The sequence below is a fragment of the Epinephelus fuscoguttatus genome, linkage group LG6, assembly GCF_011397635.1.
Source record: "Epinephelus fuscoguttatus linkage group LG6, E.fuscoguttatus.final_Chr_v1".
Lineage (NCBI taxonomy): Eukaryota > Metazoa > Chordata > Actinopteri > Perciformes > Serranidae > Epinephelus > Epinephelus fuscoguttatus.
Window position 1 is genome coordinate 15,211,748 of NC_064757.1, and position 231,739 is coordinate 15,443,486.

The following is a 231,739-nucleotide window of genomic DNA, read 5'->3' on the forward strand; positions in this document are numbered from 1 at the left end:
TGTACACTGCATTTGGAATATTTTCTCTGCTTTACTTTACATACTAAGTGATCAAGGTAGGAGTGGACCAACAACTCCCATGTTCTGCCTGTCAGAAATTGTTGTCTGACTGCAAGGTAAACGATAAAAAAAAAAAAAAATCTAAATATAGTGTACACTTAAACTAATATTTACATCTCTATATTTCTATATTTTTTTTCTTTTAGATGGTGAAAAACTAAAAACTAATTGAGGCAGTGTTTGCTCAGTGCTGTTTCATTTCTACCTGGTAGTTATTGTGAACAAACATTGTGATTCGGTCTACAGCATGCCGACCAACAGACTGACATTGTTATCCCTTGAGCTACGCCACTAGCACAACTGACAAATCCCAATGTAATGAGTTGAGGTTATACGTAAGCAGGTGATATTTGGGACTTGACATGGTTACTATATGAATGATCACTGAATGGCATTTATTTAATGTTATCAGGAGAAAGACATTGTTTATTCATCAAACCAGTCAACTTTGGTCAGTTAGCAACTTTAACATTTTGAGAATGCACATATGACAATGACAACAAAAGGTTTATGGTCTGTACGAAATAAATAGCAACATTGCTCATTTACAGCTTGGCTGAAGGAAAAACAAAACAAAAGGGTTAATCTTCATATTAAAAAGGCATACAGATGAGCTGTGACACTCATGAACTCACTAATTACTCAACAAAAAAATGCTCTCCTTTTTAAATAAAGCTTTTCAGTTTTAATATGCACCTTCAAGAGCCTGTTATAGTTAAATAAATAGAATGCTTTCCATTTTGTAACATGCACATCCAATTTGCCTGGGGAAAGTATTTACACTTCACTGATCCTACTCGGCCGACAAATTCTCCACCTTTTTTTTTCTCCTCTAAACAATTCTTCCTCACCACAAACTCTCATACATACACAAATGTACAGTCACTCTTGCAGACATGCTGCACCTATTTACTATTAACACAATATCTAAACCTATTGAAAGTGATCAAAATGCTAACGGTGAACATGGAAATCCATGTAGTGTAAAGAAGGAACAGTCCAAACACCACATCTTAACCGGGGCGGAGGGAAGGGTGGGGCTTACAAAAAGATTTAGTTTACAATTGATCATGCACTGTATAAATTCACTGTGTTATTTGGTTTGAGAGTGTGTAATCAGTGGCTTCAATATCTACTTGTTTTCTTTAAGTGAACAAAGAAAAGAGTAATACCTCCTGCGACAGATAAGCAATCCTACCGAATAATCTCTAACAATATTTAAGTCTTTTTCCCCAGGAATCTTCACTGTCCTACAACAAGTGGTTTTTACTATCTTTGAGTAAGCTTCAGCACATAACCAGGAGCTACTGCAAGGTTTCTTCTGTCGTGTCCATGTCGGTGTAGAAACTCCTGGCCGTCGCGCTTTAGGTTGAGATGGGGCAGTTTATTCTGTGCTGCTGTGTTTTTTTCTCCACTCTTCTCTTTCATGACGCAAAGTAAGAGTTCTGCATGGAATAGAGGCGGTCGATGGGGTTGCCCACGCGGGCCTGCATGGAGTTGACGTCCGACGATGCCATGAAGCAGTCACTGAGGCTGGTTAAAGACGTGTCACTGTCTATGTCATGGAATGCAGAATCATTACCTGCGGAGAGAACAATACAGAGATAGCCGTCAGGATTCGGTGGCAGAGGCGTCATTCAAAGAAAAACGCACCAACGCCCCGCTCTGACTATGAAATCAATGCAATCTCGTATTTGAGATTTATAGCAGCATTGGGAAATTATAATTACTAATAGTCACTTTGAGAAATTGCTGTTGTGTGTCATCACAACTGGGAGAGCTGTTTTGTTCGATATCAAAGCTCACTTTTTGCTGCCCTCACTGGGACAATTGCGGTCTATGAGGGAGCATGTAAACAAGGGGCATCCTCCTAAAAGATCTGGTTAATAGCAACTGCTTCCGCCTTTCATAAAACCTCAACATGTTATTTCTCTGGAGGGAATAGTTAACTTTATTACACTCTGGATCTTAATGATAGTGTTGCACAAAATGGGGACAGTGTTTTGAGACATATCTTTTAATGCCTTGCCAATATTGTTCTTTTCCCCAAACCAAAGGAGTGATGAGACTGGGGATTTGGGTTCTTACTACCGAGATGAACTAAATGGAGGCAAATTATAAGGAAGTTATGAACTTCAGGAAATGGTCCCTCTGGGGCTTGTTGAGGACATCACTCAGAAATGTGTTATTCCAGTTACATCCTGTGGACTAACACTTGATTGACTGATTCCCCCCCTCCTCTCCTTCTTTTGCATTTTAATTCTTTCCCGTATCACACAGAAATCAGAGACTTGTTGTTTTCACGCTTTGATTCATTAGCTCACATGGCCCTCAATCATTGTCTGGATTGTGTTTCTATCTCAAGCTGTCGGCACCGACCACATGTTTTTTACCACCATTGGAAAAACATCATCAGTAACAGGGCATGTCTCAGAAGTGGAGGCGGAGAGTTAAAACCATATTAAACAGATTTGAAAATGAACTTCAAAACCCAATAGCTTATGTTATCTCATGTGGGAGGAGAAGCTGCTGGTACGTCTCTGTGAGCGGTTTAAATCAGGGGAGCTGTGGCCTGAACACATGTCCCACGCTGGGGAGGCATGAGGTTGATCAAGGGACAGGCATGTGTGTGTTTTTTAGAGCAGGAGTGGGTGTGTGTTTTTTTTTTTCATAGAGGGGGATGCTCACCATATGGGTTCATGTGGTCCCCGGGCATCTGTGGGGGGGTGAGCCCCTGTTGGAACGGGTCTGTGCTGTAACCGTTCTGATCCATGGCGACCAGCTGCTGCTGCGGCGGAGCCAGTGGTGTGAAGGAGTTCATCATCCCCTCCATCCGATTGGACATTACCTCTGCAGGGCAAAGTGAGCAGACGGGGGAAAAACATTACAGAAAATGTCAACATAAAAAACAAAAAACAAAAAAAGCAGGGGATGAGTCTGCAGAATGTCAACGCCACACAATGGGCAGAGAGCTGGGACTGAACAGGGGAAAAACCATGACAGCATTAACAGCAGGGACTTGCTCCCTCCTGGTAGATTCCCGTTCATGCCTGGCAAGTTTAGAAACCTCAAACACACCTAAATCTGAGTTTCTGTTTTCATATCCTGCCAGAGCAAAAGACCTGATAAAAATAAAGGGAGTGTGGTGCTCGTGAGCCATAATAACCTCCAAATACCTGGATTTGTTGCCTGTGTCTATTAGTATTTCCATGGAAACCTACAGTAGTCTTTCCTGTGGTTTCTCCCACAATTCCCTTCACAAACACTGCTCTTGGCTAACTGACTTGTGAGAGGGACACAAAACTCTTGCGGCTTCATCACTGGAGCCCATCCCCCCCCGCACTCTCTTTTGCAGTGGCTTTGCAAAATGACGTCTGCCATTCATTTTGTTTGGCTTCCAGACAGAATATCTAAGTTGCGTTTGATGTGAAGTGTTCTTGTTTACACTGCGACATATTTGCAATCTGTTAGTCAATGTAATTACTGAATGTGTGAACTCTTTTCTCACAGAACATTTAACTATACTGCAACAGAGCACAGAGAGGAAAAGAAGCTCATATTTTCTGATTCAGTGTTCATACTCATACACTGATAGCTTGATGTCAACATTTAAAAGAATGTGTTGCTATGACAAGAAATACTTAAAGACCCCCCCATGCATGTTTTATTTCAGCTTTAAATAACTATTTGTTACCTGGATAAAAATTCTTTAAAGGGCAACTTCTGTATTTGTCAACTACAGCAAAACAGGCTGCAATGTAACCACTGTGGGCTTGAGTAAACCGTTAATTTACGTCCACTAAAAGTGCTTATTTTTGCCACTGAAAGCCTCAGATTATTATTCCAAGTGTCTGACAACATATGGAAAGGAACCCTACAGAGGTATATCTTTTTGTCAAAGAGTAAGATCCTTTTTGTTCAACCAGAAACAGCCAAGAAATCACTATTGTCAAACACACCAGACTCCATTCAAAAAAGCATTAATTTTACCGTGTACAGAACTAACCTATTATCACAATTAAGTGGGGGGAATTAAGGGTTTATTTCAACTAAACCAGAGCTGGTGATTGTAAGAACAGTGGAAAGACGAAGCAAGGTGACTTTTGTTAGCGTTATGTTGTTTCTGTCGACGTTCCACAAAGTTTGTTTTATGATGATGAAATTGCTGCATATTCAAATGGAGTTTGGTGGGTTTGGCAATAGCAATTTCCAGGCTGGTTCGAGCTTAACAAATCGAATCTTATTCTTTTACAAAAGGTTTATCTTTGTAGGGATCCTATCCCGAATGTTGTCAGACACTTAGCATAACAATCTGAGCCTTACTGTAACAAAAACATGTGCGTGTACGTGCCCCAAGTGGTTACAGTGCAGCCTGTTTCATAGCTACCGGCTGCGGCCCACTCACTCTCACACAATGCTGGACCATTTTAAAAAATGATTGTTTCCATTAATCTCTTAGAACCAAAAACACAGGAAAAAAAGGATCCAAAAGTTACCCTTTAAATGATACCTAGGCCTACTCTTCCAAATCACGTGTCTAAATTCCATACTGCACCATAATTGGCTTCCAGTTGTGATCTCACAAAACTTAACTTATACATACACACTGAACTCAGCAACCAACACGGAGAAGCTTTCCTCCTTCACAAACACCAGTCTGCACAGTGAGGCTAATGCAACCAAGTGGAGCAACAACAAGCAAACAAAGTGAGTGAAGGGGGGCTTTAAAATGTGGAAAATGCAAAAGGGAAAAAATGTGACTATATAGCTTCTAAAAAAGTTTCCCAGAGAAAGAACGGTGAGACAATGAGCTTCCATTGTGTGTGTGCAGGGTAAGTACAGTATTGTACCTTGGCCAAGCCTCTGAGAATTCTGTTGTTCTTGTTGTTGCTGCTGTCTTCTTGCCAACTTCTTCATCTGAAACGGAGGAGTCAGAGTTGTGAGGAACCCCCAAAACTAACATGCGCTCTTTAATTTAAAAAGGATGCTCCTCGCTGTTCACCCTGGAATGAACTGCACAGAATCTGTATCTGAGTGCACTTCATTGTCAAGTATCAAAGGTTTTCACAAGATAATAATCAGAAAAGAGGAGGGCGTAGACATTTAATGCAAGAGTGAGCGAGATTTGCAACTCCTTGGGCCTTTTTTTTTTTTTTAAACATTTGTGAAAGGAATGCAGTGATAAGTTTAACACACATAGTTGTGGTGATTTATAAGCTATGGACTCTAAGATGGAACAAGGCTGTTGAATATGGGCGCAAAATCTAATTCATCCTGTGTTAGCAGCTCTCACCTTAGCTCTCTGGTTCTGAAACCACACCTGCACCACCCGGACACTGAGTCCTGTCTCTGCAGCCAGCGTCTCCCTCACCTGAAATCATAGAGACAAAAAAATTCCAGCATCCCATGAGAAAACAAAACACTTCACAGCACACTGAAATACTCTGCCTCCTTAACATATCTTCCACATTCCCCGATAGGCACACTGCCGCTTTGATTCGCTTTGATTTCAGTGAACGTTGCATGAATGCAGTGGGCTTTTTGGACCTCTTTGGTTATTGCCTCTTCAAAGCCTTGGACCGGGTGCAGCGCCTGTTTTAGGGCCCAGGCTATGGAGGCAGCTCTCCTATCTCAGTATGACATTTGGTGCAGGCGGTCTGCGTTACACCAGCCTGCCTCAGTTAACACAGAACAGAATGCTGCTTGCCACTTCAAAGCACAGCTCTGAGGTGGTTGAGATTTTTTTAATTTGAGAATTTTATTTGTGAAACTACTGTAGGGCTCGTGGTTGGCATCTAAACTTCCATTACCCCAAATGCAGACCAGGGAAGATATAAAAAAACAGATACATTTCCCTCACAGATAACTTAAGCATACCTTTCTGCAGGGTTTTGAGGACACCTCAAAGGAAGCCTTGAAGGCCCGTCTCTGTTGAGTGGTCAGGATGGTTCGTGGTCTTTTGGGCCTCCTGGGATCCTTCCCATCATCCCCCTTCCCCGGGCCTCCTATGCCTTTCTCCGGCTTGATGTCCAACTCCTCATCGTCACTTTTCTCTGCAGAGAGTGTCATTTTTCTGTATCATCATCAGCACAAGCTTGAACTGACTACACCCTTTTAGTCAGTGACAGTCTGCTGATAAATATATTTTCGTTCTTCCCAATTCCGGGAGATTCACACACCACAAGTGCATAATCAAAGGAGACACATGTGTTTTTGATACTTTGTTATCAATTTATTACAAAAGGAAAAGGCCACATGTACGATTAGACTTACAGAAGTCTATGGCTCTCGCTCTCAGAGAGCGCGGTGAAATATGCACATTTGTCACCGAGCTGGACTCTGTGTCACATGTGAGTTATTGCCCTCAGCTTTGTCTGATTTACACTAAATCAATCTCTGATAAGAATACTACATCAAGTGCAACATGGAAAAAAAGGCAACACGAGTACATGTGGGAAATGCATCTCCCATGACACAGCAAGACGATCCTTTTTTTTTTTTTTCTTGCTCTATTTCAGACCTTAAAATAATGACAATGTTCATATGGATTGCTGGATTTTTACTGTCAGCAGCAGGATATTACAGTTTGGGGTTGTAAAATCAGTGTCATTTTTATGCTTCTATACTACGACATGCCATTAAAGCAAAAAAATAACTTGGTTTTTTATTAGATTTCTGTTATTATGGAGATGCCTGTTTGTTTATTTTTTTACATTAAAAGTGAGCTTGCTGTTTGCAGCTATTACATACACTAACTAGTACTTTATTTTCTCCCAGAACAATTCATTACTTTAGGAAAAATCCTAAACTTTAATGCAGTGATTATGAATTTCTTTGTATTTTGTACTGTACACACACTGTATCCTCAAAGTTTATCCTCTATTAAGGGTAAAGTCATAATAAGTTTGCTTATACTTTAAACTGTTGTTGCTTTAATTGTAATTGTAGTATGACATATAAATAGGTTACTTCATTCAGTGAAGAAATTCTGCATTTGAGTTTCATCACAAAGGCCACATAGCTATGTAAACACAACATGAAAAATGAATGACTAAATACCCATAAATTACCTGTCTATGTGGGGCCTAAAACAAGTGTTTCCAGATCTAAACCAGTAGTGCTGCTAATGATTTTGGGGTCTAGTGACTGTAAGGAAAGGCACACGCGATGGCTCAGTGTCTCCGGTTATCTGACTCTGATAAGTATCTACATTTCTCCTCCGAAAAACCTACATTTCGTCTGCCACATGCCGAGGTTAACCTCTGTTCATGTCAACATTTTCTCCATCTTGAAATCTGGAGACATGCACAAAAGACATGCCTGCGCGATGCACCGGGACACACAACCGAAACGAGGAAGACGCAGAGCAAATATTCCCACAAGTTGACAAAAGTTGACACAGGCACAGATGTATTTGACAAATTCCCCGCTTTTGTGCATGTTTAAATGTGAGCCAGATGGTAGTGAACAGTGAGGCTTGGCGAGATGCCTCATTGTGTGTGGAGGCTATAGGCGAGGAACACTAGAGCTGATAAGAGTGGAGGCGCAGGCTTTCTGCAGAAAGGCCCCCAAATCCCTCTGTCACTCACCATGATACAGTGATTTAATTCTTTCCAGCACCAGATCCTGCCCACGCATGGAGAGCCATTAATACAGGGTGGCTTGGCTTCGTCCTGTTTCCACTTCCTACTGTATCATAAACCGCTCCCCACTTGAATTAGAAAGCTACAAAATCAGCCATTGAAAAGCTGCAGATGGAGGCTTGTTTTAGAAGTTTTTACAGCCTGGGCTGCATGTGAGATCTCTGAATAATCTCAGATGTTCAGCAAATGATCTGGCAACTAGTTAAAGGACAAATTATTGTTTTTCTCTTTAAATATTTCTAACTAAAACCAGTTAGATTCAGCTTAGATCCAATGTGGTGCTTGTCTACATTGGCTACCACTGTGATGGAACAGAGCATACAGAATACAACACCCTGGTGCCATATGATGATAGCACCTGGGTGTTGTTCTCACTCTTGTGCGAGAGGGTGCAGAGGGCTCACCTGAGTCTGAGTCATCTGGGCTAACCGAGCTGAGTAAGTCCTTCTCCCTCTCATAGTCGATCTTGCACAGCAGCTGACCCTCCTTCAGGACAAACTCATCGCCCTTCCTCAGCTGCCGGTCACACACGCAGCAGCAGAAGCAGTTCAGGTGGTAGACGCACTCCAGGGCACGCATCACGAACTCTGTGGGGGCGATTTTCTCCATGCAGCCGCTGCACTTGGTGGCAAACATCCTATGGAACAAGAGAGAAAAAATCTTAGCTGTGCCGACAGGGGAAATTTCCTTGTCTAAAGCAACACTATGTAACTTCTGAAAAAAGAAATAGAGCATTAATAATTTTGTATATAAAAAGGTAAATTCTTAAGAAATAAAATGCTGCCTTGCATTTTTCAGTACACTCTGGAGTTTTCCTGCTTCAGCCTTGTTTGGTTTGATATAACCAGCAGCTTATGGTGGCTAATGCAAACTTTAGATAGACAATTGTGTGCAGCTACTGTAGCACTGAAACTCCTCTCGTCTTCTTGTCTCGTCTACTGTGATTTAGAATTTTCCAGTATCCTACAATTGCCACTTGTGGCCACAATGGCTACCATTCAGCAAAAGCTAAAGGGTAACGTCTGCATTTTTAGACCTGGACCCTATTTTGTTTTTGTGCCTAAGTGACTAATAGGAACAACAATGTGTTAAATTGGTCAAGTGTTTAGCAAGAGTGCTGCAACTAGCCACAAAACAGGCTACCACATCACCACTTCGGGTATATGCACACTTAACGTAGCCTTCCTTCACTAAAAGTGCTTGTTTTTGCTTCTTACAGGCTCAGATTGTTATTCTAACCATTCTCTACAGAGATAGACCTTTTTGTTGAGGAGTAAGATCCTTGCTGTTCAACCAGAAATAGCCCTGAAATCGCAAACACCAAACCCACCAGACTCCGTTTAAATAAACGGTTATTTTATCGCCATAAAACACACTTCAGTCAAAGTCAACAGAAACAAAATAAAACTCTGAAACACTGTTTTGGTTTGGTTTTTCCACTGTTCCAACAATCACCAACATTGGTTTGATTGAAAAAAACTTTTAATTCACTCGGTTAGATGTGAAAATATGTTGGCTTTATACATGCTAAAACCAACGTTTTTTTTTAAGTGGGGTTTGGTGGATTTGGCAGAGGCAATTTTGGGGCTTTTTCTGGTTAAACAAAAACGATTTTACCCATTAATAAAAGTGTCTATCTCTGTTGGGATCCTTTATATAATGTTGTTAAACACGAACAGTAACAATCTGAGCCTGTCAGTGGCAAAACCAAGCACTTCTAATGGGTGTAAATTGCAACTGGCGGAAAAATACCTAAGTTGCCCTTTAAAATTAGAATATGTAACTTCTGAGAAAAACACACTATTTCTCCTACATATGAAAAGCAGAACTTTTAAGACATATGATGGATCTTTCTATGTGACTTTATTTGGTACTCATCATTTCTTTCTGTTTCACTAAGAGTCAAGTTGGCCTGTTGATCCTGTGGGCAGCCAAGGAGGTGACTCCCTTTGGCAGCAGCTCATCTGTTAAAATTTCTAGGGTGGGCCAGCCCCCTGTGTCATTCCAAGCAAGCTCAGTCATGGGCACCCAAAGCCCCTCACAAATCTAAAAAAGAGGCTGGATCATGTTCTAGTGCGGTAATCACCGAAACCTGATGATCCCAATCAAGCCTGTGCTGACAATTTACACATTTCTTTCATATTCGTGACACTCTACAGGCATCAGACACCGTATCATGATTCATGGCTGACTACTGGGCTGCCCTGTACTCTGTTCATATTTCATCTTACTGTCTAATATTGTGCCCCTATGGTGCAACACTGCCTCTATCACCATTTCCTAGACAACACCTTCATCTTCTTTTATATCCTTTCAGGAAGATGTTTGCATTGTTTTATTGGTGACTGAGAGGCATTTAATTCGTTCTCGGGTTGTTCAGAAGAAGCCACATTAAATGGAACAAGAAGGCAGGGAGTGTGGTTGATCTTGTCCAGCCGTAAAGCTGGATTTATTAGTGGCCTCTTTGTTTGCCCTGGTCTGGAAGACAGCTGGCAACCGCCTATCTATTTGTGGTGAACATCTATTTCATTGTGCAAGGCAGGGAGGCAGCAAGAGGAGCAATTGACATCATCCTCTGGTTTCGGGACAGGGATGAGCGATAGTGATGAATATAATGTGTAAATATAAGCCGAGGGGAAACCAAAGAATGGTTTTGTTATGGTAATGTTGTTATAGGTGCCGATTGAGTACTGATACGGTGTGTGTGTGTGTGTGTGTGTGTGTGTGTGTGTGTGTGTGCGCGCACACGTGTGTTCACACATGTAAGTTCATGCGTATGAGCAGCTGTATGCACGTTGGAAACGAGATAGCGGGGTTTTTGTTGTTGCCTATGCAGCTTTCTAAAATAACTGCTTCACTATCGGATCTGATTTTATGTTATCTTAATTACATCATATTAATTGATAGGTTATTAGTGCTAGTACCATCCCTTATGATCACCACCTGTATCTGGCACAGAGAAACGGCATCTGATTTTCTTTTTAACCATCATGCAGCAGCATAACAACAGAGATATCAGAAGCTGGCACTCTCAGGGTTCATAAAATCCTTTAATCTTTCATTTATTACAATAAGTTAAGAAGATTATTATTCAACTATGGAAAAACCTCAAGGATAATCCCTTGAAAAAGAAATTTTGGCATGTTTCTCAAACAAGCAGGGTTCTGGTTTAAGTGACCTGCCAACCTGGATCTATCTTCTAAACAAACCTCCAAGTTCAGACGCTACAAAACAAAAGGCAAGAACAACACTACTCATAAAAAAAAAAAGAAAAATCAGAAATATAATTAATAAAGGGAGATCTTAAATGGACACACTTACGTCAAGATAAACTGAATATTCAGGGAGTTGTTTTTAGTTTTGAGAGGGATTAGTGTGTTACATGCTGGGATCAGGGAAAGAGGTGATGAATCTGTCAAGACAAGTTCCCAGCTTCGAACTCTAATGTTTAGCTAATGATTGCCGGCTTAGGGCTCAAAAAGAGAGCAAAAAAGTTGAGGAAATGACTTGTTAGTGCGGTTTTGATACGTCCAGGGCTCTGCATTCACCTACGACCGCTCTCTCAAATCTTCTCATCTAGATGAAAACATTCTCATTCAGCCCTCTTTCCTTTCTTCTTTCTCCTCGCCGCGTCTAATCTTGTAAGCCATTATTTTTCTATTTCCCCTCTCTGTCACTTTGCATTATTTTTGCTGCTGTAATTCCTATTCGTCCCTTCTGGAATCTTCCTGTCCTGCTTTGTCCTTGGGTCTAATCCGGACTTTCTGCCTGTTTTCAGTCCCCGGTCCCCATTCTCAGCGGGGTTCAGATGGAATAGCCATGCATGACGCCCCTTCTATGGCAACCACACCTCCACAGGAAGGCAACGGCGACTTTTCGGATGGGCAGAGAAGGCCTTTGAGAAGCTGGCAGCAGAAGTAAATCCTTCTCTAAGGAACAAGGAGAATTAGCAGGGAGCAGTGGACTAGGGATTTAACCCTACCCCTCTCCTTTGAAAGGCACAGTCGGTCCCACTCCTGCGGCTAGCCACAATCAAACAGAGGAGGAGTGGGGAGGTGGCAGTGGGGAGAGGAGAACACAAACTCCCTGAATGACACAAGCAGTGGATTGTGGAGGAGCCTAATCCCACTTTAATACCTTTCCAAGTTCAGCTGCTAAAGAATGCTCTTTAAAACAACACCACTGTGTGAGCAGTGAAGGTTGACCAGGGGGAGGCACGCCATTCAACCTCCCCAACATTACCTGATTAGTGGTTTGAGGACCAGGCCAGTGGGCCAACGGGAGACAGAGGAGATGTAAATGATGATTTTATATAGAGAAAAACATAAGGTTTGCGGAAAAGGAGCAGCTCTCTGTTGAGCTCTGCTGGGATATTAAAGATATCAAAGTGCTGTAGGTGTGAGTGGAATCAGACTTAAAGTGATTTAGGTGATCATTTACCACGTTCTGCCTCTACTTGATCCCACTGACCCATCACACTAAGATCTGTATTCACCCCAAATCCACTTTCTGGACGTTCAGCTGCTTGGGTAACATGATTCCTAGTGTCGCAGAGGCAGGCTTGACACCACAAAGAAGACCACCAGCATGACAACCCAGCTCTCGCTTTTTTTCCTCCTCCCACACCTGAGCGCACAGATCAAGTGATGAGACTCCTCCTGTGCGGATCAATGGTCGCATCTCAAGTGTCAATATTTACCCAAGGCCTCCCCACAACTGGACTCATAAATGAAAAAAAAGAGCCCATCTCAGCACATACCTCCCTCCCTGAGGAATCATTACGTCCCTCTTTTTAATCCTGTGTCCACATACCTGTAATCCCTTATCTGTTCTTTCTTGCGTTATCTATGGTTCTCTCTTCCTCTCCGTGACAGATTATCACACTGTTGAGGCTTGTAACGCTACAAGCTGTGTTTTTTAGCAAATGCACAAAAACACAGACGAGAACGGGGGAAAAAAACGAGAGCATTATGAAGAGGACAAAAGCCAACAGGGACCGACAGTTATTTTGTCTGATGAACACTTCAGCCGAGCCAAGTGCAGCTGAGAGACTTCGGCCTCTCTGCTGCTCTTCTTCTTCCCCCCTCTTTCCAGGCACTTTGGAGAACTATGCACTCTCCCTTTGAACAGATTATAGGCAACTTAAAGTGTGACAACATCTTAAGCTCTCACCACATGTTGCCAATGATTTCCCTTCTCCAGACATTACATTTAATGCTTCTGCCGCAGTGATAAGCATCAGGAGGACTGGGCGGGATAAAAGAAACCCAGAAGAATAAGAGAGAGAGAAGAGGGCCGAGGGGGTGGGGGGGGTATGGAGCTGCTTATGGTGCTTGATAATCATGCTACATTTAGCAACACGTGCAACAGTCTCACCTACTCCCCTTTTGCTATTGAACAACACTTGGAGAAACACCATAACAATTTGGAGAAGAATAGCCCGGGCTATTATGTCACCGCATCCCTTCAAAGACAGAGGGGATGAGGATTATCCAGGCAGCAGCTGTAAGCTATTACTTTGAAGATGGGCTCTCGTGTTTGAGCAGGAAACCTGTGGCCATGCCAATCACGGCAGAGGTGAGAGATGAGGCCTGGGAGGCAGGTCAGACAAGGGCCTCCGGGCAGGATGAAGGGCATGTGGAGCAATCGGTCAATCGTGCACGCTTGCGGCTTCCTGATTTAGCAGCTATATTTCATATCAGTCTTTTCTCGGCAGCAGACCAGGATATTTCCTGTTTCTTTGCTTTCAAAGCAGATGTGACACACAATAAAATAGTTTGAGGAAAAAAACTTTCATTCACATTCTTGCTGAGAACTAGATGATAAGACTGACACCACTGTCGTACCTGTTGGCTAGACGTATAGCTACAGCTGGTTGGGTCAGCTTAGCTTAGCATAAAGACTGAAAACAGCAGAATAAAAAACGTTTTAGCAATAGATAACATTTGGAGAAATTTGATTATTCTCTTTCTTACTGGGAGTTAGATTATAAGTTTGGTACCATTCTAATATCTGTTCTGTCAATATGAGGGCAGTCTGTTAGCTTAGCTTAGCTTAGCTTAGCTTAGCTTAACTTAGTGTAAAGACTGGAAACGGGGAAATAGCAAGCCTCCCAGCTGGCCAGCGACATCATTAGACATTGATATTTGGTATGAATTTAGGGTTTGATGTCAGGTGACAAAATTCAATATCAGGACAACATCTGATGCTAACGTCAATTTGACATAGAATACTGACAACAGATGACGTTGATATTTTGTTGGTTTTAAGTTGTGATGTTCAGTAACCAAAATACAACATCTTTCAAATGTCTCATGCCAACGTCAATACGACATAGAATGACAAAATTTAGTTATAAGGTATGGCAAACAAAACTAAACATCTGCAAGACATCATGATGTTAACATCCACAGCGTAAAATTCTATTATTGTTGTAGACATGTAAAATATAGTCAACCAGTCAATTTCAACTAAAATTTAACGTCTGTCTGATGTAAGAGTTCTGACGTGATATTGACGTCTGGCGCCAGCCAAGCTAGCTCTGTCCAAAGGTACTGCTAGCATGTCTAAAACTAAATAAACAACCTGAAATAGCCCGGCACATAAAATTGCAGCATGTCGTTTTTAGACTTTGCTTTTTGTACGAGATATTGTGAGTTAGTTAAGCTTTACATAGCGAGGCTAGCTGTTTCCCTGTTTTCAGCCTCTATGCTAAGCTAAACTAATGATGCTGGTTGTAGCCACACACAACACTGATCAGTAATAAGATTCAAAACACTAAATGCAGCATATAATGTATAACACAGACACAAAGGTAGGCTAATGTTATGAGTTTAAATTTGCTAGTTCCCGGTAGATTAATTACACATGATTAGATGACATTTTGTTAGCGTTCAGTTTGTATGACATTAGCTTTGTATGACATTAGCTTGCTTATTTTTGTCCCAAAGATTGTTGTAGTTGGTATTTGACTTGGCGATCTAAACGTCCTCAAGGTCTGTAAGGATCAAAATCATTAACTCACTTAAATTCTGTAATACTCATCTGTCGAGAGCTTCTCTATACGGGCATTTGTCTTATGCGCTTACTTATACATTTGTAATGATGAACGACAGATTAGACTGCTAACTATCGTATGCTTATCCTGTCATGATGCTAGCAAGCCCCAGAATTCTCCGCAAATCCCGTTTCCTATTGGTCTTCTCATCTAACCTCTGAAAATAAGTCTGAGTCTTTAAATGTAAAATTACTGATTTACTGTTTTCACATACTTAAAATAAATTTTCAACCAAATTTAATGACTAGCGTATTTCACATTCAAATTTCCAGGTGGAAACTCCTTCTGTTTGTTGTCTGGAAAGAAAAGCTGTGGCGGTGTGGAACGACAACAAACATATCTGTCTCAAAGAGGCAACAGAGGTATCTGAGCTGTTGAACAGCCACTTCTCAGCTCCTCATGAGACACGCCTGTGTGAAAATTGGCTCTTAGAAACAGTATCAAGAGCTTCGGCTTAAAAGGAACACATTTGATGCCCAGATGTTGAAGGCAAACCTTTTCAACTTTGTCTCAACATTGGGAAAATTACTTTGTTATGTATGGTCCTGTTGTCCTCTGGAAGCAGCGCAGTAGATGCTGACCACACTGGTCTAAAAATAACAACCTGAAATTAGCTAATGTGAGTGTTTGATTGGTTGCAGGGGGACAGATGAGAAAGGTAGACTCCAAAAGTTTTACTTGAACACAGTGGGTGTGCATGTGTAAATAAAAGGAGCTAAAGCATTTCCTGATTCATTCTTCCTCTATGAAGTTAAAACAAACTTTCAGTCTGCGAGTATATCACAGTGCAAAACAAAGTGGGGCCGATAACGCTGTCTCCATAAATGATCTCAGTAGCTGACCTTGTTTCATAGTATCAGCATTTCTCTTTGGAGCATAGATTCATGGAGAGTAATGAAGCCAAATAAAAAGTGCCATCCTTCTGCTCCCAAGGGCCAGCTCCAGTCAGCTCTAAAAGCTGCTTAATCACCATCCCGTGCTTACTACATTAGCATAATAATGGCCTTTAAATTGAGGCTCTTTGTTTTTTAATTAAACTCCCAGCAGGTAAAAGTAAAACACATTAACGGGAGATGTGTACACCACTAATGGCCCAAAGGTGCCTTCTTCATCACACAGCTCTGGCCACAGGGTTCTGCTTGTTCCCCGCACTGAAGCGCAGCAACCGGCTGCCTGCGAGCTCACAGGGGAGGAATGAGACGAGCTGATTGCACTTGGCATAGCAAAGATAATAGCGGAGACGTGTTCGGTGTGTGTTAGTGTATGCATGCGCACCTGCCCTACATCTCAGAGGGAACACACTTAGTAATAGCTGCTGAGCAGAGCTATCGTGATTTGTAAAAAGACACTGGTTACAGTTAGTCTGGAGCGAGGTGTTTCCAGGATCGTCTATCCCACACGTCCGCTATTGTGAAAATAAATATGGCCACTTTATTTCTATGGCAGCATGAGCTCCTACGCACTGGAATGTGCGGCTCCCTCAGACGAGTCCCCGGCCAGACAGACATCCCAGGCATATCTGTACATAACGCTATACCGCACAGCTGCACAAAGAAATCCTAACCCTTAAGTCGTTATTCAAATGATCTCATTCCAGGAGGCTGTGTGTTTCCCAGATTACTCAACACTTGAAGTACAGTTTGGAGAAGATGATGTGCTCATGTGTATTCTAACTGACTGCAAGAGCCCAAAACACATGCAAATCTTGTTCATATATCTTTCATAATTTCATAATTTTCATAACTCATGCTGCTGTCAGACTCGGAAACATATATGATAGCTACACACAACGCTACACACAGTCAAAACTGCGTGTTCATACAAAGCTCCAAGAGCAACAGCGGTATGCCGAGAATTGTCTTGCAGCATCAGGCGACCCAAACGCTTCTCCTCCACATGTGTCTGCTAATGAGTCACTAGGAAAACAGCGTGGAAATAAGCCTCCCCAGCCACACAGGTAGAACAAAGCTCATGGAGAGAAAAGGACAGTGTATTGGGCAGCAGAGGAGGCTAAGTACACATCTAAATACAAGAGTAAGCAGGCAGGCACACATGATGCTGTTTGGACAGCTGGTGTTCCTGAGTATGTAAAATGAGTGCAACATCACATTTAGGCTCAGTTTTTAGAGCTCACAACAAACAATACTCTGAGCAACAGCATCAGTGAGGGAATTATGACTGTAATTTTTTCTTTCTTTCTGGCATTTTCCCCCGACTCATTTTCATTTTTTTTTTACCTGTTCTCAAAGTGGAGTCGATCCTTAAACAAATAAATTAAAAGACGATGAATTACAAGGCTGTTATAAAGTGCTCAGCTCTGCCTTTTGTCACTCCGGTAAGTGAAGCAGTTTGTAAGGGCCATCACTGCTGGAGATGTGACATGTTTACAATGCGGTGCCTCTAAAAGCAAGACGCCAAGAACCAAACTAAAAAAAAAAATCCCAGGACAGCTCCTGTTAAAATCATCTGCACCCATTTTTATATAATACAATTCTTTCTGTTTGTCTGCCCCTTCATAGCTAATCTGCGTGAGGTGGAGCAGAGCCTGCCATTAAGGGCTTGGCCCGCTCGACGAGCCACCGCGAGTGATTGCTGCCTCTGAAAGAGCTGGGAGAGCAGAGAGAGTGATGGCTACAATAAGTGCAATGGCAATCACACGTTATGGAGGTACGGCTGACTCAAACTGCCCACAGATACACAAAGGTTTATCTTTTCATTTGTATTTTTTCTAATGAGACTCAGGAGTTGACGACAAATCATAATGCTCTGGGAGAAATAAAAAACTAGTGTGACCTCATGTCCAGATAATATGATTAAATCATGAAGTGAAGATGTAGGAACTGATTCTAAGATATTTTACTTTCTTTATGGTAAGAAAATAAATGGACTCATCTTACCAGATTCAGCGCTGGAATGGTTAAAAAACAACATTTGGATTGGAGGGCTTCGTAATTACTATTGACCCAGAGGTTCTGGGTCTAAGAAATAAAACAAACAGTAATATGAGGTGTTCTAAAGCACAAGTCTGCAAATATGCAAAGACAGGGTCTGGTGGAGAGCATCACGCTTTGGCTTCTTTTCTCCACTCCTAATCTGTGGGCCTACACAATATTAAGACGGCTTTGGAGCCACTTGTGACCCAGCTGTGCACTAATGAAAAATTCCACAGCTCTGTGCAGAGGCCAATGGAGCTTGACCCCTTTCCACCCCGAACCAAGCAATGTCCATCTTGAGGAGTTTACCAGGGCTGAAAGATACTGGATTAATAGGTAGCAAAGGAGAAAGAGAGACAATCTGGGAAAGGCTGGAAAAAAAGAAAAAGCTCCTGTGTGTTACCCCCCCTGCCTTTTTCTTCTCTTCCTCCGATCTTTAGTATTGGTGTGAAGTAAAGTGTTTGCCCAGGTTTTAATGGGCAGAAGATGATCTGGAGATCATTGTGATGGAGGCTGGTTGGATGAGGGGGCTCTGTTTATTTAACAGAGATTCAGTCTAAGCCCAAAATTAGTTTGGGGGGAGAGAATGTGAGGCAACCAGGAATTAGACGTTGTTCACAAGATCCGGATTCATGTGTTTGTGATCCTGCTGCCCTTGATTCTCTGTCTCTGCGTCTTAACCGAGACAAAAGAAAGAAGAGCAGGCATGGTTCAGTCTGCTGACTGGATGAGGATATACAGTGAGCAATTATAGAGTAATGTACACCATGTTAACTACTCACATATGTCAATAAGCAGTAGTAGTTTTTATAAGGATGTATATGTTTTGGTCTGGTGTGTCTTTCATTATCTTCTCCTTTTTCTTTGCATTTATTTATCCGAACTAAGACATAATTTAAAGAACACCCAGATCAGCCTCCCACTCATCTCTTTTAACGTTCAGATACCACACAGCCATGCAGATAACATCTAGGAAAACAGATAAGAAATTGAGAGGAAAATACACAGAGCTATAATGAAAATGCTGCCAATAAAAGAGCCTTTTTTTTTATCACAGATGGACAATTTTGAAGATAGTGAGCAGAAGAAAATCAGACATGGTGGCGGCTGCAGGACTGAAGCAAGATACATCAATTAAGCAGGATCAATACCAAACATTTCACCCAGGGCAACCTTCCCCGCCACCTTAAATTCTCATCAAAATGAATACTAATAATCCACATCTATAGGAGCACCCAAGTCACAGATGCTCTCAAATTGCCACCTACTTTTACAAGATGAGTCCACCTTTAATATCCTTGAGGGAATAGACGACAGAGCTAAATAAGGGGTGGGAGGGCGGGGTGGGTGAGAGAAAATGAAAAAGGGGAAAGCAAATGAAAAATAAACATTGTTATTGAAAGACAGGATGCTTTAAGACCCGGGGGCCAGGGATTAACATTCAGATTAGCATTCAAATAATATATTTGAATTTCTGATCAGCAATCCTCTTCAAAGAGCTAAATCCCAAGATTAGCAGGTGTTATGCTAAAAAGCTGTGTTTTTTTGTCAGGAACGTCGCTACACTAGCCAAACAAATATGTCTTTGAGTGCGAGGGGCTGGCATGGATGTATGGCTGTAACCATGGCGACTGACTGGTAGTTAGGAGCCTTGGAGAGGGGTGCAGTGTTGGAATGTGTCAAACAGACAGAGGGGCGCACATACGCCGCAGAGCAAACCAAAAACCTGCTGTTTCACTAAAGACCATCAGCTACATTATTGAGACCACCTACAAATTCCAGGGCTCTTTGGGTCGACGGGGAGAGAAAGGTCATTTTGCATCTTTATTTTTTCTTTTAATACATTCTTCCCCAATTGGTTTGATTTAGGAGTGTCTGGCTGAGGGAGTCAAACATTAAAGTGATGAATTTATATTAGAAGATCAAAAAAAATGATGTAGAGGTCTACTAAAAAATCACACTGTGTTCAACAAAATGCCAACTGGGTCACTCAGTTATGTCTGACCCCAAAAATGAAGCTCAAGTAAAATATACAACACGATTTAGCAGCACACATACATATCTTCAAAAGCAATGAAATTATATTTACAGCAATTCACTCAATATTCTCTTTTATCTACAATATGTCAGGGGAACTATTAAGCGCTAATCTGCAGTAATATTTATTCTTTAACATAATTAAACACAGATTTCTGCTACTCAGAGTTTATGCCATTTAATTTTTGCACAAATATGGTTTCTATTTACATATATATTTTCACATACTCACAGATGCAAGACCAGTAATTGTTTTATCTGAACTCTATAGAAACAAATGGGTTATTATACCCTTAGTGTTAGCTATAAATGACCAGACGTGGAACAAACTAAATACATTTATTTAAGCAGTAAGTGAAAAATTGAGGTATTGGAGGTGATTATTGCCATTTAATGCCACTTTATACTTCTGCTACAGCTGTATTTACGTCAGAGATTCAGACAGATTAAAACTACAAAACATTTTATGATCTCTGTTAAACGAACAGCATATAAAATTAGCTTCACCTTGACTGAGTGCAATCAAATGCTATTAATAGTATAGAAAATAATAATCACTTCATCAATGGTAACACTCACAGGGGCCATATTTATTAAATTTTGAGTATTTATTTCTATACTTTTTTGAAAACTTTCAATCTTTGTGGCATTTTTTAGTGCAGGTCTTTTAAATTCTTTATGTTGCGGTATTGCTACATTCACTTAAGTTAAGGATCTGAAAACGTCTCCCATCACTAGCCACGGAAGACATGTTGGTAAAATACTACAAAATCATCTTATTTGTGTGGTTATTCATCGCACAGATTCCGAGGTGAATCACTGTTACGTCTGAAATATGCAGAGCTGAAGTGTGTAAGTGTGTGTTGTCTTACTCTGTGTTATCTGTAAGAAAAACACCTGCAGCGCATAACATTTCTGTTGATGATTTCATCATTGTTATCTATGATATACATTCCACACAAGGTACAAATGAGCCTAAAAGAACAATAAATGAATTGTCTGGACTTGCTGCAACCCGCATTGTGTTTGTGTGCTTAATCTTGAAAGGGAAATTCTCTCTCCAACGTAGCAGCTAATGTTACTGTGAAAGTATTTTGTTCGTGTCTTAAAGTATTCAAGCATGCATTTTGCCCCGGGAGGTCTGGCAGAGGAGTTGTCTGATGCCCTTTCTGCTCTTTCTTTCGCTCTCTTTGCTTTCCTCTGTCTTTCCCACACACCCCGCGCACACCGAGCATTTCTCTGTCATGTGGTTGGCGGAGTGTAAAATCTCATCACTCCAGCTGGAAGGGAACAGGTTCGGCAAAATTCCCTTTTCTCCACGTGGAGCCTTTAAGGCACAGAATGGAATGGCGAAGCATGGCACGGCACGTCTGGTCTCTCCGCAAACCCAACTGACGGTGTATCTGCATGGCCCTGCGGCGCTTACCTTGAGTCAACTCGCTGGTCTTGCCACGGCCCTTTAGTGACTGCATTATGACCCCTAACAGAGCTCTGACAGGGTTTGTTTTCCCTTTGCTTTAGCTCGGGACTCAATAAATTGACACTGCATTGTAGTAAAGCCTGCAGAGATACAGGTGCCTCCACTCAGATGATTCATACATATAAGGCCTGCTTAAACGGCCTGATATGAATTCTCAAGAGAGCGCGATGCGGCAGCAGCTGTAGTTCTGCATATTTGGCTGTGAACAAAACCACTGGTGCCCCTGCCACTTATTGTACACATGATCGGGCCGATATGGATGCTTATTTGTCTTCAGATGCGATGACAATGTCTCCCGCCGCAGTGACACCCGTGGTCAGCCCTCTCAGCAAGGAAAAAGGTTTGCATTCACCCACCAATTTTACACTCTCTTTAGGTCCAGGAGTGTCTTTGTGTGCCGGGGAGCAGCCCCATTCTCTGTGGCTGTCTGAAAAAAGCAGCTGTTTCTATAATGCTGTGGCAGCACTTTATGTTGCAGAATGATAAATGAAGGGGAAGAGGCAGAGCTGAGGTGCAGCTGAAGCACACACGCAGAAACAATGGCATAGGAGGGTCTATGCACTACATGGATATGCTCTCTACGCCTCTCTCTTTCAGCCTCTGCCTCTCTGTTGCATACATACACACACACACACACACACACACACACACACACACATACACACATCTCTCTGCAGGTTAGACTCCTGCTGGAGCTCACCCATAGCCAGAGGTTATAAGAGCGTGTTGAAGCAGAGGGGGCTAACAGAATGACACGTCCCACCAGTCGCAGCGCAGACCCGGGGGAGTGAGAGGTTGTGGTCGCTGTCCCACCGGGACCTGTCGCTCCTCTGTCCTCGGGGCAGTCATCTTCCTTTCCACCACCAACCTAATGACAGAGCCCCGAGGCCTCATCACTCCACCCCCACCAACCTTCACTCCCCCCGCCTCCTCCTCCCAGCTCCACGCTCCTCTCTCCCCGTTGTCCTACCCAGGTGCCTGTCAGAGGGGTGTCTGTTCCGCGACTGGTGTAACCGTTCACATAAAGGCTGCCCCCCCTCCCCTCCTCATCCTCCCACCGTGCCTCCTCCCCATGGCCCCGGGCTCAGCCTTTCATTTTGAAGTGGCGCAGGCCAGCTCTGCACCAGCCTGGGCCCTCGGCCTGCAGCCTGCTCCATTGTTTGGCCTCAGAGAAAGACTATTATTTCAACTCAATTTACTGTGAGTAAACACTGAGTGATAAGGCCCCCTGTCCTATCCCTCACACACACACACACACACACACACACACACACACACACACACATGCTTCAGTTCCTTCCCTCCCTGACCGTGGGCTGTAATATACACTGCCAACAAATCACTGCTCTCAGCCCATTGCTATCACTGGCTTTAGAATGGAGCTTACTAATTCACTTTCCAACACAGATCAGAGGACAGGCCTCATGTGTCTCAGAATATGGCTCCGCCACCACGCAGCATTTAAAGGGGCTTGTGGCCCTATGGTGGACTGTTATAAATTTAAAGCAACAGCATTCTCACATCTTTACCACGCCATTCACATGCTAAACCAGGGATAATCAGACACAAATATGCAACTGTGAAACAGTGCTGCGACAGGTTATTAAAATGCAGAATTCCAATCCTTTTCGGCATCGGTAATATCAAAGACATATGATGAATGTCTCCTCGGATAGATCCGCTGAGCTCAGGATGATCATGATGGTAGCTTTTTGTGTTTCCCAGACAATGGACGCAGAATGACTCGTGACTCACAGCTGCAGGAATGACACATTGTGGCCAAGTGTGTAGTTAATGGTATTAAGACTTCCATGCAGCCAAAGCTGAGAGTGAAATTCTTCACAGATAAATGTCACGTTAGCGTGAGTCTGTAGCACCTCTTTTGCTTTAAAAAGAGCCTGAATACAGAGCTGTTTGTTCTGTTTTTCATTGTTTCACCGCAGAAAAGCCCTCGATCCCTCTTGTGCGTGAGGACCTGTACTACATCTTAATTATACAGAATTATCAGCCAGCTTTAAATAGCAGTCGTTTGCACTGTCTCCGCCTTATGTGGCTAATATAATTATTCGGAGCCTACTTTATCTTAGGCAGAAAGAGGCTGACACAGTAGCACAAACTAATGTGATAAAAGCTTAGCATATCACGGCTTGATTCGAGGATTTTAAAGGTAAGTGTTTATGACAAGGTAATAATGCCTCATGCAAAAGGCTGGCCTGTAAATTGGTTAGTTAAGGCATGATGGATGAGGGGGAGCCTAACCTTATTTCCAATAGAGCCTCTTGATTTCTAGAGCTGTGGATAATGAATTTGATTTAATTAGACCATCCCTCATCTAATTAAGAGTGGGAGAAATCTGACCCTGTGTGTAGTCTTAAAACAGCCGCTACTTTGAACCATATGGACATATCTGAGCACTTGCAAATTCAGCGTTCTGAAAGACAGGCGCACTTTGTTTAAGGGTCGTCACATTAGCCACAATTATCGAACCCATCCTTCATGAAATAAGTAACAAAAACTTAATCAATTAAAAAATATGATTATTGTGTGAAATAAAAACAAACTACCAGCCAATTAAGAATGGAGTTGAGAAGATGGTACTGGGGATTGGGCAACAGCTATAAAGGTCCAATTAAAGTAGTGATTCATCATCAGATTATTAATGAAGCTTGTGAGGGTCCTCTGCAGTATTGGTAATGGGCTGCTTGGCCTATCTCCCCCGAAACCCTCTGGGTAGACCTGCTCCTTACACTGCCAAGGTAATCTCTTTAAAGGCCAAGGAGATCCAGCCCACCAGGCCCCCAAAGGCACCCTTGAGTGGCTCCCACCGCCTGCTATACTCTGCGCTTCACCTCACAGGCTTGACAACTCTCATTATGGCTCCAACTTTTCTAGGCTTCACCTTGGAGAAAAAAGAAAAGAAAAAAACTCTCTCAACTTGATCATCCTGACAGCCCCGGGTGTTGTATTTGTCATCCTCCGACTAACTGGACGTGCTCGCGAGAGCCGGGGATCTGAGGAGAAATGATGTAAAAGTCTGCCTTGTCCAGGGCTAGATATCTGAAGCCAGTTCTGATTTGCTTCCGGCTCTGATGATGTCCGTGAGCATGGGGAGGATAATATCTCTCTCTGAAATATCCCAAATCAGCTGTTATTACTGCATATGCCAGAAAGCCTTACAATACTTATCATTGACAGTCCATCTCCTAGTGCCCCTTCTAAATCTGAAGAACACAACCCCATAGATGCTTAGGTAGCCAACACACTGCAGATCCAATTACCTGTAATACACACTTCAGTTTATCTCACTCCCAGTCATTATCTAAATTGCCGACATATTATTAGGGTACCTGCTTGAGGAGTGTGTGTGTTTCTCTTTGTCTCCTAATAGGGCCCAAAGGGAGTGTTGTTTTGTATGTAACCCTCAGTAGGCTGTAAAGGAATGGGCTTTTAAAACCCTTTTCCAAAACAAAGGCAGGCGGGAAGCACAGAACACACCTCACCATTATGCACCAAACACAAACGTATCTGTCATGACACGGTGAGTGGTGGAATCAGGAGATTAATTATGTGATTGTGGAGAAAAGGAGCCCCGGCCCTCAGTCGGAGTGGTCCCTCATTACATTACCTCGGCCTCCAGAGGAACCCAATTGACTTTGGAGGCACGCTGCTCCTCCACAGAAGACCTACACTGATTGAGAAGTGTGACAACTATTAACAGTTGATTGCGCATGGCCTCTACTCTGGCGTAATTCCAGCAGGTGAAAATCAAACCGCTGAGGTTAAAAGCCCATTTTTTGTGATTTGGGAGTGAGTTTCACACTCAGCATGCTCATTCAGGTTGACAGAATACCTCTGTGGTGTTGGGATTTAATTGACACTTGTATCTGAAATTCTCTTCATTATAACCATTCAGCATTTAAAGGTCCAGTGTGTAGGATTTAGTGGCGTCTAGCAGTGAGGACTGCAGATTGCAACCAGCTAAGACTTCTCTTGGTTAGATTTCCTTCAGTATTCATGTTCAGGAGGTTTTTACCGGGAGCCGAATTGTCTGGCAACCAAATGTGTTTACCTTTTTTCTCTGATAACTTAACTGCAGACATTCAGGAGGTTTTTACAGGGAGCCGAATTATCTGCAGATGTCTCTTCCTCTCCAAAACAAATGGACTCCAGTGATTTAAACCAGTGAAAACACTAGATAAAGATGTTTCAGTTTTAAAAATCTATGCTCTCAGTGGAGGGCTGCAGCTGCGGTAGACCATGCAAAAATGCCAAAGTGAGAAAATGCAAATGGCCCTATCTAGAGCCACTGTTTGGTTTGTCTGTTCTGGGCTACTGTAGAAACATGGTGGTGTAACGTGGCGGACTCCACGAGGACCACCTCCCTTGGTAGATATTAATGGCTCATTGTGAGGTAACAAAAACAGAAACATTCTCATTTTCAGGTGACTATACACTAAAGGAAATATACTTATTATATTATCTTCCATTCCTGCCAACATATCCCCCTGCATCCTACACTCTGGATCTTTAAGGTTCTCTTTCTTGACTCAGAGATTTTGTTTTCCAGTGAGTGAGTGAGTCTAAGTGAGCTCAGAAAAAAAAGCAAATACCTTAAAAACCATGGATAATCCTGGTGCATTTTATTTCAATTGAAACTGCTCTTAAAAGCAGCGGAGTGCATTGCCTGTGACCACCAACATTCCTCTTAAGATCATAGATATTAAGAAAAAATAATACTTTTAAGAGGAGAGAACCTCAAACTGCAATCATGTGAGCGTATTGGACTTTTTTGTGGAAGGACTCTCCTTCTGTCTTTGCTTAACAGCCACCGTGTTTTGTTTGATGCCGGCACTTATTTAATGAGCAGACCAGCGCTGAGACTGTCACGAGCCCACAAAGGGAGAACTGAAGGCCAATCGCAGCTCGCATCATTCAAATCATGTCCATGCAAGTGAGATGTACTCTTGACACTGGCCGCTCCTCGGAGAGCCATATATGCAATTGCAGAATAGCTGCGGCTAGAAAATGTCTCATCCATAGGGACGCTCACAAGCAATAACGCACCATATGAGAGACAGACAGCTAGATTGAATAGAGAGACAGCTAGACAGGCAGAGATCAAGTCCAATCCCGCTCCCGTCATCTGGCTGTACGCTCACAGGTCAGGCTTAGATAATCTAATTCCTGGGCTTTCCCACAAAAAGCCAAGTGCCACTCAGGAGAAGTGGCAGGGAGAGGAGAGGGACAGGGGTTAGGGAAGTGGATGTGGAGAGGGTGGTGGTGGTGGTGGGCTTGAATAATTATGAATCAGGGAGCTTAACCTTCTGGGGAGTTAATTTGAAGAGCACTGGGGATAGGGGAGTGGGACTCTTTATTTCCCTGGGGTGCCCCTAATGCCATTGTGAGGGAATGGAGAGATCAGGACACGCAGCAATATCGTGTCTGTTAGCCACCATATGACGAGCTGACCCCAGAGCCGCGCTTCACAATCACACCTGCCGTCATCATGGCTAATTTGTTAAACATATCAATAGCGCTCTGCTGGCCTTTTCTCTGCCACACCGGACCATTGATTCAGCCGCTGCGCTGAGTGACAACACCCCCCCCTCGACTTCACCCCCCCATCCTCTCCACCAACAGACACATCAAGCAGTCTATCGGCTGTACTTTCTTTTTTTTTTCCCCAAGAGAAAAAAGTTAGATGATAATCGAAGAACAAACACATAAATCAATTTAATATCTGTTGGCACTCTACAACGATTTCATGCCAATCTGCAAATTTATTACACCTACTAAAAGCCTATTTACATCACATACCGTTTTTTTTGCCAGACCACATTAACAGTGAGCAGGAGGAGACACAAACTAAAGGACGAGGGAAGACAAAGAGGGGATAGAGACACAAACCGAGGGTTAGATAAATCACAGCATGCAAAGAAATGATACTTTGCAGCCCTTGGCTCTTGTGAGGGCCACAAGGCTGGAATTCTTTTATTTGGAGTGGGGGCCTCTGTCCCAGGCTCTCACCGGGAGAGTCTCCTGTCATGTTTGCAAGCATGGAGGTTGAGAGATTGGCTGGCTAGCTGCTGGCTGGCTGGCTGGCTGGCAGAAAGAGCCTGTTGTGCGGCTGTGGCAGCAGCAGCCTATGGCAGCACAGACGTCGACATCTGGATCCAGTTTGCTGGGAGCACACTCAGACAGGCCCGACTCTGCCAAGGGGAATCTCAACCCTTTGATTCCTACTCCCATGGCCCGCTCTAATTGTCATCCCTCATTATTTAGTCAAAGGTGGAAGGATGAATCATAAACTATTACAGAGAAATGACATTTCCTGCTCCAAGAGAAATCCTCCTCAGCCTCAGCCTCGCTCCCCCTCTCGTCTCGGCTGATAAGGACAATGGATTTTATACACGGCTGGGGTGCAAACATCTCTCATCTCTGCTCGTACCATTAAGATTTGGCCGAGAGGGTCTGCGTTCCTTTGGAACCACAGACGATGGAAGAAGGGCGAAAGTTGCAGCTGATTTGATGACAGTCCTCAATTAGCGAGGGGATCTTTGCTGTCAGGGAGAATCTTTACAAAATAAAAGCCTGTGTTTAAACTGGGCCTTTGTGGTAGCAATTGCAGGGATTACTGCAAATAAAAGCAATGTGTTTCCAGCTGTAAAGTATGGTAACACAGCAGAGTGCTTCATAAAGATCTTTTGTGAGCGAATCATCAGAAATGGGAATACTCTGCATTACGAGGCTCGTAATTTATGGCTAATAGAGACAGAATTATAGCAGAGTTTATGTAAGGCGCATCTTCAGATCCCTCAAACCTGACCCCTACTGCAACTCTGAAACACCAATTCAATCCTCTCATTCAAATCTATCTCGAACAATAAATTATCATAAATCATATTTGTCACTGTGTATAATCCAAGAACCTATCTGGAAAGGTACCAAAGTAATTAGCTGATTGACTGAAGAGTAATCAAGAAAAAAAGAGGCATGCTAACAGTAATAAATTATTCTAATTCAATAAGGCTAAAACAATCTTTGAATAAATGAATGTGATATTACAAACACGCAGCACTGTAATTTGTGGTTGCTCTCATCACAGCAACAGACGAGTCAAGCGGATAATAATAACAGTAATAACAGGTATGTGTCTGAGCACAGCGGTGGGCCAAATGAGAACAGGTTTTGTTGATCTGCAGCAGATCATAGAGGCAGAGCTTCAGCACCTCTGTCTTTGATATTCTCTCTGTTTGTTTTGGAAACTCAGCGATGCGTGAATAAGTCCCGTGCTTGTGAGTGTCTGAGTGTGAGATGTGCCCCGTTCTTTACCCCTGAAGTGGAATGTGTCTTCTGCACTCTATGACACATGACAGCATCTGTCTGTCATTCAATCACTGAGCAGCGGCGGAGGATTGTAGTGATGACAGACAAGTCAATCCTTTTAAAGATAATTTCATTTTAATCTGGAATGGAGAGGAAGTTGTGGGGTAAAGTTCTTAAAGTAAAGCTCTCAGTGCTTTCTCAACCAAGACCGGCGTCATGTACAACTTACTGTACATTTGCTGGAACACTGAATGAGCAAGATGTGTATCAGCGCCTTCTCTCTCACACTGCTTTGACTCTTCTTTTTCTTTTATAGCGGCCATCATTCACTCACCACCGCCTACACGAGCCATTTTTCTGACTGAATGTTAAGCCTACCATCAGATTAAGCAGTCTCTGATTTCAGTACTAATTGTGCACGTCCACTTAAGAAGCTGACAGCCTGGCGAATGAGGAGGCTTGCAGGCCTCTGCGGCACGACACTCATCCATCACAGCCTAACCGATTGCATCCCTCTGAAGGCTCAACACGCTAACACCATTAGCTCTACTGCTGGGCATCTAACTAGCACATCACTCACGCGGCTACATGCTAACAGCATTACGGCTAATGCTGCCCCTCTAACTAACACATCCGTCATAGGGCTGGAAATCCTACGGCTCTACGGAAACACGTGGAGCCACACTGTCTCTGTCTGAGACAACCGCCTGCGTTATTTTGCCTCTGTTACTTTTGTTGCTCCGTTGCTAATGTGCTCATTTGTCTCTGAAGATGCTGAATGCCACTGAAAGAAAGTTGTTTTGATTCGGGTTTCATCCTGCCCACAACAGATCTGGGCGTACGGCTGAATACGCATGCCTCAGTGAAGGGAGCCATTCAAATCCGATTATGATTTCATATTTCACAAAGACAGTACACCACTAGGATGATTTTTAATTAGAACCAGAATCAGTAAAAAGAATGGGGCATGGAGACAATAAAATGAGGAATGCATTCATCCATGCGATGATTCTCGGGCTTTATTTAAGATCTGTGCCAATGTGCTAACAGCATTAATGAAGTTATAAAGAATTATGAGGGGAAATCAAATTTGCCTCGCCACTTGAGCGCCACTAAAATGCCAAACAATAAACTACCAGATTGCAAATTAGATCAGTAAAAATATCAAACACATTGCGGTGCAGGAAAATCCATAATTGCATTTAGTGCCTGGCCTCTCCTGGGGGAAGAGACACTAAAGATCATCAGCAGGCTACACGGGAGCCGCTATTGACAGAGCGGTAAAAATCGACAGGCTAACTAAATAAACACTCCAGGCTCCATTAAATATTCAACGGCTGAGATTTGACAGTCTAGCGTGCCTGCCTCTTCCCATCGCCTCCATTGGCTTCTCTCTGCAGCACATCTTCTCCCTGTCTCCCCTCCTCTTACATTCCCCCCCTCTCCTCTCTTCCCCCTCCTCTCCCCTGTGACTCCTGACAGCAATAAATGATGCGGTGCCTGAGGGCGCTTCTCCAGTGGGAGACCTGGAAGGATAGAGCAGGAGAGCAAAAGAAATAAAGGGGAGACAGCCTATGACCAATGGCCATTAACCAAGGACTGAGACAGGGCCCTATGACATCCGCTGACACCCCACCCCCTCAACACACTCTCATTCTCTCAGGCAGACTCACACATGTGCACACACACTGTTACAAACCTGATATACACCACAGCCTCCTCTCTCCATTTTGTTGTTTATGTTCTAATACCACAAAGACAGCTGAGCCAGGAAGCTTTGTATATATAGAACAGTAGAAAGGTGGTTTCCTCTTTCATCCTGCTAACTTAATCACAATCAAACAGTTTATCCCGTATGTTTGAAACAAAACTGGCACCTAGAAGGAGGTGAAAATCCCCTCCACTCACATGCCATCTAAACTCCTGCAGCCTCCTGACGAGATCATATGCATTCATCTGCTGTGGCGAGCCGAGCCGAGGTTATGCAAATGAGAGATGACAGTGTTATTGTGTGAGGAATATCAATGGAGTAATTACTGTTCCATGTCGGGCTATTGGCCCTCCGCTGCCGCGCCCCAGCCAGCTCGCTTCATTTCTCAGCCGCCCTCTCAGGGGAGAGATGAGCAGCGTGCTCTGGAGAGCAGAGCTAATAATGGCAGCACGGATACAGGCAGGGCTTAGACGAGCCCCGGGGTCCTGAGCCGCAGACTGCTAAACGTTGCAGGGGTCTCGGGAGAGCCCCCCAGCAAAGATGAAATGATTAAAAAACCACCCAACCTGACTGACAAGCTGACCGGCCACCTATAACTCTTTGTGCGGCGGGTCAAACCACCGGTGCTCGCTTCAATCATAACAGCGGGTGACCTTTTTGGACATTAGCTGGCTGCCTGACAATGATTCTTAGTAGAGCTTCAGAGAAGAAGGAAAAAAGCAATATTGGCAGATGAGAGGAAACGTTCCAGGTAGCTAACCAGCAGAAATGTGCTGCACACACTGACACACAACAAGTTCTTAAAAAAATGAATCAAAAGGATTGAAGGGATTTGTAAATCAAAAAAGTGATAAAGATAGGTAAAGACAAAATGATCCTGTAAGTACTTTGCTTCACTGACACACTTTGTAAGATCGTAATGATCTGGTCTGGCTTCTTTTTAGCGTCTTGGCAGCCGTCCAATGAGCAAACTCCTCTGGCGTGAAAGTGTCATCAAATTTAAAGCTCAAATTTGTTGGTGTGTTCAACAAAGCGCTCCCCTCAACGTGCGAAAGCGTCGACTGCCTGTAACATGTCAACTCTATCATCTTTTACATGTGAGAGATTGTCTAATAAATAAAAATGCTGAGAGGCCTTGAGTTCACCTGATGGAGAGACAGGCAACGAAAAAGAGAAACTTCAAAGAATGACGGCTGGTACAGGCCCCGGAGCTGCGAATTAACATACCAGGCAGGAGGAATGTTTCTCCCACACACCTTAGTAAAGCAGCAACCTAATCACTTCTCTTGTCTGAAGAAAGAAAATCTACAATTCCGCAATTGTGTATTTGTTCATAATTCACTTGAAGAAAATAAAGTTTTCAGACATGAGTGCTGAATTCCATTTGCATTTAATGTTCAGATTTCACTTATCATAAAGTAAACTAATATAGCATTTATGGACTGTACACAAATTATTAGGTGGGGGGGAAGTTGTGTATTTTTTTTTTTTTTTGCTGAAGGGATTGCAGTCTGACTTATTTTGGGAGACTTCAACCTTTTCAAACCCAATATATATTTCGTTATTACTTTTCCATTAACACAATAGAGTTAGATGTTAAAGTCTTTATGCTTTGCTTTTAGTCAAGCACTAATAATATTTTGAAATATTACAGGAAGAGTATTGCAGTTTTTTCTAAATTGAGGGGAGGGTCCACATAAAATATTAATAATGCCTACCTCGCTTATTTAAAGAGCGCAACATAAGGTTCAACCCCCTCCCCACACTAATAATTTTCACACAGTCCCTTACAGCTTTAGTGCTACAACAGACATGCAGATTTTTTGACTTTTACACCAGATACAATCTTATAATCTCACAAAAATACAACTTTCTGCACCTTCTAATATCTGAGTCATGATCTGGGGCGTTGAGCCGACAAGACAGGGGCGGGATGAAAAAGGAGGTTCATGCGCTGCACTTACACCTTCACACCATTCATTTCCAGGTCAGGTGCACCTTTCACACTGTCCAGACACCTCATACATCTTGCAAGCAAGGACCGGCTTATCTTCATACTTATCTCTCAAGTAATAATTCCTACTTAAAGCTGTAGCCTGGAGCAAATGACTGGACAGGACGGGCCCTGGTGGTACACCACTCCCACTCCTGCAGGACTACTACAGTTTACACTGAGAAAAAAACAAAAAACAAAACACGTCCGACCAACGCGGCTGTGCTCATAAAGCGGCTCAACTCCTAAAACTTGATTTAAATAGGTACACTTTGGAAAACAAAACAAAAACAAACATGATTTAACTTCCCTGAGGTTAAAAAAAGTGAAATTTATCTATTAACTTTACCCCTCAGTGTAATTTGGCGCTGAAGTGTGGGTTGGGACTTTCAGGGGGCATTCGTAAACGTGCAGCTAAAACAGTCAACTCAATCAGCCATTCCCGGTCGACGAGCGCCAGAGAGAAGCCGACCTGAGCTATACACAGGGCTCTTGTCTGACGCTAAAATACTTTTCCTTCTCAGACAGACAGAGGGCTGCTGAGTGTTTCCTCCACAAACCCAGAAACTCACTGAGAATGAAAAAGTCAAACACGATTTTCATCCAATCAGCGGGAAAATAATACAAGAGCAATATTTGGTGCCAAAAAAGATCGACTGTATATTTGTGATGTGAGATCTACAATGCTTCCCTATCTTCCTCGCTGCTATTGTTCTTTTGCACTTAACTGCCCTGGTTTTTTGGGACTTGGAGGCTGTTTTTCACGGCAATAAAAAACAGAAACCTGCCTCTCCCATGACATGGTTTTTAAATGTCATAAATCTGATTGTATGACTAACTGGCTGTTTTGTTTATTATTCCTGTTTCTTTGCTTAATGTCCTTTCAACAGAGCTTTGATCCTGCTAACCTTATGGATCCTCACCGTAAACACTTACCTTCTGAAGACATTTTTATCACCCCGAGGCTCGATGCCAGGCATCTGCGCGGAAGTGCAGCAACAGATAAAACTTGCCAGTACACCAACAAGGGCAAAGAGGACAACAGACTCTCTCTGAGAGAAATGTTTTAAAACTCCTCCATCACCCTCTGGTTATGGCTTTGGACTGTTGTGGGCTGTAGATTTGGCATGAAGCGATATCATGCATGTCTTTTTTTTATCTATCCTGCTATTTAAACATGTGACTATCCTACTATACTTAATAAAATCACCACAAACCCTCATGTTTTGGATTGCAAATTACAACTCTGATGTCATCCTCGACCATAAGAACATCACATCATCCCATTTCAAGCTTGTACAAATATCGCTGATGTCCATATCCAACCAGATAAATCAAAAGTCATGCTATTTTTGGGAAGAAAGTGATTATTTAGATCTAATTTTCGGAAATATTTTTAAACACACAAACGCACACACTCGAACCCTGCATGTCTGAGCATACATACAAACACCATAAACCACCCGTGAACACTCAGTCGTTGCCAGTGATGTTTCTTTGAGCAGGAGACCACAGGAATTGTTTATCACTGCGGATCAGAGTGACTAATCAGAAGCAGGCTGTTTCTTCTTGAACCTGTGCGAGGTCGAGATGTTTCCTCATCCCACACTGAGACATACGTGCCACGGCATGACCTACCCCTCCTCCTCCTCCTCCTCCTCCTCCTCCTCCTCCTCCTGAGCGCTTCACCAACCCTGGTCCCGGCTCCACATCCAAAGGGACGCTCTGTGATGCTCTGCTGTCCCAGCGAGACTACAAAGATCCATGCTGTGGGGGAGCAGAACACAGAGAACCGTGCCTTACTCAAGACAAATGTTCCCTTTCGTTCTGGTTTATTTATCCCACCCTTAATCTTAATAATTAGCAGATAACGCATATTCTTTCCACTCCTCTCTCGTAGCCACGAGTTCATTCTTAAGTATATCAAAGACGCAAACGAATAATTATGGTAAATTTAAAAAGAGAGAGAGAGAGAGAAGGAAACAAAATGCGATTGCTAGGCAAAGTAAGAGTTTCCATCAGCATTTGCCAAAGTACCATTAAATGTTATGGGCACATCAAGCCCCACAGAGCATGTTGGTCAGCACAGTGGGAGTATGACATCTTACACTGTGCAGGGCCTCATTCTGGACCATGCAGACGGCTTCAAAAGACTTCACCGTCAGGAAAAACAGTCTGTAGGCCTTAACCACACGGCAAAAGCGCCACTCGCGACGAGATAAATGCTGAACTGACTTACCCTTGGGGAGGATGTAACGCTTGATGCATTATAGTTAGTTACGCAACATTTCTTTGATATAAACAACAACGAGCTGATCATAATATCCATGCGAGGCCAAACGCTGTTGACAGAGAGAAACAGGCTGACTCCGACAGAAATAACGACGCAGAGCCAAGGCACTGTGATAGAAATGATGGACCTCTGTTGCCCATGAGGGATGTTTCAAAGCCGCTCGAACGCTTGTCAGTGCAGTTTATTACTTCCTTGAAATATCTGTAAAAGAGGAACCATTGAGCAAAAGAAAACTGTTTAAGAGCTGGGGGTGTAAATCTCTTTTAATGCTGCTGATCCCTGTGTTAGTGCCGCTTCCAGAAACCACTCGCTGTTTCTCCTTCCCTACGGTTCCCTCATTACGCATCGTCTAGGAGAAATGGCTACCTTTTCACTTCTCCTTCTCAAATATTGCAAAGTATAAGCGGTTTTCTAAGTTATAACTGCAGGGGCTATGTCTGCCAAGAGTCTGTCGCTTATACTTGGCCCCCCCCCCCCCCGCTCTTTATTTCTGTGGCTGTTGGTTTGGAGAAGCCATGTCACAAAGCCAAAGTTGTGACATACAGAGGCATGCTGTTGTAGTATAAACTTGATATGGATATTTGTGATACCACAAGAACAGCTTTCAGTGGATTGTAATGGCTACTGGGTGACTAACATTCCTAGTCAACATTGTTCAAGGAATTCTGACTAAAAAAAACTTTTTTTCGTTGTATTTTCTTCCAGTAAGGATAGGTTCTGACAAAGATCATGCAGCCCTCCATTTCTCCCCCAGGTTAGGTTAGTTCCTGGTGGGATGTTTTTGTGCGGAGAGGCCACTTCTCTTTCTTATCTTCCTGTCATCTCTGTGGGACGGCAGGGCACGACTCCTTCACTGGCTCCAGAACCACAGGCTTCCCCTGGACACCAAACCGCCGCTCCACACTAGATGTACTCTTTGAGAGGGTGGTTGTTTAGGGTGTGTCAGAGCTTATTAGCGCCAGAATGTGTGAAAAAACCAGAGCGGGGCAAAACACTATTTGCAAAATACGTTTTTATGGGTTGTTTCGTTCGTCTTAAGTGCCAGCAGCGCAGGGTTTACCACATGAGGCAGAGCAGGCGGACAGAACATTTGGACAATCACGAGGAAGTATGTGAAGGTCTTTTTGTGATCGACAGTTTACTTAACACTATCTGAATTTTTCTGATTTGGTTAACCACATCCCACTGCTATTTGGAGATGGATAAAATAAGTGGCACTAAACAAAATTTATACAATCATTATTTCTGGGAGGAAGTTGGTGCTTGTGTGCATAAATATTATGTTTCTACCCCCTAAATCAAAGGCTCCCATACTAACACAGTCCTGTCAGATGAACTCACATACCCCCTCATGGACATCAGCCATCAATATGCTCATTTGAATTAATTTTAAATGTGATATTATTCAACTATTAATGATACAAAACATTATTTAACAATGATTGTTAGAATTTTTTCATATAATCAGACTGTCAATGATTAGGTTGGTTTGGTTACCTTTAGCTTGCTATTTCAATCGTAAATTCATTTTTTTTAAGCATACTATTTCAACTGTGTCTCTACCTCTATAGGCAAATTATTTCAACCATTTATTTTTTTTTTTGCTTACTAATTCAAATGTTTAGCTATCATATTAAGCATACTATTTCAAATTTGTATCCACTACTTTAAGCTAATTATTTTAATGGTTTATTCATGACCTTTACCTTACTATTTCAACTGTTTATTCATCTCTTTTAGGTCATTATTTCAACCATTATTGCATCACTTATAGCTTACTATTTCAACCATTTATCCATTACCTTTAGCTAATTATTTCAACTGTTTATTCACTACTTTTAGCTCATAATTTCAGTTGTTTATTCATCAGTTTCACCTCACTGTTTCAACTGTTCATTCAGTTTTAGCCAGTAGGTGATTTGTTAATGTCTAACTTATGTCATGATTCAGTGGCATATAAAATATTTTTTGTATTTTTTATTTTCTGTGCACTCAGTTCTGATTTAGGAGGGTATATTTGCTCAAAACATGTACTGCGCTTTGTCTTGTGCTATGATATATGATGAGACATACTGGTTTTGAACTACCTATGTGAAGAACTGACATGTAAGAGTCTGTCACTTCTTGGTTAAAAAAAAAGCTCTGTTTTTCGCTGTCTACTTTTCTCTCTTTAGAACACGCAATGTGTAATTGCTTTTCTCTGACTCACTTATTTCTCCGACTGTTGCCTCACGTGTCGTCTCACCCCTGTGTGTGTATCTCAGTCACCTGAGTCGCAGTGATTATTGGAATGCACAGACTTGGCTGAGTAGCATCACGTGAGATGATTTAACGCTTGCAATTGGTCCGGACATTTCCTGGTTGCTAAACCGGTGCTACAAAAGCTGCACTGGTAACAGAGAAACGCTCTGTCAAAATGTACTAATTCTCAGTAATTTATTGGGTATAGATCAGGTTCCAGATAGGATGCCATCTGGATCTGGGGGGGTGGAGAGGGATGGCAGGTTAACGAGGGGGATGCATCACCTACTGCTTTTCGCTCATTTATCTATTACTTTTAGCTAGCTGTTTCATCTTCTCTGCTACTAGTTTTCACATCACAAAGTCTGGTGTTGAAGTGTTGTAGCAGACTCAATATGTGTTTTTTTTTTTAAATTGTAATTTCTATTTTCTTAAATTACTTGGAGCTATTTCAAGATATTTCAACATATCCACTGACATTTGCTGAAGCACCCTCTGGGTACATGTAAATCTGGTTGGGAATCACTGATTTAAAGCACCATGACATGACCCTTAACACTGTTAACTACCAGTACTGATGACACTTGAGTTTCCCTGAACACATAACAGTTACTATAATACATGCAAACAGAAGTATTTGTGGTTAACGGGAGATTGCGCAATTTGAAAACGAAAAAAGAAAGACAGAGAGGATTACTCGTTCCTATGTATAAGTTGTGGTGAGGTTAAAACCTATAATAAAATCATGAATGGCACCATGTGTGTAGATAGTCCCTCACATAAACATACTTGTGGGCAATAAGAAAAACATACACTGCGTACTGAGGCGCTGAACCTGCATGCAGCTTGGAGAATGTTAATAAGGATTATGGTTAATGTACTTATAATATTCGTCGCAAAGGTCAAGTGTGTTTTGCTGCTGTCTTTGAAGAGGCCGAAGCTTCTGCCAAGCAACACCAACTTTCATGTTTACGTTGTGAAAAAAAGTTTCTGTGTCAAATTTAACTAAAAGAAAGTGCGGCTTAAATAAGTCGGAGCCCTCAAGAGAAACAGATAGAAATTCCTTCTCTGCCAAACAGAACGAGGCTGTAAGTGCTGTAATAATTTTTCGAACATGTAAGCCATAAAGAGATGCTGATGCCAGAAAGCGTGCTGTGACCCTGCCGACCTCGCGCCTGCTGCCTGGCCTCTGGTTAGTGTAAGCAGCATCCAGCTGAAAGCTACCAGAGGCCTTCATGTGTATATGTGATGTTTCCAAGGAGAGATGGACCAATTAATCTGATTATAGTCGCAAATCCTCCGACATGTGTAGGCCTGTCTGCGACCATGTGCAGTACAGATGTGTGTCCGTGTGTGTAAGCATGTATGTACCTGTGTGTGTGTATCGGATAATGTGATCCACAGACGGAGGGAAGGTATGGGCTCCATGTAAATGCACAAAATCAGAATCTTGGCAGAGAATATATCACCCACAAGATTTATAAAATATCTTGAGTGACATTTTGTAAACATTCATCAATCTGATAAATGGATACTGGTCTTTCCAGTAAAAAATGGTTGCAAGGGAGCTGTAACTGTATGCAAATACATGCTGTGGGTGAGTGGTTGTTCCTCGGAAGTCAGAGAGCAACAGTTAAAAGTACCTGAAATGAAATACTGGGTGAAATAGTAAACCATCTGTCAAAGCTTTCGCGGTCTGTTTAAAAACACAACACCCGAGCACTTAAGGGTTTTAAACAGCCCCTTTTCATTGGCATGGTTATGAATATGCCTATTCTGAGGGTGATGCTTTCATTTTCAAGCAGGAGATCTGAGTCAGTCACAGCTCGCCGTATGTTTGTGCCACTGACTGAAGCCTGCGCTGAGGGGCGGGAGGAAGTGGAACGAGGAGCTGACAGACAGGGCCTGATACTGCACTTCCACCACAGGCCAATCCCCAGCTAACCCCTGTGCTGACAGCCAGGATGTAGCACTCATCCACAGGCCACAGCCCAGGCTCTGGGGCCCAGGAAAAGGAGAGCATGGAGAGCAGGGAGAAGGCCGGTCTGCTGATGATAGAAGGGGGTGGGAGGGTGGGGGTGGGGGGTGGTGGCTGGTGGTTTGGGTGGCACGCACCGCTTTCTGCCTCCAGAGCAGCACGACCAAGAGGAGAATCCACAGACTGTGTCGCCTGCCAACAGCATGTCCAATGCTTGGCCGAGTGACAGACCCACTACACACACACACACACACACACAGACACACAAGCGGGCACGCTGCACACACATATGGCTGCACACATGCAAGCACATTCACACAGGAATGCAAAAAAACACGATTAAATGCAAAGTGAAGCTGGAACCTATAAGATACCATATGATAAACATGCTGTGTTGAGAAACTGCAAAAACATGAACATGAAGACACATTCACACCACAAACACTCAAAGTGGCATTTTTCCTAAAACCAGATTTTCTGGTTACTTTGCAGATTAAAGTTTAAAAGCGAGACCATCCAACATAGACATAACAGATGACATTGTATTTCACTGACAGAGTGCTATTACTGACAGCAGAAGTCATGTGAAACATTCATCTAGAAAATTGTGCAGGCAGAACTAACATTTTGTGGAGTTTAACCTCCCAAGCTAGATGTAATTGATAACATGACCTCATCAAAACTTCAGCTCTCTGATATTTGTTGCGAGACAGAGTCTTAGAAGAACTGAAGACTGAGGGTCAATAAATAATGTAGTCCTAGTCTGTGTTGTGCAGAAGCACAGTGGAGTGATGAAGGCTGAGAGGCCACCGGTGACCCCGACTGCACGCTGCGAGAGGGCTCCACTCAGAGCCAGAGCTGTCTCTCCAGCTGGGATCACAACACAACGTTGGAGCTCTGGTTTCAGAGCACAGCTCCGGCCTGGGGCTGGCGCTCCCCTGTGAGCGTGGGCCTGCAGGGCCAACGTTAAGGCAGACAGACACCCTAGGGGTCAGTCAACCCACCCACTCTCAGGAGGAGGCAGCGACAAGCATAGAGGCCAAAGACTGATTGGAGTTGCCTCAGACCAAAGCTTTGCTTTTTTAACTGCTGAGTTTGGGTTTGCATCAAGCCTCAGTCTACTACAGCTATTTCTGTTCAATGGGGTTTCCAGTGAACTGGCCCCCGAGGCAAATTCTGTGCATAAATAATGTGCTATGAGGCCATGAGGTTGAATCAAACAATACTATCGGCTAGAGGAGGAAAATTTAGATGAATGGAGCAAACAACTCAGCCTTCACCTGCAGCAACACATTTTTCTTATCAAGGCAACCGAGTAGAAATCTCCATCCTGAGAGCACTATGAAATCACATATGCACAAAAACCACTTTGAAAAATCTTTATGTTTTATCCCCTTATCCATCCCTTTCATAGACACCAGATCATTTTGCAGCGTTCATGAGTCGTGGAATTTCCCGAGAAGACGTATTGAAGCAGCTTTCTGGGAAACATTAATATCCAAGCGGCAGAGGAAAGGTAAAGGGAGAGGAGAAGGGATCGGGGGTGTACAGCAGGGGGGTGAGGTGCAGACGATCAGTATCAGGGCATGGTACCTGATGATAAAATGCCTCTTCTATTGCAACTCTTTCCAGCCCCCTCGTGCACACTCTCCTCTACTGTTTGCCACTGTTTCGTGCAGAACATGACGTCTGTGTTACAGCTGTCCTATGGGACACTGGTGGTGGGTGTCTGGATAAGACTCCAAGATGGGCAGTCATCTTCTCTGCACACACACACTCCCCTGTCATCACGGCTGCACTGCAGATTCTCCACATCTGCCTTGCCTTACACCGCTTAGCCCTGCACTTACCAAGCCCCCATCATCCCTGCCTCCCTCCCACGTCTCCACTCCCCCATCAGGATCATCCAAATATTTCCCCTCGCTGCTTTTTGAAGCTTCCATGGGTCACGGGACCTCATGCACAAATCATGCTGGCTTGCCGTGGGGGGGCCGGTCAGAGAGGAGGAGAGTGAGTCAGACGTGTAGAAACCCAATCTGCACTGTTTTTATACGGGGTTATTTTTCTTGCCAAGACAGCCATCACCAATCAGCGGCTGGTTCTAAACAGCGAGTTTAGGGAGCTCTCGCAGTAGATGCCGGTCCTGGCAGCTGATTTCAACCATATTCCCCAGCCACGCCAGGGGGAAGAGACGGAGAGTAAATTCAGAGAGCCTGACAGCCTGCAACGGTTTAACACGGGGGTTAGCCCCAAATACATAGCTCTGGGTTTATGTTGATGGATGGATAACCAAATCCATCTCATTGTTTGCAATAAAACATAGATGTTAGTTTTTACACTGTGACACCACACTTGCTATGGTGCTGAATTATGATCTGCTGAGAAAGAGACAAAATTCAGTCAGCCACCAGTTTTTGGAACTTGTATTTTTCAGATGCAAGGGAGAAAAATAACAAACTCAAACACACAAGGATAATAAAAGACTCAAGTCAGCTCTACAGTGTGTGGGCACAGGAGGTTCAATAACTAATGCAGAATTTTCATAAGCCCCCGAACCAGGCCGGTAAACAGGACAGACAGAGCGGGATGAGCCAGTGTGGACCTTCCCTCCCACCTGCAGAGCACAGCAGCTCAGGGTGAGAGGAGATGCTGGGCAGGAATCTGCAAGTGCTGGTTAAAGTAATCACATTGGTTTCACTGCATCTGATCTGCAGTCTAACAGACTTCCAAACAGTTGAATGAGTAAATAAAGTGCCCCAGGGGACTCCCGCTGGAGATGGATTACCACAAGGGTGCACACACAAAAGGAGCTGAAGCCCCACAACCCGATGTGAGCCGCAGACAAAAGCCTAGCGTTGGACCTCGACCAGGGAACCGGCAAACTTTATTAATCTCATCCTAGACTGAACCTCCTGCTACTGCAACCCATGCACTCACAGACAGACGCATGCTCTGCTGTGAGCAGGTACACACTCGAAAATGACTGTGCATGTGCGATCTTGTGCACAAGCGGGTGAGCATATGTATTTGTACACGAGACGGTGTATTCATGATTGTGTGCATTTGCTTGAGCAAACATTTTAACATACTGTAGATGCACAAATGTGCGCCTGTGTGTGCATGAGTGTGTATGCGTCCGCTCGAGTGCATAGACCACATAGGATGAGTCTCATGCTCACTTGGCTGTGGAGGCCGGGTCTGGAGGGGACTAAGGGCCGTGGCATTCTGCAGCCCCATCCCACCCCGGCCCCATTCTTCCCTCTTTCTGGGCCTGACACAAATAAAAGGATTAGGAGCCCCCGTTTCCGTCAGACCCTCCATTCAAGACAAAGCTCCGACCAGCTTAGTGTCACACTTAATGATAAAAGTGCAAATCTCTGTCAGTCACTTTGGGCAGGAATACCGGTATTTGGGGGCTAATCTCATTTGATGAAGATTAAAAGGGGCAAAAAAAGGAGGACAAAGAAACATGTTTTGCCGTATCTGTACAAAAATCTACACCACTGAAATTCAGACATGCAACAGCTAAAATGAGGTGTTGAAATGTATCTTTAAAACGCAGAAAGTGAGTGCGAGGCAGTGGAAAGAGCTTAGATTAGAGACAAAGAAAGAAAGGAGCAGAGAGAGGAAGCAAGTGTACACACACACACATACACATGCGCCCACACCCTCACAAAAACCTGGGGTGTATGTAGACAAACACACTGCTCTGCCCATTCCCATGTAGAGCTAGAATGTGTGACGTGAGTGTGAGAGTAAGCCTTGGGCACACAACAGTCTGAATGCAGCACTTGCCACTATGATGCCAGTCCTCTCTAGTGTATCTGTGAAAAGCCTACGTGTTGGAAAAACATTCCAGAGTGGGATCACATATACACAGTTGGGGCCAGCAGCAATACTGCGAGCCAGCAGCAGAGGCCATGTCTCAATTTCTCATGCACGTTCGACCAGGCTGCCTGGAGAAACAAGTGTGGGCTATTTCCAAACTAGAAGAGCAGGATGACACAAACAGATAAGAAGCATTATTAAAAAAAGCCGGAGATGTGCGGAAATACTTTTGTGAATGTTACACTTTCATCCGACACACCGTAAATGATATTGGAAATGAATAATTTCAATGCAGCAAAAAATCCAGCCACTAAAAAAATGTTCATTCTTCTGATTTAAACATGTAATCTGGCAAATTGAAATTGAAAACATTTGCTGAGTGCGTGTATTCCTCGGCTGGCTACTTTAAGAAACCTATTACAGTATTTCACAGATTTAGCCAAAATCTAATTTGTAAATTGCATTTAATGGTTTGTGGTTGCCTTCCTTTTTTTTGTTATGAAGAGTTGTCATGCTGTGAAAATAAACCTGAAGGCCCGTGGACTTGGAGCCAGTAATGAAAATCACTACATTGCCGAGCCGGGGGCTTTCTCTCCGCCGTCACTGATTAGCATTCCCGATTGACTGACATGTCCCACTGGCTGCCTAACAGCCGGCTTTAGGAGATGAGGTTAAATTGTGGCTACCAACAAATTGCATGCTTGAGTTCCTCTGCACCCCTCTGCTATCATCCAGTGTAATGTGAGCACACCAGGCAGATCCCTCTGCAGATCCTTCTCCTCCCCTGCACTACAGCTCCCCCACACAAAGCCACAGAGACCTCTTTCCACATCCCTCGCCACCAGTCTGGCCTCTAAAGTGGTGATGGGCATTACCGTGGCTGAGCCTCTGTGGCTTCCCAGAGCATCCTGCAAAGTGCTTTGTGTTCCAAGTGCTGCTACATACACATACACACCAGTATACTTAAAGCCCCCCCACAAACACACTCTGCTCCCACTCATTCTTGCTAAAAAACACAGCAGAAATGCCTTTATAGTACAAACATTCACCTGATTTCATAACATAATACTTCAGATTTACTGACAGCGTCACAAAAAAACATCAAGTGAGCATAAACAGCAGCTTTTATAGATGTAGCTGGTGTAAATTTTATAACAGCACTATTCATATATACAAAGGTTCATGTAAAATGATATGTTTAAAGCAAATATTTATCACTCAAAGAGCTATTTGTGGGAACCGGAAATGACAAAAAAACAAAACAAAACAGAGAATCCAAGATGCAGCTAGTGATGCAGATGAACTCCAACAGGTCCTTTTCATGGGTCTAAATATGCCAGGGGAGGGGGGGACAGTTAGCAAACCATGAGATGACAGATGATGCATCCTCGTATGCTGCTGGGACAGGCCGAGCCATGTTGACATAAAACCCAATACTTCCTTACAGAGGAACGGGGCCAGCTTCAGCTAGCTCCTTGCCGAGCACTAAAAAATCCCAGCAAGCTGAAGCAATATTATCCGACTTAGTGTTTCTAACATTAGATTTGTCTCTCTGTAGAGGTCCTCTTTTATTTACCCAAGAGCAGTGGCTAAAGACACATTTTTATCCTTTTTAGGGAGTATTTAAAAAAAAAACAGAAAGTATGGCTGAAAGTTAGAAAGTCTCACACAAAGGCACCCACAGATCAGAGCTGCTTCTGAAATACTGTAGCAGGACTGAGGACAGTCTTTAATTAACTACAAAACTACAGGACAAGTTGACAACACAAAGTACGTCTTCTTTTTTTTTTTTTTTTGGTGTGCGTATGAGCGTTCACAAAGTGCCAGGCCACACGGGAGTGCCCTAGAGTGAGTAAAACACACACACATACTCGGTGAGCTAACACAGAAACCCAGCCGTCAGCATCTATCCGGCACACACTGCTGCAGAGTCCCAAGCACAGCTAATTAAAAAACAACAATTTCACAGGAGGGCACTCCAAACATTTCTAAAAAGCACCTCTCAGCACACCGGGGGATCGTCCAGCGTACATGGGAGGTGAGACAGGTTCTGGGAGCTCTGCTTTTATGGCTTCATCACTGCAGTGTTTTTCCTACTACTCATAGTACCGTGACCTGAATTTAATTTTGCTTACGGCGCGTGAATTCGAAAATTGGGAAAAATCTGCATGCTGATGTGTTTTGGATAAGTTACAAATGAAACACTCTAAAATAACATTTTGCAAGACAGTTAAACTTTATAGAGCATGGAGGAAAAAAAAAATCCACCGTGGAATGTGAGTTTTTTTTTTTTTTTAATGCATCAGCAGGACCCAAAAGTAGGCAGCATGGTGTATAATATAGTTAGTTAATGTTATGTTTTGTAGATGGAGCCCGTGGCAGTTTCTAACAAGGCAGTCCATTACAGGGGTGTTGTCCAACACTTCGGTCAAGTGATAGGCCTTATTACATGGCTCCTTTCAAAGCATCTGCTTGGTTAGAGGAAAGGTCTCCCCGGGGAAAAGATCTCCCTCTTCCTAATGATGTATAATTGACCTCCAAACACCAGGGCACAACAAACTCTCTCGGGGTGGTGTAATTCCACTCTACCCTTTTACATACCACCCGTCTCGTTCAAGCTTGTTCCTCCTCTACGGCTATGGCTCCCGTCCAACTGACAGCTCTGCCTATTTACCTTCAATTCTATCAAACTTGCTCTGAAATATTCTTGCAAAAGGTGCCGCTGTATTGCTGTGTTTGTCCTCTTCTAAAATATACAGCTCCTCTGGAAAAGAAGCCCGACATCTGTACATTTGAGATGTTTTTGGATCAAAAATATTCCTCATTCACAAATTTCCCATCAAGACAGGGACAATAAACACGGGTCAGCTGCACGGCAGAAAAAGAGGCTAATATGATCCAATCTTGTTACTATATAATTGCACTATATGGAGCAGGATGTGTTGAACTGTGTTGGTGGGAGTTTTAATAACACAGTACACAATAGTTTTCCCCCGTCTGCACTTAAACCTGTTCCAAAGGTGCAAAAAAAGACATGCTTGCCAATTCCTTGATTTATTATAGCTAGTGAGAGCTGATTACGGGGCATGAATCAGTTGCTGTTGGAATGTAATTAGGCACGTAGACTTCTGTAAGGCTAGGAGCTCTCTTCACAGCCCAAAGCAGTTTGTGGGCTGACAAATGCATCTTAAATGGGTGTCATAAAAGTCAAAAAGGTGCCAATTACATCTTTAAGTATCCCATCAATGCAAATGGAATAAACAAAAAAAAAAAGGGGGGATACTTGTGTCTGTGTGATGGAAGGACCCTCCAGCTAGCATTTAACCTGGGAGGGGTGAAAAAAAAAGTGGGGGAAGGAGGGTGAAGAATTAAAAGATGTGTGATGAATAACAGTGTGTGAGAGCAGGACGTCGCCCAGCAGGTTGCTGTGTTTGGCTGGGGTGATCGGACTTGCCACACAAGCTCACAGCATTTAAAATGTAGCAGGGAAAACGGGGGGAATGGTCAGTTGTGCACCAAATATGGTACTTCAAAAGCAAAGCAGAAACTAAATGCTAAAGGAAAGGAGAGAGTATTATTTGGAAGAAAAATACATCTGTCTTTGTATGTTTATGTCTGTCTTCTTATCCTTACACACACCAAACAGATTAAAAAAAAGAAGCAGCAATAAATGGACAGCGTTGTAACAGGCATGAGAAAGAGATCCTCCTCTCTGCCGGACTGTCTCAGCTTCCAGCCACCTCTGAGCCGTGACGCCGTGGCTCTGGTATCCCATAGTTACTGCTATGAATTTTCCATTGTTATCAGCCGACTACACTCCTGTCACAAAGCTGGATGAATGGCACGCATGGCAATGGATGTAACTCTTTGTTGCTTGCAAGGCATCTAGCAGAGAGCCATAATGTCCCGGTAATCGAAGTAGAATTGTTAAAAAGGCCGGACACAAAAAGCTGAAAATTTAGTGACAAGCATGAAAAGCGCTCATGCGATGAGAAACACAGGGCACCCCAGGGTCCACACAGGCCAAACAGCAACCCTCAGCATTGCTGTTACTCCTGTTCCTTAGCCTCGATATATACCTCTGTATACTGACATCACTGCTGCTTTTATGTGATAATTTACTAATTCAATTTACTAATTTATCTTACTCCATGGCTAATGGCTGCCATGCTACTTCCTGTCACAGGCCTTATTTAGAATGTAAAACTTTATTGTAATTCACAATAAAAACAAAAAAACACAAGGGGCCAATTCCTACATTATTCTCATTTATCCATAATTTATTAAATTATTATTTTTAGTGGCTAATATTAATAATGCTGTTTGTTTTATTTATTATGTTGCTGTAAATTTAAAAAATAAAATAAAATTAGCATTCTGCATTTAATCACATTACTGTGCTGTTATAATAACACTCCAGCATTTTAACCCAAAATAAATTCGATTTTTTTAAAGATGTTTTCAAATTGTGAAACTTTAATTTAATGCTAAATTATTAATGCCTTTAAAATTGTGTGAGTGTGTGTGTCTGCGAGACTCACGCGTGCGCAAATGCCTAAACTTCTCATTATTATTATTATTCTTAGTATTTTTATTTATTTATTTTACTGAATCTAAGTTTGCGTGTTTAGCTCGCAGGCATGTGTAAGTCATACTGGGCAAAAAGAAGCGCAGATTGTTTTTCATTAAAGCGTTAAATTGATGCCATGCCGCGTGCAAAAACATGTCATATCCAATCAAAATAAAATAGAATGAAATAAAATAAAATATTAGAAAATGAAATAAAATATGAATAAGGCACAACAAAAATTACAAAACGCGCTAAAATTAAATGAAGCAACATTTAAAAAAATATTTAAAGGCTGAGATTTACAGAATAAATTTGGGCTGTTCGGAAAATAAATCCAATCTGCGCCGTGGGCTCAGACTGTGTAAAGACACCTAACAGAAATTATGATTTCCATATTTTGATTGCTGCTGGTGATGATGGGAAATGCCACATGATGCTATCAGGAAAAAACCTGACAGAGAGCGGAATGAAACAACCGAGACAGTCCGCCTGCACTTTCTCGGGCCTGAGTGGGATCACATATATTTTTTTTTTTGGTGTGTGTGTGTGTGTTAGAAATGGTCCCGCAGACATAAATGTGGAAATATCGTGGGCCACTGTGACAATAAGAGAGCCAAGCACATGACAATAATATATGAGCGCTAATGCGAGTGTGCTGCAGCCAGTGTGCGCTCCACAGCTCACACTCATTATTCAAGTGTTTGAAGGAAGTAAAAAGCTCAGATTTAAGTCCTCTTGTTCTTGTTGCTCTTTCATTGATTTTTATAATTTTACAAGGATCAAATGTCAAATAAAGTGAGGCAAATAAAGCAAAGATGATAGGTTGAATTATATCAGTTATCCAAATTGCTGATTTTTCACACTGCTTTGTAAAAATGAAATTCAAAGTTGGCTGCGTTTTTACACTGATGTCACACACACACACACACACACACATATATATAAGGCCCTCAAGCCAGCCACAATCTCCACTCTTTTCTTTCTCAAATCACTGCACACCAACCAAAGCAATCTGCAGAAATGCAGGGAGACAATTGTGCTTACTGTTGGTAGTCGTGTTTGCAGTAAAGTTTCCTTTCTCTGAAGTAACAGCTGGTGGTGAGGGGCTGTTGACACACGGTGCACTGCAAACACTCCTCGTGCCACGACGAGTCGTTGACTCTCATCAAGAAGCGGTCGGAGATGGGACGCTGGCATCCTTCACACACGGATGGATGATGACAGTCAGTCCCTGGAAAAACGGCACAGGAGTTGGGGCCCGTCAGAGACAGAGAGAAGAAGGCCTGTGTCAAACATTGTGAAAACTCTACAGCGATAAAGGCCTATAGTCTAAAGAAATCAATTCAGGTGTGTAGGATTTAATCATAATAAAAAAGCAGGTTTTAATGACTGAATTTGACATTTTTACACCAACAAGGCCTCCAGGTTACATCACTCCCCTTGCCTTTAGATGGCTGGGTCGCTAATGGTGCGTTATCTTCGCACATACATGCAAATAAAACTACATTTTTCATTGTTAGCAGTGGTTTTCATGCCTGAATATGAACTTTTCATGCTCCAATGTGCCAGGAAACAAAACAGCAGTGGGCATGCACACACAGTAATGGCATCCAGACAGGAATAACAGTGTCTGACCCCAGTTCACACTCATTTGCTGAGGTTTATACTGTAAAATAAAAGACTCACCGAGCATGACTCCGAGCGTGGCTTGTCCCGATCGCAGGGGATGATCTTCAATTTTTATGCCGTCCAGCATGATGCACGTCTCGGGCTGTTCTCCCGCGGAGAGGCGCTCCAGTGACACCAGACCTGTTGCAATATCCATATAAGAACACGGTCAGACTCGACAAGAGAATCCCCGGGCACACAAAGCTGGAGGACAGGGGGCTGAAACCTGTTGAAACCGCTTGAGTTCCGTGTGACACACAGCCTGCAGCTCGGAGGAGGAAAAACTACAAAATGAGCTTAACTAGATGAAATGCAAGAGCTCGACTCAGATGCGCGCACAAGTTAGAATGTAAAGGCAGTGTGAGCCGGCTACACAGATCCCAGATGTGTCAGGAGAGACAGAAAGGACACAATAAAGGTGGAATAAACTCTCTCAACAGTCACCTGTTATGATTAGAGGACTGAGGAAGCTTTATCTTCTCGTCCTCAAGCCCGACGGGAGAAAGCTGGGTGATTTCTCTTCACCGGAATAACAGTTTTGTCAAAAAGTCAGAAAAAGAAAAAACAAAAAAAAAAAGTGACAACAAATCCAAAAATAGGAGAGTGTGTGTGTGTAGATGTCCCGGCAGTAACTCTTTGGAGGTATCAGAGACGGTTGGTTGGTTGGTTGTGTCCCTGTCGCTGCAAAAGTCTGAGATCGAGATTGAAGCGAGTGGATCCTCCCACTCGTGCATGCATGGCTACACTTTTTTCATTCCCCCCATTCACCGCCGTTGGGATGCTATTGGAGAAGAGTACAGTGCGCTGCACACAGTCCAATAACAACACACACATGGAGTCAAGCGTAAAGACGAGCACAGAGAGACAAATGATATTTTACACAGGCCTGGATTCACTCTGAAGCAACAACACCATAATATAATACATAATAACAACAACAACAACAACAATAATAATAATAAGTCACAATAATCTAATTATTACGCGTATTATGTCACGCGCTTTCTCAGAAAATAACACTCTACAATGTGATGTGATTATTTAGCAAATATAACTTAAAAAATACCAAAGCAAGACACAAACTTTTTCTATATTCACCATAAATGAATATTTAAATTCCCGTCAGGGGTGGAAAACACATCCCAGCCTCACACACACCCTCTTTGCTCTTTTGTGTATTGTTTCTGCTGGAAGCTGCTGTCCCCTTTCAGCTGATGCACCTGGCGATCAGTGGTGATAACAGCGCTCTGTCCAGCACCGAGGTGGCCTCTGTGCGAGCCGTGGCTATCCATCATGGGGTCAGAAGAGAAGCAGCAATAATAGTAATAATGATAATACTAAAAATAATTACAGGGCGGCCTGCGCTGTGTTTATTTTGCAGGTACACAGCAGCCATAAATCTTATTATCTGAGCAAGGAGCCCTCGTGCACATGAAAATCAGCCCAATGTGAGCAGGCCAATTTGAGTGAAAATCCCAAACTGCACAAATACGCATGATCACAATTATATATCACACTGTGAAATTTTACACGTCTATATTATACATGCCTACATTTATTTAGTAAGGATGTGATTGAGACGTTTGCAGAGGCCTGTCTGAAAACACACCGTGCGCTCCTTCCCAAGTCACACCGCGTGAGAGGCTCATCGTCATGTTTGTCAGGTTCTTTTAAAAGCTATAGCTGCATACACATACACAGGCAGAGAACAGTGGACAGGACGCATGCAACACAGCTCAGCTACATGTGAAACGGATTGTAAAGCAATGTTGCTGTATGTTCAGATTAACTCATGGCCTTTATTATAATTGAAATAAAAATACAACCTGGTGCCTAATGAAGACATGAGGAGATGACTGACACTATAGCAACCATACTATTATTATTGTAAATAATTAGGCATGCTATTATGGTAAGAATAAGTTGCTGGAGATTGTGTAAAGAAAAATATCAGTTATATATTTACAGAATTGTGAGATAGTCTGTAGAAAGGAATAAAAGGCAAAATAAATCCATGTGTTTCTGCAGAATTATCTGAGTGCTTGCACGCAGCGTTTACCTTCAATCCAAAGGCCTTGCTGTTGTTTTTGATGTCCTTTGTGAAGCATCAAGGCGATGACCTGTAGCCCAGTTTGGAAAACAGAGAACAGACTGTTGGCGTTGCCCTCTGCCGTTCACTCAGAGAATAGCTGAAGGTATCTAACAGATACAAGGGGAGCCAAACACACAGGAAATTACTATTTTCACCTATTGTCACCCTTTAAAAAAAAAACAAAAAAACTATATAACAATTACAGAAGTGTTTAAAGCACAAACAAACACAGTGTGAATATTAATGATATTGTCATTAAAGGACACTTGCTGTGTTACAATCAGTCCATACCTGCCAGTCATGAAGTCATCCACCCCCGGCTTAGCCGTTTTTTTTCCCCTTCTTCTATTTGCAGCCCCTCCATCAGCATGGGGTTGCTCAATTACCTCCTCCTCACACTTTATTGGATTATCTTACCACTACATTTGGAGCTTTGCGCTATCAATACAATATAATCAATACATTTTTTAAAAACATATAACATAAAGCCAGTGTTACCCCGCTTCTCCCTCCTCCTCCACCTCCTCCTCCTCATTCAGCAGTTATCGGCCAGGTCACTTGTGTGAATGAGGACATCAAACATTCATTCAATAAATCAATCCACCAACTTTTAGCCGGCGGTGTTTTAATGAGCCTCTACATGACAAGCCCTCCCTCGCCTGCTGCTATAAGGCAGGAGAGGAGGAAAGGAGAAAAAAAAGCGTTGCAGCAGGTGTGCAGCGCAGAAAGCAATGGGTCCCCTAAAGTTAAGTAATTGACTTTAAAGTAAGCAGAACTGTTGCATCCATCGGAAAGGTAAGAGACCATTATAATGCGCCATTATGGCAAGCAATGCACATTCCCGATGGCTGCTGGGATTTGGATTAGTTTTCAAAGTGAGTGTAGTGACTGAATATTAAGACGGATATAATGAGGTTTTTGAATGCAGAAAAAGAGCAATAATTTCGGGGGGGGAAAAAGCGAAAAATATTGAGTTGGCGCAAAGTTGGAAATATGCGTAAATTTGCGCACTTTTGCCTGCTTTGGATCAAAGATCAGCAGATTTCACATTGATAAAGTTTAAAAAAGTTAATTAAGAAAACAAGGAAATCTTCTACGCGCAATTATCACTGCGTAATTATGTTATTGCGCATGTTTTAATGGATGCGTCATGATAAATAGGCCTCCTCTGAAAAGATAAAGATTCACCACATTATGGCACAAATCTGACACTAAATACAAGAAATCAATCAAATTATTTCTCGACTTCGTTACATTTAAATCTCATCCAAACCGGCGCATCAATCATATTAAAATATACGTCTAAACATATAGACCATTTCCCACTTTAATTACATTTACATCACGCTGTTTATAAGCCACACAGGATCCATTCATTTTCCAACGCAGAGAATAACTCACACAGCTCACACTGTGTCAGGCCTCACACCCGGAGGCTACAATCAATGTATAGTTTCATAATAAAAAATAAAATCACAGAAAATAATAATCCTCAACGTAAAGCCATAATATAATAAATATAATACATTTAAAAACGTGGACTGTGAGAAAGGCTGCATCTATGTCATTATCTTTTTTTGCTTGAGCTGAAATGTGAGCATTTTCAATTATGCGTAAAAGTAAAGCGCAAAGATAAGCGTTTTTTAAAATAAAATAGCTGAGAGAAAATGAGAAGAACACTTCACATCCTCAAAGGAGAAACTCAGCAAACCAAAGACATAATGGCTCCCTAAATTGCATGGCTAGAGGACTTTGATAGTTAACTCACTTTGATCTTTTAATGAGTGTTTCTAAGCTCTCCATGATGCTTGGTTGTTTTTTTTTTCTCCTCTAAAAGTCGAATGAAAGAAAAAATTCAGGCTCCTTTAATTTGTTTGCAGCCGAGTTGCCCTTCAGTATCTGCACAGTTTCTCAGGTTAAATGCATTTATCGAATTGGGGGAAATATTGTTGGGTATTTTTCTTTTACCCCGCACTCATGGACGTTTGCGTGAAATCATGGCTGTGGCTGTGAGAGGGGCAGCACTGCGCCAACGGAGCCGCTGACCGGTCGCGGATCAGCAGTGACGCGTACTGAAGGTTTGCACGTCGGCGATTTGCAACGAATCCACTTTGATTCAACCTTTTATTTTCCCCTCTTTCTTTCTTTGCTATTTGAGCTGAATCTTAAGTTTCTGCATTGTTTTAGTTGCGTTCTTAAAAAAATGAATATCATTACACTGTGATTCCACTCAGGAAGCAAACAGGCAGCACTGCTGTAATAACAAATAGAGGATGAGATGCAGGGCCCCACAGGCCTGAGGGCCCCTGCATATAAAGCTGCATAACAACTGGATTTGATTTTTAATTTCACTCACAAATTGAGTCCATCTGATTTTTGTACATTTTTAAGTATTGCCTATATGGCTTATTTATTTATTTGAGTTGTTTTAAATGCACAGATGCACACAGGATAAATACTGCACTTTCTCTTTCTTCTTCTCACTCACTCACATATTTCTGCTTTTATTCGCCTGCACCACACGGCCCATCTTATACTGAGACAGCCAAAAAAAATGATACTGCAGGATAATCCCAACTCCCCCAGGATTAAGCCAAAGTATAATACAGCACTGTCAACCCATGGCTAGATTTGTTTATGTTATGATTTATTGGATTCAGCCTTTTTTCCTTTCTTTCTTTTTTTTTTTTTCACTGACAAATTTATTGAGTTCCTGACAGATGGCCTGACAGGGCTCTGTGTGACAGCGAGCTGACATACAAGTTTGAAATGTGAGTCTGAGAACTGTTTACCTGCATTTGTGTAGGTTATGTTAAGACACACAGAGCCAAACTGAGCTGTAATTTAATTAACATAAGATCTAATATTATAGCCCTGTTTCCCACCAGAGACTATATAGCACTAATAAAAATACACATACAAATGCTTAGACCTCTACTATTTATATGATCACTACTAACAATTAAAAAGTATGGCTAGACACTCATTTAAAGCTGAAAACCATAATACATGTAATTATTAAGATTTACTAAAAGATGTGAAGATATTTGGTTTGAAACCCTTAAAATCAAAAAATTAAAAAGGTGAATATTGACAGTTTTTGTGACCTTCTGAGTAAATAATTAAACTACTATAATTTATATGTTGCGTTATTAGTACATATGGACCTTTAAATTACAGCAGTAGACCTAAACAATATCCAGTTATCACAGATGTAAACATTATTATTTAAAGTACTCCATCTTCTGTTGAACTCTATTTACAATTAGTGTGAGTTATGTTTATGACTTTCAAAAAGTCTGTTTAAGTAATATGGCACTTCTATCAAATAAAAGAAGAGAGAGAGAGAATGGAATAATAATAATCATTATAACCCTTCAATGAAAATCTGGTGCAAAGGAAACTGGCTATAAGCCATTTATGTTAAATGTATTAAAATTTCTTTCTCCATTTCGTTCAGATCACCACTGCATATCAAATCACACACTCTCCACAGGAACACTGTGGTGTCATCTGATGACACTGATCCAGGATGCAGTCAGATTTATGCACCTGGTCCCCTGACTCAGTATAAACACATATTACTTCACAGTTGTGTGTTGCTATCACCTGAACCCTCTGAAGCCCACTGAATTACAATATCACCCCCTGCTGGACACAACCACACAGTACAACTCATTCTGCTCCACCACAGCAAAACTTCTTGTCACTTAAAAATAAAAATACCTAAACTAAAGAAATACTCAAATAAAATACTGTGAGGCAGGTAGAGAGAGCAGTAATGCAGGGTGTGAATATGTTATGTAATCAAAACAAAATGATCATTACTCTGTCCTTTCAAGTCACATAAATACTGTTTGTTATTACTTTGTTAAACTTTCAATGACATGCTGAATTTCTTTAAAAATTCTACAAACTAAAACTAATTATGTTTTTATCCTTGTAATAAATTATGTCCTTTTATGTATTCTATCAATTATTTTTTTCTTTATCTTAAATACTTACAAGAAGGCTTTTAGATTAATTTGTATTTCATAGATTTCCTCATTTACTTGTTTAGTTCCTTTGTAAGTCTATCTGTAATAAGAATAACAGAACAATATAAACTATATTTGGTATTTTAAATATTGGCTTGAAATGCTGTAAAATTGAAAATTTTAAAGATATAAAAGTTAAGACATATAAGTCATCCATTTTGTCAAAAAAATGTAAATCTTTGATTCAGGATGCAAATAATTTTTAATAGTTAATAAACAGTAGCTGCAATTTAATGCTGCTGAAATACCAAAAAAATGCTACTTTACCAGAAAGTTTAATTTATGTGAATTATTTTATTGTGTTTTAAATATAAGTTCTGCATCATAGTATTTGCATTTTGATTTGCATTTTGTCCATTTTTTTTTCTTCTCTTGTTTTATACTGTTGCTGTCATATATCAGCCACCCTGTCCTAATGTTATTGTTGTGATGAGCTGCACTGTACTTTTGTTAGGTGATAAAAAATAGTATATATTTAAGTTTGTGTATATTTTTTTTCCTCAAATATGTTTTTATGCACATTTTGTATAATATTGCAGCAGTAACTTACAATAACTTTTCACTGTTGGTTCAATGTTCTGCATCTGAAATGACAACCACCTTTAGAGAATGTACTTAAAGTTACAGTTATTATAAATTGTTATTATTATTTAGTTTAAGTTACAATTATTATACCTTATTATGGGGTAACCAAACAAACACAACAAAATAAAGTGTAAGCATATTATATCTATATCTATCTATATATATATCTATATCTATATCTCTCTCTCTCTCTCTCTCTCTATATATATATATGTATATGTGTATATATTCATCTTTCATGAATTTATTTGACTTGACAAAAACAGCACTACATAAATTCTATTTTTCAAAATATCCTTGTAATTTTCTCATATCATTGTTTTATAATGGTGTGTTTTTAACTTTTCCATGTCAAAAACAACATATTTTTCCTCTTATCATAATTAACTTGCTATGATTTGCAGTGTATGACACTAATTCAACTTTTTTTTTCTTGTGGTAAAGTCATGAAAACTAAAATGTTAATTGAACGAGGTCCTTTCTGAATTGTTTCATGCAATAAAAGAGAAAAAAACAACAACCTAATATCCCATGTTTTGTTAAAACCCAATGAATTCTTTTCGTTTTACAAAGGATTATCTTCAAAACATTTTAAAAAAGTTATTTGAAAGTTGGATAGCAGATGGTAACAGATGATACATTATGAAACCCAGCAATAACAAAATCCGTTTATCCTGTGATGTGGGGATCTCCCCTTCCCTTCTGTTTTACTTCACACACAGGCGATGGCCAAACAAGTCCGCATGTGAGCCTAAGCTGCTCAGACACATGAGGAACAACTTACTGCACGGGAATTTTAAAACTAAATTAAACCCTGGTCTCCAAATGTCTCCATGAGACTGTGACTTGTGACTTTGTCTAACTCTTGATGAGCGTCTAAAGAATATTAAATCTTTCCCCAACGAGAACCATTCAATATCCCTCACAGAGGTGCTGAGTGAAGGAGCTACACAGAAACAAAACAACGCTTTGCCCTTTGAGAAAAAGCTTTCAAAAACTTGGAAAGCTTTGGCTCGTGTGGAAATAAGCAACTGATATTACAGCGTCCTGTCACAGCGGGATACGTGGCATTTGTTGTTACATGACTGTTTTCATCATTAGCAAAAGTGCCTGAGCTCAAGCAAGATTTGCAGCGCCTTTCATCAGATGATCATGTTATTCAGTGGATTTGTCTCCACAAAAATAATGTTTCCTCTGACACAAAAAGTAGTGGAGGCTGCAGGAGGCCAGGAGCATGATTTTAGGATGTGTGCCATTAACAACAAGCGTATAGGCCTTTGCTACCCGCTCCTCATGAGGAATGCATAAATTCTGTGCCTGTTGAATAAAGTGCATGTGCCTGCAGACTTCTGTGGCTGAAGTAGTGAAAGATATTCTAAATACATCTACATACATACTGGCTGTGATGCAGAGCTTGAAATGAATGGCTCTGTTTGTACGGCAAACAGATATGTGAAGAATCAATACAACCTGGTGACAGCATCGATCCTGCATCAACAAAGACAGGAACAAAAAAAAAAAAACCCCTACAAATAAGACATTAATTAAAATAAACAGCAATAAAGTCAAACATCTGTTTATGTGTTTTTTCCTCAATCAAACACAGTGGATGTGTTCTGTGTGTACTGAATGTGAGAGTATGCGCACATGTATGATTGTGGGTGTGTCATTAATAGGCTTCACTTCAGAGGAAAAAGGTAGAAATCCTCCAGATGTTTTGCAGCTGGGTGGATCTGGTAGTGAAGATCTAGACAGCATCTGTCACAGGCGAACATTTCTAATCTGTCCTGAACATTAGGCAGAGAGCACTAAAAACCCATCGCTGGCCGCATGTGCCGCTCAGTTCACAATGTGCTAACCACGGGCTCTGCAGCTCTGCCTCCAGAAAGTTCAAAATTAAAATGAGAAAGAAAGAAAAAAGTAATATTTATCAAGCTGAGCAGAAGAAGCAATTTTAACTATTCCTCTATATTTCCTCTAAACTCTTTTTCTTTAAGCGGAGTGAAGCTGCTAAACTTTTTGAAAGAGAAAAAAAAAAGGCTAACAGGCTAACTGAAGTTATTAGGGCAGAGTGCCTGAGGCTAAAGACCAGCGCTTTGAACTAGAGGTCCAGCAGAGCTTAGTGAGGTCAAGATCTGTCACACAGCAAGCAGAACTAACATCACAATGTTCTGGGTGGACATTTTCTTCAAAGAAGTTCAGCTGGGCATTAAAGAGAAAGAAACAACTACACTGCAGTATAGTACATGCTTCAATTTACATTTTAGCTTTATACAATAATTTAAAAAGACTCATTTAAAGACTTGAGTTCAGAAGGCTTTTTATAAAACAAACCTACTTATATATAATATATTTACTTATAGCTGCTGCTGATGATTCTAGAAATTTCCTGTAAATTCAGACAATTATATTTCTAATTGATAATACATCTGCATTTTTGAGCTGACTACAATGTGTTTAGCTAGCATGCTCAGTTTGGAATCTGTGGGAATCGCTCCAAGCTGACCTTGATGGTCTCTAGATATTCCCCTTCCTGGGTTCATGTGCCTAGTTACCAGTTGGTCAACCTCGTGCCCTGTGAACTGACCCTGTCCTCCCTCCGAGGTTTGAAAGAAAAAGAAACCCAATCCTCCGGGGAGCGCTCCGACTAACAAGAAAACTGCTGGCCTGAATCTCTCAGAAGTGCTGTGTTTTCCCACTGGACCACTTTCAGCTTAATAAACATCTTAACTAGCCAGAGGTCCCATGGGAGCTGCTGGGAAATCCTCTGGGCAGCCAGAGCTCAGGAGCTGGCCCTTTATTGCATCCAGGTGGCTGTTAAAAAACACTGGCCGGCCCTAAATGTCCAATAAAATGCAAGTGGCACCTTCAGGGGTGGACAGGGTCAGTGCACCTGTCTGTGGACGAAAGCTCCCCTCGCTCCCCCCTGTCCAGTCAGTCTGATGTCACACTCCAATGGCGTGCCACCATCATGCCCATGGAAGCATTACTCAACAGGCCCATGGGTCCAAGTGGTCAGGGGACCAAAACCACCACATAGAGATGGAAACTGACTACAAAGACATGCAAACAACCACAAAAAGATATAAAACAGCCAAAAATAGACACAAATGGACTACAAAGAGATGCAAACAACCACAAGAAGATACAAAACAACCCAAAATAGACACAAACAGATTACAAAGAGATAAAAATAACCATTACGAGACAGAAAACAACCAAAAATATATTAAACCAATCACAAAGAAACACAAAACAGCTGCAAAGGGAGAGAAAATAACACAAAAGACATACAAAGCGACAGCTATAAGATACAAAATGACTACAAGTAGACACAAACTGTCAACAAAGAGATGTAAAATGGCTGCAAAAATAGATGAAACAACTCGAAAGAGACGCAAAAGACACTGAAAAAGTTCACTAATTGACCACAAAGAGATGCAACCTGTCAACAAAGACACGCAAAATGACCACAATGATATTTAAAATGGCTGCAATAATAGACAAAACAACTGGAAAGAGATACAAAAGGGACAACCACACGTAGATATAAAACAACCAAAATAAACACAATCCAACTACAAAGAGATGCGAACAACAACAAAGACATATAAAACAACCAAAAGTAGACACAAAACAACAACAAGGAGATGCAAATGAGTGCAGGAAACACACAAATCCTGCAAAGGGAAACAAAAAAAACTTGACAGACATGCAAAGCGACAGCTAAGAGACACAAAATGACAACAAGGAGACACAAACAGACCAAAATAAGAGGCAAAATGGCCAGAAAAACACAAAACAACTTAAAGGAGACACAAAATGGCAGCGAAGAGACAAAAAAGACAGAAACAACAAAGAAACAAAGAGACGCAAAAGAGCGACAGAAAGAAACTACAGATTAGCATGGCTGTGTCTTTTGCAGTCACTTTGTGTCTCTCTGCGTCGGGGCACCTAGCTAGATATAGGTGGGCTGGGGGCTTTTACTTCTCTGTTCCCAGGGGCCCATTGTCTCATTATGTGTCCATGGCTGTACCGGCCTCGTGGCAGCTTGTAGCACAAACACCCTCTAAAATATATGCAGGAGTCAAAGTTCATTTTCCTTTTGTCATGATGTTCCCAGCAGATGAAGTAGAACCTATCATCACGCTAATGCCAAACTAACTGCTAAGTTAGTACAATGCTACCTGACATTACGTCCAGTCACTTCCCGTTTGTTTACGACTGCTTCACACGTATGTGACCAGTGGCAGCAGCCTCCCTTCATCTGTCCAGCCCGCTTGCTGTCCAAAAGGAGAGTTAATTGTCCTGCAGGTTGTGGAAAGACCTGGACGGTGTATTGGGCCTTTGATCTGACTTGAAAGGAGTTAATTGATTTCTGTGTTACAGGCTGTGTTAGAGGGGAAGGGAGGAAAAAAAAGAGATGCTTGCTGGTCATTTCACAACATGTGCAGAAATATCTGAGAGAGAGAAAGAGAGAGAGAGAGAGGGAGGGGATGAAGAGAGAGATCACCTCACACCCGACTCCATCCTTGCTCAATTACAATAATTTGACTCACATGGGCTGGCTGCCGTGGCAGAGGGAGAGAGGGGAGGAGAGCCGCCGTGTGGGGGAGGAGAGGGGATCCCTGCTCTGGGAGATCACTCATCTTACCTCTAGCAGAGGTACGGAAAGACAGATTTGATGTGGGGCTCCCCTCGGAGTGCAGCCTGGGGGCTTGTTAAGGTGGCGGGTATGGTGAAGACCACACGGCCAACCTCTCGCTTTATATCTCAGTGGGGCACTCCAACATTTGATGACGTCAACATGGAATGAAGAGACTGCTGGAGGTAACTGGTGAACAGTGAGGTGTTGTGCTGCCTACAGCCTGCGTGTTTATGTTTCTTAGAAAATTAGTACTTGATTATTCATTAATTTCTCTTCCAAAGCTTTTCCACTTTAAGCTCATAGAATGTTTAGCCTTTCCCAGCATGCACTAGGCTGAAGGCATCACATTAGGAAGCACAATTTATATGTTTCCTGTTTTATCTTGTTATAAAAATACAAATAATGTGAACGTTCAGCTTTACATCTTGTGTCAGTGTGATTTGCTGCATCACCTGCCTGTGAGTCTGTTCACCACAGGTCCAGGTCTGGTCTGGACCTGCTTTGACAGGTTTCCTGCCTTCACTCCTTCACCTCTCTCTGTCTCTGGTCACCCCAGCTCAGGGGGAAACAGGGCTGTCAGAGGGAGAGTGGCAGGTTAAGCCTGTCTTAACACAGCACCTCAAACCACCTCATAAATACAGGCTTCCTTTTCCAATTTCCAAGCGGCCCATCCACCTCTGTCTACATGCTTACACACTGCTCCATGTCATGCACCGGGGTGTGAGTTTAAAAATGACCATGGGACATCTGGCCGACTCACAGAGGGTGGGGCTTTGATGTGCTGCTCTGCAGTTCAGCTCAACTCGGGCTGAGCTGACTGAGCCAGCAGTGACTGAGGAGCCTGAAGTGGGCCTGCTAGGTTAGAGATAGCAAGGGAGTTAAAAAAGATGCCTGGAAACAGACTCGCCATATGTGAAATGCTCCGAGACACACAACAGTCCTTAACTATTCCTCGAGCCTTTAAACTGCTGCATACCTTGCAGACGAAAAAAGGTTGTTTCCATTTCAATTTTAAAATGCGGTCTCTGAAAATCATTATTTTCCATATCATAAAGTGGAGTGAAAGGAAAAGTGAAACCATGTGAGGCAGCTTTTTGATGGGCAATGCTGGGCAGGGCTCATGAAGGAGTTGTGGTTCTGAGAGCTCTGTGCCCATCTGGAGAGTTTGGCTACGCTGCTTCTCTTAGCATGAACGCAAAACCTGTGATTAGCTTCATCTAAACACTCACATCTGACCTGCAGGGCTGACATCAGACTCCACCTGCTGATAACCGCAACACCTTGAACGCTGCTCACATTGAGCACAATACTGAGACGTTACAGTGTGAGGTGTGCACGCAAAGGGCTACATTTTTTAAGGATAAGGCTGGCAGTATTCTATATTTTTGTAATTGTCAACACTTCTCAGGAGAAGACTAAAACCAACAGTGTGGTAGTTTGTTTCTTAATACTTTCAACCCCAGCCTGTCAGTAGCACTCAGTCCCAGACCCACGCGCTCCTACTGAAGACGTAAATCTTTTAAAACAGACCAAGAACATATACTTTTATTCAAAAATTTTAAAACTGGGAATTGCAGTTTTTAGTAAGCGTTACTGAAACAGGAAGAATGGTGCTTTTGTTGGGAACTATTTTAAGTTGCACATTTGGTGAGCTAGTTAGCATTTACAGCAGCAGGACAAAGTTTATGGAATGGACTCAAAATAAACTGTAATGAAAATTTCACCAAGCGAAATGAGGCGTCTCATTGAGGTGACTTTACTAGTGTTTGTACAACAATGGAGCTCTGTAGAGGAATAAGACACTATATCCGAGTTTGGCTACACAGACAATTTGTGCTAGTGAGATCCCTCCATTACTAGTTTTGGTCTTCCCATTGGATTTTTAAATACGAAGAGAAATACAGAATATTGCTTTGTCCCTTATGTTGCTTGAATTAAATGTAGTCTAAACACTGAGATATAATAGTGATTACTGTTACTTGCAGCAAAGTTTTGCTCACATGTATAAGTCAAGAGTAGTGTTGGAAAATGGAGAGCTTTGTTTGTACAGTCTGTATCTGGATACATATGGCGCACTGTACATACACTTTGCACGCTGCAGGGAGGAGGGCTGTCAGAGCCTGTCACTGTGCTCTAGGGCATCACTGACATGAGTGTCACCTTCATGAAGGAGCGTGAAAGCTGTTCCCTCTGCAGAGGATTCCTCAGACCGTCGCTCTGATTCCAGCGGCAGAACAGAGGAGTTAACGCAAGCGCTGGTGGAGGGTTGTCATCTGCTGTACGCTTCATTAAACACCTGTGAATAACCAAAAGCCATTAGGAATTTTGGTGGGGAGAATAAAAATAAATAAAGACCTGCATTGTTAGCAGAATCCATAAGTTCACAAACTTAGCAGGAGGAGACTCTAATTAACAACGGGGACATTAATCCATTAATGAGTTTCTAATACTAATTACACCTGCGAAAATGTGCAAATGGATTCTGACAATTTAATTAGTTGCAAATGACACATGTGAGCGGGAGTGAGAAGATAGTGATGTTTTGGTATCCGAGTGTAAATTCTGCTTCTGCATGTGGCAGCAAAGTGGCAGCAAGGTGTTGCTTAGTTTGATAAAGAGAAAAAAAATGCACTTTAGTAAATAAAGTCTCCTGTTTTGGGTTATTCTCATAAAATGTGGGTTTGTGAGTATTAAAATGCAGCAGAAAAACTCCAGGTAATTCACTTTTTCTGCCTTTTTCTCTATACAGCTGTAGATAGAAGTAACATATTCTATAATTAACAATAACACATTCACAGAGCTGAAACTTAATGTTCTGTTCTACTCTTAAAGACCTGACTCAGGAGAGGAGTCACTGCTGACGTGGGCGGGCGTCTGGGGTAAAAGGCTCCTGTGTCTCGAGGCTCTGCTCGTTGTTGCCGCACGCTGCTCATGATGAACTTTGTGATGGAAAGATGCTTCTGCTGGAAAATGCACATCAGAGGGGCCTGTTTGCGTGTGATGAGGCTGCCTCTCCGTTTCCTCTTATTTCCTCCCTGGCTGCTACTCACTGTCAGCACGGCCCTGTTATTCTGATGAGCAGAAAGTGAGTCACAGCTAACAGACTTTTATGAATTAATCTGTTAAAGGATATTAATTAGCTTGGTTTATTTGGAGCATGACACTTACTGTGAGGCTATCTGAGGAAGATAAGACAAAACCCAAATTTAGAAAAAGTCATTTTCAAGATAAATAAGTTGAAAATCTTCTAAAATTTAATATGCACAGTTGTACATTATCAAAAATACTTCAAATGCTGAATCACTTAAATAGAATCCATCAAGGTTAAAAGACATTAACACTTAATCTGGATAGTCTGAGATAGTTTTTTGAGCATTTCTAAGATTTCAACAACTTATTAGATGAAATTCAACAATTCAGTTGTTTCACTTTATTCTGTAAATGTGTACGTCACAACTCATGACCATACCTACATCTTTTCAGAATAATTTAGTTGAACTTGAACTATTCAAGTTCAACATGTAGTGAATTGTGATTATACTCGAAAGATATACATAGATATACAAAGTGAAACAGTTGAATCTCAACTAATAAGCTGCTAACATGTTAGAAATACTCTAAAAAAAATCTATAGGTGGAGTATCCAAATAAAGTGTTACCAAAGATACTTTTTTAAAAATCTTAAATTACATAATATACAGCTGCTATCTATCTAAACTTTTTTTGAATTTCATTAATACATTATAATTTAAATGATTCCTTTAGGTCCATGAGTCATGCTTCAGTCCTCGTCGCTCCGTCTGCCAGGGTGTAAACGCTGGGTGGAAAGTTACACAGCAATGCTTCGCTCTGTGCTGAAGTTGTAGTGAAACTGCAAAGGAAGAAGGAAACAAAAACACTGATGAATACAAATATAATGTCAAAACAGCACAAAAATATCAGCATTTTTTAAATCATTAATAGCAAAGCAATAAAATATGTCCATTTCTAAAATTCTTGTAAAATGAAACTGACAATAAACAACTCTCTGAATGATCCAAACTTATATTAAGTTGAAAAATGTTTTGAATTAATATTATTCTCTCAAGTTGAAAGTACAGGCTCCAAATTACCCCTACAGCAAAGTGATTAGATGGTCGTCCTGAATGAAAATTGAGAAAACACAAACAAACACTGCCCCCTTGTGGCATGGCATGGACATGACTCATGGCTACAATCTTGGCTTATGTGGCATTAAAAGGCAGGAAAGTGTCATTTTAGGTGTTTCACTAATTCTATGGTGATTTTAACTCTTTTCTATTAAAAAGATAAACTCTTGGTACTCTATTAAGAAGACACTTCTGATCATGTCCTATTTTGGTACAAACCCAAATATAAGAAATGGCAGTAACTTCATTCAAGGTCAAAGTTACTGCCAGATCACGTTTGTCCCCATGACAGACCTACAGGCCATAATGTGACAGATCCACAGTAATGATTATTTCTTTGTTAATGTTGTTACAAAATTCAGATCTTCTTCTATTGGCTACATTCACTCCGTCAGTCCACAAAAATCGCTGGCCTCAAATTACCTCACATGAAAGTGAGGTATACAGATGTTACATTAGGCCAAAGAGAGCACTAATATCAGAAATCCTGAGTTAAAGTACTAGAATCAGACTCGGAGGAGAAAAAGCTATCAGTGAATCCCCAAAAACATTAGGAGCTCCCAGAAGTACTCAGACTTATAATTGAATATAATCCATTTCCCAAAATCTATTTAGAAATCCAAATCATGAAGAAATGATCAGGAGAAAGGCAAAGTTCAGAACAAAAGTGACTACAGTGATTAAATAATCAATAACAACCACTATAATTTTTGATTAGTTGATGGCAAACTCTTTAAAAAATAATGACACAATAATGATTTTGTTGTGGATGTAGTTCCACTGACTGAACAGTGAAGTTTTCTAAGTAGTGCTCACTTCCCTGAGTTAGACACTTGTATTACTGCAGCACAGCACTAGGTGATGCTGTATGATCAGTGAAATAAGTTTCCGACTCTCCCACCAGAAGCCACGGAGCCACAATGGCTCAAACCGGGTTCTCTCGATCACAATAGCACCTTCCCTGATTCTCATCTACTTGAGGGGAAGCTGCAAGTTACCCACAACCTGTCACATATCACAAGCCTGTTAGTTGTGAAGAAATCCGGCCCCCCTACCACACAAAAATTCAGTCTCAACATCTGGCACAGTAAATAAATAATCCTGTGTGCACGTGTACGTATGTGTGTGTGTGTGTGTGTGTGTGTGGATGATGGATGGGGGAATGGGGTGTTATCAGGGAGAGCATGTATCAATGTCTGCCAGTTTTATACACAGGCTGACAGGACAGTGACACACTAGAACATGGGCGGCAGTCACCCAGACGAGCCGAGCTTCATTTCCTGTCCCTGCTCCACTGCCAAAAATATGTGACATGTTGTCTTCATTAATTCCACCTCTATTTGGAGCTCTCCCTCTCACACCTCTCACATACCCCCTGTACACTACTGTCCCTCCATACATTCGCATGGCAACGCACACAAGCATACGCTGGCACACACACAGATAACTCCCTGCAAACACTGAAAGCCCATCATACATAGGTGCTAATGAAAATCTTGTCATGTGTGCACACACACTTCTCTCCACCCTAGCATACTCCCTCTGAAAATCATTAGCCAGCCGCCAACAACATTTTTCAGCAGAGCAAACTACATAAAGATGTCACTTTAAATCGCGTACTAATTAACACTTAAAAAGACACAAATTAGATATGCGTGGCTAAAAGCAATTATAATATCCGCAAGTTTTGTGAGTCATTTGGGAAATGAAAAGAATGCCTAATTGCTGGAACCAACATCATCTGAGACATGGCTTAAGTGATGCCTGTTAGGAAATGGTCTTATCTACAACTGTGGCTGTGATTACAACAGTTTTCCTCAATTACATGTGCATATGTATAATTCTTGAAAGCACATCTCTTTCATGAATCTATATTTTTTAATGGGTTTAGAAAGAGGCAATTAGGTTGTGTGCTGAAAGCGCCTCCAGTTTCTGAAGAGGGGGAAAAAGCTCCACAGTGCAGGCATGGACAGTGACCTCTTCTGGACAACAGAAGAAGAAAAATGCTCAGCAGTTTTAAGAAAACTGGGGTACAGAGTCATACTAAAAACTGCCTTTCCCTAAATGCAATATTGTGATTGTTTTGCTTTATATTACCAGAAAATGAGCTGCTGCTTGTGCAAAAGCCCTGGGTACAGAGAACACAGCAGTCATTATATTTATAGTGTAACACTGATAGAGAAAAACAAGCCAAACCGGACAAAGAAAAGAAAAAATACAATAATTCAGACACACCTCGCCTGTCCAGCATGTTTGCAAGAATATCACCGACTATATTTACCCCCCTTGTTCTGCAGATATCATCGTGGGATAATAATAAGAGGAGAGAAGTAAAAATAACACAATGGTGAGGGATGTTTCCACTTGGAAACTAATTATCAAGCTAAGCTGTGACTTCTTCCTCATCAGCCTGGCCCCGCCATTAATCTTGTGCTGTCGTCCACTTCACTAAATCCTGTGTGTTACACTATCTCACATTTACTTCATCAGCTCCAGCGCGGCTGTAATTAATGATTTCTCATGCCCCCTTCCCTTCCCTTCCCCAGCTCAGCTCACCATGTGTCCTCCTGCTAATCACACTCTCTGAGAAGAAAGGAAGGAGGAGAGGAAAGGAGAGGAAGGAGGAAGAGGAGAAAAAAAAAGACAAGAGCATATAGGATGAGCAGCCAGCCTGTCTCCACCCTGGAAAACACACATACACATACACATCCACGCCATTAATACCTTCGCTGACAATGAGCTTCATTCAGATGACCATATGACAAGATGGCGACTCTGTGTGATTTGGATAGTATGTGACAGAAGACAGAGGCAGAGTGCAGAACAGACACCCAGTTTGATGAGGGAGTGTTTGCTCTGTAACACATCTCAAACCCAACAGCACCTGTTCTTTTACAGTGGTCTGTCACTTCCTGGCAGTTCTGATACCAAGATACCGTGCTAATGAGAGAGAAGGGGGGTTGTCACTCTCTTTAAAGCGCACGCACACACACACACACACACACACACACACACACACACATATACGTACAGACTCTCGTTCTTTCTCTTGCTCTCACAAACACATGGGCTGCACACAGATGATTTTCTTCCTACAAATGCCTGCAGGCTACAGTGTTTCATCAGAAATGGGGAGGACTTTGTAGCGCTTTTATTTGCTCTGCATGATCTCTAACTTTTTTTTCCCGCTGCTGAAGATGAAGCTGATTGCAAACTTGAAAAAGTTTAACATGCAGAATCTGACCACAAAAAGCTCCCCCAAGATCTACAGCGCTGTGCGAGGTGCTAGATTGAGCTGTTTGAGAGAAGAATCGGGGAATAAAAGTCAAGTGTTTTGGAACAGGAGACGAAGCTTTTAGGAGAGAATGGCTGCCTAGCCTGGCCATGCTTTTATTCAATTGGGGCTTAGTGGAGCCAACAGGGCCTCGCTGTCTCAGACACTTAATTACAACCCCAAGACCGTTTGCTTTGCATTCTGGGCCAGCGGCGTCAGCGGCAGCCGAGCGTTGCAGCCTCTACTCACTTCCTCCTCGATCTCTGCCAGGGATTTGATCGTAATGCCCATTAAATTGACTTGCTGCATCTGAAATCAAAAGCAGGGAGAGGAGGAGGGAGAGGAAGAAGAAGAGGAAGAAAAAAAAACACGCACACACAAGAAACATGGCGGTTAGGCTCATGGCTAAGTAAGCATGCTTAAAATCTTTAATCCTCTCTCCCTCTCGGTGTCAATACAAACGGGGCTATAGTGACAACCGCCGCCAGCCAGCCAAATGGACTGCATTGAGCCAGCTCTGCCTGACTGCACGCATTCATCACTCAGTCTGGAGGAAAGGGAAGGAAAAGAAGGGAAAGGAGAGCAAAGGAAAGGAAAGAAGAGGAGAGGAAATGAAAGGAGAGCAAAGGTAAGGTAAGAAAAGGAAAGGAAAGGAAAATAAAGGAAAGTAAAGGAGAGCAAAGGTAAGGTAAGAAAAGTTAAAGAAAGGAAAGGAAAGGAGAGCAAAGGTAAGGTAAGAAAAGGAAAGGAAAGGAAAATAAAGGAAAGTAAAGGAGAGCAAAGGTAAGGTAAGGAAAGGAAGCAAAAGAACAGAAATACTAGAAAAAGGATAAGGAAGAAGTAAAAGCAAAGGAAAGGAACAGAGAGAAGAGGAAAGAAGGGGAAAAAGGAACTAATGGTTGCATAGTGGGAAAAAGGACCTGATACTATGACCATTACGTGGCCTATACTACACAACAGGTTGCGGGACAAGTAGCTAAACAGTAACTCTCATTGTAATAAACCAATCATTTTGTGTTTTTACCTCTTTGGGGTTTTTACAAAACCTCTCAGAGACCACAAAGGGCACATCGTCCAGAGCTGCAAAAAAAAAAAAAAAAAAGCAAGACAAAACAAAGTTTAAGGTTGAGAAAAAATATATATTACTCCCTACTCTTGATCCTGAGTATTTCCACAAGACTAAGCGTGGGTTTATAAAACAGCAAAGCTATCAACATCCCCAGCCACCCCGGCACCTCCCCTCCTTCCGTCTATGGAGAGAAGATGAAAGGCTTTTTTATTCTTCGCTGTATTTGAGCACCTCCACTCTCTCCTCCAACCCAGCCCTTTCCCCAACCCTCCTCCAGTTTAATTACTCTTGATTATTCCCGATTCCGTCTTGTCTGAGAGATGTTCACCTCGGAAACAAAGACACACTCACACAAGGCACAGAAAAGCGGAAAGAAGAGAGACAAAACATTCACCAGATATCAAATTTGCATGAAAATAAGCCACACTGTTCAGCCGGCAAAAAGTGGATTGAAATGAGGACTTGCCAAGAGCGTGGTGGTATAATTAGCATTTGACCAAACAAACGAGCTTCAACAGAGCTATAATTAAGCAGGCCTGTAATTAAGTGTATGCCCTTTATCATAATGATCGTGGTTAAAATGGTGTGATGGCTGCCAGTTGATTATTAATGGTGTAACCCCGTACTGCATGCATCCTGCACTGGAATCAAGGTGTCACGACTGTCAGGCTAGAGAGCAGCCCTTTGTTTATAAAATACATTAGGGCCCAAATTAACACAGGGTGACAAGGGACACAAAGCCTCTCGTTTCCAGACTGAAGGGAAAACTGCAGCTGCTCGGCTTCATTATAAAACTCCCAAATCTGGAGGCACAAAACTTGCTGCCGTTGGCTTCGACAGGAGCCCCAAATATCAAGAGGCCAAGCTTCCAACTGGTGTTCTTTTACCCACAGTCCATCAGGCCGCTGGCACAGGAAAAGGAACTCATAAATGTAAGCCGAGGCTGTTCATGAGTCATCGTTTTGGAGCTGACACTCCTTTTGGCCTTTCCTGTTCGCAGCAATATTCTAAAGTATGAGATTCTAAAATATCCCTCACTTTGACACTTATGTGACTTGCTTTCCTTTCTTCGTCATTACACAGATCCACGGTTTGGCACTTTCCACACAAGTGTAGTACAATGTGATCTTTGTAATCAAAGCATGACCCTCACCCTCATGACCACAGGGAGGCTTACTTAGTTTCTTGGCTTCCAATCTTCTCCCACAGTAAAAATGTAGTCCTAACAACTGCAGCCATGCTCGCAACTCTGTTAGACTGTACTCAGGCACAGTGGTGCTTTAAGCTAAATGCTAATATCAATAACAAAAACACAATGCTAACAGGCTGATGTCAAGCAGGTTAAATGTCTACCATGTTCACCAAAATATAGCGTGATGGAAATATTATTAGTTTGGCAAGCATTTAGTCATAAACCAAAGTACTGAGCAAATTGAAATTTTGACCGGCTGATGATACTAGATGAAAAATATGGAGATCACCAAGGTTATTACAATTCATCCTGAGGGGGGCGTGAGTGTTTGTAACAATTAAATGGGAATCCATCCAATAGCTTTTGAGATATTTTGATAACCACAAACATGCTAGACTGCTACATATCAGCTCAAAGATTGTGGGTCAGATGCTTGAGTCAAGCTTTCAAACTACATAAACTGAAAAAATGTTGTCTCAAGCAGATATTATGTCTGATCCCTCCCCTCTCACACTTTATTTCAGGAATATCAGCTTTTGCCATCACACAGAGGATTTAGACTCCCACAGGCTGAACACGTAGAGCAACGCTTTTGTTCCTCTGGCTGTCAACCTATTAAATCAGTACTGCTTCCAAGCAACCTTAATGTACCCAGATCAAACATTGAATGCAATAGGATTTGATAATTTGTTGCACTTCATCCACCTTTCAAACTGTCTGATGTGATTTATAACGTTTGTAGTATAGTTTTGTTGTTTGGTTAAATGTTGTTTTGTGTATTTATGTGAAACAGTGTGTGTCCTGGGACTCAAGACACATTTCAGAAATTCCATCCTGATACTACAGTCAAATCAAATCAAATATCAACCTAATGGTGCACTTGAGAAAAAGTCAGGGAACCACAAAAGTCATAAGTATTAATCTTCTGGGAACCATGGATGTCTGTACAAAATTTTAAGGCAATCCATATAATAGCTGCTGAGATATTTCGGTCAAAGTAACGGACCAAAAGATTGTCACTGCCATCAATGGAGCCATGCCACTAGCATGGCTCAAAAAGTGCAAGGAGAGAAAAGTTTAGCCTCCTTTTCCACTAACCCAAGGGCTGTGCAATGCCCCAGCCTTGACACCCATCTCCCTGAAGCACTGTGTTGTAGTCTTTGTCTCAAGATCAATCTCAAGACCACTCTCTGAAGGTCTCCGTCTCGTCTCAGAATCGGCTGCATTTTTACTCAGTCTTGTCTCGGTTTCAGACTAAGAGGACTAAGGATTTTATTTCAAGATCAGTAAAGACCACAGCTGCAAGGATATGACTAAATTGCCTTTTTTGAGTTTTGAATTAAGATTCTTCCATTGATTTCCGCTCTCTGGTGTTTGTTTGTATTTATTTACCCATAAAAACCAAAGGAAAATTCCCATACATAAAATTTTCCTTTGCAATGACATTTCTCATGGTACACTTTTAGATGCAATAACAGGTAAAAGTAGCACGCACATGCCCAAAAAAATTTTTATGCTAGGTGCTGGACCAAAAGGTAAGTATGAAATAAAAAGATAAAGTCCGCACACCAGAAGCTGCGCCTATATGGAGGTGTATTCACATTCACTTAATGTCTGATGAAGGGCAGGGGCCCGAAACGTTACAACAATGCATGAATAAATTGTAAGGAGCAGCTTCTGGTGTGCGGACTTTATCTTTTTATTTCACACTTTTAGATGCACACATACCAACGTATATATGGCAAAAAAGAAATGAATGAAGAGGAATCTTAATTTGTTTTTTGCTAGTGTTTTTATGGGAATGTGGATCTTTCAGATCATTTGAGGAGTAATTATGGTTTGCATGTTCCACATTTTATCATAAGCGTGTCTTGCAGCGTGGGACTTGCACTGCTCTGGTCTTGGTCTTGTCTCGGTCTCGATACACTTTAGTCTTGGTCATGACTTGGTCTCGTTGTAGGCAGTCTTGACTACAACACTGCTGTAGTGCCTTTGGATATGTGGCTATCTGCAGCAAGGCGATTGGGTAGGTCCAGTGACTTGTTTTAGCTCATAAAAACAAGTGAACAAACATGCACTGCTGTGTTGCTGGGAGCACCAACACCAGGCAGAGGCAGGCAGGGAGAATACATTTGAATCAATAGCCAGCAATGGGAAGCTGAGATTGTAGCTGCTGATGGATCTGCGTGGCGCGGACAGATGAATGCAGAGCTGAAGGCCACAGGGTTTCTTTATTGCTCAAGGATTACATTTAAAACCAGATCTCACTTTGTATTCCTCCACCATCTATACCAGAGAGGCTATCTTGCACCCAGATAAATGGAGAGGTGCGGGAGATGACTTGGTGGTAAGAAATGGATACCACGGAGAAATCCGAAGGTGCAAAGGGCAAAAATAATGTAAATCCAATCTTCTGACCAGGAATCCCACTATGAAGCATGTTGTAGCCGCTCAAATGGCCAGGCTACACTCCATTAACTCATGACTGTATTGCAGAGCAGGGAATTGGGTAGTTATTTGGCATTTGGAGTATGTGAGCGCAGTCAATATGAAAACATCTGGCAGGAATTCTGGTGCAACGACTACGATGATGATGATGATGATGGTGGTGGCGGTGAGCGCAGAGGTGGCGTTAAGTAAGGAGGACCCTGTGGCTTGAGTGATTGTAGTGTAAAGAACGGAGTCAGCACAGGCCCCGTGTGGATCATTGCCTTATTAATGGCTCCGTCAGGTGCGATGAGCAATGGCTGCATTGTCATCTCCAGCCCCTGGGCACAGATGAATGGCTGTTTCAGGGCGGGAAGGGCTCCCTCGTACGCTGGGCTGAGCACTAATCCCTCACTCTTCCATTGTTGGATGCACTGTCACCCAGGACTTCAGCAGTGCCATACATTGCATTTCCAGGGTTCTAACAGACATGGCCATGCACACAGGCATACACACACACGCACATAAACCACACCGAGTTGCGCTCCCGACACTGACTGATGGAAAAATATGCGTGGGTGATCGAGCATACCCCATATTACCTGAACCACAACTCAAGAGTAACACTTTAGGAATGTTGATGAACTTTTATTTTACACTTCACTAATTCAGCAGAATTGCATTGATCTCTGTCTAGTATGATTACTTGGGCGAATCCGTCTCGCACCTGAATTAAGTGAGGAAAGTCACAGTCAGGGCAATAATCTCCAAGTGGGAATGAGCGTCTGTTACAACTTTTTACTCATGATTGAGCTGATTTCTATTGTTTAGTACCATAAAATAATAAGGAATAAGAAAAAAAGCTGCTCAAAAATGGGTTGGAGCTTTCTCTGGAACCTGCTGCATTTCATATTCCAAACAATTGGATGTTGCCTCTTCTCTTTGTGTAGCCAGGCTAGACACTGCTATACCTTTCCTGTCGGTGTGACTCTCAATTTGAGGGTGGATTCTTTATGCAGACCATGGAAATGCTATTCTAGTTGCAGACCCCGCTCTCTGTCACCTCTGCAGATAATGGTGAGTCGATGAACAGAGAGCTGGAGGAGGACCCCCTATGCCCACTCACAGCCCTTAGCCCCTCTCTGACATGAGAAATAGTGCCCAGGCCTGACAGCATCTCGGAGACATATTGTAGTTTATTTTGTCGCCCGGGCATGCCATCTGTGCCATTCCAATAGAGGGTGTGTGTTCAGGCTGCTGCAAGAGAGAGGGCGCGAGGCTCCGGGTCCCTCAGTAGCTCTGCAGCCACGGCAGGTCATTAGTCAAATTGCCTAATGAGAGAGAATACAAATGGCCCCCTACCCTGACAGGAGGAATTTTGGAGGTGTCAGAGCTCCTGACCCGTGCTATGAGAACAGATGATAGCGAGTTGCTATTTTCAGATTCTTTTAATGACTATGGCTCTATGAAACCCATTCTTTTTCTTTTATCTTTTTCCCGCTTTTTCAAGCCCTCTAGACAGACGAGTAGGGAGAAAAAAAAAAAAAAAAAAAAAAAAAAAACTTTTCAATGTATTAAAAATCTCTCTTGCAAAAGTGGAAGTGTAACTTTTGAATTATTTAAATGTTTACTGGGGAGTCAATTAACGTTGTAAAAAGCGTGTAACACTGATACTAAAATAGATCATGCACTGAAATGATGTTGAGGGTTTCTGATAATCTATTTTTATTTGTTTCTGCCGGCTGTGCGCAGCTCGTTTCCCCCGGTCTCGCTGTGGTGTGTGCAAGCTTCTGCTGCAATTCTCCTGACAGCGAGTCAGTTAGTTTATACTAAAATATTAATTTCATCTCATTCAAATGTAAACAAATGTTTGACATATGCACAGCATCCAGTGGATGAATGTGCTTATAGTTACACACTACAGGCTGCTGCTGCTGCTAAAGCCTCAGGTTTATGGAGAGAAACTGTGAAGGGAAAAGAGAAGAGAAGCACCAAGGGAGTGGAAAGAAGTTGAATCATTTTACACAAGCTTGCCATTGTCCATTTTAATATTTTTAAAAGAAAAGATGGTACATTATCCTACAAGATATTACCTTATTTTGAAAGATTTGTGAAATGAAATAAACGCATCATCAAACATATAATAACTGTATAAAATAGCCCTTACAGTTCAGTTTTATCTAGCATTGAAAAGTTACATTTCATATGGCAAATACCAAAATAAAAATAAGAATGGAACTCTCTCAAAACATCCAAAACAAAAGCAACAAAAACAACAGATTCCAGTTCCATCTACAGTAACCGGTTTATTTCCAAAAAAAATCTCAAATATTAAAATTCAGCAATTTTGTTGTTACCAGAGGGGTGCAAAATGGCAAGCTTATGCAGAATGACCCACTTACTTTTCCATCTGTGACAAGCAGTCCTTGAAATCTGGTTGTGGGTATGGAGCCAGGAGGCAGCCCCAGTCGGGCGCTGGTCCATCAGTCTTCCAGAAAGTGGGCAGAGCCAGCAACACCTACGGTGAGTTGGCCACAAACACCGCTGCATAACACCGAATGCTCTGAGGAGGTGTGTGCATGTGTGATAACGTCTCCAATACGTGTGTGTTGTATATATCATAAATGTATGTAAGAGCTGTTTCGTGTAAACTGCAAGAAGTCTTCAGTGATCTGGTATCATCACAAAATCTGTATCAACTGTTTTTAGAAAACAGTCGGTACCAGGGAAACACTGGGAGAGCGCTTTTCGCTGGCTAGCCATTGAGAGCTCTCATGAAATTAAATGGACAATCAGACTTTAATCAGCAGCACAGTGTCTTTTAAGACATTGCCATGGCACTGGCATTGATCCCCAGCTGTGGCTGCTGGTAAATGTGCAGCAGAATGTGTGTATAAATGGGGTACGCCTCTCTGGACAAGTGTAAAAGCTGGCAGAGGGCTGACAGTAAATTGCATGTGCCGGATGGGACACAGCAGAAGGCACAATTACACAAATCCCCTCTTAATTAGCGGTTCTGTGGGCAAACTAACCCGTAATGATGCGAGGGATGTGGCGAGCCCCAGAAATCCTAACAAGAAACACTCACCAGCACTGGAGACTGGGTCATATGGCCCCGGTTCCCCTCAAGTAGCGACTGACTTGTGATCTGTTTTGATCAGTGCAGCTGCAGGAGACGATTCCCACGTCGGCCTGCTCCCCGCAACCCCTAGCCCTCGCTGAGCTACTTGCCCTCTGGACTGTGGGTAAAGCAGCAGGCCCCTGTGTGGTTGTGGTGGCATTATTAAGTTCTCCATGCTCACAGTACCAGGCAATGTAAAGTGGCATCTCACACGGTGAGTAATGAACTGTGCCAGAGTGGAAGCAGGAGGGATGACAGCCAAAGAGGCCTCCTTGGCAGCCACTAACCTGGGCATCCACCAATTTATCATCCCCTAGAACCAATCCACCAATGCTGCGCTGCCATTTGTCATTAATTATGCTAATAAGGACACCATTACTCTCCTGATGAAACAGGCGACTGTTATTAGTATAATGCATTTACAGTTTGATACATATGCATTTGCTTATTAGTTTCACTGTGTGTGGATTAGCGGGCTTTGAAAAGAGGCATTTTCATTACTTTAATTTAACAACTATGCACTTAAAAAAATGCAAGTACCACTACAGACGACTTTTCTGTACACACTAATTGACCATCATGAAAGCAAAGGAACTGTTTCGTAATCGTGGCATATCCCTTGCACCCTAACATAAAAATGGCCCCATCTATGTGAAGACGCTGATGTGTGTGAACTTTTTTTCACAGCAGACTTCATGGCTCTAAGCAAACCAGTCTGAGCAGAACTATTTAATATAGCTTCTGGGAGCCCCAGATGCCCTTTTCCAAAACGACTTCATTCCCAGAATCTCATTGTGCTTTCTAAATCACACCACAGTATGTATTAGAAGATCATTAATTACAAACTTAACAAGTCAGCAGAGCCATTAAAAGATCTTTAAGGCATATTTGACCATAAATCTCCTTAAACTATATTTAATGACTGGATTTTTGTGAAATATTTTTTATCAAGTTCTAATTAGATGTGTGATAACAAACCCTGCTGTACATGGGGCAAATGAGGGAGCCGTGACAGGCCCATCCATTGAGGCTGTCCACGTCTGGACACTGAAACTAATGGAGCACTGCTTCTATCTCAGGGATGGATAGAAAGCAATGAGGGATGAGACTCCAGAGTCCAGTCTGGCCTGCAAATGCTCAGCCATTTAAAAAGTCTCTTATTTGACTGCAATAAAGGTCCAAAAATGCCTGAGGGCCTTGAGGCTCCAGTCAAAAATTCCATCTCGATTCATTCAGGATTGATCCCCGCATACTTCATGGCACCGACACACTGGGATCGATCATGACTCAAAAATAACCTGGACAGTCCGATTGGAATTATGACATATTAGTACAGTAAACGCCTGCAGGATTTTCATGAAAGAGGAGTTTAACCTGTTAAAATCCAGAAGACATACACAAAACAAAAAAGCCTTTTAGATCACAGATTCTACATGCCAGAGACCACTTGGGTTACAGGGTCAGGGGTAAACACTTGTATTGTATTGGCAATATTGAATTGATACAGGGACGCCAAGTATCATTTTTTTTAATTATATAAATTATTAACATTGCAAATGCGAACTAAACTTTTGTCAGCCTACTACAATAATAAAAGTGAGATGAACAGACTGGAAACTTTATTTTATTTGATAAAACAAATATTGACAAAGTTTTCCTTTGGGGACATAATTCGCAGATGAAAAAAGGCAGTATATTCCAATATATTTTTTGCAATATTCAGCATATTGCAAAACCTTTAAAATTGCAATAATACTGTATCGTGACTTGAGTATTGTGATAATATCGTATCATGGGGCCTCTGGTGATTCCCACCTCTATTAGGTTCGGGTGTTTTTTAAGTTTGATTTTCTTAAAAATACATACACTCGCAAACAGAACATCCAGAATAAAAAAAATCTGTTTGAACAAATTGTCCAGCTGAACTTATTACATGATTTCCCCAAAGAAACGAAGCTTGTGTTGCGTTTAGAAAACAATTATGAGTCTATGTTTTGCAATTCCGACAAAAATGTGACAGTAGAGAGAACTGTATACGTTCTGCACAATTAGTTCTCGGCTATTTCATACTGAATTCCTCTTAATGACAGAGACAATAACTCTTCTACCTTCTTCTTTTTGTCTTTTCAGTGTAACATTTTGTTCCAAGCATGTAATTTTTTAGCCAATTGTTTAATTCAGTTCTGCAGTATTTACCCCCAAGCCTTGACACTATGCTGCTATTTGAACGCAGAAAATGCATGAACATCTCAAACATACTTACATTTAAATTAAGGCAAATTTAAACACTGTGTAGTTTTACAAGTCATCAAATTATTACGAAGAAATCCAACACTCCTTCATATCATTAGCTGCTGAGAGTAGTAAACAGTTTGAGTGTGTATGTGTGTGTGTGTGTATATACATTAAGTGTAAATACTATTCTCCTGCTCCACCCTCCTCTCGCTCTGCTTCGCCTTTTGCTGACCAGGGGAATTAAGAAGCAAAACGTGGGTTTTAAGAGCGTTCCTTTCATGTCTTGATGTAAGCTTTGGCATTACTTCAGACATCAAGATCGGTTTCATAGAAATCCCATTCCATCTAAAGTAAAAGCTGGGCAGTAAATCTGCCGATACTCCCCCATAACACTTCCATAAATGATTCATTCAGCTCGGTTTAGCTGATGCAAAACAGAATGTTAGTGAGTTGTGGATGGAGCCTGAGCTGCAAGTGGAGGACCAACCCCGCTGCTTAGTAATTTCATCAATCTCTGGGAGAGAAAGAGAGGAGAAAGGAGAAAGAAGAGAACGGCGTACACTAATAATAACTTTTGTGTCACTATCCAGAGGTCGTGTTTTTTAATCCCTCAGCCTAAAGAATTGTGTTATTCTAAAATATAACCCCAGCGGTGCAGAAGCAGTTGAGATCCATCACGGTTTGAGATAAGAGCCGGCTGATCGCCTCCCTCTGCACAGCCTCGCCCAGAACTACACAGGGAGATAAGATGGAACTTTTGTTTGAAACCTGATGAGAACCCTCTTAATGAAAGTGCGGCGCCAAAAATAATCTTTTTTCTCCATGTTAGTCAATCAAGAAATGGTGTAGTTGGGGGAAAAAGAGGAGAAAGAAAGTAATTTTGCATAATCAGTGAGCACCATCTGGAACAATTAACCAAATTCCACAGAACTCAGAGGATCAGTCATATTGGCTTATTAAAGATCCAGAATTATACAAGTAATAAATCCTTGGAAAAACGAAGCGTACCCCTGCCTGTCACGACTATTTTAACTTCAAATACAGTGGAATACTTGATAAGGCTGAAAAGAGGAGATTAATATATGCAAATTATGTCGAGCATTTAAAAGCCCCCCAACAACTGTCCCGTTTTTTTTTTTTTCTGTCTCTTATTACAGGGCTTTATGTTTTATTCATACACCAACTCACCTGTCATTTCATAAGCTATAATATTATGAGGGTATTATTAAACAGCATAAAGTGGAGCTTTAATTGGAAAGCTCCATTGCATTTTCCAATTATTTGCAGCAAATTAAAAGCAGATGCACATAGTTTAATAAGAATTCTAATATTGTTTCCTGAAAATCAAAAATCACTGTCATCCTGCCAAGATATTTTGCAAACCCAAGTTAATTTTGAGCCTCCTATTTTTTTCCCCTCCTCCTCCTCCCTCCTCCTCCTCTGAAGGATGAACTGTCTCGTGTCTGTTAATTGAAGTTCCTCTAATGGATAGGGAAATAATTGCTCTCCATATTACGTTAGATCAGGGCCAATGTCAGGATTTATTTTTGATTAATGCGATAGATATGTAAATGTATTACTTTTTATTACGTTTACCTTCTTATCGGGTGGATGTCTGCTGAATACTATATGTTGTTCTGCAGGTAATGACGAGAGACTGCAGTGCAACAATAAACCTATGTGACCGACACGTCACATAGGTTTATTTCAGAGTTTTAGACGTTTTTTTTTCCTCCTCCATCACAGTTATTTTTATCAAACATATGCTTTTTAGACACATTCCATGAATGCACGTTTAATTACCTTTAAACTATCCTGCTTTTCTGTCAATGTATGAATAACAGACCTAATTGGCAAAGGGACTTGGCACGGATCAAAGCAACGTGGTGAAGAAAAAGCAAAAGGTTGGAGCCGCTATGAAAACTTGATAACTTTTCAAATGAGCTCCAACTGTCAAGTGAAAGAGGGCTGCAAAATAAATGTGAATTAGTTTTTAATATTCTGGTAATAAATGTCAAAGCGCCTGCACATCACATCTGTACATGATGTGACTGCGGATGACAGATTTCCCAGACATGTTACCTCTCCTCCCCTCAACTCACCCGTTTTTTTTTTCTTCTTTTTTTTCTGTTGGGGTTTTTGTTTTGTTGGGAAGTGACGGAGGGTTTAATCAAGAAAGCAGGCAATTCATCAATCCTAAAGAAGGCGCCTGTACAACCCTGACAGAGCGCACATGGTTTTAGACCAACTCGAACCTGGCCAGCTGTCAGCCCACACACACGCGTGCACACGCAGACGCCCACGCACCCATACACATACACACCAGAGCTACCACCGCTAACAATTAACACAAATAGGCTGTCGGCTACGACCTCACACTTGGTCCGCGGGCTATCACATTGTTAATGAAGGGAAGTTGCGTTCTCTCACATTCACAGTGTGATGCTGAGAGGCTGATGAGTACACAGTCTCAAGAAATAAAGCCAAGAACCATCTCGGGCTAACTCCATTATCTGCTTCTTTAAAATCATGAAGGGACGCATAAAAGATAGCAGAAAGGAGGGAGTCTGTACAGCTGCAAAGGACAGTTTTCTGGAGATAACTGATGACTGCTGGCAACGTACTGTACAGTATGTGCATGTTCTTCACTGTCACTCAAACCCTGTCCCAGTGGAGGAATCACACACCCAGTGCCACAAACCACTCAGCTGTGTGTTAATGTCTGCTCCTTCAGGGCCACACTGTGCACACTTGTCTTGACTAACTTATAATATGACTGTCAAAGCAAAAAAAATGATGTATTAATCTTTTTTTTTTTGTCAATCACATACTGTTTTTCTTTTTTGAAAGATGGCATACACGAAAAAAAGAAGAGGGAAAGAAACAGCTTAGAATTAGAGACCTTAATTTTTTTCCCCTTTTTTAATATTTCCCTATGGAGTTCTATCATGTGCACTTCAGCAACTATTTGATACCTAGACTTAAAAAGGCAGGGTGTAACATGCCAGTAGCCTGGGTGTGCCTCTGCCTGAGCAGCAGGAGGAATCCTCACCACATGGTGTCTCTCTCCAGCTGGATAAAAAACCTGCCTGCTTCATTCACCTCGTACGGATCACACGCTCTTTGAGGCTAGAGCGTCTCAGCCGGCTCTGACTCTGTGGCTCTGAGGCTGTCATAGCTAAGCTCTGTTTCCTAACGAATTAGCCTCTCTTCTGTTTTAGTCCCGGAGCATTGTGCTATAGTTGAGTTTCTCTCCTTGACAAAAGGGAAGGGAATTCGTCCGGTGCAATGCACGGTACATAATGTAAGTATGGCATGTGATGGATCATCTTTGACAGCTGTTAAATGTTCTCTTGAGTGTAATGCCGTGCTCCTCTGGGAAGTCACGTTCGCTCAGATAAGCAAAGCTCTGTACAGTATCCATCACTGAGGAGATCTAGACATTAGAGCGTTTGTAGATCAAGTACCAGAGAAGCTGCCTTTTGTACACGTGGAGACGATGCTCGGTATAAACAGAAAGCATAGGTAGAACCTTTTCTTCAGACACATAAAGCTTTTTCTTGCAGTAAGATGGCTAAAAATCAGCAAGTTTAACAACCTAATGCAACTTGTACAAACTATTAAATCCCTCTAATTGTCATAAATGGTGCTGACTTGCATACATTTAAAGTGTGAAACCATTTACCTGTCATGGTGTAGCTCCCACTGCTCTGGTGCTCATAGAGCGGCCTGCTTGTCGTCCTCACCCTGGCAGAAAGGAAGCAACAATGTTCTGTCAACTGATCAATACTATTTCTTGAATATAATGGTAAAAACATACAAAATGCATGTAAACTTTATATTTGATAGTTATGTTTCAAGACACATTGTAATGCAAGAGAATATATTTAGCGTGGAAACTCCTCACACAAAGGGTTTATTTTTTATCTAAAAGCAAAACAGAGCACTGGAATAACAGGATGAATCTAAAGAGGAGAAATATGGTAAAAGTTAAACCGTGCCTCAGCTGCCCAGGGGCTTGCACAGACCTTTAACAGAGGGATTGGAGCAGGATCTTGTAAATTCTGGAGGAACTGAGAGATTCCATTATTCAAGGGAAGTCTGTTTTTTTTTCTACCGTTTCATGGCCTTGTATTACAGAAAACAGCACAGAATGCACTTTGTGGGCAGTTGAAGTTAACAAACCATATAAGATTGAAATCCTCATCAATCAAGCTATCATGAATTACACCCTGTGACTCACCCCTACGGATCGATAAATCCACAGCAAGCAGGGGGAAAAAAAAAAAAAAAAAAAAAAAAAATTCACAGCTTCGAGGGAGCTGCATAACATGACATGCTCTGAAGGTAAAATGAGCTCCAGGATGGCATTATAAAACAAATGATCTTATAATGATAATGCAAAGCAGTTGGCAATATCATTGAAAAAAGGGAACTGCTTTGATAAGAGGACACGTATGTGTCTGTTGTTAACCAGAAAAAACGAAGAGAATAAGACAGTGCTGAATTATGAAAAAATACGACAGATTTTGGGAGCGAGCAGGTGTGAAGTTGCAAATAATGAAGTGTGTATCATGTTCTGCATTTGCTCTGTTTATGGAAAACACAATAATTCTTACGAGGGGGTGTAAACTCAAAATTCGTGAAATTTAAGACTAAAGGCAGATCTGCATATTCCATGAGTGCTGTGCATGAGTTGTGGCTTCCAAAGCCTTATCTCTTTGGATGAGATAAATAAATGCAATAATTTCCATCAAGAGCAATAAAACAAGACTTCTGACAGGCTGTGGTATTTATGAGCTGAAGCCTGCAACTCAGATTTATTTGCAATGAAAGGGTCGACTTTTCTCCTCCTCATTTACATCAGCATTTGGCCATGTTAAATCCAGGCCAATGGTGAATTTTTAAAAGGTTGGCATCAATCTTGTGGGAACGATTGCCATATTCAACGCAGACTTCTTTTACCTTTCAAAAGGTTGATTCCACTGCTGAGGAAGAAAGGTACACATCTTTCAAAGAACAGAGACATCCCAAGGACTGATAGAGTGGGGGGGGGGGGATGGTTTAAATGTCCTTTTAGGGCGTCTGTGTTTGTGTTGTTAAATTAATACTCAGAATAAACAAAGACAGCAGAGAAAGTCTGGCTATTTATCTGTGTATCTGAAAAAGTGAAAGTGGTACTTAAAGCTCCACAGACTCGCTGTGAAAGCGGGGAAATGTGCTCATGAAATGCTTTTCTACAGGCAACCTCCCGGGTTGCTTTTCCCATCTGTTTGAAACACAAAACTGTCTCAATCCAAATTGGTGATTTCTAAATACAATTTTAGGTGCATTGGAGAGGGTAACATATGGCAAATCAATTAGACAACTAATTCTTAAAACAAAAACATGGCAAGTGCATTTGCTAATCAACAGCAGTGTTGGGGCTCGTATTATGTCGGCCACTGGAGTTTTGACAACAATTAATCCTCATTTCAGGCAAGGAGAGCCATATTGACACATATTCCTAATTTGAATATTCAATTACAGCGTAGTTCCTCATCAAATTATAGTAAAACTGGGAACACGGCCTGAAAGATTTACGCAATTACAACACAGATCAAGAGTCTTATGTTCCCGTGAAATCTGCCGGAGTTAAAATCATATTAGTGCAGCAAAGCAAACCACAACACTATGGACTACTTGACAACATGAATTACAGTTCAACAGATTTTTTTTTTTTGTTGTATGGTGTTCTTTAAGTTGCTCTATGCGGAATAAGGAAAAGAGTTGTCTGTTAAAAAAAAAGAGAAGAGAAAGTGGGAGAGACAGTAGGGACAGACAAGCGGAAGTCAGTGGAGAGGTAAGATGAGGATGAGAGTAATATCACTGAAGAGCCAGAGCTGCGATACAGAGAGCTGGAAGCTCTTGTTTTGACACACATCCAGCCTTTCCCGTGACAACATCTCCACACCTTCCTCTATGTGCCGACAGTGCTGCTTTGTGGGAGCTGCTTTCTCACCCATCATTATCCTCCTTTAAGCTCGGTGTCAGGTGTTGAAAAGAGGATCTCTCTGAATTTGGTGGCAAATCACCGAACAGTCTGAGCCCATCAGATCTTAGCTGATCATTCGATCATTCCTGGCACTGCTCCGCGTCCCTGCGCTTGATCTCGTCTACTTTTTGTAACTTTTCTGAACACAAGAAAGTAATGAGTAAGATTGAGCGGGGAATGATTGTTCTTCAGCACTTTCAGATGGGAGATCTGTCAGGCGACATGCTGACAGTCACCGTGTCTCTTTCTCCTCAAGAGTCGTGTGCAGTGGGAAGTCTTGGTTAACCAGCAAGCAATGAAAGCTGATACAATACTCCTGCAGAGCTGCAGCAATGCGTGGAGTGTCACAGGTAGAAGACAGTGCTATCCGAAACGTATTGATATGCATGCCAATTCTGACATTGATGACTCTCTAGGCTTCACGTGTTAAAGAAAAAGCCAACTACAGTACGCAATGAACAAAAAAAAAAGAAGATACTCGGCCTTGACATTTTTATCGCTGTACAGTTTGATTTAAAAAGTGCCCGTGTGTACAATAGCCTATTATTCTAAGAGAAATGTCAAAAACCTTGATTCTGAGTGAAGCAAAAGAAATTGCAATATTAGGACAAGGCTAATTTATGCTAGCAGTCACTGTAGAGGTCAGATATCAGCCTCAGCAATGACAGTTTTATCAGGAGAACAAATGGCAGCGTTGGCCAGGAGAAGGAAGGAGGAGGGATACTTTACTGGACACATTAAGAGGCTGACCGGATGGTGCAGGTTTTTCACATTATAAAGTCAGGGAGAGGCTGATACGGTCGGTCTTGACAGAGAACAAGCCAAAGTGGTTGACATCAAGCAGCAGCTATGAATCAAAACAGAGCTCGCTCGCCGGTTGAAACGCTTTAGACAAACTTGATAAAAAGACATTAAACACACAAGGTTCAAATGCATCTGCACGGTGGACTGCTGAACAGGCCTGTTCCCTAACAGCTTTAGTGGCTCAATATGGTGCGACAGCCTGAGCCAATAAGAAGTAAGTATTTTAGGTTTAGTGTTTATCATTGATCCTGCTTAACTGATGAAACTTGCTCAAACTGCCAAACAGAAAATAATCATTCCTTTATTAATTCCTGAGGTTTCTTTTTACGGGGTTTCTGCAGGGTCCACTAAATTAAATTTAAGACTTCCTCAGACTTTTTTAATACCACATAGAATGCAGTTTAATACCTGTTTCACAAAGATACTGGCAAAAGCATAAAAGTATGATAGAAAACCACTAAGGATGATATGGCAATCCTACATTATTATATCTCGTTTATTTTCAGCAGTACATTATATAATAATTCTTTCATAATATCATTAATTCAATTAAAGCGACCTGGAAAATGGCAGAAAATAGACGAATTAATTAACAAATTAAAACTGTATCAATATCTTTGGAGCTGCTAATCACATAGTCCACTGGTTCTCAAACTTCGGTACGCAGAAGAATCTCTGAAATATTTTTTAAGAATTAAACGTATTAATTTCAAGGTATACTGTTTGTAAACATGCTCACCAGCAAAGGTGAAGGTAAAAGTCAACCCCAGATTCACTTCCATTTGGTGTTTCACCTTGCTAAATTTGCGTTTTTTCAGCGCTGTGTCTCTTGGATGCCTGCTGCTAACTGACAATAAGTAATCTTCTGGTTAGGAATAAACCTGAACTGTCCATGGCTGAATATGATAGGCCTACGCTTGTGTATTCCAACATTGGTCACATCGGTGGTACTGGAGGTATATGGTGTTAAGAGTTTGAGAATCAACGACCTAGTCGAAAGAAAATTCCGTAAATCTGGATATTCCATTGATAATCTTAGTCATTTTTTCAAACAAAATGCCAACATTTGCCGGTTTTACCTTCTTAGCTGTACAGATCTGCTGCTTTTCTTTGACATATATGCCAGTAAATAAATTATCTTTTGAATTTTGGACTGTTGGAACTGACAAGACAAGCAAGTCAATGATGTCACCTTGGGCTTTGAGATGTTTTCACGGATGCGATAGACACGGATGTGATAGACATTTAATATCACTAAACAAATAATAGATTAATTGACGAAGGAGAACAATCCTTAGTTTCCTAGTAATTCCTAGTACTGTAGCTAGCAGTAGTGACAATAGTTGCTCTAGGTTTGATGGTGCTGACTGAAACACAATAAAGGATTACAGCCTCCTTATTACAACAATCCCAGTTTAAATCTATTGGTGGGTAGTGTATCCCGACAGCCTGCAATTGGAAAATACATCAGACAACAGGTTAGTTAACAGTAGAAAGCAGCATGGAGGCCAGTGAAAATATTACGGTGATTATTTTGTTTTGAGCCGATCACTCTTTCAAACTCAGTGCAGACAAATTTTGAACAATGTTCAAGTGCTGCTTGGACAGAGACAGTATTTTGTGGCACCCTGTCATTGCACTGTGCGGAGCTAAAATTTGCGCCTCCACCCAGGAGTCATATTTCTATCACTGGAGCTGAAAATTAGCCTACCTGTGAGTCCTGCAGAGTCATTTGTCTCTGTAATAAATGCCAATTGTAATATCTCCCATCAAATACAAGGCCAGATGTTAGTGGGCGTTGGTGGGTTTTTCTGTCCAGTCAGAGAGGAGCTTAAGACTCTTCTAGGGTATTTTTTTAGGAAAGGAATTCAAAGTTTATTGAAACTTTTCATGGGCTGCAGATATTCTGTTTGCAGCTGACAAAACTATACAAAAACAATTCAAATACAACACCTTAGCCTTGATGCAATAACTCTGTGCATCCCATAATGATGCAACACCCTGCAGTTACTGTGTACTGCAGCTCTGCACCGCTGGAAAAAAAAACTAAAAAAAAACAAAACCCAAAACCCTGATTTGTGGTGTACGTTTGTACACAACTCTAACAAGCTCTCGCTGCCTGAGGCAACTTAACATTTGAGAGGGATCACTGCAGCTTTCAAAATTATAAGGGTCATTAAAAATTTACACATTATTGACTGTATTTAAAACATCTTTTCCACTGACTGTAAAGAGCACTTAAATTTAAGAGGTGCTATTCTCCAAAGGCCATAAAGTTGTTATAGATAGCCTGAAGGAGGCAAGGAGGAGAGAATTTTCTCCTCCTGAATATGAATAAAGTATAGTGGGGTGATACTACAGACAGTCACACTGTACTACTGTACTTACTTAGGCAATCAATGAGTGTTGAAGAGCTGTTTATAAATCACCGTGTCAAACCATCTAATCTGTGACTTTAAAGAAACTACAGAAATATTTATAGCTGTATGTATGGTTGTCTAAAGTACATGTAACTACACAGGGAGGATGCCAGATAAATAGTCAAAGAACTGCCACTGTCTAAATTGCCCACAGTCCCGTCCTTATGTGTCAGTGCATTATGGATGGAAATACTCTCAAAAGAAGGCTCTCTGACTGTGGGATGAATTTTAATGTTAATACAAAAACAGCAGCCTGTGATCTCAGCAGGCATCAGGAGGGGGTGTGAGTCGCTTCGAGGTGCAATTTATTCCAACCTCTGAGCCTCACCAACTTGAAAGTGGGCTTCAAAAGAACGGAGGATTACCGGTAAGAGTCGCTAAGGCGTGCACACAGGCCTGAGCGCTCACCATCGCTTCAGCACATCAAAGATTATTGACCATCGATTTCCAAAATGTGGACAATTCACACAACTCTGCCCAGTTTGAACTTGGGTTTTGAATTCACGGCAGTCCGTTTTATTGTTCTCATCCCACTGAGTAGCCATGTGAACAGAAGCTCTGTTTTGAATACGCCTGCTGGCATCCACAGCTCTGGCCTGTTGCGGCTTTTAAGTGGCTTTTTACTCAGCCCAGCACAGGATGGCAAAGCAGAGCACTTCAAGCTGGCAAACCCGTCAGCACCCCGTGCCAAGCTCCCCTCTCCACAGCGCCGCCACACCGAAGGAGTCTCAACTGTTTATTTACAATTTGCTGTGGAAATCCCCAGTTCTTCATTGCGATAAATAATTGAGCTGTTTGATCTGGACACAGTACAAAGGGTTGCTCCGTTCACTCTTAGGCCTGAGGCGGAGGAAGCATGAGCAGAGGAGGGGACGCACACAAATGCTCCAGCGTGGCGGAGATCTTGGAGCTCTCCTCCCTTCCTCTGCAGCTGTCGCTCGCTCTCCGGGCTACATCTCCTCCTCTTTGTCTGCACAGTACAACACTCCTGTCACCGCAGTCAGAGGAGCGACCTGCCTCTGCCTCCTGGGACAACCCACAAATAGCAGGAGTTTAGCCCTCATTGAACTCATGTTCTTGTTCAGGGGATCCTGTCTAGTTAGCCTGTCTCTCCAGTTCGCCCTCGCTACTTCGTTGTCCGGCCACAACCTTTACGGCAGATTGCCCGCGAGTGATCAATTGCCTGTGTCTTCATTGTCGTACATGTGGTATAAGAGCGTAACAACTGCTCAAAAGCACGCTGGGTATAAAATAAAAAAGAGAGCAAGGAGGCAAGTTAAACTTCAAGGGGCACTGCTGAATAAAGTGGGATGATGTTACCTTGCAGTGCTGGGTGGAGCGTCACTGTTAGCTGTACCGGACGTTTCATGGGACGACTGAGGCTGAGGAACGTCTCCTAATCGGTACCATATCCCCATATTGTTCCTCTCACTGTGTAAAGATGAAGAAGAGACAAACAGCTGGTGATGCTTCATGCAAATTGGAAAATGTATCACCAAGCACGGTGATTGATAGAAGATACAAAACATCATGAATTCATTTATTTCTGGTGCCAAACAGCTCACCCAATACAGGTGTAGTTAACAAGGTGGTACTTGGACTTTGCAACGATCTGGATGTCACACACAGCCATCAATGCAGCTGCACGAGGACTGAGTTTCACGCAGAGCTTCCTCTTCCTCATGGCAGTTTCCTCTGATGAGTCAGGTGCACATGAGGGTGTTAGATAGGACATTGGTGGTTGCATATCCATAGCTGACATCCTTGAGTTTCAAGCTAAAAAATAAATCTTTGCACATTTTAAACCTCTAGGAGAAATGTATGTGTTCACAAATCCCATGTTTGCTTTGCTATTTAGTCATTACCAGTCTCAGAATAAGAGATGAGCTAATATCAGCTGCTGGGTGACTTGCTGTGCTCAAAGGGAAATAACTGGACATCGGAAAGCCACAATATCCACATGCGTTATTATAATTTTTATCATTTTAGTAGGTGAAATGACAGAAGCAAGTGAATCCTCCATCAGTTTTAGTGCACAGCAGGGATTTAAACTGGATATTCAAGATAGAAACTCATACATAATGTCACATGTATACATTAAACATGGATTCACACAAAGTAATAAAACATTAAATTACACCGTAGCCAAACAAAACATAATCTCTTTTCTTCATTCTGGCAAAAAAAACAAAACAAAAAAAAAACAAAACATTGCCATGCTTTCCTATATTGCATCTGTGCCTCGCTCATTTATTTCCCCTGCAACACTAGAAAGTGCAGTGTAAATGCAATGATAATAAAAATAATAAACAAGCTGTCCTCACTCCCCACACCAAAATATTATTACATTTCCAAGGCATGGATAGTGAGGGGGAAATACATAGCACTCAAAAAGCACTAAAGCATTGGGGAATGCATTTCATTAATATTAGATAACCCCCATCCACTCGTCCTCTCCCCAAATAAATACATAAATAAATAAGCCCCTCATAAAGTAAAGCACAGCTCCAGCTGAGATAAACAATGACTCATGATTCTCTTCTCTTGTACCTCCAGGGCAAAATGTTTATTTTATTCCCACAGTCTGCCATAAATTAAGCTAACCTGCACCCATAAAACATTCACTATCTCAAGCAAAGCTGCCCCCGAGGACCTCCGCATAAGCTGGTCGGAGAGTGAAAAAAACAAGAAGAGGAGGGGAGCGAGTCTGTGGTCGGTATTGACTGTTTACTTACTTGTGTCCAATGTTTCTTCCACAGGTGTGAAGCCCTCTGGCAATGCGTCCTTAATGTCAATCAGCTGCATGTCCACAACAACGTCAGCCCCCTAAAAAGATAGAGTGCGGGCAGGAAATTTTAAGTCATGTATGCAAATTCAACTTTTCAAAGGGACAGACAGCACGAGGAGGAAAAGGTTAGTCATTTTTTGGAGGGCTCGGGAAAGAAAATGTAGAGATAATAGAGTCAATGATTTACTAAAAGCTCGGGAAGTCTCTAAAGAGAAGGGTTGACAAAATAGCTGAAGTAATTACTCTCTAATAGCTTTTTTTTTTTTTTTTTGCAATGAGAGAATGCATCTGTGAACTTGTAATCATTCTCAACCTTTTGGCGAGAAGCTGTGGGATGATGGGAGACAGAGCAGGCAGTCTAATCAACAGAATGGGACTGGTTAAAAACAATCAGGGACTGTGTAGCTGACATTTTCAAGCATGACTCTTCCCTGCCTCCCATTACATTTTCATTTTTTGCCATAATAAATTGCAATAATACACAGCGGCAGTAGAGAGTGGGGCGAGCCAGGCGTGACTTGATGCGTCCGAAAAGGCTGGATTTCACTGCTAGTGTTGCCCGACAGTCATTACCATTAGAGACATTTTTTATTCATAGTTTTTATACTGACTTAAGGAGGAATATGGATGAATGTTATTACTATGCATGGAACCTTTTTTTAGTGTTTTCCCCCCTTTTGCTGGAGAGATTTCTTCCATCAGGGCCTGACAAAAGGGGCTTTCTACCTCCAACCTAGAGTATGATAAATCACAAACTATTTACTTCCCCCCACGTAATTCAGGGGCTAATTTTGCAGAATCTGTTTTTGTCATAGACAATTACAGTGGGAGCTCCATTGAGTGGCAGACAAAATAGCCTTTGTTGATGGCTCTGTCATGTTTTATTTGTGTCAAAGTCTTTAAAACAATGTGGACACACATTTTAAGATAATATACAGGAACTAGGGGAAGGCTATTTGTATTCTATATACTAAACTGCGGACCAGATTGAGCTCAGGCACAAGGCAGCCGCTGCCAAGTTGCCTGGCTTTTAGAGGACATACTGTTCAAAAAAAAAAAAAAAAAGACAAAGACTTGATTAAGTCTTAAAATTGAGCTGATGCAAAATGATAACAAAAATGCAGGTTTTGTTTAAACTGTCCGCATTATCTACCTGCAACCCATGGAAACAAATTAATAGACAGCCAATAGTAAGCTGCATGAGCTGAGGGTAGACAGGTCGGTGTATTTATGGCCACCGAGCAGCTGACAGCCATGCAACAACACATCAGCTGTAGGGTGCTGGCAGGAGATGAGTCCAAAAATGACCTAACAGCATTATGAGAAACATTTAAAGATCATTTCAGCCACTGAAGAGTCAGTGTCACTCAATTAGGGAGGTCTATATATAGGCTATATATAGCACAACCATGCTGAAAGTGCTTTTTGTGGAGTAAATTCTTACATAAAAAGAGGAGTATTTTTATATTCACAATTACATGTGCATCAGCTTTCAAGAATCACTGGTTGATAACCATTTTCTCTACAGGGACGCTGTTGATTGAATAAATTGGAATAGTTAAAATACAGCTCATTGTTATTTCATGAATAAACATAAATAATACCCTCAGGAGGACGTACAACATGAAAAATATCTCACCGAGCTATTATTCATCTGGAATATGCATGCAAATCCATTATATGTAAAAAGTTCAAAACTGCACTGCCAACGCTGGCCTTTTTAAATGGGACTCTCACTGATCAAAGTGCAAAGTGCATTAAGATATTCTGGCGGCAGAAAAACAGAGCTAATAATTGCTGGCAAACACAAAAAAGGTGCTACAGATGAGGTGTAAGTGTAAAATGCATAGGGAAAGGGAGAAGTTTACATTCACACTTACAGTTTCCCTGGTGAAACAGAGGTATCGAGTGACCTTGGATTTGAATAAGCCGTCCTTCCACAGGTCGGCGTCAGAGCCATCTGTTGTTTGTGCAACCTACGTGGTAAAAAAAAAGAGGGAGAAAAAAAAAAAACAAGGAGAGAAAAAAAACATGCAGGAGGTGGGATAAAGTTAATGTATGTATGCCATGAGCGTGTTGCTTTTGCCTCTTCCCTTGCATACTAGCCTTAATTAACGCTTGCCTACACTAGCGCTCCATCTCATTAGTGCTCTGCGTGGGTAAAGGAGTCTTAGCCTCCAAAAAGGTGGCTAAAAATATCATCCCTCGGGAGCAGGCTGATTAAAGATGCCCTGACAAGGATCTGCTCTAATAAGGAAACCAAACTTCAATGTGCTTCTGTGGGAAAGCAGGGATTATATTTGGGGTAAATGTGGAATAATTCTCTCTCTAAAATACCTACCGTGGTACCCCTTGAGCAAGACACAGGTAAACTGAGAACACTGCACATACACCTTAAATAGTTTTTACTGCTCTACTCCCTGTGTGGATTCTTTTCATGATTTAATGAGACAATTCTTCTAAGAATAAATTACTGTGGATTTAAAGCAATTTCATGTGTACATCTAAATAAGTCAAAACCCACACGCCTAAGCAGCTTGTCCTTGCACAATAGCCTCATTCATAGTTGTAAATGATCAGTGGAGTCAGTAAAAAAAAATAGATTGCATCATATTGACAGCATGTAGGCACCACAAGTCAAGCTCAAGGTCCAACACCACATTGCTATGTAAATGTAGGTATGCAGGGCAGAATGATAAAGCAAAACATAACCTGCAGACTGTATCGCAGAGACTCTTCCATCGTTCCAGCAAATATGCTCGGCTGAAGCGTCATGTTCCATTGGCTATCGTGTGAGAATCACCTAAATAACTGCCAGAGTTATTTTCTAAAGGGATCCTTTACAAAGAAGAGTCAATCTAATGAGGTTCATTCAAATGAAGAAGTCATAGATCTCTGCACCCACCCACACACATTACCCCCTTGACAATAATGATGAATGACCTCAGTGACTGGGTGGGGGGAAACATGGCATGGGGAGATTCATGAAAAACCACCAGTGACTAGCTGGGATGAGAGCGGAGACTAGAGTGGGGGAACAGAGATAGATAGTGGGATGAGAGAGAGAGAAAGAGCAGGAGATGAGCGGAGAGAGGGATTGCGGGGCGTCTCCAACAGCAGTTCCATGAAAGGTCCCAGAAGGAGCCTATACATCACCAGCCTCCCCTCTTCCCTTACAAGACAACCCGTCTTGGCCACTTTTTCCAGGTCAGTAGCCAGCGCATCCTGTCAGCGTAAACAAAGGGCTCGCTTTGTGAAACCCAAAGTCAAGTTGAGGAGTAACGAGGGCACAGTCCTCCTAGGAGGCACCTCAGGCATCATCCTGCCACAGCCGCCGGCAGCAAGGATGCGACGCAGCTTGAATGTGAAACGCCAACTGCTGAGCCACGGCAGAACAGGCATGTGTAAAGTTGCGATGGCTCCTTTCTAATACTTTCAAGTCTGGCACTGCATGGCTCCATCATTACACACACTTCAATGAGAAGAATGCCACATGTCTGATAAGAAACGTCATGCCTCTGATATTGAAATACGGTTGTAACATTTGATTTAAAATGCAATGACAGATTCAACTGCCACTTCCTAAAATCTAAAGCTTACAGTGATCTAAAAGCCCACCAATGAAACAAGTCTTTAGGGGGTGCTGAATACTCCTATGAAGGATCTCTGGAGACAGACACCACCAGCAAGTTACTATGAAGCCCTGAGAGACACAGCTGTGAATAAAAAGATATAAAGGCATTCAATCAAAAACCTCTGGGGAGTGAAATCAGGTGCAGAAGATATAAGAGAGGTACAGGGAAACAAGCCAGTCCCTTCAAAGAAGAACAGAAAAACTGAAGAGAGAAAATTGTTTTGGATCCCTTCTCTCAACTGGAACTAGATAAGCTGACTACTGACTATATATTAAAGAATAAAAGCTGCAGTTACTCTGAAAAAGTTATTTGACTTTCAGTAATAGTTTGACATCTTGGAAATTGTGCTTTTGGGCTTACTTGCAGAGATTTAGATGGGAGGGGACTGACACAACTCTCAAGTCTGTGCATTAAATATGGAGCCAAAGTTAGAGCTGAGGGGTGATTAGCTTAGCTTGGCTTAAGACTGCAAGTAGGGGGGAAACAAGCTACAAGCTACAAGCTACAAGCAACTCTGAAGCTCATTTTATTAACATATTGTTTCTAATGAACAAAAACACAATTTGTGTTAATGGAATGACCCACACTGTAATCATTTCTTGGGAAACAACTGTTTGTCCAGCACTTCTGCGCAGCAACTCTGCTGATTGTTTGTCAGTCACACAATAAAACACACACACAATAAAAAGTCATTCTTACATTTTTGTTTGTGTTCTAACTGATCAAACAAGATACAACATGCTCGTTTAGTGAGCTTTAGAGGTGCTGGTAGAAGCATTTTTGAGTTTTGGGGAGAGCTAGGCTAGGCTAGCAGTTTCCCCTTGCCTCCATTCTTCATGCTTAGCTAAGCACCTTCTGGCCCTTGCTGTGAACTTTGCATACAGACGTGAGAGTGGTATCCATTAGGCTTGTGTAGTAGCTGTACCTACATGCCTTCCTGAAATTGCCCCAGGGTAAAGGCTACTATATGTGATGGTATTTGTGCAAAACAAACAAACAAACCAGAACAAAAACTTCAAACACTACCTTCAAACTGAGCTACACTATATGCAATTGACCCTTTGCTAAGTCCCGTCCCCGGATGTGGACTGATCAATCATAGTGTAGCATTGGACCAGCTCAGACCAGGGTCTGACAACAACACAGCTGTGCTCCATTGACTCTAATGCAATCATTTCAGATTTCCTTCATTTTCAGGCTGGTTTTGTTGATTTCGAGCTAAATGTTATCTAAATGCTTAATGTATTAACAACACTCGTTACCTGAAGAGGTTGGAAGGAGATATAGCCTACATTTCCTCCCTCTTCCAAAACCAGAATCAAATCCTGAAATATGTAGGGTTAGCTAGCTAGCTACTGAAGATATATATCCTACTGAATGTATACACATGCTGCTTTTGCTTTTTAATGATTATAACTCTTAATAAAGGTCTACCCTACTAAGCCAAACACTGTTTATCTGCACACACTGTGATGCCACACAGCTGGTTCAATATTGGCAAAGTTTCCCTTTATATTTATTGTCTTTTATCTTGATCACCAGGTGATGTGGTGGTTCACTTTTATTACTGTAATTAGTAGCTTTTAGTTATGTTTTAGCTTTTCTGTCTTCATCTTTCTAACCTGTTTTGCTTCTGAGTGAGTTTGACATCCTGGATATATCCTTCAAACATGTTGTAAACCCCTCTGTCTGCTTCTCTCTGTAACTGCTTTTTTCGTTTTTCCAGAAATGTGATAATATTTCATCAGGGAGTGCAGTTAGTTACAGTGTGGACATCATGCTAGCTCCAACATCTTGACGGATTATCGCAAAGGGGCGGGGCTTAGTGAAAGGTCAATTAGCCTACTTAGACATGTCTTGTTGGGTTGAAATACTTTTGGCCCATAAAATAATGAATAGATAGAAGAAAAGCGCCCCTCTTGCTGGAGAACCCAATGACACTAGTTGCCCAAAGAATACTGACAGATTAGTGGGTGAAACAAAGAGGCTGTGTTAAATTAAATCATGTGGCTCATAAACATCCTTTGTAGTTGGAAGAAGTCATCTCCAGATTAAGTTATTTGTCAATAATCCCAATCGGGGGCAGAGGCATTTTTCTTTTTCACAAGTCCTGTAACATTATACCCACCACTCGCAGTTGCCATCTTTATCAGCCTAACAGCCTGCTCCATCAGTAGACTGACCTCTGGTGGCACGTGCTGTACACTACAATATATTACCTCAATACAGCATCTCCATATTAGTTTAATAGAAAGACAAGCATCTATATTTTTGACGGTATTGAAAATCATACCTTCAGGATTTCTTAATAACTGGGTATACTGTAATACCTTGCTTTGCCTAAACCTAGTATCCATCTTTTCTTCTAACAATTGACAAGAAATCAGGCTTATTACCCAAAATGTCAAACTATACCTTCAAGTACAAAGGCTCACTCAAAGACAGACAGGCTGCTATCAGATTTTTAAGCCCATACATCCTAGCTAATCATAAGCTAGTAACAGGCTTCTTAAAATAAAGTTAGATTTCAGTAATGAGTTTATGAGCAGAACGTGTCAAATGCTCAGGTGAATCTGAAATAAACACATATCCCCTTTGCAACCCTTGCACAGAGTGTGAGCGTGCGTGAGTCTACTCGTGGTGTTTGATGTTGGGTGGCTGCTGGTGCTTCAGCAAAGCTCCTGATCCCAGTGGAACAGTGTTTGATCTGGGCCTGTGCTCTCTTGTGTTGGAACAACCTGCTCAAGTTCAGAGATGTGAGCGCCTCGTATCATAGAGCAAAAGAGTTAATCAGCCCTTTGATCTGCTGTATAAAAAGTATGGTAAGTATGGTAAGCAGTAAGGAGGATTTCTAAAAGAAGTCTAGTATGAAAGGGGGAAAAAAGAAATCAATACAGCGTAATATCCTGAGACCCTTCTCAGTGCTGCATTAGCACACTGATGCTGAGTGTTGATATGTTTGTTTGTATTTCAAGTCTTCAGATGAAAGACCACATAGTGATGTTCAAAAGATGTTCTTGAAGATGGGACAAATGCATTTGAAATAGTGCTTCAGAGTCTTGAGGCCTTGAATTTTTATCTCGGAGGCTAACTCGTACTTGACTTTTTATTCAGGTATGATTTTGATATTTTATTACCTTGAAGGATATGTTTCTATTCTATTTCATTTTACAAAGGTAAACTGACACAGACTTAAATATATAACTAAACCAGACAGTATCAAATATAGGCTTTAATTTTTTTTTTTCCCCACACAGATAGGAACCAAGCCACAGTCACATCATAGAACCAGTCTACGGCCATGCTAAACGCTAATGCCACCTTGCTAACATGCTCACAATGACAATGTCAAATTATTGACGTTGAGCAGGTATAATATTCACCAGGTAGTTTAGCAAGGTAGTTCTAGCCTTGCTAGCATGGTAGCATAGTGCTAGCATTTGCTAATTAGCACTAAGACAAAGTACAGCTGAGGCTGGTGGGAATGTCAATTGTTTTTAAAGGTATTAGGACTCATTCGTAGGATTCATCCTCTGGGCTTTAGGGCTGTATGATATCAGGAAAACATGCTGTGATGGATACTGCAATGATGATATGGCTAGCAATGAATAAACAAAATTTATAAACAGGTATACAGTTTTTGTGTCTTTCTACCATAGGTTTGCGCTTCTAACATAGACAATGAATAGCCTATACACATTGAATTTAAAAACAAAAAATGGAATGCACTGCAGTGATGTTGATATGTTTTCAATGCAGTGGTGGTCCCACATGTGGTCATTTAAATGGGTCCACAATACAATTTGTGTTTTCTGACGAACTGTAGTGTTAACCTTGTGTTTGATGTTGTATGGTTCCAATTATGGATATATTCATGTACGTTGAAAATGTATCAAAAGTTAAATAAAAATCCAAATCAATAAACTTTATTTACAGAACCACAGACTGTATATGTATCTCTCTATAGAGTCTATGTATAAAACATTTTACAAATGTCCCATGTTACATGTTGTTTAGAGAGCACAAAGATCATCTACCCAGTATAATGTAAATCAGATGTAATATACGATCGTGATTTGTGAAAATCCCATAGAAACTGATTTTCTATAGATAATCCATAAAAATTTGAACAAGTTATTGTATAAATTTAACAGTTTAATGTTTTGAGAAATATGCCTATTCACTTTCATCCTGAGAAGAGTTCTCTTTTCACTTATCGAAACTATGAACAAAACAGGACACATAAACAGTAAAACTGGTCTTGCATGACCTGTACCATATATGTTAATAAAATGGTAGCCGGGGCACGTTCTGAGGACAGTTAAGCATCATGTGGTCATCATCAATATGACTCATTGCAGTATCGATCACTGGCACCATTACATTACCACAATGAAGCATTATCGCAGGAAAAAACAAGGCACCTCCCCTAGACATGCCACATGCAAATATACTAATTATTGCAGTTCAAGCGCTCTTTTGCAACACCTATATTGCACATGTGCACAAACTATCCAATATTTTTTTGAGACACGGTTTAAGGGGTATTTTTTTTTTTTATCCAAATCAAGGGTCTGTACATATTATAAAGCCCCTTGAGGCAAATTTGTGATTTGTATCATTGAGCTATAAAAATAAAACTGAGCTGACTTTAAAAAAACAAAACAAAAATGTCAACTTCAGGGTGACACTGGAAGAAAAGTCAAGGGATCAATTTAGCATCAAGCTGTTGAGATATTCACATTTCACTCTGGACACGAGACCACCTCACTGACATTGATATTTTTAGAGCCACGCTGTTAGCATGGTTAAATAAAATCACCATAATAAATTATCAGGGTTAAGTGCTACTCATTGCATTGTCAACTGTTTCAGCTATTTCAGCCAACAGCAGTATGCATAGTTTTTCTGCAGTGCTTTAGTGATTATCAGATATATGTATACTTGTTTACACTATGCACTCATTGTCTTTGTTTTGTGGCAGTGTCTCAATTTCTCAATTTGTATTAATAATACAAATCATGATTAAAAAAAACATACATATATATATATATATATATATATATATGCAGAGATATGTTTTGACACAAGGTTACACAATAAAGAAGTTTCATTTTTTGTATTTGACTGCAGTAACAGTTTCTTGATGTTCATTTATATGTCTGCAATTCATTATCTTAAGTACAAACTATTTCTAAATTTCAAACCACTGGTGAACTGCCTGGGGGTTAACAAAAAGTATTTTTAATTTACTGAGCATCTATTGCAGAGATAAAACAGTGTCATTAACAGTCAGTGATGAGCTTTTAGCCCCACAGAACATGCACAGCATTTGCACATCAGCTGAAATGTACTGGCGCACTGGAGCAGCAGTGGAGGAAGTCTGATGGGGTTTCTCTGTGTTTGTCACTACCGTGTGGTGTGTACGCAGTTTCCCTGCCAGTGGCTTCGTTCTGATGCCAACCCACCATCGTCTGCCAGACGATTAGAACAAGCTGGGTGTGTAGGGTGGAGCAGGAAGATATAAAAACTGGGGGGAGAGGGAGGGTTTCGGGGCGCAGGGTGAAAGCAAGAAGAAGTCTAAATAGGAAGCGGGAGAGAGGAAGAGAGATCTGCCCTTGAGCTTGTTTTGTGCTTTGTGTAACTCGCAAACTCTCCTCTCTGTTTAACCCTCTCCAACAATTTCAAAACCAAGAAAGGTTCACATAAAACAGCTGACCCTGCGCAACATCCGGACACATCACTATTACTGTTGAAGTTGCTGTGGTGCTTGGATATAAGGGAAACATGGAGGTAAACTGAAATGACTCTGGTGGGCATCGAGCAAACATCATTAAATCTTTGCCTCTGGTGTGTCTGTGATACTGGTGGCAACCAGCAACAATGTCAGGAAGGGAATCTTCCTAATCATCAAAGTAAACTTTATGAATAAGTCATCTAACAGCTCTAACAAAAAACACATTGGAAGGCTGCCAACATCCTGCCTGTAAGTTATGCTATACAATCAGTCACAACAATTACATGCATAGAGCTCAATGAAAAAAACTTACCAAAGTAAAAGCATATATTTCAGATTAAGATTTTTAATCAAGGACATTTTGGCGCTGTAATAACACTGGTAAAGCATTTAAAACAAACAAAATAACATAACATAATAATATTTCTCCTCATTTTTTCTTTGTTTGTTTCACTTGTGGCTTTTACAGGTAAGGAGAAACAAAAAACTTTATAGACTAAATCCAAGCTTATTAAATCAAGTTATGTGTTTCAAAATGAATACTCACAACATAGTAGCCATCAGGGGCCTTGTTGAGTGAAGTGACAACTCCAACTGCAGAGATGGGGTCTGTGGGTACCTGGCTGCTCGCGTCAGACATGTCAAAGCTGGGTTAGAAAAACAAAGAGAACCTCATCACACTTTTGGCATTCAACCAGATAAAACATACGTGAAGGATCCCCAGTTTTTGCCTACCGAAGAATTAACTTTAGCTACATTGTGTAATTCAATGCTGCAAAATACTGAAGAAGAATTGAGATAAAAAAACAAACCTGTGAAAGAAGGAACTATTTTAAATGTGGAAACCCTGAATAAATATGCAAAATGCAGATAGCAAAACAACATGAGGATTGCACCCTTCAGGGTCATTGAATGGAGAGTGGACAAGGTTTTTCTTGGCTAAAATGACCACATTATTGACTTCTTGATGAGGCTTATTAGGATCTAGAAGAAAAAGCGTCCCCCTAATCCAGGATCAAATGACAAGTGAGACCAATGACAAAAACAGCATTTGGAGACCACCCAATGACTTCACCAAATCACAAATTAGGGGGGAGTGATCACATATTTTCAAGGAAGTCCCAATCAATTGCTATCTATTCCTGTCCAAGGGAATTTTTCCCTAATGGGTATGCAAGCCTTTTACAGGGTAAGTGGCTTTGCAATTGTTCCCTTACGCAATTTTATTAGATTAGGTTTAAAGCATTCTTGTACTAACTGACAAAGTTGCTGCATTCAATCTTGATGTTTACGAAATCTATTGCAATTAAGCTGATCAAATTAGGGGATTTACTCCAGAAACAGCTGTCTCTTTAACAAATGCTGGATAGCCGTACTTATTCAAATGAAACAGGATAGCAAATTAGCTAATAGAATGAAGGATCTCTTTGTAACATTAATTTGTTCAAAATGAGCTTTGTTTTCCAGCACAACATCAAGGCTTAGAGACTCATGCAGGCAGACCAAAGAAAAATCCATCCAAATGTATTTCCAGCTCCCGAGTAAAACATCCCTGTGCATGGCATACAAACGTGAATGGTGTGTCTGTCTGTAATATTCAATATTGAGTTCATGATGACGACAGTAAACAAGAAGCTTATCACCATAACTATAAGGCAATGCAGGCATATGAGCCCACTACATAAAGCAGAATCTAGTTTTATTTGGCCTCTGCTGTGAAGTTTCTTTCGTCTTACTCATAATAACTTCATTAACTATATCAAAATATGTAACTGAGAAGCATCAAGTTGAATTGGTCTAATTTCTCATCGTGAACAGCAGCCATCACCTTAGTGTTGCCAAAAATATTGATTTATCGATACATATTGATTCTGAATATTTGAAATGGTTTTAATACTCAGTTTCCACGGTATCGACATATGGGTACCAGCTGCGCTTTCACTCTCCGTGTTATTGTTAATGTTTACTACAGTCATTCTGCTGCTCTCTGCTATTAACCAAGAACAGTTGTCCTTGCCGTTGTGTTTTATTTATCTTTTCATTAAAATTTTGAATTGTATGCCCTCAATGTCAAATTTTCCTGTGGTACTGAAAATGGTATCAGATATCAATATTTTTCAAGGTATCGAGGTTTGAAATTCTAGTATCATGACAACACTACATCAACCAATTGTTGGAAGGATGGAATAAATGCAAGTTTGTGAAAATGAGAGTCAACGTGTCATGTGTGACTACTGGATCTATACATTGTTATGGCTAGGGTATGACTTTGTTTTTGATTTTGACGCTCCCAGAAGCAACAAATGTTTTTCCTTGAGCCTCACTGAGTGACTGGCAGAAAATGCACAACCCTCCCTCCACCATAAATTAGTTATTAGATTTTTAAAGTGTACCCTTTGATGTTTGAAAGTTTAGAGTTAAAACTTGAAGACAAAGTCCTGGAGTTGGTTATTCAGTCTGATTAGCTAGAGATGGTTTCTTATTGGCCAAATTAAAAATGAGCATATAATAAAATGATTTTGATGAAATATCAGTATTTTAAAGGGAAATTTCGGTTTATTTCACTAGTGACATAGAAATAATAGTTAGCATGTTAGCCGTTAGCCTAAATACAGCCGTAGCATCAGACCTGTTAAAACGTAATTGAACAGGCATCCTTTCAAGTGCAAAGGTAGTCCACTAAACAAGCTTTTTCTCCACAAAGACCGCCTCATATCATTAGGATAAATGTCAGAGAACATGTAGAAAATGACATGTAAACATGTTGTCTTACCTTACTGGTGTGGTGCCATGTTTGTTGTTTACCATTTAGCTAAGGCTGCAACCGGTCCGATTCCTTGCAACAGAGGTATTCCTCTTCTGTGGGCACTGGGGTACAGCATTCACAGGTAACGTTACACCACCAATCTCCAGAGCTAAAGCCTTCCAGCAGCCATTCCTCTGTCGTCCTCTAACGTTACCTGTTGTGCCTCTCTCTCTCTCCTCCTCTGTTCTTCAATTTCACGAAGCTCTTCATCAGTGTATTCTGGCTCAAATAAAGAAGGGCGGCCATTGACTCTCGATGTGGAAAGCCTATATACTAACATTCCACATTTAGGTGGTCTTCAGAGTTGTTGTCTTACCTTACGGTGTATTTACCATTTAGGACAAGCAGCGATCTCATAGCGTGCCTGAAATCTCGCGAGAACAAGCAGCAGCAGCTGCAAGGCAGAACCGGACAGTAGCCTGAAAAGTTCGTTCATTTATTTTATGAAAGATTCATAGAATAATGGCTGACTTTTTGCCAGACTTCGACTTTGTGGAGGAGGAATTTGATTTTGCAGAATTTTATGGCCGCCCTGCTTTATTTGAGCCAGAATACACTGACGAAGAGCTTTGTGAAATTGAAGAACGGAGGAGGAGGAGAGAGAGAGAGAGAGGCACAACAGGTAGAGGACGACAGAGGAGGAATGGCTGCTGGAAGGCTTTAGCTCTGGAGATTGGTGGTGTAACGTTACCTGTGAATGCTGGACCCCAATGCCCAAAGAAGAGGAATACCTCTGTTGCAAGGAATGGGACCAGTTGCAGCCTTAGCTAAATGGTAAACAACAAACATGGCACCACACCGGTAAGGTAAGACAACACGTTGACATATTGTTTTCTATATGTTCTCTGACATTTATCCTAACGATATGAGGCGGTCTTTGTGGAGAAAAAGCTTGTTTAGTGGACTACCTTTGCACTTGAAAGGATGCCCGTTCAATTACGTTTTAACAGGTCTGATGCTACTATGCGCCCCAGCTGTATCTAGGCTAACGGCTAACATGCTAACTATTATTTCTATGTCACTAATGACTTGAAACAAATTTAGGACGATAGGAGACAGGTTGAAATAAACCGAAATTTCCCTTTAAGCTCAGATTTGGTTACGATTTTACTGACAGAAGCATTTGTTGCACATGATGTGTCCAAGGACCATCAGAAATTTGAAACTCCAATGATAATTTCTCTTTTTACCGTTTCTGGCAATGATAAATGGTGTAAATTTGATGGACAAGTTTGTTGCATGTGATGTGTCCAAGGACCGTTGGAAATTTGAAAATCCAACAATAATGATAAATGGGGTAATTTTGGGCATGTTTTCTTCAAAAATTTGTGGCAAAATAAATATAAAATACTACTATTTAAATTTGTATGCCCCTCCCATAAGCCAAAATAAAAAAATAAGTCCCTCTCCAGTGCTTAAAAAGTTATTTGATATGCCTCCCCCTTTTGGCACCAACCCCACCTGCCTCGTAAATAATGAACAGTCCCTTAGCTAGCTAATATCTATTGTCTCTACTGCCTATAATAATATGGGCTGTATAGGATATGGATAGGAATATCATTGTTAGTTTACTGTGATTTTAATGATTACATGACAAGAGTCTCTGTAAACACCTGACAGCTCTAAAATCGGATGAGAAGATGCACAACTGGAGGGGCACAGTAATTGTCACTGATATTTATATGTAACGTCAGGCCTGCTGTCACTGGAGCTGGTAAGCTAAATGTTGAATTAACTCTCAAAGTCTATGTTGGTGCATTAGCATGTTGTCTCTGCGTTGCATTTGACTATTTAAATATGTAGGCCTAACATAACTAACACGCCTACTGATGCTACTTTACCAGGGCTTTTGCTAGCTTAATGCTTTAAAACTTCGTACTGTATTTCACACATCTTATACCATCATTTGTATCTTTACATTTTGGCTAGGCTTCGTGAAACTCGTCAGAAAACCTCCGTTACGGGAACTGTTAAGTTGCTGACATGACAGAACTGTGTGACAGCGGTCCACATGAGGATTCAAGACAGCTACAGGTGTGTCATTTGCTTATTAAAATGTACGTTTTGCGTATTTAAAGTAATAGTTATTACTGTAAGCCCTCTAGAAAATGTCGGAGTCGTCAGGAAGTGAAACTAAAATCCACTTTAGTTGTCGTTTGGTTTTTGTTTACCTGGTTGAAACGCGTCGGTATTCCGGGTGCTGCTGTCACCAGTCCAACTCTGGACTTCACCCCGCGCCAACCTGCCGGAAGTGAACACATCCCGGTACTACTGATAATTAATGATTAACCAAAACGCAATAATAATTCAAGGTAGATTCTCCCTCTGTCTTTTTCTTCTGGGAAAACAACAATAAATTAAGCAAATAAATAAATAAAATAAAATAAATTACTTCAGTTTTCTAATTTAAAACAACTTCTGTGACACCCGCTCCCCTCATTGCCCTCTAGTATATTGTGTGTTAGTTGTATGTGTTGTTGTATGCTGCCATGCACAATCCCTTTTGGAAAATCATTTCAGTATATCCTAACTGAGGGTCCAGCTTGCTGTGAAGTTTACTCATCTGTTGATGTTTTTTATTTATTTATATATTTTTAATTTAATTTAATTTTTATTTATAGCTAAAATGACTTGCTGATATAAATCATAACATGCTGCTCAGTCGGTGAGTGCAGCACAAAAGCACTGGGTTCTCGACATCTAATTCAACAGACGAGAACATCTTATGAAAGCACAACCAGAAAGCTGTATGAATGCTAAATGTGCCAATTTACTTTGTCAGTGTGAACTATGCATACACAGAGAACAGAGGCCTGGGCCAGCAATGCAGCACTGACTCGTGGGTGTATTTCTTTGCAATAACTTTTGAGATCCAATTTAGCTATGGTAACTAAATTAAGGTTGTGCATCACTAAATGACTATCATTACATGGATGTATCTATGGGTCACGCCTTCTGACAGTTGGCTGTCTCTCTAATCATCACGTGTCATTACTATAATCAGATAAAAGTAAGATAAAGAGCAATGTATTAGCTTAGCTGTAACATTAGGATCTACATCTCCCAGAGCACAAAACTTGAAAGCCTCTTTGTAGACTGTCCAAAACACCAAGGGGCGACAGATGCTTCCCCATCGCCGAGTTTATTATTTCTACCCCCATCAAACCAATCAAATAAATTATTTCATTGTGCAACTATTATCCTAATTTATTCAAATCAAAGACTTGTTGCTCTGCTTTGTGACATGGCGCCATATGCCAGTATGGTGTCTTTATTGGGGCCACACACTGTGAAATGTATTTATGGGCTAACATGGCTGCACATGATGTGATCAGTTTTCCCTTTTTTACATTTTTATAATGCTTCTATAATTAGAGAGGAGACACTCAGAGGGAAACTGCCACCTCGCCTGACCAGCAACTTTTACCACCTCCACACTTACTGTTGATGTTAATTAAAGAGGCAAAATCTTGCCCGTGTTTGCAGACAAGTGTTAGTTTCTAATTTTAATTTGGGAAATTCTCAACAGGCAAACATGGCACTGCTCGCATTTAAAGCCTTTATATGTATTCTGAGTTTAGATGTCTCACCACTCCAGAATTTAGGTGCAATTTAAAGGGAGACACTACAGGTGAACATATTTTTATGCGCTGGTCAATTTTGAGATTTTGGGCTGTTTTGGTACTATAGCATGTTTCTTCTTAATATAGTCAGAAGTGAACATCCAAAATATCCATTTAGGTGTTTATTTGGGGAAGTTTCATGGTGATATCTATTAGTTAAAGGTCAAGTTTGTAGAATTATGTGGCATCTAGCAGTGAGTTTACAGAACCAAAACTTCTCCTGTGTGCCAAGCATGTAGGAAAACTGCGGTGGCCAAAATGTGAGTGGCTCTGTCTAGAGCCAGTGTTTGGTCCATTTTAGGCTACTGTAGGACAACATGGTGGACTCTGTGAAAGAGGACCTGCTCCATATGTGGATACATGGCTCATTCTGAGGTAACGAAAACACAATAATGCTTTTTTTCAGGTGATTAGAAAGTATTGAATACATAGTTATAAATATTTTATATCACCTATAAATCACCTACATGTCTGTCCCTAAATATAAAGCTATAAATTAGAAACAAGGGGAAATAGCTTAGCCTAGTAAGACCATCCTGATGATATCAGTCTGGCTCTACTTCTGCCCAAAACACTCACAGAAATTGCAATCCAGTGGGGCCAATCAGGGGTCTGTACTGTAGGTGACAATGTAAAAAGCCAACTAGGGAATGTGTTGTAGTTGATGACGTGAAATGTAGGCCATGGCCGTGGCTTGCAGAACAGTAATGGCAGCTCCCATAGCATCAAGCGCTAACTCAAACGTTAGTAAACACAGCAATAAGTGATGTTACTGCAGAAATACAGTCAATGACAACAATTAAACAAGAACAAGAGCATGCACGCGTGGAGTTTCTCGGAGGAAAAGACGTTTTTGCCGACATATTTGTGTTTCTGTCGAGGGAGTCTGGTGACTGTGGATGGGGTTGGCAGCAAAACATATTTTCGCCACATAAGAAAATGACCACCTAAAACAAATCAACATCAGCTTTAGCATATGCTATATTTTGAATATTCTGCCACAATTTTATGGTCTCTTCAAAGCCACAAGACTTCATAGATAGAAACAATCATTTTACTCCACAGAACACAATGAGTCTCTGGTCTGCTGCTGCCCCTTGATCGGGTAGTTAGTTTAGCCTTTCGGAACTGACCTAATCCTGCTGGTTCTCTTGTCTGCCTGTGCAAACTTGGAATGTAAGATTGATAACAAGCAGTTCTTAATGAAGGTTCAGCCATGAAGGATGCTCAGCGACATCCTCCCCGCCACTCGCCCTGTGTGTGCCCCAGGCCCAGCTGGGGCCTGCGCAGTGCTGCCGGGCAAAAGGAGAGAGGGGGAGAGACTGAGCAGAGGAGCCGTGGAGTGTGATTATTCAGTGCAGCATGCATGGCAATGAAATATAATATATTTGAATACATTGCTAAAGTTGCTAAATTTGTTGCTACACTGTTCCCTGGTACAAATCAATATTCATTGTTGTTTCGCCACTGATTGGCTGAAGGAGTTTGTCTGTCAATGCGAGTACTCCCAGCTCTGTTTGGGGCAGCAGCGTGGCCAGACTGATATAGGGTGCGAAACAGAATGCTGAGCCCACGTCATCAGGATGGTCTTACCAGGCTAGAAGTAGTTAGCCTGGCTCTATCTGAAGGTAACAAAATCCTCCTACCAGCATATGTCTCAAGCGTACTAATTATATATTATAACCCGTTTTTTTTAAAATTCATACAAAAACAGTAGTATAAAAATGTCAGCCTGTGGTTTTTTAGGGGTTATGTGCCTGACTCTTTCTTGGCCAGGTGCTGGTTACCTGGCATTCTCACAGTTACAATCTTTTTGTCCAAAATAAACAATAAAATGTGTTAGTGAGGTTTGGGGGTGCTATTTGATATTGTTACCTTTGGACAGAGCTGTTTCCCCCTGTTTCCAGTCTTTATTCTCAGCTAAGTTAGCAAGCTGCTTGCGGGAGCTTCAAACAGACATGAGAGTGGTATCAATCCTCTCATCTAACTCTCAGCAAGAAAGTGAATAAGCTTATTTCTCAAAATGTCAAGTTATTTCTTGTAATCCAAATTGTTAAAGTGTATTTGAGTATTTGAGTTAAGTGAGAATTGGGCTCACTTATTTCTGCAATAAGAGGCTGTAGCTTAATGTGAGTACATATCAGTGACAAATTACAGAAATTTACACAGTGGGAGAAAATTTTTTCCTCCAACAGTCTTACATCGTCAGATACTGTAACACCCCCCATCATCACCACCACCCACCTCACACACACAATCCTACAAACACATGCTTCCACATCAAGGTGTTGACAACCCACTGAAACAGGCATGTTCATTTTATGTAGATCTTGAGGCAGTGCTGAAGTTGATAAGATAAAATCTCAGGTGTCAGTGGAAAAAAAAGGAGAGGAAGGGGAAAAAAAAGCCCAACACATGCTCCGGCTGAGAAGAGGTACACCTGCTAAAGTAATGGTCTAATTATGGAATAGGTGATGAAACACTCGTCGAGAGTCTGGAGATATCAGCAACACATGCTAACTGTGAAAGCCATCAGCTATTACAGTGTTTTAATGTGCGGCACATCGCATGCTGAGGATTGTGGGGTAAGATGAATGATGGCTGTGGCAGATTTCTGTGGGGGAGCAGCCGGTGTAGGATGCATAGCATTACAGCTGGCATTTTGAAAAGGTTCATTAAAACCGTGATTTCTTTGTTCACGCTTTGTTTCATGTATGCTTTATGACACATCTCAGTTAAAGTCGACCCCATAAACACTGGATCATCCTTTCATGTACAAAATATCATGCACATATTCAGGTAAGTCTTAACAATGTTGTAGTTGTGAGCGGTAATCAGTGGATGACAAAAGAGCCCCTGGACCAAAATTATCCCTCAGTGGACGACTTTGCACCCAAATGATAAAAAACAGCAAAGGTTTCCTTTTCACGTGTAAAGGTCATTCACTGTGTTTTGTAATTTGCTGACACTAGTCTGGGGACTGAAGATGGAGATTTCTGTGTTGCCACCCCGAGAGTAATAATATCCCTATCTCAACTTGGGAAATCTACTGCGCCCCAATGTCCCCGTCACCCGTGTGAACCTATTATAGGCTGTGTAGAAATCTGCAGGTCTCATTTCATATATGACCCTCACCCCCCCTTCCTCCTCCCTTTTCTGTCTACACATAAAAAAAATATCCCTGTGTCTCCTGAATAGCTTATAATAACAAGCTTTAAGAAGGCCTACCCTTAGTGCCCCCATAGGATACAGCCTTGCTAGGCTCTATAATATCATGCTTTTTTTCTAATTAAAGGTCAGTTTGGTCCAGTCTCATTGTTGCCTTGGCTGAAAAATCTCCCGAAACATGATGGCTTTGCCAAATGTGATTTAATTTTCCAGTTATGCCATCTGTTTTCTTGGGCAAAGCACTGAGTTGCACAAGTTGAACATGGAAGAGCTGTCAGGTTCAGTTTGTAATTCTTTACATTTGTCGTTAAAGAAGAGGAGATGTCTTCAAATCCCTATAAATAATATATAACCTTCCAAGATCACGGTCCAAGACATGTCTCCCTAAAAATTTAGAACGTGACTGTTCCCATGCACTGTTTGTTTGTACACCTACCAGGGTGCTAATTCATTAGATAGTATATGAACCAATGTATGTGCATTTTCGTGAGATATCACATGATCCTTGAATGAGGATATGTTGCTCCCCCCCACCCCAATTCCACAATAAACATATAAAAGCGGCAGAAAACTTTTATTCTGAAAAATTAAAAGACATTTCCACCATAAATTCAGGCAAGAAGGGCAAAAATGGATGCATAAAAATCTGTCACGATGCAGGAAATGTAGTGATTTACACCCAAAATTTCCCCTAGTTTCATATGTGTCCCCCATAATGTTGAAACAAAACCTACGCCCTTGCCTATATGATGTATATTTGAGAGTGTATGCCCCTATCATGCATCTAGGGACAATCACTGTATCCCAAGTAATTTCTTTGGTATTTTACATACACTTATCTCTTACCAGCTTACACTTTATCGCTCAACTTATCGTCAAACACACACCCATACACTCACATGCATCTGTGCATGCACACCGCACACATACGCATGCATACACACATATACTTTCCTCCGTCTGGTGGGGAGTCTGGACTGCTCCGACTGACTGCGCCTCACTGCCCTTGTGCAGTGGTGTGCCAGTTGTGCCTTCCCCCATCGCTGTGAATGCCACCATCTGGTGTGCCACGTGGACATCATAATCTCCCCTTAATTACATTAGCAGTGCAATCAGTTACTGCATTACAAGGCCGGGCGAAGAGCTTTTAAATCTTGGAGGAAATCATAAATAATTGCACTAAGTACCCAGCGCCAGATGTGCGTGCCAACTTGGCCGGCATGAGATAAATAGTAACCTCAACAACGGTGTTCAATATCGACTCTGCAAACATTTTTTGGGCGGTATGATCCCCTAGTCTTTTGCTCCTGTCCCCCTGTCCTCGTCCTTTCCCCTTGGATTCTCTCACTTTGTGTGTTAAAGCACACAGAGAGGTTGGAGCCCATTGACTGTACAGTCAGCTACCTGTTGCTGCAGTATTTCCCCGCCGCAGCGTGACTGATGGCATCCAGGAAACAGTTTGTAACAAGGTGTTTCACAGCGTCACCATTCAGTCCATTACTACACCCTTCAATCATTCCTCGGTCCTGTAATTAGATGTTTCTCAGGTATCTTGTGCTGGAAATTGAAATTCTTTATGGATTCTGAATAGTTGGGTTAGGTGTGTGTGAGTGCAGGGTAAAAAGACATTACACATGATGAGCCACCGTCATGTCTTTCTCCTTGGAGGGGATGTTGCGTTGTGTTGCGTGGTGCTTTTCACTCATCTTCCTGTCATGTTCTCGGTTCCCAGGGCGGCTCACACTGACACACATCTCACATTGCCAGCTTAGAGCTCTTCCTCTTACACACTGGCTACATGGGTCCGGAGTCGATACACTGCTCAGTGGTCACTGAGCAGTAACTCCAACTCAATTTCAAATAGAAGGCAATAATTGACACTTTTCATGAAAAGCATCTTGACTCATTTTAACAGGAGAAGCACAGGTGTAACTAATAACACTAACAAGTGTGCCGTTGTGCACAAAACCACAGCCCAGGAAATGGCATAACTAAACTGTATGCAGTCACTCTTAATGATATTAAATACAGCTGTGCACTTCCTGCTTTCAGATGTCAAAGACTCTGCAGTGAAAAAAAAGTCTGTTGTAATATTCACAATTATAGGAAGAAAAATAGTAATTTCTTATTGCAGTACACTTGTTTTCTGAGATCTCTGCCAAGAGTCTTTAAAAACTTTACCATATGCAGAACAGTGTTGTTAGGATCCTTCTGAGAGTGTGCAAACATGATCTTATTACCCTGTGTCCTTTTCAGGATTTAACTTGGCCTTATATACCTCTGCTATGTAGTGTTTACATATTTGAACACTGCTGCCACTGAACATATTCTGATAATAAATGTAAAAGAAATTAAATAAGAAAAAATTGAATGAATGTTAAAGTGAATAGATTTAATCTTCTGAGTGAATTAAGAGGATTGTGCAAAACATAATCTCTACCCTCACTCTGTCATTAGTTGAGTATTTTAACCTTGAAAATGGGATGTTTCTCACCACAATGATCCTTGAGATTAATGATTGATGATCCTTGAGATCAATTATCGATGCTTAAATAGTATCAACACACTCATACTTATTGTTTTCAAAGAACCCCTGTGTTTTTTCTCATCATTTGTTCAGATGGTTTGCCTCAGAAAGTCTTGGAGAAGTGCTCCAAATTTGCTCCAAATGTGTCTTTTCCCTCTTCAAACCTACTCCTAATAAAGTACTCAGTTGTGAAAATGCTGGTACAAATAATTTCTTTAGAATGTTTCCTTGAAAACATCATCATTTATTACATTTCACAGACTGACAAACAAATGCAGGCACTCAGTCTGATCCATGACCTCCTTCGCGTGATCCGTTATAAGATTACTTAATGACATTAACCCAAAGTCAATACTGAGACCTGTCCTTTGGACTTTATTTTTCATGCTTTAATATGCTGCTGATATTGTTTTTCTGTGTTGAATTGGTCAATATGTGCGTAAATAATGTAGTTTTTCTTTTAATTGAATTAAATGGTGGAGGTTTTCTCATTGTCAGACTACGCTGATGACGTAGACAAATATTGTTGTAGACAAAATGTCTTTAATTTAAAAAGTGTCTCACTATGATGGTGGTAAAGCAAGGTTCAGAGAAACAGCTACAGTATGTGGCATCCAGATACACTTCTCTCGCTGTGTAAATAAGATATAAATTCACAAAAAGGCACCTTGACAATCTATCTCCTGGATGGAGATATTGATATTAACATGTACAATGCCCATTTCAATTTGATCACAATCTGGCCTTCAAAGTGCTATTTAAATGAACGGGTGTCTTTTCCACTAAACAATGTGAGGAGGGGAAAAAAACACAGCAGAGTGAAGAAAGAGAATTACAGATATTGACTAAATACGTCTTATCATTTATCATAATTTCTCCATCCACTTTGTCACGGCTTCAGCATTTAAGGAAGATAGATGATACAAGATGTTGTCCTCTCTTTCATACTTTCCGTGCTCTGGGAAGTGTGTCCAATATGGACTTACTTTACCTCTTTGCAATTCAGTTGGCATGCGTTTGTCAGTATCTCAACATACCGTGTATTTCTCGCATGTTTTTCTACTTGCTGTGTTTTGGGACATCTGGCATTTGGACCTTTTAAGGGACAGTTTACTCCAGAATCCAAAACACATATTTTTCCTTTTACATGTAGTGCTATTTATCAGTCTAGATTGTTTTGGTGTGAGTTGCTGAGTGTTGGAGATATCGGCTGTAGAGATGTCTGCCTTCTCTGGAATATAATGGAACTAGATGGCACTCGGCTTGTGGTGCTCAAAGGGGCCGCTTAAATACATTTGAAAAACTCCACAGCAATGTCTGTTCACAGAAATCATGACCCGGTTACTCAGTGTAATCCAAAGACTTTGTTGTGAGCAGTTTCATGTAGAAACTATTTTCTTTCTACTACACTACATCCACCAACCGTATCACTGTGCAAGAGGAAGTGTGCATCTACTCATGGAAAAGAGGCTACTGCTAACTCTGCAGGTTAAGTGCTGTCCACTGGAATGACATTGCCAAGTATGTAAACTGAATATTTGCAGTTCCCATCGTCTGGTTGAATTAACATCTTTAAAGTGCTTGAAGATCCAATCATCACTACATTGTATGTCAAGCCAGAGAGACAATAAAAACAAAAGGAACAGTCAAAATTGTCATTCTAACCTTTAAGATCAATTTACTTTTTTATGTAAACACCACAAAGCCAGACTGTTATATTTGGCCAGCTTGGGCTGCAATGCCTGCAGGAAAGCTCTACATTTTCAAAGGCTGCTGGCTATTTAGATGAGCTCTGACTGTACTGCAACTTTTCCTCAGAATGGATTTTTCAAATGCAGCTTCATTTGCTTGGCACAAGTAAGTAAATAAAATCATTCAAAACACAAACTACTTGTGATGAAACTATTGATGAAGTTTGTCTAACATATGATAGTGTGGTCAGTTTTATTTGACTATATTGCCTATGTAAAGTTGCCAGGGCTAGTGGTTACATAACCTTCGAAACGAGCCATAACCATACGAGTGCACGCCTGCATGTTCGTCATAGGTGCACTCTGACACTTAAAAGATAGTACTACACCCCTAGCTAACCTGCCTGAGCGAGCTAGCTAACAGCTCAGCCGACAAGGACGTCATTAATGTTTACATCTTGCGCCGTCATGTGCATGAGCCTCTCCTTCATGAGTGTATAGACATTTTATTTTGTGCAGTGATATGGTTGGTGGGTGTGGGTTATTTTTGCATTATGGCACTTTAAGCATCACAAGCTGAGTGCTATTATATTATAAAGAAGGCAGATAACTCTACAGACGATATCTCGGCAACAACAACTCACACAAAAACAATCTAGGTTGATAAATAGCCCGACAGGCAAGAGGAAAAATATGTATTTTTGATTTTGGGCTGAACTGCTCCTTTAACTTATATGGTATAGGAAGCATTTTATGAGCAGCAATATATCTTACTAATAACATATATTTAGAGGGCAGTGTGTCAAATTACTACATGTGTGTTTTAGTCAACTAAGTGGTGAATACATGTTACTTGGGGAGTTTTTCAAGGCGCCACAATGTCAGTGTAGTGCCATTAAGAGGCAAGGCTTTGAAAGGTGTGGCATTTGCTATTCTGCGTCCCGGTGGGCTTTATGCTGAGGTGGTCGGCTCGGCAAGGGCGACCATTAATATCTTAGAGAGAATATTCCCATGGTGAGGTGACTGGTTGGAGAAGGTCCTGCTCCAGAGCAGACACCTACAACATGGAAGTTCAAAAAAAGTGCTGAGCGTGAGCTCGGCTAGTAGCAGCCATCTGCTCCCCTGCTAACTAATGCAAAATATCCACCGTGGACAAATCTCCAGGAGGGATGTGATCTACTGTCCAATTTTTCTTCCAAGAAGGGGCTTCCTCCATCTAAAATTAATCATATCACACATACAGTATCAGACGTCAAAAGAAAAAAAAGAAAAAAGAGGGGGGGAACACAAAGAGTTATTAGTTTAATAAGATGTAGTGATGGGCTTTAGCTATCACAACAGTTTATTCCTTTGTTCTTGATACAGTGATTTTCACATCTATTATACACGCAGGACTTTGTCACTCAACTCTCTTATGTATTTGAATGTGTTGTTTGCCCTGGTGTGGTGATTTACAGGGAACATTTTATCAGAGCTAGCCAAGCAAGCCTGGTCCACCGGGGAGCCAGGCATTTTATAAGGGTATAAATAATCAATGACACTGCATCTGTAATGGCCTGTAATGCAGTTTGTTAACTCCCCCACTTCACCCCGCCCCCCACCCAGAGTGGCACGTTTGTTGCTCAAACAATAGGAACGGATTGCCACGGCTAATTGACAAGGCAGGGGAATCTCTCTTTAGCTGTCTGTCTGTCTCTTCGTGTTACTCTCACTGGCCGTGACTCCTCTTATATCACACAGCCAGATACCTTTTTGTTTTGCTAAACATCTTTGAGCCATGTGTGAATGCTTTGCTGTATGGGCCATACACAAAATAAAGGTACTTAAATTCATATTAAGTAATAACTTATGCATGCACTCGAGTCAAATTGAGTTCATCTGATTATTTTTGTGTCATTTCAGCTGTTGCTTATTATGAGCATCTATCCTAGATTAACTTTTATTGATCAATTATACACCAAACCCACAAGGGGCTCAAAACATCTGCCAAAAAAGTATAATTGTGTGACCTTAAAGGCAATAAAACTAGTACACATGTAAACCCTCTTTAATGACTGTGGTCATAGTGAATGTTTCTAATAAGCTAAAAGAGGAGCACTGTAACATTTGCCGATGCTGATATTCAAAGACCTACACACTTAGCCATCACTGTTGCATCAATGTCTCATATTTCACATATTTCCAGAGAAGAAGAAAAACACCCACCCAAAATACCAAGTATATACTGCCCCTCCTCCCCCCTCCCGCACACATACACCCACAGCCAAAACATGATACATATTTTGAGTTTTACCCCTCCCCCCAATCTCGCCCATGAGCCTCTGATTTCCATTATTATTAATATCTGCCTGTTTAATTTTCAGCTCTGTCATAATGTGTCGGCCTAAACTACAAGAGACAATCCCTTATTGATTACTTTCCCAGCAGCCCCGGCGCATGCCCCAGCTGATCACGCCTCTCATGCACAGACATCTCATGCATTTCAGATAATAAGCTGCTGCTCTGGAGTTGAAACAAATTGGATGTGCAGTCAGTCACTGTCCAAGTGAATCATGTTGCAGTCTGTCAGTGGACTAGGCTTGGATTATCATCTTACCCAAGCGAGGCAAAAAAAAGGGAGAAAAAATGCCATGAGCACCTGCCATGATGGCAGAGATGGTATATATGTGAGCATGACTCCTACATTGTTGCAGAGTTGTATATTGGGACTATTGATCATCCTGCATGCTGATTTATTCACAAAGTTAGGCACAAACATGAAGACACATTAACACTTTCTTTTAAAATGTCAACAAACTATTAGTGCCGGTCCTAGCTCATTTTGCATCCAAAGCAAGCCCCGCCCCCACCCCACCTGGCCTGTGTCACCTATAGCAAGATGTGCCACTGCAAACTATGACAAAGACAGGCACGACTCAGATAAAAAAAGTATTCAGCATATAGAAGTATAGTAGTCCTGATATCAAAAAAATCTCCCTCATCAAAAATCACATAGACAGATTTTGAGTGATTAAATTTGCTCTTTTTCTTTATTTTGACAAAGCTTGACACTTCAAACAAACATCATTTCCTTCATCTTTCATGGTAGATATATGCTTTAGGCCCCTGGGCAAGTACTATGCTTGTATAATACCCCCAAGTTTAGGATATTGTACAAGCAAAGTAGCTGGTGGCATTTAAAAAGTTCCCATGAGAAAAATGTGACAAGACATGAATAAAACAAGTCATTAGCCCTCTGAATTGATGAGGGGTAAAGGCCTTATTAGAGGCAAAAGTTTGTTTACATGACAATTTAATACAATACTAGAAAAGCTTGACACAAACAGAAGGATCAGCCCTGAAATCTCTTGTTTATGCACCGTATTTTCAGACCTGTCAACAGCTATCTCTATAGCATGACAGCGCTTGTGAACTTACAATAGCAGATGCTAGAACACCATGCTCTGTGCACATGTTACACTGTACATGGACAAGGCATACACTGTGCCAGAAACTATTTCCAACCGCAAACAATGCCGCCATTGTATTTATTTTGCTTTGGATTCTGTAACAGGAAGAAAATAAAGCATCCTGTCACCCTGGACCTGGCTACGTTTCAAATTTGCTGCACTTTCACGTTAAAAAATCAAAAAGGGAAGTTTTTTGGAGTTGCACGGGAAGACATGATTAATAATACATCAGGATTATAGAGCACAGACTGTGCTGCACTGACTTTAATAAGTCCATGGAGGGAAAACAAACCCAGACTATGAAAACAACCACACTCTCTGCCTGAAAAACATCTGCATTTAAACACCAGTAAATCTGCATTTTCCTTCTCAGCATCACATATTAGTTAGTAGCTCATGATTGAAATATACCTACAGGAAATATACAAGCTAACATATATGATTCCTTGTCTCCAATTTTTCACAAAATATATGAAATAATGGTTTTATTTGGGAAGTACACCTACAGCTACTGTGGTTCACTGCGAAAACCCTGAGAAGTAGAATAATTGGCACCCTAGTGTAAGGCTCCCTCTGTTTGGTGCCAGCTGTTTAAAATATGGATGATATTGTTTTCATTGCTGGGCTTTTATTGAGTTCCACTTGGTCCGTGCAGTATAATCCTCTGACTCTGACCTTTTCTGGCATGTGGGAAAAGTAAATAAACAAGGCACTGATGTATTTCCTCCGTTACCAGAGGAGCTGAGCAGCAGCTTTTTCAGTTGATCATATTCAGGTGTCTGGATTCAGAAAGCTGTCTGTGGCTGCCTAAGCAAGAGTGGCGAGATGCCTTTTTTCCCGTGGAACAGGCAGGGAATAATGGATGATGGGGAGGAAGAAAAAAATTTATTGACAACCGTGATCGGTGTATAGCATTTGCTCTCTATCGGCATATTCCCCCTGCTAGCAAAACTGGAGGCTGTTGACCATGAGATGTTTTAGTCTGAGCATTCTTTAAAAATGTAGCTCCGCGTGGAGGTCACAATAAAAAACTGAAAAACCAGAGCTGTAGACAAGTTAAAGAGTAATTCAAAAACACATCTTTGTGTGAATTATACACATTTGCCAAGTCCAAAAAAATGAGCAAAACAAGACGTTCCAAGCAAAGAGCCACGTTCTGGCACAAGTTGTCTGAAACAGTAAATTTTCCTCCAGCCTCAGATATGACATGTCCTGCACAGCGGCTATACAGTACGTGGACATCACACTAATCCCAGTCTCACTGCATTATTCCACTCATGGCCATCCATTGTTAACTCTTGCATAAATACATAGATAAGAAAATGATTAAATTTGAGTCAAGTCTTTCTCATTCTACACTGTCTCCTTAAATCATGCATAAATGTGATAATTACCCACACTAGGCCAAAAGGGCCCATCACTGCCACTTTAAATCCAATAAACGCCACGACCTGATCACTATAATTGACCATCTATCAGGGTCATTGAGGAGTCCAATGTTGTTAACCGCCGCTTATAATCCCTCTTGATCATTGCTAATTACAGAAAGTGGGAGAAACCAATATTCCAGAGACCCAGAGAGCAGCTGCCAACCATTTCAGAGAGTGGGGATAGGGGATAGTGGGATAGGATGTTTGAATATCAGTTAGTTTGATATGCACAACTTTAAAGGCCCTGAACACCTACTCTCTTAATCTTAATTGAATTTTTTCGGGGTCCCACATGAACCTAAAATTTTCAGCCACTGTTAAAATAGTTTTAGTTAAGTAACAAGCAGGCTGTCCTCATACACTGTTCATACCTATTACTGTGGAAAATAATGCATCATAACTTGTTTATGTATAACCCACTTAATCATGAGCCAGTAATTTGTGTAGTTCACATAAATAGGAAGTCTGTGATCACATGACCAATGCATTGATTGAAGTAAAGAAGAAAGTGGTATGAAGCCCGAAAGTCAGTCTAATTAGGCAGGTTAGGGTGGTGGATGGGTCAAACAAACACAGCTTTCCACAGAAGAATGGTGTTCAGAAATGTGTGAAATTGGTGACCTTAGAGTTATTTTAAGGTATGACCTCACCATATTTCTTATAAACATCACCTGTGTAACTTTACATGTCTAAACCTCGGCTATGAATCTTTACATATCTAAACCTCACCTATGTAACTTTACATGTCGAAACCTCGCCTATGCGACTTTACATGTCTAAACCTCGCCTATGCGACTTTACATGTCTAAACCTCGCCTATGCAACTTTAAATGTCTGAACCTTGACTACGCAACTTTACATGTCTAAACCTTGACTATCTTGACTACGTAACTTTACATGTCTAAACCTCGCCTACGCAACTTTATATGTCTTAATCTAACCCACCCAACATATCTAAACCTCATCTTCGTAGCTTTATATGTCTAAACCTCACCTACACACATTCACGTCTAAACCTCACCTATGCAACTTTACATGTCTAAACCTCACCTACACATATTCACATGTCTCAGCCTCACCTATGCAACTTTACATGTCTAAACCTCACCTACACAACTTCACATATCTAAACCTCACCTACGTAGCTTTATTTGTCTAAACCTTGCCTACACAAATTCACATGTCTAAACCTCACCTATGCAACTTTACATGTCTAAACCTCACCTATGCAACTGTACATGTCTAAACCTCACCTACACAAATTCACGTCTAAACCTCACCTATGCAACTTTACATGTCTAAACCTCACCTACACAACTTCACATGTCTAAACCTCACCTACGTAGCTTTATTTGTCTAAACCTCACCTATGCAACTTTACATGTATAAACCTCACCTACATATATTCACATGTCTAAACCTCACCTATGCAACTTTAAATGTCTAAACCTCACCTACACAACTTCACGTCTAAACCTCACCTACGTAGCTTTATTTGTCTAAACCTCACCTATGCAACTTTAAATGTCTAAACCTCACCTACATATATTCACATGTCTAAACCTCACCTATGCAACTTTAAATGTCTAAACCTCACCTACACAACTTCACGTCTAAACCTCACCTATGCAACTTCACATGTCTAAACCTCACCTATGCAACTTCACATGTCTAAACCTCACCTATGCAACTTCACACTTCTAAACCTTACCTACGAAACTTAACATGTCATTTGTGGGGTGCTAATTCGTTAGATATCATTTGAACCATTGTATGAGTATGTAATATAGTGTATAGTATGTTGTAACTCTATTTCTGTTTTTGTCCAGACTCTTGGTTGGAATTGGGCATCAAAAAAAGATGATGTCAAGTATGTCTTTGCACCAAGTACAATTAAGGAACACTGTCAATAAAATCTGATCCATACCACACCCACAACGACATTAAATCACTTTTCAATAGGTGAACACTTCATTGATAATAACTTAAACTTATATTTTTACGTATTAGTCATAATTATTTGAGCTTATAAAGGCATACTTCTATTTTTAATTAAGTTTTTGGGGGCTTTAAGGGGTATTATATTGTTGGAGCCCACCTGTGTCAGCACTAGTCTGCTTGAATTGTATTGATTGAATTTGCTTCAGTTTAGTTTTCTTTGGTAAATGAGAGAATTTAAGCTGCAAATGTATTATATTGTAACACAGTTAACTTGGTGTTGCACTTAAAGGCGTGTTAAATAGAAAAGGCTTTTGATTTACTCAGGGGAGAATGACCGTCTGGTCATGAATTTCATTTAGCCCTGGAACGTTCTGTGAATACGAGGCACACTTAGCAGTCAATTTTTACACAGATGTCACGTATGTAGACGACCTCTAATGACATTTTAAATAAGCCTAAATATGCACATACTATAAAAGCATATTGCTACCTTTTTAACTGTTCACATTTTAAAATTACATTTCCTCTGCCAGCATTTGTATTTCGTTTCTCCCAGTCTAGTATTCTAACTGTACTTTTCACTGGGGCAACAAGTCATTGAGAAAATGCACAATTTATTGAAATTTTATGGAAAGACCCTTACCCCCTTTCACCACCGCACAATTACGTAAAAGCCATCTAGCCCTTGAGTAACCCTTTTTATAGTAATTCATTTATGACTCTGGTTACAGAGGGGATGCCTCTCCTGCCACAAACACCCTAAAACATGTGTGGATGGCATGAGGATGAAATCCACAATGCACCGAAGGGCACAGCTTTCATCAAGACGTTCTTTTTCTTTCTTCATAAGCACATCATAAAATATTTCATTCCGCTTTTACAATCGACTTGTTTCATTACAAAGTTGTACATTTTATTTCCACGAACAGGAATGACACAACCAAGGCTCATTTGGGTATTTCAAAAAGCTTCCCTCCCCTTGATAGAAAACATGCCGCTCAGATGGCTCGTTTTAGCGAGGGCATTAGAGGATGGACAAACTAAGAGAAGACAGAAAACGATGCGACAGACAGAGGAATAAAAGGAAAACGAGACAAAAAGATTGAGTGAGTGGTCGAGAGCCTGCTATAGTCTCTCCTGAGATGAGTATGATGATTGCACCCACATTCCACTGCAGAGCTAAAACCCTTGGAGGCTTTTGGAATGTGAAAACCTACTTCTTCTCTCTTTATAGTACAACACTTAGGCAGCGTACCACTTTTTTTTTTTTTTTTTTCCACCCTGAACATTGCTCACATCGCTGTTCCCTGAAGCTTGAAAGCACAACATTTCTCAGCCAGCAACTCCCACTGGGACTGAAGCCCAGAGATGGAAATGCAAAGGATATGTTTTATTGGACAGTTGCAGACAAATAAATCTAAATATGTATTTTGGTCATGTTTGTGTGCCGACTGCGTCCTGAGGGAGTTGAAATGATTACATGACATAAATAACAGCGCTGTAGCATGATATTAGGTCACATGTTTACATACATGGACCTAAGGTCAGGGAAGAAAATAATTCAAACACTATTTCTCTTCTTTTGAAGTGAACATTGTTTTGGTAGCGTACATACTGTACATAGTGCAAGGAGCCCTGCTTTCAAATGTGCACAGACTATTAATGAGGGATGGAACCATACAGTCAGGTAAAATATACATACTTAAGTGGATAAAAGTCATAGCTGTGAAGCCTGCCAGCGAGGCACAAATCAACCTGTCCAGTGTGTGTGAGTATGTGTGGGTGGTGTTGGGTCACCCTGAATGAAATGGTTTGGGCTCACTGATCTGCGTGAAGGAAAGTCAATGGGAGGTGTCAATGAGAGGGCAGGCGGGGACTCCTGCAATCACATGTCCTGTGATTGACATGGCCTAACCTGGGGGGCTGTGTGAGATGTCAACATAGTGCAGCCCCTCTAATATGGCCTCAGCTGACATCCCCACATTGGATGCAGTGAGTTATGGCGTGTACGTTATGTGACCCAACCTGCATCGCTTTGACTATGTAGTTTTATGTACAGGGCAATCATGGGCTTTCATTTAAATTGAGATGGTTTGTATTTATATGTTGTTTTACATGGTGTTTCAATGGTGGATCTTCCTATAGGTGACAAAGGCAACCTAGAAATCCCTTATCCCCCCCTCTTCTTCTTTTTATTTCATTCAGAACAATTCAGACATAAGGGAAAACTGATCCACAGATCTAATGCCAGACAAAGGTCCAGTATGTTTTTTATTAGCATTGTGAAATTTTAAAAAAAATATCTAAAGTATGGTAAAACAAAATAAAAGAAATAAAAAAGCCTTCTCTGAGAGTTACAGTGAAATAATTATACCATTTTTCCTGGCCTGCTTTTAGATCACTAATCCCTCAGCATCAGCATCAGCGCTTATTAGTATTGGCATATCCATTCTGATTGATGATCTACTTCCTCCCACTTTTTGTTAAAAGTTGATGGAAAATGTCATCGTAATTTCCATTACAGAGCTTCTAAGAAATCCTCACTAGGATATTGTTTTTTGAAAGAAAATTGCCATTGTTATGGTTAATAGGATTATTACACTTTAAAAACATGTTAGTGCAACATTGTTTGGTGTTTTTATGGCTTTAAAAATGCTCTACATCTTTCATAAGGAACAGGTTCAGGCTATTATTGTGCATATATTCAATATAGTAAGCTATCTGCTAAACAGTGTTGCCCTAGGTTTTAATTCAATTTTAGTTTTTAATGTTTATGAAATACTAATATTTGAAAAATGTTTCAATTTTTCCGCCTCCCAAGACTCCACTACAATAACAAAGAATAAAAACCCATGTGCTCCAACTTCCCAAACCTGCACTGTGTCTTTGAAGGTAGAGCAAACTTGGGGGAATAAAAGTGGCGGCCCGTGGCAAACTGCACTTCAGAGAATTTCTCTTTCTGCCACATGTGACAAGTGAGCCATGCAGCTTTGCAGAATTATATATCTGTGTGTCTAATTATTTCTTTTCAAGTCCATACAATAAAAGACTGCAGACTCTTGCCTGGGCTGGGACAGCAGGAGGAGTGCCCTCCAAAATATTCCCTCTCATGCCTCTGACATGCACATCTGTCTGCACGTCAGCGTAGCAACTTTCTTAGACGTCTTTGGTTTTTTTAATGAAAGAGATCTGGGAGCTACAAATGCAATAGGTGCTGTGATGACACATTTCAAATCCATTGTGCAAATAGAATCTCTCAGAATTTCTTTTAATCTTTATTATTCGCTGCTTCAGAGTTCAAACTGCAGTGAGGACGTCAGACAATTGCCCTTCAAAACAAGGCACACCACACAGACTCTATTATAAGAAAGGTGTGGTACATAGAAACACATGCAGAGTGGGCATTGTTGTAACAGCAGCAATGCTGAAATTGTTTGCATTATATATGTCCTTTCTGATATTTCACATAAATTAAAACGTTATATTTTGACAGTTTTTTATGTTATTGAAGTGGACCATTTCTCCAGTATTTCTTGCAGTGACAGTGGCTGTTAGGAAATGCTTCTGCCGCAGTGCGGTCACAAGGGGGTAGCATTGACACAGTTGTTTAAGCCCTTTAGCAGGCAACCCAGCAGCAGGACAAACTGCCTTTGATGTAATTGAGGTCTTAGACCTCTTAGAAAAGCATATATTGGTTTGTATGTGGAAATGTTCAAGGAACAATGGATTTCCATAAGTGGATGTAAAATCGTATTTGGAGCATCCCCGGCATGCTAACCACTCTCTAAACAATAAGAAAAAGGACTCCTTCAGGATGGGACGTGTAATTCCAAAGCACTTACAGGCTGGAAATGTAATGGAATGTAGCATTAGGATTAAATGTGTGACTAAAAGATACAGACTTGACTAGTTTTGGGCCTTTCTGTGGGTGATTCATTCAAATAAATTTGTAGATATTCTCAGCTCTGTACAGCAGTACTATACATCCTAATAGAAGTCAGCAAGCAACATGAAAGCCCATCCTTTGGTCTCTCTTTCAGGGGAAAAGATTAAAAGTAGATTTCTTTGCCACTGTTTAGACTTATGAATATGATCATTTATTCTTTCACCCTTAAGAAAACTAAGCAGGATAAATTATGACCTCCAACCCATATAGATTAAGCTGTTAATTATCAATCACTCCACGGCCACATGTATTCCCCTAACTAACATTTTTTGTCTATCCATCTTATCATCCAAAGTAATACTTAAGAGTACGAGTCTGGCAGGGACTCATAAATAAAGGTTACCTATTTACATATTCAGTTTATCATGAATATTGCATACTCTGTACATAAAAATTCAAATGCAGTGTTTATGAAATATGATCATGCAGCAAATGTGAGAAGACACAGAGCACAGCCCATTCATACACTGAGGGGATTTAGAGCAGCCCTCTGTGATTAATAAAGAATGAAATAGACATTAGACCTACAGAACTTAACTCCTACCCAAAGACTTTTTGTTGTTCTTTTGGCATATTCAGAAAATTAAATCTAACGTTTTATTATTATTAAATATTTTTAAGAGCCCAGACTAAGTCTGATATCTGACAGTCTTTACATCAGGGTTATTGATGGATTAATGCCCTGTTATGTTGGTGACATATTCAAAAACCCTTACCTATCTGTAACTCACCCACACAATAATTCAGTAGAAAAAACTGACAGTTATAAAACAGCTATGCTTTATTGACTTGTCCCTCAGTGGTCATCATTTCTTCTATGTATGATTTAACATGGATATAAGTAAAACAGATATAAGGTATTGGTAAAGTCTTTAAGTAAACACATTTTTGCATCATAATTTGGTTTTCCATACCAGTTATGTTTGGAAAAGTTGATCAGCTTTGTATACAATGATGCACACAGGTTTAATATGCATTTATGCAAAGCAAAATGTCTGATAAAATTCTTACACTTACAACTGCTAAAGCACTACATATATGCATTTCCCCACAGACACACACCATATTCATGTAAGGAAAGCTGTTTGGTTTGTACTTAAAACAGCCGAGGGGAATAATGGCATAAAGAAGCAAACACTGTGCAGCAAGTGTCTCATCTCCTCTCATGAACTAGTTAACCTGAAAGAATACGATCTACAAATGTGTTTCAGCAAAAGCAAATTACCTGGGTTTTGTGGAGGGGAACTAATCTCTCCAAGCATGACACTGGACAGGAAAGGCCTCTTACTGTTATTATGATGTGTCGGCTTGTGTTAGATGGAGGGCCTTGATGGCCGCATCAGGAAGGAGCATTGAAGCCCCTCTACCATGACAGCCCCTCTGATGGATGTACAGGTGGTGGAGGGGCAGGGGAAGATGGAGGTTAGAAAGCTGGAGATGAGGAGAAGAAGGAGGGTGATATAAGGTGCTGTGGGGGTTATATACAATAGTAAATACCTACAAATGCAGCGCATTAGCAGTAGGTGCAGAACCCGAGATAACATTAGCATGCACGATAAAGCTTTCAATTGGACAGGCCATCTCCGAAACAAAATAAAGGCCCTGTGCGGTGAATTTTCAAAGCCTATTCCTTGTGACCTGTGATGATTTGTTCTCTATATGAAACAGACTGATGATAACAGCTCATTTGAAAGTAATTTAGGAAATCAAAATGTCTGTACATCAAAGTTTGACACATTATGCAATGCCATATAGATTCTTGACATTGTAGTAAATAAAAAATAATGATGTAAAACTGTTAACTGAGATGATTTGGGGGAAGGAAGTGGATTGTGGCATTATCTTTGTTTTCTTGTGAAAGTTATGTGTTTAATGACAGTTTGTCAGTCAATTTTCCTAAAAACAAAATAGCTGAATTGCTGAGTTGCCAATGTTAACATAGTACATTTCTGCAAACCACAGGTGCGTTACCTTCCTATGTTTTATGCGTATTGTATCAATAATTCTAATGTAATGTAGTATACAGGCTGACTTTGGCAACTAATAACAAATGTAGTTGTTTTTAGCAAGTCATTGCACAGTGACCTGTGGCTGTGTTTCCATCTGGGGATGGTGCCATGAAAAGTGGTTGTTTATTCACTGAGACTGTGTTTTAAGTGTACCATGATAAGCGGGTATTTTAAGCCAAAAATGATCTTTTCCTAACCATAACCAAGAGATGTTTGTGCCTAACCATGACCACAGCTTTAATGAACCGTAATGTTTCATCATATCTGCTACACAGAACCTGCAAATGTTACGCATCTGTGGTCTGAAGAAATATACAATACCAACATTTATTCTCGCATTTGGGTTGCACCCATTACTACGTGGTTCATCGTCCACAGTAGCCAAGCAGCATCCTCCGGGGTTGAAAAATGAAGCCAACAATGCCAAAACCTGCAGTTCTTGGGACGGCCACATGAGGCTGACTCCAGAAGCCAGTCTATGGCCACAGACCCCAACGTTAAAACGCCCAGCTTTACAGCAGAAATAAACATATTTACAGCCTAGTACAAAAAATGGTTTTGGTCTCTATAATTACTTTCCTCCTTTATGACAACAATACAGAGTTGTTGTTTTATATATATATATATATATATATATATATATATATATATATATATATATATATATATATATAAAACTCACCGGTTTACCTTTTATTAAGGCTTAAAATTAAGCATAATTCAGGGCATGATTTGAGTGACAGGCTGTCTGCCGATAGTGTCCTCAGCTTCACAGTCAGATCCACCCCCTGCTCCTCCACAGTGCCAGCCTCTCGCACAAATGTGGTCACGTCTTGATCCAAACAACCAAGATGGTGAAGGCCGAAATGCCAGTGCCGAACTTGAGGCTTCAAAACAGTCCATGAACCAATGGGTAATTTGGATTTGGATTAACTTTAATAATCCCCAAGGGGAAACTGGATTGCCACCATGGCCAACATACAGTACAACAATAAGACATAGAAAAAATATACATATACAATAAAGTCACCTAGGAGTGCAGTGGCAACAATAGCAAAATGACCCGAAAAAAATAAATAAATAAAAAATAAAGATTAAAAAGAATAAGAAGAGTACAAATGCAATTTAAAAGTGCAATGTACAAGGACGAGTATAGCAGCAGGTTATAACAGCAAGAGAGTATAGCTGCAATTTAAAGTGCAATGTACAAGGACGAGAATAGCAGCAAGTTATAACAGCAAGAAAGTGTCGTTGCCATTTAAAGTGCAATGTTCATAATGTCATGATAGCTAGGTCCATTATTTTTCCAGTCCATGATAGAAGCAAGTGCGTCACTGTCCTCTAAAAAACATATGACTCTAAACCATCAACTTTTCATATGCTAAGAAAAAACGCCTTGTTTTCAGCTATGAGACGAATCATTTTTCGACCATCCATTTGGGTTTTAAAGGGCATATTTCGCTTTAGACATAGGAGCATTTTCTACACCTATAAAGGAAAACTTCAATTTCACTAAATCTGGAGATACATGGTTTCTTTGGACAGCAACATTAGGTATTAAAATAGTCGTGGCTTTTCATCCCACAGCACTATCACAAGATGTAACCTGGTTACTACTGACTCCAAATGTGCATCATTAGTCTGCTTGTGTTTTTGCTACCACATTAGTAGCTTTGTTAGATTATGCTGCTGTGGGAGAAGTGCTGTAGACAGGCACTTGTTGGTGTGTCGTAATGTTTTTTTTCCCTCCTTCATCTGAGAATGCTCTCACAGCTGGGGGTGTCTTGCACACAGTATCCATACTAAAATATTAATAGCCAGTTTTTCTCCACGTCAGCAGGTTGTAATTTGATTTCTGGTTTAAGAAATGCAGTTTTGGGCGGCAGATCCCCCAGCAAACACTGGTCCCCTGGTTCCTCCTCATCTTGCTCCTTTGGGGTGTCCCGGGAGACGACGGGTTGTGGAAAGTGTTATGGAGAGAGATGGTGCTCCTCCTTGGCCTGGTAAAGATTGGGGGTGCCGACGCACAGCGGGACAGGTGTTCCGAGCTGCACACAGGGGAGTCTCACCAGGCTGCAGTGCCTGGCCTACATCCATCTCTGTACCTGGGGAGATAAATGGAAAAATGTGACCCAAACAGTCCAACATCACAGCCATGGCAGGAGCGTGTTCTAACAATGGGGAGCGGGGAGGGTTCCCCATATCATTACTAAAAATGAGGCACACTCTGCAATTAATTCTAACCCTAAATGAATGTCTGCTTCTTGCAGCATACCTCTCTGTGGCAGTAAGAATAGATTAATAGTGCAGAATAGGGAAAATAATCTTATGTGGTAGCATGCTGCACTGATATAAAATGGGCTTCAATGCTTGGCTCATTTCTTGATCAACATTTTTTGTCATCTTGCAAACCCTACTTTTTCCAGCCTTTATTGTATAAAATGGTGTGATCTTTCCACTGCCCTTTGTCTTGGAAGAAAAATTAATTCTCATTTGCATTACCACGTCTAAATGTCAGCCACCGATATTTTGTTAGACATTAGTAAAGCTGGCAGCGAGAGGCGCTGGATAATTGCACTCAGCCTAGCAGAGGGATTTACATAATTTCAGATAGCAATTAAAGAATCCTTGGGAATTTTTTATCCTGGCCTCTCTCTCCAGCTCACTCCTACAGCAGTACAAAAGAAGCATTCGTTTACATTAAGCTCCATGCTCCTTGCTGTTCATTTGCATGAAATTAAAGGTTTTCATGATCTTGAACAGCGGGGTAACATTTAAAATGCTGTTTTAAAACCCTCACCTTGGAATAATGAAACGCTTCTATTTTTTTCAGAAGGCAGTGGGAGTTCATTGACTGCCTGTCCACAGCAAAACTTTTTCATTTTCCATTCACTCATACAATATTATATGATAATGCTTTCAATTAATTAAAAATACAGCTCCCTCCCTCTTTCCAAGGTCCCCTTTCTTTTTGATCTGACCATGCCTACCAACATCGCACCTAACCTCTCACCAGGCACTTTAAATATGTCATGATGAAAGCAGTGCCTGACCTAGCACGTTCGGCACCCTAGGCAAGATCCCCCCCTCCACCCTAAAAGCTTATTTTTTTATCTTTTATATTAATTGTGCTAACTACAAACAAGAACAGCAGCTAATGAGAAATAAACACAAACAAACAACAATTTTTTTTTAATTTCATCTTTTACTATTTTTTTTTTTTGTACTGTGCTTTGGACGGATTTTGCCATTCCATTTTCTTTTACTCTAATGCTATCCAAATACACTCCACTCCACCATGCTCTAGCATGTTGTGAATGTGACGATCACTCACTGATGAACTGGATGGACTAGAGGTGGTACCTCTACTACAGACTGTCCATTTAGCATTACATCTTTTGATTGTTTTATTCTCTTCATCTTCCCTTTTTTTAAAATAATGTAATTTTTGTACAATTTTGGTGCTGTCTGTGACGCCTATAGGGAGATCCACCACTGGATGAAAGAAGAATTCAGTCAAAAATGAGCTCTTACATGAAATAACAACTGAATATACACTACAATCTACTTACTGCCTCTTTGCCAGGATAAACCGATGTGGTGACTTCTTCCCAGAGCTGCGAAGATAAACCCCTCATGTACAGTATCTTTAATTAGGTCCCTGTGGGTCCTGGTGTTATCTGCCATGCTGATTAGAGTGAACATTAACTTGCTTTAGCCCTGAATCTGATAACATGCATCGGTGTGCGGTGACAAGAGTGCAAAAATCCAATTGGACATCTTTTTGCACACAACAACTGTTTCTTAGCATATAATATTTCTTTGAGCTATTAGAAATATCACTTTAATGCCAGCAGCAGGGAAAGCCACATTGCTTTAAATCCTTCATGCCTTCTTGGTGTGGCCCGGATGACACATTTGATATGGGTATGCATCATCAGGATTAGTTAAACCAAAGCCTTCTCTTGGGAGGTCTGTGGCTCAGTCGTCCAATGTGCATAATATTACCGTACTTAACAACACTGTAAGTTTGCCAGCTCTCACTTGTGTGTTTAATCAGTATACTATCCAGTAAAACAGAAATGCCGTCACTGTAATCTAGAAAAAAAATAGTATGAATAGTAAGGCTTTGTTAAGACAATAAAGCTTTGTCACAGAGCTCTGAAATAAATACAAAGCCTCATCTGAACAATACCCTTCACACTTCTTCCTTGATTCCCCTTCCATCCTTAAAGGCATCACAGAACATTTTCACACTAGTCGTCCCACCGCTGTGAAATAAATTGTGACAGTAACTCAATATGAAGTGAAATAGCTGAGAAAGCCTTGAGTTCACTTGCGCTGACAGTGCTGTTTAATTCCATCTCGTGCCAGCCTGACATTTCTGCTGCCACTAAATATTAAACATGTGTACCCGTTTCATTTGCATCTGGTAATGAGGTGGGAGACAGCGCCCAACTGGTCAAGCCTCTCTCTCGCGGTAGTGCGTCTGTGCTACCTCCAACGCAGTCACATGGACAAGGGTAAACCAACAGAAATATTTAGAGTGGAAGGGGGCTGAGACAGAATGGAATAGGAAAAAAAGGGGGGGAGGGGGAAAGTGAAGGATAGAGCACCCTTGTGTGTGTGTGTGTGCTCTCCAGAATTCAGAAACCAGTCTGAAATGACCCGAGCTCTCAAGCAGTGTCTGCTTTGGCTGACATTTCTCCCTGAATCTTTTAAGATGCATCCCTTGCTGCAAAATGCATTAGTGGAGAGAGGAGAAACAGAGGCACAAGAGGAGAGGGTTAAATGTGATTGCTCTAAATGTCATCACATCTTCATAATGCAATATATATTCATGATCTGGCAGTCCAGGAGGGCAGACATCACAGTTGTGCTCTGTAATTCAAATGTTTTATCCCAATTTTGATTCGCCATACAATTCTGGGCAGACATTTCAAACCAGGGTGTGCATCTGTTTTTTTTAGGCATAATACATTTGGATGGACCGGTGGCATCTGAGGAGAATGTGGGTGTTATTGAAAAGGCACTGGGATGCTCACAGATAAGGCGAGCTGGGTCTACCACTGCATCTGTTTTATCTCAGAAACTGGCAGTGCTGGATTAGCATTCAAATTCCTTACTCAAGGTGGCTATAATCTATATTTATACATTAAAATGGCACAAGTTACTGTGTGAAACGTAACAGGGGTTACTCATAGATATGAACCATAGGCTGTAAAGATGGACAAAACATCTCTACTTCCTCCCACTGTTCAAAAACAAAGCCAACTTTGAGTTTTTTTAGTTTGGCCCATGCTCCTTCTGCTAAGAGAGAGGGGGTGGGGTTCATGACCTGTACTGCAGCTAGCCACCAGGGGGGCGATCGAGATGTTATAGCTTCACTTTTAGGGAGCTGTCATGCCCTCCATCTGTATTGCTATGAACCCACCAAGAATTATCAGCAGACTTAGTTACCTTCAACTACATTAAAGGTAGCATTTAAGTGTATTTCAAGTCATTGTTCTAGTTATCTGGCAACTTTACTTTTTCTGTGCACTGTCACTGCTCATATGGAGTTCTTTTTGGCCACCACAGTGGTGTTTCCAGGAGAAAAGCTCTAAAAATTGACTGTACGCTGGCAGCAAACAGTAGACAGACACAATAAGTGACTAGCTAGTAAACACTGTGGAGCAATTAGCAGCTTAAGACCCAGATATTTCTCTCTGGAAAAGGGCAGTAAATATATTGGACTTACATTCATGAGGTGACCAGAAACATCACTCCAAATGCTTGATACAGCTGCATGATAAACACTGTTTGCTAACAAGTTAGATTTCAACTTAAAAGGTGGCAACCTGTCAGTGCTGTGCTCACAGCTTATTTCTGCAGCCCACAAGTGTATTGCTAGTTTAGATATAGGTATGCCAGTGTTACTCCATTACAAGTAATTGCTCTACATTTAAAAATGCATGTACGTAATATCAGGAAAATAACTTTATCATCGATGCATTAACTTGTCAGCATTTGAATGTTGTAGCTGGTTAAGGTGAGGTTAATTTAATAATTTTTAATCACGGTTGGGTGGTTCAATCAATAAAGATCTATATTTTGTAAGCAAACTGTATGTTTTGTTTGTAAAGTCCTTAAATGCAAAATCATTTGTACTTTGTATTGTCAAATGTGAGTAAAGAGTACAAATAAATGTAGTGGAGTGGAAGAACAGTATAAAGAAGCATAGAATAGAAAGTAGTCGAGTACAGTAGTCTACAGGTACCTAAAAATTATATTTAAGTACTGTACTTTAATGTAGTTTTTTTTTAAATTTTGAAACCACTGCAAACCTTATATAATAATAAAGAATATATAACAAAAATATATTTACTTGGACACCGATATGTTGTATGTGATACTGATTCTTCATTGTTCTTCTCGATGTTTAGAATAGAAAAGTCAGGTCTTCTGATGTTGCTGAAATGAAAGCACAATATTCCCTTTCCTCTGTCAGACTCTGGTGACAGTGTACAGCCATAACCACTTTGAAAAGAAATCAACACGAGTGTGAAGAAACTTTACACATTCATTTTACTTGTATGACTTCTTAGGCATGTTTTTTTTCCCCTTTGCAGCCAGTGTGGAAAGGAGATGTACTTCTGTCATTGCCCTGTTTGGCATTGAGTTCTGCAACAGTTAAAGTTTAGAGACACCCTGCCTCTCTACGAGGGCTTGTATTGCTTTCATAATATGTATCAGATATGTCACAGGAAATCAAACCTTGATCAAAACCAAAGCTGACTGTCAAGGAGAAACAGGGAAACATCAAAGAGCTTACAGTAGAAAGGGATGGTTGAAGTTGGGTGTGTGTGGTAGGGGTGGGGGGAGGTGTGTGTGTGTGTGGGGGGGGCTTCCCACTTCTTGTTAATTCTCCTCATAAGAACTGTTAAGCACATTCAGCAGTCATCGGGAATTGTGTCCACTCCTGGGCCTCCGGTGGGACTGCGTGTCCTGAGGTTTACTGTTGCTAGCTTGTCATGTCCACGTCAACAGCACTTATCGCCTTCTGTCTGAGCGCTGAGACATTTCCCAGGCATTTAGCTGCCTGTTTGTCTTCTCTTGATTTCCCCTCCAAATCTGTCACATATAGTCTTCACCTGACACCTCACAGAGTGTTCCTCTCTCAAACACTGTCAAAACAGGGAGATCCAACAGGAAGAGATAGCAGCAGGGAGCCACAGATTGCCAAATGTTATACACTGATCAGGCACTGCAAATAATGACCTGTGTAGGCAAAAATGCTTCTGGGATCATTTACTTCATCAACTTGCTGACTGCTATCCAAATAAGAAAAAAAAAATGAACAGTTTGTGTTCACAGTTTTGCAGTTCATTTGGACTCTGAATTATCAAGTGCTGCTTTATCCTGCTCGCACATTGTACTGGACGTCAATAACACAGAGTCCAGAGTTTTCACATCACCAAGACTTTCTCTGTCCTTTTATTTCTTGGAGTAAGAGCACTGGCATGAAAACAATGCACTTCACAGTGAAGGCCTGGCGTCGAATCAAATGCTTCTCTTTGGTGCATTTTTCTTTCCCTTGCCTTTCTTCCCTGGTGAAAACCCTTCTATTATTTCAATAAGCTCTTGGTTTTAATACATTATTGATCTTAAGGTTGAACTACGGGCCACTGCATTACCAGGATTCTAAAGCCCATCATGGCATGACACTCATGTACTTGTGAAAAATTATACCAATTATGAAATCAACCAACAACTACCTCAAAAAGCAATCAATTGTCACATTGGAAAGCATCTTGTCCCACAATGCTATTGGCTTTGTGGTTACACAGAAGGGGTGGGCGTTGGATGTTTAATGACTTCCAAATACTGATCCCTCTCTTTTTTTTTTCAAACACTTATTACTATTCACTCTGAGATGGTTTTGCTCCAAAGCAAGCTTTCGATTATGTTTGATGCTCCGTGTTGAGCCGTGTTCCAATAAGACAATAGCATTTGCCATTGATTAGCCTTAATGAGCACCGGAGGCTCAACACCACGTGCACTTAAAAGCCTGCATTAAGGCTATGAATTATGATAAGTATACTATATACCAGTGCATTAGCAAAGGATGTATTCATTCTAATTCTGCAAATGCCACAAAGCAAGCTGAGAAGAGAAAGCCATTTCTAGAGCCGCTTAAATGGGTGGGGGCCAGGGGCTGAGTGCTTGCGGGGTCAAGTGCAAGCCATGTCTTTGACAGTGGCTGCCTGCCTGTGTTTCCATATCACAACGTTCAATCATGCAGTGCCCTCATGCAGAAACCTTTAACTCAATGCTCATAAATGCAGGGAAGCAAAGCTTACTGTCTGCTCCAGCACCAGCAACCTCTGTGGAAGTATTTGTTGTGGTCACAGGGTATTTGTCATTGTTTTGTTTTTCTGCTTAATGTTAGAAGATAGTGGTTTTTTTATGTGCCGATAAAAGGTGCACATTAAAAGAAAATTCCACCCAGCGCTCTCCACAGAGCACAACATGCGGTATGAAAAGCTACAATTAAGGTCACCTTTATTGTTTCCAATCTGAATCGCCAGTGTGACATCTAAATGACATTTTAATGAAAATTTTAGACAGGTTATTTTGAATAGTTTCCTAAAAGATGCAGAAGGTTGAGCAGTGGTGAATTGCAAGTGTCTTTGGGGGGAACGGGGTGGCTTGATGGGCGCACGAAATCTGAGCCAAATAAATGAAGTGGAGATGGTAATACAGTGTGTTATAGCGGAGAGTGACAAGCCCGTTCCTCCCATGAAGCAGCTGAGCTGGCATTAAACAGACAAGACATCCCGTTCAGTCAGTTATCAGCCCAGGAATAATGAAGGAACAGGCCGGCAGACCAGGACGAGTCACCCTAGTCAGCCAAGTGGAGAATTTAATTTCGTGCAGGTTTCTCTGCAGCCAAGCATTTCCCCCATCGGAGGTCCACTGGTGCTCGGGTGAGCGTGGACATCTCAGTGCACCCCACTCCGAGTCTCTCCGGCACTGACAGAGACATGTGGTGATGGATTTTAGAGTGGTTGGGGGAAGAGGGTGGACTTAAGTTTGGGTAGGTCTGTTAAAGAGGGGAGAGAGCGATGACAAGCTAACTTCAGAGCAAAGTAAAAAAACGATCAGTCGTGTTCCTCATTTTCCAGAGTATGAGTGTATTATTAAATCAAAGACAGTGAAATGAGAAATGGGTCCTGTCTGACCCAAAGATATGTAGGAAGGAAATAATATTGTCTGTGCTTCATGTTACCCCTGCTCCACCAACCGCCACACTACCTAACATGGCCACTTGGCCACTACATTTACTATATTTAAATGCTTGTCTTACTTCTAGTTGTGCTTCTAAAAAAGTGAACATTATAATATCTTAGGGGAGAGCGGGGCCAGTTAGGACACTTTTGTATCAACATGAAATAGCCTTCCAATTTTCACCGACTACTCAAAGAGAAATTAAAATAATTTGATCTCTTAACAGATACATGTGTTTGCTAACAATTTATTTTACTTTTATTTTTTAGAGCCAACCACAAATATTGAAGATCACAATTTTGTTAGAAATCTTAGAAATCATGCTGTTAAGTATGTAAAAATACTCATACTAATATTAGTTTGAGTAGTAGTTTGAAATCTCTCAAAAGGGTAAGATTCCCAAGCAGATCGTCTTGTGGTAGGTTTTACTTTCTGCTCTCAGCAGTGCACATCAAGATGGCAAGCATTATCGCTAGAGAAAACATCAGAGCCATTCAGCCACAGGATACACGTTAGAGCCTCAGTCAGACCCAGATGATGAGTCTGTTGTACACCAAAATTGGGGAATGGTAGACATATCAGAATGGTAAGTGTAGTTAGCATCATTTATTTCTTAATGTTGTTTGTTAGCTTGAAAGCAAACTGGCAGTTACTGACAGTTCGTGTTTGTAAGACATACAATAATATCTGTTACCATGGGGTTTTTGGTAAAAACTGCACACCATAATAATTACTGTCAAATCTTTAGCTATGCTAATGCAAGCTCTTGATCTCTGAGGTGTCCCCTTTGCCGTGGAGGTTTTAGGTATCTTTGCCGATGTTGTCTCGCAGTCTGTTTTCCCTTCAATTTGTGCTTGACTTTTGACCTAAGTGATCTAGCTTGCTTGGGATATTTTGATTCCCATATTTTAGGAAAATGCACAGACATTGCCCCAACTCCAGTAGAGGAATCTGAAAACACCTCTTTAATAACAAACTTTGCATCAGCTCCTGAGGAAGTGTGCAGGTCTTTGAAGCCAATTCTTTTTGGCCAAGCAGTTGAGTTACAACCTTGGCGTCTGTCACATGAAAACCCCTGGCCCAAAAACGCTTTTTCCCATAGTCCTGTGAAAGACATGTCTGTAAATCCGTAGATAATTTTTTTTTTTGAGCGTCACAACCAGAGTTGGTTATATTTGATTACTTTTTGCAGTAATGAGTAACCTAATGCATTAGTTTGCTGTTTGAGTAATCAAATACTAAATAATATTTTCAAACAAGACATCAGTTACTTCCATTACTTTTAGAACGCTGGTCCTTCAGCTCCGAAACAGCAACGGCTGTCGTTTGGTTCTAATAACGGAGATAATGTTAAACCTATCAGTCTGAAAGAAGCCACAGAGCTCGTGGCTCGCTATGTGGTCGGAGAAATGCTGCCGCCGTCTAAATAGGTGGAGTAGGACTCCCTGACAGACATATTTCAGACTCAGGACTTGCATTATGCCTGGTACACGCTACACGCTGGTACTCACCAATTATCCCTGGTCGTCTTTCACGGCGTGTGTGATGTCATCGGGTTATTCTTGTCCTGTTTTTATTACTTTGACTATTATTTGAGTCACTGCCAGAACTGTGTCAGTTCCATAGACTGTATAAAAATATGTGCCAGCCGACATGTTGTTGTAGTCACCTAAAAGCGTCAGCAGATGGCAGGAGCTACATTTGAAGCGCCATATGTAAACTATCAAGCTACTGTATCTTCCACAGGAAGTTTTGATAAATGTTTCAGAATAAAAGCCTATTTATAAAATGGAGGGATTCTCTAGCCGAGGTTATACGGGGCTTTTAAAATAAAAAGTCAATATATAAACACACAGAGGGATTAATAAATAACGGACCGTCTATAATGTAGTTTGTTTCAAATGAAGCTGGGAGCCTCTGCAGTTGTGGTGAGTAAAAGCCCCGTCGCTATTTGTTAATGTTATTACTTAATGTCCGACCGTGAGGATGTACCATTGTTTGCTAGCTTGATGCTAATGACAGTAACGTTAACTCAGCGGGTTGACAAAGTGCCTCTGCTGTTTCACACCATCATTTCCCCCTTTTACTCTGTGTGGTAACATCCCTAGAGGAAATATTAAAAATGCTGGCAAATGTTGTTGTCATACAGTTGTCTACGGCAGCAGATCGTTCTGTGTTTCTACTGGTCAAAGTGACGGCTGTGATGGGAGAATTGGATCTCAGTGAAGGACAAGTGGTCCATAACTTTAATTTTGGAGACAAAAAAATGTAGGCTTAGCGCCCTGTGGTCCATTGCCCAAGAGGAAATGTAGAATACTCAAAAGTACTTTAAAAGTGCTTGAGTTACTTTTCTCAGGGAGTAACGCTGGAAGTACTTTTCAAGTAATTAAGTTACTCTACTCAGGGAGTAACGCAGTAAAGTAACTGGTTATTTTTTTAAAAAGTAACACAGTAACGTACTTCGATTACTTTTAAAGTAACCCTTAACCAACACTGGTCACAACCCCTCAAAATGACTCATTCTACTATCAGACTTCGATCCATCTGGTCCGATAACATGCTGACAGTCCAGAAGAGCCACAAGATTGAATAATTTAATCCTGGTACAGGTTAACAGAGCGCCAAACCCGAAGTAGCTAGCCTGGTAGCCAGTCTCTACTGTGCTTGCTCTATCAGCTCGATGATGCTGAATCAGTACTGATCATCCATGTAATCTCATATGCACCATTATAATGTTTTCGGCTTTTGTGCCACTAAGCAATTTTCATTGGAATGAACAAGGTCCCTCCTCCAACACTGTATCCATTTCTCTTTATACATTCATGCTTTGCACCAATACCATTCAGTGTAGTACATGTCAGTTATTTTAGGGGACACACACAATAAAATCACATTTTTGAGTTGAGCAGGACTTTGAATGCAGGTGAATGCAATGAAGGGATTCCATGTTGGCTTTGTCTCTCTTGCTCACTGAACATCATAATTCCTCCCCAGAGGTGTTTATCTTGCTGGCTTTTGTGGTCACATGACCCCCCCTGTAGATTGTAGAGTATATCAGCTGAATGGTGAAAAAGCTGACAACTGACGCCCCTAGCCTCTGCCCGCTACCTTCAGATTTCCATGTCCTGCAGCCATAGCATCTCTGTGTGTTCTTGCAGATGTGTAAGGTCTTGCAGGCATGTGGAACACACTGGCGACTTCCCAGCACAGATGGCATTCATGCTTTGCTTTGCTTTGCTTTGCAGTAAGAATCAGACTTTCTGGTACAATTACATCAATTGTGTTCTGAAAAATGTAGGTCTACTGGTGTAGCAGAATAGTGCCATTTTACACATTTAACACAGTATACTTATTGCTATGCAGCGAGCATGAGGTCAGGTGTGAAATTATTGGTGGTGTAGTTCTCAGTAGAGAACACTGCTCTTTGCTGGGCAGATCATTGGAATGTGAAGCCCATTCATTCCCCTCCATAGACCTGTATTTCTAATAACCAACCTTTGTTTGAGCCTGGCAACACTTGGCGGTTGTCTGGTGTGACCACTTTGATGTTTAAAAAAGTGAAATATGAATACTTTGGCTGTGTGAAAACAACACTTTGCCAATTTAGATCGAACAGGCTGTCTCTTGGCACTACCTGCATTAAAGGCATTGTGATCTATGAGGCAGCCATTGTGTGTATATGAATAAACTATTCATTAAATGTCTTTTAACAGAGATGTGTGCCAAATAAACAGCCAAAGTCTGGTCCAAGTCTGTGTAACCAAAGCCAGTGGGAAGGGTAATCACTACGGTTGGGTTTAATGTTTTTTTTCTTGGTCTTCAATATGCCCTGGACATACAACAAACGGAAGCCATCTTACTCCCTACACTTCATGATCAAAGACAAATAAATAAGATTTCAGTGGAATCATTTTTTATTTGTAGAGTTAAGGAGAAGTCGTAGCACAGTCTGTTTTAACACCAGAGTAACATAATAAAACTTTAGAAACTACAAAGCACAAACCAAATATATACACAAAATGCATGGCCAGTATTAAAACGTATAAACAGGGTTATAACCTGCTAGCACTCTGAAACTGATGACTGGTCTTAAAACAGGGAGTTACGTTTAATAATTAGCCTCTGCTGTTAAATGTTTCTGATGCTGCTGAAGGTTTATTTTCCCCAGTAATATCTGGACATACAGTCATAAAATAGATCAAAACACTTTAGTAAAATGATCATATTTCTGCCTGAGATACTCTAATATTGTTTTAGATAAAGGAGTGACAGATAAAAAAAGAGGAGCCTATATGCTGTTACAGGTCAGTAGAATAATTTCATTATTCCAGGGCTCTATTTCCACTGGTTTTAAAACAGAGCTTCTAACAAATGGAGAGATCGTTTACACGCTAAACACATGATTTTAGCAGGATTTGGAATTATGCAAAGTTTATTTTAGTCCGTAGTGACAGTGCTGCTACTTTTACACTCTGATTCCATCACTGCAGCTCAAAATAACATGAGACACCTACATGATGAGAACTAGGAAAAAAAAGATTATGTTTTATTAATAAAATAATCCACACACTGTTAATTGGCTCCCGTTATTATAAATTCCACATTTCGGTCAAATAGACCTCATCAGTCATTAACTACTTCTCCACTCTTTACTTCAGCAGCAGAAACAGTCTGGCATCACTTTAAAGTATTATCACCAACTAACTAAACAGTAAAAAATCCCCTATACTTATGTCATATATGCCCATAGCTCATTAATACATCGACGTAATTTTAGTTTCGGATGATGGTGTATTTTTGGATAACGTTTTCAGTGTTTCCAGAGTTTCTGTTTTAAGATCACAGGTTGTCGTTTACATCCAATGCTAATTTTACTGTCTCATAGTTGCAGACAGTCTCGCTGCCGTTTCATCACATATCATATGAAGCAGCCTACTTCATTCTTGGTCCTGATGATATCGCTCAAAATTAACACCACCACCTCTTCCACATGAACACGCTTGTTTCTGGATAGGAAAACCCAGAGTTGGCTGAACTGGTTGATAATCAGCTTTGTAGTAACCATTATTCAGACGGCCAATGTTAGGGTTAGTCAAACCAGATAACGAGAGGATATCCTGGTTAAGTTGAACTGGCTTCATAGTACAGGTCTGGATCTGTCTGTCTTGTTTAATGCATTCAGAAACCAAAGTTGTGGTTTTACCGGGGATCATGTGCTGGTCTATTTCCTGGCTTTGAGTACTGACTTTCTAGAAGACTTCATTCCAGTAAGTGTTTTTTTTTAACTTTTGCACTATAATTCACATCTATAGGGAATGTGAGTTCAAAACAATGTAATAAAACAATATGTTGCTCTGGTATTTATAGCATAAACACTATAAGTTAGTATGGGCATGTTGAAGAGTGTCTTCTCTTTAACTCTTAAGTGTTTCCTCCCACAGTTGCCAGCAAGGCACAGAGATTTCTCACGGTTAATGAATCTCTCATAAAGCAGAATTTGAGACAATTACTGTACACGATGCCACTGTAAATTACCCTTATTCTGCGCAAGACAATTTGATATGTGTCGAATTGTTCTTATGACAGCCTCCTCTCAAGCCAAGCACTGGACACAAATCTTACCATTCAAACCTCTCCAAATCATTGTTCACAGTGGCTGTGAGGGTGTTTTTTGTCTACAATGTGTGACTCAAGTGTCTTCAGCACAGAACTGTCTTTTTGTCAGTTAGATCATTTGGCTACTGGCAGCTGTAAACTCCCAAGAACCTAGCCATGCCATTTTTTACAGAAGAGGATTTCAGGTTGTAACTTACTCTCTAATTAAACCATTTTATCCCCTTAAACTTGACATCCCTATCACATTTCTGACTTTAAACAGTGTACATAATATACGTAATATACATTATTTCAAAAGAAAGCTGACCCTGAGTATTGCTCCCAGCATGCAAATTTCAATACTTCCACTAGCTTCCTTTTGATGAGAAACTTGTGGAAAAATATCTTTTGCTCATGCTGCTGTATTGAAACACTTACATACGCCTATATATAGAGTTTATGGACATGTGTCTTCTTCTATGTGTAAGTAGCAGTCAAAATGAGGAGGAATTAAGCACTGTAGCTTCCTTTGCGACAGTCTCAGAGGCTTTCTGTCTGATGCTTGATCATGTGTGCTTTCCGTCTTTCTGATGTCAGGGAAAATATCATCTCAGACAACAGCAGAATCTTTCATAAATGATCCCATAATCTGGGATCGTGCTTGGCTTTAGAAAAGACTATGGCTAACACTATCACCTCTCTCATACATTCAATATTTCATCTCGCTGTGTAGATAACGGGACTGTTCTGGCAAATATTGATCCTATCTGGGACAAATATCACAGGATTAAGGAAGTTACTCAGATTTGTTCTATTAGTAGTTATTGGACTTCTTTTTTTATATGTGTAAGAAAGGATAAGACAAGACATGATACTTGAAAGGGCCTTCTGTGCTGTGAATCTGTTCAGCGGTGTTGCTGCCAGGGCCAAGTCACAGCCAAGCTTTTGTGGACAAACTGTGTTTATACTTTTTGTGTGTGAAGGATGTATATAAATCTTTAGATAAATGTATTTGCTTGTTAGTCTGGTTTAAACTGTATGTTTGTGCTGCAGATGAAAGACTGACTTCACACTAACAGTGACCACTCATTTGGAAGCAAACCAAATGCCCATGGCTGTAAAGACCTGCCCAGGGTTCAGGTTCTTAAAGCGGAAATAATTGCAGAGGTGCACGCTCCATTAAAAGCAACTATTTAATACAATAATCATTCAATTAAAAATCCCTTGTAGCAGCTGCCATACTTGATTTGGATCAAAGGAACATGTTATTTGTGGTATGAGGCAAACTGTTTAACCAAGGGCCACAATCTGGTCTCTCTGCAGAGAGAAATGTACCTGCAGACGGCACCATTTAAAAATATGCTCATAATGATTCCTTGCTTGGATTCTTAGTTATAATGAGTGTTTTTTTGCCACATGATCTATGGTAGACCGAACTCCGTACTGCTAGATTTTTGCCAATATCTGCATGCAGGAGAATATCATTGTAAAACTGAGTTTCAGTTCTGAAAGATGTGGGAGGCAGAGCTGTTCTAGAGGCAGAAAGACTTTCACTTATTGAGATAATATTATTTAAACTGTGTTTTATTAATATATATGTCTATGATTTTTTTTTTAGTGTCACTTATTAACATGTGAGAACATCAACAAGCAGATGCTTGAAATGGCTGGTAGCTGGTGTCTTGAGTTCAACATTTGTCTGATGTAAAAAGCATTACACGCTTTGAATATAATTTCAGCATAGTTTTTTCCAGCTAACAGTTGTTGTTGTTGTTGTTGTTGACAAAGAGTCCTTGGAATAGATTTAAAATCCCATTATCAAGGCTGAGCCTAAGCACAGAGGGGGCAATTAAAATGTTCAACCATCCATCCATCCATCCATCCATCCATCCATCCTCCTATTCGAGGCTAGGTCTTGGGGCAACAGGCCAAGCAAAGCACCCCAGACGTCCCTCTCCCAAGCAACATTTTCCAGCTCCTCCTGGGGGACCCCAAGACATTCCCCGGTCAGATGTGATATGTAATCCCTCCAGCGTGTCCTGGATCTAACCCGGGGCCTCTCACCAGTGGGACATGCCCGACAAAGGCATGTTTAACCCATGAAAATAAAACTGCCTGTGCAGATTTGAAAATGAACAATGGCGGTAAATGCAGACAAACTTAGACTTAACATTTTGTCTGCAGGCAGCGTTCCTTGCCAGATTGCACCAAAAATGCACCATCACGACCTGTGCAGCATTGCATTGTTGTTAACATAGCCTATTTAATTCTGGAAGCCAAGTTTTTAATGGAACATCATTAAAGAAATTAGTCAACGACATACTGCCCATTCTTAATCTACTATGAAGTGGAACCAACTTTTACTTTGTTTGACTATTTCTTGACAAGACTCTATCTGAAACAAAATAAGACAAAATTCAGTTGGGATCAATCAGATGTAGGCGTCAACCCAGTTGCCAGAAGAAAATGTTGGCACTGTGAGTTTCTGCAAACCACAAATACGTATCATATCAATGAGAAAGAGGGATGGTGGATGCCGTGTCACCTAGGCAAGATGGCTGCCAAGCTGCAGACCACTTTTTGAGAGCAACAAACAACAAAACTGGTTGCATTTTTGTGAGTCATTGCTCTGTTTCCAGCAGCTTTTAAGGTACCAAAGGCTGGCATTTTGTAGCAACCCACTGCTGTGTTTCCAGTGGGGATAGTGCCACAAAAAGCAATTGTCATTGACTTAGACATTGCTGCGTTTCCTGTTGGTATAGAGTTTTTTTTTCCCTTTGCTGCTTTTATTTGAAGCCAGAACGTGACCTTTTCCTGACCATAACCAAGTGGTTTTGTGCCTAACCCTAACCATGATGTGTAAACAACTATACACACAACTACAAAATAATGCCCAAATGCAATATATCTGTGATTTGCAAAAACATACAATGTCAACATATTTTCCTGGCAGCTTGTAGACATAGTATCTACTTCTACCAAATACTTAAACATAAATCTGTAAATTAAAAATCAATTGGACAATTGTCTTCACTGCTAAAACTCTTTTGTGCACATAGTATAGCATGCATGGAACAGTCAATTGTAACAGGTTCAATTGTTTTAGGTTCTGGTGAAAGCATGCTGCAAGTTATCAGTAGACTAACAGAAAAACTACAGCAGTACATCCTTGGCCTGCCTCTGATCTCAGATTGAATAGTTATGTGTCCACTTGCCTCGAGACAGCTGGCTTTCTCCCAAACAATGTGGCAACAGAGAGAGATGGGCAAAGAAAAAGCAATATAGTCATATTGTAGCCAAAACATATTTATTTTAGAATATCTATATGATGTATGCTGGAGTATTATCTGTATATGATGCAGTATTTTATATGACTTTACAGGGTAAATTGTTGCAAAGGATATGAATTATTTTAGACAAACACAAACTAGAAGTTTCAGAAACAAAAGAACGTTGCACCCGTTTTACAGTTACTAAACCAAATGGCCTTTCAAATGGGAAACGTCAGACATTATGCCGCTGGTTTGCATGCAAGCCCATTCTTCATTACAGAGAGATGGCTTTGTGTTTTTATCTTGTTGGGTGCAAAGGAGCACATTACATCGAGTCTTTGTTTTATTGTGTTCAGCAAATTAATAAATGGGAAGCACAGTGGGAAAAATAGATATGAAAATGTGTACTTTGCATTATTGAAAAGCCCATCCACTAAAGGTTACCAGCAGCTATTGTAGTACAATCTGTGAAATGTAATTAGAGTGTGTGTGAGAGAGAGCAGCGCAGATAAAGCTGCCTCTGCCATTATGGACTCCCTCATAACATTTTGCCTCCCCCTGAAACTTATTCTCTCTGAACTAATTTTGCATGACATATTGCATTTCTGCTTCAGCTATCATGAGGCTACCTGTGAATTAAACTGGGTTTGCAATACAGCAAATTTCCAGATTACATTTTGGACATGCAGATATCTCATATTTGCCATGATTTATTAATTTAAGCCAGACAAAACTCACAACATTACTTACAACTGTTATTGCTGTTATACGCTCTATGTGTGCTGATATGTACGATATGAGATGGATAGAGAAGTGGAAGAAGTGCTGGGATGAAGGGAACAGAGATTGCTTCTTGAGGGAATTTAGAGACAATGGGAAGAAATATGAATATATGAAAACAAAATATTTTAATTTAAAGGAACAGTGTGTAAGAATGGGGGGGGGGGGGGTTTAGTGGCATCTAGCAGTGATGATTGCAAATTGCAACCAGCTGAAACTTCTCCAGGTCAGATTTCCTTCAGCTTTTATTGCTCAGTAAATTTTTACCGGGAGCCAAATAAGAGGTCTTCTCCTCTCCAAAGATACTGATAAAGCGGTTTCACATTACAAATCAATGTTTCTCCAACACTGTTTGGCATGTCGGGCATTGCCGTTTAGACACACAGAGCCAGATTGGCGAGTTGATCCGAGGTACCCAATTTTCCGCCTCATAAGGGTTAACATATTGGCAGAACTTTTTTGGTTTAAAAAGAATGAGGTGCCCTTCCACCACGGGAGGGGCTGTTGATGACTTGTGGAAGGAGCTGTTGATGACGCCCACGTGCGACCCACTGGCGGTGGATAAACAGGAAACAGCTGATAGCAGGAATGAGCAGCTAGTAGCAAGAGGGAAACACAAACTGAAAGACACTGTAAAGATGAGCAACTGGGGAGACAAGGAATTGCGCGCCCTCCTTGTCCTCGCAAATGAAGAGGCCATTAACCGTCAAGTGACGGGGACGGTGAAGGATGGGCCGACATATGACAGAATCGCCAAAGGACTGACCAGCCGTGGCTTCCCTCCCACGTCACTGTTTATGTCACACGCTGAGCTACACGTTTTGTTACTTGCTCACGCCCCCCCATTGCCCCGAGGCACATTCTGTATAAACAAAAGTAGGCAGGCAGCATTTTGCTGCAGTCCCTGATTTTGTTTTTATACTGCCAATGCTGAAAGAAGACTGACTGGGCTTTCGTGCAAAGTTGCACAATTCCTATTTAAAAAGGGCATATGGTTTCTAGATCCAGTGTTTGGTTTTTCTGTTCTAGGCTTCTGTAGAAACATGGCTGTGCATCATGGTGATCTCTATGGATGAGGACCCACCAGCGATGTTAATATCATCAGGTCATTCTAAGGTAACAAAAACACAACAATTCTTATTTTCAGGCAAATATACCCTTAAGAAAATACACTTATTACATTATATTACATTTCTGCCAAAATATTCCCCTGAATCCCACACACTGAAACTTTAAAAGCTTCAATTTGTGCTGAAATAGCTCCTCTATATAACAAAATTGCTTGTGTTGGTGTCAAAGTGGAGGGACAGATTAAATGGAAAAATCTAATTGCTGATGGATATCACTTATTGTAATAGCTGAGTAGTTCAATTTAAATACATTAATCATCTCTCTACCTGAAAGTATTTTAAAATCCAGTGAACTGCAGTACAGACAGGAAACAAAACAATGCTAGACTTGAGAGAGCAACAAACACTGAACACATGGGTCATTAGGTCACGGGCCTGTTAGCAGTAGATGTATAGAGTACATATCCTTGTTAATTAGTTTTAACTTGTGCATATAATACTAATTTATTTTGCTGGTCGCACTTTGTTGGCAAATGTGATTGCTGCCTTAATTTTGTTTTCTAGTGTAGACAGGTTGTGTGGAGGTGGTGGGCGTACAAAGCACAGGACTCTGACACCAGAATCCAGAGTTCACATCCTGAGGCCTGTATGTAGTGAGGTTTAGGCAACAAAGGCACTTTGGTTAAGGAGGGAAAGATTGTGACGTCAGTTAGACATTACTAAGGTGTAACTTTTTCAATATTTAACAAGAACCACTATCTATCCTGAACCTTAACCAAGTGCTTTGTGCTGAAGCATATCCATAAATAAGTTGCATCGTGCTTTAATTGCTTTGAGTGGATATTATATTACAAGAGCAGAAATACAAAATATGTCATTAAAAGTTTTGCAAATAGGTCCACTATGAACATTTTCCCCCTTGGCGTATATGTTAATGAATCACATTTCATTAAGTTTGTAGGAAACTTAATCCGTACGGCATTATGCTTTTTAAAAAAACATAGCTGCTCTTGTAAATAAGCAATGGGGAATTTAAATCCCTACATTTACTCAAGTACTTAAAGAGTAACCGTTAATTTTCAACCTGGGCCCTATTATCCCATGTTTTAGCATCCCAGTCTCATACCGACGTTGCTGAAATCCAGTGCTTGGGCAATGACTTGCGGTGTCAGACACTGACAAAACAGCCGCCCTTTAACATCAGCGTGATACGTGGCCGGTCACCGTTATAGTTCAATGGCGCTTGGCGGCATCAGGGGGAAACTCGGTGGGACAGGAACGACAGCTAAGGTGACGAAAGTCCGTCTAGGGGGAGTGCTTGACCGGCTCAGATTATTGTTTTGATTGTCTGACAACATTATTGAAAGAACTGCAGGTATAGACCTTTTTGTGGAAGAGTGAGATCCTTTTTGTTTAACCAGAAAAAGCCCCGGCATTGCTTTTGCAAAACAACGCAGACTCTGTTAGCAGGCACGTAGCTGTTTTATAAAAGGTAAGAGTCTCACTCCTACCACTATTTTTGGCTGAGATATACTGTCTAGAAAGTGGGATCATAACTTTCATGTTTCATATGGCTTTATTTGGTGATACTTTATGGTATTTCTGTGTCAAAAACATCAGCTATCATAATCACACCTGATTTCAGTAAGGTACAATGTTTGAAGCTGGCTGAGTGTTGTTTGATCACTGATAGTACTGTTTTGAAGCAGAGTGACCGACTGCCTGGATCTTTTCATGGAAAAAAAACACTGTAGAATGGTCATACTTTGAGCAATCTTCTTCAAATTTGAAGCAAATGTTCATTGATAGTGTGCTTACAACCCCACAGTGTCATTTACCTGCTCAGATGAAGCCACAGACAGTTATTTATCCTGAAAATCATTTTTTTATTTTATTTTAGGCAAAATCTTAAATTTGTTACTGATTTCAGAGGCCCGTTACTCTGTCTCTGTATCACCTAAAGTGTTTCTGATACTTTCACAAGAAACTTCAGGGAGTTTTCTTTCTGGCAAGACCTCATGTATGCATGTAGTCAGAGTGGTTCAGAATCTACAGTCATTTTAATTTGGGTATGTCATTTTAGGCATTTTTGCTACAAAATGGGGGTTTAAATGCATACTGATGGTCTGACAATGGCATGGCAATTTTTGCCATTTCTGGGGAGCAGTGTTGTCAGTGCTGTTTTCTTGAGCAATGCACCTGCAGTTAAGATACATATGACTGGTTTCTTCTGAACATCATCTTGGTTTAAAAACTCAAATTTTTAAGTGCTAATTGTCATTTTATTTAGCTACTGCAAACTGAAAAAAAAACCCCCATTAAACATATGTCAAATTATATTAAATCAAACGTCCTTTATTTTTATTTTCTTAGGAGACCGTAAGACATGGTTTACAGTGTCTCCAGACACTGGTTGAGGATTTTGACAAAAAAAAAAAAAAAATTGGAGTGCTTTACACATATTTGTGACAGTTTAAAATAAGAAAACAATATGTGATCCCATTTACACGTAGGTTAGGGGAGGTCGTCCATCACATAATGACCCAATGAATTTCTTTTCTATGCTTCCTGTTCTCAGATAAGCCAGCTCTTCTTTTAATGGTGCCTCTCCATGAAAAGAGTGATAATAGAAGCCAACCAGGCCAAAAGTTGAGCAAAAAGGAGAAATGATTAAGGAACCTTATTAAAAGCAACCTTGTAGATTCAGACGCGTGATGGAGAGCACATTATGAGGCCTGATCCTTTTCAAATGACACCACGGTTTCCCGAACACGCCGAAAAACCTGATTAGGGTGACAAGCACTGAGTGATACTGCAAACCTGTTAATAACATGAAAATTAGAAGGGGCTCATGCAAAGAAAGGAGATTAATTTAGCTGGAGTCCATCTTGCGCAAATTGCGAAGTTGTGAATATGTTTTCAGATAATGAGCCTTCCTACTTGTCAGCTCACTTGTCATTTTCTGTAATTAATGTTAAGGAAGACTCCTTCCTGATGGTTCATATTACTCATGTACCAGGAAAATTTCTCCCCAGAAATAATTTACATTTATTATCATCAGTCTGTTTGTGTGGTTTATTTCACAGTGGAGTAATTTATTGCAGCACCATTTCGCTCGCCTTGATTAGTCACTCGTCAGACTGAGATGTAATTTTTTTTCCTTCGTATGTCTGGTCCATGGAAATTGAAAGTGTTTGTGGCTCAGCGTGGTACCTTCTCAGCGAGCACCTTTTACTCCTTTTTCCTTTTATTTGTGTTTGTGTGTGTGTGTGCGTGTGTGTGTGTGTGCGTGTTTACCTCCTCAGTCTTTGGGAAGCCTGCCTTTGCTTTTCATATACACACATATAAAGATTTTGCTCTGTTATACTGTAAATCTCAAATACACAAGATACAAATATAGTGGATGTAAAAGTTTATTAAACACTAACAACTGTGGTGACTAGCTGGATGGATTTTGAATGTAATTCTTCATTTAAGACTACATTAGGCAGAGAATATACTCAGGATATAGATGATGCCTCACCAGACCTCATTCAAATACCATGCATTCCCACAGAATTACAGAAGTTATATCTAACAGTACATTTGCAAATAATATTTTAATTTATCACACAGTACTGAATGTCTGTACAGCACTGGGAATAATGAAATTACACATTTGATTTCTTTACACACTGAAGTTTATTCCCCTGAGCCCCCACAGATAGCAAGCAAACAGATTTACCCCACTGTGGTGTGACCATAACTCAAAGAAATATTCATTTAAGACAGATATTTAAATCAGCCTTTCTTAGCTACTAAGCTTTGCTTTTCTTTGTGCCAGTAAATTTATAAGCCCACTTCTTAAATGTATTATTCATCCAAGCATGTAAATAATGCATGCCTGCTTCCACAGTAAATTAACCCTTTACCTTACCAGGGATACAGGAGTCATTGTTTTGAAAGGCAATTATGTCATTTAATTAATGTTGTAATTAATACTGTAATTAGCTTAAACACCCTGCAACCGGGTGCCACTACTAAGCTGTCTTAATTAAATAGATTGAACGCTTTCATATCTTTTTGCACTGTCACGTTGCAGGGTACAGAGAAATATGCCGTCTTATTTGCACATTTCAGTACAACTTTATTTCGAGACAAACAAGCAGAGAGAAGTCATTCGCAGATAATGTGCGTAATAAAAGGGAAAGGTTATAAGCTTTCTGGCTTTAAAGCCTCTCCTCACAAAAAAAGTCCTACTTTTGGCCAATCATTTCTAAACTACCATTGTAAATCCTCTCTGTGTCTGTGTAACCTGCTCGATCACAAATTTGATACTCTGTCACAGTGGGGAGTCATTGTCTGCTAAAATTATGAAACAAAATAAATCCAATTCCCAATTCGGCTTTCAAACTAAAGGTAAGGGAGCTGTGCAAGATCTGTGCAAGCCTGTGTTTTATTGCTGCGGCGAGAGCCGGCAGACAGCTAATCCGCTAGTAGAGAGTTTTTATCCTTGCCCAACCTGACAGTGATAGAAAGTGTTTTCCCCAAACTAGAAAAATAGTTGAGAGAGGATGAAATAGCAAAGAGGTCAGTGAATACTGAAGGATTTCCACTCCACTCAACTCAGCTGGCTGCAGGTCCGGCTTTGTATTCATGGGCTGTGAGCATCTGTACAGCTCATCTATTGTGCATGTGTATGTCAGGATCATTTTTGAAGCCAGGCGCCTCGGCACTACCAGGAAGCAATAAGGAGGAACTCCCTGCTTGTAAAATTAATTCCCCTTAGTATGTCAGAGTGTGGCTGAAGATCCTGGGAGTTAGTGGGGGGAGATATAAGCTGCTTTAACACACAAGATTTCTGTTTCTGTGGGGGGTTTGCATTATATATTTACTCTCAAGATGTAAATATTGTATCAAAATTTGGAAAGCATGAATAATTGTAACATATTTTAAGTGAATTTGCGCCCTGTATCACGTGTACATCAGTGGATTACGGCTGGCTTTCTGTTTGGTTGCAAGTGATTTTATCAATGTCATTAGACCATTCATTGAACTAAGTGAGGAATCCATCAAAAGCTGACAGGAAGCTGTAGACTAATGGCTGTTAGGCTGTAATATTCTTTAATATGATTTTTATTTGCCTTAATTTCATCTTCTTTTACACAGGTCCCAAATCGGTAGAGAGCTGCTGAGCACCTGAGCATATTTCTACAGCTAACAGAGATGGGTTTTTACAGGAGCTTTAGTCTCCACATGGATTTATTCTGGCACGAATCTAAAGCTCTCAGTAAACTGGAGTGAGGAGCACATTGTGTGACAATAGCATTTCACTGCGGGGACACATGAAACAAATTAGGATGAGTTTATATTATGTCTATGGTGGCAAGTGGGACAGCAATTTGTGCACACGTGGAGCCTCTGCACCCTGTTTTTTTAATCTCTTCATACTGCTCTGCATTTGGAGCCACCTTCATCATACACTCCAACACTCCAAATTAAAAATAGCTCAGCGGGTTTCAATTTTGTGCTGACACAAACCTAATTTTACACCTCCTTTCAGTAGTTTCCCCTGTTCTTACACTTCATATCCTCTGAAACAATCAACCGCGGTCCTGAAATTGCCTGAAACATAACAAAACAAATGAAATGGAAATTAATTTTTTGCAACAGGATTATCTACCCGTGCGACTATTATCTTTCCCTGCTGTTTATCTGGAGCAAAAGGAGGAGATAATTTTACAATTAATGGCAGAGGATTCAGAACCCTACTGTAATCATTAGATGACACATCTTGAAGAAATAGCCCTTCATATTGCCTTACCCTGGGCTTCAATAATCTTGACCCTGGGTATTAATGGATGAGTTAATGGCCTGCAGAAATCCTTTAATTTATGCCAGGGTGAATTAAGAATAAGTAATGGATTCTGCTTTTCAAAATGTCCAGACAAGGCATTTCCGTTCAGCCTATCTGAGAAATCAAATTATCATATTATCTCTTTGAATGGGTCTTCTGAACCCATATTTCACGATATCTGATGGAAATAGTTTTGACATTCATTACATGACTCTTGCTTTATTGTGGCTTGCTAGTACATGCTATGACAAAAGGGGATAATGATTTTCGTGCCAGCGATGAAGAGAATGGACGTGGAAAAAAAATGGATCAGAAATGACAAATCAACTTTCAGCATCCTAATGTAAATACAAATGTAATTATGGAAGTGAAAATTGCTTTGACTCTCTGGAGAGAGGCCACTACCCTTTAGCCCTTTCTCTGCAAAGAAATCCACAGAACATGTGGTGTTTTTCTTTTAACAAAGTGTTTTGTTACTTTAAGTTCGTGTTTAAAGATGCTGTTAAACACTATGGATGGTAGCCTTTGGCCGCTGTCTCATCAAACCTACACATTATGATTATAGCTTTTATAATTCTTAGTATTTTACTTCTTCACTTCCGTTGTGATTTTTCTTTTTCTTTCTAGTGATTCAGTGTGTTATTATGGTTTTGCTTGGGCATACATGATCAACTACGTTTGCATGTTCAGTAGCTCATCTGCTTTAAGAAAATGATGTATATTCTATAAAAACTCTCTACTTGTAATTAAACAAATGTTTTGCCACAAACTGAATTCTAAAACAGTCTAATTGGACCCTACTCACCCTTTCGTACACTTCTGAAGATGTTTCTGCAAGCCTGTGTCACAGTTACCCTCTGGTCCAAGTCAGTATCCACCATCAAACCTTTAATATTGAACAAAACTTCCAAAGTTCTGGCCGACAAACCCTAATATTTCTTCTTTCAGTATGTTAAATCGCTTTGATACTAAAGACTATATTCATTATCTTTATGCCAGTGTTGTCCAAACACTTGATGCAGTTATATTTAACTATATTTCACTACCTTTAAGATGTAAGGCATGTCATCTAAATCCAATACTGAAACTTAACATGTTCAAATGTCATTTTCTGAAAAAGGGGCAGCAATACACAGTAACATCTGACAAAGGTTAGTAAAAATATTAATGTTTACTTTATATGTAGGTAAAGCAAACATGATTTAAGACTATAGTTATATTTCCTTTTTCAAGGCAATTAGTTTCCTTTTTTTCTCCCAAGCAGACCTATATACCTATACATCTATATAATTTTCATTGTGTTGTCAGTTGTTGTGTTTTGTGCTTGATTTTAGAATAAAACAATGAAAAATATTTCATTTTAATGCTATCAAAGGACAAAAAAATGGAAATTAGCTTTAGATAAACATGCACAAGCCCACATTTGAGTAGTACTTATATTCTGCCCATAAATGGTGATGAACAAAACATTAGACCCATCAGTGTCATGCAGTCAAATACAAAGAAATAAATGCATTAAAAATAAAGTTGCATAGACAGTACAGACAAAATATAAACACCACAAGCTTTACAAATGTGCAGTAAGATTTATTACAGGGCTGTTATCATGGATTGCATTAGATGGTACAGGTGGCTCTAATAAGCTGATAGCTGAGCGTACATTAATATACTTTAACTTTTACAGACACAGAAGCACACCTCTACACCTCTCCTCCATCCCACCCCTGCCTGCTGTGCCCTGTGGATTGAAGACACTCTGGGGGGGCCTCCCATGCAGCCTCCGCTTATGGCCAGTCCTGCATTTTTATTGGATGATGTCATGCATGTGTCACGGCGAAGGAGAAGTTTCATGTGAGCCGTAACACTGTCAGGGAGTTGTCCTGCGATGATGAAGTCATCCATACACTTAGGTGAGACGCTTATTTTTCTTTAACATATCACTTGGCTGCTCAGGTTGTACAACATCCTGTAAGTGAACCTGAGCCTCCTCGACCCCGGAAACCCACCGTACACACACACACAAGTACGAAACTCACACATACTCTGCTGTCAAACAGCAACACAACACTGGCAGTTATTTGGGGTTTGTTTGTAATCTTTTCGGGCGCTTTGTCAGGCAGGCGCAGTGATATTAGTGTGAGTGCACAAAAGCCCCCGAGTGGTGTCACGCACAATTAATGTCCCCAGGTAGCAACTCCATTAGTCTTATGAACTCAAGTCGCAGTGGGGAATGCTAATGGTGGAGGTGCCGTAGGGCATTAGGAAGGAGTGCAGCCAAAGCTACCACTTTACCCTTCGATTTGACCAGCGTGCACCTCCATCTCACTTTAGAGCCCTACAACCAACACCCCCCAACCTCGACACTTTAGTGAGACACACTGTCAAGTAGCAAGCAGCCTCTGAAGAGTCCATTGGCAATGTGTGCCACTCACTCACACAGCTGTGCGCCGTTCCTTTTTAATGATCATTTATATGTCCCAGGCATCTTATCCAAATGTCTCCAATTACATAACAGTGCCATGTATTGTGTCACTCCAGTGGACCCTTTGAAAGTCCATATTTTCAGTTCTGTGTGACTTGTCAGCTTTCATAAATGTTGACTTCCATCTCGGCAGCCTCAAATCCCACATGCTCACGTGACCTCCTCCACTACAGATCCCCAGCCTGACCTTGCTGGTGTAGAAGCAGTGAGCGGTTCATTTGATCTAACAGGCCTACAGCTGAGCTAAACCCAGCGGTGAGGCCTGCCTGCCTGCTCCCCTGCTCCATGCCCGCTCTAGCATGGATGTATTTAGGAAGCCTGGTAGCTACCTTTACATCACAGCTCAATAGCATCATGTTGCCTGCGAACCTACATGTCAATTCCGTGTCACACAGTCCACGGAGCGAAAAAAGAGGTAGAGGTGGTCTGTGATAAAGAGCGAGCTGACAGAAAGCAGAGCGATAGAGAGAGAGAGAGAGAGAGAGAGAGAGAGAGAGAGAGAGAGAGAGAGAGAGAGAGACGCTGGTAATTTTGGTAGAATGAACCCACATCACCAAGCAACCCCCACCCAGGCATGAAAAACACAAGCCTGCCATGACAGTGACTGCAAAACGGAGAGAAGTCACTTTGAGCCTATTCACAGCCTTTATTACATTATCAATTACAGATTATAAATGTACTCCACATGGTCTGGTTCTCTGTGCCTTACTCCATCATGTTGTGCCGTCATCACTCAAACTGAGGCCCACACGGGAAGGCCGGCGGAGCTCTCAGGTTCCTAGGCGCCCTCTCACCGTTGCTATGGAATGCAGTGGCTGTTTTATTGCTTGTGGCAGTAATTGCACTTACATTTGACGGTCTTTTGTTGAGATAAACCCCACAGCTGGCTCTCTGTTAGCCCCTGCTTCAAGCCAATAGAGTCACAAAGCTCTTTAAACAAGTGTCAACATACCAACCTACAGCTAAATGCATCTTTTACCTGCTGTGTGTGTATTGTAAAGATATGTGTTTTCTTATAAGTTAGTGATTATTTTGCATTAAAGCATCTGCCGCAGTCACTCACTGGAAATACCAGAAAGCAGCTGTTTGAAGTCCACATCTTTGATTTTACGGCCTTGCCATGAATGAGCCAAGCAAGTGTTCTTATTGATTTGCACATTAAATATATTAGTAATAAAACAACATCCTGCTGCAAACCAATTGTAAAATCAATAGTAATTGGAACCAAAATATTATGAGTTCTTGGTCTGCAGTCTTATTGTCTCTGTAACTGACCAGTGAAATCCTGTATGTTTGTGTGATAAATGCGATAAATATTGATAACAATATCAAATGAATGTATGGGTGTAATTCTGAGAGCCTAAATATAAATTGAATAAACTCTGGAAAGATGGTATGTGATGGAAAAACAGGAGGTTGACAAACCAAACCAGCGCTGAACTTGATGAACTTGTACAGCAAACTCTCATCGATTGAAAGAAAATGAGAAAATTTGAGACGGTTTGGAAATCAGATGAGATCACACTTAATAGGAACTGTTAGCACCTGAACACCATATCATAAAATCTGATGTTATTGATTCCCCGGCTTGGCTCTGACTTGAGTCAGTAGTTTGTATCAATGAGCAGAGGATATCCAAAGACACTTTCTAAATATAATAACTTGTTCACATCCACGGGTGAGGAAGTAATGCAAATTAACATCACATAGGTTGTGACCACAGCATTGACATGTCAACACCTTTTAGGTTGATATGGTTGACAAAGAATTGCTTATTTACGCATCCAGCAGATTAAAGTCAACACTCATTTGGAGTCATGGTTTAGTCCACCTGCAGATATGAGCCCAATATTCTCTGTCTTTTGCTTAAGTTTTTTTGTGGTTGGTTTTCTTTTTCCTTTTTTGGGAAACATCCTTAGCTGCTAAATGCTCAGCCACATTCACCAGCTGGTCACTAACTGTGTCTGCTGTTTGGTGCTAAGCTGCCCCCCACATTTGTTTTCACATTGTCATTTTATACATTGTATTTATAAAAATACAGACAATAGCAGCTTTAATGTGGAAATTCACAAGTTTTTCCTTTATCTTATCATTATGAAGTAAATGTTGACTGCACAATGTAATGGCATTAGAATAACAACACCATCTGTGTTTAGGTTGGTTGACAAGAAGCCTCATTTTACTTTGCAATTGTATCTGCAACTGGGTGCGACTTCCCAGAAGAATGCTAAATTTACAGCACAAAGGAGATGTGTCAACTATTGTACAACCAAAACACAAAGAGGATAGCGCTTTTGTATTCCCTGCTAGCTATCGGTAGCTATTCCCTAGTTAAGTAAAGAGCAGCTTTGTAAGTTCTTTGCAGTTACTATAGTAGTGGAAGTAGGATGGTGGAACAACTGAAGTAAACAAAGAAACTGGTAGTTGGTAGGCTCTGAGGAAAACAATGGCGCTAACAAAAATACCATTTGGAAACACTGTCGGGGGTTATTAGGTACCGTTTTTGCGATTTGGTTGCTAACTGTCTCAACAATGGGCTAATTTGTTTACAGAAATTACAGCGAAATATCATTATTATATTAATGTAAGATTTAAATGTATGTCATCAATGTCACTGTAAGAAATTCTTTGTTGTGTCCACATTAAATGAACGGTTAAAAACAAACAACAACAAAAATAAAATTGATTGAAATTTTGGAAAATATGCTTATTCACTTAATCGCTAAGAGTTAGAGGAGAAGATTGATACCACCCTCACCTCTATAGTACATCATGTAGGCCTGTTTGAAGGCAGCAGTCTTAGCTTGCACTAGCTCAGCTTAGCTAGGTAGCAGAAAAAACAAAAGATAGTTTAGCACATAACCCCTGTTGAACCACAAATTGTCTTTTTTTTGGTAGATACTCATCAAACAAGCTATAAAATGCTAATTAATGAGCTGTAGGGGTGCTGATAGGGTGATTTTATTACCTTTGGATGTAGTTAACCTGGCTGTTTCCCCCTGTTCCTGGTCTTTATGCTACGCTAAGCTAACCAGCATGTGGAAGCCTCATATCTAACTTTCATATCTCCCAAGATGTTGAAGTGTTCCTTTAATGTTGAGATAATAACTGTGTGATACAAACAAATTGTAGCCTGTCAGGACCTATCAAAACTTATGAGCAGTAACCAGGAATTATCTTTAATGTTTTAATATTCTTAACACTTCTGGTAGAAAACTGTTTTATATATTATTTCACATTTTGCCTTCTACTGTCCTGCCACCACACCTGCTTCCACATTCACAGAGCCAGACTGGCCCAGCATGAAGGATGACTTGTAGTGCACTGAACTCCAGGGAAACAAGCCGCCTCTCCTGTCTTGTTTGTTTGATAATTCAAGAGTTTCTGACATCAGTCTGCAGCTCAGGACCACAGAGAGCTGAACTCTCTGCGGACAGCACCACACCTGCTCCCACAGCAAACATAGGAATTTAACAAGTGCATGGTTTGTTTGATAATTCAAGAGTTTCTGACATCAGTCTGCAGCTCAGGACCACAGAGAGCTGAACTCTGCAGCTTTGTCATCATCAGTCCCACCAGTAAAGCAAACATAGGAATTTAACAAGGGGGATTTTAAACAACAATGCAATTACAGTTTAGTTTACAGTATGGTGCTGTAGCATCACAGTATGGTGCTGTAGCATCACCGGTGTTCACCGGTGAACACTAAAGATACAATTCTGATTTGGCTACGTAAGCCAGATAGCCACTGTAAAGCAATACAAACCATAAGCTTTACAGTCTTGCATGACATAAATACACATATACTGGAAGGAGAATAGTCTAGCATGTACACTATGTCAACATTTAGCTAAGGCCAGTTTAGAAAATATATTTCCCAGTTGATCATTTCATGATTTATTCCAATTTCAAGAAACCGATGACATGTTTCAAAAGTCCACTAAATGCCATGTTACTTCTATTTAGGGTCTCAGGATTTAAATACAAGAATTTTCGCCTTTATCAGTGATTGGTGTTGGTGCCGAATAACATACAGGTTGCTTTGTAAAATCTGGCAAAAAAAAAAACCAAAAACAAAAAAAAAAAGTATTTGTTCATGCATAGCCCATATAATACATAAACACAGCTTGTTCATACTCCCAACTCATGGAATACCAAAGCTTGTGATGCCCCTCTGCTTCTGATACCAATGCACAAGGCACCATTTTGTGTCTGTATGAGATGCACCGAGCTTTTAACTAACTCCAATGTAAACAAATCTGTGGCAAAATGAGATGCTCAGAACAACCAACGTAGAATAAATACTGTTCACTTGGGAAGAGTTCAGGGTGGCTGGATGGGTCAAACAAACACAGGACTTTTACACAGGAGACTGCTGTTTGTGTCCTGTTTGAAAACAAAAGTCAGTGTCATTTTAACCCAAACCATGATCTTTCCCTAAACCTAACCAATATGTTTTTTTGCAAGAACCTAAAAGTTTATTTTGAAAAGACGCTATATGCATGTAACAAGCAGAAACTGGAACACCCAAAATTACATTGTGCTGTGCTGGGCCACTGACCAAGCGTTGGTATGTGACGAGTTGGGTGTGAGAACTTGTTAACAAAATGTGAAACACGAGGACTATCTATCTATTTTCCATTGTCTCAGGTGTGCGCATACACACCACACACACACACACACACACACACACACACACACACACAGAGGTAGATGACTACTTTATCTGTTTGTTGAGGTTTCATTTGTTGCTGTAACTTCAACAAGTCACATCCAGTGGCTCTGCATTGTATATTTCTGAATGACATCATGGTATACAGTATATGAGGTCTTACCTTTTAAAACGACACAATAAATAAACAGTATATTCCTCTTACACAGACCTTCCTGCATATAGCACAAATAAATTCCTCCTCAGAATGACAGATGAGAATATGAAAGGCAACATTTACTTTTTACCAGTTTGGCTCAAATACCAAACCTGCTATTTACTCAGTGAACAATGTCAGCGGACTCAGGCACATCACAGACTGGACTGGACTAAATTTTGATGGATGTCAGTTGGGACTGCTAGACTTCAAGTGAAAGCGGATATGTGACATTTACTTACAGAGACTGCTTGCCGGCAAGTGGCAGTGTTATGTAAATAGCACACCTGTCCGCTCGTTGACGTGCCTGGCTTATGGAAAATCTGTCTTTTAGGGTCGAAATATTGTATAAGCATAGCATTTTGTACCATCTGTGAGAATATTTGGTAAAGGAGTGTATGAAAATGATTAGGGCATGTTTCACTGTTAAAAAAGAACAAGGCCCTACCCAGCATTACTAATATTCTCTTCAGTCCTTTGACTTGGAAAAACATCTGCAGCTCTCTCCCCACATAATAAAAAGGCATCAGACTTTTGAGACCATATACCCTGATTCAAACCTCAAAGGTTCTGTGTGCAACATCTAGTGTATTTAATGTAACAGCAAACCGCTATTTGCTAATATAGATAAAGCGGAGTAATAGTGTCCTGAGCAAAGAATGAAGTCATGCTCCCTCTGTGTGTGTTGTAATCTGAGCTTGTCTGTAGTTTGTTGCGGTAAACCGGTCTGGCTGCAAGTGTATGGTAGTGCATATGTGCGTTGGCTAGCTCAACACTGCCGCTTTGCACTGTGCTTATATGGAGGTCTGAAGTCATCGAAATCTGGCGCTTTGGCAGTGACTTGCGACATCAGAAACCAAATAGAAAAGGCGTCCTTTAAGGTCGCCATACGCAGCCAGCTGCCACCATAATTTAGGGTGGGACAAGGACGAAAGTTAAGGCGGCGAAAGTCTAAATGGGGTGGGCACATCCTGTAAGATTCTAAAGCCAAACCCTGTTCTTTTTTCTAAACCTAACCACTTGCTTTTGTTGTTGAAAGAAAAATACGTCAATTTGTGATGTTGTACCAATGTAGTACTTTTATTTTGAAAGAGACAGTATGTAAACTTTAAATTTCCTGTGAAAACGGAAGTGTATTTTGAAAGAAGACAATGTAACAGGCAGAACTTGACACAGTGTCCTAAAACATCAACAACCAACGAGGGCTGTCAAAATTGCTCAAAAATGACGTCCAAATATTCCTTCTAAAAATAACTCACAGGTTCAAACCATTCAAATATTTTTTTTTCCGCATTATGTCCACAAGAGGGCAAACTACTACAAGGAAACATACTTGTATATGAAACATAACTACCTGTAGGTATTTTTATTTCAACATAAATGTCTTTGAAAACATTTACATACCTACACATTAAAACACATAAAACAACTATCTATAACATCACGTTATAAACGACCGCGGACCTCTTGCTCGCCCTCCCTCTCTGACCCGTGACCACACCGCCTGCGGAAGCGCTGCGAATAGCCTCGAAGCACTGGACTGTGACCGGCTCGTGCCCTGCAGCGATCGTTTCGGCGTCAGGTCTATTTTCTGCGCGAGCCGCGAGCGAATGTGTCAAGCTGGGTGACGGAGACAACAGCTGGAACAACAACAACTGCAGAACCGCTTGACGACCAGCGTGGAGAAATGCGCGTCTGATGCCAACGCCCCCCCCCCCCCCGTTAACACTGTTAGTTCTGCCAGCATTGTTGCCATTGTTTAGCACTGTTTATGGACTTAGCACCATTAGCCATCTCCATGTTGAACACTGGTCCAGACAACTGGTCCTTTCATATGTGAATAGAATAATGATTTTCATTATATCCACGTTAGAATTTTTGAATTTTCAACAAACATAATGTTCCACTTTTGCATTAAAGCCTCTAAATAACAGTTATTACCATGAGTGGATAAATGAACATACAGGGTGCTGACTCTGTGGCTGCCGATGAACCAGGGCACCAAATTTTTGCTCACACCTAGATTAAAAAAAAAAAGTCCAAAACAATAAAATAATGATAAAATATGAATCCTAAATGCAAAAGACCCTTATCTGCTTTCCCTAAAAAGTCAGTCTATCCTCCATTTAGCAAAAAGAACCCACAAGCAAAAGAAAAAAAGATTCTTCACCCTTTTCCCCTCTAATGATTTTCCCTCAGTCAAGTGATTTAAATTATATAGATATTTCCACCATTAATTGTTAAAAAAAAAAGCTTGTTTCTTGAATCATTATCTTTCAGTTGACAGCATTTAATAATCCATAAGTCAGTCAGCCCTTATAGTATCTATGATAGCAGCGATAGTACCTATGATAGCACCTGTGATTGACATATAATGACCTACAACGTCAAGTGGCACTGCTTGATTTTCATCCCTGCTCTGTATAGCTGTAATAATGTGTATTAGCATTCCACTATGGCATTAACAAAGACAAATGCTGTCATTCTCCATCACAGTCACTGTTTGATACCGAAGTACAATCACTATCACTTCCTTCTCCAGGTTCATCCTCTCTTTGAGGAAGAGTGAAATATGAAAAAAAAGCTGACAAGACGGTGATAGATCACAAGACCATCAATTTCATGATGAGTCCCTTCACAAGTGAGCCAGTCAGAGAAATTTACATTGTTAATATTGTGTAATAACCTACAGCACAGGCATGGGATAGCAGATAAAACAAGAATGGACTTTTTACTTTTCTAGGCAGTGAAACTGTATCGCCTTTACTCCATAAACAATGAGCTCTCTTTGCTGTAATGGCTCTTAGGTGCCCCACTTGTGTCTCTCTAATTACTTTGGTTTCATCAGGTCCTACAGAAATCTGGTGAAGAGGAAAATCCATACTCGATAACAATGAAAAATTCATATTGTTGTTTTTTTCCCATCCCTCTCTGTCTCACTTTCTCTCTCCCCTCCTCTCACTCACTCACTCACACCCCGCTCTCTCTTATTCTGTGATATATTTAAATGTTAATAACCATTCATTCCTGACACCCTATCTACCAAGCCCCAAGTTTAACAGGAAATCTATTTAATCTGAAGAATCTCATTACACGATCATGGCAGCAGCTAAAGCCCTGACTATTGTCGATAGATGGGAGGTAGGAAGGGGTGGGGGGGAAGAAAGGAAGGGCTCGCAGAGAAAGAAGATGATGCACAGAGAAAAAAAAATGAATTCAGGAATGGATATTTAATTTAATCATTGTGCATGAAGCAACATAAAGGAGGCATAAAGACTCTTGCTTCTTCCTTCATTTGAGAAGATAATGATTAAATGTTTTCTATTGTGCTGTACAGCTGAAAGGTTTAATCATTCCCAGAGCCGTAGAGAAGAGGCAGAAAGAGAAAAAACATCACACCCTTTAGTGCATTTGACAGCATTCTAAATATGAACTTCTTTTAAGGCCATTAAAAGATTATCACTGATTTAACAAAATGCCTGTTCAGAGCATTAGCCACAGACGGTTCCCCAAACCCCTCAGAACACCATTCTCTGAGCTTCTATTATCTCATCCACCCAGCACTATTTAATTTCATTTCCATGAATATGCAATGAATTTAATTTTGAACACTATTTTCATCTGCTCCTGTAATCACAAAAAATGCCAGTGTAATTAGTTTCTAATTACTTGGTGTAATTGTTGTAGTAATCATTTTAATTACCCAAATGCAGAGACATTAGATGCTAAAAGGAAAATAATCTGCTTGTACCTCCTACTGTGTCTCTCATTCTCCAGAGTTTGATATCTAGATTTTGACATGGACTGCTTCACAGTCAAAGACAGAAGCAATAGAGGGGCTGCTGTGTGTGTGGATGGTTTATAGCACATGATGGGGAGGCATGTACTGTATAGGAGGGAATGTGAGGGAGAGAGTGAGGGAGAGACAGAGGCAGACAGACGGGACCAGACTTACATTGTAGCATCTCTGCAATCTGCTCTGTGGAAATTTGCATGCCCCGAAAAGCCATTAAGTTAAAATATACAGTTATTGTACCTTTCTGGGACCGGCGCCATACAAATGCTTATTGCATGTGCTTATAGCTCAGTCTACCAGATGGTAAATCATGAAATTTTATGAAATTATTGCACCAGTGAGGTGTTTTGAAAAGGAGCAGCTGTGAGGGAGATGGGACATTATAAACACTCACAGGTGTTCTGTCTTTCCCCACCGCCAGCCACAACATAAAAAATTAAATTATAAACAAACCAGCAAATGTTGTAATCTCCTTCACAGATACACTACTTACAGGAGAAATTGCTCAAACTAAGCAAAGAATTTAATTTTAATTTGCATAAAATATTTATTGTGGCTAAGAAATTTCATAGCAGGACCCGCTCATCTGCCAAGTTTGGAAATTGCCGAAATGTACATTCCACGAGCATCTCAGTGCCATGGATGAAGATCCATTAGGGAAGGCTCTAATGGGCACTTCACCCAAGCACATATGGGCAAGTACACCTAATAAGAGGGAGCTGGTCAGTGCCAAACACCACAACAAGCTTGTGTTTCTCATTAAGATTTTATTCCTTCCTTAGTATTTAATTAGCTAGTCTAGCACAGGGACCAAGGAAGATAGCTTCACATCCACTATGTTGCCACCTTCCAAGTCTCCAAGATGTAAACTGGAGGTCTCCCGCTCCCTGGTTTACAAGTAGTGTATCATGTGAGTACTTGTTGCTTGGAATAGAGTCTGATTCTCTGCAGAAACCCGGTGGCTCTGAGGTACAATGTGCAGACTTGGCTTGCCTCAAAATCGACTCATAGCTAACGTGCAGATGCAGATGCAGCTTTGCCTCGTGCTCAAGTGGGATTTGAGGCAATGGCCGCGCTCACATATTTATCCAGGCATGGCCTCAGTTACACAGATAAACCAAAATTGACAGAGGTGACACAAATTTTAGAGCTGAGTGAATTATTTTGTCTGTATCTCTTTACACTGTATGATTTTATGGCACATTCTCTCATATGGTTAAAGGCCTCAAATTAATGACAATTATCTTAAAGGAACAGTCTGACATACCAAAAAGCATACTTATTCACTTTCTTGATGAGAGTTAGATTTTTCTGTGAGCTATTGGGAGCAGATGGTTAGCTTAGCTTAGCATAAAGACTGGAAACAGGGTAACAGCTAGCCTGGCTGTGTCTGAAGGTAACAAAATCACCTCTGAGTACCTTTAAATACTTCTACACACTGTGGGCAATTTTTTATTGCCATGAATTAGCACGTCAATACCTTTTTCTGAACTTTTCCAAACAATGGTTTGTATGATATCTAACAACTCAGTGCCCCATGGATGATGTTATGTGCTTCATGTAAAGTTGATTGCTTAATGTAAAATTATGTAGGTTAGGTTTAGGAAAAGAATATTTGTGATGACGTACCACAAAATGACTCAAAGTTCACTTGGTTTCTCACAGTTCCAAACACCACTGTCTCAGGGCATGAGGTCCTTTGATTTGTGACCCATCCACCAATCCAACCTGCCTTCTCATGCAGTCTGCTTCATTCTTTACTCCTGTCAACACATTGGTCAAGTAATTGTAGCCTTCCCAGTTTTGTGGGTTATACACATATTACTGGCTCATGATTATGTGGAATATATCAAAAACTGGGTGTATTACTTTTCATAGGTATACAGGTATGTACGAACAGTAAATAAGAACAGCCTGTTGTGTGGAACACCAACACAAAGGCTCTGCCGACCAAACCAAGATGGTAAACTTTGTTACTCCATTCAACCTTAACAAAGGCAATGCATGCCAGATCCATTCCTTCCTTTCTTACCTTTCACAATAAAAGTCCTAGACTTATACACTCTGTAACTGTTTACCAGAGGGAACTCATATTCCCTCAGAGCCTTTCGCTAAAAGGAAACTATACAACAACTTACCTCAGACATCCTCTGAATGTTGTACAGAGCTCCCTAAGTGTGAAAACAACATGTTGCGATTCTACGAAGGATTATGTGCCTAAGCTAAACTAAGCTTACCTGCTGCTAGTGGTAGCTGGTATTTACTGTGCAAGTGTGAGAGCTGAATCAAGCTTGTCTTGGCAAGAAAGAAAATAAACATATCTTCCAAAATGTTTATTGTCAAGACCATTCCTTTAACAGCAGGCGCTTGACATTTCCAGAGAAGTAGGTGAAAAACAAATGTTTTTGATTTTGAAAAAAAAAAAAAAAACTCTCTCTCAAAACATTAAATTATAGTTAATGGCAATCATCCACCTCTGTGCTCTAAGAACTCAGTGTCACTCTCAGTTGTTTTGTGGTACTTCACCATCATTTACCCATTAAAGCATTTTCATGGACATGTATTTATTGTGTATGACAGGGCCTGTAACATATTCAAATGTGATGCATGTGTATTCTTTCTCTGAAAAGGCTGGTGCCTGGACTCAGAGTTGTGCTGCAAGGGTAGCTGGGATAGTCATGCATATTCAAATCCACTGCTGGACATGGCTGCCCTAAATAGGCGAAGAGCGTGCAGCACTCAAGGGTGGTTTGTTTTCCATGTGTTTTTTTCCCCCGTCTTCTTCTTCTTTCAAGCACCCCCAGCACATTCTGATCAAGGCCCTTCCAGGCATTTATTTCACATTAGCTGTAGGCCCTGCACGCCCCTGGTACCCATCAGCATCACAGTTGAATGGAGCAGTGCATGAAAATCAAAGAAGCCATGTGATTAAACAACTTTGGCCTTGAATGGAAAAGCTGCACTCTATCTATCTATCTATCTATCTATCTATCGGAATATGAATACATTATTTAATGTCACACTGAATAAAGCTTGCATGTGGTTGCACAGGTGTTATTTTTATCCCCTGATCAAATATTGAAGGCTGGCACCTTGTGCTTCTTGACAGTAAACAGGAAAATGACAAGCGAAAGCCAGGGACTGTCTCAAAAGTGAATGCAAATGGGTCGGGGGAGATTTCTGTTTTTTGTTAATGGCTTTTCTGGACCACATACCATCGTATACACAACCACCAGTTCCAGTTGTAAAGAAAAAAAATGTTGTTTTCCACTCAAAAAATGCACAATTTTTAGCTATTGGGGAACTTGACACATTTTCAACCAGCTCTGTGTCATCACAGTGTTGGCAGTGTGTGTTTATGAATGGTATTAGTCTTTTCCCTGTCCCACGAGTGCCCAGAGCTCCCCACACATCTGCCAGTAATAGTCTGCTATCTATCTATCTATCTATCTATCTATCCATCTATCTATCTATCTATAAAACTGTCTTCTTGAGTAAAACCAGGAGTTTAACAAGGTCTAACATCCCATGATTACTCTGTACGAATCTCAACCAACTCAAGAGTTATTGTTAATTTAATTGCAGCTGCATTATATTTTAGCCCTGAGGGGATAAACAAGGACACAATTATTCTCTGAATAAACAAGTTGAAATGATGTATAGAATAAAATAGTACATGGCTGATCCTTTAGGAAGAGAAAAGCACAAAGTGGCATTTGTTTATGGGGTTTTAAAACGGAGCAGCTTCTCACACCACCAAACAAAGCCTCTCTCCAGGAGAATCTCATTATGACTTGTAATGACAAATTCAGCCTTTGCAATTATTTGCTGCCATTTCAAAGCTCTATCTTGTGGCGAGAGGGTTCAGTTTGTGCTTGGCTGGCCATAAACCTGGTGAGGTGGTGCACCAGGCAGGACAGTGATATACTTTCTATTGGAAACATTGCTGACAAATGAAATGGTGTACATGGGACATCACTGCTGTCCTTGTCTCGCCTGTGGGAACCACTCTCTCACTCACACTGCAGACCTTTCGAAGTAGTGCGCAGAAGTTTTTGAGGTCTTTAACATTTCAAATATTTAGCAAGACGATAGAAACTCTCTCACGAATAAAAACCTTAACAATACCCGTGGAACATGCTAATGCGAATGCAGAATATGGTAATCAAATGTGCTTGCAAATTACCTCAAACTCATCAACAAGAGCTTTTAATGAAATAACATCCTTATATGAACACTGGGAGAGAGTGAAAAGTGAGCAATGGCTTTTCAGGGTAGTTTGAATTTTTAATTGCCTGTCGGGAGAATATTAGATAAAGCTTGATTAGAAATAAATTGAAAATCTCTGCTGAATGCATCTACTGATAGACACACTAAAGGAGACGGGCAAGGAAGGCAGGACACCCATAAAAAACCTGAGGAGACTTTGGATGTTGATTGATTTACTATTTATTAGTGTGTTTTTCCCTTAATATGTTAATAACCAGCTTTCACACATGCACACCGCAGTTACAGTACGTATGGTCCAAAGTGAGTGCTCCCTGATATCTGGTATCTACAGCGCTTTTTTATGCACTCAGATCCGAAGCCAATTTATGTACACATAGTAGTGCACATTAGTCTGCAGTGTCTTATACTGCTGTAACATGATGATTTTGTTGGACACTGATGGCAGCCTCACTGCTCTGCCGCTCTCTTCATGTACATATGTCTCTCTCGTGCCGGTTTCTGACCTTTGACTTCTCATCCTGATTTATCCTGCATGTCTGCAGTCATCATTGCTTCATGGGCACTGGTAATACTCAATTAAACCCAAAGGTCTACAGGATGAATCAGACTGGGGGGAAAATATTTAAACTCCAGTTATATCATTTCCACCTCTGCCTCACATAAACCTAATGGCCAATATCAATACTCCAGTAACTTATATATTCACTTAACCACTGATAACAGCAGTGAGCACCACAATTCTCACTACTGACTTTACTGGGGATAACAAGAAATTAACATAATCCATATCTCATGGCTGTTTGTCTAGGTATTTGATTTTGCTGCTTACTTCAAACTACACACCTTATACTTTCTGTGACACTGTAGTTAGTCGAGTTTGTGGCAAATAATTTTGGAAGCTTCTGAAGAAAATATTGTGACAGTACAGTGTGACAGTGTTTTTATTTTAAACTGATACCATTGGTCTCTAACTTTCAGAGAAAAGCAAATATTTTCTCTGCCTTTCTGGTAGCTATTGATTTCCATGAATTTAATAAATAGTTTTATTTTGTCAACATTGCTTTATTGTGTGGTGAAGTGCAGACGGATTTAGAACCGCTGCATTATATCACAGAGCTTTCATGTTCTGCTGAGGAGCTTCGACACCCCAGATGGCGAGGGTCAACGGCCAGAAAATTAAACCCAAAGTCACACCACGCGTAAACGTGGAGGCTATGAAAATGGATAATCTGCTAAATTATTGTAGACTAGAGACCATCTTGCAATGTGATCGCTCCAGCCGTGATACAATAATCTGCATCTTAAAATGAATGTGGGCCAGGGGTGTAAAGTGGGGAGGGGGCAATGGCCCCTTACCTGCTTCCTGACAACCTGCGTCTGCCCCCCTTGCTCGGACCACATCCATCTTCGAACTTGACCTTCACTGTGATCTGAACTACACATCTGTGAGGTTTGGTTACTGCATCTTGCATGGTTGTGACACTATTGCGTTGACAAAATCTGTCCACAGAAAGACAAACAGACAGATCTCTAAACACCTGGCAAAATACTAAACAGTGCTTCTGTGGTAGTTCCAGCTGCAATCAGTGTAACTGGGTTGTTGCAGCTGGTAAAATTTGATTTAAAATATAATGTAATATCACAAAATGAACATTTGTTGACAGGAATATGATACAGTCTTGCTTCTGCCCAGTCCCTTAGAACTCACGTTTAGTGTACAAGTAATTTGAAACAGCAAATACATTTTTAAGGGGAACCTAATGGTGAGCAAATTATCAGTTTCTATTGACATAATGAGGGAATGTTGCTAATTTACATACCTGCAAATTTACATACCTGCATATTGCAAAGATTTTGATGCTGAACATATCAGCAAAACGTTACATGACAATGTATTTCATTTGTTTCCCACCAAAACAGGCCATCTTGCAATACAGTATCCACTTGTAATGGCTACATTCATTCATAATCGCTTATCCACTTGAGGGTCCCGGGGGGGCTGAAGCCTGTCCCAGCTACATCGGGCGAGAGGCAGGGTACACCCTGGACAGGTCACCAGACTATCACAGGGCTGACACATAGAGACAGACAACCATTCACGCTCACATTCACACCTACGGACAATTTTAGAGTCACCAGTTAACCTGCATGTCTTTGGACTGTGGGAGGAAGCCAGAGTACCTGGAGAAACCCACGCTGACATGGGGAGAACATACAGACTTCGCACAGAAGGGCTCCCTCCTGTAATCCAACCAGGAACCCTCTTGCTGTGAGGCGACAGTGCTAACCATTACACCACCATGCTGCCCAAAATGAAATTGAATGAAATTAAAAATCTTCTTAGACATTTACATTTAACCAAAATCACAATCTTTTCCTGACCTTGACCAAAAATGCTTTTGTTGCCCAAACCTAACCACAGAAAAGAGTCTGGACACAAACCCTGAATTCACAAGCCCACATTCTGTATGTCCGTTGCCACCATATATGGACATGCAGTACCATATATATAAACAATACACATGGATATGAGGTAAATTATCCAACACAAGACCATAAAAAATTAGGTCAGTTGGTGAATTAAACACCTTGAGAAGACATTGTCATCCAAACAATAAAGAAAACACCTACAATATAATTACAATATAAATCAAGAACACTGCCTATAATACTAACAGTAACTTTGTCAATGCATACGTGGTTTTACTTTTGAACCCGGGGAAACGTGAATTCGAATCTCTGTCATTGAAAATGATGTTGAATTACCATCTGCAGTCATAGCTGACTGTTAATGGATTTATAAAGGTGTAGAGACAATAAAAACTCTCTATATTAAGTCAAATGTTGCTTTAGGTCCATTGCTCAAACTCCTCCTGGGGTAATCTCTCTAATGATTATTTTCAATAAAAGAACAGCAGTGAGGGAGACCATCTATATGAAATAACTACTTCCAGATAACAGAGGCCATCACAGTGACAGGCGGGTCAAGAGGTCGGCAGACTGCAGAGCATGTGCAGTGGGCTGTGTGAAATAAAGGACACAGGGGACACTGGGCTCGGCTCATCTGACCAGCCTCAGAATATAGGCTGTTCTTTACTCACAGCACAGAAAACAGTATAAACAAACCTGGGATGAAAATATCTACATGCTGTATTGTGCTGGGTTTAACAGAGTGCAGACACTGCTATTGGTTAGGGCTTTGAAGCACTGAGAATATGCAATACTTATTATTATATTACGATTGTGGTTTTTTTAGAAAGCGCTAAAATTGTGCAACAGAAGGCACCAGCTTCAGAACCATCACTGTTAGGCAAGTCTACTGAAAGAAGGCAAGTGTTTTCATTTATTTGGATCACTCTTGGTACACTGTTTATTGCTTGTTTTCCCTCTATATTGAATTCTGCCCGAATCCAAACAGCCAGGAAAAAAAGCCACAAAAAATGTAAACTGCTTATTTAATCCTGAACATCACAGCAGCTGCATGAACAGAAATTGCACAGTGAGCGTTGGTATGTGTGGAGGAAAAAAAAGATCTATTGTTGAAATGTGTCTGTGTTGTTTCATATATCATTGATTAGACAAAATAAAAAAGCCATAACATTGGGTCAGGAGAACACAGGGCATGGGTGCTGACATTCTATCACAGCAGACACATATTGACTGGCGCTCTGAAAGTAGTCACTCACTCATCAGTGTGAGGCAGGCTGATTGAGTTGCCAGCAGCCACTAAATGAGGCCTCCATCCACTGTGGGTCGAAATGAACTGCAATCTTTTCAGACCTTGTTGCAGCCGAGAGACCAAGTGACTGTGTGTGAGAGAGAGAGGGGGAAGGAAAGAAAGGGAGAGCTTTAAAACCCTGGGGTATTTCAAATAAGTTTGAAAAAAAAAGAAGACATGAAAAGAAAAGCAGCAGACTCCTGAGTCAAGATGGTCTATGTGTATTATTTCAACCATATTGTGCTCTCTTTGTGATCTATACTTGCCCTACATCATTCTCTCATCAAACCATGCAAAGACTGAAGAGTACAATCGGTCAGTATAAGAGTCCGTCTCGGCACACTTTTGCATTCCTCCTCCACATCTTTACCCTCAGTCTAAACTTGAACTCTCTTGGTATTGCAAAGACAGAAAGCATGCAGTTAATTATGGCTAATGAAAGCTTGTTTGAGCAGAAGAGGAGGGGTGTACATTAGGGGGGAGAGAGTCAAGCGGCTTGAACCAGAGGGTTCCACGCACAATTTGTTTGAACCTGGGTCCTCCTCACTCTCTGCATGCTAATTTACCTTGGGGCTGCACCGCCTGTTTTTAAATATCGTTAATTGACTTAAGAGCTCATCAACGTGCTTCGTCTTCATTAGGTTAATGAAAAGGCCCAGTGTTTATTTTTCGTAACAGATTGTGGCAATGACATAATCTAATCGGTTACTTCCACTTCCTGAAGGATTGAGTCCTTCTGATGTGAGCTGTTGGAGCCGTTCAGATGTTCTATGTTTGTGGGTGTCTGTCTCTGACAAAGCAGAGACGGGGGAGGAATTAGAATAAACACATTTAGCCCTTGGCATGAATCTATGTTGCCCTTCTCTAATCGACAGTGTGAACTAACAAGAACGTAATGGTAGTTTTGATGTGTGGGTTGTCGGGGAAGGCTGGGTGAAAAAGAGGGGACAGCCTCTGAAAATGGGAGGATTGCAGATTTGTCTCTGTAATCCTAATGGCTTGAAATAAATCAGCCATGGTGGAATGTCCATGACCCATGTCATGAACCTAAGGGGCCTTGTAGGATTTTGAGCAGAAAAAAGAAAATAATTCCTGCACTTCTAGGGGCGAGTATGCACTCTAGGACTGTAGGCTGCGATAAAATGAGAATGCAACTGGTGTAAATATTCATTTTGACATTGTCAATAAACTCATGATACCCAGTTTTCTCTCATGCCTGTGCTGTATGAATTTCAACCTTTTGCCCAACCCATAGATGGTAAAAATAAATATATAATGAACGTAGCTAATGTAACATCACCCTTTGGTTTGTGGACTCCTGGTTTGAAGCCTCAGGTTTGGCACTTTGGCTGTTTGGAGACAGAAGTGACAATATTTGGGAGGGGGGGGGTGGCTGGATCTGACTGAGAAGCCGCGTAGTTTTAGGCCTTTATATGATGTAAATAAATTAGTTATAAAAAAAATCCACTCCCCATAGAGTTGTCATGAATGTTGAAATTAGCTGTGGAGACCAGTACCAGGCTGTAATCATGTTTATTTCTGTTGTAAAGTTAGGTATTTTAACATGGAGGTCTACGAGAACTGACTGGCCTCTGCAGCCAGCCTCAAGTGGCTGTTCAAAGTACTGCAGTTTTTGGCACATTTTTCAGCGTCGGATGTTGCTGCTTGGCCTGACCAAGGCAGTGAAATGGGGCAATGGCTGTTATAGGGAAGAGCTTAGCTAAGGGTTTAGCTAAGCCATAACTGCCACTGTCCAATTGTACATTACTTCCTACATAAGCAACTGTAGCTAGGCATAGGAGGCCTGTCAAGTTTTCGGAACAAAGGAAAAATGCAAGAAAGGTGTGCATATGGAACCTACAAATCTGACAGCAGATGCCCTCAGAGTTTAGAGGGGGGTGTTATATTTTTGCTTTTCCAAAGGTAAATACACAACAGTAAAGATGTTGTTGCTTTTGGAATAGTATGGAAGACTTCACTCACAGCTAAATCCATCAAAGATCAACAAATACTTGTTTGTTTGCCCCAAGGTAAGAAGCTAACTAATGTTAGCCAGTTTAGCACACAAACATAGTTGAATACTAATAAGTTACATATGTTTTAATACTAAGTTAGGTAGATGTATACCATTTGAGGTTGCTTGCACTTTAAACAAACGTTAAAAGGGGATTTTGTAGTTTTGCTAGCAGTGAGCTAAAACATGTAATATAGTCATAACTGAATGTTACCTTAAAATAGCATAATATATTGACTTACTTTGCTGTGCAAGAACATTATTTTAGCCGTTTGTCCTTTACATTAATTGTCAAGACATGGGGTGTCTGATGCTCACATTCAGAGCTTTTACCTCACTTTTAATGTCCTCTTCATTCACAATACAATTTGTGAATGTAGCTCTCAAATGCATATTGTAGTCCTTTCTGTCTACTTTTCTTTAATATGTCAGAACACAAATTTGCCATTATTTCATTTGGAATATTTCTCACTGTTCACTGACAGGTGTGAAAAGCTTGACAGGTTTGACAATAGTAACCCAGGGGGTCGGGACTTAGCCAAGGGTCTGCAAAAATTAATTAATAGAAAATCTGTGCGCAACAACGATATTCAAGTTAAAATCTCTGCATTTTCATACAGTCAAACCCCATTAACTCCAATATTTCAGCAATATTCAGCACATATGCTCTCAGTAATTACCTGGCAGTCCTGTACAAGATTCAAATTGTCCACCTACAGACAAGGGATTCGAAGGAAATGTCACATGAATGTAATCTTAGGGATTACAACTTTAAAGTTATGGAAAATGTGATTATAAGATATACTGCAGGTCATGTGGTTAAGGTGGGGTTAGCGTTGGGGACTAATCAGTTAAGTTTAAGGTTAAAGAAAGATCATGGTTATGGTTAATCAAAAGGTGGACATAAATTTTATGTCTGTGACAGAATGCAAACCTTACACTGTATGAAAATCAGACATAATGCAATGTTTAGAGGCATGCTACCTGCTATGTTAGCCCTGAACATTTGCATTGGACATACTGTCCAGTCATGTCATGAGTTGTGGAATAGTCCATTATGGCCATAATTCTAAAGGATACTGGGTTGATGATTTTATAAATATCATCTCATATCAGCATTAATGTTAATGAAGAAAACAAAAACAAGTGAGTAACTTCATTAAAAATTCAGAGAATATTGTCAGGTTATTAGCAGATATCCCGTATCGGCCTTCTCTCTTTGTAATGACCAAGGATTTTAAGATTTAAATGCTATACTGTAATTTAACCCCTGACACCCTTCTTGCATCACTGGGATACACATTTTGTCAGTTGCCCTTAAAGGGTGAACTCTGGGTGACGCAAACATACAAAGCCAGGAGGCGCACACATTAGGTGAGTAAGTCTGTCTGAGCTGCTGTAACACTTAGGCAAAGTGTGCTGATCTTCCTCCTGAGGACAGTAACATTTCTAGTGGTGTGGCCCATAAAGAGTGACATGGTGGTAAAATAAATCACTCCCCCGACCCCAGACCCCCCCACTCCCCATCTCACCCCCCACACTCCCCCTGCTTCTTACTGTCTAGGCCATGTGGCCATCAGAGGGCTGCAAAAGCTCATCAGCGAGAAGTTGAGAATTCTCCCAGGAGCTGTTCTGGGGTCAGCTCGGCCTCCTCACGCCATAAACAGCTCCCATCTCAGTCAGGTTCATCACTAACTGTTTCCCCCCGCACTTTTGCTCACTGTCCATCCTTGCACTCCCTTTCCGTAGCACCCAATAGCAGACGTTTCCAATAAATCATTTGACCCCTCCTCTTGCCTCTTGTCTAGGAGCCCCTGTCTGTCCCCGACTTGGCCCGAGATGATGCGTTCTGCTGAAGTCACTTAAATAAAAAGATCGCAGTGGGAGACATAATGTGTTAAAGTAATAAGATGGTCTCGGGCAGGTCACGGCCCCTTTCCCTGCTCCAGTGCTCCTGTGGAGGCTCTTTGAGTTAATGGGCTGTGGTCAGTGCACTGGTGAGCCATAAAGGCTGCCCTCCGAAACTACAGCCCTATTCAGAACAGGGGATCCTCCAAAAGCCACTAACTGGCCCATCTAGATAACAGCACACCCAGCACTATTTCCACAGTGCATCTGACACTCCCAGGACCTGTAAATCTCTTGTATTTATCATCTCCTCTTGTACCTCTCCCCCCTGACTGCCATCCTTACACAACTGTCCTTCAGTGTCAGCTGTTAGCTGGATTTCACTGTTTGTCTGGTGAAATGCAGAGACATGAGTTTCCTTCCCAGCACTTTTCCAACTCGCCTAAATGTGCCTGTTATGATTTGACCTGGATCCAAGCCATGCATAATACCCTTTTCCATTTAAATCTTACCATAATGAATAAAGTAACAGTGTGTACTAATTAATTAAAATGGAAGTATTAAGATTGGAAAGCTATAACAAATTATCCTATTGCATTTCTACAGCAGGTTATTTTTGTGATGGCTAGTGTGACTTCACCGGGGTGTGCAGGCTCGCTGAGCGGAGGGAGTGACCGTTAATGAATGTAGCTTAGGGGATTAATGAGAAGAAGCAGGGGACGTGTCATAGAGAAGTGTTCTGGCATCATGACGACGACACCGCAGCCCCCATCCTCGTCTCCACTTACAGTGATTACATGTGAGCCCCTGTCATGTGCTATAAGTGGTTTTATGAAATTGTATTAAATGCCATTGTTTATGCCTCACTTTTCACTTCCTCATTGCTCTTCCACTGTTTTTTTGTTGCCTGCCCTTAGCACGCTTCATTTGAGTCTCACTTCAGGTTTCATCATCAAGGCGTTAGCATGTTAAGTCAAATTAACCAATTTTTCGTCATGCCAGATTTGTGGAACCTCACATTTTTTTTGGCCCACTAAATCCTTTTGCTTGTGAATGATTAATTTGTATGCTTCTCTATCAGTAACAACAGCAGAGAATAACTAGCTCAAGTAACCCATTTGCTGAAGCAGGTGGAATCACGCAGCAAAAAACTTGCACTAATAAAGTTTCTGTTCATTAAAGCCTGTAGAACAATCCAATTGTTGACTCAATGGTGACAAGCTTTAGAGCTGAGGGAAAATGAGGACTCGCACCAGTATTTCTTAATGTGTGGCTCGGTCACAGTGGTGGGCTGATGAAGTTAAGTCAGATGTATATAAGACCCAAATCAAACAAACATTTATAGCTTCACTCCGTCACAGGTCTGACCAATTACTGTTTAATATTACTCCAGAAAATGCCTGATCAAAATGCACTTTTTATGCTAAATGTCGAAATAAAATATATGAAAAAGCAAAAACACCAGCAGAAATGCTTAAAAAATCAAACATGGTTTACACATTTTAGATCTGTCTATACAATATTTACCTGATGATAAGAGCAAGGGCATAGGTTTTGTTCCAAAACTGTGGGGTTGGAGTTGGGGTCCAACAATATAAACCATCAAGAAATGAATAAAAAAGTGATGCACTTCAGAGCAACTATAATCAGTATTTGTATAGGCCAGTTGATTATCCTGATGAACCAAAAGCAAATTATCAACAAACTACTGTGGATCCTTCAGCTCTATAGAGCATTGTAGCACCCTTCACCTCATTGTTTTGGTTTTCTGACCAACAACATTAAAAAATTTTTGTTTTGTTTTCAGCAAAAAGTTCGAAAACCCAACTTAATGCAAAGTATCTACCAGTTTGTCATCTCATGAAATGCACATACGACTCCTATTATATCTAATAAAATAGCACCACACAAATGACGTTACTTACTTAACATAAAGTTTTGTACTTAACCTAATGTTATGCAGGTCATGTTTAGGCAAGTAAAGTTACTCTGGTTAGGTATAGGAATAGGAACATGGTTGGGTGTCTTTAGGTTTAGGCAGTTAAAGTTACTGTAGTTATGTTTAGGGAAGAGAAAAATGGTGATGATAATGTACCTTAAAATGACTCGAAGTTCACTTGGTTTCACACTGATTTGAACACTGGCCCCTTTGGGGAATATACTGGGGGAAAGTCTTATGTTGAAAGTCCTCTGTTTTGTGACCCATCCACCACCCCGCCCTGCCTCCTTATGTGGACTACTTCCTTTTTTACACGCATCAGCAAATTCGTCATGTGATCACAGCCTTTCCGATTATGTGGGTTAAACGCAAATTGCTGGCTCATGATTATGTGGGATATACACAAATTGCTGGCTCATTACTTTTTGCAGGTATTATACAAACAGTGTATGAAAGTAGCCTGCATTTTGCTACAAATATAGCAGTAAATGACAGAGCGCTGAAGTTAGCAACTAGTGGGTGACCATTGTAGAGCATTAAGCAACTAAAAAGTCTGCTATTTCATTCAGGACTGGGTGGAGACCAAAAACAGAGCAAAAAGGAGGGTAAATATTGAACTTACGTGCACACGGCATGGCCTGCAAAACCACTTGAATGCCGATGTTGGTCTGTATCTGTTAACAAGTTCCCCATCAACTTAAAAGGTGATAGCGTGTCAGTGTTGTGCTTTTTTCGCAGCTTTTTCCTTTGCCCCCAAGTGGCAAAAAATTAGTTACTGCAAGTCTAAGGGGTTCTTAATCATTTCCAATAATAGCTAAACGTCAAAGCAAACAACAAAGAATAATTGATATTTATTGAACCCAATCAGTTTTTATCAGCTGAAGGTTAGCAGTGTTTACATGTGTTTCTTAAACATTTTTCACTCACTATCTTCCCCCCTGTGTGTAACATATAGACACACACACCGATACACACACAGAAAGAGAGAGAGAGAAGCACACTAGACAGACGGGCTGCCTCCCCCCAGCATGGCTATAATAACCTCCTGGTGTTGGAGCAGACTCTCTGAGAGATATCCTTGAGCCTCACCTCCATCTCTCTAACAGGTCACGCCGAGATCCAGGAGATAGTGAGCTATAGTTAAGGTCCAGATCTGCTATCTGGACTTGAGTGATGGAGGAAACCATGTGGCGACATGTTTATTGTCACCCAGATGGTCCACAATGCAGTGGCTTGGCGAGCCACATCCGTCCCTAATATAATTCATGGGGTGGCACCATTGTGGGGTGACTGATAAGGCCTTCACTTTGCCCTGCACTGGTCACTTGTCTCAAGGAGACTCCAAAGAAACTTCACTTTGTACAAATGGTGGCCAAAATATCTAATCCCACCAAGGGTTGCACTTTAGCGCTAAAACTCGTAGCGAGGTTACAGGGCTGAGAAAGGCCATTTATAATAGGAGAATTCTCTCCTTACCATTTGGCTTCTCGGAAGAATTCTTATTTACAGAGGAAAAGCAATTCCTTGCGAGACAACAGTGCAGGAAATGTAGAGTAGATGAGAGAGTCTAGAATAACTCAAGCCCACCCAGAGTGGGACTCATAGGCAGTCGTAGCTGTCCACACAAAATTAGGCCCCCAGAGTCTTTCGCCTTGGCATGTCAAAACATTTTGGCACCTTCAACTTAAAGAATTTCACTCTGCAGTAAAAAGGCGAGAAAATGTTATTCTTACAAATTATTAAATTGTGGTGCGTTTGGTGACATTTTGATAGTGAAGGACACCATCAAACACACATTTCAACGGGGAAGGTTAAATGGAACCAAATGCACAGAGGAGAGCAGTGTGGCGACTGATGAGGAAGATCAGAGGAGATCAGCTCGGTGCTGCGGTGACTCCTCAAATCTGTTTCCCATCAAACCATCGCCGTTCCGATCCTCTAGAGAAATTTTCTCTGACAAGGAAAATGTGTATAACTGCATAAAGATATTTAGAAATCTGGTCACCATTATCATGGCATGTTATCATTCTGTGACACATGACTCATAGATGTGGTTCCCCACATTGTTCACGCTCACAGAGCTATGAGCTAAAATTGTAACACAGCTTTTAATGCCTTGCAATATGCAGAATTTATTTCATCTGCATATGAAAGATGATGAGTATATGAATAGCACTGTTGTCTTTAAAACTGCAAACTTAAGCCTCTCAATAGTTTGTTAAAATATCTCATGAAACTCAAAATTCAAAACTGCAATACTGACATGTTGACCTGTAGTGTGTTTTTTCATACAATTTTATCACAATCAGTCAATCAATAATGTAATCCATACATGCATATTTCAAACATGTGCATTTGTCCTCCCGATAAAACATTAAAATAGCAGAGGACTTTCGTTTTGACAAAACTGTAGACATTTACACCACAAGTCGATGCAGAAAAGACACAAAGTGGTGCATATAAATTCATCAGAATGCAGAAAATTAGGAGTTGATGCTCATATTTTTTTGGGCAAAGGACACCCTAACCCCCTGTTTCATATGTGTGTCCCTCAGTGTTGAAACAAAACCTACACCCTGGATGCAATGCTTTAGTTGCGTGACTATTATGCAGTCATGTGTTGGTTCAGCTATAGGTATCTTCAAATTCAAGAGTACGTATCCTGTAGATATAGCATAGATTCAAATGCATATATTCGGTAGAGGTATGTGTATGCCTCAGGTATACAGTATGCCTGCCTGTAGAAATCATCGCTGGCAACAGATATTGTGTGTCTGTATCCATGAAGCGCTTCACAGCCATCTCATATACTTTACCTGATAAATATTAATATTCTCCTTGTCTTTCCGTATCACCTTTCCTCCCTTCCAGCATCACCTTTTGATTGTTTCCAAGCTACTGCTGCGTTAACAAAACACACTAACACAACGGCAAAACACACCGAGCGACCTGAAAAATAGAAACACCTGTTATGATGCAATGCGGTGCAACACAGAAGTCCTGCAATGAATACTTCCCTACTTTAATTGTTTGTGCATGGGCTCAACTCCATGATACAGTCTGAGAGATGGTTTTATCTAATTGCATCACAGTGAATGTGTATATAATCATATTTGTTTTTTAATTTTACTTCATTTACACAAAAGAATCTGGGGCATCAGAGGTCAACAAAGGTCAGCAGTTAAATTTACATGCTGTGCTTCACCAATGTTGAGCATGATATGGAAAAAAAATGTTCACAGTTTACCTGCAAATCCATAGATTGTGACAACTCCATTCCAACTAACTGAGTTTGGTGTGAAACATAAAGGGTGGTGTGAATAGGACCTTACACTTCCTTGCTCTCCTCTTGGTCTGAATTGCAAAATGTGTTAGAGTGTAAATCTACTTTTTCTTTACTTCTTTTAATTGCATTGTTAGATTGTGTCTGAAATGAGCATGCAAACAAACATAGGTACAAATATTTTATGAAAGGTCACTGTTAACAAACATAAAAAAAAAGGAAAAACACAACAGGAACTGCTAGATTCAGCTGCCCACGTCGTGCAAGTGTAAATACAAGGAGCCAGAGGACGATACAAAGCATTTTACACAAACAAAAAACTCTGTTCATGCACTAAAAATTCAAAAGGCATTCATAAGTGGACGTCCAATCTCCATCATCAGCCGGGGCTTATTTTTCAGCAAGACCAATAGTTGGAGTTCTGCCTATCGAAGCAGCATCTTTATTCGGATGGAAAATGAATCCTCAAGGAACATGGCCAGGCGCTTTATTGTGTATGCAGTGTGTGGCCAGGTTCAAATTGGCAATCAATTATCCAATTAAGACTGACAGAAATGCACATCAGGAATTCCAGCCCATCAGTCCAAGCTTCTGATTGGAACACGATTAGAGGGACTTAATTAAACCCTAGGTGCTGGGTGTTTAAACATCATTTGTGCGGCGTCGGAGGGCTTGGAAAATATAAATCTGGATTCTGGATTCTCCACACTTATCCCAGATACAGAGGAGAAAAGACACGGAAACCTGTGAAAAAAAACCACGTCCCTTTCACTCCATCCTATATGTGATCATGTTCTTTATTCAAAGACGTGCGAGGAGCATGGAATTGTAAAATTAAAATACATGCCCTTGGGAAGATCAGAAGAAAGAGGTAAATATTTGTGAAAATTGCACAGTACAATGCAATAACAATAGCGACCATGATATTGTGCCACATTAGTCTTAAAACCATTCCCACGGTTTAGCGAGCTCTGAATAATTCAAGGACATACCATACCATGGAGAGCCGTATAAGTGTGATGTGTAGAATGAAATGCAGCTTGCCTCTGAGATTCTTAGGGGTATTTTCTTACTTGGCCAACCTCTCCTTCTCCTGTGTGGTTGTTTAGTGCCTGTATTGATTTCTGAGCTGTTTCTTCCTCCTATGTCAGACAGTGTGAAATGGAAGGCACTGCATTTTAATATTGGGTTGTGAATTAATCATTTTTTCCTGATAGCAAAGCTCAGCTCTGTCCCTGTAGGAGAACACCTTATCACAGCAAATAGGATTCAAAGGGAGAGGAGCAGTATAATCCACAGCTAATTGGATGAAATGGCTGTGCTCTCTCCCTCCTTCCAGGGGCTAGCGTCCATGCCGCCCCCTCCACAGGGATCTTGGAGCCACCGAAGAGGTTATTACAGTTTGTCCTAAGGGAGCATTAATACCTTAGCCCTTGTTCAGACATGCAAATAATCTAATTCAAGGTCTAGCTAATTAACAACTTAGCTACAGTAAAGATAAAGAGGCTCAATAATAAGCCTGAGCTTTTCGTAGGAGGGCAGTGTACCACCTACCTCAGATACACCAATGTCACAAAAACAGGAGGTGCACTTGGAAATTAGCAAACAACCTTGTATTGTAATGAAAAAGAGGGCTTTGAGCAAAAAGGAGAACAATTACCATGAAAGGCTGATGTGACTTAAGGGACTGTATGAAAATTATTAAGGAGGGGAGTCTACATTTTTTGGTGGTGGGGGAGGGTCTTTAGTGATTCCACATTAACTCCCCAGAGAGCATGTCATTTGTCACCATCCTTTGGCAGCGTCCACCTTCACATCATTCTGTGTCTTAACAGGAGGGGCTAAAAGAAAGGTGTATCTTCTCTTAAGCAGAGCCACAGTAATGTAAAATGAGTCAAAAAGTGTAAATGTGTCATGTAAAATAAATATGAAGCATCATTTTGTTGTGTTTGCCATAATTCTGGCAATTGCTCAACTGACTTCTGTTGTGATTTGGTCAATTCATAAAAAATGTTTACCATCAAGGATATACTTTGCAGGATTTTTCTGAAAAACAGTGACTCACTAGAAGTCTGTGGCAGTGTATTTATCTACACCACGTCTGCACGTATTTAAGAGGAAGCAAAAACTGCAGCCTGGTAAGAACATCCTGATGATTTAAGCTGAACATTCTGTTTCACTCTCTGTATCAGTCTGGACTCGGTGCCACCCCAAACACTTTCAGTGGGTGGGAGTACTCGCCTTAACAAACTCAACACTGGAGAACATCTTCTTCATCACCAACGGAGTCAGTTAATAAATCAAGGTTTTGTCAAATCCAGTCGGAAGAGCGGTGAAAGCGTCTTTTCCTCAGAGAAACTTTGCGAGTTCAAATTTTGTTCTCATTTAATTGTTGTTATTGACTCTACTTCTGGAAAAACTCCACTTATTGCTGTGTTTACTCTACTAGCGTTAGACTTAGCGCTTGTTGCTTTGGGAGCCACAATTACAACTACAATGCAGACCCCGACTGGCTGTTTACATTGGTACGGATCCCTGATTGGCCCCAGTGAGCGAAACAGAATGTTGAGCTCCGTTATTAGACATAGCACCAGAAAAAAAGCAAATATAGCAAGCAAACAAATTTGTGGTTGGCTTTCACTGGCCATACTTTTTTTTGTTTTCTTTGTTATCACTTTTCTCACCAATTAGTATATACACATATAGATAATATGGACATACTAACAAATACATAGAAGGCAACATAGAGGAAAAATAAACAGAAATACAATCATTTGAAAAAAAGACAAACTTAAAGTAAAGAAAAAGATAAAGAGAGGACAAACTGAAAAGCGAGAGGAAGGATGGAAAGGAAAGAAAAATAAATAAACAGAGGACAGGATTTTTGGGGGTTTGGATGCATTGCAAGTGAACGTTGCAGGATTTAGGAGTTTAGTATTTAATGGTGCACGGTGGTGTAGCAGTTAGCATTGCCGCCTCACAGCAAGAGGGTTCCTGGTTCAAACTTAGGGTGGCAGAGTCGAACCACTCTCCTCGTCTCAATGTGGCTTTTCTCTAGGTACTCCAGCTTCCTCCCACAATCCAAAGACATGCAGGTTTGGTTAATTGGTGGCTCTAAATTAGGTGTGAATGGTTGTCTCTCTCTATATATCAGCCCTGCTGTAGTCTGATGACCTGTCCAGGGTGTACCCTTCCTCTGAATGAATGAATGAGTATTGATAATTCTTTGTTGTTGCGTTAGCTCACCTGCAGCAGGATAAATCTGAGTATTGCTGAATAGAGTATATGTTATTGTTATATTACTGTTCAAGTGTTTTTTTAAGAGCTGATTGTTGTTCCATTGTGTTAGTAGATCAAACCATTGTGAGACGTTGATTTTTTCCTACTTTTCCAGTTTAGTAGTATTGTTTCCTTGGCAATAGTTAGGGCCACAAGTAGGGTTATTATGAGTTGTATTGAACACATGTTGATATATATATCCAAATCTCTGAGTATGCATACAGAATGGCATAATGAAATACTACAACCAAGGAATAGAGATAAAAAGGTGGTTACTTCTTCACAGATACTGTAATACTGTTTACAAACAGTAAGTGAAAATTCCTGCATAGTTAAGCAGATGTACAGTAAAGTAAAATAAGTCAAAAAGGACAAATGTGTTATGAAATGTTTGCAGTGATTTTAGCAATTGCTAATGTGACTTCTTTTTTGATTGATGAAAAGTATTTTCTCCATTTTACACTCTAATTTAGGGAACACAATCTCAAATTCTCTGTGCACTTTTAGTTATCAATGGGAAAATTAATTGAACCAGTTATTAATGCTACACTATTTAAGATATTGTGGGCAAGGTGTTGCAGTCTTTCTCTACGTGAAGGGGAGGCTCCAAGGGACATATTAAAAATGCTGGGGAAGTGATTGCTTTTTTAAAAGATTAAACATAACATTCACCTCCCGCCTCCCCACCCTGGTAATTTTCATACACTCCCTAACAGCAAAGCATGATGTCCAGCTAGACTGAAGGTATATTTCTTTCATATTCACACTAGTTTATGTATCCACTTATCATTCCTGTTGTTTAATGAATAAATGTTTAAGTCATGTATGAACCTTGGCCGTTAACCCCTGGGATTCATGTGCTCACAATATGCAAAGTGTGATGTTTTCAGTGAGTGATCAGATGGATATGTCAACATTTTTTTGACACTTAAGTCTAATAAGTGTTTCTCCTTGAGTGCTCATGCAGCAGACTATGGGCACTTATTTGAATAGCCTCTGTAGGCTGTTGTCTCATAACAGGGAGCAGAAAAATGGAACATGTTTTAAGGCATCTCTGGCTTTTCCAGGGTAAAATGTTAATCCAGCTTTAGCAAGGTTACATGGTCAAGGTTGCCAAATTACCAACAAGCACTAATCACCCCTGCCTTGGAGCGAGTCTGGCTCAGAAGCAAACACTGTGGAACATTGCTCCCAGCCCCTGCTGAAATGCCTCGCCACACTCACAACCACGCTGCCTTTCCTGTGTGTGAAATTGTGATTTACAACATCAATTTACATCTGCCAATACCAAATAACTTTTCCTTAAACACATGAAGTTTCTGCTCCAAAGGATCTGTGTTCTCCCTCTGAGGTTGTTCAAAACACACGGTAGGTGTATTGTATGTATCAGACTTAAACAAACATGAAGATCACTGACCTTTAAAAATTACCATCAAGTGAGGATCAGCATCAATTAAGACGGAAACATTTCAGACTAGGATGTATGCACATATACTTTGTTTATATTCTTTTTAAATTGAGCATAAAAAATATTGTAAAAATGTGCTCAGCCAGAATAAAAGGATTGACATTTACAAACGTATTTCAACTGATATACTGCCATCTTTGAAAGGTTCAAGAAAAAGCAGTAACAAAACATTACTACCTACCATATATTCAGAGTTTTGTAGCGTGCATACATTTGCGTACATGCATGTGTGTTTATACATGCACGTATGTGTGTGTTTGCCTATGTGTGTGTGTGCAGCATTAAGTTGTTCTCTTCTCATCCGTGGGATAACCATAAGGAAGGTATTATAATGACCACTTACGTTCACCCTCTAGCAGTGTTCGTAACGACTGATGAGGTTTGTAATTTGTTCAATATGTTGTTAAGTAACAACGAAAAGGCAAAACAAACTGTTAAAGAGTGAGGCGGTCCTCGCATCACCGGCGAGTGCCATGAAAAGACGAAACCCAACAATGAATAGTTATTATTGTAATAATAGCAAGAGATACTACTAATAATATCTGTGTAGTCAGAACTTGATAAATATTGTTCCTTTGCTCAATTATTGTCTAGAAAGTATTAAAAATGCATCAATGAGCCACTGAGAGAACTTGTACTTAAAGTGAGTCCTAATGCCAAATGTGTATCAATCCGCAATTAAAAATAGTCCCCAACAATTTTACTATTTACTCACATCTGAGACATTTTTGCACCAAGCTACAGTGCCCAGCTGTTTAAGGAAACTAGATAACCTTTAATGAAAATAAATATATATATTTGTGGCCCCCCTATAGACACAACGACCAACCACAAGTTCTGACATCACAATATCATGATGCATTTACAGACAAGGCAATAATCTGCACATAATATACGTATGCATACTATATTGTGCTTAGTATGTCTATTAGTGCCTCTTATTAAAAAAGTATTATTACAAAGGGTTAATGAAAGTATAGCATAAAATATGGTATACCAAGTGTTAGAGTCCAATCACTCTTTTTAATAGCTTTGTAGCGGCCAGAAAATCAAGTATTCATGAAGATTGAGGAAGATGATCCAGTGAACTTCAATTTAATTGGTGCAAATTAAAACAATCCATCTTTTGCAGCTGTCTATCTATCTGCTATCACCACTTCATTGCTCGTCTTGCACCTTGATTACAATTATCTTTTAATAGCAAAACTTGTCAGCAATTTCTCTCCCTTCTGATTTACGTCCCGGCCCAACACAGCGTTGTTCCACTCATATTATTCATGTTTTAGTGTAATGCGGAGTAAGCCTCCACTGGGCAGACGCAAGATGTATTGACACCATCACCTCATATCTGCTGGGTGCTGTGACATATGGCAAACTGTCTCTCCGCAGCATAGGCTGCAATCCTTCCCCCATTCATACAAAAAGAGCATGTTTGCATGCCTGGGGTTTGGTCCCTGTAGACGAGGCTCAGAGTGAAGTACATCAATGGATTACAAAATAAATGCATATGCAGACACTATTTTTTGCAGTGTCCAATAATGGTTCCAGGCAATTAGACCGAAAGATGACACTCTGACTTTTAATTTGGGACAAAGTGATCTCTCTCTCTCTCTCTCTCTCTCTCTCCTCTTTCATCCTCCCCTGCCTCTCACCTGATATGCTGAGCTAAGGCCTTTCCAAAGATACATAGCTGTAGTCTTATTTTATCATAAAATGGGATCTTGCCATTTCCTTGCAATGACTGGAAGTTGAAATGCTCGTCTTAAGTGACTTAAGATTTCATAGATGACACCGGTGGTGGTGCTTTGGGAATGGAAGGCATCAATAGCTGTTGAGCTAAGCAGAACGTAACATATTTGCAAGATCCAAGCAAAACGGCAACCGAAAAACACAATAAAATACCGTGAGGAGGTAAGAACAAAAGCTCCTTTGTATTCAGTGTAAGCCGCCGACTCTCTGAAGCCAAACTGAGTTCTAATTTTTGGAAATCAAACATAAGTATTCCTCTGCAATAGTTTGCAATTTCCAAGTGAGGCCAGAGCAAGTGTCAGAACAACATTCATTAGAGAAAAAATTGATATTTTGTCTAAATCTTCCTTCCAAAGTATCAGCAGCAGACTCATTGTTGCAGCAATAAAATATATCCAAGTCAAGAGTTTCAGCATTTGAAATTGCTGGACATTACAGCAAATGAGCCATGCATGGGCAATAATCAACAGAGAGATGGAGGAAAACAGAGCAAATATTCATACTTCACAAGACTTCATATCAAGATATGTGATCAATGGGGGAAAAACTTTGCTCTCTAGTATTTTATTGCCAATAATTATTCACTTACCAAGCATTATAGATCCATTACACTCTTACAATTCCTTATAAACTGGACAATTAAAAAAGGCACTTTAGGAAGGTAAAATAGGTGAAGAATGAGAATACAAATTTACGACTGACAGTGATTTTTGTTGTGAATCTCTGTTGGTGAATTTAAGTGTTCAGCTCGCTAAAGAAAAAAAAATCTGTTGGTGCTTTAGGGAATTGTTCGGCCATTTCCACTGTGCCCCAAATAAACTTGGATGTTCTCCATCCATCAGGTGACTACATGGAGAGCTGACCTGTCATAAATTCACTCTGTGGGGATGATGACAGGGCTGGAGCCAATCTTCATGAAAGAATAAAAAAATGGCACTAGGTTCCCATCCCCCTCACTCCCTGAGCCCCCTTCCAACCCCAACTCACCCTTTACCCTCAGTACTGAAGCACCCTCGCTCCCTATCTTTCTGCCTATCTCTCTCTTTCTCTCTCTCTGCACTTACATGGTTTTCTCTCTTTCTCTCTCTCTCTCTCTCACCCCCTTTTCTCTCCATGGGTAAGCAGGTAATCATGAGCTGTCACAGAAAGGTGACCCATTAATGTGATGGATACGGTGTGAAAAACAAATGGTGTGAAACGTGTGGATTGCTGTCCTTACTGCACCTTGGCCTTTTGTTCTGTCATATCAATATCCACACAGGGCCTCATTACACCGCTGCACTACACAATGAGTGGAGCGCCAGGGTCAAGACTGCGCCACGCTCCCTTTGACTGGCTCCGACTGGGCTTTTCAGCTCAACCTCACCCCAAAGGACTCCCAGGTAAACAGGAAGAGGGGCAGCCTCTGGAGCCAGAGACAGCACTCATCATCCCAGGCTAAATAAGCCACCCCCCCCTCCTCAGCAGTCCCGTATCCATCAGGGGCCCTGACTCTGCTGCCTATATGTGTCTGCAGACAGTGCTGACAATAATTACATGGAGAAATCATTGAGTTTCAGCTGATGCATGAACTGATCGTTTTGTCCACTTAGGGTTTATTTTGAATTCCAGCTTTGGTCTTGGGAGCGTGGATGTCACTTGCATGTCTAAAATATTAGAAGCTATCTTTACGTCATGTCTACAAGGTCAAAAACATCTATTTATTGAATGCAAGCTGGCGATGTCGATGTTTATTGTTATTTTTCCCTGAAAACTTTAAGCTTCCCCGGCTATAGATCACATTTTTCCCAGACAATGGCAGGTCACATAGTGATAATTGAAACTCTACATTGCCAGACTGTGTGAACAGCAGCACAAGGATCAATAAGTTGGACTTATATGAATGTGTATGGACTCCTAAATTGCTTCAGGCATACTGTAAGATGGGCACTTAGATTTTCAAAGAGCCATACTGCCAGTCAAGGTCAGGAGGGGAGGGAGCTGAGCTACTGCATCACAGTCCTGGCCTAACCCTGCACTGTCCATTACACTTCCCACACTGCATGGTCAAGCACTTATTAAAGACCGAGGCTAATTCCACTGCCGGGACCTGTGATCCACAAAGTAACAGCTAATTACCAATTAAGAAATATTATGGATTACAATCAATTGATTTTAGGTGCAGGATATAGACTTATGGACCCTGGAGAATCTTGAGAGTTTCTCTGTGGGCTTGAAATTTACTGTATGCAGACCAGTTTTGACAATTGATGATCCATGCAAATGCTCATAATAAAGAAAAATAAGGAAATATAAATGGATTTTAAATGGAGAAGCTGTGAATGGTTTCTTGTCTACAGTTATAAGGTAGTGGTAACACACACAGCAGTGGTCTCCACATGAAAGCCGGTACAAGAGATGTCGATACACCCTCTGTGTTCCCCCTGAGGTCTACAGTGGTGGTCTAGTGGACACCTCAGATGAAACGCTGGAGACTCTATTAAGGACAGTGGTTACGGGCCACAGACTAATCTAGTATGACAAACTGGAGGTGTCCTGTTATTTCCAGACCCGGTGATGAATCGAGGGCTGTAGTCCCCCATGCTGTCATGTCAGAGTGGAGCTGAAACAGATTGAGAGGGAGCCGACAGCAGATTGATGTTGCAGGCTTCTTCCCTCTCCTCTAAAACACACAGAATCAGTCCATTAGCCCTCCTCCCATTTGCCTATCATTTTACACAGGCAGCTGCCCCCACATTCAAATCTGAGACTCACCTAGGGGCTGAACCAAACACATGCAGCAGACCGGTGATGTCTTAAGCTTCCCTGTTTCAGGATGTATTATTTTCGTTTTTTTTTTTTTTAAGATTTGTTTTTATTTTTTACATCGTACAACTATTTCTCATATAATAATTATAATATCTTTTAAAGCATATAACTGTAAAGCTAGCTTGTTCCTACCCTGTATTACGACCCACAGGGGCTTTTCCTAAATTAGTTCCCCTACTGGTAGCAGGAGATCAAAACAAAAACAACAAGTAAGACCATTAAAATCACAATTTTAAACATGTGGTATATGTAAAACAGGTGTAGGCAAAAAAACAAACACTTGGCTGGGTTTGTAAAGATCACAGTTTGGGTTAACATAAGTTAAGTACATGTTAAGTACATCATGTACATGATGTAAATAACGTTATGTACTTGACGTATGTTAACGTGATGTATTAGGGCTGAGCGATACAGACAAAAATTCACATCTCAGTATTTACAAGCTGACCGGCGATATATGATATCTTAGAATTTTCTAAGAAATGGGCCACATGTCTTCAGTTGCAAGTCAAAGCCACATTTGAGATGTCAAAAGCACATTAATAAAAACAGAAAATAAAATGCAAAGACAGAGATTTGTTTGTTTTGAAATATACTGCTGCACAATATGTAAAAGAAAATATATATTATACAAAATAAATAGCAGGGCTGTACATTGACATTTTTGCACATAGTACTGGAGCTACAGAGGTTTAAAAGTTTGCAGCACAGGACACAAAACTATAGCATGACTATAAAAGTATCAAGTAGGCCTCAATCCATATTGTCTGAAGCAATTAAACATCTTTGTGGGGGAGTTAAAATGTCGTTTTCCATGGCCTTGTTATTTATTTAGGCTACTAATCATATTAATACACACAACATCAACAGAGAGGCTGAGGAGGAGCGAGAGACACTGTACGCATTATATATGTCTTATACTTATATACATCTCTTGTCGCTGCACTTTTTTAAACAGATCTGTCGCCTGCATCCAGGCGCTGTCTCAGTGTCACAGAATAGACTACAACTACCAAGAAGAACGGCGATGTGCTATGATGTACCTCACACATGATCTAGCAGCGCAACATTGTACTGCATGTATGCTACTGTGGCCATTTCATTCATCTCACAGAATGATTTAGTGTAGCACGTGCAACATATAGACCAATGTCGCACTGTAGACTAATTAACACACAGATTAAACAGAGTAGCATCACTGTGTCTCTTAGTGTTGCTGGAGAACTTGTGAGGGAATGAGTGGGGTGGAGTTGTGCAGAGTGTGTTAGCGACGTGTATAAATATGTACATATATACATCTGCACATCTATCTATCTATCTATATATAGATAGATAGATAGATAGATAGATAGATATAGATATATGTAGTGTCTATTAATTATTAATCTACTGTAAACACATTGCTCAATCTCCCCCATTTCTACACTGTCCTCTGTCAAATATATATTTTTTTTTTTAAATCTTCAAAATAAATAAATCTGTATAAACAGCAATTTAGTTAAGTTATAGTGGTGGTTTTACAAACCCCCCTTTCAACTGCAATGTGTAGTTTTTACACTTGTTTTTTTAAAGATTAAACAATCACAATGTTGGCAAGCTTTAAACTTTGGACAGGGCTAGGTGAACTGTTTCCCCTGGTTCAAGCTCAGCTAACCAGTTGATTGTATCATGATTACTGTACAGACATGAGAGAGGTATAAATCCTCTCATTTAACTCTCGGCAAGAAAGGAGAAAAGAGTCATTTCCCAATATGCAATATTTCTTGAACAGAAAAAGACCAACAATGCCAGCCATATCCATATGTTTAACTGAATGTTTTGTATTGCCTCTTTGATGATGCCAAGAAGGAATCCATTTAAGTGCTACCATTCAGCATTTACTTAATGTTTTGCAGTGTAATAAAATTTGAAATCATTCCACTTAAATGGTGACTGCATGCTACATTTTAGAATAAGTTTCATGTAGTTGACTGTCCTGTACAACCATTGAGCACCCAACTCTAAAGCAGCCTGGTCTCACTCTCAGCTCATCAAATATTGACGTCTGGTCAGTGGCCCTCTGCATCAGATACCAACGCACCGAGGCACACTTTAGCAGCAATATGAGACACACCAGGTGGTGGCATTTTTGAGTCCACGTCTGGAGGGCGGCAGGGGAGGTGGATGGGTTAAATGGGTTTGTTTTCCATGTAAAACCAAAAGTCAGTCGAGTTGATTTAATAACAGTGTAGTGTGCTAGTACGTGTAGCATGCTATGCTAGTGACTTATGTCACACAACTGTACATTTCCTGTGAAAATGGGAATTTAATTTGCAAAGAAAGGTATGTAACAAGTGATAATCGACACACTGTCACTAAGAGTCCATAACTGATGCTGTAGGGGTACTTAGAGCATCATCGTTTGATGTACACGGCCACTGACCAAGCGTCAGTATTTGGGAGTGAGAATGTGTTTGAAAATGTAGGAGGCTATAATTCTGAATTATTTACACTGATAAAAGAGGGAATCTTCAGCCAGAGGTTAACTATGGTTATCGTTAATGGAGGAATGAAGACAATGACAGTGCTCCATAGTGGGTCCTGGTGTGTCTATCTACACTTCCCCCCTCCTCACCCCCCTCTGCCTGCGATGACCGCATCCCCACTGTAATGTACCTGTGTGTGTGAAGGACATCCCGACCGGCAGGGCTATCACAGACACAATCTCACAGCACTTTAATAACTTTGAGAGCGGTCAGCACCCTGCGCTTTAATAACACTCCCTGTCAGCTCACCCCACACTGCGCAAAATTGTCTCGTTGGAATTCTTTATGGTGGAGGCCAAAGAACTCTGGTGATGGGGATGGAATATAGCCACGATCAACCCGCTTCTACCTCTAAATGGCTTTCCAAGAGTATGTTTTTATCTTTGGCTCAAAACAAACAGGAGAGAAGACAGGCACTTGCTTTATGACGCAGCAATAAGCTTTTAAAATCAGCACTGTCATCTTTTTTAAAAAAAGGAGGCGTTTTCGTTGAGCTTGTTGAAAGTTCACTCAGTCATATGATAAAAATGTCAGAGCTGGCATAGCTGTTGAATGCACACGGAGACACACTGAAACATTTTCCAACAGAACGCTGTTATCAATAATGCTAATCGATAGGTTAAACACCTTCTTTAAAGGCTAACTTTGTTTTTTTTTAACTTGGACCCTATTTTTCCATGTTTTTGTGTCTTAGTGACCAAAAAGACAACAGTTTTTGAAATTTGTCCACTATTGAGAGGGAGTGCTTCAGCCAGCAGCAGCGAAACAGGCTGCAATGTAACGTTAATGGGCAATTGTGCAATTTATGTCTACTAAAGGTGCTTTACTTTTTGCCACTGACAGCCTCAGATTGTTGTTATAAGTGTCTGACAACACAGAGAACAGGAAAGAGTAAGATCCTTTTTTGTTTAACCAGAAACAACTTCAAAATCACCCTTGCCAAACCCACCAGACTCCATTTAAATAAACAGTGATTCTGACCATTGTTAAAACACAACTCATTCAATGTCGACAGGAACAAAATAAAACTCACAAAAATGTCTTGGTTTGTCTTTCCACTGTTCCAACAATCACCACTTAGGTTTGGTTGAAATAAACCCTCAATTCACCCAGTTAAATGTAAAATTATAGTGGCTCAATACACGCTAAAATTACTGTTTATTTAAGTGGCGTCTGGTGGGTTTGGCGAAGGTGATTTCCAGGCTGATTCTGGTTAAACAAAAAAGATCTTACTCTATAACAAAAAGTTGTACTTTGTAGGGATATTTCCATTTTGTTGTCAGAGGCTTATAATAACAATCTGCACATTTCAGTGGCAAAAACAAACAGTTTCGTGGGCGGAAGTTTAAGTGCAGGGTGGCGGTATAGTGGTTAGCACTGTCGCCTCACAGCAAGAGGGTTCCTGGTTTGATCCTAGGAGGGAGCCCTACTGTGCGGAGTTTGCATGTTCTCTCCATGTCAGCGTGGGTTTTCTCTGGGTACTCTGGCTTCCTCCCACAGTCCAAAGACACGCAGGTCAATTGGTGACTCTGAATTGTCCGCAGGTGTGAATGGTTGTCTGTCTCTATGTGTCAACCCTGCGATAGCCTGGCGACCTGTCCACGGTGTACTCTGCCTCTCGCCCAATGTCAGTTGGGATAGGCTCCAGCCCCCCCGCGACCCTCAAGAGGATAAGCAGTTACGAAAATGGATGGATGGAAGTTTGCCCCTAGTGGCTATATATTGCAACCTGCTGTTATGCTGCTGCCAGCTGCGGTGCTCTCACTCAATACTGGACCAGTTTCAAAAATTGTTGTCTCCATTAGTCACTAAGACACAAAACATGGGAAAATAGGCTCCAGCTTGAAAAACACAAGTCAATAAGAGGCTGTAATAGAAGTGTCTCATCCAAACTTTAATTGGGACGTTATTCTGTCGAGCAGTAATATATGTCCCCCAAAAAATCCTGGCAAGGAATCGACCTATACATAAATTGACAAATATATTTGTGTCAAATAAACACTTTTTCCAAGTGTTTGACCCTCTGATGATCTTGTTGTTGTGTCATTGGTATCAAGTTGGTAAAATAATCAGGAGTATTTGAGTTGCAGTCACATTACATGATCGAAGTTGAACGTTTTCAGTTTCCTCTCGCTGCCATTTGGAGCTGCCGACATGCAGAGTTGCCTGGTGTAGCTTCAGTGTTCTTATCATTATGCAAATATTTGATTATCTGTTAAGGGAGATCACAGCTAGTAGCTTCACAAATGCAGCATGTTTATCTCCAGTATACATATTAAAGGAAAATTCAAGCTGAGCATGTGAAGTGTAAATCACCCTGTGCTGCACACAGTGTGCAGTGGCTGTGTTTCAGAGCTAATGATGGGCTCGGGCTGTGTTTTTGTGATGCGTCTGAGATTATAGCTCTCTCCTGCAGCAGTGGTACTGCGTTCCTGGTCATCACTGCCTAGTACTACTGATTAACATAATCAGCCAACATTAGTTATTCATGTGATGTGCAGAAGCGCTCGGGGGGTCAAATCTTTGCCCTGTCTAATAACCTATGTTAAATATTAAAGAAGTACATGGGCTGCCTGATTTACATGCCTCTCATCCTGCCTTTAGATGCAGGAGTAGTAAGAAAAAAATCACTCTAGGCCTGTGGTCCATTACTTGGACCAAAGATAAATATGTAGTGTGCTGAAAATGCATTGCTTTGAAGATCTGAGGACGTGCTGTTGTATTATCACAATGCACAACAACTGTATCCAATACTAGATCATGTGCGAGAGCTTATATTCATGCAAACTGAATGTGTGATCATACTTACAAACCAGCCAGTGGTAGCCATCATTTCCCCACACAGTTCCTCCGTATGTGTGTGTGTGTGTGTGTGTACACGGCATAAGAGGCTTTTTCCACTCGGCTTCATCTGACTGTCTGACAAAAAGGACCCCACTGGGCATGCATGAACTGACTTGCTGCATCTTTATGCCTCACATTTCTTGATTAAGAACAATGAGCGCGAGAGGCTAGCCAAGCGTTGAGCTGCCCGTGTTGGGTGAGGCGCGCGCCGGGTGGAGGGGGGAGACCCTATGGGCTGCAGAGAAGGAGGCCGGCTATGAACCCCGAGGAAGTCATTAGGAGACCAGTGACCTCACTGGTGCAGAGCTCAAAAAAAGCTGCCCACTGGCATGATGTCATACTTCACATGTCAGCCTTCATCACAGCGACACAGTGAAGAGTCCCAAACTGTAAGAAGTACATCATGTACCTGGCAGCTTTACCTCAGTTTGATATACAGCAGTGGCCTCACCTATGAATCAAGCAGATGAGCATCACCTGTAGCGCTGTAACAATGAGCAACACTGTGCTGAACCAGAATCAGTGGAATGTAAAGTATATTAATCTCCTAAGGATGCATACATACAGTGCATGATGTGAAGCACAAACACACACAGGATTCCTTGATGAGTACATCTGGGTGATATAAAGAAACCTGCCAGTTACACTTATATAACAGCACTACAATAAATACATTAATAAAACCAAACCCAGGTACATTTTTCCAAGTGCTTATAAACTTTACAAAAGCTAAACCATAATAGCTTCAAAATACATTTAAAGGCTATTACATACCTGGTAGTCTTTATTTCAGGAACTCAGCTATTCTCTATGGGAGTTATAAAAGTCTCCAGGCCTACAAAATAAATACAAACACATCCACAGCAGCAGGTGGATCTCAAAGGTGGCACTATATTCCAATTCCAGATTGGGCCTTTAATGACAACTTGCACTCTGGAAGTGAATGGATGCACAATTTATCACCCATATTCCCTCACCCTGTAGGACCAGGAGGACCAAGCGTGTAGACTAATGAACTGCAAACTCTCCTCTAGGCTTCCCTTTGTAATGATGGAACTACTCAGGGTGTTCTTTTTCTTTTTTCTTTTCGTCCTTTCTTTTTTTAATTTGGTCCTTAAGAAAATAACAATCCTCCTTGGCCCCGCTCATTACTGCTTGGCTGCGGTGACCATTAGGAAATGAAAATAACTTTGCTCATTTTGTGGAAAGCAGAGGCCTGTAGGCTGAGGGTCTGAGTAAAGAATTGAATTTCTAAATATAACTTGGGTGCTCACAGGCGGCTATGCTCTCACATAAAAGAATGGTGTGATGGGTTAGTTTACAAGGCCACTAAATTGCAAATAGAATCATTGTTTGGTGTGGAGCAATGAATAAGAGATTTAAATCAAAACAAAAAAAGCTTCATTGTGCATTTCCTCATTATCCTTTCGTGGGCAGAGCACAAGCTTCTGTGTGTGACTAAGTGAGATACACTGTGGTGGAAGCATGATTGATCTCACTCAATGGTTTTAGTTGGTTTTAGCCCACTTGATGTAACTAGTGGGCAAACACAGTGAGTGACTACAGCCACACAATCCTCCTTCTCCCCATGATGCTGCTGTTGTCAGGAGACAAATTTAACTTCATATGTGGTGCAAATCAGTCAGTCAGTCAAACATCATCACAGACACACAGACACAGATTTACAGAGCAGCATTAATTTCCCAGCTCCCATAATCCTTAATGCCCATAGTGAAACCCATTTTGCCTGGACTGTACAAATGCACTGGTGTATTGTGGAATTTAATGGATTGCATTGTTCAGCACAAGGGTACACATTGTAAAGAGAACAATTCGCCATATTTTTAAGAGATATCTTCCTATCAAAGGATTTCTTTTTGTTTGTTATATCTAAAGTCCCCACTGAGGAGCCACAGAAATGGGTCAGGCAGAGTTTTTTTATTCTAAAGTCTGAAATATTACTCTGTATTAGGCTGAATGTTACAGAATGCTGCCAACTAAAACATAACACCACCATCGTGTACCAAATAAAACAAAGTATTTTATGATTCTTAACAACCCTAATCATTTTCATTGTAAAACAGTACATAGCAAAGCAATATATTGTATATAATCAGTGTATTATTGTGCAACTATTTGCTATGTTTTTAGTTTGTATTCAGTTGCTAACATTAAAGCAAGCTTACAGTATGTAATGTTTGCTGAATAGGGGCCACTATAGGCACAAGAAGAGATTATAGAGTAATAAGACTGCTTGAATAACACAGTAAAGTATACTGGTTCTAAGGTGGGGACAAGGTCTGAGGGGGCAGTGCACCCATATTATTAAACCTACCCCCACGCCTTTGGTCCCCCAACTGTGATGAATATTTTTGTACATCTTTCACCCCATATTTATCCCAAGAGAGGTGCAATTGTAATTATTCGTGGGCAGTGATAGATAAAATGTACATTAAGGCTTCTTGTGTTATATGTGTCTCATTAGTCTTTTGGAGAGCCAAACCTACAGGGGGGCGGTGGTGGTGGTGGTGGTAAATACCAATTGTGCTTAATGTATCTGGTACCCCTAAAACTGCATGTGCCCAGCTTGGCCCCCATATTTGAAATGGTCTAGAGCCACCACTGGCAGGTAGGGAGAGGAAAATAAAATGGTTTGAATTCACTGGATATAACACTGTGACACTGCACAGAATCTGCTCTTGTCAATATATGTGTTGAAAAGTGTTCCGCGCAGTGTTAAGGGAGCGCGGCGCACAAGCATGAAGTCTCACAGCGCTCGTACTCCATCGATTCTCTCACTCCAAACACAAATGTGGTGGCAAGCCCGACGTCTTTGGCAGAGACCAATGTCCAGTGGTTACTGGATGAATGGGCCACAATATTGCACTGAGTGAGTGCACTCCCACATCGAGGCCGGACTGCTGTTTAAATCAAGCGGGCGGTCACACTCGATGTGTACATCACCACTGAGGCATGGTGAGCAATGAGACGCCTGTACAAGGCCCCTGCTGGCCTATTGCAGGGCTGGACTGCTGAGGCCCCTGGGCTGCCTAATCAAATCTGAAACCATCACATTCACTGGGCTCTCAGGCAAGGATGCATGCAAAAAAAAAAAAAAAAAGACTACATCACCAATCATACCCCTCCCCCATTGCTCTTAAATACCACCATTAGGAAGGCATTACAAAGGAATATGTAAGTAATGGAAGTATAACATTTCATTCTTTCTATTGGTTTCCCATCAGGAAGCAGCTTTGTGGTTAAATAGAGGTTAGAGAAATCGCATGGCACAAATCTGCTGGTCGATCCATCCGCTGCAAAAACACTTGTGATGCACAGTACAGTATCTGTATCATCAACCATATGCAGCTGATAACTACAATCTCTAACTTTCCAGACCTATGAAATTGATGTGTTTATTTAGCGTGTCCAAGCCGAGGCAGAGCAGTAATAGCCTTGTCTAGGGGGCGAAGATGGAATCCCGTCGCTTTACCATCGATGTAGGATAATGGTTTCCTTTGATGGAGATTTGGGCCATCTCAACATAATTAGGCAAGCGTGAACAATGATCTCCATAAAGTGCAGAGTACTAATTAAAACAGTTCAGCTTTACAGCATTTCAAACATGACAATAAAAATAACAAGAGGACCCAAATGGATAGCACACTGTGCCAATAGTTCCAAGGAAAACACTGTATCAGATATTCAGAAGGCACTGAATTCACTCTAATGGAGATATGACTGAGCAGAAAAATACATAATTATGCAAAATAATACATATGTATTGAATTAATCTCAGTGTTTTCCTTTTATCTCAGTTTCTCTAATGGCTTCTGTTAGATATAAACAAATTGTAAGATTTAATCAGAAACAACAATGAGAAAAGTTAGTCGCTTGAAACTCAAAAGTCTTGACCAAATTTATCAAGTAGTATGAGTCGGTTTTTGGTTTTTAAATGCATAACAATAATATACAAGTTATTACTTAAACACTCTGACTGCAAACTGTATATTATGGTTGAGTGTTGTTTACTGCTTTGACCTTATTTTCTCTCCTAATTAACATGTTTCATAAGTGTTGAGTTAAGCACCATTACACGGTAGCCTTCTAAGTATCCGCAGTCCATTAATGCTTGCCGTCTGAAAGCATTTAAAGCTCAGAAGATCAGAATAATAACAAAAAGGTTTCCAATTGTGTGCATGCGCATATGTGTGTGTGTGTGTGTGTGTGTGTGTGTGTGATTCAAATAGCCAGTCTCTTGAGAGGCGCATTGATTCCTAAATGAATGCAAGGCTAGAGAAAAATGGATTTCTTCCTTAAGATGTGACTTTATATCTCTTCTTTAAATCCCTGCAGCACTGTGTGCATTTGATTACACACTGAGATGGAGGAAATCTTTGCATCTTTATAAAATATTCATTGGAGTGGATGGGTGAGGCAAGGCTCTGTAGATGGTTGCTTGGTGATGAAGGAAATCTTTGGAAGTTCAAGTGGATAGAAGCAGAATTTGGTGTCTGCTGTGTAAATCACATAAGTAGGTCAGGCATTTTAACGCCAAAACTGCTAAAAATCTGTCTGAATTTTGTACTGCTATTAAAGATATGGTACAAAGTATTTAATGAAGTGCCCTCTTTGTAGGCCTTTAATAAATGCTGTGCATCTAGTAAATGAGCTGATCGAGTGATTTACTGTTGTGAGATTGCTTTTGTTACAGCATCTTTCATCCATTTCATACTGACAAGAGATTGATTTAAGATATGATCGTGATTAAATTACAGCTGGATCCTTTATTACCCGCTTGGCAGTCCATGGACTTTGTTGCCAACATTAGTAGGAGCCTTCTTTATATTCTCCAAGCCCATGTAACCATGTGGTGACATTCCTGCAATGGTCACACATTTCCAGTTGATACAGCTCTCATATGTTTTACAACCAATGTGCCAGTCCTTATGTCCTCCACTAACTATCTGTGAGCATTTCCCCAACCTGTAACATGTGCAAAAATACAGAAACAAATACATCCACAAATTGGGCTCAATACAGATTGTTGATCAGATAATTGGCTGATAAAATGAATGGTGAGTAATGAGGTCTTAAAACACAAACGCCAAGGCAATTAGCTCGCGTTCTCAGAGGAGAGCATGCAGTTAGTTTTTTTGGCATGGATACGCAGGTACAGTATATCTCTGATAAACTGAAGCTATGGGCAGCTAAAAGTTAGCATAACAGTGCTGTGGAATGGGAAATTGTTGCTGACCTGACATCCTGCCTCATCTATTTAAAAAGAACACCTCTAAAGGGGCAGTTCATCCCCAAATCAAAACTTCTCCTCTTATCTGTAGTGCTATTCATCAGTTGATTCTAATGAAACTAGAAGGCACCCGGCTTATAGTGCTTAAAGTGCAAAAAAAGAGAAAAAAAAAATAATAATAATGTACTAAAAAAATGAGAAGTGAAGAGAAAATTGATAAACTCAACAGAAATGTCTCTTTCCAGAAATCATGACCTGGTTACTCAAGATAATCCACAGGCTTTGTTGTGAGCAGTTTCACGTAGGAACTATGTTTCAAACTTCACATGCCAACCATATCACTACACAGGAAGGAGTGGCATCTACTGTTATTTCACTTATCACCACTGAGCTAGCTAATGTTGCAAGGCTTCATCTCATGCTGCCATGAGCACAACCCTCTCGTCCATCAGCAGATGCAGGCTTCCATCTTCGCAGTGATACATTTGGTGTGGTTCGGTAGAAACAAAATAGTTCCTACATGAAACTGCTCACAACAAGGCCTGTGGATTATCTTGAATAACCAGGTCATGATTTCTGCAAAAAGACAATGCTGTTGAGTTTTTCAAAAGTATCTTTTTGGTGCTTTGAGCACCAGAAGCTGAGTGCCATCTAGTTCCATTATATTTGAGAGAAAGCAGACATCTCTACGGCTGATATCTCCAACATTCAGTGATTCACATCAAAACAATCTAGACTGATAAAAAGCACTGCAGGTAAGAGGGGAAATATGTGTTTTTGATTTTGGGGTGAACTGCCCCTTTAAGTTGCATATTTATGCAACTAAGAGAAATGTCATTAGTCCCAACACCATGTACGTGTGACTTTATGTTAAAATGTTGATAGCCAGTATGCAGTATGACCACAGATGCATTAACCTCCCCTATCTTTAAGTACCCTGACTAGCTAATAATTAATACTTTTCAATTCAAAGTATGACAGAATCTGTTCCTACATTTTTAGTCAGGGTTTCCTTTGTTGAATTTAAGGCCTTGCATTTGTATGTAACAATCACAAACCGGACACACCAACAACTGAAATATGTTAAGGCCGGTAAGTATTTGGTGCTAATCATTATTCTGTGGTCCTAATGCAAATCCTGTGTGTGTGTGTGTGTGTGTGTGTGTGTGTGTGTGTGTGTCTGTGTGTGTCTGTGTGTGTGTGTGGTGTACCAGAGGTTTTCAAGGTAAAATAGGCAGTGAGTGAAATTTTAAATCCAGTCATACTTGGCCTTTTCAGAATGCCAGAAGGTGTCACTGTTCATGCAACTCTTCCATACTTGATCCTGGAAAGTTGAAAGCACCCTCCTGATACAGTTTGTAAAGACTGTGCATGAATTACATTTGAACTCATGGTGTGGGATATAATATGGGAAGTTATCTATAGATTATCAATTGCCTACTTTATAGCATATTGAAGCAAACAATTACAGTTTAAAGATTGTAACTGTCCAAATCAATACTTTGTGTATCAATTAAAGACATTAAGTACTTACTTTGTTGGGGGCTATATTGTTACAAGTAAGCTAAGGTACTAACAGTATGATGAAGCCATAAGGAAACACATTACTCTTCCGAAATCACTTTCAAGAATGCCGTGTAATCTGAGCAACAAACAAAGAGCTGATGCGATAGAACAGCTCTGAAAGTAAAAAGCAAGAAAAAGAGTAGACGGAGCAGAAAAGACACACACACACACACACACACACACACACACACAGATTGAGTGGAGGGACTTGTCAAAGGACTAATACCCCTTGCTTGGTATCTTCAAAACTGACTGGATGACAAACATGTCTGTCAGCGCTGTGCCAATATAGTTTAGGGCCTCTCGTGATGGGGCACACACCCAATGACAGAAGCGGGTCATTTCCGTTCCCTGGCATCATAAATCCACCGTCTGGCCCCTGTCCGGCTGCTGATGCTGCAGAACACCACACACGGTGGACCTGTCGGAGCACCGTGAGCTACTGCGCTGTCCCTATGGCACGCACAAACACACACACACACACACACACACACACACACTGCAAACACTCTTTACGTAGGAGTAGTTGTGACCAGCATGCTGTCCCATCTGCTCTTGTTTGACATCTCAGGTGAGTGAAAAAAGAAATTGTCTCCTATATCTATCTATTTATCTATCTATCTATCTATCTATCTATCTATCTGTCTATCCTTCGTTATAGCTTACAGAGCATCTTTCCGCATTTTTTTTTCCCTTGTCAAGGAAGAAAGCAAAGCTGCCATGCTGTGGTTCACTCGTCCTTTGTGCAGAACCTGACACCTCATACTCCTGTCTGCAGTAAAAACTGCACTTAATATACAGTAGCATAGCAAGAATACAGTGCAAGCACGTCAGCTGGGGGATGAGGGATACTGCACGTAATATATTCATGTTTGCTTAAATCAGGCTCAAGGTTAAAACAACACCTATTTCTCTTGGCGTCACATCTCTTTGGCAGAACACAGAGTTTCGATGTGCCAAACATGACACCTCCACTCACTAATACACGAGAAATAAAGGATGAATGATAAATAAATCTGCATTCCCACAACCTTCCGCTATACACCTCAGCCTCGTGTTCTTGCTCCTCTCCTAGACAGAAATGCAAATAGGTCATTGAGCTTCATCCCCCTTTCGCCCTAACATGCAATGACAGTCTTTAAATTCCAGTTTGATGCCTCTCCCGTACAAAAAAAAAAGTATAGAAAACACTCCCATTTAGCATGAAAAGGTATTAATGTTCCTCTGCGTAAGGCTAGGGATCAAAATATGTGCTTTAGGGAAGCCATGACCGCTTTCAGGGAGCCATGGCCAGGGTTGAGCGGAATGCTAAATGCCATACATCCTCAAGGTTATCTCTGAAGACAGAGCCCTTTTGGAATCTGCCTCTGCTTTATTTTCTTGAATGCATGCATCAAGCCAGCAGAACGGAAAAAGATGAAGGTGACTCCTAGAACGAGTCAAATGCTCGCTCTCTCTCTCTCTCTCTCTCCGTGCACACTGCCTGGTGGTTGTAGGGTGTACACCTCGCTGTGTCCGCAATGAATGGTTGTAATTTGGCGGGGTCCATACCAGTCGGCACGCTCTCTCTCTGTGCCGTGTGTGGTTCTGTCTGTGGACTGGGATTAGGCAGAGGTACAGTAAGCCAGGGGCTAATACAAAGCACTTAAATGTGAAAAGTGTCATTTCCATCCCCAAGTCCCTGAATATTGAAATTAGGTCATCAGTGCAGCAGAGGCCAATTTTCACCCTCATATATCATGGCTGCCCCTGCACCCAAGGTCTCATTACACCATACATGGTCAATAAGCCATTAACATGCAGCAGACAATGTGTAATGTTCGCACAAAGACAATGTGTCTACTGTACAGCAACTGTAGTGAGTCACTGTTTGTGCTATACAATAATGCAGGGCAAAAATAAACATTTTACAACATGCAGGAGGAGAACGAACAACCATCACTCGGAGTATTTTGGATTGTTTTGATGCTGGTAGCCGTTTGGAAAGGAAGGGAGACGCTTTTGTATGCAGAGTCCTTTTTTTCCAACATCAGTTTGCCAGTGTGATATTCATTTGTTGGAAGCTGTGCTGCATAAACAAACAACGCCCAAGGCTACCACTGGCTGGTTAAACAACCACAGGCTGTTTTCTCTTTTCTCCACCATAGCACATTGTAAATTCCTTGTTGGACCACAACATGCTCTGCTATGTTTATTTAACAAATAGCCTACATGTACTGACAATTTTCACATTAGAATATTTACACCTTAGATGAATGTTGTGCATGTTTTATGCACAGGCTTTGATTAATTAATAAAAAAAATATGTGTCGAACATCATCTGAGTATGATAGTGGAATTGCTTTAGTGATGATTGAGCGGCTTACACTGCACCTCCTCTCTAAGTTGTAATGATATAAACCTTCCTTTGTTTGTCGGCATCCTACATTTCCTCTCACCATTACCCTGCAATAAACCGAAAGGCATCAACATTCTTCTAACAAACCAAAGGCAGATTGAGGCCCCTGCCACTGCTGTAACAAATGGGGCAAATCATTGTCACAACCCATGTTTCTTTCTGCTTTAACGTGGTTACACGACTGTGCTGGGACATTTATGGACTGCCTGATCCAGTGCTGGCAGATTAAAACAAAATCAAGCCAAACCGGTTTAAACCTCTCCTGTGACGAGTCTCCCAGCATATTGTACACCAAAAAACAAACATTTTATTAACAATAAAACATTGTTTTATTTTATTTTCTCGCTCTGATTCAATCTATTTTCCTCAACATTTTTTTCCCGAGTACCTTCTTCCTGCTTGTGAAAATGGGGTTTGTATTGATGAGCTGGGCCCAATATTGATTTCCCATCATTCCTGGTGTGGACATTTTCTGGTCTATTATACTACAGTCGCAGCATATTCCCCTAGCAGCCGTAAAGTGGATATATGGACAACCTGACCTTGGCAATATGGAGATAATGAAATATCCTTAATGACCCTTCCTGAAAGATTTTACAGGCTGGACTATAGACTGCCAACCCATGTACAATAATAGTTAGTGGAGGAGGATTTTAGAGGCCCAACTAAATCTACAGCTCACTACATGTATTGGGAGGACTGTTAACTTGTCTATTTTACTAGGTTAATGTAACCATTAAGGGCACACAGTTATATGATGGTAGCTAATATCAAAGACTGGTTTATATTTAAGGGCAGTGTCAGCCATTGATCTCTGACTCAGACCATTATGAGAGAGAAGAGGAAAACATGATGTTTAATGTGAGAATACATAAGCACTGTATGTGCATGGAGCATGATTTGACATTGGCAGCAAATATGATTTAAGTGGAGGGTGTTTATCCTTAGCAGATGTTTTCCAATAATAACCTCATTTTATTTCAACATCTACTATTTAGCAGTTAAGTAAACACTTAATGAATAGCTAATACCTCACATATGGTGTTAATAGGTTAATGTTGATAACAGTATAACTGTAACATGAAAAACTCATAACTAGTGTATGAATAGTTATATATATTTAATAACACGGAAGCCAATAACATACTTTTGATCAAATAGACTTTTAGCTTCAATCATCTCTTCTTTCGGGATCTTTTGAAAAATCGTTTTTCAGTTTAAGTTTGCACAACACTCACCAATATAAACATATTAACATTGCGTTAAATATCCATCATCCATCATCATCGTTGTTCATCATCAAAAAGTTGTGTCAAATTGGAGTACTCAATTTCTTTTATGACCTGTAAAATAAATGAATTATACAGAGGTTTTTGTGTGTGTTGTTCTTGCATAGATCTAATTATGTTTCTTTCACCCTACTTAAATAATGACCACTTACAGAGTTATATCCAGCTTATTATGTTTTTACACCTGCCTATATCTTAGGAATGTTATTAGTTCACCTAAAGCACCCAAATGACCACCACTTAGAGTAAGTTATAATCACATGTTAATGCATTTTAACAGTGAGTATAATACATAAAATGATTATAATGTATGCCAACTATGAGAATTATAATACACCATGATTCTTTCAAAAGGATGCCAGTAAGTGACCAGTAATAATGAAGTACCACAGTATGATACCTGAGCTTGTAAGTCACTGTAAAATACCTTACAGTGTGATGTGATTATTGTTGTAGCGCTGTCTATAATTATACAGTGCTATAAGCAGATTATAACTTATCATAATGCATTATAGACATGAGCTTCATTAAAAGTGTTACCAACTTTTTATGGCAGCTATACTTAACCATTTTTCAGATATTATGTGTTTGCAATACAATCACTATGTATATTTATGTTTGGCAAGATGTAAAAAAGTGTGTAGGCTATAGAGAGTTTGTGACCATCATCAATATAATTAGTTTCATTTTACTTTAGATCCCGGTTCCAAGATAATAAATGCTTAACAAGTATGTTTATACTACATTAATGTATTTACTGATAAATGTAGTAACATGATGCATAGCCTACACTTCAAGAATTGTTTCCATCATACAGGATGCACCTTACTGCTCAGCAAAAATAAATAGCATATTTGGTATAAACTACATCGTACAATTGCACACTTCTGATAAGTCACTTATACCTTTAATAAGCATGTTTCAGTATTTAAACCACACAAAATGCAGACTTTAGATCAGTTATCATTAAGGAGAATAAATAGTCAACAAAATGTACAGTGTGAATCAAGTTTACTGAATTATTTGGATATCTTAGTTGTCTGTTTTACTGATATCCTTATAGTTTGCTGGAGCTGTGTAGTACTTAATCAACATTTAATATGTGACTGTGCACATGTGCAAATCATTTGTAGGTACTCTAAGAGCTTAAATGTGTCATTGTTAGTTGTTAATAATGATAGATAGTACGTGTCCATTATTATATATTGACCTGTAACAACTAACACACACATTGTGTTATATAGCATTATTAACTGTTTGCAAACATGTACAGCAGGTTTAAAGCTGTGTGTAGATGTGTTTAAAACTAATTAAAAAATGATTACATATAATTGCAACTATGTTAGACTGTGTTATCAAGCACGAGTGATTATGCTTCATTGGAAGCGTTATAATCATGATTATAAGACTTTAATAAATACTTCCAAATACCCTTATGCTAACAACTTATAATCATAATATATGAATGAATTTTAATAAACCATTTATGAATTGTTTATATAAGGCCTAAGAGTGAAAAGTTAGGATAAAATGTTGCTATAATTTCAATAATTTCCAAGACTTGTCTCAAACTGCAGCCAAAGAAAGAATGAAGGGAGGAACGTCTGAACTCTAGTCGTACTGTAGGTATTTAGGTGTCAGAGTTGGTTAGGCGTCAGCAGGTGAAAAAGGGAGATCATTATTCACATGTCACGCTGACAGTTGTTTCAGAGATTCGCGCCGATAGCAGCTGATAATCATCCCCAGAGCGAAGCAACAATGAACTTGCCCTACCACTCCACTGTCTTCAGAACACTTCAAACATGCTCCACTTCAAACACAAAAGCAGCCATCTCCTTTGATGTCATTGTCAAAAAATGAGTTTTGTTCCATCGCATTTAAACTCCACCCCCTCTGCTGAAACCTAGACGGAGACGTGCGAGAAACAGATTTTGAACATGAAAAGAGCAGCTGTGTTGTCTGATACAGCCCTCTATCCTCGGGCTGCCATACTTCTCCCCTTGCCTCACCAGCATAGGAAATACAGTCAGAGCTTCGCGTTGCCACAGTACATAACCTTTATACAGTATTATAACACGGAGCCACTCATGTTAATGTGCACAATGTTTACAGAATATATGGCACAGAATACACACTTATTAGTAATTCACTGCCATGTTATGCCACGACTGCAAGAATCTATGGTAAGCCTGGGAGTGTAGTTGAAATATGCAGTATTTCATCTCCAGCCAGCAGCTCTTTGTACAGCTCCTTTACTAAACGGGACCTGGTTGCAGAGGCAGCTGGCTGAGCATGTCTGCTCCTGATGAAATCTCACTACAGACACGGCTGCTTCATAATGACTATAATCACAGCAGATAAGCAACTAGTGCATGGGAAAGAGGGTGGAGATCAGAGGGTGAAAGAAATAGAAGGAGAGAAAAAGTAATTGAATCTTTTGGAGGCACATTCAGATGAAAGCCATTGGCTGTGTGGGAGATGCTTTTCAGTGAATGACATTTAGATTACAGAGGTGCCCTGTTCGCCATCACGGTCAATACCTCCTTCTTCACAATAGCACTCCTAAGTCTCAGCAACGCTGCTCTCAGAATAAAGAAGGTGTTTCAGCAGTGATGTGGATTTTGGGGATACGGAGTTCACTGTGTGGATATTCTGAGGATTTAGGAGGGAAACACTGCTGCTGCATTAAAATACAAGAGTTTCTGTTATGGTTTCTACAGTAGGTTATCTGTTTTGTTCATCATCGTCATCATCATTATTATAACTATCATCATGATGCCCAAGCTCCACCAGCACTGTTGTTATATTCACATGTAAGGATATTCAGATCCTGCGGTCATTTGAAATATTCATTGAACTGCCTTATCAAAATGTAACCCACGGCAACTTTCTCCCCGGCACCCCACCCGCTTTTATCCCTTCTATCTCCTGTATTGACACAGACCAGCATATTCCTAATATTAGAGGGATCACATATTGCCCCGGTGACACACTTCAAATGTATCTCAGATTAATGATATATCACGGCAAGGGATCTACAAAAACCATTAGTAAGCCTGACACTTTGACATCAGATTTTAAAAAATTTCCAAGTAATCTTTTTGATTTATGAAAGTGTGTCCAGGTTCATCGGGAGTGATTCCAGATTTATCACATCCTGGTTAGAATTATTAATGATTTTCAATTTGTAAATCTGATGCTGCCATGTTCGGAGGAGCTCCGTGGAATCACCAAAGGCTGATATCGGAGTCCGAGCTTTGCTCCTGAAGCATGATTACTTTATCAAAATATTGCTACCTATGACTTACATTTCACTTATTTTCCACTCCTGCAGAGCCATTCCCCGTCGCCATCATTTCTCTCTCCTCACGTACCACTGCCACACACATTTTTCAAAACACAGCTTCTAAACACCAGAGCAGCCACCGCTTACGTCGCTGCTTGGCTAATCTTCTGAAGTTAGACGTTGCGCTATTAGTTCCGAGTTCCTGACACATGCACTTTTAAGGACCTACTGTGTCAACATGTCAAATGGATGTGGCGCCCAGACAGCTGTACATTGCAATCTTTCTCACTGTTGATGAGAAGCACAGCCAAGATCATCATCACTTTCCAAAGATAGTCAGCTGTGTGTTGATGTCGAGGTTTGCTGTGATGTCATGTCAATGCATCAGTACAACTACTTTACTTCTACTTACACAGTGACTGGGACCCATTCTGTGTGAGGGGTCCTTTGTGTGGCATATGCCCACTCAGACATGAATAAGACTGGCACTTTGCAAGTAAGCACTATGACCACATAACAAGATGTATGGGTGTGACACCTTTTGCTGAAATGTGCTTTTTCCATTGGAGCCACTCAGAACAAACAAGTTGACGTGGACAATAAAAATAAAAAGAGCTCGCAGCTCTGGCTTGTTCTGTGGCAACACCTCAGTAATTACTTTAAATGCTCAACTCCATAAATAATTACAGGATGACGGTTTCGCCAGCATTTCCTGCTCGCCGCTGTTCCTTTTCTTACGTCTTTATGGTGCATCTCGCTTCAAAGGGAATCAGTGGATGTGTGAAACTGTTGATAACCTTCTTCAGTCCCTGTCCTGTTCTCAGATAAATACAGCCCTTCACCACATCCATGATTCATTGCTGATAGTGCCAACATGAATGTGTTAGTAATAGTGTCTCTTTACTTATTCAAAAGACTCAGCTGCATTGTTTCCTCCACTGAATACCACTGACACTGTGCCAATACCAGCACTTATAAACTATGTAAAATGAAGTAATAGCTTATGTCAGTGGGAAATATGCTTATTCTTGATCAGTGTTAGATGAGAAGAATGGTACCACTCTCATATTATAGCTAGTTTAACTCCGCTTAGCATAAAACTGGGAGTGAGGAAATAGCTAGCCTGGCTCTGTTCAAATGTAAAGAAACCAAAACAGTTGCAGGGTAAACAGCGAAAACTTGGAGAGGAACACACTGCTCCTGACAAAAAATTAGTCTAACCCCGTGACAAAATAAATAAAATGAAATAAAATAAAATGATATGTTAATACATGAGCTTAGCATTTTGGTGCTGATAGGTGGATTTTGTTAGCTTCGGACACTGCCAGGTTAGCTGTTTCCACCATAGGCTGTATAAAGATACGGACAACTCGTCTCCTTTTCCTCCTATTGTATACACTCGCTCAACTCAGCGCCATTGGCCCAACTCAGTTGCTGTCAATCATGATGTCACACCCCCTTGCATAGCATCACATTAATTAAAAAAAACTTGAATTATCATCATCATCAGCGTGAAAAGAACTACCTAAAATGACAAAAACATCTTTGGGAAAAATTTATTTGACGTCTACATTAATTTTTTAGCTTGGCTCATGTCTTATCCCCTAATGTAGAGGGGGCGGGGTTTATGACCTATACTGCAGCCAGCCACCAGGGGGCAATTGAGATGTTTAGCTTCACCTTTATGGGAGCTTTCATTTCATCCATCTTTATCTTTTCCCCAAGCCGGTTTGACATATTGGCCAAATGTGTAACTACAACTGCTGGGTTCATCATGTCATGCCATTTTTCCCCCAAAAAGACTTCTCCATAGACATTGCATTGAGAAAGAGATGTCTGTAAATCAGTGAATATATTTTTTCAGTGTCACACCCTTGTGAAAAAACTTCTTTCACTATCAGGATTTTATCTATTCAGTCTGATAACATTTCAGAAGTCTAGAAGAGCCGTGCAGTTTTGTCATTTTACCCCCATTCAAGTTAGCAGATGACAAAACTGCATAAAGCTCAGTCGGCTGGCAAAATTAAGTTGCTTAACCGACAAAGTCTTTAGTGGGCTTGCTGTGGGCCCAGTGATGTGGAAGATCTGGAGAATTTTACACCTGCAAGTTGAAATTGTCTCCAACGCTATATCCAGTTTTCATAAAACCATGGTTTCCCCTAGTTTGTCTATACACTAACCTAACCGGCTGCTAGCTCTAGCTACATAATTAGCATACAGATATGAGAGTGGTAGTCTGATCTAACTTTTAGCAAAAAAAAAAACCAATAATCTTAAAAATAATAAATAATAAAATACTGAACCACTCCTTCAACAAAGCGGTGGCTTTGTAAAAAAGATGCACCTAATATAAAGCTTGGTAACTAATACCTTTCCTCAAACTGTTCTGTCATGTTAACCATCACCAAAATGTTACACAAAATTATGGCCCTTATGACTCCATAATGACCTGTCTTCCTCCACAGCCCATGCACACAACAATCATCATGCTTTTAAATGGTGATTAAACTGGAATGACTGCAAAATGTGAGGACCACATGAGCTTACTAGTAAACAAACAACTTGGCATTTATTTCTCTACTACAGTTCTACCAGAAAGCCCAGCCAGAGCACGGCGTGTTGCACACTGATGTTGGACCAAATTCACTTACTGAGCAAAAGTACACAATATTCGCTGTATTAGTCCCAACACTGCCTGCTGGGCTGCTGGTTGTGCTTCAAAATCATAGAAGACAATGAAGAAAATCTGCCATTTACTTGATGCCACATTCCAGGTCTTTGTGCTCTTATTTCACACGGCTGCTTTTCTGCTTGATCAAGCTGATAAAATAAAGCATGCAGTTTTTGCAGGTAAATTGGTTCCAAAATTAATAAATGATAAACTCTCTAAAAATAACAAAACAATAATTCAACAAATGAAGGCAGATGCAAGCAAAACTGAATTGTTTTATTGCACCGGAAACCATTTCCCCCCGTAATGTAATAAATGTTTTGTGAGATTTTGCGCATTGCAATAGAGTCAGAGTGCCAAAATGTGAAGTACTCTGTAAAAGATGAATCTCATGTTTTCTTTATTGCCTCTGTATTAAATTACCTAAAGACAAAACAGCAACCATGAAATGTGAATAATCTAAAACTAGAATTTGGGGAAACTCTTTATGGAAAATATAAGCCTCATAATTGCCCCCTACAGAGTTTAGATTTGGTTATGTTCCTAATAAGTTAGCTTCAGCTTGCTAATATGTTGCTGAAAGAGAACACAGTCATTGCATGGATAAAACAGCCTTCATATTAAAAATAAACTGAGAGTTTTTATACAGAGTCAGTTGGGATCTCCTGTTTGTGAAACTTGCACTGCTAGATACACACTTCATAATGAATACAAATATCTGATGTTGTACACATCTTAAAGCAATATGGTTTTCTTGCTGAGACTTAGATGAGAGGATTGATACCTGCCTGATGAATATAAAGCCAGCAGCTTATTAGCTAACAGAAGAAAGAAGCTAACCTGGCTCTGTCTGAAGATAACTGAAAAAAAAAAAAAAAAAAAAAGTTGCGATTTTACAGGGGTTTCTTGGCCAAGTGCAGTAAAGTCTCAGCCCGTTCTCACCCAGAATTAGTCAGATAATTTGTCAGTGGACCCTGGCATCAGACACAAGGCACCCTTTGCAGTGGTATAATAAGCACCACGGGGAGTGACTTTGTCTGAGGCAGTGGGCAACAACCTAACTCATCAAATCCTGCCATTTTGTCAGTGGACTTCAGACACCAATGCACAGAGGGACCCTTTGTGGCGGTATGATACACAGTGGCAGATTGTGAGGCCACTGCCAATAACTGTATTATATAATGCAAGAATGGTTCAAACATACTCTGGACTTTCACCTGGGAGCTTGGTGTTTGTTTCCCAAAAACTTAAAGTTAAAGGAGGTATTCTAATAACTACATAGTGTGCTAGTATATGTAGCATGCTATGCTAGTGATCAAGGGTGTAGGAATGAGTTTAACATGTCGGAAACTTGACAGATCCGTAAATGGTTTGAGCAGAAATATGTATGCCATAATCAGGGATGGGCGATGTCACTGAATGGTATATAAAACAATTTGTTTTCAAAAACAAAATGCCCCAAGTGGTGAAAAGGCTGCTTTTTTTGGTTTAATATTTAGCATCATATTTTTTTCTAAACAAAGAAAAGCTCATTTTAGCCCTTAAGTGGTTCAGAATGTGTCATTTTAGCTACAAAGTTAACTTCAAATTATTATTTATATTATTCTATTGTAACAACATATTTGTTCTCAACATAAACAGACAACATATCACATGATTTACATGTGTTTCCTATGTATTCTCTTAGTATACAGAAATATATAAAGTACCACAGATCTTATAATCTGATACAGGTACAGATCAGTGCTCAATACTAGAAAGACTGACACTAAAAACATTCACAGATCTAAAAGTATGAATGCATGTATTCAAATACATGACTTACACACTCTTATCTATATGCACAACATACAAAAATAGCTAAAAAATATTTTTTACAAAGAACAGAGAAAATTCTTTCATTTTATAAATGATACTGAGATTTGGTGATTTATTTCTATCAATTACTCTTTTTATATCTCCATCTTAATTCATGAAAAAATGCAAAATAAAATACTTTTAACATATCTCAATCAGTGACGATGATGTTACTGATCACTTTCAAACTGATTGATTAATTTATTTAATAAGCCATTGATAATAACATCTGTGGCAGCTAAGCATGAGTTTGAATATATCACCTAACCATTTATATAGCACATATGACCTACCTGCAACTCTGAAGTGCTGTCTCTCCCTGCCTCGCCCTCTCTATCGTTAGTTGCCAGCTGAACTTCATCTGATTTCTAATATGAAAGCAGTTGACATGAATAAGGTACAGTTAGAAAAATACTGATGGAAAAGCCAAGAACAAGTGAAAAACACACAGACAGACTAACTCCTTTCTAGATATTGGAGGTATGTACTTGTTTTCAAGTTACATGAGTTAATAGAACAATCCTGTTGTTTTACAAAAACCTTAGATATTTAGTGTCAAATCGCTTTTTTCCGTTATTGGAAAGTCGCCAGCCAACATCAGCTAGTAACGTTAATAGTAGCCTAACAACGTTAAAGTTTACCTAGCAAGAGTGTACAAGTTAGCCTAGATGTTGAATCACAATGTCAGCTCAGAATCAACAGGTCTAGACCGAAAATATGATTATCCTCCTGGACAAGATTATTACCAACTCACATTGTCTTTCTTTCATTTCTTTCCCATAAGAAAGAAAGCACTGAGCTGCTGCTGTCATTTCAGCTTGAACCTCTGTCGCCTGCAGGCCGCTGTCTCCCGACTCTCAAACACTCAGAGGCGGGGGGGGGGGGGGGGGGGCCGGGACATGACGCTGTGTTGTGCTTTCAAAATAAAAGCAAGTGAGTTAGAGATTTCAAAATAAAATATTTTTCTTCTCCGCGGTATAGTTTTAGTTATAGTTATGGTATCCACCTTATTTTTCACGGAAACACGGAGGCAAAACAGAACGCAGCCAGCTTCCGTGTTTTTTTGTGCGACACTTCTGGTCCAGCACTCTTGACCACTGTGTAAATGGCCTTGCTGTTTACCTTGTTGAGTTTATGCTATATATATATATATATATATATCACATTTTTCACGTCACTATATCACCGTTTAGACTAATCTGATGTTTGTAAAGTCTATAAACACAATGTCTGAACAAAAATTACTATTTCTGTGTGTGTAATTAATAACATGGTTATCGTAGATTAGCTGGGCTAACCATTAGCTGTTAGCCATTAGCTGTTAGTGGTGTCTGTAATAACTCAATAACTCAATCGGTCCCTGAAAAAAATATTGTTTCCAGCGGATGTCTTAGTTACAAAATGATTGAGCTAACAGTAGTTTCATGTCGTAGCCGACAACGGAAGGCTTTTAACAGATGACTTCCTGATGTTAGCTTTGCTGCTGCTGTTAGCTGTCCCTGTCACCTGCAGCCACTGATGCTTTCTAGGGTCCATGTCATTGGTCCAACAGCCCATTGGTTCGACATCCCTTTAGTCTGACTGTCCACGGTGCTGAACGGCTCACGGCGGGCGTATGGTGCGCCGCGACCGACTCTGGGTCAGCAGGGAAAGGCTTGAGGTGGAGCAGGCTCACGGCTTATGTGTTTGTCACTTTCTTTTTCATTTTAACCCACACCATGATCTTTTCCTAACCCTAACCAAGTGGTTTTTGTGCCTAAACCTAACCAGACCTTAACCACAGGGCATCATGATGATTTCCAAACGGACTTCGGAACAGTGGGTTTAATATGGTCGGAACAATGGGCTGTCGGACCAATGGGCAGTTCCCGCTTTCTAGACATCGTGATTTCCCAAAACTGAATAAATACCACACATAGCAACACAAAACTGCTTTGCTAGCTCAATCATGTTGTAACGGCTGGATGGTTGATGCGTACATGCTGATTCGGGTGCTATCAGAGCCGATCCGCGCATCACTATGGCTTAATGATCAACTCAGTCAATTAAAACAACCCGTCCTGTGTTAGGAGTGTATGTCGCTGACAGAAGGAAAGAAAGAAGGGGAAAAAAAGACAGAAAAGCAGTGTACACCTCACATATTTATTTCTCACAGTTGCGCACACGTTTGGCTGGCATGCAGAAGCATCCTCTGTGTGTCGAGGGTGCGAGCCGCAGCTTCAGCTGCTCAGGTAGAGAGGATGTGTAGCCCAGTGTGTTTTTTCGCTGATTCGGGTCTGCAGGTTCTCTGGTACACTGGAGACGGGGATCAAGCGATTTATTCGCGTTTAGAGGGAATTATTTTTACTGGCAATTACCGGATAACGGAAACATGGGCACAGTTATCTATATAAAATACACAGACTAACTAACTAACTGATTGACTAACATAAACAATTGAAAATTGAAAAAAATTAGCTTGCATTGTTAGCTCCAGTAAGGGAAAGCATGAGGGAAAGCGGCTGACCAGAAGTCACACACAAAAACACGGAAGTTGATCACTATTTACTTCCGTGTTTGAAAATAAGGTGGATGTCAAATGACATATGTCACGTGATGTGACATTATGCTCGTAACAACTGTACTTATTTTAACCCAAACCATGATTTTTTTCTAAACCTAACCACAGACTTCTGTTGCCTAAACCTAAAAATGAAGTGTTTACCTATGTTGTAATATTATTTTGAAAAGACGCAATGCATGTTATGAGCATAAATAGACTTGCCATCCTGTCCAAAATTGACGCTGGAAGGTACCTAGTGCATCATATTTTGATGTGTAAGTCCACTGACAAAGCGGCAATATTTGACATTGGGATGAAAACATGTTGGAAGTCTCTGCCAGTGCCCTGGCAACCTCATGGTGACAACAGCAATATGACGTGTAAATAAGTAAGCTTTAGCATTAACGGTAGGCTGATTTTGTTACCTTGGATCAGAGCCAGGCTAACCATTTCCCTCATTTTCCAGTCTTTATGCTAAGCTAAGCTAACAGGCTGCTGGTGGTAGCCTCATATTTATTTGGCAGGTAGCCTATAGAATGGAATAAATGTTTTCATCTAACCCAGGGGAAGGTGCATATTTTCCATAATATCAGTCCTTTAAGAAAGTGTCATGTTGTATATTATGAGGTGTTAAATATATGCTAGGTGGAGCTAACGTGGAGAGAAACATGCTGTAATAGCATGGTGTTTAAAGACAGTTATATACAGATAAGATATAGATAGATCATTATACATCATAAGAACAAGTATTTATCGTATTTTTATTATCTATAAACAGCCAGTATCAAAGCTAATTTGATATGCATAGACTCAGTGGTGTTAAGGTAGTTGGTGCGTTAGTCTGAGTGGGTGGAAGTTTGCTGCAGAGATCAGCCTCTCATTGGGCGGAACGAGCCACCTGCTGAATTCCCACCCTACCACCTCCGGTTGTGTAGCAGTTTTCAACCGTTAGCAACACGTCCCTTACTAACTTTTGCGGTGTTTGATCTTGCGGGGATGTAGCCATTTTTTTGCCATAGTTTGCGTCCTGTAGGTGATATTTTTGTGGGCGTGTTACACCAAAACCTGTTTCCCCCCGGCAATATTTTTGCACACGCACCGTTGCTGTGGCACCGCCCAGAACGATTGTGATTGGTTGAAAGAAGTACAAGCAGCCGGGGCGTTTTTTTCTCCAATCTCAAAGTGAGAGTTGGCCCAGCCAGACCTTTCTTTTCTTGAGAAAGGTCTGGTGAGCGAGACTATTGATGCGTATACCCTCCACTATACTACTGCATATAGCCTACTATTTTTTAATATAAAAATAAGGTGGGGAGAGACTTTCTTTGATGTCTTGAGGTCAAATACAGTCAGAAAAGTTAAAGTGTTACCAATCAGGGCAAATGGGCTTTCTGGTTAATTGGTTACTTTTATTTTTGTTTCTTTTACAGTTGTTTGCCAATTGGTGAGTCAGTGTGATACAATGTTTATTGCTTTTTGGTAAAGAGCCCAGGGGAATCTGTGTATCGCAGGGGAAGTAATTAACAAAGATAGAGGGGTGGCAGCAAAAGAATTTCAAGTGAAATGACGGCTGACTCCCCACCATCAGACACTTACATTTTCTTCTCTGCTGCTAATTCTTGTGTTTCTTTTTAATGTTGTCCTGGAGCACAGAGTATGTTTTACCTACGGTATTACGTTCAAAGCTATTTTTAGCTGTCATAGGACTCTCATGTTATTATTCTCATAGCGTCAACTCAGTCAGTTCTTTGGTCAGAATGCAGAGAGGGTGATTTTGCCAAACCTCTCATCCCATCTCCATTATGTGTGCTTGACTGAGGACATATGGCTGTTAAACCTCAAGAGCTGCCCACAAGAAGGCCATAATACGTGTTACTCTGTTTCACTGTGTTAAAGCTTAAGATGATGTAGACACGCTTATCTGCTCATTATGACCCTGGCAAAAGGAAAAGACAATCTGAGCCATAAGTCACCGCTAAATCTGCCTATTTTCTGCAGCTACAACCTTTGCCAATCACGGCTACTCTTACAGCGTATCATTAAGCATTTTCACCCCTTATTCAATTTTACTTTGTAAGCATCAAAGTTACATTTAATTTTAATTTGTGTTGTAAAAGCCAGATGCTCAGAGAAGGAACAGGGACAGGTTGATTCCTCCTGGGGGGTGACAATGGAGAAGGGAAACATGTTCTCACCAGCAGTAAAATCCTGTTTAGAAATGGGGTTGTAAAGCTAAAACAGCATCATATTACATTTTGGGCAGTGTAGAATTCTGTCTATAATGATGCCATATATAATGTTTCTTCTATTACTTCACATTTCCTGAAAAATGCATATGAAGGGAGACAGTGCAACAAGCAAAGGCTATATTTTACATTTGGCTTAGAGGCAAACAAGAGTTTTGTAGGCACTCTAGGTGGAATCAGAGTGTGAAAATCGTCTCTCTCTCCCTGCCAGTCTGTGCAGTCCTGACAGGCTTTGACAAAGGGAGCTGCGAGCTAACAGACTTGACAACAAGTGCCTGCGACAACCATACAAATTAAGGATGACTTATGATGAAGTATTGTGGTCTGAGAGGCAAGACAGAAAGTACCAGGACTTAATTTGTGTCAGACTAGCAATGATGGTAATGAATTCCTGCGGTTGGGTTGGACTCGGTGCCAAGGTCCTGAAAGTCATGCAGTGAAGATGCTGCATGTAGATTCCAAACACACAGCGCAGGCATTTATTGCATTAAATGTATTCCTCTCATTCTTTTATGTGAACGGTTTCTTCGATTTTATGTCCTTGTCGATTTTGTAAATACCGTGCAATTTTTGGTCATAGCTCTCTGACCACAATTTTCAAGTTCATTTTATGCTGTAAGGTTCTCAGGCTTATAGAGGCTGATCATTTTATCCATACAGTAAATGACCTTTTATTGAGAATGTCAATAGGAGGATCTGGTTACCTATGTTGAGGGAGAGGGAAGAACTTAATTGCTCCCAGTGAGCGCAGTCTGAGGACTTGATTAGACCTTCAACCACTTCTCATGTTTTTCATTTGTGTGGTGACGACCTTCCTCCTGACTGAAATCAGCCCGGGCTCATTCCATGTCCACTGCTCTCTGGAGATTCATGCCCCAGTGACTCCAACTGGCTGCTGACTTCATTCTGGTAAAATGAAAAGGAAAAAAAAAATCTGTTAACTCTTTAAAAAGCATAGAGTTCATTATATATGTTCTGAAAAAAAGGTCTTTTATTATTTATCTCATGACCAGCAGTTGGTTCTTTGCAACACAGATACAATCTAAGTGCCACTCATGGGCTTAAATTACCTAAAAACCTAACCTAATTTGGTACAACTTCACTCAAAAAAAAAGAAAAAAAAGTGTATTTTATTTTGGAATAAAAGTCTTTAATCAAACAGCCAGTTCAACCAAATGTGTATGACATATAAAAAACACTGAACTCTGAATCTTGACAATTTGTCATTCGTTGCTTTTAACTGAAAATATGATTGAATTTGCATATCTTTCTAATGATATGGTAAAACATGTTGATGGCAGGTAGAGCTGTCTTCTTCTAAAGCAGGTTCTGCTATTTTTATTAGATCAAGGACCTACAGCCACACACAAAAAAGAGAAGAGAGGGAAAAAAAACAACAGTAAAAAAAAAAACAAAAAAAAAACGGAAATCACAATTATAGCGCTCAACTGACCCACCTGCCATTAGCAAGATGAATTAGCTGGGTCCATGCTAGTGACAACAGCTACAGAGGGAAAATGATCCTGGTGCCTCATAGACCTGGGCTCCCAGACACCACCAGGAAGCAGACAGGGGCCGCTCGGACCCCAGAGACCCAGAGAGAGAGAGAGGGAGAGAGAGAGAGAGGGAGAAATAAACAAGATAAACACATTTACTAAGGCTGCGATTGTGTGGAAGAGTGATAGGGGTTTACTTCTTGTGCAATAAAATAAATTATGCAGCACAGTGGTGCAGATTGTAGCAGAGATCAGCATAGTATCCACACTGGTTACACTGCCTTCTGAGGTGATTCTTGAGGCACTTTAAAGCATAATGCAGAGAAATGTGAAAAGTCTCGAGGGGTTTTTGATGAATGTGAATGTGCACAGTGTTTTCTGAATGCCACTCCCCGATTTACCAGTGAGCTTATAATTATTATTTCTGTGGTTTAATCGTGATAATGTCAGTTTGTCAAAGGGCTGCTGTTGCAGTTCACAACATACTACACAGTTGGTGTCTGTGACTAAATGACGTTTAATCTGAGCTTGCTTGATGACCCTTGTCTGATGTTCTACTGTAAGGACCAATGCACAGGGAAAGTCTGACTGAATAAAAAAATGTATAAATAGAATGTACAATTCATTAAGTAAATACATATGGAGAATATTTAATTTTGTGCTGTATATAAGAAAAACATGCAAACATGACAAACGTGGTGTCATGTAATTTCCCAGAAGAATTCATCTGGCAAACAGGAAGTTATGTGTTACAGCATCAGCAACAGTAGTTCATATCTAGATTGCTGAATCCTATTTAGGCATTTTAAATATCAAATATCACCCATAACCAGTAGGCGATTTGTTAATTTCTAAATAAACATGGATTTCTGCCAATATCTCGATTTTAGGTCATTTCAGGGTTTCGTTTGATTTGAAAGAAACAGTCTCGGCTTTCAGAATATGAAACTCTTATCATCAAAGTCAGAGGACAAATACAATTCGGAAGCTTGTAAAGGCATGCTGACAAGCTAGCAGCGAACATTTCAACCGTGCTCTGGTCCTACTCGGTGCCACTCACCCTCCCTCTGTCCTGCTATGTTTCCCTGAGATTAGGACTAAAAGGTTTAACATTATGGTAACAAGGCAGGGTCTGGCACAGTGTGTTTTTGTCTTATTTCAAATAAAGAAAATCTTGGCTTTTAGAATATTAAAACCTTTTTAAAGTCCAGTGGCAACCAGTTTGGGTTAGTTCTAAGCAGCTTAGCATCACTCAACAAAATATTACTTTAATGTAAATGGTCAGACTTTTGTCAATATGGACATGTTGCACATTGTTAGCTAATTTACAGTAGATTCTCCACAGTTCAATCGTTAAATTCAATTTACGAAAATCATGAGCACCAAAGTGTAGTTCATTCAGATTTATCTGCATGGTAGTCTCATGGAAGTTGGAAACTTCATGGAAGTCAATACAGCCGTTGGGTTCCGAGAATGTTGGCATGGTAAAGAAGAGAGACGTCAAAGTTGATTCCCTACCTGAAGTCCTAACATATGTCCATTCCATGATTTTCCATATTCATTTAGTTTGTAAGGGTCACTGATCAACGTATAGGCCTTTTTCTCAAAATCATGGCCTGGTGACCATCAATATGTAAAGCAATGTATTTTGATTAATGTTTGGAGTACAATAACAATACTGATATCATTAGAAAGCTAAGAATTTCGTCCTTCCAACGGTGTCTGGGTCTAGACCCAGACGAAGAGTGATGTTAACCATGGGGATGCATTTTGGTCATTTTGTGAACAGGGGTCACTGCCCATTACACTATTCAAGCATGAGAATCCCTTGTCTCCAGTGCTCCCATAATAGTTCTCCTCAAGATGAGAAAACTGATCTTCATGTGTAAAAATCATTGGTGTGCCCCTTTAATAGGCATACCATATGTGTTCTCTATAAAGCTTCCAGACTCCTTACCTACCCACCAGAACTACATCAAGATCCCAAGATGCTTATAAGGAGGAGACACACATTTATGAAACAGCAGAATCAGTAAATTTTTGGGAAATGAAGGGAAATTCAATCCACCTTTATCCTGTAAGTGCCACTTATAGCCACATGTTTCCTTCAATGGACTCATCACACATCTTCTGATCACAACCTGTGTGCTGGGAGGAGGACAGCAGCATGGTTAGGATTAAATCATACACCCAAAGCAAACACATGATTTCGGCGTGGCCAAAGTTCACTTTAAAGACGTGAGTGTTCATCTCAGAAAGCTTAACAGCTGTCATTTGAATGTATACTGGCAATTCATAACTGCAACTTCATGTCTATAATCCCCTTACATGCCTGTTATTTCTCTTACAATGTGAGGGATTGTTATGGGGACCAGATGTGCAGTGAGGAGGGTGGTGGAGGATGTTGCCCAAGGGCTGATTTTTGCACATCACTGGATTAGAGTGACAAAATGCCCAAATGATCGGAAATCTGTTGTTATAAACACAAAATGCCCACATAAATGCAAGCTCACTTTAAACGTGTTTCCTCTTCCTGATCTCCAATGGTCAATATCTGTATGCTCGTCAGGTTTGATAGCCAGGGGTGGTAGAATGACTGATGGCATGTAAAATATGACATCATGCCAGTGGGCAGCTTTTTTGAGCGCTGCACCAGTGAGGTCACTGGTCTCTTAATGACTTCCTCAGGGTCCAGAGCCAGCCTCCTTCTTTCCTCTCCCCATCCACCCAGTGCATGGCCCGTCACACTTCAGCTCATTGTTCCTAATCAATAGCTGAGAATAAAATACGAAGAATTAATCTAGAATTAATGAAGTAATACAATATTATTCCATATTTCACACCACATTGAGTGAACTTAAAAAAGACATTTATGATTTGATTGTGTAATTATGTAATCACATGCATCCTGATAACTTATATAGGATTAAATGTCCCATTCAAGCCCCAGTGAGAGACAACGGCGTGATGGTGTTTGCCAGCCAAAACTCTGGGTGCTGGACAAATATGTCCTCAGCATAACTGCCTCACATCTGTATTTGTTCTGCTCTGAATCATAGGTGGCCCAAAGCTGTCTTGATAAATAGCTACTCCAGGCAAGTATGGTGTATGCTCTCTGACACTATAGGTCACATAACCTTGTTGTCGGGACTAAGACTAATGCAATGTGAAGTGTCAAGTTATTATACTGAAACTAGACTGTGGAGCGGAACCTGAGCTACTGTGGTGATAGCAAGTAGGTGAAACAAGGCAAGGTGAATGTAAAAAGGTCATAAAAGGAGGAGATAGCGAGCAAATGAGAGGGTATGGAGGGGAAAATATTCGACACTAAGTGGGTCTTGTTGGTAGTGAAAAGGGGCACTGAGGTTCTTGGTAGTCGACGTAAATCATAATTGGCTGCTCCGAGCTGGAGCGATGCAAAACACAATGCTGACTTGGTAGTCGCGCATGATGCCAGGAAGGGAATGTGTTTGTTTATTTCAGGAGAACTAAATAATGCAGTAATAATCCTCCTCACCATGTCTCCCGAGCAAATGCCTCAGCACCTGTCAAGAATTTGCAGTATGTTGTCTATTGAGAGAGTTGCAAGAAGAAAACATGTTATTATTACAAAGCCAAGTAAACTAAAGTAATTGTCTGCAGATGGCAAAAACAAGCCACAGCTGTTAATACAGTGTGAAACATAAGATATGAAATATAAATGTAGCAGCGAGGGACTGAGAACAAACTGCATCAGACCAAAAGCTAATGACTTCCCATTACACAATGTAGCCTATAGCCACACTGCACCAGATAGTGCATGGAGGAGGGAAAATGTGTTGCAAAAATTAGTTGTCATTTCAAGTGATTACCAGAATCAAAGCAGCTGGGTGCTGGATTTCAGGTCTGGATTGATTTCAGTAAATTACAATTTTCCACAGCTTTTCTGCTGAGAGAAGAATGAGAATATTGATACGACTTTCATATCTGTCCTCTAAATACAAAACCACAGCCAGCAGTAGGTTAGCCTAGCTTATCTTAGTTTAGCATTAATACTAGAATGGGATTAGGGGAAACAGCTAACCTGGCTCTGTCCAAAGAAAAATAATCACCCTACCAGTGCTTCTAGTTTGCTGCTCTCACTGAATAAAGGTCAACTATGAAAGCAGCTTATTACAACTGTTATTTACATTTATTGTAAGGCAGCACATTCTAGTGGCTGTAGTAATTGTTAGGGGAGAAGAGGCGGAAGCACTAAGGTGAAGTATTGTGAAAAGCAGCAAAGTCTGTGTTGTATAAAGATGGAAGAACTCCCTATAGGGTGAGTGGGAGGTGTGGAGGATGGGTCAAACTAGTGTAGGACTTTTACCTAGAAGACTGGTGTGTGTGGCCCAAAGTCAGCAGTGACTTCTTTTAAAAATAACATAGCACAGTAGCCTATGCTAGTATCTGTAGCATACTACACTAGTTACGTCTGTCATGTGACATACAGTACATGACGTAGTGTTACTTAAAAAAAGAACTTATTTAAAGCCAAACTATTATGTGTTTTCTATCCTAACCACCTAGTTTTTTTTTCTTGTATGCTTTGACCAAACCACAAACTGTTATAACAAAAAAAACATTTCAGAATGTTTATGATGTTCATAATCACTAGGACAGTGATATACTGTATGTTGTTTTGGGGATGGTCGTACATGTACTCTTACATTATAGAGTTTTTGTTTAATCTGTGCAAAAACTGAGTGTAAAAATAACCAGGTACCATTTTACTGGGATTTAGTGCAAAAGCAGCAACTTCCTGGAGTCTCCATTGGTTGCTTGGCAATGTAAATAATAACAGGAAGTTACAACAAATAGTCCATCTTACAACCCATCATAAATCCATATCCTCTCTTTTTGGACATAGCCATTCTATCTGTTTCCCTGTTTTCAGATTTTATGCTATACTACCTGGCTGCTTGTTGTTGCCTCATATTTAGTGGTTTGGTATGAGAACGATCATCTCATCCAACACTTGGAAAGAGAACAAATACCGTAAAACTTCAGTTAGCAGCCTAGTCCCAATCAAACGCCTAGTCTCTTTTACTAGCCTTGTGTGGCTTCATATTTTGACAAATAAATGCCTGTCTCAATTAGACGCCCTGTGTGGTTCTTTACATGTATAAAATCATATTGTTGACTATCAACATCAGCCAGCATTAGTTAGCTGCTTAGATAATGCATATAAATATAAATGTTTACACTTTTTTCAATATGGAAATGCTACATATCGTTAGCTTGGTTCATTTCATTTTACTGAAACCATGAGCACCAAAGAATACACTAACCAGCAAAGTAAACAAGAGAGACAGAAAAAAGTGGTGACTTCCTACCTCTGAAGCTGTCATAAAGTCAGAATATGTGTCCATTCCTCGATGACCTGTAAGTTATTCATATTGCTTTGGTCCTTAAATGTCAACCAAGTGTTTTTATATAAACTAATGCAAGTTGTTTTAACAGGATAAAGTGGTGTTGCGTCAGTATGCTGAGTGCTGTTATCCTTGGGTGTTGTGAAACAAATGTTACAACATAACACATAATTGATGTTATTCAAAGCCGAATTTTTATACAAGTTATATTCATAGTGGTTCAAAGAAACAATTCTGTTGTATTTTTTATCTTTGCTGAGCCAAAGTTTTGTGTAAAAGGTGTTAAGGGCCTGTCCCAAATGTAAGGTTGTTGAGTTCAGTGATTTAAGCAAATAATAGCCTGGGCTACTAATTGAAGTTTACCGGTAAGTGTATTTTCCACTATGTATAGTATAATAATTCCTTTTAAGGTGTGCTCAAGCAGAAAGTGAAGATAATATTTGCTTTGCATTTTTCATGTGAATTTCATGTGAATTTGTGCAGCCTGTGTTTATTTGCCCCAGACAACGTAAGCTAGATAGCAAAGAATGTACCAACCTTATGTTTGGGTGTGTCTTTGTGTCCAGCTCACCCTTTTTACTCAAGTCACCAGAAAATTGAATTATTTTTGTCATTTTTCTGAATTCTCTGTCCTTAATTCTGTATATTTATGAAGTAGATTAATTAAGCTCAACTTGAAATATTTAAAATGTGATGCTTCTTCTGTCATTTGTGCCAAACTGGGCAAATTTGCATCAAATTTTTGCACCTTTCTATTGACTTTGTATGCAGTCAGGCTGCTCATCACAGTCTGAAAACACCATATGAATACAAAGTAAGACACACCTTACAAATGCTTTTGTCTATGGTTGTGCTTGGGTCTAAGCTTTGGAGAGACTAATATCTTATTTAATTGTAATTATGATTTCATAATGCCTCCACAGTTGAAAAACTATAGCACAAATAGCAAAACACAACCACTACATGGCTCACGCAGACAAAGACACACAGGAAAACACACACAGAAGCATCTTACTCCCCTGTAAGCAATGATCTGTATCTGTGCTGCTGGAAAGAGGCACGGAGACGATGGGTTAGGTGCAACTCCATTGTGAGCTCATTTCAGAGTCTAGTTGCACTAAGAACAAACGACTGCTCTCTGTAGACTCTTGGAGATATTGCTGAAACAACTCTTGTGTTGCAGCAGTAAACAGTGATGAGGGTGAACAATAAGGTTCATCCAGATTATAAACCTCAAATATAACTCTGACTGTAGAGTTCCTTTAGCAGCTCAAAACTACTCTGAATACTCTCTGAAGCTTTTGATAATCTTTCTCAGCATGTTGTCATCCTTCTTTGAATCATCCCACCTCAAGCATAAGAAAATGTAGCAAAGGATATTTAACAGGCCATTTTATGTTTCGGAGAAGAAAAAAAAAACACACATCAGAGGCATCTGGTCAAAAACATGTTGTCACTTTAGGTAGACTTGTCACTTTATACCTCTTTTAAAGCTTTTACATGAATTTAGTCTGTTGTCTAGTGTACTTATTCAGTGACCCACTTGCCAAAGCTTGGATAATAAATAGGTTCAGCTTGCTTTATCTTTTTTTTCCAGAAGTAAACAACAGGATCATTTGTTTTTGAATGTCAGGATGTATATCCAAGCAAAGACAGGTAGACAGAGACAAGACACACAGAGAAAGAAGAAAATAAAACATGAGACAAAAGCTTGGGTGGTTTTTGAACACAGGACATTGAATTTACATGTTACGCTTAAGATCTTTAAGCAAGACAGAAGAAGCCAAATACCCAAAGCACCTATTTACAATTGTACATTATGTTTCTCTCTAGTTTAAGCACCCTCAACCCACAGATATGTGTCATATTCGTATGTCATCACCGGATTTTTCTCTAAGCAACAGGGTCATTTTTCATGCCACAGCCGCTGCCCAATCACAAGCTGAGGCTGCACCCTTGACTCAGCACTCGTTTTACCGTGCCCTGCCAACCTAATCAAATTTTTCCATCAGCCCTAACAGTTATACAATTGTCCATGGGCATGCCCTGCCAACTCTTCGCTGACATACCATGCACCGATACCAAAAATTCACTGTTAATACCCATGGCCTTCCAGAAATGTTGTCCTTGAGTTTTCTTGAGAAATGTATGAGACATGTGGAGCCCAGTGAGTGTCTCAGATACACTGACACATACAGGTTGTCGTGGCTTACATTCTGAACAACCACTGAAAAATATTTATTTTACTTAAACCAACAAGACAAGATAGGCTAGTAATCATTTTGGTAATAATATATAATTTCAGTTCCTTGTGGGCATGACAAAAATTAGATGATAAGACTTACATGCAGTGATGGGTACATTAGATATGCGCCACAATTAACTTTTAAACAATGAAAACATAAAAAACCACAGTCACTGTTTCTCAGTAGAGTGCACTGTATATGTGTCATGTCAGACAAGTGCATTTAATGTATTTTCTTTCACATAAAAATTGTAAAGCATATCCTAAAAATATTTTTAATTCTACATTGTTTTCATTTTTGCTCACAGTCTTCATTGCCTATGTCAGTGAATTGTTACGTATGTTGGTGCGTTACCAGTGCCTATGGATGTGGACGTGCACATGCATCCTCATTTGGGTGCACAATAGTGCCCAAAATGGGGATGCACTCATACAAACATTGCTCCATAGCACTACCAGTGGTAAAAAGTGCCTCAGGGTACCTTTTAAGTACCAGCATTATTTAACAACAGGGTGTGTATGCAACAGATAGGAATCCCTTAGTAGAATGAATAACGCATGTATCGTCCCAACTTTGCACTAACTGTAAACTGAAAAGCCGTTTGTGAAGCGATATTCCAAATTACCATGATTTAGTATCCCATATTATAATTTATTTTAGCAACAACATGCAAGTAGATATTTCTTAGATTGAGCCAAGGCCGTAGCCATGGAGTCAACATTTGGGGGACCAAATTTGCCGAGGGGTCTGGGGGTATGGAAGTCAAAATATTCGAAATTTGAAAGCTTATTTCCTACTTAATTATATCATATAAAATGACCAAACATAACTATAAAGTATACGATGACTATGCAATGAATGAAAGCTACTGCTGTCTACATGAATTACACATGCAGCGCAACATAACTTATTGACACTTTACTCAGACTTCTGAGCTATCTGACATAATAAACATGATAAATAACATAATAAAGACACTAACATTAGTTGAATACACCTGTGAGCTGGGTTCTGATGGGGTACGGCAACACCATCTAAACAAACTACATGCAGAACTGCAGCACACTGTAATGCGACAACCAGATAACAGTGGCAATTTGTAAAGTTTATTTATGATTAGGATTACATTTAGCAATGATTACTTTGGTGATGCGGGGTTGCCTGTCACAGAAAAGCTAATAGCATATGTTTTAATTCACATTTTTTAATCATTATATTGTATGTGCTGCCCCCCCCCTCAATTATATATTATAATTAGGTTTGAGTAACAATATGTTTTTTAAATGTTAACCTGTAAGTCTACATAAAATAAGGCACTCAAATCACAAATCACAAAATATTTTTGGCTCAACATAAACCCAGTAGTTTTTAATGCAACGATTTTTTAATGTGGTTAATTTTCATGTATTATATTTAGTTACTGAGGTTAAATGAAAATCACCTGAACCAATGTATTAAATTCAGCTGTGGTTGAATCCATCTTCATGTGGTAAGCCACCCAGCTGCTCCAGTCACAGCACCATGGGAACATTAGTATGAGTGTAACTGGCACATGAACCACTTTCAAGTAGTGTGGTATGTTTTCAGGGTGTCAGGTGCCATGTTTGCATTAAGTTAGTGTATGATATCCCTGCCTCTGAAACACACCTCCCATTATTTTTTCATTCATAGAAATGACACATGTATTAACACATTTGTTTCTTAAGTAACAGTAAGAAATAGGTACAAACAAGCAACCAGATGCTGCACCTCTGTAGATCAGATGAATTTAAGAGCTGTCGCCACAATCAGTTTTATATATTTTGTGGCTTGTATGAAACTGCGCTCCGTACTATAGGTTACATCTATCATCTGCCTCTGTGACGTGCACCTGCTTTGTAAGTTGTGCAGTTCAGTGAGTGATGATACGCTTGGCTCAGTAATGAAGTCTTTATGAAGCCAAATTAGAAAGGTCCAAACCTTAAATAAAAGCAGCCACTGATTTAATAAAGTTACATGATATAATTATTGAATTTGTATTGTGCAATGTGTGTATGTGTGTGTGAGACAGACACAGACAGATACAGGTCCTGTTTTTTCGCTGTTTTCTATTTTTTCATGACTTGGTGTCAGTATATTTGAGCAGCACAAAGGCAGCCCTTGCTTGCTGACACGCGTCTGCTAAGAGGTAAGGCAAACATCTGTCTCCTGTCACAAGCCTTCACATGCTTGCTTTTGCCCAACAAGCTATGATAAGCCACCATCAGTTCAGAGATGAGGCTGCGCGTGATTGTAAAGCAATCTTCAAGCACCAAAATGGGCGAATGGGCTGAAATGAAATTGAAAATGAACTTCTAAAGATGTAAGGTAGAGGTAGGATCAAATGTTAATTAACTCCACTGTTTTAAGCTCAAAGGCCACTCAGGACTCATCCCGTAATAGCAGTCAGTGCTGCTGAAGAGATCAGTGCAGGCAGTCTGTGGTCCATTATACTCCTGCTGAGTAAATCAAACTACTGTACATGACTCTCAGGCTCATGTCTCTGGCTTTATGAGCATCTCATGAAGCAAGCTCTAACAAAGCAAAAACCATTATGCAAAGGGGATATTCCAAAAGAAATGAAATAGCATGTTAACTAGATCTGTTGGATAGAAATTAAGGGGGAATCAGGGGTTTTCAAATATATTGCTCACAGAGAGGCATCATTTTTATCTGTGTAAAGTCTTCACAAAGCACATCAACTGACTTAAGTACATCTTACATCTTACAATTAAAATAAAGCAAATCATTTTAGATCAGCATCACAATTCAGTAGTTGCAATCTCACCATTAACTCTTATTCAGATGCAATATGGGCTGAGTGCGAAAAAAAATGTAAAAGGGAAGACAACCAAACTGAAGGGTTAATTGCAGTCTTTCCCACTGTCCTGTCACTGGTAGTTGACATAAATCATTAAGCACAGTTACACTTGGATAAGAATAAATTCTTGTCTACTACTCTGGTGAACAAATAAATTGTTCAGACTTGCTGCTTTAGATCTCTTGGCAACCCTGTACTTTAAGCAGTATATAAACATTTAATAAATGGTTTATCACACACAAGATTTACATGTTTATTAATGTATTTGTCAAAGGTATAATTCCTCCTCCTGTGGGCACCCATAGTGGAGGCTGGTGTATAAACAGACAATAGATGATATGGTGAAGCACTGTTGTAAAATATACAATATGTCTCAGGAGAATGCATAATTATTATATAAACACTTAAAAATGTCTTTACTTCTGAGTACAACTGTGTTATGGTGTGTTATAAAGGACTTAAATGCCTAAGTTCTGTTTATAAATGCTCAATTGGGGGAATTAAAGTCAATTTTTTGGTACCATTAAGTGTAATCTTGGCACTTCCTATACAAACCACATACAGAGGATCCATGCTAATAATAAAGGCAAGATTTGAAGATAAGTGCACAAACACACACACCTTACAATGCATTACCCACATTTTGTCAAAACTGATTCAAAATACACAATTAAATGATGCCTAAATAGTCACATTGTTTTAGAGGCTTTTACTTTCGTTATTCTGTAACTGTATGTGCTTCTCTCTGGCTCTGAACATTGCATCTGTGTCTAAAATGTCTGTCTTCTTCATTGGTAATTGATTTGTGCTTGACATTTCAGATACATATTAGACATGTGCACCCAAGTCAGGTGCAGATTGAAGTGTTTCAGTTGTTGAATCATCCTGATCTTGTTAGCTGTTTGGTTTGAGAAAGTATAAGAAACGTTGTAAATTAACTGATATCAACTTTTGCAATAACCTGCTTTCTTTAATATCTCCCAGATTGCTTTCTAATGAATCATAATCTATTACGTTTCTGTTTTTCCTGATGCTGTACATATCCCAATCTTTGTTCCAGGATCAAAGCTACAACATGCTGCATATTGTCTTGGATATCACTTATTCTGATTTCATGAAGTAGCTGCAGACAGTAATGATGTTGTAAGGGTTTTGTGTGTATGCAGAGTCACATTTAAGAGTGAAAAATAGATATGTGCCAGCTTATGAATTTCTGTTTGAACCTCCTACCAATTTAATTTAGCGATAGTGTGATGCAATTACAGCTTTTTACATTTTAATATAAACAATCTCTCTGTTGAAATACAGCATAACATGGGTCTGTGAACAATGCGCTATAAGCTATAAATCAAACCGTGAAAGAATTACATTTTATATTTAATCTAATATGAACTCTACCTTAATAATATAAATGATATCTTTCTCTAATTTAATTGGCACTAGCTATGTGCATATTGCTAATATAATTCTGGATTTCCATATTTAATGATGCATGCTTTTCATGGTGAATTTTACTTAGAAAATGTCGTCTTTAATGAACCTTAGAAAAATCTCTAATAGGCATAATCTCAGAAAATGTAACTTCTTTATTTAAAAGGTTCTGGGGCCAATTTTGCTGAGTGCAGTACTTAAAATCCAATAGTTGAAGTCTTGGGGAAGCAAATGTATCTATTTGTAAAGGAAGAATGAGCAAATAGATTGTAATTCAAATGGCAGAGTACAGCAGCGCTGGACTTCAAACTCCAAATGCTTTCATAATTCCTGTAAGAGGAAATATGCATGCATATGCACACTTCATTTCATTAGAAAAGAATGACCTTAAACAGCATTATATGGAGCAAACTAGCTTGTACAGATGCACTAAATGTTAAATAAAACAACAGTGAGCTGTTGCAAAAACTCCCTTGAGCAGAATTCAATCATTATTAAAAATGATAACACCAAATAATTGTATGCAAAGTAGTATAAAGTTTCTGTTTTGGTTTACCTCAAAGGCAGCACTACTCTTTTAATCTAAACCGCTATGAAGAAAAGTGTCTCCATGCATCTGGACATGTGTGGCATGGGTGTGTGATATCAGGATAAAGATATGATTTCCAGAGAAAGGTGTTCAATGAAGTTCTGCACTGGTTGAGTGGACAAATATGCTCTCCCGGGAAACCGTCTGTGCTTTGCGCTTGAATTAAACTCATGCTATGCTGTTACATCTCTTTTCTCTTTTTACTGTCTATCCACACCCTCACGTGGAAATCAAACAAATACTAAACACACACAAACACTTCAAATTGGCCGCACATTGTGAGTGGTGATATAGTGTCCAAACACACTGCGTTTAAG

The 231,739-nt window shown here is 40.5% G+C and overlaps 2 protein-coding genes and 1 long non-coding RNA gene across 9 annotated transcripts; all 3 read right to left on the reverse strand.

Moving 5' to 3' along the window:
* Positions 1 to 269: 269 nt before the first annotated feature.
* lmx1bb (LIM homeobox transcription factor 1, beta b) lies at positions 270 to 63,196 on the reverse strand. Of its 3 annotated transcripts, XM_049580009.1 has the most exons (11): positions 63,015 to 63,196; positions 62,341 to 62,476; positions 50,878 to 50,938; positions 48,837 to 48,959; positions 48,195 to 48,381; positions 8,108 to 8,340; positions 5,938 to 6,113; positions 5,354 to 5,431; positions 4,911 to 4,977; positions 2,749 to 2,910; positions 489 to 1,642 (listed from the first exon to the last, which is right to left on the reverse strand). In XM_049580009.1, the coding sequence occupies exons 2-11, from the start codon at positions 62,467 to 62,469 to the stop codon at positions 1,485 to 1,487; spliced, it is 1,374 nt and encodes a 457-aa protein (XP_049435966.1). In that variant the 5' UTR covers positions 62,470 to 62,476; positions 63,015 to 63,196; the 3' UTR covers positions 489 to 1,484. The 3 variants fall into 3 exon arrangements, with proteins under 3 accessions (XP_049435967.1, XP_049435968.1, XP_049435966.1); XM_049580010.1 differs by lacking the exon at positions 63,015 to 63,196 and having other exon boundaries at positions 270 to 1,642; positions 50,878 to 51,017; positions 62,341 to 62,447; XM_049580011.1 differs by lacking the exons at positions 50,878 to 50,938; positions 62,341 to 62,476; positions 63,015 to 63,196 and adding an exon at positions 49,263 to 49,281 and having other exon boundaries at positions 270 to 1,642.
* A 114-nt stretch (positions 63,197 to 63,310) lies between these two features.
* Positions 63,311 to 104,134, reverse strand: LOC125891025 (multivesicular body subunit 12B-like). Of its 5 annotated transcripts, XR_007449596.1 has the most exons (11): positions 101,838 to 101,940; positions 99,612 to 99,711; positions 91,573 to 91,668; positions 89,640 to 89,730; positions 88,470 to 88,599; positions 88,225 to 88,335; positions 81,332 to 81,393; positions 68,627 to 68,682; positions 67,852 to 67,911; positions 63,921 to 64,051; positions 63,311 to 63,359 (listed from the first exon to the last, which is right to left on the reverse strand). XR_007449596.1 is itself a non-coding variant. In XM_049580024.1 (10 exons), the coding sequence occupies exons 2-10, from the start codon at positions 99,702 to 99,704 to the stop codon at positions 64,010 to 64,012; spliced, it is 741 nt and encodes a 246-aa protein (XP_049435981.1). In that variant the 5' UTR covers positions 99,705 to 99,711; positions 104,042 to 104,134; the 3' UTR covers positions 63,413 to 64,009. The 5 variants fall into 5 exon arrangements, 4 of the variants coding, with proteins under 4 accessions (XP_049435983.1, XP_049435981.1, XP_049435979.1 ...); XM_049580024.1 differs by lacking the exons at positions 63,311 to 63,359; positions 101,838 to 101,940 and adding an exon at positions 104,042 to 104,134 and having other exon boundaries at positions 63,413 to 64,051; XM_049580022.1 differs by lacking the exon at positions 63,311 to 63,359 and having other exon boundaries at positions 63,413 to 64,051; positions 101,838 to 101,887.
* A 22,735-nt stretch (positions 104,135 to 126,869) lies between these two features.
* LOC125891026 (uncharacterized) lies at positions 126,870 to 213,501 on the reverse strand. Its single transcript, XR_007449597.1, has 3 exons — positions 213,401 to 213,501; positions 212,940 to 213,014; positions 126,870 to 127,759 (listed from the first exon to the last, which is right to left on the reverse strand). It is a non-coding gene; the product is annotated as an uncharacterized LOC125891026 (long non-coding RNA).
* Positions 213,502 to 231,739: the final 18,238 nt, after the last annotated feature.

What these genes read in the sequence shown, in the direction of transcription:
- lmx1bb (XM_049580009.1), bottom strand. Translation starts at nt 62,469, where the DNA reads ATGAAGCGTACAGCAGATGACAACCCTCCACCAGCGCTTGCGTTAACT. An exon ending in CCCAGATGACTCAGACTCAG is followed by an intron (nt 6,114 to 8,107) that starts GTGAGCCCTCTG and finishes CACTCTCTGCAG; the next exon opens with AGAAAAGTGACGATGAGGAG. An exon ending in TTCTCAGAGGCTTGGCCAAG is followed by an intron (nt 2,911 to 4,910) that starts GTACAATACTGT and finishes TTTGCCCTGCAG; the next exon opens with AGGTAATGTCCAATCGGATG.
- LOC125891025 (XM_049580022.1), bottom strand. Translation starts at nt 101,872, where the DNA reads ATGGTAAACAACAAACATGGCACCACACCAGTAAG. An exon ending in GGAAGAAACATTGGACACAA is followed by an intron (nt 88,600 to 89,639) that starts GTAAGTAAACAG and finishes CTGACTCATCAG; the next exon opens with AGGAAACTGCCATGAGGAAG. An exon ending in TGGGAGCTACACCATGACAG is followed by an intron (nt 68,683 to 81,331) that starts GTAAATGGTTTC and finishes TTTTTTTTGCAG; the next exon opens with CTCTGGACGATGTGCCCTTT.